The sequence below is a fragment of the Ptychodera flava genome, chromosome 6 (assembly GCF_041260155.1).
Source record: "Ptychodera flava strain L36383 chromosome 6, AS_Pfla_20210202, whole genome shotgun sequence".
NCBI lineage: Eukaryota > Metazoa > Hemichordata > Enteropneusta > Ptychoderidae > Ptychodera > Ptychodera flava.
In genome coordinates this window covers 9,030,425-9,318,782 of record NC_091933.1, presented here as the reverse complement: position 1 = coordinate 9,318,782, position 288,358 = coordinate 9,030,425, and the positions used below count along the sequence as shown (strand labels likewise).

The window sequence follows — 288,358 nt, the reverse complement described above, 5'->3', positions numbered from 1 at the left end:
GACTTGTTGAGAAGATCATACTCGTAGTGACCGTGACGTTGGCAGCCAGCGCGGCGGCGGAAAACTAGCTGCAGTCTCATGAACTTCGAATCGTCGATCAAATCACATCTTTTCGGCGCTTTTTTCTCACAAATTCAGCGAAATTGAAGTTTTTCATTCATAAACTAAATATATTTTTGGAATTAAGTATACCTTTCGAACGGGCTTTCTTCGGGAAAAAATATTCCATCGGCAGGTGCCAGTGGTCGACGCCACATTTCTTTTTGACGCCATCGCTAAAAATCATGACCTAAGATGACCTTCATACTAATCAAACCAATTACACTGCTCGTAACAAAGACAACACCATAGGCGCGTCCATCAGCCAATCACACTATTTAACAAATTAAAGATCGGGCTCAAAAAGTCACAAACGGGTATTTAGAAACTGTTTTATGTTTGTGCAGTTCCATGCGGGGAAAGGGGTCGCGAAACTGCTAATCGTACGTGTGCCGTCTAACAGCTGGCAGTGCAATCCCGAAATTACAGGTCTATAAAAATAATCTAATGACGTTAAAAGTAGCCGGGAAAAAATGCAAAACAGCCGGGTTATTTACCCGGCACCGGCTTCTAAGGACAACACTGCGAGCATTACATTTGAGTCTGCACAGTAGTGAGTTTCTGCCGGATTCTGGGAGAAACTCCCCTGTACAGCGTACTTGCGTGCACCCCACTCACGCGTTTCACATGAAAACAGAACATAAATCATTGCGTTTACCCGACTCAAACATTCACATATCACAGACTTGAACCAAATCCAGGCACTGTATGTACATGGAGACACATCTTCACATCACTGTCTGACAATTTTAGCTGTGTCTTTTTTATTGTCACCTCTTATTGGAAGGCTGTAAAATAGAGTCAATCAGCATTGTGTGGGAAAATTGTCTTTATTCGTACAACTTAATGGGATGAAATTCTTGATATAGCCCTCCTCCCTTCATAAATCTGCTATTATTTCAAAAACAAAAATTCCTTTCGCAGTTACATAATGTGTACACAGACACTCATGGTTACTGCTTGACAAGGTTTCAATGGGAAAAATTACTTAAAAATTACATTTCAGTGTTAAAATAATTGGAACCAATTAAGGAAGTTCATGGAAAATGAAAGGCAATTCACTAGTGGATATGGGATTTGTGCATAGATGCATATGGTGTTTTTACAGCAAAGTTGTTGTACCGTAAAGTGCTGCATGCACATTCCTAACCCTGTTTGAAGCTATGTACCGAAACTTTTATTCATATAGTGTTGGCTGGCATCATTTCAATCATACATTAAATTTCATATTGTAGGAAGATTGAACAATTTCAGACAAAAAAGCATGACATAATAAAGTATAGTTTCCCCAAAATGACAATACGAGTGACTTGTTATGAATTACTGTATGTTAAGGTAGAATGTGCCTCGGAGACAAATATTCTGATTCTCACACTTGTAAAATACTTTACTGTTGTACCACAACTTTAGTGACTCATTTTGAAGCCCATGGAGTAAGTGAAGTTTTCACCTGCTTATTATTGTAAAAATTCAATTTTTACCGATGGATATAACACAGGGATGGTGGCTATTTTGAATTTCACGTATCAGTAAATGTTGTTTCTCTTGTGCAAAATTTGGCGTGGCAACTGCTGATTTTTATTCTTGATTAGAAAGGGACCGGTTGACAGTTTCTTGACGAAAAGTTAGAGCAGAAGTCTATTGGCAAGTCTTTCAAATTCAAGGCACATACTACCTTAACTAACTGGGAGGTTGTATTCAATGAGAAATACCAAATTGCACCGATTTCCCCCCCCCCCCTCATCATGGTCCATTCAAACTGCCCTTCTAAAATGAAAACAAGCTTTAGTAAATCATTGTGATACACACACATATAGTGGAAAACACAAGTGTGTGGAGTTCAACACTGAAAAAAAATTTTGCACACTTTAACTTTGGCAAGACTTTATACCTGTAGACTGGGCCATGGAGGACAATATTTGTAACTTTTGATGACATTTTCATAATTTTTCAGTGTGAAAACACATACTTATTTATCCTTTGTCTCTCTTAAATATTCTGAAATCCAAAGTATTAGTTTTGAAAACACATAATATGCATATTATCATTGATAAATGAACTTTAGTGTGGACTAAAAGCATCACACATGTAATGGTAGACTCTCCACAGTCGCTGTGCCTTGTTTTGTGCGCGCCCAAGGGGCCTGCATTCGAAGGCTACGCTGTGCAGCTGTGAGCACGCGCTGCCAGACACAGCGACTGTCCGTTTTGCAAGTATATGAATATTCATAAGGGCAGTGACGTCAAAAGAAACATCTATCTAACTGGGCGGAGAGAATATATACTAGTAGCTGGTACACTTATATACACGGTATGTTTTTATTTTTCATTTTTCATTTTATTTGGCTATGGTACTTGTCTTTTTTATTTTGATTAACGGATGTGCGGAGTTCTATAAAGTACCCGGATCAGGCAGAAATCCAACCGGTCGTTGCAAGAACGTCCAGACCCTGGGATTCGCGTCGCGTCTCTGAATGGCGCGCGCGTGTTTCAACAGCATGAACAGGGGAAGAACGCGAATCGCAGGGTCTCTGCCAGACTAATGTAATGGCTGTGTTTGTAAAGTTGAATATCAAGCATTTCACAATGGTTTTAAAAAAAGCCTGTGTGTTGAGAACAGAGCCAAGTAATAGGAAATACTACCACATTGAATGTTACACTACATAATATGGAAAACAAATGATAAAATACAGTGGTTGATGAAATACAGTAAAAAATCTACCTAAAGCAAACCCTACAGTGACTGAGAAAATTGTTCGGTTTGAAGAGGTTTTCAGTTTATAGAGGTTCTTTTAACATACAGCTCTATTGGAATGGGACTGGGAAAAGTGTTCAGTTTAGACAGGTTTCCAGAGTAGACAGGGTTTGGTTTAGACAGGTTTCACTTACATGAAATGATAAACGCCATTTCTCTGGTACCCAGTAAGTGATGATTGCACAACTCTGCATGTGGTCCTAGCCAATACTTGTCAGTTACATGCACAATACAATACAACTTGCATTTTTCAATGACTGATCCTCTGTCATTGACATTTGTACTTGGAAAGTTTTCATAGTGATCTACTACTGGTGTCAGACAATGTATTAGGAATAAAACAAACAACCATCCACATTCAGGGTTCTACATGGGGGATTTTGAGGAGTGTGCTGCCCTTCTTTTTGGGGGCAATATATTCATATGTTCACAACCACACAAGAGAACACATTACCCCTAAACCATTGAAGGGATACACAAATCATGTATTGTTATGTAAACCGGCTGTCCCATGGATTTTCAAAGCTGTGGAGAAGTCTTGATTATTTGTTAACAACAGGAAACAAATTGTGAAAGACAATCAATGTACTATTTTGATGAAACGAATTTCAAAGAAAACATTCCAAAAAAGAGTTTGATTTGAAAATGAGATGAATGGAAATGGAAAAGCTATAGAATAATTTGTTACAATGTTAAGAGTTGATAAATCACTGTTAACCATGGCAATCTATGAAATTGACAACACTTCCAAGGTTTAAGAAATGATTCCGGCTGAAAAATATCACCACTACTGAACAAACACGTGGAACCAGCCACAAGACAAAGAGCAGATCATATTTTGATAACAAAAATTACATGTGTAATTTTATTTCAGAGGACTGAGAGTATTTAATTGGCTCATTAAAACTCCATTTAGAATATGTTAAAAATTTGGTTCCAAACTAAATATGCCCTGAATTGACAAATGGTGAATTATGAGTGGTACATAGTACATAGTGTATTATGGTTCTTTAAACCCTGCTGGTAAAAATGAAACACTCCGCAGAAACACTCTGAGAGTGTATTTACCACAACCAAGCCAACATGTAATGGCCTTTGGCAATCTTGACAAATATGTATAATAATCATCTTTAGAAAGCAATGCCTGACAAGGATGTAGCTTTGACTGTTCTGACTTTTCATCTGTCACACAGGGAAGGCATTCTGACACAGAGATTCATCGACCACATAGGAAGTCTGTATTCACTGATCTGTCCAAGTTCAGATCAGAGATGTATGATGAAAAGAATGCTACCCTGGCCAAGATTTCTCATGAATAATATATGCAAATAAAAAAATGCTACCCTGGCAAAGCCTTGGTTTTTGACCCAAATATTGAAGAAAAATTGTAATAAATTGAGCAGTGGAAATTGCCGTGTTCTGTTTTATAAACCTGTATGTTTTGGAGAAACTTATGAAGGAAGACACTTCGTCATTGATGGTGTCTGGGTGTATTATAATTTGGAAAAATCTTGGGAAATACTTCATTCAGTTACAAAAAGGTATGGAGTGGCTGCTGATTTAACTTTCTAGGATGTGTTCGGCCATAGACCCTTGAGGGTCTATGGTTTCTTGAGGGTCTATGGTTCGGTGTACAACAGAAAAAAGTTCTGCAGAGAACTCTTTTCACAATCCATCTTAAATGCGAAGTACAGATCAGTCTCTTCAAACTTGAAGACTTTGGAGATACATTAGAATTTCAATGCTACTTATGGAATTAAGTAACTGGGGGGAAAAAACTGACAAATCATGGAGTATTATTCAGTATTTAACAACCAGCACTTATCACAGAAATGCACACAATCACCGTCTCACTTTTCACTGCGTCATCTTTCGATCTTTAAAGGTGGAAGACATCAAATAGCTGTCTTTCCCTTTATAGCAGCAATGGTATTCATTTTTCAACCAAAGTGCTTACATGTATTCCACCATACTGTTGCTTTGGATTATTATATTCCTATGTTATCCTCTTTCACCACTACAGTATCTGCTTCAATATGGTCAAAAACCAACGATAATGTGCAGAACTGTTTTGATCCTTGGTAGAGGTAAGTACTTATATGGCAGTTGTACATATAATAACACTCTAAGCTGCTTTTAAAAATACATTGGATCTTTGGTGTATGAGTTAACCCATGAAAGCTCTAATCATTCACAATCACCATAGAGATAAAGGTATCCAGAAGAACTCATTTTATACGCTGCAATGCTGTGATAGATGTTATCACTATCAGATCAAGTTATCATCACGGTTATTATGTGTGCCTAGCAGTATATGACAGTATATGACAAAATGGGTCTATGTTTGTTGCTAGGGGTCTTCAAATCATCAACTCTGTTGAAACACAGTTTTCCATTCATGTAACAAGACAGTGTGTTATCCTTTCATGTGTGCCAATAAATTTCCCTAGCAAAGGAATTCTCTCATACCCTGTTCAGTACCCTTGTCATGAGTAACTGATAACTCTTCAATGTCATGTTTTTTTTCCCCCCAGGTAAAGTATAACTCAGAAGTAGTGTGCACTTGAACTCAAGACACACAGAGATTGAACTTGTTGAGATCAATCAGTTCATGTTTGTAAAATGCCTAAGTAAAAGGGATACCTAAAAATAAAGTGATTCACAACTAAAAATCAACAAAACCTGTTACTTTATGAAGACGGTAAACACTATAAAGAACTTGGAAGTAAAATTTGGTAAATATCAACATAAAATTTACATCCTCCAAAATAAAATCCAGAAATGAAAATGTCAATATGTCTTGCGAGAATGATGAATCAGTCACCGACATCACTGTCCCTGTCTCCGATCAGCCAGAGTACATGGAAACACAGCGCTAGTAATCCTGTCCCTAACAGATCTCCAAGGGCAGTAAGGTATGGTATGGCATGGTTGTCTGGGTCCATCTCCTGTCGCCACATAAAGTGTATCATCCAATCACATATGACCAGCAGTAAGGTAACCTAGAACGTAGCAGATACATATATTACCTTGTAAATCCTGGCTTGATTAGAGGGGGGATAGGGTAGCTTAGAAATAATATGTTTTGATTAAGAATGGGTGTTTGTGGACCTTCCAAATCATATGTCTTGATTAGGGGTGAGGGATGGATTCTTAGGAAGTCATACGTCTTGATTAGGGGTTGGGATAAGGTACCTTGGAAATCATAAGTCTTGATCCTGGGTTGGGGACCTTAGAAATAATATCTGTCTTGATTCCAGGTTGGGGACAGGGTACCTTAGAAATAATACGTCTTGATTAGGGGTGGGGGACGGGGTAAGGGAATCTCCTGAACCATGAGGTTAGAATAAACACAGGCCAGATTTTCTTTACATGAAATCTTCTTACATGAACTGTTCTCAATAAAATTCTACAGTCACTGCATGGTTTACCACAAAGCAATATGGTGCCAGGATTATACACAGTAGGTTTCAGAGTTATACATGTAGGAAGGGGCTTGTTGCAAATATAGTGTTCCACAGCTGAGCATTTTTATGGCGGTTCTCGCTGAGGATGCTCTCTGAGCTCACAAAGTCATCACTGTCATCAAGAATTGGTGGTAAATCAGCAAAAAATCTACCCATAGATTGTGTTTTATGAAAATCTCTTATCAATAGTAGGTTCATCAACTGATTGGTACATCAACAGTCTCAAAAACAAAAGACCCTGTTTTTATGAGTTTTGAAAGTATTTTGCATTGCAAATAACACAAACAAAGGAATTAAACTGTTGCAAACAGGAAAACAGCTGACTCAGTGCTCACTGTGTTAGCTTGTCCCATTGGGATTACATTAGATACTGCTTCAGCTGCCATTGCCATATGTAAATATAGCATTGGAGCTAAAAATAACTTGAGGACGTAAAATATACATGTAATATCATCATCGGGATGACCAACAGCTTTTTCAAAAGTGCACTTGATAAATGACATCGTCTGCACAAATCGTACATGTGTTTTTGCTATAAGCAAGCAGCAATACATACCTGTAGAAGTGCTACAAGAAGATATCCCACAGTAAAGATGATAGTAATTGTTGTATGACCAGCTTGGAGATATGATATTGTGTATAAAATATAAGATGGCCTGGTATCACCATACAAAATAAAACCCGAGCTGTTTTTGAGTGTGGACCTGAAAAGAAACACACAGTGCTATGTTAGATTGCTCATAAAACAAAATGTAATTGAGCCTGCCGTTCAGGTCTTATTTACTTTACTTTATTTTTGCTAGGTTTCTGTCTGATGTAATGCATTATTAGGTTGCCCTTGAATGGCTATCTCATTTGAATAATACCAAGGCTCTCTCATCAGTTGTAATGCTGTATGCTCTGAATGAAACAATTGTTTGAACATATAGGCAGTATGCACCTTAAAACTGAAAGACTAACATTTTTATCAAACTTTCCTCACGGAAACTATCAAACATTGTCTTTCAAAAATCAAGTATAAAAGTCGGGGTCAGAGTCCACATTATTGCACAAGAGAAACAAATCACCTCACATTTACTGACACCTGAAATTCAAAATGGCTGCCATCTCTGTGTTAACTCTATGGGAAAAATTAGAGTTTGGATTTTCACAAAAATAGATGGTGAAAAACTTTATTTTCTCCAAAAGCTTCATCATGAGGCCAAACAAGTGATGGATCATAAGTTTTCAACAAATTGGACAGTCCAAATATCTGTTCCTGAGGCGCAATCTATCTTATCCCTTGATAATAAAATAAAATTACAAATTACAAAGATAAAGGTTGCATTGTCATCTTTACAACTCAGACTTTCACATACCCTGCTGTATGAAGATCTGAGTATGTAATATCAGATGACGTTTATGTGCCTCTACAAATGGACTGATCAACGTGAGAAAAGGTAAATTGATGACATTTGTTCATACTTTGCATGATGACAGTTTTGACTTTCATAATATAAGATATTTGTCCCCCGACAAACTCAGCTGTTGTTACTATAGAAAGCAAATTATGGTAACACCACAGGACGTGCAGTTCACGGCATATCTGCACTACATGAACATTTCCCGTATTTTAAAAGGAAATTATTCAAAGTCTTTTCTTTTTCCCCCAGTCTTTCAACAAAGTCTAAACACTTACCTCCACCAAAAAATGTTTTACATGGGTTCCTACAACCCTTGGGTGCATTGTCAGGTAACTGTTCTCCCACTTTACCACTGCTGTGCAGGTGGGTTGATATCCTGCTTGCTTGTACAGCCACTAGATTACCACCCACACCATTTATAATTGGTGTGAAGACTGCCACTCCATGGTAATTGGACACAGCAAAGTCTAAAATCATACCACCAACACTGAGGGGGGAAAGTAGAATTGTGAATGATCAGATGATGAAGTACTTGGGAGACGCTGTAACAGTATAACATATTTCATAAATAGTGTGAGGTTATTCACAAAATACGGGAATCTACATCCATACAACAGAGGTACTATCCAAGACACATCGCATTGAAGACAATACCAAAAAGTGAGATGTATTTTAGCGGCATACAAATTTCACATAAAGAAGCTTGGAATGTAAAAAGTTGACAGATGCTGGACGCCAGACGATGCCACATATCAACCTATCATATAAGCTGCACGTTGCTGACAGCAGAGCTAAAGATGTGGGGTCAAAGGTCAAATAGTATCAAATAACACCAGACGGCTCAGTCACAATCAGGGTGCTCTAGACAGATTTCGACATGTTACGCTCTGATATAAAAAAATGTTGAGCAAAATTTGATGAAACATTGTTCTTAATATGAAACAACCAGTAGAACCAAACAGGCCCCATCGAAAAAATGGAGTTTTTTTTATGATTTTGAGCTGAGTAGTGAAAAAAAGTACCCTAAAATGGGTCAAAATGGGCGTTACGCTGTTTCATCTGAAAAAGCACATTTTGTAAACTCACTTTTTGAACTGTTAGTTTAATTTTTTCAACTATTCACAATATTTAAAGTATCACATAGCATTTGTTCTTTCTTTTGCAAGTTATTTCATCTTAATACATGGATTTGAATGGAAATGGCGTGATAACAAGTGAAATTGGTGTGTCGTTACGCTTTTTATATTTTGACAACAGCATTGATTTATCTCTCTATTATCACTTTGAAAACATTACCCTAGAATGTTTCCTAAAACATCTATTTGACTGTGATTAGTTGGTACTAAATGTTTATAGGGTCAACGTATTGATTATGAATGACAAATCATGAAAGTTGCCCACATTTTTTGTCCAAAATTTTGTAGTGTCCGTGACACCCTCATAACTTTCAGCCATATTCAGATAGTAGAGATCTGATGTCATTAGCCAAAGTGGCCCTGTTTGCCTTCCTTATGTGTTATAAAAATATAATCCATTTACCACTTGTATTGTTTCAGTGTATCAAAAAGGGGCCAAATGTAGTGTCCGTGACAGCCGTAGTGTCCGTGACACCAAATCCATACATTACTTGTTACAGTGATTTAAGCTGGTAATTCTATTGTTTACCAGCTGAAGTTACATTTTTTATAAGAGAGTAACTTAGTTTTTGAGTAAGACATCAAATGAAATATATTAAACCAGTGAAAGATGTTTTTTCTACCTTTTAAGATTGTAATGTTAAAAAACTGTCCTATGAAATAACGGTATAGGGGTTTAAAAAAGGAACAGAAATAGTGTTATCAGTTATTTCCCTATATAACTTTAAGATAGAAATGTTATTTATAGTGAAATTAAGGCATAACACTGAACAAACTAATTTACTTTCACATTAAACCACTTTCCATTTGCAACTGGCTTCATGTCACGGACACTACACCTAACAAGTGGTTAACCATTTTTACTGCATTTAAATTTAAATTCACCTGACATCTGAAGTAAACGTCATACACCATAATAAATCCTTTTAAAAACAAAAGAAAATGTATTTTTGAATTACATAAGGGGGGAAAGTGGTAGCAAATCTGACTATTTATGATTATGCTGCAGTAGTGTTAGCCCCAGTACAGATCTCTGTCAACAGTGATGAATATAAGGGGAGGGTTTATGTCCCTTCAAATTATTTTTCTGTTTTAACCCTTTGTTTGCATTATAAGGCTGTATTATTAGTGTTTGATGAAATTTCAATCGTGTGTTGTTTGTTAAGGGAAAGCTTTGGCGATATATAAGAAGTGTAAGTGGTTGCACAATTGACTATTTATCATGGTGCTGCAGTAGAGTTGGCTCCGTTACGGATCTATGTCAACAGTGATGTATATAAGGGGAGGATTTATATCCCTTAAAATTATTTTTCTGTTTTAAGCCTTTGTTTGCATTATAAGGCTGTATTATAAGTGTTTGATGGAATTTCAATCGTGTGTTGGTTGTTAAGGGAACCCTATGGTTAGACATAGTCGGATCTATCATGTGGTGTCTATTGAATGCTGTGATCTTGAAATCTGTTTGGAAACCCAAGTGTGTTTTTTTCTCCTCAGTCGCAAAGTTCTGTCTTTCCTAAGTTGTTGTGTCAGATATTTTTTTGTTTTTGTTATACTTGTTGATTTTAATGTTTTGACGTGTTGTTGGCTTCAAATAACATCAATATTTCTATATTTTTTATCTTGTGTTGAGATTATTGTTAACGTTTTGTCTCTTTTTGTGGACTTTGTTTTGACAGGTGTGTCTTTTATGTTCTTGTTTCTTTTTGTAGATTATTGGGTGGTTTGGGAAAAGGATTTTTTGTTTCGTACTTTCAAGTTCCTGCCAGTGTTTTGCAAGACTTTCTTTTCCCTGAACCCCCAATAACAGCCTACAAAAGAAACAAAAACATAAAAGACACACTTGTCAAAAACAAAATTCACAAAAAAATCTCAACACAAGATAAAAATATGGAAATATTGGCTTTATTTTTTTAAGCCAATAACACATGAAAACGACAACAAGAACAAGCATATAAAAATCAAAATATCTGACACAACAACTTAGGAAAGACAGGACTTTGCGACTGAGGAGAAACCACACACTTGGGTTTTGAAACATTGATTTCAGGATCACAGCATTCAAAAGACACCACATGCTAGATCCGACTATGTCTCGCCATAGCTTTCCATAAACAAACAACACACGACTGAAATTTTATCAAACACAAATAATACAACCTTATAATGCAAACAAGGGGATAAAACAGAAAAATAACATTACGGGACATAAATCCTCCCCTTATATACATCACTATTGACAAAGATCCATAATGGAGCCCACACTACTGCAGTACCACCATAAATAGTCAGATTTGCAACCTCTTTCCCCTTATACCACAGATGCTGACCAAATACTAAAAAATACTCCAGTCACCTACAAATATCACTATGAGTGGCAAGAGAGTATTATATTATACTCTTCATGACTTTAATTAAACTTCTGATATAGAGAATTTGTGTTTAATATTGTCTGTTAAAACTGATAAGAAGTTGCCCCTTTAAGTATTCAAATGTGTAGTGTCTGTGACGCTACTGAAATACAGATCACAATAATATGTTGGAAACCAAATGTTCAGTAAATCATTTATTGTTCACTTTATAGTGTTACTAGGACAGTTTTGCATTGTATAGCATTTTCTACATACCAGTTATCTCAAGAATTTTTGCATTCAGTGTTGTATTTCTGATAAAATTTTCTGGTTATTGAAAAATACCAGTACTACAAATATTCTTTATGTCAAACTTCCTTATAATATGTTTTCGATTTGTTTGTAATCAATTCTTGTCATAATTTTACTGTTTTTACAGGTTTACTGGTTATAATAAACAATAGTTTGTTTCACACACATATTCCTGAATGTGTAGTGTCCGTGACGCTTTTACCATACTACAAAAATGACTAGAAAACTAACAAAAAATGAGCAAAATTTTGCTGCAAATACTATTAATGTTTTCTAAAGACTTCAACAATTGCAGTAAAAAATAATTTAAATGTACTAAAGGGCAAATCTGTAAACTAGAGGAATCATAAGCTCATGGGGAGAAAAAAATGAAAAATTCTTTTTTTTCATAACAAATCATTTTGCAGGAAATCATGCAAAGCTGGGTAAAATCCTGATACATTCACCTTATTTTCTACAACAGATGTATATATTTTCTGGTTAAACTTTTAAAAAGAATATTTGTACAAATGTTGTATAGTCTACTATGTTATTTCTCCATCAACTCATAATATTTTGTAGTGTCCGTGACGGTGTGTCAACACAATAAAGAACTGGTTGCCATGGAAATACTGAGAAAGTTTGGTTCACAACTTTTCAAGCAAATATGTACCAAACCTAAGCTTTGTGAATTTAGTAAATTTAGATATGTGTCTACAAGATGAAATTTTGACAAAAGTGAAACACTCTAGAGCACCCTGATTGTGACTGAGCCGAGAGGTTATTAGATTATGCAGCAATGGTATTGGATTCTACATCCTTATACCAAAACTTACTCTACGATGAAACCCCATAGATTACAGATATAGGTGTATACGAATTTATATCATGATAAGTGTAACCATGGTTATATGCAGTGCTTTATGAGATAAAGTATGGAATGGATACCATCTTATGGATTAGTTCCTACCTAGGTTACAGTTCAATAACTAACAATGGAATAAAACGTATTCTAGCTTCCATCTACATATTCATTAACTATGTATTATCCAGAGAGGAGCAAATGACAGCTGAGAAATGTCATTATTTCATTCACACTACAGATGAGGTTTCAAAATAACTGATGGGGGTTGGGGAATCTTGTATACAGCATACTTGGCATGTTTGCCAAAATGAGAATGCAGGTATGCAAAAGAAATAGGGATGGTTACGTTGGTTTGAATAGTTCTAAGTGGAGCTTTGGTAGTGGAGTGACTCAATTTGAAATGGGAATTTGTTCAGATAAGTTTTGGAGATACCAAAGCTTCACACGTTTTTACTCTAGGTTTTTTATTAAACTTGAAGTGTGTACGTCAGCATCCATTTAACATGACACCATTCATACACTTCAAACACCTGTTGAATTCACACACTCCCACACTGTAGTAACAGATGGACTTGTCAAAGGGTCAATTTTCAGACAAAAGTCCATCTATTAATGTAATTCCACTACATATCAATCTTTAATGCCGATATGTTTGGCAATAATATTCACCAACTTTCTGTCTCCTATCCTATCCATTTTTATGAACTACTAGTTTTGTAATGTTTGCCGGAGGATCAGTCTATTGCTATTCCTTATGTTGAAATGGTTACATTGACAGCGTGCTATGGTACCTACCTGCTGATAACCATGGCACAGATAACTGGATTCCAGCCCGAATACAACACATCATGGGTGTATTTAGTTTTGTGTGATATGACAGCCCACAAAGGAGCCAGTATTAATACAAATACGACAATTATTGTCGGGGCTAGCCATAATTGGTGCCCTGTTTCTGTAAAAGACAAAATGGGTAGCATGACGATATTAAACATGTACGTAAATGTAGCAACATGTGACATCAGTCAGGGATACCACTGAACAGATGATACAAATTGTTGAAAATCAACCAAACTCTCTCATAATTCGACACAGGTGCAAACGGTATACAGATATTTAATTCATCATACAGAACACCTGGTCATTTATCGCCTTGCAGGTTGTTCTGGGTTTTAACATTTGGAAACAATAGCTGACACCAGTATACGCCCCTTGGTGTCACTGTGTTAATTCCCACACATGTATCTGGCAACACGCTACTTCAACAAAGACAGCATGTCATGGTGCAATGCCGTCAGCTCTCAGAATGGTATTAATTGGACAGGTACACTGAATCCTCACTGTGGTGAGTGGGTACATTTGCTAGCTAATCACATCACAAACCCTGACAAAAGATTAGAAAATCAAATGGTACTATGAAAGGAATAACTGGCAAAATATTGAAGAAATCCTGAAATATATACCTTGGCTGCCAGGTCACTATAAATACAAATGATTAGACAGCACAAAGTCTAGCAGAAAATAGTGCATTTTTAAATAATAAAGATTTAATTGCCATTTGGACTATCTGTCTGAACTCTCTTTTCTTCACAAAATATCAAGTTTCAACTGTTGTGGTTTCTTATGCCCTTTTAATACTCTGGTATTGGTAGCTGATTCCTCCCTGAATATTGATGACTGCAGTCTTACCTATTGCTTTGTATAATATCTTGCTAATCCATGCAAGCAAAGCCAGAGTTGTAAGGTCCCCCATACTGGCGGCAATTGGTGTGGCAACATTGTCTGGATTGATGCGAAACCTTTTGGAAAGTAAAAGCACAAGTACCACAACAGAGCCTGAAATAGTAACCCAGTGAGAACCGATTGTGAGTTAGCTAGTTCAACTTTCTATGAAATGAAGAGACGTTGTAGAATAACAGCTTCCATATGAAGATATTGACCTATAATTCATGAAATGCAGGACTAGCTATCAGACTTGTTTGATATGAGTAAAAGACACATTTCAAAAGCTTTGTTCACAAGAGGAACAATTCAAAGATACTCTAGGGCCCACACACATTATGATACAATACCAGTACATAGCTGCTAGCAATGCCAATTAGAGTTCATGCAGCCACGTTGAATTTTTCTTTTAATAGACACATATATGAATAGTCTATAAAGTCACCATCTTCCACAAGACAAAATGCCATATGGTATACAATTACTCCAACTCAAATGGATTTGTGCAAGTATCTGGCTTGACAATATGTCAATTTTTAATTGGTATGGCTGAAATGAGTATTTGCTGGTACATATTGAATGTAGTTTCTATGAAACCCAAAGTAGCATTGCCTTCAATAGGTGCTGTATTGTTACGGCATCATAATGCCTGCAGGACATTGCATTCTGTTCTGCATTGCCTTGGTACATATACATAAAAATTTTGCAAATTAATTTCCACTCCTACCACATGAATGCTGTTATTTTAGAATTACAATAAAATAACACACACACAACACATCTTTCAAGAAATTTTCTTTGCATCTTTTTATAGCAATACTGTTGTATCTGTTACATGATTATATCTCATAATTTGAAAGGAATTTGTTCAGAGTCAGTCTTATAGAATGTGTTTGACATTCATATTAACTGAACAATACGTCAGAACATCCACATAGTATGCTCTAATAAAAATGTATTTATATTTCCTCTCTGAACATATGTTCCTTGAAATCAAATTTTGGATATTAAAGTACTGAATAAAAATACAAAATATTTTACTCGTCAATTCCTCTTCCCATATCATTGTATTGAATCAATAAAATCAGAAATAGTATCTGCTAATTTTCCTCAATAATTGCACCTATGAATAACAACATTCAATAAGTAAGTCATTGGTAGGTAGAATAATTATATAGATTGAGAACAAAACTTTGGAAATTTTCTTTTACTAATCTTTGTGAACTTTTCATTTATAATATAGAATTTCAGCTCACAATCAATGCTGCCAATATTTGTATCATGACAATTTTACCGATACAGTTTTGAATACCTTTACATATAAGATGTTGTAATATCGTTAGTAATGATGCTTTGTCCTCGTCTCCATACCAACCAAATAATTTTACCAGTCAATGAACTCCATGGTAACAAAAACAGTGAGAACAGCAATTGTTGGCAAATCACTAGAGAATATCCATGTAAACGTGAATTTGCTGCATTTCCTAGTTTTAATGAGATGTATCCATGGAAACATGCATTTACAGCATTTCAAAGTTCAATGAAAGTATAACACACACAATTACATTATTTTGCTCACTACTATCCTGGCACGTTATTGGGTGATGATGACTGATAAATTCAGACTTTCAAATTTTTATTGCCATCCCCATTTTTTTAACATTAACTCTAACTTACAGTTCATATGAAGTGTGTGAGAGGTGTCCTTCCATGACAAGTCACGCCTTCAAAACTGTTTTATTCAATTCCATTCTCTCTAAATAGCATTGTACAAAAGCATATTGCACTGCTATAAAGAATTTAAATATGGATTTACAGTGAAGTCTCCATTATTTCAAAGATGCTGGTAGGAAGGATCTGACAGAGACACACGCTACAAGCTAGAATACCAAACTCCTTATTAAAATAAATTCAGTTGGTTGTATATCGAAATTGTTTAATTATCTGAACGACTATGTGCTGAACTTCAACATCAAAGTTTGATAGCGAAATTTGAACTAGATCTATCTTCTTACCAAGGATAAGACTTGCAAAGGATGCAGTCACTAAGCTACTGGCACATAGCAACAGTGTGTGATGCATATTGAATTCACCATCTGGTATCCATCCCATGATGACCGCTGCCACTGATGCAAGAAATCCTACAACAATGGCTTGGCACTGAAACCCAAATGCATGGATTAATCTACGTGAGTGGGCATGTTTTTGTGAAATATCCAGAAGTTCTGAAAAAAGTTACAGCTCAGGTGGATATCAGTCTTCACAATTTGAATGATCAATATTTTGTACAATGTCTGTACCTCAATTGCTTGGTTTACTATACACAGTAAATGGAAATACCCAATATTCAGCTTGTCAAAACTGCCTATATTGTATTGTATTGTGTTGTGTATCTGCTAGGTACACCATAATTTTTAATGACTGAATTTCTGTCCAGACTTGATTCACATAGTCAACGATAACAATACAATGCACCCATATCTACAGTATGTTGAAAAGCCAGATATCAATTGTTTCGACATGCTCTATGAACTAACTGGTACAACTAAGAAAAAAGTTGTTGGTAAACCAAAAAGAAAGAATGAAGAAATGTCCCACGTTTAAGTGACAATGTATTTTTAATGAATAGTTAAACAATGGTAAATGTTTGACTATGAAACAAGAAATTGCAGATTCAATGATCACTTTCAACATTTAATTCTCCAAAATGTAGCAACCACATACACGATGTTCATGTGTCCATTTACTGTAATACTTATATAATGCAATACCACAGACACACATGCAGTACCACAGACATACCTGAGTCAGCACTATATTTCCGCCAATCATTTTCCACTGTTCTTTTCTGTTATCCATGGTGCCAACATTTGCCTAAAACACCAAGTAGAGTGATACAAGAACTATATTGGTAGAAGAAAACCTTTCACTTATTTGAGAAAACTTCAACATGAGCTGATGCGAACTTTACATTTTTTGTTCCGTATTGTCTAAAATAGCAGTACGGTTTTAAAATTCAACGAACCATATTCAATTTTCTCTCATATCTCCTAACATATGGCAAAAAAACAACTCAATATGGTTTGCAAATCAATACCAGAAACTGATTATTATCTCTACAATCACAAGTACTCGGTAAAAAAAATCAAACGTACTTGGTACCATCTATGTTATTTCTTGTTCTTTAAAAAATGACTATCGTATAACAGTGGTTGCTGAAGGTGAAAGAAGTTTCATGTCTGCTGTAAGATATTGCTATTACTTCAATCAGCGTGTTATTCAGCTAACATTGTGCAAGTTGTTTTTGACGGTTGGTACTTACAGCTGTGGACAACCTTGATGCCAGGGTCATCTCTAGATTACCCTTGAGTCCCAGCAATGCCGGAACTAAGATGAAAACTTCGCTCACTTCAACAAACACCTGCCAATGCTGTGGAGTAACAACAAATACAAACAGATGCAATGTCACTGAAGATAAACATCAACCATGATATGGTATAGTATATCTCAATGAATGAACATTCTTGCTTTGTGTGTTGCATGAAGAATGCTCATATGAAAACATTACACATTTATCTAGTTTTTGGCTTATTGTTTGGACTTATTTTGATGCCTGAGGAATACATGAAGGATGACGTTTATTTTACTTCACCTTGTTTTTGTGAAAATTTAATTTCCACTTAATATTCACCACATGGTATATGGTATAGCCATTTTTTTCATTTACAAATATTGAAGGTAATTTATTTATCAAACTGCACATGGTAACCCCGATGAGGAAATGTAAATGAAAGTTTAAAATTTCAGTATTATAGTTATACATACCACGACATGAAATGCACCAACATGGGATTCATAACTATATATATTGTATTTCATGAACGCTCTATTAGTTTATTATTGTGATCTTTGGATTATCTTCTGACGATTTCAAGCTGCAAGATGTTACCCTGTCATTGTGGCTATTTGGACCTAAAGCAACAGGTCTTGTTTTGCAAGTTTTCAAGAATGAGTATTTCAACATCTTATTGCTTATTGAGGACTGAACACACTACTCTCCGAACTATAATTGCTTACAACATCCAAATAACTCTTTAAATTACAAAAAATGGGAATGCTTATATTAATTTTTAGTTGCGATCCCGGTCACCTAAAAAACTGATGGAATAATATGTGCATGCTAATTTTGTGTAATATTTTTGAAGAAAAATTTTTTGTCTACCGATAGAACAACTTTCTATCAATGTTGACCCTACTGTTGAATCTCCGTTACATGTAATGGTTTGAAAACACAAAATTCCAACTGCACACGCCCATTTAAAAGACAGCTGGTGACAAAGGTTATCTGTATCTCATAATTTTACATGAATGGTGAAAATAACACAGCGACTAATATCTTGCCGAACATGAGATCAGTTAAAGTTCCTTTCAGTTGATCTGTAGTCTGTATAAAACATATACCAGCCACTGTTGTTACATAAAAACATTTCCAATCAAACTATATGTACTCTCAAAATAACATAGGTAGACCCTACAGGTATTTGGGTTCTAGGTGGGTAGAAATCACACACAAATTTCCTATTGTTTGTCTTTGGTGGAAATTTTCTCTCTTTCTTCACTTATTTATTTATTTCTTTATTTAAAAATTTACTAATACATGTACTAACTTTTAATGAGGATTTGGATGCAACAAACGGACCTCTCAGATGCTGCTAGAAACTGTTTTGAACAATTTTTCTTTCAACTCTTACATGCATATACACATGTCAGTGTGTACTATCAGAACAACTAACCCGTTTTTATGGTGATTTCAGTGGTTCATTGTTGATGCTGACATCAAAATATGGGGGTTGCTCAAAATGTTGAGAGAAAGAATGGGGGTAATCAATTTTTGGTTCAAAATAAATTGAAACACCTCTCAGATTGCACCATTCCACACATCAATTTCTCAAAATTTTCGATGCGAGGTGTCCCCTCTCGTGCTCTCCCCCTTGGGGTGCTTTAACAATTTTACTTAGCAAAATAACAAATTAAAGATACCTCTCAAATTACGCCAGACTGCACCATTGCACACATCAGTTTCTCAAGTTTTTTAAACGATCAAGGACAAAACTGAACTGAACTATCGTCACTTCACCTTTTATTGTCACCGAAACATATAGTTTCGTTGACTTCCCAGTTCAACGACCATTTTGACATTTAACCATGATACCGTATTCAGGCTTTTCATTAGAAGTTGGCAGACAAATTGCATTGCTGGCAAGGTTGCAAACAAATAATGAATGGTTAAAAATACTGACTCTGTCTGACGGACCTCTAATATGCAGAAATGTAAGATTTTGCAAATGACACAAGAAGGTCGCAGATTTTCCATTCCTGCATATTCTTTTGTCTCCAATCTCTTAACTGAGAACTGTTTTTTTATATAAAGCGTATTGTCATTGTTTTGTTGTTGAATATTTGACCCAAAACAGATCATGCAAAAAATATAATAAAAATACCAGTGTTTAATGTCATTTTCAAATAGTTTTACCGAGTGCAAAATAAATTGAAACATCTCTCAAATTGCACCATTACACACATCAATTTTTCAAAATTGTCGATGCGAGAGGGGAACCCCTTTCGTGTTCTCCCCCTTGGGATATTGTTCTATCAGTTTTAGTGAGTCAGATTACACAGACTGCTCCATTGCACACATGAATTTCTCAATTTTTTCCACGCAAGAGGGGACATCCCCTCTGACACTTCCCCCTCAGCCTCTTGCGTGTTCTCGCCCTTGTAGTTTCATATTCTGTCCAGTTAGATATCCCAGCGAAAAGCCTGTCATGATAGGCAGCCAAATTAAACAATACTATATGGTTAGATACTGGTTATGGCGTGAGCTTTTTTATCTATATTTTGTTGTTACTTTTGAATTTCATTGTGTTGGTTTCACCTTTTTCAACCGTCATGAGATAACTGATGATAATCTAGCAGGGTACATCAGGATTTGAAAGGTCTTTAATATTGCTGTATTTTTTGTAAATTTTACAAATTATTGTATTGATATTTAACTTTTCTGACTAGGAGGGGGTCAGTCAAAATGTCTGTGTTAGAGAGAGGGTCACTCAAATTCATCATGTTTGGCAGCGGGCCCGGGGTACTCGAAATTTCAAAATTTCCAATGAAATTCCTCTATCATCCCAAGCCGTAAATAATTGCGGCTCCGTTATCAGTTTCTCATCTTGTTTTCACCGAGTCATAGGGAAGTCAAAATAACTGATTAGTATTGGCAATGTTAAAAACTTCAACAACTTTATGCAAATATATGAATAAAAAAATCCCTGGACTGCGTAAAAATTTAGTTCAATCACAGCTACGGGGACCACTTTGAAGTCGGGGACCACTTTGAGGTCTTCACAGACGTCCACTTTCTTCGCTATACTTCTAGTAATTATTTCAATTGATTTCAGATTTTAATGGAAAACAAAAGTATGCAAGGCGTAATTTAGATAGGTATACACTCAGATCAATAAGTTTACTATGTCGAGAATCCGTCACATGGTCTTTTTGTTTGAAATGCCAGGATTCTGTCTCTGCAAACTAGGTTGTTATTTGCAATAAACATTACTAAAAGGTAGAATTATGTCAGACCAACGGATAATATACGGTTCGTCAGTTTCAAACAACAGTTTGCACTGGTTGACTGGGGGAGGAGGGCACAGCGTCGGAAAACGTGAAAGTGAGAGATTTCGCGATGAACAAGTGGACTTCGCGCGAGAACAACGCGATATTCGTACGTCAGACAATCGCATTCTATTTGCCATGCCAACGAGCACAAAGACAGTTTCGTTGACTCGTCAATTCTGCCTCACAAATCGTGTGCGCTGTCTACTTCAACCATGACCTTACACAATATTCCGGAAATCTGCCAATATGGCTAACCATATTACAGTGCTATTGTACGTCGCACTGTACTTTTTCAGTGCACTCTACAGTGCACTGCACAAAGTACCAATCGTCGGCTTATATCTATGGGCTTTTGAGAAGGTGCTTTGGGCTTCGATCCAGGCGGCGTTCTATGCCTATGATGTCTGGAGAAACTTGAAGAAGACTGCCGTCACTGTTTTGCTCTTCTCTCTGTGGCCGATTATACTCCCGGTCGCCGTTATTGATAGTTTTATATACGCAGTAAGAGTGCAGTGTGCGGCCAAGTCTGCTTCTGGAGATGCTGGCGCCCGTAGATCATGGCCCAGCTTCGTACACTCGATGGCGGGAGATGGACAAGTGACTACGGTAACGGAACTATTAGTGTTTCTTCTACTCGAGTTCCCGATCGCTGTATTACGTAAGGTTACCATGGCTTTCAAAACGCTTACGATGAAGACTTTGGACTTGATGTTGCTACCCTACCTGTTGCCTCTGCGAATCCTCAAGATGACTTTTGGGTGTCTTGTCCGAAGCTTCTTCGGCGACCTGACCGATGAGACCGAGACGACTAACCGTGAACCGAACGATAACGAACTGGAGACATTGAACCCGAAGGAGAGTGATCAAGTTCCCCGCACTGGGTCTGTCAACAATGACGGTGCCTGCTGTTGCCGTTGTCTTTGCTCCACTGACGATCTCTCTGTTGTGACACAGAAGAGTACGGAAAATCCAGGCGATAACAATGCTGACCTCTGGAGGAGAATAGAGTTGCACGGGGAATACTGCATGAACATTTTGTTGAAAATGCAGTCCGACTTGGATAGAAAACTGCCTATCGTCGAAGAAAAGCTAACTCGTTTGGAAGATCAGCTGATCGGGCTAACAATGCATTTGAACGATTATCAAATGGGTTAGACAACGCTTTGATGCTCATCGAAGCTGCAGTCAACAGAGGGAACGGCCGACAGGATCTTGGTGATCGCGATGGAGCTATGGCAGTACCGTCGGGTAACGGTGGTGCTAACGGGGAATCTGCGGGTTTAAGGCGTGCTCACAGCTCTTCTCACTCTGCCAGAACTGGCATGTGAATTGATATGGTTTTAATAGACCTGTAACATTTAAAACCGAGAATTTGTTTCAGATATGCAGACATTCAATATTTTATCTCCGAACATCAGCTGTGAGATTAAGCACCAATGTAGGAGAGAGAGAATGTCCATTGACATTACATGTAAATACAAATATTATACCATATAACGAATCTTGTGTGTTTTATTCATAAAGTGGATTTCCACACCGTTACACACATCATATACGTACTGCCTTGTCATTATTTACAGTCAAAACATTGCAAAGTTTGCATACCTAGATGGTGTGGTATGGAGCCTTAATCGATCGAGTACGGTACTCTTGACAGTTCCAACTGCTCGCGTAGAGCGCAAACTTCACAATTTCTCGTAAAATAGGGTGATGTAAAAAAAAGGTTTTGGCCGAATACTTGGTACGTCGTGACTCTAAATCTAACATACAATCATGATTTAAAGTCTTTTTTTCTGTCAAAAGTCCACGTTTTAACAACATTTCGTGGTCGAAAGTCAACACGATGAGATATTAAAGCTAGTTTTTGCAGAGTGTACATGGTGGTGAAAATACCTCAGTCGCCGTGTATCTCCCCTTGCCTCCCTACGATTGCAAACCCTTGTCGACCGGACTGAAACGAATACAAGTGTTCAAGTACTCCCCAAGAAAACCTACTTGTGCAATACACCATTCCAGACAAGTCTTCAATCCACGAACCGCTAATTTTGATATCGTTCTGTAAACCGATGGTTGCGTAGCGATACCGGTGGTGGCAGGCTCAGGGAAAACGGGTTCTCACTAAATGCGTGAGATTTTTGTTCATCGTCTAGGTCAGTAAAAAACACGGAAAAGGGATACTTTTTGCAAAAGCTTATCCGATACCCCTTTTGAAATCAGGTAACTAATTTTCAGTGATGTAAAGCAGTGTCAGCGCTAAATTGAAAATGAGATTTTTCATGAAAACGTCATCATGTACACTCTTTCCAAATTTATCATGTTCTTCCGTACTGTAATGGAGGTAAGCTTGAACTGGTACAGGCAACAACAATAAACTGCAATAATGTGTCAAGACAAACTCATTGCTTTATACAAGATCGACATGGTTTTAATTTGCAATTATCCCACCCTCTCCCAGATTTTATAAATTAGGGAGTGTTCTCTGTTTTATTTTTCTCATATTTTTTTCACAATGAGAGTGTACATTTTGTTGAAAAATCTCAGATAAGGGGCGTTTTGAAATTCTACGCATTCTACAAGCATGGTTACCCCGTGAGTGCCACCATCGGGGTAACGATCTGTGAGTTCGGACTTGGCTTTCCTCATCTCACGAGGATGGTAGGATGTGGTCATGACTCCCTGGGGTTGGGCTGAGTAGTCTGCTCGAACAACTGATCTCGTACTCGGTGCCCTACTCTCTATCGCACTAGTAGGTTAGAGAGCAGAGCTTCGAGTACGAGATCGATCGATCGATCAAGCAGACGACCCAACCCATCAGCGCTTATGGGAAGTTTCCGTATAAAAATCAGCAGTGACAGAGTGAATCGAATATTTCCATCCATAACAACTTGAATGGTCATGGTTTGTAGGGAAAATGGCAACCGAGGAGAGGAACTTGACCAGCTAGGTCATAGGTGCCTAAGCCTTTAAAATTTGTAAGAATTCAGATTTTAGAACAATTAAAGAAACGTGTACAATGGCGGTTGGTAAATATGGTCGGATTTATAGAATAAATAGTTCGTTGATTTTTCACACTTCCAGCCTTAATATATATATATATATATATATATATATATATATATATATATATATATATATATATTTAGCCGTGTACACATACGTGACATTGGCATTAAATAAATACAAAAGAATTACAAGATCGAAAAACTTCGCAAGAGAGAGATGAAAAGAAGTCATCTAAAAATTACATGTTATAAGCTTTTATCAGCTCATTAAAGAACTTTGCAGTAATATGCACAAAGGAATCATCTGAATAAGATATTATGTAATTGAAGAAGGACATCTTGTCAAAATGTTTCAGCTGAGCCTGAATCTCAAAAATAGAATTACAGTAAGTATCTCTTAAACCTTGTGCAGGTGCACTTTGACAAACCATAATACAATTGAATTCAGCTCAAACATCTCTTTTGCATAAAGTATGAAGTCTAAGGTGTCTAAGAATATTCTTATAACGACCGACTTCAACTGGGAAATTATGATTTGAGATTCTTGTTTTTGTTAATGCTATTCTATCAAAAGGATTTTGTACAAAAGACAGATACTTCTCATATTTGAAAAAATTTAATCTTACAATAAATATTTAGTTTCTCATTACTTTCTATGGCTTTCTTTCAGACGTCAACAAACTTTGCTTTCAAGGAATCTTTTACTGTCCTTGTAACTGTTGACAATTTACAATTCTTCACTCTCATTAAGTGTGAACAATCACAGAATGCAAAGACAGATTTAACAAAGTCTAAAAAAGTATATATATATATATATATATATATATATATATATATATAGTATATATATATATATATATATTATTATATATATAATATATTACTCTTGGTTCCCTAAAGGTTGCTAAAGTAATACTACTTAGCATTTGCGGAGAGACGACTTTTATTTCATAAATTTCACATTTTGCAACCGTACGGTCACATATTCTGATAAAATACGCTGATTGTTGCAATCAAAAACAATGTGCTAACTATAGCATGATTTCCGAAAGGAGACTACAATAGCGTTGTACTGAATATTTCCATTGGTAAACTTACTGTTGGATATTGAGTGACATTAATCCGATTAAACATGACAGTTCCTGGAATATCAAATGTTTTCTTTTAACTTCTGATTGATTTTTACATGTTGGCCAATCCACTGAAAACAAAAGGAAATGCGCCCTCAGCAGTGTTTAGGGAAAACCCATAACCATTCAGATTACAACAGATGAATATAACGCAATTGCGCAGTTCTATCCAACCAGGTGGTATTCCCTTTGAAAATATACATGATTTAAATGAAACTCACTTTAAACCTCGCCGCTCATGTCAATACTTTGATATAAGCCATATTTTTTATGGCATTAAAAATCCTCTTGGTTGGTTAGTTGGTTGGTAAGCTCATGGATGTAATCCATGGTAAGCTTAAATCCCTAGGTAGTGCGCACCTCGAAAGTGAAAGACCTAAACTTTTGCTCAAACTTTTCTCAAGAAATCCTTCAACCGTTCTCTTTTTCAAAATCAACAATCATGAAAATCGGAGGTCATTGTGCGAATTTTAGTACTAGAGTAACAAATAAGCAAAGATTTACCGATATTTGTAAATATAGAGAAAAATAAAATTTTTGAATTTCGAAAAACTAAGCCAGTGAAAAGTTTTCTTACACCAAGAGCTTTTAAAATGAAACCCCAGAAGTGGTATATCAGAAAATAACTGTAAAGGTTTCAGAGTCCGAATAACTGTCCCCAAGGCATATTCTACCTAATGCCATAGAGAAAGATAGATAGAGTGGCAACGGGTATTGTTTAAGGCGTGAAGCGGTTACGTAACCCATCCATGTTCGCCTCGCCTCAGGTTGCTCTCGCCTCTCTTTTCCGAAGAGTGCCGATTATGAATCCTTCGGTAATTTTCGGAGTTTCGCCAATTGTTAAGCGAAAGTATGTTCGGCAAAGTTTGTGTTGTTGTTGTCGTGTGGTGCTGAGCAGAATTGACGTGCTGGCGAAAACGGGAGTGTTTTGAGCTTCAGGAAAATGAGTTTTACCGTTTTAAAAATTCCTCTCATATTTTTATGAATATATAATGAGTGTGTTTGAACCAAATTTGAAAGTCTTTTATCGATACTGTCTGGTTTTACTCAATGGTTTACGGTCAGTCATACCCTCTTTTACACGTTCGTCAAGGAAGGACATGTTTATGAAACTGCTGGCGTGTTATGTTTTGATTGGCGTGAAGCAGTGTTTCTGGCCTGAGAGCTCACAAAGTAACTATGGTTGCTACGCGACTGGCAGTACGATGCCATCTCGTCGTATTTTTCGCATAATCTCGTGTAATTATCAACCACAAACAAAGCCTCCAAAAAGTTTAACACCTTTGGAGCTCATTTCATATGAAAAGCCAATAGTCTACCGAGACGACCATGGAACAAAAGGCATGCAAGCGTTGCTACTCTGTCCATGTTACTCTGTGCTAATGCTATTCAGGTCGGACGGTAACTGAATGGGGAAGTGTGCATGGATTACCCAGCGAGCAAAACGTGTTCACCTTGCACGCTACATCTTTTTGTGACTGGTCCGATTACACTAAAATGATTGTTTTCTCTCCGTATTAGAACAGTTACTAGTATTTGTTTCGAGGAGCATATCGTTGAACCGTGGTGAATTTTATCGAGCATATCTTTGAATCGTGGTGCAGTCTTACTGATCCGATTTGAACATTTACGGAGATCAATCACGATCATTATAACTAGAACTTATGAAAAATATTAAATAATTAAATGTGGTACCCAGAACATTTATGTTTTCCCTTAGAGTGGGTAACCACGCAGTCGAATAGTTATTGCCAATTTTTTATGGTCGAATACTTTGTAGTTACCTTTGGGTAGACAAGAAATGTGAAAAGATTAAAAATTGGTGTTCTCGTCTCGCATCTCAAGATTCATGCTATAGAAATATTTCTTAGCTCTTAATGTTTTGGAGCTTACTTTGTTCAGTACCGAAACGGTTTGTCTTAGCTACCATAAATGTTTTTCGCTTTTCCAAAAATGGCGGTATTTCTCAGCATTTTCTTCCATCGTTACCCGCAAAATGACCGAATTGCCCAACACTGCAAAATCGATGGGTGCACCCTCTACATTAACATCGGGGATATGAAAATGCAAATGTCTCGGAGGAATACTCCAAAATTGCGCGTCAAGTATTTCATGGATTGAACAGATTTTCAGGAAGTTGGGGACTTAAATTTCAGTGGTTTGTTTTTAGAATTCCTACATTTAGGTTGCCGAAACGCCTTACACATATGTAAGATTAAGTTCATATACCAGTTAATTTCTTTCAATGGCTTATAAAAGAGAATGGTAAATGTCCCAGAGAAAACATTAAATTATCAATTTCTTCGGTCACGATATGATCCGTTGGATCTGATGTGAACACCTGGTAAAGGGCGTAATTTACGTCCCTGTAGGTATTGTTGTATTCATATCTTCTGTTATATTTGATAGAATTTTCATTGTTGTCACCAGTGTGGTTGTTATCAAGCCAGGTACAGTCTCGGCTGGCATATCGGTCACGTCCGTTGAAAGATTCCACCTCAATAGGTCGGTTCCGTTATTACTTGGAATAGTTGGAGAACTGGTCGAATTGTCGCACGTCGATACTCCGTCAGCCCAAACGGTTACGTACTGAAAACCAAGGTTTACGGCCAAGATACCGGTCAGCACTGCCATTATGAACGCCATTTTCCCCGCCATTTTGCTTGGCTTGATTTCCGATACAAAGTCAGAAAATCTCTCCCAGAAAGGTGACTTGGTAACCGTGCTGGCGATTTTGGCAAACGAGCTAAGCCTTCGCCAGATGTATTCGATGTGGAAACCACCGACTGCAGTCAGAGGCAGAAGCAGAAACATGGTAATTTCAAACCAAACGACAGCGGCAACGAGCAGCGCTTCTGTCTTCAATCGATCTTCCTCTTCGATACTGTAGTTCCAGTAAACCTGGAGGACGACTTTGAAGACGGCAAGAGTCACCTGGAAAACCATCCAGCGACACGCGATTGACTGGAGAGCCGAGAAGTTGCGGAAGAAAGCGAAGCTTTTCCGAAAACACAGCTCGATGTTGTCGGTGTTACCGGCAACAAACGATGTCAGCACACAACTTTCTTTTTCTAAGGCTTTCCGGATGAAGTATAAGACGTAACAAAAAGAACCGAACGTAAAATATGCCAAGATACCTCCCATCGGTCCAAGAATGTCTGTCACTTCAGCTTTGGGTTTGCTCTCGCATGGCGAGCTTGGCTCCTGCCCGTAGTCATAGATGTTGTAGGTAATTCTGGTCAGAGTACAGAGAGACGGAAAGAGGAAGTAAACGAAAGTTTGCCGTAAGGGGCGTTTGAAATCAGCGTACTGCAGACGTTCAAGAATGTATGTTTCGGTCAGAGCTCTAACCTTTCCGAGGCAAGGAAGTGAAAGCATACGGAGGAAGAGAGCTACAACAAGTGCCAGGGTGTAAAGGCCGTAGGACATCAAATACAGCGCACGTTGTTTCTTGCCATAGTGTAAAACAAGCCGGTGTGCAATGTTGTAACCATCAATAGAAAAACAGTTGAAATCCAACCCATGACAAACAATCTTTTATTCTCTGTTTTTGCTGCTCACAGTTCCTGAAATTGGAAGCAAAAAACCGGAACACAGTCACTTCATGGTTGGACATCTGTTAATGCAAGTATATGATGTTTAAGAGTCCAATGATAACTTATGCATGCTGAAATTTCTTTTCCACGTTTTGAACAGACGTAAAGAATTTTAAATGTTTACTTACAGCTTTCGATTCGGTGATTTAAGGTTATATGCGCCTTGAAAGTCGAAACACTTAAGCTTTTTCCCAATCTTTCCTCAAACCAACTTTCTGTTATTCCATTTCAAGATCAAGATCAAAATTCAGGGCTGACCGTGCAAAGTTTGGTACCAGCTAAACAATTTCCCCGGATTGTACTGTTATTTGTAATTCAAAGTGGCCGCTGTTTATTCACTCCTGGAGATTCAAAATAAGCCCATGGTAGACAGAAAAGCGTTGTAAAAAATTGAGTGTCCTAATACCAATCCCCAAGGGGCATCCTACCTTAACTGGACAGTGCTGGCATGCTGCACACTTAGTTGCAGTAAGGCCAAAGCAAAAAAATTGTGCTGTTCCGATAACCCGACCTACCCTATTTTTTACCTGCCGACCCTAAACTTTTCAGAGCAGCGTAAACACGGAGTAAAAAAAGAAAAAAAAACTGTAAAATCACGTGTTCGTTACCTGGCATTTGATTTTAGCTTGACATGGACGTTTTTTATGTTTTTATTCCTTTTATATGTATGATACGTTTTTCTGGAAATGTTGTGGCCAGTGTTCGACCGCACTGAACCTCTAAAAAATGCATATTTAAAAATAAAAATATTTTGGAAAAAAAATCCCTGCCGACCTACCTACCCTATTTTTGAAAACCATGTTATCAGAACAGCACAATTTCTTTTTATTTTTGGCCTAAAGATAATTAGGGGGACTTTCTACCGATTGTTTGAGCTCCCTGTACTCAATACGTATTGCTCACTTTAAGGCCAATACTTTTTATGAAATGTACAATTTATCGACAATGTTATACAATTTGTCTATATAAGTGATATGGCTTAATATGATTGAGTACGCTCTACTTGAAGGAAATGTTACCTTACCGTGTAATTTTCTCGGCTTGACGTTCACTGAAATTGCGCCGTTGACACCACATTCACTGCAGCATGATTCTTCTAACTGGTTGTTGGTTGATGAAATACTACCAGAACAGCCATCAATATCGCAAATGGGCACCAGGGAATCTACTCGCTGATTCTCAATCGAGGATCTGTCATGCGTCGTGACTCCATCCCTTTCCTGGTCGGCCATACCCAGTAAAAGTTCCGCAGGCGTACTCTTTGCGAATTGATATGCCCTTGCCTTGATAGCGCTGCACCATCTGCAGAGATCTTTCTTTGGAACTCGGCAGATGTTGAAGTAGCCCATCAAGTACAAAGCCGCTCGGATAGGTAGCGGAATTTTCGAGCTTTCTGGCCGACTGTGTTCGTCTGCAGATGGGTCGTTGATGACGCCATCACTTATTGTGATCGAATCAATAGTCAGTTCAGTCTGTCTGACATCATACTTCATTTTTCCTCTGTCTGAAATGGAATCGTCATGGTAACTCAACTTGGAAGAAAGGATTGGAGAGTATTGTGCGCAAATGATTGTGCGAATGTCAAGAACGCATGGGAGAATTCAGGGTAGCATGGAGGTGACGCGTCAAAATCCATAGCGACTTGAACAAAGTGCGCGAGTTGCTGTAGAACTTCATACCGTAATGTTGATCAACAGTACTCAGCCCTAATTCAGTCTCTGATAAAATTGGCAGTCAGTGCAAACTTGCTCACATTTTCAAACTTTTTCGATATATACGCAAACAGTTTATATCTGGGTAGATCGCTAAAAGGTGGTCTGTGACGGTCAAGGTCGACGCATAAGCCTACCTATCTATATTTCCACTATGCATTTCATTATACTTAATTGAGAAGAAGGATGAAGTGATCTTGATTTACAGAAAGAATGAAAGTATTTATACCAAAAGTCGTAGAGGTTGTCCTTTTAACACGTTTCAATTGCAACTGTCACTGTGGATCGCCTAAAAATAATTGTTTGCCGGCTGGTATTCAAACACGAGATCGTGTCACCGAAATTTGTAATCTGACTGTAAACTTGATGAAACGGAATTGCAAGCAGTAAACGGGGGTATACAAAACGAAGACCGAAGATCGAAGACCGAAGACCGAAGATCGAAGACCGAAGACCGAAGACCCCTGAATTTGGATTAAAGGCACGATGCACTCTAACCGGCAAGGACGGATCGAACGTTATAGTATTTAGTACGCAGTAATTACGCTGTTTCAGACATAATACACGCCAAATTACCATCGCATCGGAATCAAACTGAAACACTCGCCTGCGCGACTTGATAACGATGGCGGCTAACATTTCAAACACAATACACGAAGTTCAACCGAAATACGGCGAAATATGGCCCTTAAATACCGGAGATATCACAGTTCTTTGATTTGTACTTTTGACTTTGACAGATACGGCAAGCCGCTAGTATTGGTTTCGGATTGTAATTCTCAAATAGGCGCAACTATTTTAAGTTTTAATGTTTCATATAGCCATTTTTGATATAGTTGTGGATGAATAACTCTCTCCTTGACGAAATGAAATAATCCCGACGAAAAATGGACGATTTTTACGAGAGATATGCCAGGGTCTTCGTTTTGTACATTTGGACTTGAAAACGCCCAAAATAGTAGGTTTTTCTTAAATTACTCCAAAAATATACGTCCAAATTTTGTTTTTGGTACGGAATTGACTTCCTCCCACTATTCGTCACAAAATAAACCAATACCGACAATGAATAGTCCTTAAATACCGGAGATATCAAGGGTCTTCGTTTTGTACTTTTGACTTTGACAGATACGGTAAGCCGATGGCATTCGTTTGTGATTCCGATTCTCAAATAAACGTAACTATTTTAGGTTTTAATGTTTCATATGGCCATTTTTGATATAGTTGTGGATGAATAACTCTCTCCTTGACCAAATGAAATAATCCCGACGAAAAATGGACGATTTTTACGAGAGATATGCCAGGGTCTTCGTTTTGTACATTTGGACTTGAAAAAGGCCCAAAATTAGTAGGTTTTTCTTAAATTACTCCAAAAATATACGTCCAAATTTTGTTTTTGGCACGGAATTGACTTCCTCCCACTATTCGTCACAAAATAAACCAATACCGACAATGAAGTGCCCTTAAATACAGGAGATATCAAGGGTCTTCGTTTTGTACTTTTGACTTTGACAGACTCGATACGGTACTTGCCGCTGGCATTAGTTTAGGATTCCGATTTTCAAATAAATGCAACTATTTTAGGTTTTAATGTTTCATATGGCCATTTTTGCTATAGTTGTGGATGAATAACTCTCTCCTTGACCAAATGAAATAATCCCGACGAAAAATGGACGATTTTTACGAGAGATATGCCAGGGTCTTCGTTTTGTACATTTGGACTTGAAAAACGCCCAAAATTAGTAGGTTTTTCTTAAATTACTCCAAAAATATACGTCCAAATTTTGTTTTTGGTACGGAATTGACTTCCTCCCACTATTCGTCACAAAATAAACCAATACCGACTATGAATGGTCCTTAAATACCGGAGATATCAAGGGTCTTCGTTTTGTACTTTTGACTTGACAGATACGGTAAGCCGCTGGCGTTCGTTCGGATTCCGATTCTTAAATAAACGTAACTATTTTAGGTTTAATGTTTCATATGGCCATTTTTGATATAGTTGTGGATGAATAACTCTCTCCTTGACCAATTGAAATAATCCGACGAAAAATGGACGATTTTTACGAGAGATATGCCAGGGTCTTCGTTTTGTACATTTGGACTTGAAAAACGCCCAAAATTAGTAGGTTTTTCTTAAATACTCCAAAAATATACGTCCAATTTTGTTTTTGGTACGGAATTGACTTCCTCCCACTATTCGTCACAAAATAAACCAATACCGACAATGAATAGTCCTTAAATACCGGAGATATCAAGGGTCTTCGTTTTGTACTTTTGACTTTGACAGATACGGTATACCGATGGCATTCGTTTGTGATTCCGATTCTCAAATAAACGTAACTATTTTAGGTTTTAATGTTTCATATGGCCATTTTTGATATAGTTGTGGATGAATAACTCTCTCCTTGACCAAATGAAATAATCCCGACGAAAAATGGACGATTTTTACGAGAGATATGCCAGGGTCTTCGTTTTGTACATTTGGACTTGAAAAACGCCCAAAATTAGTAGGTTTTTCTTAAATTACTCCAAAAATATACGTCCAAATTTTGTTTTTGGTACGGAATTGACTTCCTCCCACTATTCGTCACAAAATAAACCAATACCGACAATGAAGTGCCCTTAAATACAGGAGATATCAAGGGTCTTCGTTTTGTACTTTTGACTTTGACAGACTCGTATACGGTACTTGCCGCTGGCATTAGTTTAGGATTCCGATTTTCAAATAAATGCAACTATTTTAGGTTTTAATGTTTCATATGGCCATTTTTGCTATAGTTGTGGATGAATAACTCTCTCCTTGACCAAATGAAATAATCCCGACGAAAAATGGACGATTTTTACGAGAGATATGCCAGGGTCTTCGTTTTGTACATTGGACTTGAAAAACGCCCAAAATTAGTAGGTTTTTCTTAAATTACTCCAAAAATATACGTCCAAATTTGTTTTTGGTACGGAATTGACTTCCTCCCACTATTCGTCACAAAATAAACCAATACCGACAATGAATAGTCCTTAAATACCGGAGATATCAAGGGTCTTCGTTTTGTACTTTTGACTTTGACAGATACGGTATACCGCTGGCATTCGTTTGGATTCCGATTCTCAAATAAACGTAACTATTTTAGGTTTAATGTTTCATATGGCCATTTTTGATATAGTTGTGGATGAATAACTCTCTCCTTGACCAAATGAAATAATCCCGACGAAAAATGGACGATTTTTACGAGAGATATGCCAGGGTCTTCGTTTTGTACATTTGGACTTGAAAAAGGCCCAAAATTAGTAGGTTTTTCTTAAATACTCCAAAAATATACGTCCAAATTTGTTTTTGGTACGGAATTGACTTCCTCCCACTATTCGTCACAAAATAAACCAATACCGACAATGATAGTCCTTAAATACAGGAGATATCAAGGGTCTTCGTTTTGTACTTTTGACTTTGACAGACTCGTATACGGTACTTGCCGCTGGCATTGTTTAGGATTCCGATTTTCAAATAAATGCAACTATTTTAGGTTTTAATGTTTCATATGGCCATTTTGATATAGTTGTGGATGAATAACTCTCTCCTTGACCAATTGAAATAATCCCGACGAAAAATGGACGATTTTTACGAGAGATATGCCAGGGTCTTCGTTTTGTACATTTGGACTTGAAAAACGCCCAAAATTAGTAGGTTTTTCTTAAATTACTCCAAAAATATACGTCCAAATTTTGTTTTTGTATACGTCCAAATTTTGTTTTTGGACGGAATTGACTTCCTCCCACTATTCGTCACAAAATAAACCAATACCGACAATGAATGTCCTTAATACCGGAGATATCAAGGGTCTTCGTTTTGTACTTTTGACTTTGACAGATACGGTATACCGATGGCATTCGTTTGTGATTCCGATTCTCAAATAAACGTACTATTTTAGGTTTTAATGTTTCATATGGCCATTTTTGATATAGTTGTGGATGAATAACTCTCTCCTTGACCAAATGAAATAATCCCGACGAAAAATGGACGATTTTTACGAGAGATATGCCAGGGTCTTCGTTTTGTACATTTGGACTTGAAAAAGCCCAAAATTAGTAGGTTTTTCTTAAATTACTCCAAAAATATACGTCCAAATTTTGTTTTGGTACGGAATTGACTTCCTCCCACTATTCGTCACAAAATAAACCAATACCGACAATGAAGTGCCCTTAAATACAGGAGATATCAAGGGTCTTCGTTTTGTACTTTGACTTTGACAGACTCGTATACGGTACTTGCCGCTGGCATTAGTTTAGGATTCCGGTTTTCAAATAAATGCAAACTATTTTAAATTACTCCAAAAATTAACAAATTTTGTTTTTTGTACGGAATTGACTTCCTCACACTTCCCAAGCGTATTTTTTCACATTCCGAAGTTTTACGATTGTTTTCTGATTATGACCCGAAATCCCCCGAAGGTTTGTTGTAGTGCTGATTGACGATATTCTAGGGAGTCCATAATAAGTTCGAATGACGCAATTAATTTACCTCCCAATGCGAAGACTTTATATATACAGCATTATGCCTTCACTTCAGGTATAAAGTTTTTTTTTAAACTTCTCCTTAGTTTTTGTCTTTTTCATTATTCTCAGTCAGTTCTATTATATTTTTAACCAATACCACATAGATATCAGTTTTTACCTGTAAAATATTAGTTAGCCGCCTCTGATGACTACATTTTGTCGTCTGCCACACAGTTGCGCGTGGTTCGATACATAGCGGCCGCCGCGCGCGGTATGCGTGCATACCACGCGGCGGCCGCTATGTATCAACCGCACGTATGTGCTAGTCACCTATGCGAATTCTGGCGGAATCAGCAAACTTTTGTTTCCGTCTTTTCTCCGAGTCAGTAAGACTCGGCTTTCCCCCATGGGGCATGACCGATCACCGACGCGAGTGGTACTGTGGCGTACAGCAGCGTCAGCGTCGACTCGTACTCCATAGCTTAGTTGACAATGGCCCCAGTGCCGAACGTTCGATGTTCGGAAGCTGAATTTAGGTGGGCCACCGGAATTCAAACTTTTACTTTTTTGAGGACATGTTTTTATCGATATCTCGCGATCCGCGCGCAGTCGCCACGTCAAATATCGACCGTTGGCATTAAAAAATACGTTTTAAAAATGTTACCAAGTGGGAGTGCCTCTTTAAGTAGCACATAGTGGATAAATCGAATGGTCGTACTGGAATTTGTTTCATGCATCAAAATTGACTAATGTTTACTTTAACATGGTATTGTGGATATATTGAAATGGCTTGAGTGGTTACACAAATTCGTTTTTTGTATTGTTATTGCCAAGTACGTGACCTAAACAACTGTGTGTTTCTTGTAACATGTCTCCGAGAATTTGGTTAGGTAGGACGACGATTGTTTTTGTTGATAACACGATTGGAACTAATTTGAGATAATTGGATTTTCATATTTTTCAAATTTCTCAAAAATTGTACGTGCCCTATAGCGGAATGATGCAATATTACAAATTACTCATAAAAACAAATGCATTGTCACTTAAAAAGACAAGCGACCTAACGGAAGATATAGCTACGCTGTGTTTATGTAGAGAATAACTATTTTTGACACATGTTGATGAAGAAGGTGGAAATCTTTGATAGCTCAATTCAGTAGCCGGAAAAAAGTGGCTAAAATAGCTGCAAAAATACACAATTTCATCATAATTTGAATATATCTCATCAGATCATCCCTAGGAACATGTCAACCAAAGCTATCTGACGAGTAGTTTTTTGAGAATAAAATTTTCTGACCAAAAATGGTAAAGATTGCCCCAAAAATAAACATTGCAGATTTCACCATAATTTCAATATATCATATATTACAATAGCCCCTTGGAAACTGTATACCAAATATCAAAGATATCGACTTGCAGTTTTTGAGAAACAAATCTTTGCAGTTTTTGAGAAACAAATCTTTGGACCAAAAATGGCAAAATTGGCCCGAAAAATACAAAATTACAGATTTCATCAGAAATTAGTTGATCTGTAGGAACCTCTATACCAAATTTCAAAACTATCAAACCAGTACTTTTTGAGAAACACAATTTTTTACCTAAAATGGCAAAATTGCCTTAAAATGCAAATTTGAATATTTCTGCACAATTTGAACAAATCTGAAGTAGATCATCCGTAGGGAAATAGCAAAGCTAACTGACAGGTAGTTTTGAAGAAGAAGTTTTTAAATATTTTTTTACCAAAAACGACAAAAATTGCCTTAAAATACAAATATGCAAATTTCACCACGATTTGAACAAATCTGACTGGAGTCACCCTAAGTAAACTGCATATTAAATTGCAAAGCAATCGGACAAGTGGTTTCAGAGAAGAAGATTGTTTTACCAAAAACTGGAAAAAATGCCCCTAAAATGCAAATACGCAAATTTCACTACGATTTGAACAAACTTAAGTGAAGTAGCCCCAAGTGAACTGCATGTAAAATTTCAAAGCAATCGGACTTGCGGTTTCCGAGGAGAAGGCAATTGTTGACGGATGACGGACGACGACGGAAAATCAACCTATTTGATAAACTCCGCGTCGCTGACAGCGTAGCTAAAAAGTAGATGAGCTTACATTTACAGATCAAATAGACATTACTTTACCATCCAATTATCCCAAATTAGTTCCAATCGTGTTTGATTTTATTTTGTGTGTAAAACCCCATACAAGATATACAACGCGGAAATTACATAAAATTTAGTAAAATTTGCTCTGAATTTGAAAGTGACAAATTTTTGGGCTGACGATTTTTTTGGGACAGTTGGGTTACCCAAAATTTGATATCCAGACACTTGTTTTGGTGCTAAATGTTTCAGGCGCTGTGCAAGACCCGGACGATCGTTCATAACGGTTGTAGTGCTACAAATGAGAAGTTCAGTGACTAAGCAAGTGTTTGTAAGCTTCAATATTGAACGTAGATAATCATCTCACAGATAAAGTTATATTGTTTCGCACTACAATGTAAAACGTACTATTTTACTCAGTCTCAACACGCATCAAATTGGCATTTGTTATAAGCGATAAGGAGAATCACAGTTACTTATACGGCGATGTCAGGATGGCTATTAAATGCACATCACCAAGTTAGGGTCTGTCGTACTACCCATGCTATTACTTATTAAGCAACATGTACACATGTACCTTGTGTAAAAATGTTTCAACAGTATCATAAACCGATGACCCTCGCTTTAATTGTTCTAAGCAATTGTTTTCCTTCATAAAATAATACCGATCACAATACAGTAGTTATCTTGAAGTTCGAATCGCTACAAATTTGATGTTTTACCATTACAAAGGACTATGTAAGATCAGCGTAAAGTTGACAGTTCATTTTGTTTAATAAAAAAACGTTCAAAGTGCATTAAGCTTGTTTTATATATATATATATATATATTATATATATATATATATATATATATATATATATCTATCTATCTATCTATCTATCTATCTATCTATCTACCTCTCCATCTATCTCTATCTGTCTGCATGTCTGTATGTATGTATGTATACATGTATGTATGTATGTATGTATGTATGTATGTATGTATGTATGTATGTATGTATGTATGTATGTATGTATGTTAATTAATATAAATAAATAATTTATTTAACTCTTCGATATTCATTTATGCATTTATTATTATAAATGTAGTAAAAAATGCCTCACAACAAATAAAACAAATATAATTCAGTGAATTTTAGATTCGTAATCTGTAATCAACGCTAGATCATGCTTTCGTACCTGTCAACGTCAAAAGTACAAAACGAAGACCCTTGATATCTCCGGTATTTAAGGACTATTCATTGTCGGTATTGGTTTATTTTGTGACGAATAGTGGGAGGAAGTCAATTCCGTACCAAAAACAAAATTTGGATATATATTTTTGGAGTAATTTAAGAAAAACCTACTAATTTTGGGCGTTTTTCAAGTCCAAATGTACAAAACGAAGACCCTGGCATATCTCTCGTAAAAATCGTCCATTTTTCGTCGGGATTATTTCATTTGGTCAAGGAGAGAGTTATTCATCCACAACTATAGCAAAAATGGCCATATGAAACATTAAAACCTAAAATAGTTACGTTTATTTAAGAATCGGAATCCGAAACGAATGCCAGCGGCTTACCGTATACTGTCAAAGTCAAAAGTACAAAACGAAGACCCTTGATATCTCCTGTATTTAAGGACTATTCATTGTCGGTATTGGTTTATTTTGTGACGAATAGTGGGAGGAAGTCAATTCCGTGCCAAAAACAAAATTTGGACGTATATTTTGGAGTAATTTAAGAAAAACCTACTAATTTTGGGCGTTTTTCAAGTCCAAATGTACAAAACGAAGACCCTGGCATATCTCTCGTAAAAATCGTCCATTTTTCGTCGGGATTATTTCAATTGGTCAAGGAGAGAGTTATTCATCCACAACTATATCAAAAATGGCCATATGAAACATTAAAACCTAAAATAGTTACGTTTATTTGAGAATCGGAATCCGAACGAACGCCAGCGGCTTACCGTATCTGTCAAAGTCAAAAGTACAAAACGAAGACCCTTGATATCTCCGGTATTTAAGGACTATTCATTGTCGGTATTGGTTTATTTTGTGACGAATAGTGGGAGGAAGTCAATTCCGTGCCAAAAACAAAATTTGGACGTATATTTTTGGAGTAATTTAAGAAAAACCTACTAATTTTGGGCGTTTTCAAGTCCAAATGTACAAAACGAAGACCCTGGCATATCTCTCGTAAAAATCGTCCATTTTTCGTCGGGATTATTTCATTGGTCAAGGAGAGAGTTATTCATCCACAACTATATCAAAAATGGCCATATGAACATTAAAACCTAAAATAGTTACGTTTATTTGAGAATCGGAATCACAAACGAACGAAGCCATCGGTATACCGTATCTGTCAAAGTCAAAAGTACAAAACGAAGACCCTTGATATCTCCGGTATTTAAGGACTATTCATTGTCGGTATTGGTTTATTTTGTGACGAATAGTGGAGGAAGTCAATTCCGTACCAAAAACAAATTTGGACGATATATTTTTGGAGTAATTTAAGAAAAACCTACTAATTTTGGGCGTTTTTCAAGTCCAAATGTACAAAACGAAGACCCTGGCATATCTCTCGTAAAAATCGTCCATTTTTCGTCGGGATTATTTCATTTGGTCAAGGAGAGAGTTATTCATCCACAACTATAGCAAAAATGGCCATATGAAACATTAAAACCTAAATAGTTGCATTTATTTGAAAATCGGAATCCTAAACTAATGCCAGCGGCAAGTACCGTATACGAGTCTGTCAAAGTCAAAAGTACAAAACGAAGACCCTTGATATCTCCGTGTATTAAGGGCACTTCATTGTCGGTATTGGTTTATTTTGTGACGAATAGTGGGAGGAAGTCAATTCCGTGCCAAAAACAAAATTTGGACGTATATTTTTGAGTAATTTAAGAAAAACCTACTAATTTTGGGCCTTTTTCAAGTCCAAATGTACAAAACGAAGACCCTGGCATATCTCTCGTAAAAATCGTCCATTTTTCGTCCGGGATTATTTCATTTGGTCAAGGAGAGAGTTATTCATCCACAACTATATCAAAATGGCCATATGAAACATTAAAACCTAAAATAGTTACGTTTATTTGAGAATCGGAATCACAAACGAATGCCATCGGTATACCGTATCTGTCAAAGTCAAAAGTACAAAACGAAGACCCTTGATATCGCCGGTATTTAAGGACTATTCATGTCGGTATTGGTTTATTTGTGACGAATAGTGGGAGGAAGTCAATTCCGTACCAAAAACAAAATTTGGATTTATATTTTTGGAGTAATTTAAGAAAAACCTACTAATTTTGGGCGTTTTTCAAGTCCAAATGTACAAAACGAAGACCCTGGCATATCTCTCGTAAAAATCGTCCATTTTTCGTCGGGATTATTTCATTTGGTCAAGGAGAGAGTTATTCATCCACAACTATATCAAAAATGGCCATATGAAACATTAAAACCTAAACTAGTTACGTTTATTTAAGAATCGGAATCCGAACGAACGCCAGCGGCTTACCGTATCTGTCAAAGTCAAAAGTACAAAACGAAGACCCTTGATATCTCCGGTATTTAAGGACTATTCATTGTCGGTATTGGTTTATTTGTGACGAATAGTGGGAGGAAGTCAATTCCGTACCAAAACAAAATTTGGACTTATATTTTTGGAGTAATTTAAGAAAAACCTACTAATTTTGGGCGTTTTTCAAGTCAAATGTACAAAACGAAGACCCTGGCATATCTCTCGTAAAAATCGTCCATTTTTCGTCGGGATTATTTCATTTGGTCAAGGAGAGAGTTATTCATCCACAACTATAGCAAAAATGGCCATATGAAACATTAAAACCTAAAATAGTTGCATTTATTTGAAAATCGGAATCCTAAACTAATGCCAGCGGCAAGTACCGTATACGAGTCTGTCAAAGTCAAAAGTACAAAACGAAGACCCTTGATATCTCCTGTATTTAAGGGCACTTCATTGTCGGTATTGGTTTATTTTGTGACGAATAGTGGGAGGAAGTCAATTCCGTGCCAAAAACAAAATTTGGACGTATATTTGGAGTAATTTAAGAAAAACCTACTAATTTTGGGCCTTTTTCAAGTCCAAATGTACAAAACGAAGACCCTGGCATATCTCTCGTAAAAATCGTCCATTTTTCGTCGGGATTATTTCAATTGGTCAAGGAGAGAGTTATTCATCCACAACTATATCAAAAATGGCCATATGAAACATTAAAACCTAAAATAGTTACGTTTATTTGAGAATCGGAATCACAAACGAATGCCATCGGCTTACCGTATCTGTCAAAGTCAAAAGTACAAAACGAAGACCCTTGATATCTCCGGTATTTAAGGGCACTTCATTGTCGGTATTGGTTTATTTTGTGACGAATAGTGGGAGGAAGTCAATTCCGTACCAAAAACAAAATTTGGACGTATATTTTTGGAGTAATTTAAGAAAAACCTACTAATTTTGGGCGTTTTTCAAGTCCAAATGTACAAAACGAAGACCCTGGCATATCTCTCGTAAAAATCGTCCATTTTTCGTCGGGATTATTTCATTTGGTCAAGGAGAGAGTTATTCATCCACAACTATAGCAAAAATGGCCATATGAAACATTAAAACCTAAAATAGTTGCATTTATTTGAAAATCGGAATCCTAAACTAATGCCAGCGGCAAGTACCGTATACGAGTCTGTCAAAGTCAAAAGTACAAAACGAAGACCCTTGATATCTCCGGTATTTAAGGGCACTTCATTGTCGGTATTGGTTTATTTTGTGACGAATAGTGGGAGGAAGTCAATTCCGTACCAAAAACAAAATTTGGACGTATATTTTTGGAGTAATTTAAGAAAAACCTACTAATTTTGGGCGTTTTTCAAGTCCAAATGTACAAAACGAAGACCCTGGCATATCTCTCGTAAAAATCGTCCATTTTCGTCGGGATTATTTCATTTGGTCAAGGAGAGAGTTATTCATCCACGACTATAGCAAAAATGGCCATATGAAACATTAAACCTAAAATAGTTGCATTTATTTGAAAATCGGAATCCTAAACTAATGCCAGCGGCAAGTACCGTATACGAGTCTGTCAAAGTCAAAAGTACAAAACGAAGACCCTTGATATCTCCTGTATTTAAGGGCACTTCATTGTCGGTATTGGTTTTTTGTGACGAATAGTGGGAGGAAGTCAATTCCGTGCCAAAAACAAAATTTGGACGTTTATTTTTGGAGTAATTTAAGAAAAACCTACTAATTTTGGGCCTTTTTCAAGTCCAAATGTACAAAACGAAGACCCTGGCATATCTCTCGTAAAAATCGTCCATTTTTCGTCGGGATTATTTCATTTGGTCAAGGAGAGAGTTATTCATCCACAACTATAGCAAAAATGGCCATATGAAACATTAAAACCTAAAATAGTTGCATTTATTTGAAAATCGGAATCACAAACGAATGCCATCGGCTTACCGTATCTGTCAAAGTCAAAAGTACAAAACGAAGACCCTTGATATCTCCGGTATTTCAGGACTATTCATTGTCGGTATTGGTTTATTTTGTGACGAATAGTGGGAGGAAGTCAATTCCGTACCAAAAACAAAATTTGGACGTATATTTTTGGAGTAATTTAAGAAAAACCTACTAATTTTGGGCGTTTTTCAAGTCCAAATGTACAAAACGAAGACCCTGGCATATCTCTCGTAAAAATCGTCCATTTTTCGTCGGGATTATTTCATTTCGTCAAGGAGAGAGTTATTCATCCACAACTATATCAAAAATGGCTATATGAAACATTAAAACTTAAAATAGTTGCGGCCTATTTGAGAATTACAATCCGAAACCAATACTAGCGGCTTGCCGTATCTGTCAAGTCAAAAGTACAAATCAAAGAACTGTGATATCTCCGGTATTTAAGGCCATATTTCGCCGTATTTCGGTTGAACTTCGTGTATTGTGTTTGAAATGTTAGCCGCCATCGTTATCAAGTCGCGCAGGCGAGTGTTTCAGTTTGATTCCGATGCGATGGTAATTTGGCGTGTATTATGTCTGAAACAGCGTAATTACTGCGTACTAAATACTATAACGTTCGATCCGTCCTTGCCGGTTAGAGTGCATCGTGCCTTTAATCCAAATTCAGGGGTCTTCGGTCTTCGGTCTTCGATCTTCGGTCTTCGGTCTTCGATCTTCGGTCTTCGTTTTGTATCCCCCAGCAGTAAACTGTGTAAAGATTCTTGGTAAAGTTGTCTATGAAACTTTAAACAGCACTGTGACAAGATTTTTAAAAATGTAAATAGTAGCATTATTTTGCTTAGGAGAATAAGACATTTTCTACCTAGTATGACTTCAAGAAAACATTTTTATAATATTTATATTTTAACACTCTTGGATTACTGTTGTCATTTATGGGGAGCATCACCGTTTATGAAAAGGTTGTATAAAATTCAAAAACGTGCTATCAGAAATGGAAGGTATAATGCTCCCACTGAAGAATTATTACAAAAAATGCATACAGTGCCACTACCGGATAGAATAGTTTACAGGAATGCTTGTATGGGTTTTAAATGTTTAAATAATCTTGCACCACAAGTCACCACAAGTCTTTTTACCAAAATTGATCATAACTGAGTTACAAGATCTCAGATGCAAAAATTGTCACTGATTCCTGTAATCGTAACGATTTTTACTGCAGAGGATTTACTGTAAATAGTGCCAATCAGTGGAATAATGTTGATTTAAATATAAGATCCAGTAACTCATTGAGTAGTTTTGAAACCTCTTGGAATAATTTATATGTTGCGAATTTTAGTCGTTTAGTGTATTGCGTCCATTTGTCTCTGTGCGCTGGTTTTCTCCAACTTATTTCTGTGCATTGCATTGTGCAAGCTTTGATTTTCATGTTTCATGTAGTTCGTATCAGTTTGTATGTTAATGAAGGGCTCTGTGGAGGATAGGCATCTTTACTGAAGCGCTCCAGGCTACCCTCGTTAAATAAGGTTGAATAAAATAAAATAATTCTCCAAATGATGCACCTTCCTATCGCGTTGGATTTGTATTTGTGTAATCGAATGGTGCTGATTATAAATATAGCTGTGAATTGAGAAATTTGCCAGGACAGAAGACGTGATGCACTTAGCCGATACTGTTAGACACGATTTCGCGAGCCAATAACAGGAAGTCAAACTATCGACATTCGGTTCGTGACAAGATACAAAGATCTCACGTTTCGAGAGCGACGGTCATAAATTGGCAGGCAATGACTGGTCGATCTATCGATGATGTTCTCACTGAGCATGTGCTGTATATCATGATGACGTAATTACTTGGTTTCAGTGTTTATAGTCTTGAGCTTGATAAAAATGAGCTGGTGTCAATCGGCATAGTTATTTCACAAGTATACGATAATAAAGACGTTTCCGCGTGGAATGCTACAATTCCAAACATGAAGGCTACGAAGAATGAAACAGCGGACAAATAAAACTACAGGAAGTCGCAATTTAGAAAGTTCTCAGCGGGAAGAAACAGGTACAGCTAACGAACAATGCAATTTTCAGGGATCCTTATTATGATAAGATATATTGTGCAGCACAAGTAATGTGAATTGACCAATTTTAAGTCAAGAGGGTAATTAATTAGCTGTTCATAATTTGCTCTCCAACTAAAAATGTTTAGACTTACCCTCCCGCACTAAACTTCATTTTTACCCACTCCCAACACATGTTTGCCTGTTTCCCCTCCCCATCGTGAACTTTTGAAGCTCCCCTGCCCTGTGAAAAAACTTGTCGATTTCCCCCTGCCCTGTAAAAAAATCCCCTTAAAATTAACATTCCCTGCAGACATACACTGCAGTGGCCTTCTATGTGGTTTCCATTCCGAATGATATGGATGGCTGGCTCCTACACACGTCTCCTATGTAACGTGACACCCAAGAAAAGTCCATTTGACTTTTTTCAAAGCATATATCTACAGAAAAAGACAATAAAACATTTCGTGCTCAAGACTCACTGACTTCCGTCCCCGTTTGCAAGTAACTTCCCCTCTCTTCGGTTTTCCTCCACCCAGGTCCCAGGCCAATCAACCGATATCTGCCCTGCCCGACAAAAAACCTAAACTCTACTCTCTGCAAACTAAAAATATGTCCCCTGCCCAAACAAAATTAAAATTTCCCTTGCACTCAAGAAATTGCTCCCGGAATAGCTTTTTCGATGAATAGCTCCGTTGGCTGCACCTGAAGAAAGTCGGAGGCGGCACGTCGTACGAAAGCGGCCTGGACCTTGTCTCAACCGTCCGTATGCCTTCAAATTCAATCGACTAGTCATGAGGTTTAGACTTCAAGTTGCAAACATTGACAAGATAACAGCAAGAGGCATTATCTCAATCAAAAAACGCACACAGAAATGTTAAATAAAGTCAAGCAATCAGCAATCAAAGTAATAATTTTTGAATCCTAGATGATAGTACATACCGATATCCATCGCCTGGCGAAGCTCGAAGTTTGCGAAAATCGTGAGAGATTGATGCTCTGGTCGATGTCAGCGCCACGTGTTATTGTAAAATCCGCCAAATTCATTTACCAGTCACTTATATCCACGATATCTTACAAACATGACACTAAATGCCAGGAGATTTTGGGTACTTCCCTCGTTTCTCAAAACAAATAACGCTTCTCCTTTCTATTTTTCTCGAGGGGACACTGCCATCTACAATAAAATGGGGAACATATTTACGTAATTTGCAACTTCACACCAGGGTGTTTTGGGAAATTTTAAACTTCCTGATTTGTATACCATGTATCAGATTTTGCATCTTTCTTACTGGGCTTCATTTTCAAACACCTCTGGAGAAGGGGAGAATCCAAAAACTTTGTATTCATTTTTTTCGAATACCTACCCTAACAAACTCAAAACGCGTCCAAAAGCCCCCTTCTAACTTGCTATAATTTGAAATCACCCTCCTCAAAGTAAAACTGGCCTGATTTTGGAATAGACAGATTTTTTCGGTGTCTGTGTGTTTTTCAGGGAAGGGGGCGCTGTTTTGACATACTTGCTCTGTAACAAAATCTTCATTTTGTAAAACAGGAAAACAGCAATCCAGCAATCACATATAAAAATGGTTTGGAAACAGAATGACTTCCCTCACTTGTCAGGAAAACTGAACATAATGAACACAATTGTAGAATTTTAGTACGTTTTGTTCCGTGTATCAACTGCAGTTTTTGTTCTATTTCCACAGTATACCAGAGTAACAAGCATTCTCTTTGGCAAAATACTCTGTATAATGTGTGAAGATCGTACTCAGTGTTATTGATGAAAAGTAAATTCAAGTATTGACTTGTTGACGCTTCTGTTGACACATAGAACAGAGGCTGGGGAAGTTCTATGTGATCTGAGTTGATGCCTATGGATATGAGAAAGTACTGTATGTTTGCATATGTATTCTTAACAATAAATACACAACAGAGAATTTGTTCTTTTCCCCCATACAATTTATTTTTATGACTTTTTACTTCATGTAGAATGCACCTCGGGGATAGATATTCGGACTCTCAAACTTTTACAATTCTTTTCTTATATCTACCACTTGTTGGGTTGATTGGAGACACATCTTCACACCACTGTCTGACAATTTTAGCTGTGTCTTTTTTATTGTCACCTGTTATTGGAAGGCTGTAAAATAGAGTCAATCAGCATTGTGTGGGAAAATTGTCTTTATTCGTACAACTTAATGGGATTAAATTCTTGATATAGCCCTCCTCCCTTCATAAATCTGCTATTATTTCAAAAACAAAAATTCCTTTTGCAGTTACATAATGCGTAGACAGACACTCATGGTTACTGCTTTACAAGGTTTCAATGGGAAAAATTACTTAAAAATTACATTTCAGTGTTTTAAAATAATTGGAACCAATTAAGGAAGTTCATGGAAAATGAAAGGCAATTCACTAGTGGATATGGGATTTGTGCATAGATGCATATGGTGTTTTTACAGCAAAGTTGTTGTACCGTAAAGTGCTGCATGCACATTCCTAACCCTGTTTGAAGCTATGTACCGAAACTTTATTCATATAGTGTTGGCTGGACATCATTTCAATCATACATTAAATTTCATATTGTAGGAAGATTGAACAATTTCAGACAAAAAAGCATGACATAATAAAGTATAGTTTCCCCAAAATGACAATACGAGTGACTTGTTATGTTAAGGTAGAATGTGCCTCGGAGACAAATATTCTGATTCTCACACTTTTAAAATACTTTACTGTTGTACCACAACTTTAGTGACTCATTTTGAAGCCCATGGAGTAAGTGAAGTTTTCACCTGCTTATTATTGTGAAAATTCAATTTTTACCGATGGCTATAACACAGGGATGGTGGCTATTTTGAATTTCACGTATCAGTAAATGTTGTTTCTCTTGTGCAAACTTTGGCATGGCAACTGCTGATTTTTATTCTTGATTAGAAAGGGACCGGTTGACAGTTTCTTGACGAAAAGTTAGAGCAGAAGTCTATTGGCAAGTCTTTCAAATTCACGGCACATACTACCTTAACTAACTGGGAGGTTGTATTCAATGAGAAATACCAAATTGCACCGATTCCCCCCCCCCCCCCCCCCCCCCCCCCCCCCCCATCATGGTCCATTCAAACTGCCCTTCTAAAATGAAAACAAGTAAATCATTGTGATACACACACATATAGTGGAAAACACAAGTGTGTGGAGTTCAACACTGAAAAAAAATTTTGCACACTTTAACTTTGGCAAGACTTTATACCTGTAGACTGGGCCATGGAGGACAATATTTGTAACTTTTGATGACATTTTCATAATTTTTCAGTGTGAAAACACATACTTATTTATCCTTTGTCTCTCTTAAATATTCTGAAATCCAAAGTATTAGTTTTGAAAACACATAATATGCAATATTATCATTGATAAATGAACTTTAGTGTGGACTAAAAGCATCACACATGTAATGGCTGTGTTTGTAAAGTTGAATATCAAGCATTTCACAATGGTTTTAAAAAAAGCCTGTGTGTTGAGAACAGAGCCAAGTAATAGGAAATACTACCACATTGAATGTTACACTACATAATATGGAAAACAAATGATAAAATACAGTGGTTGATGAAATACAGTAAAACCTACCTAAACCAAACCCTACAGTGACTGAGAAAATTGTTCGGTTTGAAGAGGTTTTCAGTTTATAGAGGTTCTTTTAACATACAGCTCTATTGGAATGGGACTGGGAAAAGTGTTCAGTTTAGACAGGTTTCCAGAGTAGACAGGGTTTGGTTTAGACAGGTTTCACTTACATGAAATGATAAACGCCATTTCTCTGGTACCCAGTAAGTGATGATTGCACAATTTTGCATGTGGTCCTAGCCAATACTTGTCAGTTACATGCACAATACAATACAACTTGCATTATTCAATGACTGATCCTCTGTCATTGACATTTGTACTTGGAAAGTTTACACAGTGATCTACTGGTGTCAGACAATGTATTAGGAATAAAACAAACAACCATCCACATTCAGGGTTCTCCATGGGGGATTTTGAGGGGTGTGCTGCCCTTCTTTTTGGGGGCAATATATTCCTATGTTCACAACCACACAAGACAACACATTACCCCTAAACCATTGAAGGGATACACAAATCATGTATGTAAACCGGCTGTCCCATGGATTTTCAAAGCTGTGGAGAAGTCTTGATTATTTGTTAACAACAGGAAACAAATTGTGAAAGACAATCAATGTACTATTTTGATGAAACGAATTTCAAAGAAAACATTCCAAAAAAGTGTTTGATTTGAAAATGAGATGAATGGAAATGGAAAAGCTATCGAATAATTTGTTACAATGTTTAGAGTTGATAAATCACTGTCAACCATGGCAATCTGTGAAATTGACAACACTCCCAAGGTTTAAGAAATGATTCCCGCTGAAAAATATCACCACTACTGAACAAACACGTGGAACCAGCCACAAGACAAAGAGCAGATCATATTTTGATAACAAAAATTACATGTGTAATTTTCTTTCAGAGGACTGAGAGTATTTAATTGGCTCATTAAAACTCCATTTCGAATATATTAAAAATTTGGTTCCAAACTAAATATGCCCTGAATTGACAAATGGTGAATTATGAGTGGTACATAGTACATAGTGTTTTATGGTTCTTTAAACCCTGCTGGTAAAAATGAAACATTCCGCAGAAACACTCTGAGAGTGTATTTATCGCAACCAAGCCAACATGTAATGGCCTTTGGCAATATTGACAAATCTGTATAATAGTCATCTTTAGAAAGCAATGCCTGACAAGGATGTAGCTTTGACTGTTCAGACTTTTCATCTGTCACACAGGGAAGGCATTCTGACACAGAGATTCATCGACCACATAGGAAGTCTGTATTCACTGATCTGTGCAAGTTCAGATCAGAGATGTATGATGAAAAGAATGCTACCCTGGCCATGATTTCTCATGAATAATATATGCAAATAAAAAAAAAAGCCTTGGTTTTTTACCCAAATATTGAAGAAAAATTGTAATAAATTGAGCAGTGGAAATTGCCGCGTTCTGTTTTGTAAACCTGTATGTTTTGGAGAATCTTATGAAGGAAGACACTTCGTCATTGATGGTGTCTGGATGTATTATATTTTGTAAAAATCTTGAGAAATACTTCATTCAGTTACAAAAAGGTATGGAGTGGCTGCTGATTTAACTTTCTAGGATGTGTTCAGCCATAGACCCTTGAGGGTCTGTGGTTTCTCAAGGGTCTATGGTTCGGTGTACAACAGAAAAAAGTTCTGCAGAGAACTCTTTTCACAATCCATCTTAAATGCGAAGTACAGATCAGTCTCTTCAAACTTGAAGACTTTGGAGATACATTAGAATTTCAATGCTACTTATGGAATTAAGTAACTGGGGGAAAAAACTGACAAATCATGGAGTATTATTCAGTATTTAACAACCAGCACTTATCACAGAAATGCACACAATCACCGTCTCACTTTTCACTGCGTCATCTTTCGATCTTTAAAGGTGGAAGACATCAAATAGCTGTCTTTCCCCTTATAGCAGCAATGGTATTCATTTTTCAACCAAAGTGCTTACATGTATTCCACCATACTGTTGCTTTGGATTATTATATTCCTATGTTATCCTCTTTCACCACTACAGTATCTGCTTCAATATGGTCAAAAACCAACGATAATGTGCAGAACTGTTTTGATCCTTGGTAGAGGTAAGTACTTATATGGCAGTTGTGCATTTAATAACACTCTAAGCTGCTTTCAAAAATACACTGGACCTTTGGTGTATGAGTTAACCCATGAAAGCTCTTGTCATTCACAATCACCATAGAGATAAAGGTATCCAGAACTCAGTGACACCGCAATGCTGTGACAGATGCTATCACTATCAGATCAAGTTATCATCATGGCTATGTGTGTCTCTGCAGTATATGACTGTAAGTATATGACAAAATGTGTCTAGGTATGTTGCTACAGGTCTTCAAATCATCAACTCTGTTGAAACACAGTTTTCCATTCATGTAACAAAAAAAGTGTGTTATCCTTTCATGTCTGCCAATAAATTTCCCTAGCAAAGGAATTCTCTCATACCCTGTTCAGTACCCTTGTCAGGAGTGATTGATAACTCTTCAATGTCATGGTTTTTTCCCCCCAGGTAAAGTATAACTCAGAAGTAGTGTGCACTTGAACTCAAGACACACAGAGATTGAACTTGTCGAGATCAATCAGTTCATGTTTGTAAAATTGCCTAAGAAAAAGGAAACCTAAAAATAAAGTGATTCACGACTAAAATCAACAAAACCTGTTACTTTACGAAGACGGTAAACACTATAAAGAAGTTGGAAGTAAAATTTGGTAAATATCAACATAAAATTTACATCCTCCAAAATTAAAATCCAGAAATGAAAATGTCAATATGTCTTGCGAGAATGATGAATCAGTCACCGACATCACTGTCCCTGTCTCCGATCAGCCAGAGTACATGGAAACACAGCGCTAGTAATCCTGTCCCTAACAGATCTCCAAGGGCAGTAAGGTATGGTATGGCATGGTTGTCTGGGTCCATCTCCTGTCGCCACATAAAGTGTATCATCCAATCACATATGACCAGCAGTAAGGCAACCTTGAACGTAAGCAGATACATATATTACCTTGGAAATCATGTCTTGATTAGAGGGGGATAGGGTGCCTTAGACTATTAGTGCAAGATGCGAGGTATAATTATATTCAAATATGCAGATTACATTAATGAGCATTGTTTCGGTATTAAAATTCTATGCTCATGACCCTTAATCAATGTGGAATATTCATGTACCTCCTCGGATCTTGCATTGTATAACCTTAGAAATAATATGTTTTGATTAAGAATGGGTGTTTGCGGACCTTGCAAATCATGTCTTGATTAGGGGTGGGGGTGGGATACTTAGACGTCATACGTCTTGATTAAGGGTTTGGGACCTTAGAAATAATATCTGTCTTGATTCCAGGTTGGGGACAGGGTACCTTAGAAATAATACGTCTTGATTAGAGGTGGGGGACGGGGTAAGGGAATCTCCTGAACCATGAGGTTAGAATAAACACAGGCCAGATTTTCTTTACATGAAATCTTCTTCCATGAACTGTTCTCAATAAAATTCTACAGTCACTGCACGGTTTACCACAAAGCAATATGGTGCCAGGATTATACACAGTAGGTTTCAGAGTTATACATGTAGGAAGGGGCTTGTTGCAAATATAGTGTTCCACAGCTGAGCATTTTTATGGCGGTTTTGGCTGAGGATGCTCTCTGAGCTCACAAAGTCATCACTGTCATCAAGAATTGGTGATAAATCAGCAAAAAATCTACCCATAGATTGTGTTTTATGAAAATCTCTTATCAATAGTAGGTTCATCAACTGATTGGTACATCAACAGTCTCAAAAACAAAAGACCCTGTTTTTATGAGTTTTGAAAGTATTTTGCATTGCAAATAACGCAAACAAAGGAATTAAACTGTTGCAAACATAAAAACAGCTGGCTCAGTGCTCATTGTGTTAGCTTATCCCATTGGGATTATATTAGATACTGCTTCAGCTGCCATTGCCATATGTAAATATAGCATTGGAGCTAAAAATAACTTAAGGACGTAAAATATACATGTAATATCATCATCGGGATGACCGACAGCTTTTTCAAAAGTGCATTTGATAAATGACATCATCTGCACAAATCATACATGTGTTTTTAGCTCTAACCAAGCAGTAATAGCATACCTGTAGAAGTGCTACAAGAAGATATCCCACAGTAAAGATGATAGTAATTGTTGTATGACCAGCTTGGAGATATGATATTGTGTATAAAAATATAAGATGGCCTGGTATCACCATACAAAATAAAACCCGAGCTGTTTTTGAGTGTGGACCTGAAAAGAAACAGACAGTGCTGTGTTAGATTGCTCATAAAACAAAATGTGATTGAGCCTGCCATTCAGGTCTTATTTACTTTACTTTATTTTTGCAAGGTTTCTGTCTGATGTAATGCATTATTAGGTTGCCCTTGAATGGCTATCTCATTTGAATAATACCCAAGGCTTTCTCATCAGTTGTAATGCTGTATGCTCTGAATGAAACAATTGTTTGAACATAAAGGCAGTATGCACCTTAAAACTGAAAGACTAACATTTTTATCAAACTTTCCTCACGGAAACTATCAAACATTGTCTTTCAAAAATCAAGTATAAAAGTCGGGGTCAGAGTCCACATTATTGCACAAGAGAAACAAATCACCTCACATTTACTGACACCTGAAATTCAAAATGGCTGCCATCTCTGTGTTAACTCTATGGGAAAAATTAGAGTTTGGATTTTTACAAAAATAGATGGTGAAAAACTTTATTTTCTCCAAAAGCTTCATCATGAGGCCAAACAAGTGATGGATCATAAGTTTTCAACAAATTGGACAGTCCAAATATCTGTTCCTGAGGCGCAATCTATCTTATCCCTTGATAATAAAATAAAATTACAAATTACAAAGATAAAGGTTGCATTGTCATCTTTACAACTCAGACTTTCACATACCCTGCTGTATGAAGATCTGAGTATGTAATATCAGATGACGTGTTTGTGCCTCTACAAATGGACTGATCAACGTGAGAAAAGGTAAATTGATGACATTTGTTCATAATTTGCATGATGACAGTTTTGACTTTCATAATATGAGGTATCTGTCCCCCAACAAACTCAGCTGTTGTTTCAACAGAAAGCAAACTATGGTAATACCAAAGAATGTGCAGTTCACGGCATATCTGCACTGCATGAACATTTCCCATATTTTACAAATGTAAAAGGAAATTATTCCAAGTCTTTTCTTTTTCCCAAAGTCTTTCAACAAAGTCTAAACACTTACCTCCACCAAAAAATGTTTTACATGGGTTCCTACAACCCTTGGGTGCATTGTCAGGTAGCTGTTCTCCCACTTTACCACTGCTGTGCAGGTGGGTTGATATCCTGCTTGCTTGTACAGCCACTAGATTACCACCTACACCATTTATAATTGGTGTGAAGACTGCCACTCCGTGGTAATTGGACACAGCAAAGTCTAAAATCAAACCACCAACACTGAGGGGGGAAAGTAGAATTGTGAATGATCAGATGATGAAGTACTTGGGAGAAGCTGTAACAGTATAAAACATTTCATAAATAGTGTGAGGTTATTCACAAAATACGGGAATCTACATCCATACAACAGAGGTACTATCCAAGACACATCGCATTGAAGACATTACCAACGCATGAAATGTATTTTAGCAGCATACAAATTTCACATAAAGGAGCTTGGAACGTAAAAAGTTGACAGATGCTGGATGCCAGACGACGCCACATATCAACCTATCATATAAGCTGCACGTTGCTGACAGCAGAGCTAAAGATGTGGGGGTCAAAGGCCAAATAGTGCCGAATAAGACCAGAGGTTATTAGATTATGCAGCAATGGTATTGAATTCTGCATCCTTATACCAAAACTTACTCTACGATGAAACCCAATAGATTACAGATGTAGGTTTATACGAATTTATATCATGATAAGTGTAACCATGGTTATATGCAGTGCTTTATGAGATGAAGTATGGAATGGATACTATCTTTGGATTAGTTCCTACCTAGGTAGCAGTTCAATAACTAACGATGGAATAAAGGTATTCTAGCTTCCATCTACATATTCATTAACTATGTATTATCCAGAGAGGAGCAAATGACAGCTGAGAAATGTCATTATTTCATTCACACTACAGATGAGGTTTCAAAATAACTGATGGGGGTTGGGAATCTTGTATATACAGCATACTTGGCATGTTTGCCAAAATAAGAATGCAGGTATGCAAAAGAAATAGGGATGGTTACCTTGGTTTGAATAGTTCTAAGTGGAGCTTTGGTAGTCACTCAATTTGAAACGGGAATTTGTTCAGACAAGTTTTGCAGATACCAAAGCTCCACACATGTTTTTCTCTAGGTTTTTTTATTAAACTTGCAGCGTGTACATTAGCATCCATTTAACATGACACCATTCATACACTTCAAACACCTGTTGAATTCACACACTCCCACCCTGTAGTCTGGTTCCCTGACCCATATTCCCCGGTAGATGGCGTGGGGAAATATAGGGTCAGGTAACGGGTAGCCATCTTGAACACAATTTTGTTCAAGATGGCGATGGTTAGTCACCTGACAGAACATGCTACAACAAATATGGCTGCTACCATGAAAACGCCGGTGAAAAATTCGACTGGATCAGAATTATGTTCGAACACTGGTATCCAAACCAAAAACATTGGCACATGAGACGGGAAACATAAACTGAAAGGATTAATCCAGAAGTACGGGGAAATAGAGGTGATTGAAGGCTGGCTGTGATATCGCAGCAGTACTTGTGGCGTGTATCGAACGCGCTTGGGTCATTGAGGTCATCGCCGACTGTGGCGTGACCCCAATGACCTGAGCACGTTTGATACACGCGACAAGTACTGCTGCGATATCACAGTTAATTGAAAACTTTGTTGGAACTGTGAACGACGATTGATTTCGATGGATAGAATGGTGTCCGAATTTCGTGAAAAATGCCAGGCATCATGTCGACATTCTAAAAGTATCAAGAGGTGTGCTAAATCACAGTGGCTAAATCATGGAGGTTAAAAAAGTCTTTCTTTCTACTTCCATGGCTTTGTGGTACAAACAAGAAGTTGGTGTCAAGTGAGCCTGAAAGTGCGTAACCCAAGAAACATGAGAAAAAGTTACAAGTGTTACTTTCATCCAATCACAGCTTGTTTTATTTTGACCCAATAGCGTCCATGTTTACATTTGCCGGTACCTGACCCTATATTTCCCTACGCCCTCTACCAGGGAAAATGGGTCAGGGAACCAGACTATCCCACCCTGTAGTAACAGATGGACTTGTCAAAAGGTCAATTTTTAGACAAAAGTCCATCTTGTAATGTAATTCCACTACATTTCTATTACATCTATAATGCCAATATGTTTGGCATCGATATTCATCAATTTTCTGTTTCTATCATATCCATTTTTATAAACTACTAGTTTTGTAATGTTTGCTGGTGTAATTGTCTTTTCCTCGGAGGACCAGTCTATTCCTTTTCCTTATGTTGAAATGGTTACATTGACAGCGTGCTATGGTACCTACCTGCTGATAACCATGGCACAGATAACTGGATTCCAGCCCGAATACAGCACATCATGGGTGTATTTATTTTTGTGTGATATGACAGCCCACAAAGGAGCCAGTATTAATACAAAGACGACAATTATTGTCGGGGCTAGCCATAATTGGTGCCCTGTTTCTGTAAAAGACAAAATGGGTAGCATGACGATATTAAACATGTAAGTAAATGTAGCAACATGTGACATCAGTCAGGGATACCACTGAACAGATGATACAAATTGTTGAAAATCAACCAAACTCTCTCATAATTCGACACAGGTGCAAACGGTATACAGATATTTAATTCATCATACAGAACACCTGGTCATTTATCGCCTTGCAGGTTGTTCTGGGTTTTAACATTTGGAAACAATAGCTGACACCAGTATACGCCCCTTGGTGTCACTGTGTTAATCCCCACACATGTATCTGGCAACACGCTACTTCAGCAAAGACAGCATGTCATGTTGCAATGCCGTCAGCTCTCAGAATGGTATTAATTGGACAGGTACACTGAATCCTCACTGTGGTGAGTGGGTACATTTGCTAGCTAATCACATCACAAACCCTGACAAAAGATTAGAAAATAAAATGGTACTATGAAAGGAATAACTGGCAAAATATTGAAGAAATCCTGAAATATATACCTTGGCTGCCAGGTCACTATAAATACAAATGTTTAGACAGCACAAAGTCTAGCAGAAAATAGTGCATTTTTAAATAATACAGATTTAATTGCCATTTGGACTATCTGTCTGAACTCTCTTTTCTTCACAAAATATTAAGTTTCAACTGTTGTGGTTTCCTGTGCCCTTTTAGTACTCTGGTATTGGTAGCTGATTCCTCCCTGAATATTGATGACTACAGTCTTACCTATTGCTTTGTATAATATCTTGCTAATCCATGCAAGCAAAGCCAGAGTTGTAAGGTCCCCCATACTGGCGGCAATTGGTGTGGCAACATTGTCTGGATTGATGCGAAACCTTTTGGAAAGTAAAACCACAAGTACCATAACAGAGCCTGAAATAGTAACCCAGTGAGAACCGATTGTGAGTTAGCTAATTAAACTTTCTATGAAATGAAGAGACGTTGTAGAATAACAGCTTCCATATCAAGAAATTGACCTATAATTCATGAAATGCAGGACTAGCTATCAGACTTGTTTGATATGAGTAAAAGACACATTTCAAAAGCTTTGTTCACAGGAGGAACAATTCAGAGATACTCTAGGGCCCACACACATTATGATACAATACTAGTACATAGCTGCTAGAAATGCCAATTAGAGTTCATGCAGCCACGTTGAATTTTTCTTTCAATAGACACACATATATGAATAGTCTATAAAGTCACCATCTTCCACAAGACAAAATGCCATATGGTATACAATTACTCCAACTCAAATGGATTTGTGCAAGTATCTGGCTTGACAATATGTCAATTTTTAATTGGTATGGCTGAAATGAGTATTTGCTGGTACATATTGAATGTACATTTTATGAAACCCAAAGTAGCATTGCCTTCAACAGGTGCTGTATTGTTACGGCATCATAATGCCTGCAGGGCATTGCATTCTGTTCTGCATTGCCTTGGTACATATACATAAAAATTTTGCAAATTAATTTCCACTCCTACCACATGAATGCTGTTATTTTAGAATTACAATAAAATAACACAACACAACACATCTTTCAAGAAATTTTCTTTGCATCTTTTTATAGCAATACTGTTGTATCTGTTACATGATTATATCTCATAATTTGAAAGGAATTTGTTCAGAGTCAGTCTTATAGAATGTGTTTGACATTCATATTAACTGAACAATACGTCAGAACATCCACATAGTATGCTCTAATAAAAATGTATTTATATTTCCTCTCTGAACATATGTTCCTTGAAAGCAAATTTTGGATATTGAAGTACTGAATTGTTACGTGCAGAGAAAACGAACAAAAGGGTGAACTCAGCAGTTAACGTTTTAACAAAATTTATTACGAAAATAAAAACTAATTGCTAAGTCAGGGATAGAGTACAAGCTTTAAAAGTGTACAGACTACTTATCTCAGCTGGGACGGCAAAGCTCCAGTCTCAGAGTTGTAACAGTCAGTTGGATGAATGAACAGTCCTTGCAGGCTTGAAGCTGCACAAAGTTCACAGTATAAATCCAGCGTTGGCAGTGAAGGTCTTGAAAAGTCTGAGAATGACTACTGCTGGAGTTTAGTAACACACAAGAGACACGATCCCAAAAGTCTGACTGGAAGCTGAGCACGTCCCTTTTAAAGGCATATAAAACAATCTAGAACTTTTATTGACATGCTAATTACTGTTCTAAAATTATCTCCCTTACACAACTAATCAACTTTCTAGAACATTCCAAACATGACTAATTGAATTCAAGGTTGTGAGGTCATTAAGGGCAGTGACCTTGAGAATGTTCTAGACTAATTAAACTCAGGTCATGATGAGTGTGGGGGAAATGACCTACATCACACACCCCCTCTTCAAAAAAAGAAAATTTTTCAAAGAAAAATCTTTCTTTTACAAATGTAATCTTGAAAAAGATTTAAGTACTCAAAATTTGTTTTTTACTCTAAAGTAAAATTTCTTGAAAGTGAACAACAATAAACTCTAAATACGAGAGAGACAGTCTGCAATCAAATTGTCTCTGCCTTTGATATGTCTAATATCAAGATTAAACTCCTGTAACGTTAAACTCCATCTTAGCAATCTCTGATTTTTGCCTTTAAATTTCTGCAGAAAAACAAGAGGGTTGTGATCAATATAAACCACTATTGGCTGATTTGAAGAAGTAACATAAACTTCAAAATGCTGTAAAGCTAATATCAAAGATAAACACTCTTTTTCAATTGTAGAGTAGTTTCTCTGGGATTTGTTAAATTTGCGTGAAAAATAGCAAACAGGATGATCTATACCATGACTATCCTCTTGCAATAAAACAGCACCAGCAGACCGTATCACTAGCATCTACAGCTAATTTGAATGGCAAAGTGAAATCTGGTGCAGACAACACTGGGGCACTTTGCAGTATGGCTTTAAGTGTATCAAATGCCTGTTGGCATTGCTCTGACCAAACAAACTTTACTTTCTTTTTAAGTAAGTTAGTCAAAGGCTCAGTAATTGTGGAGAAATTTGGACAGAATTTTCTGTAGTAACCAGCCATACCGAGAAAGCGCATCAGTTGTCGTTTGCAGTTTGGTATGGGAAAACTTGAAATGGCACTGATTTTGGCATCAACAGGTTTTACCTCACCCTGTCCTACAGTATGTCCGAGGTAAGTTACCCTCGCCCAACCAAACTCAGATTTGGCAAGGTTGACAGTCAACATTGCTTTACTCAGTCTCTCAAAGAACTTCCGCATGAGCTTAATGTGTTCCTCCCAGGTGTCACTATACAGGATGACGTCGTCAACGTAAGCTGCACACCCGTCTAGCCCGGATATGACGTCGTTGATCATCCGTTGGAACGTTGCCGGAGAGTTCTTCATTCCGAATGGCATCACCTTGTACTGGAACAATCCGTCTGGTGTAACAAAGGCGGATATTTCACGAGCACGATCCGTCAGAGGGACTTGCCAAAATCCCTTCAGTAGGTCAAATTTCGTCACATACTTGGCTTTTCCCACTCGGTCGATGCAGTCATCAATCCTCGGGATTGGGAAAGTGTCTGTCTTTGTTAAAGTGTTGACCTTCCTAAAGTCCGTGCACATACGATAACTGTGATCTGATTTGGGAACAAGTATGCACGGCGAACTCCAGTTACTTTTACTGGGTTCAATAAAGTCATTGTCCAGCAGGTATTTGACTTCTTCCTGGAGATATTTCGCTTTTGTTGGATTCAGTCTGTATGGATGTTGTTTTACAGGCTTACTGTCCCCAACATCAACGTCGTGATAGATGACGTTTGTCCTCGTTGGAACATCTTGAAACAGGTGTTTATATTCATGGAGCAGTTCTTTCACCTGTTGTTGTTGTTCTGGCTGGAGGTGTGCCAACTTTGTAGACTCCAGCTTCTCCAGGATTTCTGAGTTCTGAAGCTTGACCGAGCCCAGCTTTGAGTTTAGAGTATTTTCACTCAAGTCAGTTTCAGTATCACTATCTTCATAATGGTTTGAACTGACTGCACTGACAGGCTGAGTTATAGTAGGATTATCCCTATCCAAATATGGCTTAAGCATATTTATGTGACATAGCTGTTTTTGTTTTCGCCTGTCAGGTGTTATTATGATGTAATTTAAATCACTCAATTTCTTATCAATTAGGTATGGCCCAAAGTAACGAGCATGGAGTGGTTTGCCAGGAACCGGAAGTAGAACAAGAACTTTTTGACCTGGTTCAAACTTCCGTTTGAGGTGCTTTTATCATATTTGGTTTTCATTGACTGCTGAGATGACTCAAGATTTTCTCTGGCTAATTCACATGCTTTAGAGAGTTTTGTACGAAAATCTGACACATATTGCAAAATATTCAGACAATCATCATCGTCTGATAGGAATTTCTCTTAACGAGCTTAAGTGGGCCACGGACTGTATGTCAAATACAAGCTCAAATGGGCTAAAACCAAGAGACTCCTGAATTGACTCTCTAACAGCAAAGAGCAGAAAATGAATTCCTTCATCCCACTGCTTCTCTGTGTCAAAACAGTAGGTCCTAATCATGTTTTTCAAAGTTTGATGAAATCGCTCAAGAGCACCCTGACTTCTGGATGATAGGCGGATGACCTATACTGTTTAATGCCTAGCTGATCCATTACTTGTTGAAAAATACCAGACATAAAGTTGGAGCCTTGATCGGACTGGACACATTTAGGGAGGCCAAATAAAGTGAAAAATTTGACTAAAGCTCTCACTATAGTCTTTGTCTTTATGTTTCTCAGTGGTATGGCTTCTGGGACCGAGTTGATGTACACATTATTGTCAACATATACTCATTTCCTGATCTTGTTTTTGGTAGGGGCCCAACACAGTCTATTAGTATCCTACTAAATGGTTCTTGAAATGCAGGAATTGGCTGTAAAGGGGCCTTTGGAATGGTCTGATTTGGCTTTCCTACCATTTGACATGTGTGACAAGTTTTACAGAAATGTGCTACATCCTGCCTGAGATTAGGCCAATAAAAGTGACTGAGAATTTTATGATAAGTTTTCCTTACTCCCAAATGACCAGCCCAGGGCGTTTCATGGGCCAGGCGCAATATTTCAGCACGGTAGGGCTTTGGAACCACAATTTGATGTTTTATAGCCCAATCGTCATCAACCAAAACGTCTGGAGGTCTCCATTTACGCATGAGAATACCAGATTTTGTATAATAGGAAACAGAGCTATCTGAAGTTTTACCTTCATCATCTACCCTGTCAAACAAAGACAAAATATCTGGGTCTTTGTGTTGTTCTGCAATGAGATTTGATCTAGAAAATGTCTGACTTTGGTCAGCAGTTTTACTGGAAGTTTCAAATCCACGAGGGATAACGGAATGATCCGTGTCAAACACCTGACTGAGAAAGGTGTCATTTAAGTCAACATCTGTGACATTATTTTTGAGAGTATTTTGATTCTCAGAAGTTTTCTTTGACATGGCTCGAGTAATGGCACATGAAGGAAATAGGCCGGGAATTTCTTCCTCTATTGGCTCTGGATTCTGATCTAAACTAGGATTATCAGTCACAAGTGGATTAGTAATGACCTTGTCCCCAGCAAGGTCGTTTCCAAGAAGAAGGTGAATCCCTTCAAAAGGCAAAAAAGGCCTAATACCTAAAGTCACAGGTCCAGAAACAAAGTCCGAAGACAAATAGACATTATGGAGAGGAACAGGAATGTAGTCATTACAATCTACCCCTTAATAAGAACTTTAGAACCTGAAAATGACTTTTCAGAAAACGGCAGGGTATCTGCCAACAAAAGAGACTGGGAAGCCCCGGTATCTCTTAAATTTTGACAGGGGTAGCGGAAGAAAAATCACTAGAAAGTGATATAAAACCATATGAATAAATGGTTCGAAAATACCCATAATGCTATCTTGAGAAGAATTGACCTTGACCTCATTAATTGGGGATAAGAGGGGTTTAACCTCAGAAAATGTGTTGCACACATTATTAGACTCTAATTGAGTTGATGAAGAAATAAAGCCGGTTGGCTTAGATCCACTTTGACCACTTTGACCTTCACGTTTTCTTTCAATTTGAAACAATCTGACATTAAATGGCCGTCTTTCTTACAATAATTACAAGAAAGTGTACCGAACTGTTTGTCAGAAGGAGATTGAGACTTGGGATATGATGTGGGAGTGTTACTTGAACTTTTGTGAACTGTTGTCATTTGATTTTCTACTGTCCTTTGAGAATTCTTGGATGAAAAGGAGGAGTTAAATTTACCTGCATTGTTTCTGTAGGAAAAGGACTGGGATGGTTTGCTGAGAAATGAAGATTTGTGGGTCAATGAATAATCATCGGCCAAACGTGCAGCAACCTCCAATGTATCTGCCTTTTGTTCATTGATAAACGTCTTGATGTCACTCCGGATGCACCTTTTAAATTCCTCAATCAAAACAAGTTGTCGTAATTTGTCATAATTCTGACTGACCTTTTCAGAAGAACACCAACGATCAAACAGTTGTTCTTTTGTTCGAGCAAATTCAACATAAGTTTGATCTTTCACCTTCTCACAATCCCTAAATTTCTGACGGTAAGCTTCAGGCACCAATTCATAGCTCTTGAGAATTAATTCCTTCACAGAATCATAATTTGAAGCCTGCTCTACTGACAACTGAATGTAAATTTCTCTGGCTTTACCCACCAAAGCACTCTGCAAAAGCATAGACCAGGACTCCTTAGGCCAATTCAGACTCTGAGCAATTTTCTCAAAATGGAGGAAATATTTATCAACATCCTTTTCTTGGAAAGGGGGAACTAACCTGAAATGCTTAGTGATGTCAAACTTGTCTGAAGGGAAGAATTTTCCTGACTGTCCAAGCTCTAAACGTTTTATTTCTACCTGCAATCGCTGTTCTTCTAATCGCAATTCTTTTTCTCTCTGTCTTTCTTCCATTTCTAATCTTTCCTGCCTTTCTTTTTCTTTCATTTGTAATTCCATTTCTTAATTTCCAAATCTGCCTGTATTTCTAGTTTTCTTAGTTCAAAAGTAGACTCGGGCTCATAATCTTTCAAGGTGGATTCCTCAAATTGGCCTAAATCAACTAAATGTTTTGCAGTGTGGTACTGTATTTCCCGCTTGCGCATAGATCTTTTGACATCTACTTTAAGGAAATTGGCCAGTGCAATGAGGTTGTCTTTTCTGAGGGAATCAAATGCGTCCTGATCAAGGTCATCCATAAATTCGTCTGGCTTGAATTCCGCCATGATTGAATTTTGCTGAGTTCACAGTATACAGTAGTTTTGAAAAGGCTGTCAAAATGTTGTCAAACGGCTCAAAATATTCGTATCCCGGACGAGCCCCCAATTTGTTACGTGCAGAGAAAACGAACAAAAGGGTGAACTCAGCAGTAACGTTTAAACAAAATTTATTACGAAAATAAAACTAATTGCTAAGTCAGGGATAGAGTACAAGCTTTAAAAGTGTACAGACTACTTATCTCAGCTGGACGGCAAAGCTCCAGTCTCAGAGTTGTAACAGTCAGTTGGATGAATGAACAGTCCTTGCAGGCTTGAAGCTGCACAAAGTCCACAGTATAAATCCAGCGTTGGCAGTGAAGGTCTTGAAAAGTCTTGAGAATGACTACTGCTGGAGTTTAGTAACACACAAGAGACACGATCCCAAAAGTCTGACTGGAAGCTGAGCACGTCCCTTTTATAAAGGCATATAAGAACAATCTAGAACTTTTATTGACATGCTAATTACTGTTCTAAAATTATCTCCCTTACACAACTAATCAACTTTCCAGAACATTCCAAACATGACTAATTGAATTCAAGGTTGTGAGGTCATAAGGGCAGTGACCTTGAGAATGTTCTAGACTAATTGAACTCAGGTCATGATGAGTGTGGGGGAAATGACCTACATAACAGAATAAAATACAAAATATATTTACTCGTCAATTCCTCTTCCCATATCATTGTATTGAATCAATAAAATCAGAAATAGTATCTGCTAATTTTCCTCAATAATTGCACCTATGAATAACAACATTCAATAAGTAAGTCATTGGTAGGTAGAATAATTATATAGATTGAGAACAAAACTTTGGAAATTTTCTTTTACTAATCTTTGTGAACTTTTCATTTATAATATAGAATTTCAGCTCACAATCAATGCTGCCAATATTTGTATCATGACAATTTTACCGATACAGTTTTGAATACCTTTACATATAAGATGTTGTAATATCGTTAGTAATGATGCTATGTCCTCGTCTCCATACCAACCAAATAATTATTACCAGTCAATGAACTCCATGGTAACAAAACACAGTGAACAGCAATTGTTGGCAAATCACTAGAGAATATCCATGTAAACGTGAATTTGCTGCATTTCCTAGTTTTAATGAGATGTATCCATGGAAACATGCATTTACAGCATTTCAAAGTTCAATGAAAGTATAACACACACAATTACATTATTTTGCTCACTACTGTCCTGGCACGTTATTGGGTGATGATGACTGATAAATTCAGACTTTCAAATTTTGTTGCAATCCCCATTTTTTTAACATTAAACTCTAACTTACAGTTCATATGAAGTGTGTGAGAGGTGTCCTTCCATGACAAGTCACGCCTTCAAAACTGTTTTATTCAATTCCATTCTCTTAAATAGCATTGTACAAAAGCATATTGCACTGCTATAAAGAATTTAAATATGGATTTACAGTGAAGTCTCCATTATTTCAAAGATGCTGGTAGGAAGGATCTGACAGAACACACGCTACAAGCTAGAATACCAAACTCCTTATTAAAATAAATTCAGTTGGTTGTATATCGAAATTGTTTAATTATCTGAATGACTATGTGCTGAACTTCAACATCAAATTTTGATAGCGAAATTTGAACTAGATCTATCTTCTTACCAAGGATAAGACTTGCAAAGGATGCAGTCACTAAGCTACTGGCACATAGCAACAGTGTGTGATGCATATTGAATTCACCATCTGGTATCCATCCCATGATGACCGCTGCCACTGATGCAAGAAATCCTACAACAATGGCTTGGCACTGAAACCCAAATGCATGGATTAATCTACGTGAGTGGGCATGTTTTTGTGAAATATCCAGAAGTTCTGAAAAAAGTTACAGCTCAGGTGGATATCAGTCTTCACAATTTGAATGATCAATGTTTTGTACAATGTTTGTACCTCAATTGCTTGGTTTACTATACACAGTAAATTGAAATACCCAGTATTCAGCTTGTAATAACTGACTGTATTTTATTGTGTTGTGTTGTGTATCTGCTAGGTACACTAATATTTTTTAATGACTGAATTTCTATCCAGACATGATTCACATTGTCAACGATAACAATACAATGCACACATATCTACAGGATGTTGAAAAGCCAAATATCAGTCATTTGGACATGCTCTATGAACTTACTGGTACAACTTAGAAAAAAGTTGTTGGTAAACCAAAAAGAAAGAATGAAGAAATGTCCCACGTTTAAGTGACAATGTATTTTTAATGAATAGTTAAACAATGGTAAATGTTTGACTATGAAACAAGAAATTGCAGATTCAATGATCACTTTCAACATTTAATTCTCCAAAATGTAGCAACCACATACACGATGTTCATGTGTCCATTTACTGTAATACTTATATAATGCAATACCACAGACACACATGCAGTACCACAGACATACCTGAGTCAGCACTATATTTCCGCCAATCATTTTCCACTGTTCTTTTCTGTTATCCATGGTGCCAACATTTGCCTAAAACACCAAGTAGAGTGATACAAGAACTATATTGGTAGAAGAAAACCTTTCACTTATTTGAGAAAACTTCAACATGAGCTGATGCGAACTTTACATTTTTTGTTCCGTATTGTCGAAAAAGCAGTACGGTTTTAAAATTCAACAAACCATATTCAATTTTCTCTCATATCTCCTAACATATGGCAAAAAAACAACTCAATATGGTTTGCAAATCAATACCAGAAACTGATTATTATCTCTACAATCACAAGTACTTGGGAAAAAAAATCAAAAGTACTTGGTACCATCTATGTTATTTCTTGTTCTTTAAAAAATGACTATCATATATAACAGTGGTTGCTGAAGGTGAAAGAAGTTTCATGTCTGCTGTAAGATATTGCTATTACTTCAATCAGCCTGTTATTCAGCTAACATTGTGCAAGTTGTTTTTGACGGTTGGTACTTACAGCTGTGGACAACCTTGATGCCAGGGTCATCTCCAGATTACCCTTGAGTCCCAGCAATGCCGGAACTAAGATGAAAACTTCGCTCACTTCAACAAACACCTGCCAATGCTGTGGAGTAACAACAAAAACAAACAGATGCAATGTCACTGAAGATAAACATCAACCATGATAGTGGTATAGTACATCTCAACAAGTGAACATTATTGCTGTGTGTGTTGCAAGAAGAATGCTCATTGAAAACATTACACTTTTCTAGTTTATAGCTTGTTTGGTCTCATTTTGATGCCTGTGGAATACATGAAGGATGAAGTTTACTTTACTTCATCTTATTTTTGTAAAAATCGAAAATTTTAAATTCCACTCAATATTCACCACAAAATACAGTCATCATTTTGAATTTCAATTATTGGTAAATTTTGAAAGTAATTTAATTCTCAAACTAGGCATGGTGACCCTGATTTTATTTTCAAATATGAAGACAACAGTTTATAAAACATTTTTTGTAGCAAATCTAAGCAGGAGTTTAAAATTTCAGTTTTGATGCATACCACAACATTAAATGCATTTGGTAAAACACCAGCATTGGATTTGTATTCAATGTATATTATTGTATATTTATGAACAGCTGTTAATCTATATACTGTGATCTTTGGCCTGTCTTTTGAAGATTTCAAGCTGCAAGATGTTTCTCTGTCATTATGGCTCTTTTATAACTAAAAGCAACTGGTCTTGTTTTACGAGTTTTCAAAAATGAGTATTTGAACAGCTCATTGCTTAATGAGGACTGAACACACTACTGTGCAAACTATAATTGATTACAACATCAAACTGACCCTTTGAATTACGAAAAAAAAGGAAGGTTTATGTTAATTTTAAGTTTAGATGCTGATCACCTAATGGAATAATATGTGCATGTTAATTTTGTGCAATATTTTTGAAGAAAAATTTTTTGTCTATCTATAGAACTACATTCCATCAATGTTGAGCTACTGTTGACCCTCTGTTGAAAGTATGAAAACACAAAATTCCAACTGCACACGCCCATTAAAAAGACATCTGGTGACAAAGGTTATCTGTATCTCATAATTTTACATGAATAGTGAAAATAACACAGAACATGAGATTAGTAAAAGTTCCTTTCAGTTGACCTATAGTCTGTATAAAACATATACCAGCCACTGTTGTTACATAAGGACATTTCCTATCAAACTATATGTACTCTCAAAATATCATAAGTACAGGTATTATGGTTCTAGGTGGGTAGAAATCAAATACACATTTCCTATTGTTTGTCTTTGGTGGAAATTTTCTCTCTTTATTTACTTATTTCTTTCTTTCTTTATTTACAAATTTACCAATACTAACTTTTAATGAGGATTTGGATGCAACAAACATGACCATTGACATGGAATGTTACAGACCACAGAACTCTTGGATGCTGCTAGAAACTGCTTTGCAGGATTTTCTTTCAACTCTTACAACTTCAACATGCATATTTAGTTTGATGAATATACACATGTCAGTGCATACGATCAGAAGTAGTAACCCAATTTTATGATGATTTCAGTGGTTTGTTGGCAACACCAAAATAAAAATATGCATAAAAATGCATGAACTTGCGCTGAAGTTGTATATTGTAGTCACACTCTATCTATAATCTCACTGCATGTAAAATTGCTCTCCTATGATTGAAGGTCAAATAAAACATAACTAATAACAAAATTTGCAGAAAAAAGAGTTCTATGAAATTTTCAGTAGATTTTAACACTGCTTATCACAGAATTTCATGTCACTACACATAAATTATATTGCCTGTATTTGCAGAGTGTGAAAACCACTATTTACTTCGATGAATTACACATATTCAAATTTTAAACATATTAGTATTGTAATTTAGCCTAATCAAATCAACGGTGTATCTAACTTCCCATTTGTGTCAACAGCAGTAAAACTGATGTCATTTGAAATTTACATTGTCTCTCTGTCTGTGCCTAGATGCATGGAGTGTACAATTTCTGTGTTCTCTCTGTCTGTGCCTACAGGCATGGAGTATACAATTTACGCGTTCTCTTTATCTGTGCCTAGATGCATGGAGAGTACCTCTCAGTGGTGGTGGTGGTGACAGCTTGCAGGCAATGCAAGCACAGTTGCAGACAGACCGATGCCACACACAGGGAAGTAAAACTTACAGAATATTATTAAAACTGGATATCTCATGTCACCCTTGCTACCTGACATTAAAACAAATATCCATCAGCATGATCATCCTTGGAAAACCACATACCCATCTGACTGTAGGCAGTTTGTACATTTGAATTATAATCTATTCAATGACAGTCTTTCTTGTCATTTGAATGATTATTTTTCACCAGTAGATCACAGTTGAGACATACATTATAAATGTTCTGGCTTGGCCAAAATTTATCTCTATCAAGGACATGCTCTGCTGTCTAACAGTTTGTTATGTCACTTACACTGATTACAGTTGTCCAGTGAATAGCACATATCATCATGGATATTACCTCTTTATAAAGTCCATTTTACAAAACTTGTACTGTCATCATATCATTGACAGTCTTCCATCAAGCCATTCATTTGTATTTCTAACTGATGAGTCCCTTGTTAAATTTACACATTTAACCACTGCTGTTGCCTAAACTCAATTGCCCTAAAAATATAGCTATATATTATGTCATTACCCTGGTATGAATTTCTCCTGTACATGTATTATGTGATCCTGTATACTACCAATTAACTAAATTACTGAATGGACAGGGACAATACATGGACCATACATGATAATTTGCCCTCAATTTGTGTCAAATTATAATAAAACATACACCAACCGGGAATGCATTTGTTCACAGAGAGTTGCCATCCCCTACAGATACAGAACTCATTGCTGCTGGCAAAAAATTACCCTCATGTACACGTGATGATTGATTTCACTGCAAATTTTGATATTATTATTCACAAACGAAAAAAGCACTAAAATCGTAAAACGCAGTTAATTCACCTTTTGAGCATACCCCTCAGCAAGTTAGTTCCTTTTTTTGGAAACATTCCATTAGGGACTGGACACAAATTACAGGGGGGGGGGGGGTGGGCGGTGTTTTTGGGGGTGGGTCGCCATTTTTCGCGCAAGCATTTTTGAAGGGTCATAAAATTTTGTGCAAGCCTATGGGGGAGGGTCACCTTTTTTCATGCATCAAAGCTGAAATTGCATGTGCACGTTATGGAATACTGAAAAAGAAAAATACCTCCTGGCACTTTCATTTTCTGCCATTACCATTTTCGGCGCGCCCTTCGGGCGCAAATTTCAGGTATAATAACAATGTATTGATGATCCAAGCAGCCACATTGATTTAAGTTGTCATGATTTCTACTTATCCAACTCTCATTGTGCATAACTGTCCCCTATAATAACTCTTTCAATAACAATTTGGGAGATTACTTATTTGACATCATTCTCCCATTGACAATACATTGGGTATAGGTCGGTGTCAAACGTTCATGTCGCTGTATGTACATTTTTTAATTTTTGAGACATTGACAGAATACAAACTGTTCAGAATAGTGCATAGTGTCATCAATAACAACTGGAAGCTTCAGGTCGAACAACTTTTGAATAACAATTTAGGATCAGATAACCTATGAGTTATTTGTAGTTTCCTCATAGCCTACAATGTATAGTGAATCAACATTTTGGTGAAATTCCAAAATCAAATTTCTTGCACAACCATTGACTTGAAACCACTCTAGTCTAATCATGAATATTAATACTAATAATTAGGTGTACATAAATGCACAGGTTTACCAAGTTTTGTATTGGAAAAAAATTATTCATAGTTTCATCATAGACTGCCATGTATAGTGAATGGACATTTCAGTGAAATTCCAAAATCAAATTTCTTGCACACCCATTGACTTGAAACTACTCTAGTCTAATCATGAACATTAATACCAATAATCAAGTGTACATAAATGCACAGATTTTCCTATTTTTGTATTGGAAAAAAATTATTCATAGTTTCATCATAGACTGCCATGTATAGTGAATCGACATTTAAGTGATATGCCAAAATCAAATTTCTTGCACAACCATTGACTTGAAACCACTCTAGTCTAATCATGAACATTAGTACCAATAATTGAGTGTACATAAATGCACAGATTTACCTATTTTTGTATTGGAAAAAAATTATTCATAGGGTTTCACCATAGACTGCCATGTATAGTGAATCAACATTTCGGTGAAATTCCAAAATCAAATTTCTTGCACACACAGGACTTGTAACCACTCTAGTCTAATCAAGAACATAAATATCAATAATCAAGCATACATAAATACACAGATTTGCCAAGTTTTGTATTTAAAAAAAATTATTCATAGTTTCTTCATAGACTACAATGTATAATGGATCCACATTTCATGCGAAATTCCAAAAACAAAGTTATTGTACACAGATGCACGTGTTACCACCCTCTTCTAATCAAGCACAATTATGTCAATTATTCAGGGTCATATATACACAAATAGTGCATATTTTTAATTCTGAAAATTTTTTTTACAGTTTTGTCATAGACTCCCATGTATAGTGGATCAACATTTTATGCGAAATTCCAAAAACAAAGTTATTGTACACAGATGCACATTTTACCACCCTCTTCTAATCAAGCACAATCATGTCAATTATTCAGGGTCCATATATGCACAAATAGTGCAAATTTTTAATTCTGAAAATTTTTTGACAGTTTTGTCATAGACTCCCATGTATAGTTTTGTCATAGACTCCCATGTATAGTGGATCAACATTTTGAGAGAAATTCCAAAATCAAATATCTTGTTCACATGTGCACTTGTAAACAACCCATGCTAATCAAGTATATCTATATCAGTTATTAAACATCTGTATATGAACAGATATAGCTAGTTTTATACTGGAAAATACATGTTCGTAGTTTTCTTATAGTCGACTACATGTACAGTGAATCAACATTATCGATAAATCTAAAAATTACATTTTTTGTACAGGCATGCACTTTTTACCTGCCACTTCAAGCAAAGTACATTTACATGAATTATCACACACACTATGATTTGATATTTTTTGGACAACGCGTTATATCGGCACATTTGCCTTCCTTTCGGGAGGGCGACTTAAAAGTATAGCAAGTCAGAAGGGGGTCTTTAACACATTGCGGGTTTTTTTTGGGGTATTGAGTAACAGGGGAGGGTCACTTATTTTCATGCACGGATAAGGGGGAGGGTCACTAATTTTTGTGCATGAACTTTTGAAGGGTCACTATTTTTTACGCAGCGGTTTTTCGAAAAACACCGGCCCCCCCCCCCCCTGTAATTTATGTCCAGTCCCTTAACACAGACAGGTAGCAAGAATTGTTACTTCACTTATCAATGAGCCACTATGTTTGCTAATATCATAGCAGACCTTAGCCTAGAATTCTATTCGTCCGCTTGCCTCCGTACCTCCGACCCAGTAGTGGGTCGGAGGTACGGAGGCAAGCGGACGAATAGAATTCTAGGCTAAGCAGACCTGTACCACCATCTAGGTACCAGATCCTGAAATAATTTCAAAAACTATGTCATTTTCAGTTTGACCAAACAATGTTTCTGATGGTCACAAAATCTTTTCAGACCATTCCTTTATAACATTATGCATCACTTACTTATTTCATGTTTCATAAGGATACAACAACATGCACCTTTCCAAAGAGTTACCTAACTTTGGAGACAATTTGCATATTACCTTTCAGCATTGCCCTGTACAAAAGCCATGATTGTGTCGATAGGACCTTCAAATATCTATTATGGTAATTTGCAATAATGTAACAAAGTCCATTCACACATGAACACCTGAACAGCAAAACAATCTTTCTATAATTTTAATTATGATGATTGGATTCTGATTCTTATCAGTGAAGTACAGAATCATTGTTGACATGGAGACAACCATTATGCAAAACAGCTCTGATGGAGGCAGGAATTTTTATTTTAACTTTCATCGCTACACGTGCAGCTATGTGTTGGGACATCAATAGTAATATGCAAATTAGATATCATAACCTAGCGTCGGCGTGTCCAACACCATGCAATAATTTTTGTACAGTGTGCAATATTGATTTCAAGGAGTGAGATAGATCTTGACCATTGGGTTGTTGTACATTTTTAGGGCCCTTCAATAAGGTCATCACAGTAAGATGACCTTTACAGTGGGGGAGATAAACAAAGGAAATGGCAACTTGGCGAAGGTCAATGGAACGGTGTTCCTTCAAGTGCATGCTACATGTTCATTGACTATTTCTACCCGACAAAAACTGCAACGTTGACTATCTGACATCAGACTATCCAAACTTTGCTTCCACATCTGTTGGTTCCAATAGCTTTACATTATAAGGTGTGTGATATAATATATTTGGAAGACAGAGGTCCAATTAAAGAGTTTTATACTGAAGTGTCCAGTGAACGGTTAAACTGGATATCCTGCTAATATTTGTGACTGTCACAATAACAACAAATGTAAAGTGTTGCATCTTTGCTGGCTCAGGCGTCTTGCATAATTGGATACTGGACATTCCCTTCAAAGTACACACATACAATTGAATATTCAGTATTTCACATGGGGGATAGAGATACATAAATCTCTGCAGCATCATCATAGCAGTACTTGATTTTTCAGAATTGTCTCTCTCCTATACCATAATTCTTGCACTATCGTCTTGTACTTTTGACTGACCATTGCATTTGTGAATTAATAGACTATGTTTTCCTATCGAATGATTGGCTAAGAAAGTAAACCAAGTTACCCTAGTCACCTTGAACCTGAAGGGCACCTACAGTACGAGCAAAACAAAAATACCAAATCTGTAAAATTACATACACTTACTTTGAGTTTTTTAGCATTATCTTTGATGTGTACATACCAAAATGTCTACTGCATAACAGGTAGCATTAAATTTATCAAGAGTATACAAATTACCTGCAGTGCACTTTCTCTTTATGAAAACTACAACTATCAGTATTTGTAAGGGTTACTTTCTAACATATAAGAGACAGTACAACATTTGAAATTCCATTTACACAAATATACTTCAACACAAATCAGGACAAATTTTCTATGATTCAATTTCTGTTACATATACCTAGCAGATATTTCTGATGCTTCAGCATGATCGAAGATTATTACCAACACAAGCCCAAATCATTAAAATTAAAAGTACCCTTCTTCACCTGATTATCAGGTATTTTAGAGAATGTTTTCAATCAATTGTTGTCTCACAATCAGTGGACCATAATTGCTGAGTACAATCATGGATCCTTTTTTACGTCCAAGGTACAATAAAAGGTGGGAGCAGTTGTGTCCTCAGAGACAAGACAACTGACTGTGAATTTGTTCTCCTCAAATTCTTGTTGCGGCTCAGACCATTGAAGTCGTAGCTCAGACAGCTATACAAAGAAAGTCCTTCACTCCTTTGTAATCTTCCATAGACAGAGCACTGTGTATAATTGTGGCTTGCCTTACTTTGATATGGTGTGTGAATATATTCACTACACGGTGTAAATGAATGCAGTGTGATGTTACAGCATTGCAAAATCTACACAGACCATATGGATACCCAAAATTTTGACAACTGTGCAAAAGTGTATGGGTCAATATGATAGAAAGCGACTGTCATGCCCCTTGAAGGTATATTGTATCTAGGAATGGGGAGTCTTTAATTGAAGTTTTGTTCAAATGATGACTATCACAACCGTGAGACATCTTGAAGGGCGGAAGCCACCTCCAGATCACCTCTTCCATTGTCTTCATTGTAATTAAAAATCTATGGCATGATGCAGCCTCTGTGTCACGTATTTATGATTCTAATTAAAAGAAGTGATTTGGTGTCTTTGCTTGAGAATTTGCCCTGACAGAGAATTTTTTTTTTTTTTTAAATGAAAACAGAAAAACTGTTTTACGGTAGGAGTAAAAAACAAACGAACACAAACACATACATTGTACGAACAAAATTTGGAGGCTTTTGATAGATATTGTGGTGGCACTGACTGTCACATGTCAGGTTTCTACTACAAATTAGAATCTAGCCCTCATCTCCCATGGTATCCAGTTGTTCACAGCAACCACTGAGCTTATTATCTCATTTGTTACCGCACGCACCTGTTCAGGCTGTGTGTGTGACAGCTTGAAGGGAAGTTTGGGTCAGCTGATGCACAGGTTGTCAGTCACATATGTTCATCTAGTCTATCACTGATGCACTAAAAAACTATTTAATCCAATTAAAACTCGACACAATAGGAAAACCTCGTAAACATAGATATTCTTTTGCATTCCTTATTGACATAGGTTTCGACGTACAACAGCCACGGGCCATTATGCATAGTACGATAAATGGATAATATGGCTAGCAGCTAGCTACTCCTTCTAGATTTTATGTGACAGTATAATTAACCACCATATAAGTAGCAGTGGTACAGCGCAAATGACACAATTTTGAGTTGAAAACATGAAAGAGACGATAAAGATATTTGTAACAGAAAAACATAGAGGAAGATTATCTCTATTGCAAAAACAAGTCAACTTTATCATTTCTACATTATTTTTCAGCACGCTCACCTGAACAATATCGAGGACTATTCCTGCACCAACAGTACCAAAGCCTGCTATGAGATATGGGATGAAGACCTGGAGTGCTATGCTCCACGAGGTTTCTTCCGTTGCTGGTTTGTTAGCGTCCTTGTCATTTTCATTGTCTCCATCTCCTTGAGGTAGCAGGGGTTCTGCCTGTGAATTGCTGGAAAATATGTCTTCGAGGGAGTTGTCCAAGTCGTGGGCTGAGCCGTTCTCTTTCGCCTTCCCATCTTTCTTGACGGCGTTTTCCCTGGTATCGGAAGCCTTTTCCAAATCCAAGTCTACATTGTTTGCAAATGGGACTTGTGCGTGAGGAACCATATCGTCTTCGTCATCAGATTTCTCCCGGCTGGATGTCCTTTGCCTCAGAGCCGTGCCAGGTTGTCGTTCTGACACAGGCATATTATTGAACATTTCATTCTAAACATGAAACAAGCATAAGTGTAACAACCGTTCCAATGAAATTCTGAAAGTCTAAACGGTAACAGCCGGTGAACCGACTTAAAAGTTATATACGAATTGTTTTGGGCTAAACGGAAACGTCAAGTTCAAGCGATCGACGTCTCCATGCCTACACACGACTGCTAAAATTGCAGATTAGTTGAATTTGCTGCTAAGACTTTAACTCACACCGACTACAAACGAGCCGTCGACCATATGCTGAATCTGATGAACGTTTTCAGTAATTGGTATCCATAATAATACTAGTCTACGTGCCAACTCAGCTGTGCTTGGCGACTTCCGTACAGTCCATTCAAATGTGACGTACTCATCAATCATCCTCTACCAAAACAATTTTGCACAACAAAGCAAATATTTCCATAATATCGATGTGGTATTAATCTGCAATATTTTTGCGCTTAGTATCTTAATTCGTGCACAGTACAGTGATGCCGTCGATTTATGTGCTAAAATTATTTGACGTTTAGTGATCTGAATCGGTCAAAAATGTATTGATCGTGAACGAGGATGAGAGCTCTTTTAACATGGCGACCTGCAGTGACAGAAGTAAGCCTTCGGAGTCAGGAGAGAAATGCGCCGTAATTCCTTCAAATAAAGCGGAGGTTAAAACTCCGTCCCAATACAAGGAGGCACACTCGAAAGAATTGTTAAATGTCGGGAGAAATGCCTTTGGTAAGTTCTAACCAGCGTGAAATGCTAACTATGCTCGTGCACGTGTGATATGGCGCATTTGCCGTTGCCGAATGACGTTGTGTTTGTGTTCATATCCCACTAAGGCACGGCACTCAACTCAGTCGACGTTAGACAGGCGATGCCAGCACAAAGAAAACACGTAGCATCCCCTGCTTTGTGATGGGATGAGTCGAGAGTTTTACACCAGCCAAACACGTTTGATGATAGCCAGCCCCTCATCGCGATCGTGCAGACAGCGCCGCCACTGGTCACTCGTACAACAGGACAAATAGTACAATAAAGTGCAGCATTTTGACCACAAAATTACAAACTCGCAGTTCTTAAACACTCTACAAAGGAACGTAAACGGTCTGTCCCTTATAAATATAGACCTTCGAGGGTATGTGTCACAAGTAATTTTTTTGTGCTCGAAAGTTCATTGGTGTTTTTCTTCATAAATATGAATATATAGTTGTATTAAAGATGCATATATATATACCGTGCTTCAGGACATAAAAACTTGCTGCATGACTGTTTCCCTTCCACTCTGCTTTTCATTGCACAGCAAAGGGAGTGACAGGGTTGTGGGCATGCATCAAATGCAGATTATACTTACTGAACTTGCTGTTGTAGGCATAAAACAGATTTTCATTACAATATTGTTTTTCTACTAACACTTAACCTTCTTCCCCTCAGAAGCGAAATTTTTGTTAAATCCAAGAAAAACATTCAAGCCAGGCCCTTCTTCAGGTAAGCTAACATTTCAGTAGACTGTAATATCTCAGTAGAAACCATATCATACATGCAATTCCACTTCATAAATATATATATCAATAGGTATATTACACTTTTGCTATATTATTTTGAGACTTTATTATAAAAAATACGTAGGATAATCCTTTAAAGTTATGATGGAAACTTTATTTCGGCTTCCAGCCGATAATATTAGAACCTCAAATTATTTCCATTTGTTGATATGAAGTTGTGCATTAGTTATTGATCTGCAACATTGTGCGCATCATTTCAACAAATTTTGATTCTGCAGAATTTTTTACCCATTTATCTTTTATGCTCAACTTGTACATCCACTGTTTTCTCTGCATGCATGTTCACCGAAGGGGGGCAAGTCCCGCCCCATTCAGCAAAATTTAGGGGCAGACTTGACATTTTAGGGGGCAGTACTTTTTAATGCTTAAATGGCATAAATACAACATATCCTATCAAAACATTGAACATAAAATGGCACTAGTATCCATGGAGACTGAACCACAATTATGTCCTTGGCTGTTCTTTTTGATGCGTACACTCCATATTATGCATGTCACCAAAGTTGAATGACATGACGGGCAATATTTTCCATTATCAAATTTTCCAAACCACCTTACTGAGCTCTGACTTTTATTTTGTAAGTTTTTCTCTGGATTTGAAACGTCATAACCTAGTTGTTGAGCTGTTAGCCTGTTGACTTGTAAAATACATACACAATTGACTTTCGATAAAATGTTGAAATGTGCATGATACTCATCTAGAACATCCTCTCATTTACAAGAATTTTTATTCTTTTTGCTGTGTTCCAGTACTTCAGTCAGTAAAAGATTTCCTACCAGTGCTGTCAACAGCCAACCATGAACTTGAAAAGAAGATGGAAAATATTCCAAGATCAGAATTTGATATCGAGAATGTTGACAACTTTTCAGGACCAGTCATTGAAATGGTAAATGAAGCTGTAGATCAGTTTCTCCAGTCAGCCGTCTTGTTCCACCACAACTTGGAAAGACGCTAAGCTTTACATTTTTTGCCTTGTTCCTAACAGTGTCATTCCAATAATGCTATGAAGTATAGTTGACACATGTTTGGTTTTGTATTAAATGGGGGAAAGTAACAAAAAAGTCATCAATTTTTGACATCCCTCCTGCATGATATTCTCTTTATGTTTGCACTTTGAAAAGTAACTGAAATATGCTGCATAGTGTGAGTATGACCACTCTTTTAAATACACTCACTATTGGAAGAATAATAGCTGGTATACCACACGTCATGCAATCAAGATGAATTGCTTACCCATACAATAATAATTGACACAAATGAGTGCACCTTCTTAGGACTGTTCCATGATCTCAAACTCTTCTGCAGGAGTTTGAATCCCAGTGGTGTCTTTGGTGCTTTGCACAAATAGATCTTTTTGAATTTTTTTCTGAATTTTGTAGGAAATGTTTTGCCATAGACAGTCTCAACTGTCTATGGTTTAGCTTATATCAGTCTGTCAATGCATTACCAATGTGTAAAAAGACAGAATTATTGTTGTCTTTGATGTGGCTGAGTTTAAAAGTTGAAACAATGTACATTCTTGTTCTATTCAATTGGAACCAATACATCCTGAGATCATATTGCCTTTATCTAAGACAGCGCCCTCTGTAGGTTATATATTGTTTAATATGTATCATCATAGTTGAACTTTCTCTGTATCAAATGGCATTTATAAGATTAACTTATCATGTGTTTTTTCTGTTTGTGCCACTTAATAGGATCTCGCCCTTTTTAAAGAAGACAGTGATCAAAGTGACTCAGATTATGAATTGGACTCTGATGAAAATCACAAATCAAATGATGATATATCCAGTGATGACAGTGACGATGAGATTGTCCTGCCTTGTGGTGAGGTTACCGAAAAGTCTCTAAAATTACCCAAAACACAGAAAAATAAGAGAGCGGATATAGTGGAGCTGAGTTCAGAGACAAATGACAGTATTGAAGAGAGCATTTCAAGGTAGCATGAACATAAAACGTTCCTCTCAGAACTGAAGTTAAACCTTTGGATTCAGAAAGACAGTCTTGTGAAATCTCATCTGTGCACCGCTGGACTTAATTGTCATTCTGTGCCTGAAAACCCATGATGGCTGCAAACTGCTTTTTCTCAAGTGGGTGTCATGTCAAATATGCAGTTACAGCTATGTCATAAGATTGGCAAATCCGATGTTCTCATCTGTCAGATTCTGTCATGTTTGAAGGAGGTACTTAGGTTTTAAATTATCTAACACGTACCTGTAACACAAAATAGAATATTGAAGGGCTCTTACATGATGATAACCATAGTCCCTTCACTGAAGGGAATGTGTGATAACCAATGATGTTAACGTTTTGGCAGTGTTTTTTACTTTGATTTATAAGTTATACCTCATCTTGATTAAAGCCCCACTAGCTGTAACTCTTGAAATCTGTTGGCCTCAAATTATCTATCTATTCTCTCTTGGTTTTCTCTGAATTCTACCCTCTGAAGAGATATGGGCTTTTACTGCATTAGTAAAACATTCCTTCGTGACACATTTGACAAGTTAAAATTCAAATTTTAACAGTCATTTTGATTTCTCACCATTTTCAAAAATTGGTAATATTACAAAGGAAACAGAACATACAATGTCACAGTTGAAAACAGTCACTCCCATGCATTACATTGGACTTCTCTGTGCAGTTTATTTGAAGATTTCAGTGCAGATATGCACAGTATCCATGGTTTTTGCTTTCTTTTCAGCATGGGGCTGCAATTTAATGTTTGGGCAAACATTTAATCGCAGTGTAATCTTTATCTTGTTCAAAATTGCATATATAGTCCCAGCGGGTAATTAATAATAAGTGTATACACACATCTATATTAGTACATTCTCACAAACTTATTTTAACTTGAAAGTAAAATCATAAAAACAAAGTTGAAATATCAGCTAGTGGGGCGTTTAAGCTGTTGATTTCAATTTTGTTTACATTACACGTGTCTCGTCAATACAATTGATAAGAAACCTTTGTAATGTAAATATACTATTTGTATGACATGCAACTTGTGATTTATGATTTTATGTAATAAACTACATAGGTCAGTGAACTAGTGATCCTTCAGCTGCTGTGAAATGAAATCTATTGTGTGGTAATATTTCCTACTTGACAAACAAGTTGTGTGTGACAATGTTAGCATGACTTCATTCAATGTATGTGTTTATCAGTGATTTGTTGTGTGTGGATTTGTTTACGTACATTGTTGACATCGTCAGACAGTGAACCGGACAGAGAGCAAATGTAGAAGAGCCTGTTTCTCATGGAGGTAGGTTTTCAGAAATTTTGCCATTTATAAAAGATGAATTGTTTAGTATCTGCATTTTATTGACAGTATGAAAAAAAATTAACAAATTCTCATCAGGAATCTGTACTATTGTGATCTTCTAGCTGTGTAATACTTACTTGACAGGAAAAAATCTCTTTTAAACCCTTTCACCACCATGGTTTGGCCCAGACCCGTTGTTATCAGTGGTGATTGTGGACCTATTTATGACAAATTGGGGTGACCATTTCTGATGAACTTATGATGGGTTTTCATCATGGTGCACAAAATAGCTACCAACTAGGCTGATAACTGTGTGGAATTAATTTGAAAAGTTTTGAAGAATTCTTAAAAGTTTTCATTTAGACTCGCATTACCAAAATCTTGTAGCAATCAAATGATCGGTAATGAAAATTATTCGTGGAAGAAAATCTACAACACAGCGTGGGCCATCTCTGACATTGTTATAGACATGCTAGGTCATCTCACACATCACAATGTCAATAGGCATGCCCAAGAGGTAATTCATAGTCAAAATGAAAGTGAGGTAAAATACACTTGTGAACTGTCAATGTTTGGTCAGTGCTGTACATTGTATTGTCTCTGTAGTTCTTTAAAAAACTTTTAAATGAATTATCGTAAGGTGTACAGATTTTTATTCGGTATCTCATGACTTAGTCTACACACATACATCATGTGAGTACCAAAACATCATAAAATGGTCTGATATGTATTGCTGCAAAGAACCCAAATGGCCCTATGATATGATTTGCTAGTATTTATATTACAAGCACCTGTAGATTTTAGAAGATAGCATAGATTTCTCAGTATGAATATACAGCAACAATTGTCTGACAGCCAAATTCATATGTGGAACTTGATTGACAAGGGGTTCTGCACATCACATGAGAAACAAGTTATGATATAGTGATACACGCCAAACCAAAAATACACTCAGGAGCTCACGAGAGGGCGCGATTCTTGGCCGAAGCTGCTGGCGGGAATTGTGCGCTTTTGCGACTGGTTCAGGATACATACCGTCAAACTGTGACACAATACGCATGGTGTCACAAAATGTAAAAACCCACATTCCATTGAATGTTAACTCCTCGAAAGAACAAGTCGTTTACGTCAACAATTTGCATGGTTTTACATGTACTTTCATTAGTTGGCTATAAAATATTTCGGAAAATTCCGTATTCAATCGGCCTGGGATTGCCTCTTATGACGCATTTCAATGTGAATTTGATCGGTTTTTATTTTGACTGTGCTGGGATTAGGATTTCCTTCCTAATGAATTTGAAACTGCTAGGCTTACATGATCAATGAAATTAGCCTCGGACGGCATTCATTTCATGAGAACATGGCGTTCAAATGAAATGGCTTTGTTGCGCTCTAATTCGCACCAGCAAAATGGTAAATTATTACCGTGTCAATAAAAAGAATGTTCATGTGGCAAACAAGCGAATGTCTATTGCCTTTCGTCGAGGTTTTGAAAATGAAATCCCCGATAACAAATATCCCCGATAACAAACGATTGACAGGGGTCCGTGAATATGGAGAGCAAGCCAGCATGGTATTTCGAAGGTCAGCATCTTACGATAGAGCAAATGCGTCTTCCAGGGACAGGTCGCGTGTCGAAACCATATCCCCTCCCAATGCCCACCCCATCCCCTCTCAGTGGAGGGTATATGCTATCCTATTGCTCTGAGCGTGCTGGAGCCTCCAATAGTGCATCCGGTTATTTATTTCTGGACCAATGCGTCATGAGAATATCAATGCAAATCTGTTGCGTCATGAATAAAAAACAGATCGAATCAATCATTGATGTTTTCATGCATGGAAGGCCAATTGTCTAGGGATCACCGGAATGTGGAACATTTCCCATCTTGATGTCTCTGATGACACGCTCCTCTTACCAAGGTCAGAGTGACCTGAGCTAAGGCGACACTACTTGTACTCTGAATGCCGGCCGGCAGTTATGTAAATAGGAAAGCTGTACATTATGCATGCAATAGGTGCGGCTGGATCGCTCAGGGTACGGTCATTCTGGCTAAATCAGTTAATGTGGTATTAAATAAGGGGAGAACCATTTGATTTCTGGGGGGGATATGGAGGATTTTGAGAAAAAAAAATTTGTCACCAGGTGAGAGAGAAGAAAAAAAAATTGATCCTGTCATGGCCTGAGAAAAAAAAATTGTCATAACAGACAGAAGAGAAAAAAAAAATTGTCACAATGCACCAGAAATAAGCAAAATTTGGAGACTTATTCTCATGTATTCTTTGCCGGCGCTATGGCGGCGCAAATGTTTTTACCACAAGCAATTCTTATGTTTCTTTCCCCAGCACTTATGATATAAACATGCACTACATAGGTCTACTTTACACCTCAGTACACTCAATGTTTTCCTTCCCTTTTCTGACCCAAGAAATCATATTGCAGGATTTCTGTTGCAATATCTCAATGGCATAGGCACTATCTAAAGGGGACTATTTGACTTCTGTAAATTGTGAAAATTTAAAACACAAGACAGGAGTCAATAAACTAGTATTAAAACCAATATATTATTTTCTTGATATAAATTGTTAGAAAGATGTACCTTGACAATGAAAAATTGAGGAACAACAAATATAATGAAATACAATGTGTGAGCCTTGTTTTTCTGACCACAAACACCGGATCGCAAACATACCATATTCAGGCTTTTCATTAGAAGCTGGCAGCTGGAGAAATGACACCAGAAGGTCACAGATTTTACGTTCCTGTATATTCATTTGTCTTCAGTCTCTGGCAAACAGAACTGTTTTTCACAAATTGTATTGTCATTGTTTGGTTGTTGAATATTGTGACTCAAAAACTGATCATGCAAAAAAATGTAAAAAATATCAGTGTTCAATGTCATTTTCAAACAGTTTTACCGAGTGCAAAATAAACTGAAACTCCTCTCAGATTGCACCATTAAACACATCAATTTCTCAAAATTTCCAATACGAGAGGGGGAACCCCCTCTCGTTGCTCTCCCCCTTGGGTATTCTAACAGTTTCACTTAGTAAACAAATTAAAAAAACTCTCAGATTGCACCAGACTGCACCATTGCACACATCAATATCTTAAACATTTCCATGCAAGATAGGGGAAAGCCCCTGTGACACTTTCCCCCTAAGCCTCTCTCATGTTCTCCCCCTGTACTTTCAAATTCTGCCCGGTCAGATATCCTAGTGAAAACCCTGTCATAATATCCATCCAAATTAAACAATATACTATATGATTAGATACTGCGTGATCTTTTATATCTTTATTTTATTGTGACTTTGAATTTCATTTTGATGTGTTCACCTTTGTTGAACCATCATGAGATAACTGATGATAGTCTAGCAGGGTACGTCAGGATTTGATAGGTCTTTACTGTTGCTGTATTTTGTGAATTTTACAATTACATGTATTGGTATTTAACTTTTCTAAGTGGGGGATCGGTCAAAATTTCAGAGTTAGAGAGGGAGGTTACTCAAATTCATCATGGTTGGCGAAGGGCGGGGGGGTCACTCGAAATTTCGGAGTTTCAGGCCGTAAATAATGACGGGTCCCTTATATACAACGCATTACAAACTTGATGACCAATAAAAAAAAAAATTTGCACTGCTACTCCATTTGGAAAAAAAAAATTGATGCAGGTCTGACAGTAGAAAAAAAAAATTGCTGTCACTCTGACAGGAAAAAAAAATTTGCTCCCATACCCTCTTCCTCCATACCCCCCCAGAAATCAAATGGTTCTCCCCTAAACTGAAAATTAACTCGATTAACGAAATAACAAGTCATCGTTGATGACACAGTCCCCACTTGTTAATGGGTACTTTGATTACAGGTCCTCAGAGAGGATAGAGTCCTCTTCATTAGGTCTGTGATAAAAATACTTTCGAATGAATTCGCTTGATACATGTCTGAGTTGTAGTTCAGGACATGAAAAAATCGTAATAAAATGGCCACACGGTGGCCATATTGGATCGTATCACAAAACAAATAAATGTGCATATGTATGACATAGGTTAATGTCCTTGTAGCAAATTTGATTAAAATTGGTTGAGATATGCCTGAGTTATGGCTTGTACATGAAAAAATCATAACAAAATGGCCGCACAGCAGCCATATTGGATCGTATCACAAAACAAATTAATGTGCATATGTATGACATTGGTCAATCTCCTTGTACCAACTTTGAATAAATTCGCTTGATACATGTCTGAGTTATGGTTCTGGACATGAAAAAATTGTAATAAAATGGCCACACGGCGGCCATATTGGATCATATCACATAACAAATCAATGTGCATGTGCATGACATAGGTGAATGTCCTTGTACCAAGTTTGAATAAAATTGGTTGAGTTACGCCTGAGTTATGGCTCAGTACATGAAAAAATCGTAACAAAATGGCCGCACAGCGGCCATATTGGATCGTATCACAAAACAAATTAATGTGCATAGCTATGACATTGGTCAATGTCCTTGTACCAACTTTGAATAAAATCTGTTGAAACATGCCTGAGTTGTGGCTCTGTATATGAAAAAATCGTAACAAAATGGCCGCATGGCGGCCATATTGGATCGTATCACAAAAAAAATTGACGTGCATATCTATGACATTGGTCAATGTCCTTGTACCAACTTTGAATAAAATCAGTTGAAACATGCCTAAGTTATGGCTCTGTACATGAAAAAATCGTAATAAAATGGCCGCCTGGCAGCCATATTGGATCGTATCACAAAACAAATCGACGTGCATCTGTATGACATATGAATTAATCCTTGTACTGTGTACCAAGTTTGAATGAAATCGCTCCAGGCATCTCTGAGATATCTGCGTGAACGGACGCACGCACGCACAGACAGACGGACGCACGCACGCACGCACGCACGCACACACGCACGGACATGACCAAACCTATAAGTCCCCCCGGACGGTGTCCGTGGGGACTAAAAATACGAAAATATAGCGAATACAAATGTCCAGTCTGCATGAGTGTTTACGGGATACAATAGTGATGGCGGTGATTAACATGTCTTTCGCGGTCATATATGTCAGCCGTATGTTTCAATGTTTTCATGCTTTGTCTTGCTTTTTTTTGTCAGTATTTAATTATCTATATAATTTCTCTATTTGTTTTGACGTGTTGTTTTGTTTATTTTGTGTTTGAGACTAGTTTTCGGTTGAAATAAATCCCCTGTACTGAACATGGGGACACGTTAGCATTGTCCACATTCGACCGACGTACACGAGTAGTTTGAGCCTTTTATTGTTTGTTTGCTTGTTTGTGTGTGTGTTTATCCATCTGTTTTTTTCGAACAGAAACTTTACAATTAGGTCACAAAAATTCTATGATCGAGGTTACCTTATATAAATGTGCTTTCATACACCAACAAAAAGCGAAAAACTGTATATCTACAGATGTCGTCATAACTAGCCTAACCAGGCCTAGATAAAAGGCCAATCTTAGTCACGAGGTTGTGTCATCTAACTGTTTACAACGTGGTTACAGTATTGAGCTCAGTGGACACTTGAAGAAAAAAAATGGCACTGGATCTTGACCTTGGTGAATGCTTTCCAGGGAGAAAGATAAACCAAGCAAGCCTAATGCATTCCTACACTCAAAATACCATGATTCTTGTCGTTCCATCTCATAAAATGTGCCCTGATGATGAACTCTCTGCGCGAAAAAGTTTGCTGAATCGTCGATTCCATGGCAGATATACTGCAATACCAGGCGTTGGCGTTAATCATCACATCGCACCACCCTAATTCTCAACGAGCGATGCATGGTCATCTGACATCAACAATGTTTCTCGGTACCATCTTCTTCGTTTAGAACTTTGTCAACTCGGTGAACTGTAACTTTCCTTCTCATGACATTCATAAACCTTGTCAAATCTCCTCTCCGACTTTTGATGACCTCGGTTGACCTTGTTGCTAGACGACTATCTAATGCCCAATACTTGACCACGTGTACAATGAGGCGTGCACCTTGTTGGTACGATCACTGTATTTTGCTTATTTGCACCAAGATCGTTTCAGTGACGCCGTCAATGCAATGTTTATTGGCAAGATGGTCGTGCCAATACAAGCATACACGTTATAAACGCTTATTGTCACTATGATCGTGAATACCGGGGACTTTATTTGCAAGATGATCGTGCCCATAACGTAAATTCCAGGCTTTTGTTTGAACATTGATCGAGAGATATTTCAAATAAGAACACCGGTCTTTTCAGAAAAGCTTCAGGACTTCTTCGTGTCACCTTTCGCTGATATCTCAAAAATGTTACTTGCCTACTAGTACATAGTACACACTGAGTACAGTCCGCCGCCAACCTCCCCATTCCAGGGCAGACGTTCCTGGCGATACTGAAAAATACTTTAACAATGATTTACACTGACAACAAGCCCATATGCATTCTTCTTTCGATCAACTTCATTACGGGTATTGTGATGATCTTGAAGAAATGTACTTTTAAAGTGACCCCAAATTAAGCTGTCTTTATCGACTAAACATACACAATATTTTCCCTGTGACGTAAGCGTCGAAATAACCGATGTTAATGGCTGTCAGTGCATGCAATTGCATAACTATACAATATCAATAGATTTAATAATTAAAACTCGTGGCTTGGCGAGATGGTGTGTAGGGGGGGGGGGGGGCTGATAGCATGGTTATTTTAACGTTAACAATAACGTTAATAAGCTTGCTGTAATCGTGCCATCAATATTCAGGTTGGTATAACTGAGCATATGTGTTTTCACTAGACGGGTCGGAAACTCGTGTTTTGATGGCCTAAGCTTATTTCTTTCTATATTAATCGATTTTGCTTTGTACAAATTTTGAAAACCGAAAATACGATCCAAACTATAAAAAGCATCGTTTTACATCGTTTTTGTACTCTTGTAACACTTTGCAGAGTATTTCTTTTTGCATCAGTACATTTGTCGAACACGACTTAAGGCTGTCGACTTTTTGATTAAAGGGTAATATTTCATCGATATTCGCTATTTATAGCAGAGCCCGGATGTATGAGGAGGTGCACCCATGTTCTACCGGTGAATTTTTTTATCTGTACGAGTGTCAGCTGTCTAACGGTCTGGTACTTGGCAAAGCTACACCACGGAGTTGTTGATCACCGTCGCTCCAATTCACAGCATTTGGCGGAAATGCCGTGCCTAAAAGAGAAACAAAAACGCCACCGATTTCATTGCTAGAACATAATCAACGTAATATCAGACTGTAATATGCCGCTGACACACAACAAGGTATCATGATAGTTTGCATCTGCCTTGTACTTTTCGTCTGTGGACAGCTAGCCAGGCTAGGCTAGCAGTCGAGCATTTCTGTGGACGAGGTCTCATAGTCATTACATGCAGATAAGTTGGACCGCTGCACCACGTACAATGCGTGTCCATTGACCCAGGCGAGTTGACATTTCTGATGACGAAATACTTCATTGTCTGCAGACTGCTGGGCAGGGTCACCTTCACAGCATTCCAGTCTGCCTGTTCTGACGTGCAGCATTTATTTTCGTTAATAAAACGTGAGGGAAAACAGAAATGATATCGACAATCATAATGATTTCAGTCTATGGACAGCAGGTACGCCATTAAGACTATGAACAAGCAAACAAATGCATGTACGAAAATCTCTGAGCAAACGAAACCACAGATCATCCGGTCTGGATTTACAGAACTTAGGGAGCCCTCCATTTTATTTTAGGAGGGCACTATTAGCGTCGTTTTAATGTCGGGTCAATGTTTGACAAACTCTCGCTGGATTTCCTCTTCCTAACGTATGAGCATAAAATATTATATACTTACGTTCAAATATGCATTGCTTTGTTAGTAATTTTTGTTTGTTGTGGCAAGTTGGAGTTGAGTGAAGCGTAACCCCTTCATATATATATATATATATATATTATATATATATATATATATATATATATATATATATATATATATATATATTGTCCACAACTGTCTTTCGAAGTAAATATAGACATGGGGTTTGTAGCATGCCATATAACTTCAAGAATCTTGCAAAGCGATGTTCATCAATAATTCACTTCAAAAATTCCTCAATACAGCACTTCTCAGTACAATATAAGATGTGTGAAGCGCGTAGCTAATCGCATAACTCTGTACCTGGGCGTGCACAAAACGTTCTAACAATCAGTATTGCAACGTAAGGTCATGGAAGAACGGTTGTTGATTTTGTTCCGCTAGTTTTTTTCCCCAAAAAGCAGATTGTATGTTGTTATTGTTGTTGTTGTTGTTGTTGTTGTTTTTTTTTTATGGACTGCGAAGCTATTTTTTCTTCTCTGTATACAGTTGATAAGGTCCTTTTCGTGCCTTCGAAGATGATGGAAATATCGGAATAGTGTTTTCCAACCCAGTACTGGTCCGTCACGACATGTTATGTACAGGGATACTCTTCCAAAATCGGTGTGTTAACCAAATTTGAAAGACTAGTGAATAAACACCGTTTTGTATGATGGCTTGTGAATGTATGTGGCGGTTTACCAAGCCGGCGTATTTATTACAAATTTCGAAAGGCATTTTCGGGCCGCGGAAAATGTTTTCGAACTTCAAACCTGAAATGTTTTATAAAGAAATAATGAGATTCAATCTTTGCAATATCGTTGTCAGATTTGATTCATTTCAGTGTATTTTTGTACTGAAGCTCATTTCTGATTGAAGATAATATTGCACTAGACATGTACGTAACAGTGGACACCAAGCCTTCGGGGTCACAACATCAATTATGTCCTTGATAAAGGGCCTACTAAAACCAGGGTCCAAAGTCGGCGCCACCAGTGGTGCCATAATATATGTTTGACAGGGAATAAAGCCAAGAACATAATTTCGGTTTGGATTCATATCTCCGCTCTTTCTTTGTTTCAGCGGAAAAACACTATCTTCAAATTAGTTTTACATGCTGTGGAATGCCATCTTACACTAAATAACTAGTGCTACCACACTTTCTTTTTCGAAACGACTCGTGATAGTGAGAACATGGTGTAAAGTACGCGTCAATGCGTCAATGGGTGGTATGCTTTACAACGTTGTCGGATTCGGTTTTTAATAGCAGGACTTCGAGGGGGTTTGGGTTTTTCCCCGCAAACTAGTACAAGTCACTTTAATACCTCCGTGTCAGTTGACAAAAGTTCCAATTATTTTTACTGTTTGTCTCTGTAAAATCCGATAACACTTCCTATTTGCCCTACCGTTGTATCCCAAGTAGGCCTGAACGACAAATTTAGAGGCTCGACTGATTAAAAGTATCTGTCATTATAATTACACGTATATTGTCCAAGTGGAACAGAAATTTGTAGGACAATATGTGCCGTCAAAGTACGGTGTAATAAAATAGATTTTACGAATGGAAAATCCTTTAGTTCTCCGTACCACGAAGCCTAGTGTTATTTCCATGCTTGTAAGCTCATAATATATATGCTAGTTACACCATGGGATTGTTCAACGAAGGCGAATGTCAACCCAATCCCTCTCGGAGATTTTTTCTCCGGGGGGACTTTATGAAGAAACCTTTTCGTTCTGAAAACTTCGCATCAGTATCAGTGCATGATTAGCCCTTGCCCTGCGTAGAATGCTGTATGTTCCCGGCGATACGGCCTCCCACCACATACAACGCCGGGAACACACAGCATCGTAAGCAAGGCAAAATAAGCCTATGGAGGTTCCCCTCCCCCCCCCCCCCATGATTAGCCCGACCACAGCCCCTCTTACCATAGTGACTGTGGCCCGCCATAGAGAGTTTTGGAGGCCCGCCCTCATCAGTTTCGTGTGTGCATGCGCTTCACAGTGCGCCTATGCATTGATTCTTCAATGTACCTCCCTTCATAGGATGCAGGCTGCTCCCTCCAATGAATGCATGCGCGTGAACCCACGATTGCCCCAAGTTTGTCTTTGTAAAGGTATGGTGCAATGGAAACCCCCGAGAAATGAAACCCTGCAGCTTTTCGTTCATCATCACGTGTTAAGGACTTCTTGCTTATTTCACCATATCGCTGGCCATACCAAGGCTACTGTACAATCTACGCCATGGCCGCCATCATTCGTCCTTCATCTAAAGTTAAAAGAAGAATCGAAAATCATACAAATCTTAGTTCCTTTTGTTGCTATTGACAAAGAATCCAAAGAAACGAATCGATAGTTTGGCCATAAGCTTAGTGAAGAGTGCATAGGATACTATTAAAATGCCAAAAGCAGAAACCATTAATCCCTAGAAGGGGTGTGCTCACGCAGATGAAAGAAATTACATCGGTTTAGCATTGTTAGTGACAATGACGAGTAACATTATACCAAATTCAGAAAGTCAATGTACTAATGATTCATCTAGCGTAGGTATCGAGTAAAATAAAAAGATCTTTTACCGCCCATGCAAACAGAAAGAATATCGACTCCCCTTCCAAAAATGGTTAATTCTTAGCGGACTAACTTACGCGAGGCCGGTGTCTCTCTCGGTTGTACCATGTCAACGACAGAAGAGAATGGTACAGCGGAGCTCTGCGATTCCCAATAACGATAGTTACCAAGTGTTTTATCTTAATACTCACAGAAAGTTGTGTAATATGGTACTTCACACCGCTGACAGCTGACGTCATCGAAGAAAATACTGATTTTAGACTATCTTTTTTTAAATCTGTAAATTTCCCCTTACCCAAGACACCAGCCCGGTACACGCGCATAGTGAGTGACTCTTCGTAATCGCCACTATGGGTGACTTGGACTATTCGGCCTGTAAACTAACTAACGGCCCTACCAGCAAGAATATGGAGCCGAAGGTAAGTTCATGTTCAGTATGTGTGATACTGTTGGTAACCAGCAGGTGACAATCTGTTACAACTGGCCCAAAGGTGAATTCTTGAGATCACCACGTGTTGGAACATCGATTGAAATTTCAACACAAAGGTCAGCCTACAGCTGACTGCAGTGTTGTCCTACAGCAACATGCAGCAGACACCTCTATTGTCCACCGACAAGCGACCTTCCACACAATACTGATGATCTTTATTCGGTAAACTGCGTTTTTCCGTACTCTGAATTGAGAGAGTCGTAGAATGTAGGACCTTCGGAAAAACTGACGTCAATTAGTCAACACAGTTTGTGTTTCAAGGTCGCGCTATCTTTTGTTTGGGACCCGGTGACCGATGGTTAGAAATTTAAGCGCACGCACGACATGGAAGTTCAGAAATTCCACGGCAGGCTTCCTGCCCAACCTATTAACGGCTGACCAAGTACTTGACAAAAACTGGGAATCAAGGAAAGATTTGCTGGATGGCGTGAAAATGTAGAACCTAGTGGAAAAATGGCTCATTAGAAAACGTGGGTGACATCGTGTACAATGCTTTGTACAACTCAGTTGACGGCCTCTCAAACCGGCAAACTCAGCTGCGTTATAAAGCCGTCTGCTTCACACACCAGGTTCGTTGAGTTTGCGCGTAACGTGAATAGCGCACGGCACCTCCACATTTTAAAATGGAGCAGGCTGTTATTACGTATACTCCCCCTACGCGTATGACGTCATATGAGCGTCTAATAAAATGAAATTGCGACATCGTGGCTGGAGTAGCATTTAGTACATTGACTGAGGTCGACGAAAAGCCGGCATGTACGGGCTAACGTGTGCCACCAAAGAGCGCATTTCTTAAATGTTAAATTTTGCTTGGCAAGCTTGCCATTATCGATCACAAGCTTAGTTCTCTACTCTCACTTCCAGCTAGGCGACCATGGCTAATAATGTGTAGCATCTCAGAAGCTCATAGCTATTGGTTTCCTGAAACTTGTTCTTACTATTTCCAAACGGCCAATCAGGTAAAGGATAGCCCTAGTTTCAGACTCTGTAAGTTACCATAAGCAGTCCCTCCATAGTTGGTGCCATAAACAGTGACAATCTACCAGTTGAATATAAACCTTCTGTGCCGCCGCCGCACATTGCTTAGAGTGAATACCAAAGTTCAAAAGCTAAACAGGCTGAAGCACTTTACTTTGGTGAAGGGATTTTCTCAAGAATCATTTAACAATATAGATTTGATTAGGTCCCAGGAATAAAAGATCATTATCATTTTGCTGAAAACATTAATTCTTAGAATCTAGTCTATAAAAGAACATCAACTATATTAAAGCCCCCAGATGACAATTATTATAGTTTAAAATGGTGATTCTGAGAATTTATTAAAATTTATTAAAAATATATTAAAACTTAAAGAAAAGAAAAGCAAAGTTGCCATACTAGGCAAACCTGCATTTGACTCTTTTGTTTCATGTAAGAAATTTTCAATTTATTTTTGTGATGAAAATATGTTCATTCATTAGCTCTCAGATGTCTGCTATTCTGCTCTTGTAGATATATAATAGTCTCCCCAGATAAGCAATTTCCAGAGCATTTTCGAGAAAGACAGCAGAAAGATGGAAGCTTTTGCTCAAAATTTCTGCAAGGAAATTTTCCAGCATTTTCTTTCATCATCAAGAATAAAAATCAGGGTTCATCATTCAAAGTTTAAGGTCAGAGCCACAAATTGCAGATATTTACACCTCAAAATTGTTACCATACCCTGTGTGGGAAAATGAAATTTTTATGAAGATTAGTCAGTTTTACTCAACATGTGCCAAAATGAGCCTGCTCAACCAGTAGACCTAAAGAGCATTGTTAAAATTTGAGTTTCTCAAAACCTCCCCAAGGCGTATTTTCAGAAAAGTACTGGCAGAAAATAAAAACACAACAGGAATATGATGAATTATTATACAGTTTCCCAATGGTTCATTATACATGTATGAATATACAAACATTGAGAACTGTGACATAAAAATAACCAAATATACGTCAAACAAGGCAACTGCCTTTTTTTGCTGCTGTGTGATATGTTTGTCACTAAAAGTCAGTTTGAAATAGAGTGGCTCAGTCATATTGGTGAAACATTCCATTCATAACTTAAGCATGCACATGACATGATAATGTTTTTAAATTCAGTTTTGTTCTTCAAGGCCAAGCTTTTGAGTGTTATCACAAGAGTACGGTGCAATCTGTTATAAATGTTATGGCAATCCAGTTATCAACTGGTCCACACAATGAAAAAGTGACAAGGCTTTCATATCACTTTTATTGTAAGAGTAATCGTAAACAGCCTCGCCTATGTAGTTTTGAGATAAAATTTTCATCAAGAAAATTTTGCACCAAATAATTTTGTGGTTTCAAGAATTCAACAATAACTGAGGTTACAGTTTCCAGAGATCTCGAAATAGCAATTACACTGATTTTTCAGTATGTTATACATTAATGTTGTTTATAAGAAATTTATACATCCGTATAATTGGCTAGTTATATCAGAAGTTTCTAGTACTTAGTGTGTTTATAAAATGTGACTGGCATCCTTTTCCAATAATTTTTACAAATTTCTGTGAAAGAGTGAACTGTTGGTCCACTTAGTTCAAGACATTGGGAAGTTGTCATTGACAGAAATATTAATCAAATGTTAAAAAAGGGAAGTGCATTCACAAAAGCAGATTGGCTTCATGACATTTCTTTACATTATTGAAAAAGAATGTGCCCCGGCGACAGATATTTTGACTCTCAAACTTTTACAGTTCTTTTCTGCTACCTCTTACAGGGGCTCATTTTAAAGCCCTTGGTGTGAGAAAAATTTTCATCATCTTAGTTTCTCGAAAATTGAAAATTTTATCTTTCTTCATACAGTTAATGCAGAGATGGCAGCCATTTTGAATTTCAAATATCAGAAAATCCCGGGTAATTTATTTCGCTTGTACCAAAATTTGCGAAGTAACCCCCAATTTTTATTCCTGATTTTGAAAGAGTATGGTTGAAAGATTCCTTTAGCAAAGTTTGAGCAACAGTTTTTAGTAGTTCACTTTCAAGGTGTGCACTACCATAAGTAACATAAAGAATAACAACAGTCATAAAATAGAAGAGTACAGACAATAGCATATTATAATGATGTATATGGCCTGGAACATGTTTTTGGCTCATGTAATATTGCATGTATTACAAAATCGTCACTTTTCTTGCCCTGCTGTTTGACAACTTTCACATCAGTACCCTTTTCCGCACATTTGTCACAGTTTGATATCAAGAAACGTCAACCTTTGATTCCTGAGAATTAACAAGTTTCGATTTCCATCATTGGTTTATACCAAACAGTATTGCTTCTTCATCTGCTAAGTCAGTAAAAAGCAGCATTGAGTGAAAACCCTAAGTAAGATTCAATCATGTTTACAGTATTTATGTATTCATATTTCAGGGGCCTTCAAATGTTCAAATTTTTGTTAATATGTACCATATGATAACTGTAATGCTTCACTAGTTTGAACTAACTTGACCTGATGGTGAAATTGTCATGATAAGGTTGAATATTGTATGACAGTGTGTTGATCCTTTTTTGGAAATGCCTGAATACATTTGAAGGTCTTGCTATCATAGACACAGCAGTCATTTAAGCTTGCTGTATTAGTAAAATGTCAGGTTTAGTGCATTAGTTGTTGCGTGCCTACAGGTAAGACTTCTTCACCATTTTGTTCACTTTTTGATTTTTCGGCTTTTGTGGTACATGGTTTTGCATTAGAGTCAATCACAGCCAACCATGGAGTGACAAAACAATGCATGTACGTCATTGCCATATTTTTTCCACCAAAGGTGAAATTATACAGTGTACCATTACACTGGCACGTTTCATGCCTTTAAACCATTCCCATACATGTACTCATAATTCACTTGATTTAGTTGGCTAGAAAGATAAATGTATGTTTCTTGTGTGATAGTAACTATATTTAGAAGATAAATTGCTTTCTGAGGTCAAGTCTATACAAAAAGTTCATCTGTGGAGTGTGAAAAGGAAACAAGGAATTTGAATCATGGACTTGTATTAAAAAGTGAAGCTGTGAAAACCATTTTTAAAAGCAATACATGTCACAATATATTTTCCTAGGCTGAGTATACTTTGTCCCATCACTGGTGAATGTCTAGTGGTAAGACAGTTCAGAAATCAAAATTTTCTTTTGACAACTCTTAATTCAATGTTTATGCTGGTATAGGCAGGTACAATTTATGGGCATTTTAGTTTGTTTTTGGTGATAAACTAGACAAATCTTGACTGATAAAAGAAATGCTTTGTCATCAAGCGCTGTGTGTGTGTGTGTGTGTGTCTATGTATGTGTGTGGTACTTTTTGTTGTGTGTACTATGGATTAGCATAGCTCCAAGCCTCCTCATGTTTTGTTCACAGCAAACGTTGATGAACACAGCAGACAAGTCACTGTCTTCTTGACATGTCTGTCCATATCACTCCCCGCTTGGCCTCAAACCCCCAATCCCCCAGGAAAATATTTGAAAATGAAAAAATAAAGTAGGTTGTAGTGGTTGGTTGTATACATGGAAACATCAAAACCCCTGTAAATGAATCCTAAAGTGATCAATCGAGTTAAAATGGAAGGTCATTGACCCCAAACTTAGTCATGGTCCATCCATAGACAGTAGAGGGGGGGTCCGTCTAAATAAAACTTGCATTACACGTTGAAATTGATGATTCATAAACATGCATGGGTGGAGTGTGATAAAACAGTGCAGAACTAAAAATACTGGTTGAGTTGAAATTCTGATCCTTCACCGATTTTCCAGTCTGATTCTGAATCATTGATGGTCGAAAATTCAACAACAAAAGACCAATAGGCCCCGCCTGCATGGCTAACTGTAAACAGTTAGTACAACGTAACTGTCAAATGTGTTTCAGGTGTTTAAATGCTATTGTTCTGTCCTGGTGCAGCATGGGTAAATGCCGGCTTTTCAAGTTGCCCTGGTTTATAAATGACAATTACATGTACAGAGTGCAACTGTCACGAGATTTTACATATAAATTATTCACTTCAAAATGGTGTCTGCCATAAATTAAATGGTAATAACTGTGTACCATGACACTGAAATAGCAAGGGAGGGAGGGAGTGAGGACAGATTTCCTTTCAAAGGTCAATGACCCGAAAAAAATGCCAGATTTAATGAGTTAATGGCAACTTTGAAAAGCTAGCTTGAACATCTTTGTAATTTTGAGGCTTCATGATTTCTTTCAAAAATTATAGATCTCACCCCACGTGTCACATCACAGATCACTGACTTGAATTATATTCAATGGCTTCCATCCTATTCATGTATATATTTAGAAAACAATTTCAAGAAACACAGAAGATAAAGTTCATACCCACTAGTCTGAAGACGAGTGAACTTTACAGCCTCGTGCTGATCCATCTTGTCAAACCTAATTAGTAAAGTAAAATACACTGTAAAAAATACCTACAAATTAAACACTAAATTTACACTGAATGTCAGGGACACCCTGTAAGAATTGCCGAAATGACCTGAATACGTCATATATCCATAATAGACCAGTAAAAATTCCATTCAACTTGTAAAATGGCTTTCATAGAAAGATAACTTTATCAAATAGATGTTCGCAAGGACATGTAGATTTCAGCATATGAAATATTGAATAAAGAGTGGGAAAGTTTATCATGGTGAAGGTTGCTCCAAAACATCACAAAATTCACAATGTGTCAAAACTCAGTGTATATTTGTGTATACCTATCAACATGGGTACAAGAGATTTTAGAGATTACCCCAAAACTAAATAGACACTAAGCAATGTTAACAATTTATGAAGAACTTGACTTTTGTTTCCCTATTACTGAAATAGACATGAAGATTTGATCATACTGTGGTGAAATTATGCTATATTAAAGTTCCGCTAAGCGATGATGTCACATGAATGTTTTATGGAATGAGTTGAAATCCAGATGAATGACTGGTTCAGATACGCATACTTTTATTGGAATTGTTCTGAGGTTTTTAGTTTCCTTCTCAAAAAAATTCAACATGCATCATAAATGGCTAATGATGTTAAATTCATTGCACAAAACTGAAGAAAGTTTATGTATATTTTGAGAAATAATTGGCAGAAAATTATTTTGCATGGTACACAGTAAAATGTAGCCTGTGAAAAAGATGGTTTGTTCGCAGACTAACGTTCTCGTGCAGAAATTCTGTATTCTGTATGTCATATTATAAATCTCTCTGAATGTTTGAAAATCAATGGAGAAATTTCTTTGACCTTAATGCCCTACTGGTAAAGGAAATGATCAATGTGTATATATCGACACAATATGACAAGATGTACCACATTGATTTCAAGGTGACCCACCTTCAAAATCAGCTTCCTGAGACTGACTGGCCACATTGCCAAAGAGATCAATGTAAATGACTCAATTATTTTATTTCTGGTTCCATGATTGGAATTTCTGATGGCACATGTAGAGGTATTCAATAACTCACAACTGTACTGTATGGTGCAACACTGCTTGCCCGATGCCTTTAATGTCCTCAGTGACCTTGAGAAATACATATACAGCGTCTTTAGCTTTTATGTTCCTTTTCACTCTGAAAATTGCTATCAATGTCTGGTTTTAAACATCTATAATTTTGGTTACGTAATGTCAAAGAATGGAACAGATAATTCTGTTGGTACATTCACATTTCCAGTCTAATATTGGCTGTTTATATTTGGTATGTTTGTTTTTACCAAAACCTCAAGCCATCAAAATGATTGCCAAATATAATATTGTGAAAATAGAAAATAAAACTTGCAGTCAAAAAGCAGTAGTAAGTCTCCATAGCTGATATGGTGCACACAACTTGCAAGCAAATTTGACCCAATTAAGTCTAAGGGGTCCTGTGAAATATGCTCAGTAATTTGTCCCCAGAGTACAGTCTTTTTATCTATATTTAACTTGTCAAGCTTAGTATGTGCAGGTTAAATGCAGTATAATTCATTGAAGTTTTTTTTCCAAAAGCCTCTATCATGTGCTGGTTATTTGTACCAGCATGAGAAAGTTGATTGTATAGACCTTGGCTTATGTTTGTAGAGCTAGATTTACGTAAGTAACTCATAACACCATTTTAAAATTATGCAAAACAATTTTAAGGTAGGAAATTTGCTCCTTTTCAATATGATATCAGAGAATAAATGCCCCAAATAATGGTAAAAATATTCACCCATCATATGTGTTCTTCTGCTGTTCAGCGAGATATGTACATTTAAATTTCAAAAATTTCATGAAGTGAAATTTTGTGAAATATTGCAGACAGGAAATAACGAAATTGTTCTAATGAAATGATAGAGTTGATTTATTCAGAATTGAGCAAATTCTCTAGCTGTGGACGGCTCATTTCTTTTCACTGTTGTGGCCCCTGAAATGTAGACTGAGTTAAATTGCATTAGGGAAGGTTGCCATATACTTTCAAGCAGTGTGACTGACACTGCATTCTTGTGCAGTACTTTTACACACAGCCGAGTGGCGGCCAGCAATCTAATACAAACAAATTTTCATTGCCGCACCTTGAATTGATTTCATTGAGATTCGTTAAACAACTAGTGAACCATGTCCCCCACTTTTTGGGAGGTTTTTAAAATGTTTAACTTTAAACAGTCAAGGGTTGTGTTTGCTCTCATAGATCTTTATGTTATCATGTCAGTGTCCATCAAAACAAGATGTTCTCATTAACCTATTGCACAGTTGAGTAACACGTTGTTCTTAGTGATAAAAAATCATCTAACCAAAGTACATAATGTCTTGTAAACATTTAAAGTTCATTCAATTCACATACGCCCCAGGAGGAGGTTTGTGTGCCTTTCCAATGTCAAGTTCATACATATGCATATGTGCATGTTCCTGAACTGTCCTCAGAGGTCACGGTCTTGGACCTGAATACTCAGACTATTAATTTCAGAAGGTAAAACTCGCCGTAACACTTGGACCGGGATGCATGTTTAGGAGACCAAATTGCCAGCCATTCTGGAATACAAATGCTTGACCAGTGTATACTCTCTTGTCCAATCAACATCAATTACTGTAACTTGTCTTCAGTCTGAGTCAAATGACTCAATTAAATTCTGTAAAAGAAAACAAGAATTATGTTGTATTCAATTTGGGTCTCACGGGGAGTAAATCATTGTTGCATCTTCAAAACCAGTCTTACTTCCTTAAAGTTCCTTTGTCTCACCCTTATCCTGCCCTCGTGAGGAAGAGTTTCCTGTTTGCATTTAACAAGGTTGCATTATCATCCATGGAACACAGAGGTGATGTATCTTGGGAAATTGACTGCTTCTCAAAAGTTTTGACACAGGAAAGAGGGACATGATAATAAGCCTAGTCTTGACTTTAAACTGTCAGGCCAATTTGTAAATACTAAGATAACCCAGGCAATGCCAGAATTAGCATATCCCTATTGTTATGAATAGGATGGGTGAGTCAATATACAGGGACATGGGGGTGAAAGGGTTGAAATATCAGAGCAGCAGCTGTTCAATTTGCACCTGTAGTCTGTCAGTATGAATACTGTGAGCAGGCACACTATTACTCATCCCTATAATACTAACCAGAAATACAGTGTTACCAGTAAATTTGACAGTTTGTTTGTTACAGTATAAGCCAAAGATTTTTTCTGTCCTGCAGATACCTTATCTTTATTGCTACAAAGTACAATGTAAACTGTTATTCATAAGCAAGTAATATATATCATTATTATTATGAATTGTAGTAATGTTATCTTCATGTAAGTTTTTCTGTTGACTGGTGCTCAGTGAGGGACTTTTGATCAACAGAAGTTTGCGAGTTTAAATTTGAGTTCTCATCAAATCAGAATGTATACTTAATGACTGATGAACTAACGTTAATCAATTTTATGCCACATTAAAGTACATATATAAAGTCAGTTGATAGGACAAATCTATTGACGCCGAATCTTTAAAACAAGACTTCAATGACATCTGATTTGATATGTGTACATTTATGCCACCTTCATCATGTCAACACCGTCCTAAGTTATAACATCATAATGTACATGTATGTCTCCGAACTAAAGCACGATGTGCGAAATAATTCAGCAAATATTTGTGTCACATGAAAACTGTTGATGTGCATAGTTGAAATTCATTGAATTATGGAGCATTTCAAGTGTCAGGAGCAACTGTTCAATACTTGAACCAACTCGCATGATGTACATTGTAAGGCATTTGTATAAACCCTACCCAGCATGCAGTGTGGTTGCACCTTGCTGTTGAAATGTCACGACAGCTGTGTTTATGCCCGAAATTATGAAGGAAATGAAGATATTGTATCAAAAAAATAAAAAGATATCACAAATATGTGAAAAGTGTTAAAATATCTCTACTTTCAAATGCTGTGTGTGTTTATTTTCGTTTGTTTGTACTTAATGATTGATTACCGAGAGAAGGGCTGCATATGCATGTATGTACACACCTGATGACTGATTAGCCTGGGACATTAATTACCACCTTGTGTGACTTAGACATTCATAAAATATCAGAGGATGGATTACATAGCACTGGAACACGTCCCCGAAACATCAATTCAGAATATCCAAATAAGAATACTGACCAAATTTAGAGTTCTGCCATGTTGCTACATGTACGTCAAGGTCAGTCAGAAAGATTGGATATTTGGAATAAACATGTACGTGCCATGCAAGATCTAAACTCCCTTCCAATAGGCGTGGTAATTAAGTTACTAAAATAGGTGACAAATTTTGGAATGTGAAGAATATTATGTCAGTATCTTTACCATCCTCTCCAAATGAAGGAGTTTACACAAGTTGAAAGAAGTGAAGGAGGCATGATATTTAAGGTTATGAAGTGAAGGAGTACATTAACTCCCACTGATACTCACAAAGAAATATTTTAGTATCATTAGAGAAAACTGTATTATACATTATATCCTTGTGAAACATTGACCTCTGACTTTTGTCTCAGGGTCATCATAATTTGTTGACCGCTTAGATCTTGTTCAGAGATGCAATATGAAAACATAGCACGCAAATCAGTGTAGAAAGTAACTATAGTGTCCTTTCTGTTTGTGGTTTCATGAAAATCATCCAGAGATATTGTTATTTGTTTTGTTTATGAGTTCACATATCAATCAGCGAATAAACAATTTTAGTGGGGCAAAGTTTGGCTTAGAGTTGAAGTGACTCACAAACTAAGCATTTCTCTATTCTCTGCTTTTTTGTCACATTTACGATCTGATGTACCTGTTACTCGCTGACTTCTGAAAAATTTGAGGCAGAAAATCAATAAAGTTGTCTCTTACTATGTAATTGACTAAAGTTTGTTTCAAGCTGTCTGGTTACTATAGGGGCCATTGTAGTATGTGGACTTCAGTGCTCACCACAGCCAATAAATGCATTGTAAACATAATGCCACGTACATAAAGTCATAGAATGCAAGGAGACAGAACATTGTGATGAGAGGTCACAAATGAAATAGATACCATTAGGATATGAAAATTAATCCTTTGAGTGCTGTGATTTTTCCCACCAAAATTTCAGTGAAACATTGATTTTATCAATTGTTATGAATTTTTCTGTAATTTTTTGATAAATTTGGACTAAATGGACTTTACCTTTCTATGGCTACAATTTTGACCAAAATTTGGGGAAAATCTGAAAAAAAATATCAAGTTCTGAAAAAAGTTGCTGGCTATGTTGTATTCTATAAAGGCAACAAAAGTTGACTTTGACACTCAAAGGGTTAAGTGTGATGTGTTTGAGTTACATAGGGTTGATTCAAACAAAAACCTCTGTCAGTTTTTCCTTTCAAAGGCATTGACCTTTGTTGGAGGAAAACAGCTGAATTAATACAGTACCCAGCCTTTCATGAAGTGATATACTTTTGCCAGGTCATGTTTACTTTTTTCAGTATCATAGATAATGCAATATTTCTTGTCTGTCACGTTTGTTTGTTTTTTAATTTTCTTTATCACATGTCATTCTGTAATTTTCCCAATTTTCCATCCTCACCTCTTCCAATATCTGATTGTCTTTTTCCAGAGTATACATGTAGGTAGTCTGTTGCACTTATTTGTGACTGTCCCAATAACTAGTGCACTAAGCATGCCATTGACTGTGCCCAGCAAGGTCATACAGCCAAAGAGATGCAGATCAGGTAATGGACCTGATGGGTACCATGATGTCATGATCCGTGGCACCCTGCTTAGCCAAAAACTAATTACTGAAAGCCTCATTTTGGAATTTGGCCACCTGTAAAAATGATAATCAGGTACATCTGTACCAACCTTTGAAGAAAGTTGTGGAGAAGCTGTTAATATGAGTCAATTCTGCTGAAATCTGGAACGTGCATATTCAGCTGATATCAGTGTGTCCTTGTGTGTCGCAAATTTGAAGAGGTGATACCAACAGTACCTTTCAACTCACTATATACGATTGTACTAAGCTTTAATTATCATCACTTGTGCAATCCCGAGTATGGTATGCTTGCATTGTCCAGCTATAGGGATCTGTCAATCTTATCATATGTATCTGTCCCCCAGAGACTCCAAATCCATAGCCTTTGGTCACTTGTTTTATTTTGAACATATTCCATGGCACATTCTTCTGATCTGACTTTTGATATTTTTTCATGGCAATTTTATTGTTTAATTTTGGAAAATAACGTTTTCCCGCGATATATCTTGATGAAGTGACAGCGGGCAACTCCTGGCACTGACCTGTACCATGGTTTTCAATATTGATCAATTCAAGTACAATTAACACTAAAACTGACCAACAAGTACATGTAAGAGACCTGAAAAACAAAGTGCTTGTTCAGGCTGACTAGATATTCTATCATCAAATGTGTCCATCTGTTCCCATCAGTTAAAAATAACCCTGTGTGCTGGCCATCTCTGACATAAATACCTGACAATACAGGCAGGCTGCGGGTACATGTACAAGCATTGAGATACCAGATGGTCGTAAAAATAGTAGCACTAACAGAATATTACCTCCATTGCAAGTTTACGTGTTTGAAACATATGTCAATGCTCCCACAGTTGTCACAAACTTTCAGCTACAGTAGACTCTACGTTTGGCTGTCAAAAACACTTGTCATGCATCAGAAACATTCTCAAGATACTATTCATAACATTAGATGTACTAGGGTCATAATTGCCATAGCTTGGCCCTGTCTTACTGGAAATACAAATGTAAAAATGTAGAATAAGTCCATTAATTTGCAGTATTGTTGAAAGGTATTGACCAGCCAAATGTAAAATTACCACATACGTGATATAAATATATGTATAGAATTTTATTAGCTCCGCTGTCAGCGACGCGGAGCTTATCAAAATAGGTTGATTTTCCGTCGTCGTCCGTGCGTCCGTCGTCCGTCGTCGTCGTCCGTCGTCGTCGTCCGTCAACAATTGCCTTCTCCTCTGAAACCGCAAGTCCAATTGCTTTGAAATTTTATATGCAGTTCACTTGGGTGACCTCACTTAAGTTTGTTCAAATCGTGGTGAAATTTGCATATTTGTATTTTTGGGGCATTTTTTGGTGTTTTTGGTAAAAAAATCTCCTTCTCTGAAACCGCTTGTCCGATTGCTTTAAAATTTTATATGCAGTTTACTTAGGGTGACTTCAGTCAGATTTGTTTAAAATGTGGTGAAATTTGCATATTTGTATTTTTAAGGCAATTTTTGTCATTTTTGGTAAAAAAATCTTTAAAAATCTTCTTCTTCAAAACTAACAGTCAGATAGCTTTGATATTTGGTACATATGTCCCTAGGGATGATCTATTTCAGATTTGTTCAAATTGTGCAGAAATATGCAAATTTGCATTTTTAAGGCAATTTTTGCCATTTTTGGTCAAAAAATGTATTTCTCAAAAAGTACTTAACTGATAGTTTTGAAATTTGGTATACAGGTTTGTATTGATGAACTAAGTAATACATATTGAATTTCTGATGAAATCTGTAATTTTGTATTTTTGGGGCAATTTTTGCCAATTTTGGTCAAAAAATGTGTATTTCCAAAACTACTCATCTGATAGCTTTGCAATTTGGTATACAGGTTCCTACAGATGACTTAATGATATTTATTGAAATTATGATGTAATCTGCAATTTTGTATTTTTGGGGCAATTTTTGCCAATTTTGGTCAAAAAATGTGTATTTCCAAAACTACTCATCTGATAGCTTTGCAATTTGGTATACAGGTTCCTACGATCATCTTAATGATGTTTATTGAAATTATGATGAAAATTGCAATTTTTTATTTTTGGGGCGATTTTTGCAATTTTTGGTCAAAAATGTGTTTCTCAAAAAGTATGGTCTGATAGCTTTGAAAATTGGTATAAAGGTTTCTACAGATGAGCTAAGTAATATATATATAATTTCTGATGAAATCTGTAATTTTGTATTTTGGGGCAATTTTTGCCATTTTGGTCAAAAAATATGTATTTCCAAAACTACTCATCTGATAGCTTTGAAATTGGTATACAGGTTTCTATAGATAAACTAAGTGATATTTGTTGAAATTATGATGAAATCTGCAATTTTGTATTTTTGGGGCAATTTTTTCGTTTTGGTCAAAAAATGTGATTCTCAAAAAGTACTGGTCTAACAGCCTTGAAATTTGGTATACAGGTCTCTATAGATGAACTGAATTTGATCTTTTGAAATTATGATGAAATCTGCGATTTTTATTTTTGGGGCAATCTTGCCATTTTGGTCAGAAAATTTTATTCTCAAAAAACTACTCATCAGATAGCTTTGGTTGACATGTTCTTAGGGATTGTCCGATGTGATATATTCAAAGTATGATGAAATCTTCAATTGTGTATTTGCAGCTATTTTAGCCACTTTTTTCTGGCCACTGCATTGAGCTATCAAAAATTTCCACCTTCTACATCAACATGTGTCAAAAATAGTTATCTCTACATAAACACAGCGGAGCTATATCGGCCGCTAGGTCGCTTGTTTTATTTTGGGGTCTCAAACCCATTTCTCATCCAGGTTACGATTACATGTAGATATCAGCATTGGCCAACGGAATCCACTCCAAATACTTTGTCTCATTCGTGAAACCTTTGCGCTACTTTGAACAGCATCTCCTAGGAATGGAGTAGAGTGTTCCAGGGCACTTTTCCATTTGTTCAGGACCGAACCACTGTACCCATACATGTACATGTTATTCATGATTCAAGTAATTTATCATCAGGTCAAGGCTGTACTAATGGTTGTAATGGTTATTTTGGTTATTTTAACACAGAACAGCTATTTACCCAGCATTTTGCAACGATGTGTGAAGTCATATGGGTGCCAATGAATGATAATGAATGGGCCAATGGAAGTTTAAGCAGACAAAGCTAGTGCAATTAATATACCATATCACCTGATCTGTACTTTTTAACAGGACTGAACCAAATAGGTTGACCCCCCCCCCCCCCGGATTGTCTTATCTGATAATAACAAAGCACCTCTTCATAATGATTGGGAAAAGTTAGTTGGTGAAGGGTCATAGAAAGGCAACATAACCACACCTTTTGTAATCATTTCATCTGTAGTTGCAAGACAAAAAGTTTAATTAATGATGTACCAAAGCAATTGTGGATTATTTGGGCTTGACTGTTAATATCGAAAATTACTTGGAGAGCCGTTTGTCCTCTCGATATTAGGTCTAGGGGAATCACATGACAAGAAATAATCATGTTCATGGCATTATTGAGTAAAACATGTCTGACTATGTATTTGTAGGTCATTATATATTGTATGGTAAATTTATCAGCAACTTCACAACAATAGTTTGATAATTCATTGTATAGTACAACAAATTTTGTCAGAGTGGAAGTTGACATTATAATGTACAATTGTAATGTGTAGAAATAAAAATGGGCCATTTTTGGGATTATTTAGTGTCATTCATGACAAATTGTTGACATAGGGCTAAGAAGTCTGAACTAAGAGAAAAAATTTTTTTTTTCTGTCTTCAGAAAAATAGGAAACAGCTCCGGGATTGCACTATTTGTGATTTAAACTATGGTCACACACATTCCATATAGTTGTATTGTCAGAATACAATTTACCACTGATATTTGTATATCATTTGAATATAAATAATGCACTTTCACATATTGCTGATCGTTGGATTAGCTTTAATACCAGCTGGGCACCGGCAAAACACAACGATATCTAATCAGTCATCACCAACAATTAATAAGACCAGTGTGTACATTGTTTACTGAAGGACACCGGCTTCTCAGCCATAGGTAAGGCCGTGGACAGGCACACACCTTGGTTGCCGGCCGGGCGCAAAGCACACCCCATCACATGTTTATCTCTACCTGGTGTACTATCAAGCTCTCCCAATGATAATGATCATTCCGGATGCCGGCTCCGGTGACTCAGTGTGTGTGGAACCCATGCTCTGTTGCAATATGAACTCCATGGTTTCGGGCACTCAATGTTGTGGATTCAAAAGGTGTAGGTTTCCTTTAGAGTAGAATTTTCAAGGAGTATCAAGTCACTGTATAAAGAGTTCAGGTAAGTTTAGTGGTTCCACAGACAAGTATTGGTGTACTGAAATTTTATCAGCGTGTCAGTTTTCAACGAAACTTCAAATCCTAGCATATGGTGAACAGAACACTAGAAATACTTGACTTTTAAAACAACCATATACTGCCATTTTTCAAGTTCAAATTTAAATATGTCCATGTTGACAATAAAAAAAAAATCATAACCAAATTTAACAAACAATCAAAGACTATTACTTACCAGTTTATTTATGCTGATATTTCTGGCAATTTTCATTTTCTATGGTGATATATGAATTATCCTTTGGAAAAGTGTGCTCATAAGGAAATTATAACAAAATGTGAAATATTTTTTGTCCTTATCATATTTTTTAAATTGCCCCTACAGAGACAAGGCAAACCCTTGATTGGTTAACCTCCTACATATATAGGGTAAAGTGTAGCAGTTTGAGATAGCAATCTGAACCCTAACCCACATTGCTATTTTATATAATCTATCGTCAAGGGATGAATGGCTGGAATTCATGGCCAATAGAAATGCAATTTTACCTATTGTGGATGTGTTTTCATGCTCTGTCTCAAATGTATCAACTCTGGTTGTGTTAGGATTCCATCAGAACTAAGCTTGCATAAATTTACACCAAAAGTGCTGAAGCCGCCACATCTATGTTTAGATATGGCCCCAAAAAATGGATTGCCTATAATGACAGGTGATTAAGTCTCCTGAGTAGATACACTTTGCACCTACCAAGTATGTTCATGGGTGACCCATTAGCTTGGATACTCCGTAATGGACCTCCATCGGTATGCATTATCCGTTTGGATTGACATTTGGAAATTTGCCATCAATCATCAGTCAAAACACTCTGACAAAGTGAACGTCAACTTTTCAGGATGATACTCTTATTGAGTATGTTCATGGGTCACAGACCCATGAACTTGGCTACCCCATCCTCTATAGGTATGCATACCTGTGGATATTCACAGTGGGAAATTTGCCATCAACCACCGGTCAAAACACCCTGACAAAGTGAATGTCAACTTTTCAGGATGATACAACATAGCAACAAAGTTACCTAAATATATCCTGAAATATTCAGACTAAATTAAAATAAACATTTGAAGGGTCAATCATCATTGGCTTAGGTGCTTGGACACGTTAGCACTTGTACAGCAATAGATGGTGCTAAATTCATTTATTGATCATTTTCTCTGGTTTCACCAGGATACAAATGTGTTCTATACTTGCAATGTAGCCAGGCTTGAACAAAATTTTGCGAAAAGCGTCAGAAACAAGTTAAAGTTTTAAAATCTTTTTTGAATTTATAGGTTTATTTTCATCTCTCTTTATGATAACTTTCCAACTTCACCAAACATTAATCTCCGTCTCCAGATGGTTGCTAATACGATGTACAAATACTAAAGTGATATGAAAACATTTTAAGTCCCTAAACATTCCATATGGTTTAAACTAAACCTCCCTCTCGCTTTCATATGGTAATACCTCTGTATGCTCCGTGTCCTGGACAGAAAGCTGCTCAGTCAAATAAGACTTGTCTTGATCAAAGCGTATACAGTTACGGCAGCCTTGTAGAATTTCCGAAGTCAATAAAATTAACAACAATTAAATGGTAGCACTCTGTGTCCACAGTACTAATGAAATAAAATACCATGTGAAAAGATGCTGGCTTGTCAAACAACAAATACCAGCATCATTGTGTAAAAACACCAAAGATGTAACTTCCGATTTTGTTCAGACCAGCTGGTAAAACATTGGATAAGGATAAGATGTGCATACTTGTCATTAGTACAGTCTACATCAAGTCATTTTACACACTACTATTAACACAGGTACACACCACACTACTACCTCTCAGAGTTGATCTGTGTTACGGTGATATCATCATGGCCAAGAAGGCAAATTCAAACGGATCGACCGATATAAAAGGAATTTTGAAAGTGCCAAGTGAGGAAAACACACAACAAACTACAGACAAGGAGGTAAAGTTCATCTGTTATTGTTATTGCCATTGTCCTTTTCAAGAATTATAAATTGCTGTTCAAAGTTTAGACCTGTCATCTATGATGATATGGTGCTCTCTCTCATAGTTTGGTTATGGTTATAGTGGAACCAAGCCAGCCATGGAACAGGACTCAAAAGTCTGACATATTTGCCAAAGTCTTGTCTTGTACGTACCATCAAAATCTGTTCCTATAAAGGGTGGTATAGTTGGCAATTCTTTCATCCTTGTATCCCTGTGTTGCGATCCATAGTTGCCATTTGAAACAATGGAATCAGTCCAAACCATGCATGGTGGTTAAAGGGTCAAGGGAGGTATTCAATTTATTGTGTCAGGATGCCTTTTTTGGACAAAGCAGGCAGCCAAAATATAAAAGTTGTGAAATTCTTTCAAGTACTTCTCAGCTTTTTCTCAGAAAATGATTATTCAGGGCAAATGGAACTTCATATATGAGCATATTACTGTAAAGTCTCTCAAAGGACATTTTTGAAATATCAATAAAAACAACCGGAAGGCTGAAATAATCTTTATATTATTGTTTTAATTACCTGATGCAACAAATGACGTCAATCTGACTTTTGACTCAGTTGTAGCTAACTTCAGTACAGGTTGGTCCACAGGACTAATCTAGTAACATGTGATCTTGATAACCCATTGATTTGTCCAGACTTTGTCAAAGTGCATGTATGTGAAGGGAAGGATGTATGTATATATATGTAGTTCATGTAAAAGACATGTTGAAAATGAAAGTTTAAAACTTTTGCTCAAACATGTTTAAACTGTCAACTACTGTCTTCCACTCCTGTCTTCCACTGTCAGTATTAACAATCAGGGGTTACTATGCAAATTTTTGGATTAGGGAAACAAATTCCAACAACTTTTAATTCCAACTTGTGAAATTAAAAACAATTACCAAACTCTTTGTTAATTCTGAAGAAAAATGAATTTTTTGTTTTAAAGCCCCACTAGCTGTATCTTTTTGCATTTGACTTACAAAAAATGTCAACCAATCTTCAAAGAGATAGTTTGGAATTTGTTATTAAGCCATATTGTATTTGTAAATGTCGCTATTTCAGTCCTTGTTGATGACTTTGGTCAATTCAAAGTCAGGCACTTGCGCATATATTTGCGGCAGCCATATTTGAGTTGCAATTCAAAAATTATTTAGTCGTTGAATCTAAGTTCTGTGTTTGAAACCCTTCTGTGGCCACAATTTAGTAAGCACCTTTATGCAAATTGCATTTGATTTCAAACCATCTTATCGGGAAAAAAATGTAAAACAAGACAGAATTGCAACTTCAGTTTTTTATATTTCAAATATATTCCCATGGTACATATGTTAACCTTTAAGCGTCTTGGTTGTTGTATGTAATGCAACTGATAGATAAAATTGAGTGATCTTGACAGTCAATATGGTGTCAACAATTTGAATTCATACTTTGAACTTTTGTCATACTTAGTTTTTAAACTACAGAGTTATGATACACAGGGACCAGATATTTGCTATGAAAAGTTATCGGATATACAGTGCCATGTATAGTGCATATGGGGCATTCGTATCCAACATGCCATTTTACTGTGACATCTGGACTACCATTATCATACCAATTTAATGACTTGGTCAAGTGGTTAGCTCAAAACACTATCAAACTCAAAAAGGACATCAGGCTGTTCAATAAAGGACTGACAAGTATCGTGAGGTTAAACGTGATGTGGATGATTATTGCAATACACTGTAAACAAAATTACAGTACCTTACCATCTATGATATTTAATGTATTGTAACAGTTTGATGGCAAACAATCCAGTCAGATTAAAGTGCCTTCGTGGATATCATGATACTTATGGGATATCTCATATTCACTTGAAGAATAATGCTTTATCTATTGGAACGAATCTTTGACAGATAGAATGTGTATACTCTGTAATAGTATTCAAAGATAATTACAGAAGTGTTCAAAAGTCAAGGCAAGTGAGGTGGTCTGATATCATGTTGTTTTAGCTACTATAGACTATAGTCTATAGAAGCTATTGGGATGGGTATCCGTCCGTCGTCAGTCTTGTATGTATGTATGTATGTGTGTGTGATGTATGTCCGTTTGTGAGGCGTCCGTCCACTCAAATATCTTGAGAACCGCAGTACTTACTGATTTGATATTAGTTGTGTAGATGAAAATATGATTTTGAGAAACTACTTTTTTTAATTTTTTATATTGTTGAAAATAGGCAAATTAATGCCAAAAAAGGTGTTTTTGTAAAAATCTTCTTCTCATAACCGCTGGTCAGACAGCTTTGTTATTTGGTATACAGGTCCCTAGGGATAACCCAACTTAGATTTGTTCAAATTGTGATGAAATATGCAAATGTGTATTTTTAAGGAATTTTTTGTCATTTTTGGTCAGAATTTGACTTACATTGTATGTAATTCTTGTACTGTATAAACCCTATTAATTCACCCAGAAAAAAATAATTAATATGATTTTAAATAATTGAATTAATTAGGAAATCATCAAAGCCAAAATAATTTTAGTGTGGAATTATCAGAAAGTTCAACTTTTTTGACAGTTCATAGTGAAATGCTTACCATCTTGGAGGATTTAAACATGTAAAGGCAACTTTCCTGAATCCAAACTTTGATATATTCTGAACCACCATTTATGTTATCTAAAAGAAATTGCTCATAATAGTTTGTCATGATAGGGTGGTCAAATAAATACAGATAGAGAAAGTTCTTATTTCCATTTATGGATGACTTGGTAAGGATAAAATAAGATTACTTTTTGAGGAAAAAAAATAGAGTGGTCAATTAAAAGAGTGGTCAAAGTGATAGGGTTTTTATGGTAAAGCTGGGCTGTAAGATTCCTCATGTGCTATTTATAGCAATTATGCAATCTGTGTAAACAGTGCAATGAAAGTGTAACATGATTCCTTATAATGCTTTTGATGACCTTGAACTTCTTAAGTTTCAAACATTTGTCTCTTCAGTGTGCTTTCTCTGAGTATGTACAGTCTCGACTTATTCAACAGAACTTACTTACAATGTTAATTTGAAAGTTAAAATGTGCTTGGTTAATAGAATGAAAATACTGATATTAAAAGATAACCAGCTCAAGATTCTTTATAACCTGATAGATATGCTGTTTTTTATGACGTAAATCTTGATTTAAGCAAGTCTTGTTTACTTTAATTCGAATGTAATTAACTCTCGTTTATTTGCTATTATTGACTAATATAGTCTGATGAAATATGCAAGTCTGTATTTTTACGGAATTTTTTACAGTTTTGGTCAGGCCATCCTGAAATGAGCTATCAAAGATATCCACCTTCTTCATCAATACATGTGTCACAAAAGGTTATTCTCTACATAACACAGCAGAGCTCTGTCAACTGTTGAGTCACTTGTTTTTTCAAAACCGCTGGTCAGACAGCTTTAATATTTGGTTTACATGTCCCTAGGATGACCTTAGTGAGATAATTTCATACAGTCAGGAAATACTTAATTTTGTATCCATGTCTATAGTAGCTTCAGGGACTTTGGCCCTATGATATCATGTTGTTTTTATGAATCTATCGGCTGGTCAGAAAAACTTTAACTACACTGTTACTGAAAAAAATACAACGATCAGAAGATCTGTGTCAAAAATTGTAACTATGTCTCATACTAGCAGTGTTTGATTCAGCTGTCTGATTATTGATAGGGTGCCTTACAAAATAGCTTATACACTGATGCAGATAGATAGTTAGTTAGATAGATAGATACATGTAGATAGAGAGATAGACAGACAGATATGTTTGTATTTTGTAACATTTCTATTCAATTGACCAATTACTCTACCCCAGCGTACACGAGACCGAAATACCAGAGCGGTTAAATATGTAACTTTTACCTCACTTAATACAATTTTAATCTCTTATAATGAAATGAAAACAAGAAATGAAATGCAGACGTGTCACATCTGTGAGACATATCTGAATGATAACCTTGAGAATAAATATACTTTTCAGCAGGCTAGCTCTGCGTGGCAGGGCTGTGTGTTACCGGCTATAGGCCTGTGATGGGAGGCCAATAGCCCGTAACACACAGCCCTGCCACACAGAGCTATCAGCAGGCAAGCCAGCTTTAGTTTACTAATTGGGTGTTGAACTGTTGCCAAGATCAGAAGTTCTGTTGTCCATATACTGTTACTGTAAAGGACACAGTCAAATGCCATTATGAGGAGAATACACATATTTTAAGCATCTACCGCTACTATCTGTGACGTTGAAACAACAGACAAAATTCTGAGAAAATTGTTACAAGACACTACAAATGAAAATTACTTTCTTCTATCAGTAATAAGTGCAGTGAGTTATTCTTAGCAAGTACGTGCGTGTCAGAATCTACCGTGATGACCCTTTTAGCTAATTGACAAGTATCATTTATGAAAACTACTGACGACGGGTTAAAAATAACTGCCAATGAATTTTTTGCCATGGTCAAGATGTAAATTCATGAGATTCCTAATCCTAGCAAAAGTGTTCTGGAATAGAATGGCTAATCGAATTTGACAGTTTGCATCGTTGTACAGAGAAGCGTCTGTCATGATGGTACATATTGTCCTCAGTCTCAAGAGTACTATCCAGTCTGATCTGTCACCTAGATTGCTATGTGTACTTTGCTGTCAGCGCGTGAACAAAGTAATAGACTATCTAGGATGCTGATGTGCCTCTTTAAGGTGGACTGCTGAGGGACACATATTCAGACTCTCAAATGTTTACAATATTTTTCTGGGCTGCCGTTTGTAGGGGACTCAATTTAAAGCTATGGAAAAAGAAAAATGTTCACCATCTTGGTCTTTTGAAAAATTGCAAATTTTATTTTTCCCCAATCCTAGGGATAGCAGCCATTTTGAATATCAAATATTGCTAAATAATAGCTACCTTGTTTCTCATCTACCAAACTTTGCACAGTGACCCCTGGTTTTTATTTACGATTTGTTTAAGAGAATGGTTGAAAGGTTCCATCGAGGAAAGTTTGAGCAAAAGTTAAAATTGTTCACTTTTACATACTACCTTATATGGGATTTTCAATGAAAAGTTTTCTATTTTTCAGCAACTTATCTACATTAATCTGACATTTTAACTGTTTTAAAATGGTCACTTTAAAATTCATCTTTATGTTAATATCAAAATTACCCGAGGTTTTGGCAGTTATGAATAAATTCTTATATTATTACTCTTGTAGCCTCTAACATTCAGGTTTAATTTTTCTTTTTTCTATTGTGCAGCAGCATTGTAGGAATATAGCAAAAACTTTCAAAGGATGTCATTTGGTCATGAATGTTGCTTATTCATGCATCATAAACCTGACAGATGTTGACTTGTGTAGGTGACCTTTACTCAACCTTGAACAACTGTAGAGGGGAAACCACTAAACTTTGATAAACAACTGTCCAGACTGACCTGAGTATAATGCTGTTTCAAGCCTCTGTTTTGTACTTTACCGATATCATTCATGACATGTGATAGAATGAAACGTTGTACATTGCAGATCACCAAAAAGATAGTGACTAACAAATTTGAAGTTTTGTTTTCCATTGGTTGCCGATAGCCTTCCAACTTGGTCACAGTATCATGTAGTAATTTGCTAATCAGTGTGATGGATGTTACGCCCTTGGTGGGTAGCCACAGTCCCTTCAGGAAGGGGGCTGTACATGGTGGTGTAGCCTCGTTCCTGAAATACCCATCATGCCTACCATTGAAATATTTTAATCATACATGTACATGTAAGTATAGTTAGTTATATTGTAAGTCTGAGAACGAGCTATGATATGATCAAGTTTATGTAACACTGAATACATCAACCAACATGTATGCACTAATTGATTTTCTGCTCAGGTCTTGCTTCATTGATCAGATTGAAATATTTGCAGAGCTAATGCTAATCTAATTAGAAATACAACATGTAAATATTTCATTAATGATTCGGTAGTTTTACTAAATGACAGGCCCATATCAAATGGAAATTTCTAAACCACTGCCACAGAAATAACTTGACTTCATTTTCCTTATGATCAGAATTTGAAGTTGTTTTGATTCACTGAAGTTCTCATATCTTGATATAAAAAAGAAAACGTTCCTAACGCATTTGCCTCCTTGACATTTACAGTAATTCTTACATTCTCAGAGAAATATGGGTAAAAATATCAGAAAGTGATTCACTTCGATGTGGACACAGGTGATGGGATTCTTGTGGAAAGAATCCTGCTATTGATTGCTATGACATCAGTTTCTTAAGAAAGAATTCATCCATTGTTCATCTGTGAAGAATGCCTTCTGTGGATTCCAGGCAAGTTTTGTGAGGGGGATATTTCAACAGCTGTTGAGAGGCAAGCAATCCAAGGATAATCCAGTCAGTCACTTCGTAAATCCCTCGTGAATTTTATTTCTCTACTCATTTGACAAACGTCAGGGGTTTATGAAATTGTGACCTCAGAGAGCAGTTTTTCCTCTTATGGAAGGGGGGAAAAGTGTCATTTTCAGCTTGTGTACTTCTAAAAGAATAAAAGTCTGTAAGGATTCAGTGAAAGGCCTCACTCAGGAAGAAACATTGCTGTATGAATTTACATAGGTCAACATCAAGAAGGAGAAACCAGACTACAGAAAATATTCAATATCTACAGTTGGTTCTGTGGCTGAAACTTGTGGCCTATTTGTAACATAGTTTCGCTTTTTGTGCTTTCTGCATAATTAGATTTTAGTATATGCAATAAGCCTATTGAGTATGGCCTTATGCTACAGGCATAACTGACACGTTTCCCTTTCAAAAAATATTATCAGAATCATCATTTCAAAAAGAAGTACAGTTCATTACACATCAAAATCTTTCCAACTTCAAAAATACACGTCATGTTACCAAATGATAGACTCAGACCTTTGACAAATTTAATAATTTAATTATGCTCTAAAGCAATTTCACAGAGAAAGGGGAATGTGACATGAATATAATTACCAGAGTGTTGTGGAATATTGACATAAACAAACCATATTGAGATAAACAAACCACATGAAAATTAGCTACATATTTTTATGTGCAAATAAATGCCAGCAAAACTGACGGCATGTTTTTTCACTTTCTATTTTTGGCTGTGTGTTTAATTTTTAACTGTAAGAAATTAAGTGAAACTAACTGACTGAGGTCAAGGTGAATAATCTTTAGAAGTCAAGGGTGAGTTTTACAGAGGATCAGACTCTCTCTTGAATAATGGTGTACCTATGTGTGTGTTCTGTAACCAGCATTGGAGCACACACCAACACTGAGCCTGTTCTTTTGTGAAAATTATAATCAAATCATATTAGTCAAGTTTAAATATATTACATTGCACCATACACAGGTATTAATCAGTATTTCATTTTCCAATGTTGTTACTAGCCTTTTCTGTGTCTTATTCTCTTCATTTAAGCCTTTTAAAATTATTGTTGTGCATGCAAAATGGGTATCTGAGACGCACTCTTGAAAAAAAAAAGAGGTTGTCCTTGACTGCCAGGCCTTTCCTCTGAATGAGAGGTGAGGTGAGGTCAGCTCATTTTATGAATATTCATGTGTAAATTACACTTCTGTGACATTGTGAATAGGCAGTGTTTACAGTTCTGTACGGTGAACTTAGTTTGTCATCAGTCATTAAAATACCGGAGCTGTCATGAATCTCTTAATTTCTTGTATAAACAATTAACCATGAAGACAACATCTAGATGCCTGCACACATACCTTTACCATTCACATGGAGCTCTGTCGAATTTCCCAGTTGACAATTAAATGGCTAAATCCAAGATGATGAAGAACAAAAGTTAGCAAGGTATGAAGTTCAGAAGCAGGGATGTATATTTAGAGTATTGACAGTCCCAGGATTTTGTCTCAGTAAGCTTTATAACATACACACCAAAATTACCTCAAAGAAGAATATGCATATACTATGGGCACATTGAACTATCTGTTCTTCTGAAAGATCTATATAAATGTGGATGTAATAAATCGTCATGTCATATTGTAAGATATGAACTAAAAAAAAATTGTCTTTTTTTGTGCAGACCTATCTTCTCTACATGTATATTTTCATGCCATAATATACACAAAGAAAGAAAGATGTTGGTGATGGCAGGAGAGGAGACCAAAATAGTTTTCCTAGATGTAATGTGACACAAATTCTATTTGTACATGTACTGTGGAATTTATTATACATAAGACATGATGATTTAGTGTCCTCTACAGTTTGGGCTTTAAAAAAAATTAACAGGTGTGTGGTACAGAACAGCCATATATTGGTGTTGAAAGTTCCTTTCTGTTTATTTGAACAGTAAAACTGGGACAGTTTCAGTGTTAGCTGTGTCCATTGCACTATCTTGTACATTTGACACAGGTTTTGAACAAAGGAAATACCTTTAGCAAAGTAACCTCTGAGACCTGTATTAGGTATGGTCAAACAAACTCTCTTTGCACCACTTAAAGGTGCTGTTTACTGTACCAATATCTGACAGCAACAGTCAGTTTACATGTCATTGTAGCTTTTTGCTGCTGAAACCAGTGAAACTTGTGTATAAGTCAATGTATCAACTATATAAAAAGGTATCACACTGCACTAAGCTGCTTCAACCTGTGACAAATATCTGAATTGCAAAGTAACATTTTACGTTACAACCCAGCAATTAATCAAAATTTTTGAAATAATTTGCTACGAGCCATATTTCTTGGTCTAGCCCCTTACAACATGTTTAAATACCCAGTATTCAGCTTGTCAACACAAATTGTGCATCTGTCAGGTGCACTGTTGTTTACAATTTAATTTCCTTCATGACTTTTATCAACAACAAGACATGAATGTATGCTTCACACGTACACATCGTTTTGAAGTAAGCCAATCTTCAGTCCTACGACTCTCTTGAAGGAGAAGACCAAGAAACTATATTATTGGTCTCCTTGACACAAAGTACTGGAGCCATGATAGGAAGGCTCTCAGTCTCAGGTTTGAAATGCATACACACTTGGAAGGAACACTGCTCTGTGAAGGGACACATAAATATTGTAACCACAGTGGGTTTATCTATAACGAGGAAATGGAGGCAAAATGGTAAAATATTAATGACTGTTCTATTACATGGCAAAGTACAAATCTTGTACCATTGATTGTACAATCATAATCATATATTTCAGAAATATTCAGCTGAAGTGAGTGAGCTGAATTAATCAAGAATTGAAATTAAGACTCATCACCAATAGACTTTACACAATTTATACACCATATACTGATTCAAATTTATTTGAGATAATTATCATTTTGGCCTAGTGTACAGAGAATTTATTCAAAGAGTCCATGATGTTTGAAATGCAGATATTTGGGCAGTAAGTTACCTCTGAAACTTGCATCATAATGTTCACATTATGGGAATTTGCCGTCTGTTTTATTTTTTCTGCGTTGAAAGTGATTGCAGCCTACGTAAAAACCTGAAGTAACCCATAAATTACCTTGAGTAATAAACCGGGCCTTGTTGACATGGATCATGGAGGTGCTACTACGTCAAGAAGCACCTGTGTACTACCTCCATGTGTAGATCAATATCTAGTCTCAGAGTTTTTTGCAAGACCCTTCACCAATTTCAAGGTGCAAATTCCCTGAATAACAGAAATGGTGGATACCATCATCATTCATCAGTAATGGGCTCAATTGCGACTGACGGTTGCCGTGAATAGGCCGACAAGAGGGGCAAAGGATCTTATTGATGTGTACCATCTCCATGATTGAACTGTTATGTCGCTGACTTAAACTCGATGACCTTCAAATGTGAACAAGGTTACGTCTATGATGTCGCCCTCTACAGCCGTAAAGTGGAGTTTGCCGGTAGAACCTTTAAGTTCCTTAGCAAAGCCTTTACGGGGTACATTGTGGGTACAGAGGAGATAAAAGATGTTCTTATCATCCGCTTTATTATTCATTTATAGATTTAAATCCAAAAAAATGATTCCTAGCTACTAAATGAAATTTTGTGGTACCCAAAATAGAATCGAAATACGAACTCATGTTTTGACGTGATGACAATTAAACACTAACTCGGGGAGTCAAAGTCTAGAAAAAAAATTGTTCAAGATGGCGGAAAACGACGAAATTATTGAGCACGCTCTTTCACCAAGGTCGAAAGATGCCCCGAAACCGCTCCACCCGGAGGGTACAAGTCGGGTAGGATTTTACTTGTGCATTTTAGTACGAAGTCAAGCTGTGGCCTTTTGTATTTACCCGGCATTTGTGCGTTTTCACAGAGTACTTTTGACACACCTTAGCAAAGAAATGCCCACGACGGCTTCAGTGTGATTCTTTTATTATCGATCAAATGAGCAAAAGCTGCAGAGCCGAATGCCAGAGCGATTGTCACTTTTCCATTTTTTCATAAAATACATCACGCACATATCGTGTTTATATTGATTAATAATACGTTTGTCAAGTACTCGCCAATCTTTGCCCTAGTGAATAATACCGGAGTTGTATTGGTAACTAAAGCATTTTCCTCATTATTGTATTGGGTACATTGTATCAGGTGAATGGCTTTTATAGCGTTGTTACAGCGCCATGCCGCGAATAGATAACACCCAGCCCAGCAGCCTTAAACGTTGTTTTCGGAGCACTGAAACAAATTAAGCAGGATCAAGTTTGAGAGGAAGTAGGCACGCTTACGGAAATTCGATTCTAAAACTAAGACGGGAGAGATAATCGAGAAACTGAATTTTCGGTCACGAGAGAGGCAGATTGCAAGCGGAAGTTTACCGTAATTTCAAGTGATGATGACGAAACCTGGCTGTTGTTTTGCACACATATACATGCAGAAGTACCATTCTTTTCCACCAAGTTAGAATACCAGAGCCACTGTACGACACTGCATCATTTGTTAAATTTAAGAGAATGAACAAGAGTTAACCTGCATTCAAAACTGGCAAACTTGATAAAAAAAATTGATTGAATTTAAAAGTCGATGCGACAGAAGTTTAAACTTCCCTCTCCCTCCAGTGCTATACAGATATGAGGTGACACAGACTGCTTGCAAGCAAACTGTTAATCAGGAAAAGGAAGTTTATGAACATTTCCATGACATGTTTCAAAACACTGAAAAGTGGAAGAGGCAATCAAAAATCATTGTGGGTTAATGTTTTAACAATGGCCGAATAGTGTATTGTTCATTATCTATTAAAGATCACATTTTGCAATAATTTTTATGAATCAATATTGACCATGAATTGGTTTTATTTTTATATGATCAAAGCAAAGTGTCACGACGTAAATACTCCTGTAATCTCCACCTGTTAAACTGCTTGTATTCAACCTCTTATCATCATAACATTGAGATGTGTATATACTTTTCCACTACAAATAATTCATTCACTTCACATCATATCATTTCGTTCAATTTAACCTTAAAACCCTTTGAGGACTGAAATTTTTTCCCACCAAAATTTGAGTGCTACATTTTACCAATTTTTGTGAATTTTTCTGTAATTAATTTTGATAATCTTGGACCAAATGGACATAAAATTTCATTGGCTACAGTTTCTTATCAAACTTTTGGCAAAAATCTTAAAAAATTGACTGGATTACATTTTGTACAGGCTACAAAAATTGACTTTGGAGCTCAAAGGGTTAAATATGTTTTTATGGACATTTGATTTGTTTTCATGTAAAGGAGAGGATGTCTACTCATTGAAGGGAAAAAACAAATGAAAATTGCAACTGTTGAGGCATGTGATAGTGTGGTGGTTTGTTGAAATTTTTAGAGATTGCCTGTTTATTGGATCAGGATATCAAAAAGCAACAGGATAACATCCAGACCCACCGGTATACTTGTATGCTGTGTTATACTCTTGCATATGCCTATTGGCAGCCAGCCAATTATAATAAGTTTCAACCGAAATAGCACATTCTTACATGTAGTTTAACGACTATCTATGAAGTATCCAAGTGAAAGTCACAAGGAAACTAAGAATGTCTGTGCAGGGATAGAAATACTTTTTTATTTCTTGTGGCAAAAGTTTGCCACCGGATATGAAATCTGGTGGCAATTATGAAAAATCTGGTGGCAGTTTAACACATTATGTGATCGGTATAATACAACATTTTGTCATTGCCACATACTCATTCTAATTTATAAATTCTTGAAAATATGGTGAGTACACGTCACAAAAAGTCAACCCATACTGCATGCCTCGAAAAAAATTTTCAAACTTACTAACCGTGGGACACGTGAATTTCATTTTTACTTGCCCAAGAGGAAAAAGTACTTGCCCTAAATTTCTAATAGCTGTACCAGTAATTTGTAACAGAGAGCAAGAGTTTGGCCATATGAAGTGAATTCAAAGAGGGAAAAAACAGATTCAAACAAGAACTACATCTTGTTAAAATGAAGGACTATTACCAAATCTGAAATGTCCCAGAAGAAATGTGAGAATACTTTAGTCTTTTCTGTAGATTTTGGCCATTTAGAAAACATCTTTGAATTTGGAATTTTTGCACAACCTAGTCCAAATTAAAATCTTTGCATAAGAGTAGTAAGATTGTGTGATTTACAATGTGCATGGCTGGCTGCTGCTCTTTATTATCAAGCTGAGATCACAAACAACTGCTCTGCTAGTGTTTATCTGCCAATGCATACGCACATGTACATCTGCAACTCTTTTACCTGTTTACATGTTTGCTCACTGAGCACAGCAGTCTTTCAAAGATTATTGATAAATGTATTCGTCAAGAGAGCAGATTCAAGTTTCGTTTTCGTTACTCTTCAGTGCAGATTTGTTTTCTGTAAGTGAGAGCCGATCCCTAAAAACCAAGGTCACACACGTAATTTGAAACTGTCTGCATCTCACGCACTACGTAGCTGCAATATGTGGCCTCCTTGGTCGACTGAGCCTGTTTCGACTACGATGTAAACTTGTACTTTTCATCTGGGTGTTGATTTACGTTGAACAGTAAGCATTGCCAAGATCTATATGGCTTTGAATAAGTTTACATCCATTTACAAAGCACATGGTGCAATTACACTATCGCGTGAAGCCGATCGACTGTCATACAACTCATACACTTGCACAAAGAGAATGGCAACCACTGTCAAGAGCATACCACTTTACGGCACACATACAAAACAGTGAGTTCACTCCGTGTCGTCGAAGAGAACATGTCGCAAAACTCTATTTTTACGACTTTTGTGTTTTACAACAGCCAGAACGATTATTTTGCGATGTCGGGCGGATTTTCAAGGGTTTTCAGAAAACACTTCTGAGAGTTGAAGGACTTACAATGATTGTAGACGTGTACAGACCTAATGAAATACGTTTTCAAGCTTGAATTGTCCAGAGCTTAGTTAATTCAACCGCTGGTGGACTTGCCCGTCGGACGGGAAGCATATTGATTTTAATTGCCCGACCGCAAAATTCACTAGCAACGGGCGTCGGGCGATAGGAATTTTTGAGCCTGTACTGGCTAATGAATTGCAAGTATTTATTATTATTTAAATCACGCATGCTGCAGTTTGGCTTTGTTTTCAAAATGTCACAACATGCTTTTATCTTGTGCCCTATGACTGCATTATGCGGCTATCACAGAGAACAACAACATGTCAAGTGTACAAAAGCTGCTGTCATCAATATGGAGATTAGCCAATCACAAGTTTGGATTCACGCTATGTTTTCATTCATGCCAAAATGTTGCAATTAGTTTGGGTTTTTTTGCTAATGAGTTTTTTCCGCCGTCCGACAACGCGTGTGCCTTCAGTGTTCCTTCATTCAAGCCGTAGGATCGATGACATGATGACCCAAAATTTAGTGGCAGAAAAATACCACCAGAAAAAATTTTGGTGGCAGATTGACAGTTTTTGGTGGCAAATGCCACCATTGCCACCGATTATTTCGAACACTGCTGTGAAAGTCCTAGATTTCACCCTCCCCCCTCCTCTCCTCTCAATAATTTCAAATCCCACTGTGCAGAAGTGGCAGGTTGAGGGAGCACTAATCTCCCATAGTTGTTGCATATTGCATGAAACCCTGCATATGCTCTTGGCATGTCAACTCGCTGTGATTACTGTCACCTTGCTCTTGCATCGGAAAAGCAAGGTCAGCATGGTTTGCTTATATGGTAACGGGTATGGAAAATTAGCCTACAGAGGTGTATTAAAGTGGCTGCAAAAACCTAGCTTGGATAAATTTCATTCAAAAATCACTAGTGATAAAGCTAATGTAACCATTCATTCCATTTTCAGCTACAGCACAATAGATTTGTTTGACTCATTGTATACCTTTTATGAAGCTACAAAGTCATTCGCAGCACAGATATAAATCTTTCAATCATGGTAACATGGGTATACTAGCATTCTGGAATACCTTATTTGTTAATCATTATGTCCAGAAATAGCTAAATACCAGCCATCAATGAGTTGGTTGTCATTGGCTAATGTCACCAAGAAACAGTACAGATACATTGTGTCATTTATGTTTCTGAGTTTGTTGTCTCTGATTGTGTCTGAAAAAGAAATTTAAGAGTGGCCTGATACAAAGTCATTTCTTTGTTTCTGATTGTCTTCATAATGCAATACATGTATATGCCTCACTGTGGACCTCTGCTTGAAAAATTTTCTATACTCTGTTAATAGGTTTGTGTAAATGTTTGTCTTGTGTCTAGGATGGTTGAAAAGTCAGTCAACATGGCTTGTAAATCATTTTACTTATGATGTGAATATTTGAAGGATGAGGTGTAAGTTGTATCCTGATATCCTTAGGTGTATCAAATCTGCCATTTGCAAAGAAGAGCGACAACAATTGACTTTACTTCTCAATCATACCCATATTGCATTCTGGGACATAGATGTAAATCTGTCTAGATAGATAGATAGATAGATAGATAGATGTCGATAGATGAATAGGTAGATTCAAATACATCTATGACACGCATAGCTTGTGTTCTCAGCTACCCCGTACCACAATTGTAATCTTTATTGTACAGAAACCTAAATTGTATTTTTACTTCTGATTAATCCTATTTTCAGGGTCTGATGACATATACATTTCTAAATATGACTCTGATAACCCATACCGTGACAGGAAACATTTTTTTTCAAGGGGAGATATTGCAAACTCATTTGTGCTGATAGTATGCTAATGTATGAAATTTACAGGTCATACATGTATCATCCTTTCTTTGTGTCAACATCAAGGTCATGTCAGTTAAAATTAAAGTGCAGTGCTCATTGCCATGTCCTTACTAGCAACAACTTGAATAAGAATAGATTTGTTGACTGTTGAACCATATGGAAAAATATAATTATTACTCAAGTGGTTGTGCAAACTTCTTATGAAATAGACAATCCAAGACCATAATTAAATACAGAACAACAATGCAGCGTTGTGTGCTCACTTATCCATTGAGTTCATATTATTTAAAAATATGTAAATCTGCATAGAATGTCGCTATGATGATTTGTGATATTTTTGGCAGTATGATGTAACGTTGATTATCAGATGTGTATGGTAATAGTTACTGTATAACTATTGTTCAATTTCAGTGGGGTTCCCCTTAAAAGACCCAAGATTAGATACAAAATTGCAAGATAAGGTATTCTGAATTAGAAACACAACAAAATTTCATAATTTAATGACATCGTTGATGAAGAATTTTCTGGTGTGAATTTGCACCACACAGTACATGTTGGCTCATGGTCATAGCTTTGGCCCTGTCAATTTCATTTACCTGCTCACATTTGAATTCTGTGACCAGCTGTTGATGTTTTCAAACACAGGCAGTAATTGGCTGTGTCATTGCCTGTTAGATGTGCCAGTATTTGGAATTCGCAACATACAGCAGGTAAAGCAAGTCAAATTAGTGGTATAACAATGTTATTATGGATCTCTTTTGTTGTATAACACTCTGGAAGAAAATGGCATCTTTGGACACAGACGTTCATATCCAATTGTAGAAATATACTGTACTGTGCTGAAATGTACTCTGCCGTACTTGAATGGACACACTGGTGTTCAGTAGGTGCGGGGTCTAACACAAGTAAATTTCATAGGAACTGAAACTGAAAATACTAATAATAATTAGTATTCCATTGTATTTTTCATGGAAGGAGAGTTCATTCTTTTGTGCAACATTTTGTGCTACAAACACATGTGCTACAAGTATTGTGACTCCGTGGTAACTCGTTGAAAAGCAGTCTGTAAGTTTGAAAATGCCACTACACTGTGGTATACTGTAATTTGCATTGCCATGCCCGATTAATGAAGGGCACAACAATGTGATCATTTTTGAGCAAATTCTCTTGTATGCTACAGTTTGCTTTTGGCAACATATATTAGGAAAAGTAATCCCAGTAGTTGAAAATTTCATCCTCCGAAGATGCAATGAGAAATTTTATTTAAGTTTGATCCGAAAGAAGTTAGCGTTTAGCAACAGTTGAATGCAGTACTGAATTTGTCAAAATGGCCTCAATGAATTTCAAAAATAAGATTATGTTTGAGGATGTCAAAGAAAATAGATCTTCCATAGTTCCATTGACATTTGCAAATAAGTAGATGTTCAGTTTAGATGTATGTATTCAGTTCATTCTACTGAAGAGTAACTGATTCATGGATTGAGGGCTCCTTGTCCAGACATGGACATAGTGAAAGGATACTTTTCAGTTGATTCATGAGAAGATACTTTGGACTGTAGACATTATTCTTTTTGAAATGGTCGTATCACAATGGTTTGTTCTGTGTACCCGATACATGTATTTGTTTTGGCACTGTAAAGTACGCCCATTTCTTTAATAGATTGGTGAACCAGTCAAATGTTCTTTTTGTGGTCCTTGCCTCAAACTCTACAGTAATACCAATCCCATCACTGAAATGTGTTTCTCATTCTCATATTATTTGACAAGCAACATTGAAATGTCAATCTTCACAATGTCAATGCTTGGTCTTTTTGATGGGAGAATTGAAAAGTCACGAGGAAAGCAGAAGTGATGGCAAAAATGCATGTAATAATTTCAAGCCTTTGTCGTGAGGAGGTTTTGAAAGTTCACAGGATTTAATTTCTTGCTTTCAGATCAGATCTCATGACGATGAGGTTTGAAAATTATTCTTCAGGGAAATAATCTTGTCGGCATTAACATTACGAAAGTGAGGGCATACATTGACTTTATTCGCAGGAAGTGAATCTGTCCTCGATATCATTACAAATGGACAACTCCAACGTACAATAGATGTGTGCATATCTACTGCATAAAATTGTATTTCATGTTTCAAGATTCTGGAATATTGGAAAAAAAAAAAGCGTAAAAACATGTCATTTTTGTTAGCCATTTACCATTTGCATTCTTCTATTATACACTATGAGACCAATTCATGCGCAAAGTCAAAACAAACGTCATATCTAAATTTACATCACCCTTACGTAAGATAATAACAGTCTATCATGAGTGGCTCACACCAAATGAGGAGAAAAGGAATGGTGCTCAGTGCTGTAGATGTTTTTAACTCCAAGACCGGGTGAAATAGATTGATGTTTCTGAAGACCACTGACACTCATTAAGATATCTGCACCAGTGCTTGTAATATATAGGAGAGTGTCGCTGTCAATCAGAAAGATAACTAACCAGTTTTAGTGCATCCACTCAAACTCAGAAACAGTCAAGTAACGTCAGATCCTGAGGATTGCACCAGGAAACCATTATCTCTTATGCTTTCTCGTTCCATCTCCGAGCTCCACTTTTGGTTTTGTTTTTGCCTGTTAATTTATGGGTAAATGTTTGTCAGAAAGATACCCTTTGACAGGTCCATGGAGGAATTCCTTCTGTAGCAGTAAAACTTGAAAGGGAAACTAAATCATTGTAAAACTAGTCTGAGTTGGAAGTTAACTTGTTGAGTATTAATTCATCTTAAGGATTATGTGTTACCAAAAAAACCCATTGCGACCATTGGACTTCTTCATAGATTGACTGAAAATTGTCTTTTTATTGCGCAGATCCAGTTCAAGGACATGGCAACTAAGAAGAAGAAGAGAGTGACCAGAAGTCGTTCAATGTCACAGTCATCTACAGACAGCTATAGCTCAGGTTCTTACACAGACAGTTTCTCAGACGAAGAGGACGGGGTGTCACCCAGAGAGAAAGATCAGGTGAGCTTTGATAGTTGTCAAGGTATTGAAGATACCAACCTATATGTGTCTGGTGTCTGTGTGTCTGCCATCCCTACGGAATCATTCACAAACATGTTATGGTATGAATTGAAGGTCTCCATCAGAAAGATTGCCAAGAACCTTCCAAGTTGCTTTGTTGTCCGCCATGCGCTTTCCATGCTGTGGCCGTTAAAGGAACTTGAATCTTGATGGCAGATAGTTGATTGAATCTTGTTTCAAGTACATCAATACTTTGTACTTTCCTTTTGTCATCCATACTGTTTTAATATCCATGGTTGGCAAGTCTGAGATTCCAAATGCTGCTATCCAAAAAAAGACACACACTATGGGCAAAAATTCATATAGCCATTTGAATTTTTAGACCAATTTTCGACATCTGTGTGTACGTGTACGTAATTTCCCCTGTGTAAGTCTGTGTTGTGAGCAATGCTGCAGAACATATTGTCTTATAGAATAACAAAATTCAGAAATGATGATCATGAGGTTTCTTGACTAACTTCATCTCTCTGTGTACTATGCAGGAACAGATTATTAATAATAATTATCATTAAATTTTGCTCAAAGAAGACAAACACTTTCATTTTTCCTCACAGAAAAATTCCAGAGGTTTTTCTGGTTTCTGTATCAAGAATATTAACCAAGCAGAGTTTGGAAGAAGAGAGATTGAGATTGCTGAGCAAGGTATGTCAACGGGTTTTAGTGAACCTAGTACCATTTTACCTGTGAGGGTAAAATTTTTTCATTTTCATACTGAACAGGATATAGTGGGTGATCACAGTGTGTGACTTAGGTTGGAGAGGTCACTTGATTTGCAACCAGTGCAGTGTATCGGCCATTGTGTTCTATGATTGGTTTTGAGTTTTGTTGCAAAGAGGGAGAAACAGCAATAACATTTTATCAGCATTTCTCAGAATGAAAGGTCAACCGAGTGCAGTAGTATTTAAACTGTCGTCATTAGTTGTCACGTTAGGTTTTCCTTATTTGTGTCATTGTTGTCGTTTACAATAGATGGTAGCATGGATCATGTGGGTAACATCAGACACAAACATCTTTGCCTAGTTTCTTTCAGGGCCATTCCCCGGAATATGATGGGTTTACTTCATTTGATAAATTATGTGCAAAGAGGGATACATTCCTCACTGGATGATGTATCTGGGTAATTCATATATGGCATTGTGAGTGGTATCAGCAACTGTACATCAAAGGTCATACTGTACATCAAAGGTCATACTGTAGCCCCATTGTGCTGTGCCTTTGAATGGCTTTGAAACTGCTGTAGTGTTGTTATCAAAGATTAATGTAGGTTGTTCAGAACTGTGTTACACAAGCTGCCAGAGTAGCGATTTAGCTGATAACAGCAAGACAGGTCATTTTGACTCTCAGTAAGGTGGTGTCTCTAATTCGTGGTAATCAAACAGGTGTTGCAATAAGAATCGTAACTACATTCAGTAGAGGAACTGTTAGTTGTATACACATGTAACATTTATGTGTTTCAGTCTATGGAGTAATGCGCTTTGAACACTCACTGCGTGGTCATTCAGCTTGGTTCTTTGACTGGAGTGTAATATCTGAAATTTATTAGGACTGAGTGAGTCAGGGGATGTGAAAAATCTAAAAATACATTGTAAGGTGTATTAAAAAGATCTGACTTCAATCAATGTAATTCAATCATTGAAGTAGATTTTTTCATGGAGCCAGCGAATATTGAATCACGGCATTAGTCATAGTGTTTCATTTCATCTCCTGGATATATGAATACCAGACATGATTGTACTCTTATGACACCAGCCTGTACTGAACCAACAATATTTATGCAGCATTTCATTATTTTATAGCTGAGTAAATTGACAAGTATGAAAATTTTAATCTTTATATTGATTAGTTTTCAATGCTTTATGATAGTCAGTCACATCATGTCTTGTAACATCTTTCAAAAATACGGTTATGGATGCGATGATCATGCATGCTGTATGTGAAGAAATGTAATTTCTGTATACAAATGTATCATCATATTTTGTGGTTCAGACACTTTGATGCTTTGTTGGAGAGAGTTTAATCTTCTCCTTTATTTAGTGTTTTCAAGGCTGGCTACAATGTTACATGTATATCAGGGAATATGTCGTGTCATGTAGTGTGTTGCTTTGTGTTTTTGTCCTTGCTGCTACCTCAATAACTTTACTGCCATACATATGTACATGTTGTAGTTTTCTTCTCACCTTTTGTTATCAGTTATTTTACGGATTTTCTCTGATTTGTACTCCCTTCTGCACTTAGAGGGCCCTGGGAAGGGTAAGCGCTCACTGCTAACTAGATACTGTGTAGTGGATTTTAACCCTCTTTAAATGAAGATTAAATAATAAAAAAATAAATAAATAAATTTCATGAAAAATGTTCCTCATCCTCACACAGATGGAAAATATGACACACATAAAAAAATTCATATCCTAAATTTCTGTATTTTATTCACAATTTTTAGGGCAGTAATATTTTTTGCAGTAATATTTCTTATAGTATAAAGCAGGTAAAATGCAGATTCTGCTATTCTCTGTCAAGCCACAATTGTGAAGGTAGTTCTTCACAGAAATCTTAACTTGACCATGTGTTCCAATGAGCAGTAGGCTAATTCAGCTGTACCAAAGGAGAAAAGATGGCAAGGTTCCTGAAAGATCCAGACACTTGTTTTGAATAAGAGACAAATGACTGCTTTCATCCTCTCTATTTTCATCAAGAAACAGATTGAAAGTATTTTTTCCACTCACATTTCAAGACTTGCAGCAAGCTGTGTAAACACATGTATACTTGCTAAGGTGACATGAAAGATGGGAAACACACAAGTGGTCTCCATTTCAACACTCATGAACATTGCCTGTATCAAAAATCAGCATTAATATCCCATAAGTGTAGAGTAGTAGCCTCAATCAGTGCATTTGATATTGTTATACTGAACTGAGACTAAAAATAATCTGATATTTCTATGATTGCTGGTGTAGTAGTCTCCATGAATCCAAGTTTCAGGGAGTTTTGTTTCGAATGATCATAGCATCGGTATGTGAAAGTTTATGTGCCTAGCACTAGGGAGTATGGCTGCTGTGTAGTAGAGTTTATGTGCCTAGCACTAGGGAGTATGGCTGCTGTGTAGTAGAGTTTATGTGCCTAGCACTAGGGAGTATGGCTGCTGTGTAGTAGAGTTTAGTGCCCAGCACTAGGGAGTATGGCTGCTGTGTAGTAGAGTTTATGTGCCCAGCACTAGGGAGTATGGCTGCTGTGTAGTAGAGTTTATGTGCCTAGCACTAGGGAGTATGGCTGCTGTGTAGTAGAGTTTATGTGCCTAGCACTAGGGAGTATGGCTGCTGTGTAGTAGAGTTTATGTGCCTAGCACTAGGGAGTATGGCTGCTGTGTAGTAGAGTTTATGTGCCTAGCACTAGGGAGTATGGCTGCTGTGTAGTAGAGTTTATGTGCCTAGCACTAGGGAGTATGGCTGCTGTGTAGTAGAGTTTATGTGCCCAGCACTAGGGAGTATGGCTGCTGTGTAGTAGAGTTTATGTGCCTAGCACTAGGGAGTATGGCTGCTGTGTAGTAGAGTTTATGTGCCTAGCACTAGGGAGTATGGCTGCTGTGTAGTAGAGTTTATGTGCCTAGCACTAGGGAGTATGGCTGCTGTGTAGTAGAGTTTATGTGCCTAGCACTAGGGAGTACGGCTGCTGTGTAGTAGAGTTTATGTGCCTAGCACTAGGGAGTATGGCTGCTGTGTAGTAGAGTTTATGTGCCTAGCACTAGGGAGTATGGCTGCTGTGTAGTAGAGTTTATGTGCCTAGCACTAGGGAGTATGGCTGCTGTGTAGTAGAGTGCCCATGATATTTCATAAATGTTTGACAAAATTTATTTGGTCATTTGGATTAACTTCCAAAGTTTATACAATCTAATTTCTTGCATGTTTGTAAATTTATGAGAAAATGATCGTGGTTTAGCACTGATCATGCCTGCTCCCTATAGTTTGTCAGCTTTTGTGTATAAAATGCTTGATATTCCACATGAGAGACTGCTGTTAACCCTGTCAAGATCGAATCATTTAAAATATGAATGTGCATATTAGATATTGAATTATATAATATATACTGCTTTGACAGACACTATTGCCATATCAAACTAAGTCTGCAAAATTACTTTGCATATCTCAGCAATACAGGTTAGTGAAAGCTCTGGCAAAAACTTTGGTCTTCAGGTAATTAACCCTTTTCCTGCCAGACAGTAATAACTGTATCCCTTCCCCATCAGCCAAGTTAGTAAAAAGCGGTATTGAGCCAGAACATGACGTATTTTCACCCACTTGGCTTGGTATGTTATAGCATCTTTTGTCAAAAAAAAATCAACTTTACAGTATTATGTTTTCAACAGCCTTCGAATGTACAGTATTATGTTAAAATACATCATATGGAATACGTTGTGTTTCATTATTTTAACCATCTTGACCTGGTGGTGAAATATGGACTTGGCAGGAAAAGGGTTAATTATTTAAAAATAAATCCATTGGCCGTGTTACAGTTTATCTGTTGGGCAGGAAAAAGGTTGGAGGTGAGCTTACAAAATGAACAGAAGCTTTTGGTGTGTGAGGGCCCACTGTTATCTGTTGATTGAACTGGAACACTGCAGTTCTCAGTATTATGTGTGGTGGGCATCAGCTATGCCCTAATAGGGATGAAAAGATTTATGTAAAATAAATGATACGTTTTGGACAAGATCATTGAAGGATGCACAGTGAAATGTATGCATTCATGTGCATTTGTTATCTCTTAAAGTCGTCTGTCACTTGCAATAGCAGCAAAGTTTTTGTTATGATAATCAGAGGTCATTTGGTGTGTACTTGTCCAGCCCTTCCATCACAGCTACATGGTTGACCTCATTCAACTGTGTATAAGGTCACTCACAGGTGATTTGCACACGTTGGGGAAGTTTGCATTGTTATGCATTTGTTATGGTGCCACCGTGTTGTTAATTCTTAACTGATACACTTCGCTTGAACAAACGTATACCTGTAACATTCAGTGAAAGCTTTGATCAGTGTATGAAAGGATCTTAGGCTCAGTGGGTGGGTTTCTGTAGATATCCATACATGACATATTTTGTCATGGACTGATATTGGTTGACCGTGTTACCTGATTGATGTTTTTCACAACTAGTACGCATAATGAACTGTTGAGTCTATTTATCATTTAGTCATTGATTGATGTTCTGTGTAAGCACTGGTCAGAAAATTCAGAATTTATCAAAAAAAAAGTGATTGTCAGATATAATGCATTGCCTTTTCATTGTGTTGAGCATCATAAGATTATAAACTACAAATGATTCACATCGTTTGCACATATGTTTGGATGACCTCTGATGGTTAAACTTTTTCTTTTTTCATTTTGATCAAAATGTCTAATTAAACTAAGTCCCTTGCTCAGGCTGTCAAATATGATGCTAAGGGTACCAGTAATGACTTAATTTAGATTTGTACAAATTATAAGAAAATATACATCTTTGAATTATGAAAGTTTTCTACACCACTTGTCCTTTGCTGGAATTTTCATCTGATTGTTTTATCTGAGTGCCATCCAGTTTCATATCACATATACTGCAGTGTTTTCTCTGCATGTTCACTGAAAGGGGTGATTTCTGCCCCATTCATCAAAATTAGGGGGCAGACTTGACAATTTTAGGGGCAGAAACGACAGCAAATTCCACAGGTCAGTACACTATGTGCTCGGGTCACCAGTATATGGGCGTATTTGCTTGCTGTCTTTTGCGCGTGATTTTCACGCTGTCAGTAACTTTTAAAGGGCAGAAAATGGCTCGAAATGCACAATTTGCGCAATTGCACAGTCAATAGAAAACCCTGATACTGCGTTATATCTTATGTGTGTTTTTTCTTTGTAACCAGTGTGTCTGTTGATATACTGTGTACTTAGCTGATGATGTAGTGATCAAACTCCATTTCCACATTGTTGGTGTAACTCTCCATCCCCCCCCCTCCCCCAGGCCATAATATTTAATTACAGGGTAAACATTTGTCTTACCAATAGTGATTTTGCAATGAGTGATAAAGGTCATCATGTTTGTCTAATGATGGATTCTGTTGTTTTTCACAGAAATGCCTGGTTTGATGGCTCTACGCAAGAGAGCAGAATCAGAGAAACCCCTGAAAAAAGCCAAAATTGTAGCATGTACACACATTACAGCACAGGCAGCAGTAAGTAGAACGTTTCCACGTCTTGTTTAATTCAAATCCCATTTTCAGTCATGCAAAGCATGCTTTATATCCACACACAGCAGTTTGTCTGCCTTGATATTCAACATTTTGTTCCTTAACATGTGTACATCTTAATCTGCGGCAATTTGTACCGAACAAGGCTACTCTGTTTCAAGTGAAAGAGAAAAGTTCATTTTACACCACTGTAAACTTGTACCACTAAAATTTAATGCTGCAATTAAGTACCCTGTAATGTATATACATATTCATGAAAAGGTACAGCCAATGAAATGATTTTGAAGGAAGTGTCTTTTGACATAACACAAAGCTAAATAATTCTATAGGTTGGTTGGTTGTCACACTTTTGGATGAAAAAAACTTAGATGATAATGAAGTTTGAAAATGAAATGATAAGAGCGGGAGACTGTCAGCATTTATTTCTGTGAAATTTCTCATTGTTATGTTGGCTAAACATGGTCTAGCGTCATTGAAAGCTAGCATTGTTAGAATAGATTCATCTTTTCAAAGTGTTGAAGTGTGTAGAAATTAGTTTATTAGTGTCTGCAACAAGTCCTACCTTTTGGTTGATATGTTTCAAAGGTTTACACAATGTGTCTTTAGAAACAGCATATAGAGGGCAGTGTTCAGAACGCCTGACACTGGCCTGTGAGGGCAGTCTAACTGGAAAAGGGGCATAGTGATGTCGTCGGTAGCTAGCAATGCTCCCCAAGGCAAAGTTGCTAGCTAGCTGTACGCCCTTGTATTGAGTACAGAAATAGACTCCACCTAATCTTGGCATTTCATAAGCTGTGTCAAAGCTACCAAAGATTGTAGGTTGAATAAGAGATGACACGGAAAATGTAAGAACCATTTATCAATCTGAGTGTTGAAATTTAAAACATCCAGTGTTGGTTTCAGTTAAGGTACGTGTCAACACTGAAAAAGATATCTCAGACATTCTGGTGTGTAAACCTCAAAATTGATAAGGTGTTTTAGTTCATTGAATGTATTGTTTGGCAAATACATGTCTACAGCTGAACATGAAAAGTGACTCTGACCAGTGTCATGAGACACAGAGTGTGGTCCCTTGCTCAATCCAGTTTCCAATAGAAAAAGTGTGTTACTGTCTCGAGTTTTCTTCTGATATCAATGGTCCCTAGGTGTTGATAGAGACGTTAGCAGCCCTTGGAGCTGATGTAAGATGGTGTGCCTGTAACATTTACTCAACTCAGAATGAAGTGGCCTCTGCGTTAGCTGAAGCCGGTAAGTGAAAGATGAACTTGTGTCTTTTCTAAAAAAATGTCTTACAAGACGATGTGAGGCAGGTTTAAGTGTCTGGTAATGTCCTGGTGTGGCACAAAATCTGTTACATCATTAATAGCATTGTACATGTTTTATTCTGTTACAAATTTTACAAAGAAGTTAGCTGACCGACTGATAATTTGTTCACAAAACTTCAAAGAATTGCAAATCCTGCCTGTTACTACTTTATGGCCCAAACTTTCCTCAAGGAAACTTTCCAACTATTCTGTTACCAAACTGAGAATAAAAATTAAGAATCACCATTGAAATTTTGTTACAAGAGACAAACTTGCCAAACATTTACCAGTATTTGACTAACTTTATAAGAAAAAAATAAAATTTTCAAATTTTACAAAACTAACACTGGAAAGTTAACTTACTCCAAGAGCTTCAAAATAGCCTCCACTAATGGGTAGATCAGAAAAGTTTCAGAAAAAATTAAGAGGCTGAATATCTCTTCCCGAGGCACATTTTACCTTAATCATAATTTTACCCACTGTGATAAATGTTTGTGTTGAAATGTTTTGCAGGTTTTTCTGTATTTGCATGGAAAGGTGAATCAGAAGAAGATTTCTGGTGGTGTATTGAGCAATGCATCACTCTAGATGGATGGGAACCCAACATGGTATGTTACAGTGATTTGAATCTGACGCAGTTATGTTCTTAAACTCATTCATTACAAACATTTGTTATCGCAAAACAACATTTAGACAAAACACAGACAAAATCAAGTACAGTAATATGAAATGTGAAATATTTCTATATGTGTTTACTCCAAGTTGAACACAAAATTCCATATTGCTAATTAATTAAGTTGACAACATGTCATTACCTTACCATCCAAAATTTTGTTTCAACAGTCATAAAGATGTTCACTCATACAGTGTGTAACCTTGAATGTGTCATTCACTTTCTGTAATACACTTACCCTCTTTCACTGCTTTCTTTTTGTTCCCCAGATTCTTGATGACGGAGGTGACGCCACTCACCTGATGTTCAAGAAGTACCCAGAGATATTTAAGAATATAAAGGGCATAGTTGAGGAGAGTGTCACCGGTGTGCATAGACTTTATCAGCTGTCAAAGTCTGGCAAGTTGACAGTCCCAGCCATGAATGTGAATGACTCTGTGACAAAGGTCAGTGAACTTTCCCCACTAGGTCAGCAATGCAATCAGTGAAAGGCGAGAGTTGGGTCAAAGGTCGCATGTATTGTCTGTGTTCTGTCAATCACTGTGTTGGAGGTATATCATACCATCAAAGGTCACATCTACAGCCAACAGATAATCTATCACAAATATAAAAAAAAATTAATCTTATTTTCTCTCACAATAACTGAAAGCGTTGGGGACAACAGGTGCACATGCACAGTCCAAAGCCAAGAGCACCTTTACCATAGAAATGTCATGTCAACTTGTGTAGTGCCAAGTTCAATCAAAACAGACTGGTTGGATTCAAATAAAGTGTTGTCAGTGTAGAGACATCTTTTTCTCAATTTATTCCTCCAGACGAAGTTTGACACACTGTATTCCTGTCGAGAGTCCATCATCGATGCATTGAAGCGTACAACAGATGTGATGTTTGCTGGCAAACATGTCGTGGTCTGTGGATATGGTGAAGTCGGCAAAGGTTGCTGCGCTGCCCTCAAGGGACTGGGTTCTATTGTTTACGTCACAGAAATTGACCCGATCTGTGCGCTGCAGGCTTGGTAAGTTCTCATTAGACATTAAAGATCATGCAAACTTGTGAAGTTAGTCACCCTTTTTGTAAAATAGAGATTGAACCTTCTTGCATAAATCAATGGATGCGACACAGCTGAATGTTTCTGGAAGATTGTTTTCAATGTCAATGCTGTGCTGTAGTTAAACAAAACAGAGATTTCATGTGCAAAAACATCAATGATGTATTTCAAGAAAATCTAAAAGATATTATTGGTTTCTGCATTGTTGAAAAAAGTTAATTCTTAACTCACTCTATTACTGCCACTTTCACTATCTTCACACCCTCCCCTACTCTGAAAGCATGTTTAAATTTGTACCAACTGTTCATTGGAAAGGGGAACAGTCAAACTAGTTTATCAATATTGACATGAGTTACATTATGTAAAACGCATTCTTCTCATCCTGTGTTTGCCAATAGAATGATGTCATGATGGCAAAATGGCTGCACTATCTCGATACCTGTATGTTGTGACTTCTCTTGAATAACTTTTCCTATCCGTAATGTCATTAACCTTTTCAGCATGGAAGGATTCCGAGCTGTGCGTCTGGAGGAAGTAGTCAAGTTCATGGATATTATCATCACATGCTCTGGTTAGTACTGGAAAATTCCTGATTGAAGCTGCGGCTTCTATTTGGAAATTGTTTTAACCCATAGACCCTCGAGAAAAACAGGACAGGCAACTGCTGAGGTTTCTTTGTGCGATCTATCTTGGAATATATTAAAGTTTATTTGCCAAGCGGTCCCCGACAACAATACTTCGTACTTAACACTGAATCTTATTAACGATCAAACTGACGTTCTGAATATGTACACTTTGCTCTTGCATGGCACGTTCCGAGTAATGACACAGAGAATTTTGAGGGTTTTTTGATACTAGTCATGGTGAACGTTCTGGTAACGATGAAGATCACATTTTGGATTCTAGCCGAAGCCAACAGCAAAAAACCAGACGATAAAAACAGTGTACATTTAGCCATAGACGCTACAGAAAACTCTTGCTAGGTATCGACAATATAAGTTTACATTCCCTACCATAAAAATCTCCGATAACAACAAACATTTACAAGTTAGACAGGTCTACACTTCCCCAGTCCTGCGAAACGAAAATCTGACCTTTATTTCATCTGTCACGCAAAATTTGACGAAAATCAGGGAACACAAAAAATGACTACTCCATCTGAGCTCAAATACACGACCTTTAACATTTTGGTACTGTTTTAGCCTAAAGAAACACCGAAGTTCGGATAAGCTACACATGTCTACATCTGCAAAGTACTAGAAAATACATTTGTAACATTGACTGTCGCTGTCAGGAGAAACTTTGTGATAAATCAGGACTCTACAACGGTTGGTGGAGTCAGAAGCGGTAAGGTAGACATGCATTTACACAAAGCTGAACGCTGTCCTCGTAAATTTGGCCGTTCACAGTTTTCAAACAACAACATTTCAGTAGTTAACATACATACTTTACCGAATCATGGAGCACTCCTCGCACAGAAAATATTCTGAGGGTTAAAAAACTGCAAAAACGAGGGAAAATTCAGAGATACACGGACGATTGCGGAATGTAAACAACTCTGTGATGTCAACTGCTGTCAAGTCTGGAACTGCAGCGATATGTGTTTCGGATTTCTATTCGAAACTTTGTCACTTTACAGCAACATACTAACTCCCTGCAGACTTCTAGTTGCATCGAATCTCGCTACTAATATGTAAAAAGTACATGAAAACCATTTTCACGAATTCTTCTCAAAATAGTTGTAACACTTTTCTTTCTAAAAATGGACTTGCGGGTAATCCGAAATAACTTGTAATCCGAAAACATTATTACCGTATACCCCCATGCACGTGTCTATGAACTGGACGTTGTGCAGTCGATCGGGTCCAGCTTCATTCCGTCCCCGACCCATTAACACCTCTTAATTATTCAAAGTAAGATCGCACGCTGCTAATCCTATAGACCCTTTGTTCTCTATCGCAGTTGCCTGTCCCGTTTTTCTCGAGGGTCTATGGTTAACCACTCCCTTGGGACATGTCTGAAAAGCACTTTTGCCATCTATAAGATACTTTATCTCATCCCATAACACGGTTAAGAAGTGTATCGACAGCCCTTCCAAACCAGCAAAGCTGATGACGCCGGTTGTGAACTTTTAATAGACCGCAATTTTCAACAAGCGATCGTGAAAGTTCTGTGAACACTTCAGTATCCTGTGAGCGTGCAGTAACATGTATGTACTGATAGCGTACTGCGTAGCGCCTTTGTAGTTTTACGTACGGCCAGTGTTGTTTACATCAGCCGGTCCCCGGCAGAAGACCGGCAACCCTATAAACGCGTCGTAACAAAAAGGTTTTGTCAACAGTTGGCAATGCAAAGCCACGTTCCTATCTGTTCTAGTCTCTACAGTTCAAGGACCGTTCAAAAATGAACATTGATTCATATTTCGCGCGATCGAGAAACCGGTACACAATACACAGATACAGCCATGTCATTTGTATTTGTTTCAGCGCCGTGTCTCGTACGATTTTAATCCCGGCACAAGCGAGCGTAAGCCTGAGTACAGTGCATGTGCATACAAAAGCAAAATTATAACATGGCAAAGTACATTTTTCATTCTGATGTGACTGTCCGTTTTCAAACTCTATCTCCTCCCTCGATTTTGGGGTCAACATAGGCAAGCAGTATATCGTGGGAATCGTATTTAGTTGCACGACAATCCAATGTTGATCATTTTTCAAAATCCACGTTTGTAATCGAGAAATAGCCAAAATTCCGTAAAAAATCTCATTTTTCATTGAATAATTGCGCTGAAATTTCCAAATATCGGTCAAATAAAAATCTGAGAACATACTTTTACTCGGAGCAAGCATGACAATGGCGTATGCACTCTTCCAGGCATCATTGATAAAAAACCAGAGAAGAGATAGCTAAAAATAACCCTCAAAAGGCAAAAAAATGAAAACTTAACGACAATTTTCTATGATATGGATCTTTGGATAGAAAAATGGTATAAAGATCCGGAAAAAAACTGAAAAATGTACGTCTTTCGGGCTATCACATTGACGTAACTGCGAACGAGGATAAAAGTCATGCGTACGCATTTGACCTCAATTTCCAGCTGGGGGCTATTTTGGGACAGCTTTAGTCATATTTATAATGGCGCCCTAGGTGGTAGAATGGTGATCTCTGTGTGTACGAATCGAGTTGCATCATGGGATAAACCACGTACTGTGCAATGGTGTATATGATGTAAATACCAGTAGATCCTACTGAAGTCCTTGTGTACTCAATAGGAATTCATACTGTAGAAGATTACATAGACTGATACACCAACAATGACAAGCAATTCAGTATCGCTTCAGTGAAACTGGTATTTGCCTCTGGCAATATGCCAAGTGCACATACCACAGTGTGGAATTGTGTCCAGTAGTGTTTGATTGTAAATTTCTGTGTTCCTCATTCTCTCATAGGTTTTGAACAAAGTTACACTCTCATTGATTCTTCAAATTTCAGAGAATAATTACAATGATTGGTCTGTTTACAGGTAACAAGAATGTAGTGACTCGTCAGCATCTTGACAGGGTTAAAAATGGCTGCATCGTCTGCAACATGGGTCATTCTAATACAGAAATTGATGTGGTAAGTGTTTAGCTGTTTGCTATGAGTATAGTATATATTTGTCTTGAGAGCATGGGCTTTTCCAATGTCAGTGTTTTAAAATGTGGGTCTTTTTTTTGAGGTTATAAAGCATGTTAAGGTAGAACGCGCCACAAGACAAATATTCGGATACTCAAATTTCTACAATTCTGATCCACCTCATGTTGGGTCTCATTTTAAAGGTCTTTGAGAAAGAAATACTGTGACAGTCTTAGTTTTTCGAAAATTTTAATTTAAATTTTTCCCCCATTGAGTTAACAAAGGGATGGCAGCCATTTTGAATTTCAAATATCGCAAAATGATGGGTAACTTGTTTCGCTAGTTCCAAACTTTGCACAGTGACCCCCAATTTTTAGTGTTGATTTGGTAAGAGAGCGGTTGAAAGTTTCATTTGGGAAAGTTTTAGCAAAAGTTTAAGTCTTTCACTTTCATTGTAGCCTTTGCTTCCTGAATATATTATTTTAGTATCATCAATAAAAGGAACTGTTCAGTTGCACTTTTCACCCTCATATACCCTGCGTTGAATCACAAGTTTGTCTAGCAAAAGAAAATAGAATTTAGAAGATTTTCAGGATTTACTTTCTACGACATTGACGATGCATATTTCAGTAATCGATGTGGTAGATGTCTTACTGAATTTAACATTAATGTAGTGGCTGCATTGTAACTTTTACCCAAACTTTCCTCATGGAATCTTAACCATTCCCTTTCGAAATAAAGAGTAAAAAATCTGCGGTCACCATGCTAAATTTGGTATTAGAGAAACAGATCACCCAATATCTACTTACACATGAAATCCAAAGTGGCTGCCATCCGTATTGATATGAACTCAATGGGAGAGAATTAAATTTTTGATTTTCACAAAAATAAGCTGGTGAAAACTGTATTTACACCAACATAAAATAACACAAAATAAACCCCAAAAATGGGAGACTAAAAGTATAGCAAAAGTTTGATATCTGTCCCTGAAGTACATTCTACAAAAGTTTTAAGACATAAAAGATTGTAAGGATATCGTGTCTTGTATTTTTTTCAACAGGCTAGCCTACGAAGTCCAGAGTTGCAATGGGAGAGAGTGAGATCACAGGTAGATCATATCATCTGGCCTGATGGCAAAAGAATTTTACTCTTGGCAGAGGTGAGATAAAAATTCAAAGACACACTTTTTGAAATTTCAGTTCAGCATTTCTGCTTTATGATATTTTATGATTTCAGTAGTGTGTAGTTATGTTGCATTGAGTGAGTTTGTACACAAATGCTGTTCTTTGACGTTGAAACATAGTAACCTCAGGTGAATGACGGCCAGTACTGATGAAGTTTTACAGTAGTGTTCCTAATGAAGCAATGAGATGCTGTAGTTGAGTAGAGAGACAGTTCTGATGTCAAAAGTGACAGTTCCAGTGTCAAAGGTGACAGTGTCAGTGTCAAAGATGACCACACCTGTGTCAAAAGGTGACAGTGCCAGTGTCAAAGGTGACAGCGCCAGTGTCAAAGGTGACAGGCAGGCCTAGGCAGCACTGCAATGTCAGTGATATTGACTGTATGTTTGTGTTTTGGTGTTAACAGGGTCGTTTGGTGAATCTGAGTTGCTCCACGGTACCCTCCTTTGTAGTGTCCATCACTTCCACAACCCAAGCATTGGCGCTTATAGAACTGTTTAATGCACCACCAGGCAGATATAAACAAGATGTTTACTTGTTACCAAAGAAAATGGGTAAGTAATCATTGAGTAATATGCTATGTTGTGTGTACTCCTTTGTAATCAATGTAGAAGCTATCTCTGTACTGGCTTTGGAGACTGAATCCTGATCTAATGTGAGGATGATGTCAGGTCATCTGTGTGCAAATATTTATCTTATGCAGTTCTTTATTTATCATTTTAAAATATTGCAGCAATTTTGCTAGAAGTGATCAAAGTTTACCAGCCCGACCAAATTTAATTCGGCTAAAAGCCTGACCCCTTTATCACTTCATGAAAAGTTGAAACCAGGGTATGATGTACAATAACGTACATTGTGAATGTGCCAAGCTTTAACTTTGGATGTCCTGGACATGCTATTATAATAGTGGGTATCAGTCAGTGTTCAGACAGTATCATGAAAATGATGTTATCAATTTTGCTGATTGCATATCTCTTTGTGAAATGCAAAATATTTGTCACATTTTGTGATTTTGTGAGTAGGCAACTGAAGTACAGACATGGTGTATATGATGTAAACACCAGTAGATCCTACTGAAGTCCTTGTGTACTCAATAGGAATTCATACTGTAGAAGTTAGCTTAACTGATACACCAGTTCAAAAACATATTATTTTAATGAAATTAAATGATCAATGTTTATCTCTGTGTATCTATCAGTCCCCCACTTAGAATCACCAGGTTTCTCATGTAAGTTCAAAGTCTGCCCATCTCTGTAAACCTGAAAATTAGAACTCGTGAGTAGTTCCATGCGGAGATCATGTTGTCCAGAGATTGTGCGGCTATGGCAAACAGCAGTGTTTCAAAATTTACCAAGTATTGTGTTTTTACGTTTACAGATGAATACGTCGCATCGTTACATTTGCCGGCGTTTGATGCCCACTTAACAGAACTGTCTGATGCACAAGCAAAGTACCTTGGTCTGAACAAAGCTGGACCTTTTAAACCTAATTATTACAGGTAAGCTATCTCCTATTCAGTAAACAGTGAGGATATAGATTATTTGCCTTTCAGTTCACTTGCATGCATGCATGTAGTACAAGCTCTACATACACAGTCTTTCTGTTTGTAGTCTAGAGTGCAAACCAATCTAGCAAGGATATTTAGTGTTTTCTGGGTTTTCTAAATGAAGAATGTGACAAGCAACATGATAATTGCTTTACAGTTTGCAAATTACTCCCTGTGTCTTTTGCTATAAATTTTGCACAGTTCCACCACCTGTTATTGTTTTATTTGAACCTCTCTTTCTCTCATTCCTGTGTGTGTCTGTTCCATTCTCACTTTTAGCTGTTGATTTTGCATTATCCTTCTATATTTAGTATTATATTGCAGCTTGGTCAATACCAGTGAAATTTGTGGTCATACCTTCAGATTATTACTGATAACGTATCCCATTATACAGCATTGTGGCCCAAGATGTTATCTACATCCAAAAATTCACTGGCATCATCAAAAATATAAAATAATAGCAACAATGTACCCCCTCCCCACCCATGATGGGCTCAAGCAAATTTTGCGCTCCATAATGTATTCAGTTTAACCTCGTACATTATGTCCTGCAAGGTTTGCTTTCATCCATTTTAGGCCAGGAGGGGGGTACATTATTGCTTAAATAAACAGAGATCATACTCAATGTCTCAATGAGCCCCCATTTTCATATCATCCAGGCATTCTCAATTCAAATATTTCTTTTCTCGGTTTCTTTCTTTCCCAGATACTGAAACCAATGCAAGAGGATGCAGTGAACCTCCCGAGACACCCGTGTATTTAAGTGAACATAGTGGTCGAGAAATTTATAAGTGTACAGCCTTTTTTGGGAGAGTGGATGGCTAGAATACTGGTTGAAAAGTTCTCTGAGACTTTTAATTTTGTAGTAACAATATTTTACCAAAAACTGAAAGAGATGGCAAAATTTTACCGTGTAAATTAATATACAAGAGTAGCTTGTTATCAGGAAGTGATCTGACCAACTTGTATCATATGATCTTTCTTATAGTTGTGACTGGCATGTTCATTTAAATCAGATATGTAAATGGCTTTCTGGCTGTTGCTTGTAATTTTTTTTGCAACAAGATTTCTGACCCTCTCAGTGTATTTGTCCAGAAGGCAAGGTGTAAGGTCACATGTACCGATACAATCATATGATCATGCAGTCTCCACCTTGCTTCTCCAGATTTCCTTGCATAGGCTAAGTTAATATTAACCTCATCATGTGGTCTATTTTCCGGGAAGAAAAGTTGCGTAGCTTTAAATCACAACTTAGTTTCCTTCAGCTTTTCCGGTATGTTCGGTTTGTAGTAATCTATCAATCCCGGATCCAATATTTTCCTCCAGCTTGTGGTCGTAAAAAAATTATTCTGTTGTCCCGGCTTTTTTGAACAGTTTGTACAAAAAAAAAGAAATACTTAAAAGAAATACTTTCTGATGAACAGCATTTCAACTCTAGCGTGTCCTGTTATCAATCCTTTGTTTGAAAGTACAAGATCCATAAATTTTTGAAATACTGTGGAAAAAGGAAACCATTAGAGAGACAAAATATTTCAGGAGACCAGAGCAGTAACAGACAGATATTTGATGCGTATCTTGGCATCGTGTTAAATATTTCATGCTTGTATTCTGTCACAATGATGTACAGTATATCCCTTCATATTCGTAGGCACCATATCTGGGTAGCAAATTGTCTCGAAATGTTCAACATTATTGTGTGACGTCCATGTTGCCCTGTAATAATCTTTCCCCAAAGGTCTCTGTGAAAAAACAACAAAGAAGTGTACAATCTGAAGGCAAGCACACTCGTCCCTAAGATTGAAAAAAAGGAAGTTTCATTGACAAATATGTTGCGTTGTTCTTGTTGTAAAGAACAAGAACAGAGAAATGTGGCAGTGTTCATGCATCCAAAGATGTTGCAGAGTCAAAAGAGTTACAAACATTTCAGCTGTCCCTGTGTTTCATTTTACCAAGAAGAATGTAGTCTCAGTGTTTCACGTGTGCATGATCAAACCAGTGACAATTTTGTAAAAAATGCGTATGTCGGTTTCTTATTGATTTCTCACTGTGGATGGTAGGTTTAGATTTTGTTTCATGCATCACAAGAGTAAGTCTTTTGTCTGATTACTTTGCCGTGACTCTGTCTTTTGTAAGTGTTTGCAGCAAATATTCCGTTACTCTGTGTTTTTGTAAATGTTTACCGCAATGGAGAAATCAGGATTGTTTTATTGTGACAAATTAGAAAATACTCTGTGTAAAACCGTTGGCTAGCCAAACCAAACAACAGGGACCCTGCTTACAATTTGCAATTTCAGTCTGTGTAGCAAAATGGTGCTAATTTGTACATACCTGCTATATTAGCTGTGACTGCATTCAACTTTTTGAGACTTATCACCTCTAGATGTGATGTCTTCCTTTTTTAAAAGTTTCACATCTCTCACTCTAATACTGGTCTTCATTGCCAGCGTCACCCACTACAACCGCCTTGAAGTCGTCAGCCTGCAGTTCTGTAGTACTTCCCTCTGCTGAACATCACAGTCATGAAAGATGCCATTTTTACAAAGATACATTGCAGTACTTTGCACTTGGTATTCACATTGTGACTTCAGTGTCTTGTGTTAGAATGCCAGGAGTTTGGATTTTTTTTCGTCTTCAGTTTATTTTCAGTAAGCTCCCATGTCTCTGTAAATTTCTGTCCTGAGATTTAATATCTCGTTTTCAGAAATAAAGAATAAAAAATGTTTAATAACAATTTACAAATTGTGGCTTTGCAAATTTGAAGTCTTCTTAGAGTAGGCATGTCTTTATCATTTACCGCTTTCATCTGATCATAAGACCGGGGTCAGCAACATGAAATGGTTGTAATCATCAAGGGTGGTCTTATAATCGAGCAACCCCATGTTTTTTTGCCAACACTGCTAATTTATGCTAATTTATTCAGGTTCATTCAGCATACATGTTCATTGACAGGCAACTGTTCCTCTACAGATAAAACCGCAATCTAGCAGTGACTTCCCAACCCATGGACGTAGTCTGTGGTACGTCCATGGTTTGGTGAATAAAGCCCAATTGACAGGCAACTGTTCCTTTACAGATAAAACCGCAATCTAGCAGTGACTTCCCAACCCATGGACGTAGTCTGTGGTACGTCCATGGTTTGGTGAATAAAACCCATTGATTTACAATCAAGGTCATCAAATTTATCAAGGTCATACTAAAAAAATCAAACGTGGAATATGGCTGTTCTTTCAGACTTTTGGAAAAGAGACCGGGTCAAATTTTAGGAGGATGACCTCAGGAAAATCTGATTATTCCATCACTTGTCTTCCTAGAATAAGTCTTTACTGTGTTTAAAAGTGTAAAAGGCAGAGTAAGGTCAGCTTTGTGGTAGGTCGTGTTGTCTTACTTTTACTCAAAAACTCCATTATCACTGCTTAGTGAGGACAAAGTGGAATCTGTGACAATCAAGGTAAATGAGGTCAAGGTAAGAGCTTGGGAATTTATGTCCTTTCTAAAATGTTAATCTTATTTTCGATAACAGGGTGCCATACATCATTGATTTCTCATTTGTGATCATGATAAAAGATTTATAACGGTTAAAGTTGATACTCCGGTAACAATTTATCAAAAAACAATCGCTGTTGAGAAATCCAAACATTTGAAGTTTCCTGCGCATACACTGGCAGTGCTGAACTTGCATAGACCAGGGATAAACTTGTCATTTTTCCTCGCGGTTTCATCGTTACCGTGTTGTATAAAAGTGAGTACTAAAATTATGATTATTTTTGTGGTTGTTTCCCATCTTGATCAGAGTAACGTTTACATTACCATGGCATTTTACCTACTCAGCAAAGTTTTCTTTCCCTTTGATATCGTAACACACTGACTTTCGACTACTTCCAGAAGTTTCCGATATATTATAAACATTCGACCTACGGAAAAAAATTAAGCCTCATACAAGTGGACATTGAAGAACCGATGGTTAGCCACTTCTTTGTGTTGAGTGGCCCTGAAAAAATGATCGTTTACGAAGTCATTCTACTCATGATCAATTCTTTAAAATCGTTCATCGATGATCTAGAGACAGAAACTGAACATAAAGGACTGAACAGAAATTACAAGGGCCGGTATTTTTCAAGATGACGCAGTGCGAAAAGTGACCTCCAATTTTCTTGCGCAAAAACAGTGACCCTTCCCAGCGTGTAAAGTCCATATAAATAATATCTTAATTGACGTATTATTTCTCATTTGACCTTTTAACTTTCAAAGAATACATCTTAACCCTTACAAACAATCACCTTTATGCAAGGTCTAAATTAATTCGTTGACTTCAGAGATCATATTACACAATAATCCTATCGACTATTTGAAGTACAATTGGCTATTCCGATTCACACTTTAAAGGGACGATACAAATATTTATCAACGTCCACATATATGCAAGGATATAGCAAGTTTTGAAGAGTAAAACCGTTTAATAATATACCCCTAGACTACCATGAGAAGCAAATTGGTATTTTTGGGTGAATCGCTATACCATACTTGTTTTCACACCAGCACTTTCAAACAACCTAATCTAATCAAGTATATTTATATCAACTGTGAAACATCTATAATGCACAGATACGTTAGAAAAAAGTTTTTCATAGTTCATAGACTAGCATGTACAGTGAATCGACATTTTATGCACAGATATAACTTGTGGGGAAATTTTTTAATAGTTTGTCCTGTAGACTACCATGTATTATGATTTGATATTTTGGGTTCAAGCACTATATCGACTACATCTTGCCCTCTTATAGTTGTACAAAAATGGTGACCCTCCCAAGGCAGGAAATTTCAGGACCATTCAAAAGACACTTGCTCGAAAAATGGCGGCCATCCCAAAAAACCACCACCCCTGCAATTTCTGTTCACTCCCTAACTTTACAGATCAAAAATACGAAATGTGGGGAGTCAAAGTCTTCAAAAATTGTATATAGCATTCTATTTAAATACTATTCTGTGATCGCTCGGTGTACGTTTTCGTTCAAGTACAACATTACAGCCTGACCATAGATCTCGTAGCTAACCCTAGTGAAAAGTTTTCGATATTGTATTCCACCTAGTTTCTTACAGTTAAAAGGCCTGTAGCTGTTATCTTTGGTGACTTTTCACTATTCCTTAATGTCAACTACTGTTTCCTGTTCTACCCTAAAACATGTTGAGATGCACATGTACAATATTCAGCTTGTGCATGTGTAGACTTGCATTGTTATTGTTGACGAGGACTTCTGGTCCGGACTATAATTCAAATGTAAACAATAACGGTGCATCCTCCATGTATAGACGCTGTGTTGACAAGTTAAATAGTTGGCTATTCAATATGCTTTTAGGGATAGATATAGAACTTACAATTCACATCCAAAGCTACTATAGTAAAAAAAATCATTACAAGATTCAGCTGATGATGAAAACGTAAAAGGGGATTTTGGGAGGCAGTTTTGCGTTCTGTATGAGGTGACATAACAATTCAAAAAGATATCGGCAAAGTTTCATTACGACGTTGCCATGACGCAAATGTAAACGAACACTCTCTAAAGAGAGTATATTGTACTTTTTTGAGACCAAGCCTTCATGATGTCATTTTTGGCAGACGCAAGTGCACCGGATTTTTATAATCATCTCAAGCTTATAGCAAATGCTTTATTCATGGAATTGAAATGAATAATAGGAAAGCATCATTCGCCTTGCATTTACATCAAGTTAGACACAGCTGCCATCCAGTGTACGAAATTGGAGAAAGACATATTGGAGACATTTTGTTGTACATCGATTAAAATAATACCAAAGATAAATGATTATTGAGAACTCTACAACAGTAATTACACCTTTCTGACAATAAAATAACACATTTTCAAATAGAAAAAAAGTGATCAACGAACACTTTTGGACGCAACCTCTTTTGTTACATTAATGACCAGAATCTGTGTAGTCTTGTTGATATTACAAGTCGCTCAGTTGTTACAGCTCTGTCAAGGCTGTTCAACGTCTATTAAACCTTTGTCATTTACCGATACCCATGTTTTCCCATTCTACAGACAAGTGAAAACCATGGCAACTGTCGGGTTTTCATTGGCAGACTACATTGTCTTCGCAGCCATGTTGTCACTTTCAGTGGCTATCGGGATCTATTATGGTTGCACTGGCAAGAAACAAAGTACCACCAGTGAATATCTCTTAGCAGACCGTCGTATGAACTACGTTCCTGTGTCGTTCTCAATAATGGCTAGTTTTGTATCAGCCATAGGTCTCTTGGGAGCACCCGCTGAAGTGTACACTTATGGGTGGATATATTGGATGGGGATATGGTGTTTCGCCATTGCAATTCCCATATCTGCTCATTTATATCTTCCCGTCTTTTATAAACTTCAAGTGACAAGTATCTATGAGGTAAGGGCGATTTTAACAAGTGGAGTCAATTATATATGTCTTCATAGAGTTTGACACCTTTATTAAAGTGTAATTTATCACACTAAATGTTACTTCTTTATGTTCGACCTCAATAGTACCTGGAAGTGCGTTTTAACAGCGCTACAAGACTGCTCGGTACGTGCCTGTACATTTTTTATAAGGTAAATCTTCATTATTAGCAATAGGCCTATACAAAAAATGAAACATACGTGCATAGAACAAACAAACAAACAAACAACAGTATAGAAAATACACTTGACCACAGTCCCTCCAGTGTGTGGACTGTGACGTGGCCTAGTCTTATGGTGACGGGGAGGCGGTAGCAGTTTTAGTCATTATACAAGATACTGGGTACTAGGTTAGAGCACGTCGTTTGACCATACCAGTAGTATTTGCACGCTTTGTCCTTTGCGGGACAGACAGAGAGCAACACTTTGAGATGGATGCTCATCGATCGACAAAGTGACTGACCCTAACCAACAATGCTGATGATTGTCTCACTGTAAGGCTTCATTCAGAAACATCTCTGGTCGGGGGCCGAGGAGAATTGACGGGGAAATTTGAAAGTATGAAGGGTATGTCGGGGGCCTTTGAAAGGATTTGGGGACTTAAAGGGGAGGGGGACTCGAAACGAAACTGTCTCTGATTAATATAAAATATGTATTTTAAGTTTATTACGGGGGCAGCTGAGAAAACTATTTTTGGAATTTCTCCCACCTCCAGGAGTGTGTTTGAACATACTACATACCAACATTTTGTTATACCTAATACAATCGAGGATCTATTGCCTAATTCATTTCATGAACTCTAGTCGTAGTGTAGATTTCTCATGTATTTTACTTGCAGACCACTTACCTCTCAGTGGCTGTGTATGCACCGGCACTGGCATTAAGCGTTGTGTCTGGTCTCAACGTGTGGCTGACATCATCCACGGTGGCTGTAGTTTGCGTGTTTTATACCACCCTGGTGAGTAGTTCAGGTATTCGCTCGATCAAGAAAGTATTGGCTTATATCAAGTGTACAGGCAGAAACTCAAAATAAGATTATAACTACGTAGATAGAAATAAATTATTTGGATTAATTATATGTACAATGATGATAACGATAAATGTCTAGGAGAGAAGTATGACCTATATCTCAAAATAAATGTTTTGGATGTTTTGTAAAGTAAACTTTGAAAAAAAGCCTTGAAGTGTGTGTATATATATATATATATATATATATATATATATATATATATATATATATATATATATATATATATATATATATATATAATTTATAGTCTTAAGAATAGCGCGAGAAACATACGTGCGGTCGCTGATTTGCACGGTTTGTTTTTGAAATAATGGTCGGGTCATGTAATATCCAACAGTTGTAATTGTTCACTTTGCGCATAAAGGAAATGATTACTTCTTTGAAATATATTACCATGATTATTGGTCTATTGTTTTTCATAAAACAAGGGTGGCATGAAAGCAGTGGTGTGGACTGACGTGTTGCAAAGTCTAATAATGTTTGCTGGGATTTTAGCTGTTATAATACAGGGTTGTATTGACCTCGGCGGAGGTAGTATTGCCTGGCAAATTGCCGAAGAGGGCGGCAGAATATACTTTACAGAGTGAGTACAGTTTTGTCTCTTTTCTGTTACATGCTACTTGTCTGAAGTAAGCTTCTGCTCTTTGTGCAAGATCGAGGTAGATCAGTATTTATGTATGGAAATTTGAGCCAAACAAGAGGTTAGTCAGATGTTTTTGTGTTTTCGCTTTTTTTTTTTTTGTTTTTTGGAGTCTGAGTACCTGTCCTCGAAGTGCATTATTCTGCACGGGCAAATCATAAACAGTAGAGAAACGTTTCTCTGCTGTCCATTGGACAAATCAACATCACGGATTTTAGGGAGTCGATAGTGTACAGTTGTAATTGGGAGAGACAGTTTAAGGACGAAACTTTAACATTATTCTAAAACCGATTGTTTAGCCCGTGTAATCTGCCTTGTCGTGTAGGACTCATGCGACAATCATGTTGGCGCAAAGCTAGCTTCTAGGCCATATTTTACAGATACAGTAACACAGCCTTTTTCTATCATTCTTTTCAGCTGGAGCTTGGATCCCACTGTTCGCCATACAATGTGGTCTATTTTTATTGGTCTAACGTTAGGTTATCTACCTATATATGGAATTAGTCAAGCGACTGCTCAGCGATTTTGTAGCTGTCCGAGTGTAAGAGATGGTCAAAAGTAAGTCAGGAATTGTGTGTCTACGCCATAGGCACGCTGGGAGTAAATAGTCCAAGAAATATTACATTATTTTTGTATTTATTAAAAATAATATCATGATTATGGAATATTGATATCAATAAGACAGTATCAGTATTGCATCAGCATACTATTAGGCCTCGGCGTTCAATATATATTGGACGCTACGGCCTTTGGTACACAATTCACACACGCGCACATTCAGTGATTTTATCGAGTGCTGCCAAGCAGAAAGGAAGTTCAACCCTGATAAATACTAACACGGCATTATTTCATTATTATGATATTATTTTTGATGATTACGAAAATAATATAATATTTCTTAGACTTTTTACTCCTAGAGAACCTGTGGCTACGTTTGTACAAATCACTGAATAAACAGCGGATACTCGTAAAATGTGAACCTTACGATAAGTTTAGTACTATTGGCATGTGAAAATAGCGGTGAGGTGGGCAAACAATTCTGCCTTCAAAATATTTCATGATTATCTCATCTTATTGTACAATCGATTGCGCGATGGACTGTAACTGGATGTAACTGTATGAGCGACTTTACTGTATTTACGTACCATTTTCATCTCTTTTCAGGGCCTTGTATTTGAGTTTACCTATAGTCATGTCTATTAATTCACTGCTGTGTTTCTGTGGTGTTGTGATGTACGCAACCTATGCAAAATGTGATCCTCTTGGCGCTGGTTTTGTTGAGGTCGCTGACCAGGTAAGGGACTTGACACAAATTACAGGGGGGGGGGTGGTCCGGTGTTTTTTGGGGGTGTGTCGCCATTTTTCACGCAAGCATTTTTGAAGGGTCATAAAATTTTGTGCAAGCCTATTGGGGAGGGTCACCTTTTTATGCATCAAAGCTGAAATTGCATGTGCACGTATTAAAGAATATGGAATACTGAAAAAAGAAAAAATGCCTCCTGGCACTTTCATTTTCTGTCATTTCCATTTTCGGCGCGCCCTTCGGGCGCAAGTTTAAGGGTATAATAAACAATGTATTGATGATCCAAGCAGCCACATTGATTTAAGTTGTCATGATTTCTACTTATCCAACTCCTCTATTGTACATATAAACTGTCCCCTATAATGACGCTTTCAATAACAATTTGGGAGATCACTTATTTGATATCATTCTCCCATTGACAATACATTGGGTATAGGTCGGTGTCAAATGTTCATGAAGCTGTATGTACATTTTTCATTTTTTGAGGACATTGACAGAATACAAACTATTCAGAATAGTGCAAAATGTCATCAATAACAACTGGAAGCTTCAGGTCGAACAGCTTTTGAATAACAATTTAGGATCAGATAACCTATGAGTTATTTGTAGTTTCCTCATAGCCTACAATGTATAGTGAATCAACATTCGGTGAAATTCCAAAATCAAATTTCTTGCACAACCATGGACTTGAAACCACTCTAGTCTAATCATGAACATTAATACTAATAATTAGGTGTACATAAATGCACAGATTTACCTAGTTTTGTATTGGAAAAAATATTCATAGTTTCATCATAGGCTGCCATGCATAGTGAATGGACATTATCGATGAAATCTAAAAATTACATTTTTTGTACATGCATGCACTTTTTACCTGCCACTTCAAGCAAAGTACATTTACATGAATTATCACACACATATGATTTGATATTTTTTGGACAAAGCGTTATATCGGCCGCATTTTGCCTTCCTTTTGGGAGGGGACTTCAAAAGTATAGCAAGTCAGAAGGAGGTCTTGAACACATTGCGGGTTTGTTGGGGGTATTGAGTAACAGGGGAGGGTCACTTATTTACATGCACGGATAACGGGGAGGGTCACTAATTGTTGTGCATGAACTTTTGAAGGGTCACTATTTTTGATGCAGCGGTGTTTCGAAAGACACCGGCCCACCCCCCCCTGTAATTTATGTCCAGTTCCTAATTATATTTATATTATGTACTTGCAAAATTCATCATGGGGACGTTGTGGTGCCTCCGGTTATTTTTTATGATGCCGTGTCCGGAACCACTATTTCTAAAGAAAGTGTTAAATTTTGTACTGTTATTGACTTGCGAAGGGAAATCGCTGGCGGGTTAGGATGGTACTTGTTCATCGAAGCACAGAGTAACATAAACAGAGTAGCAACACTTGCATGCCTTTTGTTCCATGGTCGTCTCGGTAGACTATTGGCTTTTGATATTAAAATGAGCTCCAAAGGTGTTAAAATTTTTTGAGGCTTTGTTTGTGGTTGATGATTACAGGAGATTATGCGAAAAATACGACGAGATGGCATCGTACTGCCAGTCGCGTAGCAACCATAGTTACTTTGTGAGCTCTCAGGGAGGTATTTCGAGGTATCAAAAATGGAGGAGTGAGGGACAAAGTGCGGGACACGCAAACTGTAATTTATGGCACTCTGAGGGACGTCCCGCACTGTGTAAAATATGGGACTCTGAGGGAACGTCCCGCAGAGAGTTAAAAACTGGACTCTGAGGGACGGGGCGCCCCCAACGATGTGCATTGGTCCGGTACGCGCTGACGCGTAACTTTTCAGTTTGGCTTTTTCGTTTTCAATGGATCGCCAACAGCGTCGTCGGCATTTTGAATCCTGCCAACAGAACGTGAAAAGAAAGATGCAGCTACACCAGGAAATCGCTTCAAACGTTTATTTTGTTTATTTCGATTTCAGCAAAATCATTAGAAGAAAATATAACTTTCTATGTAGCCCATGCTTCAAGATGTCTGATGTGGCGCTTGGATTGCCACCACTGTCATGGCGAGAAATGGTATAACATCACAAGCGGATCGTGCCTCGAAGTTTATCGAAATGCTTGTACGTAAAATCTGTCTGGAGACGTAATTTCCCGTGTGAACAGATTATGACATAGCAACCACAGTCACTCAACCTTAGCCCTGCGTACGATGCTGTGTGTTCATGGCGTTATAACGGCTCTCACATGTAGTCTGTATAACCACAGGTGTTGTCCTAATGTCCGTCCCCAGGGGTGGGTAGGTGTTTCGTTGTATCGCTAATAAAGATATATTCTACCAACCTTTGGTGTTTCAGTCTTAACTTAGCACTGCCCTTGACAAATATAACTGAAGACCTTGCTGGTGCGTTCGTTATTGACTTTGTCAAAATTTAATCCGGTGATAATCTGGTGAGAGCGTCCACAGATTAGTAATTACCCTTGATTACTTTGGCTAATTAGGCACTCAAACTCATCAGATAATAGACGCAGGCATGTTGATAAAACGTATACGCAAGATTGTCAAGGGCAGTGCTAAGTTTAGACCGAAACAACCAAAGGTTGGTAGAATATATCTTTATTAGCGATACAACGAAAAACCCTACCCGCCCTGGGGACGGACATTTAGACAACACCCTGTGGTATACGTCGGGAGCACACAGCACAGTACGCAGGGCTACCTCTCAACCCGCTTATAGACACGGTGAAAAAAGACAATGGATATCTCCATCGATATCGATAGGCAGTAAATTGTAGTCCTCGTTTGTGTACGTTGCACATGCAGACTCACTTTCTACGTTTGTTAGATACACACATTTGTATTATTTGTCCCGAATTTACTAGTATTGTGCTGTCTGGAACCCTGAAAGGCGTCGTAAAATGTTGCAAATTGATAAGTGCCGACAAATTCTGCGGTGTAACCACGGCACTCGAAGACACTAATTTGGTTGATAAAATATGACATTGTTGTCGGGTTTCTTCGACTAGGCTTTGACGTGATTTTGACTGAAAGGTTTATCGTCATGTCGTTTTGTTTACTTGAAGTCATGTGCATGTTATGAGAAAAGGGTACTGAGAACATCGGACTATCGTCAAACCAGAGGCGTACTATTTCTTTTCCGCATACACGTTGTTACTATGTTAGTTAGAACCTGATTGAAAACACAGTACACGGTAAAACCAGCAGAGTACAGCTTGGAGCAACTCTTCAAACAAATGTCCCAACGCGATCATAACATCTACCGTTGATCTGAGTCAACATCTAAGCAAAAATTTCGGTGACAGATATGAGGCCACAGCATCAACTTAACAAAAATCGGTTGAGGAAAGACAAGTATGTCTGATGATTCTGCAAGCTACGACTCAACACAGGGACATTTTACAGAGAAAACTGGTTATGTAAACTTCCAGTGTTAAACATCAGCTCAACATTTGACTCTTGCTGATTACAAAAGCTATCGAGGAATTGCGTTGCGGTAATTTTTTTGGGCAACAGGCTCTCGAGGATCTAAAATTATAAACAGGTGCCGCCAACTGGTAAATTTCATGAATTTCGCAAAAATCATCACAAAACATGTTTTGAAGGCTGATATACCGATTTTTCGTATTTTTGACCTTGACCCAAAATTTGGAGGCAAAGTAGAGCTTTCGTAACTGCCCTCCCACTGCATACACGGAAAAATATGCCCTCCCACTGAATTTTGATGCCCGCTGCCCTCCAGTATCTATAGTCTGCCCGCTCCCCACTCCCCAAAACATTTCACGCTCCCCTCTGCCCTCTTCCCCACAACTGAAATTCCCATTGCCAACTAGATGCCTACTAGGCAACCCAGATCAACGCAAACCGTGGGAGCAGCTGCAGTATAGCTTGGAACATTGCTCCCCTCTAAGTAAGGCGCTAAATCTCCCTCAAGTTCTATCAACCCCGCGCTTCCCCTCACTCTACGTATCTTCCGGTGCCCACTGTCAAAAATTTTCTCCCCGCCACTGAAAATAGTGAAATTTCCTTCCCCGCCCACAGTAAATATAGATTTTTTCTCCCCGCCCGCTGATTAGTTTTGAAATTTGCCCGCCCGCTGAAAAACTTCGCACGAAAACCTTTTTGCACGAACAGCTTAGTTGGCGGCACCTGTGTATAAAGCGATCATTGCAAAGTATGAAGTCAGTGTACTGGCTCACAAAAGACGATGTGGCAATGTTGAAATACGAATCACTGTTTAAAACTGTTTGAAACTCTAGAGAGTGGATACATCACGGGATAATCTACGATCAGACAGAGGCAGAAATGCGAGATGCAATATGATCGTTCATTAAAAGCAAGCAGCTCTGTGGAAGTGAATTAAGTGCCCTCTCAGAAAAAAGCACACTCAGATATTTCTGCAGTCAAGAAACTAATAATTTGTCACAGTCATCGTCGATTACTGTACCCATGCCACAGAGGCATAACTTCAGTATCCTGTCAAGGTGAGGGATAGCAAGGCTGAGAACGCTGCTATAACTTTTTAAGTAAACGTCCTTGCGCGTAGCAGCGGACACCTATAGTTTCTCCCAGTTTCTCTTGAGCAGTTTTATCCGCTTCGAAAGCGACGGCATGAGCGTATGACCGACAAGAAAAATCAAGTTTGAGTACGACTAAGACGTGAAATAAATCTTTACACTATTTGACGTTATGTACATGTCAGGGTGCCGATATCGTGATGTACTTGAAGAAATACAAAAAAAACTATTTGATATGTGATTATGTGGCAGTGACACTGATATACATTAGGGAACATTCAAATGCCCTGATATTGCTGTACATCATATCAAGTGTATCAAAACTTGCAACCGTGATTCGATTGTAAAAGTTATCCAACATTAGATATGATTTACTTACCTTAAGTCCATGTGCATTTCTTGTGTTCAGAGAAAATTTTTCGTTCTCTAATTGTTTATTTATTTATTTGTCTGTTTATTTATCGAAATTTTGACTTTTCTAGTCTTGGGACACAATGTCCCCACCTTCGTGAAAGCTGGCTGCAAGACTGCCCATAGCCTACAGCCCCAACACGGGGAACACGCAACTCTCTTCACCTACACGCCTTTCGATAAATTTTCACGTAGTACATGCAGTTTCAGCGACCTGCAGCGCAATGTTTAGTAAGCCTGATCTCCATGGGCCTGATCATGATTTTGTGCTATACCAATGCACATCGTTGCCCCCCCCCGTCCCTCAGAGTTCAGTTTTTAACTCTCTGCGGGACGTTCCCTCAGAGTCCCTATTTTACACAGTGCGGGACGTCCCTCAGAGTGCCATAAATTACAGTTTGCGTGTCCCGCACTATGTCCCTCACTCCTCCGTTTTTGATACCTCGAAATACCTGTCTCAGGCCAGAAACACTGCTTCACGCCAAACAAAACATAACACAGCCAGCAGTTTCATAACATGTCCTTCCTTGACGCACGTGTAAAAGAGGGTACGACTGACCGTAAACCATTGAGTAAAACCAGACAATATCGATAAAAGACTTTCAAATTTGGTTCAAACAAACTCATTGTATATTCATAAAATATGAGAGGAATTTTTAAAACGGTAAAACTCGTTTTCCTGAAGCTCAAAACACTCCCGTTTTCGCCAGCACGTCAATTCTGCTCAGCACCACACGACAACAACAACACAAACTTTGCCGAACAAACTTTCGCTTAACAATTGGCGAAAAAACCGAAAACTACCGAAGGATTCGTGGTCGGCACTCTTCGGAAAAGAGAGGCGAGAGCAACCTGAGGCGAGGCGAACATGGATGGGTTACGTAGCCGCTTCACGCCTTAAACAATACCCGTTGCCACTCTATCTATCTTTCTCTATGATCGAAGTTATATTTTAAACATGACAATATACAGACTGATTTTTTTTAAGAAAAACTAATAGTTACATAACTTTCGTTCTGCACTTCCTGAACCTAACAACATTCATTAGTCCCCTTAGTATGGAAAAATAGTCAAAACTGGTTCTAAATTCGTACTGATACATGGAAAAAAACCTGTTCCTATTGCAGAGAATGGCTTATTTTATCGCCGATAAGTTTGCACGACTGCCAGGATTTTCTGGTTTATTTCTGTCGGCTATCTGTAGTGCCGCTCTGAGGTAAGCTGGAAATTCTAAGCCTTAGCTAGGCAGACCGACTAGAGATGAAAATATCAATGTACCATGAATTGACGTGACTTTGTCCTACAAATGTAAAATTTATATTTTAAACGCGGTTATGTCATACGTCTGCACAGTGACTGATTGAATCACGTTGGAAACCATGTGGATGTTATTCAGCAGTTAAAAGCACAAACTTTAAGGTTGGATAATGAACGATGCATTTTTTCTTTCCACAAACATCTACTTTTCATTTTTTCCGATCGCCCTGCTTTACATTTCTGACACCATTAACCAAACAACTTACATGTAAAACCGATGAACAAGTTCCTTTTCAAATGGAAGCGTGTCAATACATTCCACTGTAATAAAACTTGTTTTGTTTTTACTTTTTTATGTGTTACTGTAGTACCCTATCGTCAGGGTTACATTCACTATCGGCAGTAACTTTGGAAGATCTCATCAAAAAATCGACATGTGCCTCGGCGATGACCGATAAAAAAGCCACCATGATTTCCAAAGGGCTTTGTAAGTACATTTTTGTCACTTCCATGATGATTTAAACGACACAAGATTAACACAAACATTTAACGTAGACACTCACTCCGGTCAAAGTTCGATCGATTTAGGGGGGGGGGGGGTAATTTAGAGAAAATCATAATCTAAAGAAGCCTTTTTAAGCTTAGATATTGAATGTATGAGAAATTTGGATGAAGTAAATCGAATATAGCAAGGGTACAGTGTTTACGAATATTTAACTTTGAACTTACGTTTCTTGCCATGGTTTGTCTGCATACTAACATGACTAAGGTCTTTCCCCTTTGTCGTCAGTCATAAATGCTTTGTCGAAAAAAATATGCAGACAATGGACTTGCAGACTCTTCAAAAATCTCAAAATATTGGGTACAGCCCTTTTGGCACGAAGTGGCGAAAAAAATACAGATGAAGTTCATGTTCATTCGCTTGCCCGAACTTTCTTTTGCTACCCGCGTCTTCAATACATTCATAACAATCGACACGTTAACAGTGCTAAAACTTGGTAACCGTTTCGCTTGGATGAGAGGGGAACAGTTATCCTATAAGGTAGTAGATGCAAATACCCAGAGCCACGTGAGTCACAACAACACAATTGACCCTTTCACCTCCATGGTTTGGCCTTATTCGATTATTTTCTATAATAAAGCCGGACCTCCATAATGGGAAATGGGGTAAACATGATAATACGGTTATGTAAATATTAAAACTCAGTTTGTTCTTGTATGTGATAACCTATGTATTCTTGTAGGTACTGCTGTTATTTTTCTCCGCCATGACATTGGAAAAACACAGAGTGATACAAAGTGCAGACCAAGATTATGCGGCATTCATTTAACTCACTATTCAATTTCTTTCATAATTCAAAAGTTTCTCACAAAAAAAATTGTCCTAACTATATCACTATCACATTTTTTGCTCACTTCTAGGCATAATGTATGGTCTGGTTGCTCTCGCTCTTGTACTGGTAGTTTCACAGATGGGGTTGATTTTGCAATTAGCTTTGTCTTTAGGAAATCTAATTCTGGCCCCTGTGTTTGCTATGTTTACGCTAGGAATATTCTTTCCGTGGACGAACAGTATTGTAAGTGTACCTCATTCGTTTTCCATACCACAACCCACTGTTCCACATCAAACCACGACACATTACATCTCGTCACTAATGCCACTATACCGCAACGCAGTGCAGTACACTAACATTCTGAAAGACATTCAGTGTTAAGAGTTTTAACCTGAACTACCGATTTAGTTTTTCGTGCAAAATAACTCCACAGTAGTAGGAAGAAAACATTGTCACATAATAACTATAATATTAGGCTGACCGGAGTAGCCATATTGTACATTTTTATGAATGAAGCTGAGACTTGTATGTCAATCACTTACTCTGCTATGAAATGCCTTCAATTGTTACATCACAAACTTGCATTTGTCTGTTGTGTAATTACTTTTCACGTTGTTTGTAATAATATATACCCTTCTGCAGTAAAGTTTAGAAGAAAGAAAACTAGAATGCAATATCTTACAGGGTGTTATAGTCGGTGCTCTTGCCGGGATCGCTGTTGCCATGGTTATATTGATTGGTAAATTTATATACCCACCATCATGGCCCATGTTATCTTTGTCAACTGAAGAATGTTTTCTAGCCAGCACGGCGTCGAATTACACGAACTTACTGACTTCTCCAGAAATGACCACCATGTCCCTTGGAACGACAACAGAGGGCGAGCTTTCTTCAGCCGCGTAAGTAATAGACTCTATAATATTGCACAATGAACGTCTTCCAGAAGACATCTGCTGCATCCGCCGCTATAATTGTTGGCAGCTTTGCAATCAAACCAACTCACTCCTAATCTGTTCATTATAGCTACTGTAAGATGCAATTCAAAACTAAGGGAGCCGTCATTATATACAGCCAGGGAGTCGCCCAACAAATCAATAGCTTGCTGTAAGAGGGTTAGGCCGAACAAAAATACTCGTGTGTGCTGCTGTGATCAAGTCATACTTTAGTCAATGTACATCATAATTGTGCTCAAAACACACACACACACACACACACACACACACACACACACACACACATATATATTATATATATATATATATATATATATATATATATATATATATATATATATATATATATATATATATATATATATATATATATATATATATATATATATATATATATATATATCATTTTACTTGTATTCTTTCAGTGGGATGAAAGATTCATTTTAATGGTAAAGATGAATAGTTGGAAATTATTTCATCACCACAATCATATTCATTTCTTCCCGGGAGGTTCCTTAGAACTAGTGAAGTTGTTTGCATTCAAGCGTGATGTCTTCGTGTTTCCTTACTAAGGCGATGAGAGAGTCGGCAGAATTTAATGCTCTTTGCTGTAATTCAATGCGGGAATTTGGAATATTTGGTTTGGTTATTTGAATATCCCAGTTTACAGGAGAGGGTATAGAGCTAATAAGTTTGAACATAGACAGTCTATATAGGTATAGACATATATAGAGAGATATAGGTACTTTCTGACGAAACGATTCGACAAGTAGGGAAATGAACACTCCTGATAGTGATGGCATGTTGCTTGAAACACGATTGGAACTAATTTGGCCCGGGGATAATTGGATAGTAAATTAATGTCGATTCAATCTACAAATGTTATCTCATAATGCTTTTCTGTTTAAATTACACACTGTTTTTATGAGGAATTTGCGATATTGCAACATTCAGCTATATGGCATCTAACACTTTGGAGAAATTTGCAAAATATGAAAATCCAATTATCCCAAATTAGTTCCAATCGTGTTTTGAATTCATCCGTGTTATCAAGGATGGCACACTTCCCAACATCGATCTTTTTCGAACACTGCGATTGGTCCACATCATTGTATCTTTTGCCTTATTATAAATATTTGGAACTGTTCTCACTTCCCGGAAACTGATGTGTAAAATTAACTATGAAAAAGATGTCAATTTGTGAAGTTATGTTATCGCATATGTCAAATGTTCCAGACGATGACAACAAGAGATAATAAGTTCAACTTCATGTGTCTTTGGCTGTTTTATTAAATATGTTTTAAATTGTTATTGAAATCATTAGTTTTTGAGATGTGGATGCTCAAGGAGTAACAAAGGTCCCGCGTTATAAGTTGCTAATAATTACAAAAACATCATTGCAAACAGTTTTATTGCTCATTAATATCTGAATAGCCTTTTCTCCCATACTGACAGTATTTCAAAGCAGATGAACCTCATTTTGCGACACCATCAGTCCTTTGAACCCTTTGCTGTTTCTTGTCTATGCATCCAGATGCACTTCATTTTGCGACACCATCAACTTCATTTGAATCCTTTGCTGTTTCTTGTCTTTGCATCTAGGAATGGATTTGCATCTTTTCTCCATTTATCTTATCTTTGGTACAGTCCGTTGGAAATCGTCGTCACCATGGTAATTGGCCTCATTGTTTCATTTCTTACTGGTAAGAAATCTCACCATGTGTCATGATGTGTCTATAGAAACCGTACAAGATACGATGAAATTCGGCACCAATGTCATTTCACTGATTATAATTCATACAGTGAAAACACATCTTCCTTGCCGACTATCTTAAAATAGCGAACATTACATGGGATACCTTTCTAATAACTGTAATAAGGACAATTAATGATGATTCTCAGCGGAATATAGTCGCAACGGTGTCTTCTCACAAAATCTTGTTCTTACCCAGTTAGAAATAAAATGTAGTGAACACAATCATTGTTAGATATGCACATTTGCCATTGAAAGTAGAGCACGTCTCGGGGATAGATTTTCGGACTCTCAAAACCAATACTTTTCTCGTCTAACGCTTGTGGGGGCTTATTTAAAGTGCCCTGAGTTAGAAATTTCCACAATCTTAGTTTTTCGAAAACCGAAAGTTTTACTTATTATATAGGAATTACAGTCATTTTGAATTTCAAATATCGGTAAATGTCAGACAGTTTTTTTCTCTAGTACAAAGCTTTGCTCGTTGACCCCTGATATCTATTTTTGATTTTCAAGGAGAATTATTGAAAGTTTCCTTCATTGAGGAAAGTTTCAACAAAAATATCAATCTTTCACTTTGGAGGCGTATGCCCAAGCTATCGTTATTAACACCTATCTAAATTTCAGGAAGGTAGACACTCAGGAACCCTTCAAAAATTACATGATTATCAGGTACATTTTCCTGACTAACACGCAATTAATTTAATGTATTTACATTTTCGTCGAAACCCTAATCACATATCATTAAACGAGTGAGTATATTCATGTTAAATTTATTATATTACACTGCAGGACCCAATGACCCTAATGACTTAGACAGCAAGGTTATGTCGCCCTTGGTTTACAAGCTATGCTGCTGTCTGAAAAAACCCACAACGACTGACCAAGTTGAGTTGAAGAAAGTTGTACAAGATACATCATCGGTTAGTTACCGAACTTTGCTTTGTTCATATCGATTTACATCATAACGTAATGCTTTTGTGCAGATTATGATTTAAGCTTTATTTCTCGGCTTATTTCCTGATATATTGATTTTTTTTGAGACTGGGCAGAAAATACAGGAGGTGGACCGGTGGTTCATTTTCAGATTTTCCATTTATTAGTGACTGTTCCCACACATAACATCTTTTATGTTTGCCAGCTCTCAGAGACCATATTGGGTCTCGAGGGCTGAAGTGCACCATGCTCGAACAGCTGTCAGAACTTTATCTATTGCATTTACATCTCAATTGCAAACAACAGATGTAAAATGGCCGTGCAGAAGGGCCTCTTCAAGCAATCAGCCCGACTGTCTTTTTTCACACTAAGAAGCATCTTGCTGTTTCTCAGATTGGGCTTCTCTTCCGTATACTCAGCACATCACTCAACTCCCTTCGCATCATACTTGGGAAGTATGCAGGTGGTATAGTGTCATAACGCAATAATGTGACGTAATCCTTTATTGAAATCTCATCCCTTACGGGAATTGATTTTAGTGACAATAAAGGTTTCATAAACTCACTGACTTACACATCTTTTGTAAGCCTCAAAAAACGTTAGGGCCAATCAAGAATGTCTCTGAAGGATAATGAGCATGTTCGAATCTGCTTATTGTACGCCTTCTCGACAAAACCATCATACACCATAATTCTTGATGATGCTTAACAGTTGCGTCCATTTTTCGCGACGAAGAGAGTCAAGAAAAAGGCTGTATATATGATGTTCACTGCAGTGGAAACTCGCGCCTTCCAGGAGAGTATACCTTGGTCAATATCAAATACAAAATGGATATCAGTTTCTTCATTTACAGATCAAGATCTATATCAACAGTGTTTGCTATTTTCCATTTACCGATGACTATATTCCAATAGACAACTTAAGTCTTACTGTTAGGACCAAGAAGACCAAGGTGATGCACCCTTCTCCTGGAAGTACTCTTTCAAGGAAGTCTTGTCACAATGAATTGACTAAAACTTACCGCTGTGTGTAAGTTCATAAATTTGTATTGTGAACACTGATTCTGATTCAGCTGCTGCTCAGGCAAATGTTACCTTCCAGCGTGTGTGTAGTGTGGCAAGGTTCATCGGCATCACCGTTTCTGTGATTGGTCCCAGCTGATTGTCGAGTGTGTTACATTCTGCGTCAGCTATAACGTTAACTATATGTACACACCGCTTTGGGATTGCAGTCTGTTTCGGTCAATAAATTTCTGACTGTCCGGTTTTTAATGTGAAAAAGGAATGGAGGAAGAGTAAACATGTACCGTCTCTGCCAAATATCATGCCGTACTGCCAAAAACAAAAAATATTCAGAAAATGCATATCACGGGACTTCTTTAATTAAATGTGGAACTCGTACTTGTCAACTGATAAATGTTCGACAATTAATGATTACGTTCCATGATCAAAATGCTATTTTGCGCCATTTTTACATGTAGGGGCCTATATCACGTGATACATATAGTACCGCTATCATCAGTGTATCATTATTGGAGTAAGGGATTGGGAGAGCAGTTAGCATGTTTCATGCAGTTAGTGGGAGAAGTTTCGGAAACACCAGCCCTCCTCACTGTAATATCTGTCCAGTCCGATATTTTTAATGCTATCATAAAAGAGTAACTAGTAATGGTATATTTCAGTTACGCAGACAACAGCCAATAGATGAGTGAAACTCCATAGTCAACGAGGCGTCATATTAGCTGTATGTTTTGTCAACTATGATCAAATACACAGTAATAGTGTGAACAGAGATCGTGTGTTCCAGTGTTTTGTCTTACATCACTCTCTGATCGATAATATTATTAGAATTCTTGTTTCGGCAAGACTAAAAGAAACTTAACAAACACTGAACAATCTTACAAATCAACGTAATCCTATGGTGCCCTTGCTTCACAAAGCTCTGGGGCTCCCCTCGGAAAACCCCAACAGTTTTTATTACCAAAGTTGGACCAAGTTTTCTTCAGGCACACCGCTGTAAATCTTGTGATATACTCTTCCCTTTTTGTAGGTCACGCCGTACACCGTCACAAATCCGTGTGCTGACACAAACAATACAGAATAGGAAACAAAGATGTGGTTCGTGAACGGAAGATGTCGACTGAGGCTGACTGGCCATGTTTGATCGCCCAATGTTTCTCATAATTATTACTGTTATGCAGTATAGTTTCAACACAAATACAAGGTTGTTCGCTGTCATTTACAATCGCTTTTAATATCAAGTGCGTCATAGCAATATGGTGATCAAGCAATAGCATTCAAATGATCATTTTATTACGTTCTTCTGTTGTAAGTTCAATACACTAAATTGATGAACTTTTAGACTGTTCCTCGGAATTGCCGATGTTATCCGAAACTTTAAGCTCCATAAGCTGTATCTTTTGGCTATTTTTTCAGATTTTGTTTTGTGGTTTCCCTACACTTTTTGCATTGAATCCCTAAACTATAATGTCATGCCAAGTATTTAGCATATCAACACAACCTATATAAGTATAATCTCCATTGTTATTGTTGAAAATTGTATTCAAGTCCGGACTTGAATTCATTTGTAAACAATAAACAATGATCACTACACACATACAAGCTGTGTTGACAAAAAGAATACTCGAAATTTCAGCATGACAAACGGATTAGGGTCAGACACGGTAGTTGATATACATAACCAGAACACTGAAAAACTTGCCACAAGTTACAGCTTATGTCCCTTTAATCGTGGGCAAAAATCATTCAACTAATTACTTGCTCCCCATCCTAATGAAGGGCCCGTAAAGCTAACTTTTGATTATTTTTGATTATTTTTTCACTTGTTTTGAATGTCAACCATGACTTTTTGTTCTAACTCCTCAAAGCAGATTGAGGTACACAGTATTCAGCTTGTCAACTCAGCCTGTACTTGTGTAAATTGCGCTGTTAATGTTGGTAAGTGAATTCTGGTCCTGACTATTGTGAACGATAAAAGTGCATTTCACACATAGAGAAGCAATGTTGATAAGCTAAGTAAGGGGTGTTTAAACGTTCTTCTGGGAGTAGCATAAGAACTTGCAATTAACATACAAAATAAAAATAATGAAAAAAAATCATCAAAAGTTAGCATTACTGGCCCTTTAAGGTATTTTACTGCGATGCCAAACCCAGATTAAAGTAAACCTTCAACTTTAGATTAAAAAGAATTAGGCAGACTATCTGCAAAATGCAATACAATTGTAAACTGCGGATAAATTTCTTAGAGTTAGGATTCGTGAAGTTTTTGTTCCCAATCGTCCCCGGAAATTTGTGACACGATCTGTACGTAATCTGATTTTGGAGTTAGTGAGTCGTTTTTAGCTGACCTGCTTCAACCAACATAAATTCAGAAAGGTCAACCGATGCATTGGTCCTGTGAGTATATCGATGATTGCAAATGGGTTTGAATTATTAGATGAGCGACGTTGCAGATAAGAAATCGGCGAAAACTTGATGGTATGCAGGAGTTTTTTCGTGACGGAGTTGGCTGCATTCCGTTAGAATAGTATAACAGAACCCCATGGCCTCGGTGTGTGTAAATAAAGGCACAGGGGATTACTTTTGCATACATTGCACTAATTTGCATATCAGCTTGTAAAAATACGGCTTTATTTTACATATGTAATAATAAGCAGGATTATTGCACTACAAAGTCGGTCGTGTGGGTGCATAGAGCGCATCGGCAGTGGAGATTTCGGCCATTCTTGAGACATATTACATGATAAAAATTATTAATAATACGGTAAATTTTCAATTGGGTTCGAGCCCACAACGTACGGCACCCTGTAACCTAGCGGAGAAGTCAAAGACAAAACTTATATATATATATATATATATATATATATATATATATATATATATATATATATATATATATATATATATATATATATATATATATATATATATATATATATATATATATATATATATATGTATGTATGTATGTATGTATGTATGTATGTATGTATCCCACAGTATACCAATGTTGTTAAAAACATAACCTCAGACGGAGAGCTGGCAAATGAAGGTTGTGTTGGAAAAGATTTGACATACAACGATCACATCAAAAGGACGCACCGAAACCGAAGTGAGCTGAGATACTGAGATTCAGTTGCATGTATTTCCTTGATGCTAACTTTTTCGAGTTTCCCCCAGGCTATCCCCAAAAATCTTCAAAATATCCCCAGAACATCAAATAATCCAAAATGCCTTTATGTCGAGGAATATAATGAACTGTTTACTTCGAGAACTATCCGTAGTATTTGAGGCAGTTGTTTGTTATTGTTTTGAAGTATTTCAATGGAAGGTGATGTGCACTGTATGTCTCTGTAGCTACGGAATGGGGGTGTTTTGTATTTTGTGATGAACGCCTTAGACAGACAACACTAGTATAATAAATTAGATTTACTGATGAGGATATACTGCTACAGTGAAAGCAGAGGTTCAATGTTACTACCTTGTGGTCAAAGTAGACAAATACTATCTTAAAGGCACTTTTGGCGATCCCTGGGATCGCCTTTGTTCTAGTCTGTAAGAGGATTATGGAGGTGTGATAGCCTTTTGTTTTTAATTGAAATTGTAATCTTGTGGGTAAATTTTCTGATGAGAAAATCTGGCGCCAACACACCTATACCTACTATACCTACTATACATCTACATATTAGCCAAAAAACGAATGAGTTAAAACTACTGTTGGTGTTTATTTAGAGCCTTTGTTGCTCGTATAAGTTACCAATGTCAGCAATGTGCCAATCATTGGCGAATTACGTAAAACAAATTAAGGTTTTCTATGACATTACCATGTTTTTATCTTTTCTCATGTTGGTATGATGCCAAGGTCAATTTTCCCTCGCAACTTAAGCTTAAGCATGTCTCGCATAACTTTAAGCCATTCGCGCACTTGAGACCACTTATTTTAACTTTTACATTAAAATTGTCGTTCACGTGCTGGACCCTATTCAAATGTGGCGCCACAGGTACCAACATGAGGGATCGATAGTCCGATTTGGAGACACGTCAAGCGATTTCAGTATGATAATTGTAATTTTCTCACGCGTGACAACGCCCAGTCAGAAAATGCTTAAAATGAACAAAAATTTGATGTACAGTAACACTCTTTTCTCCATCTATCCTAGAAGCTCCATGATGCCACCTTGGGTTCCAGAGACAACGGTCCATTAGCTTAGTTTAGAACAATTTGCAGCTTTAATTTCGTTAGTTTAGAATCATCTTGGTATCGCACCCTTAAAATTAAAGAAAGTCTTCAATTGAATCTTTCAGTGAGTGAGTACGTGCCTCAGTAATTCCAGCTCAAGCTCCCGAATACCTTGAGCTAAGCAAAGCAAGTATCATCCCCGTCTTAAATCCCCCTTTGCTTACCCACAATTTGCATTATCTCACATGGTGGACAATCCGGTTGCGTGTGAAATTTTCACGTGGCATCATACAAACAGGAGAAAAGATAGAAACATGAAACTGTATCATTTGCGTAGTGAGGAAAATTAGTGCGAACGAGTTTTTCAAAATCGTCGTGGTTGTACATGACGCGACGTGGCGTTTTCCGTTTGCATAGCGAGACAATGTCCCACAAATTCCACTTCCCCGTAGGCAAGGTCTCGTCGTTTTGCCCGGCGTTGACAAGTAATAAGGAGATGGATGGATGGACATGTGCCAAATCGTGTGGGAAGACTGGAAAGGAGAGGAATTTTCGGTGTGGAGTGAGGGCAGTTTTGCATTATGAAAAGGAGAGGGGGCAAGAGGGTACTTTCACCAAACAGAAAATTTATACCCGTAGCGAAGTAGCCTATATTTACATGGAAAACGCGTTCTTCTTACAATCTCTCGAAATCTTCTGATTGGCTGTCACTGATTTTTGTGTTAACGAAAGTTCAAGAAATTCTGCGCCTAAATTCAATTAATTTGATGTGCTCATGCAAACGATTTAGGCCTGACTATGTTGAGGGGGGTAGAGGTAGTAATTTACACCCTATATCGCATAATTAACAAATACGAAATCGGACATATTTCCGTAATGACTGCATCGATCTGAGTGAAACAGAAACATTGTGGAAGGCTAATAATATCCGTTATTGATATTATTAAAGGAACAAATGCAACCACAGGAATTGACAGATGACAACTGGTTTAATTTGTTTAGCTTGATTAAAAAACACAATGTAAGGGAAGTGTGCTGTAATTGCTTGCCAAGAATAAACAATCAAATTGGATCAACTTGTTTCACCATACTGCATTAAAATTAATTATGGACAATATTTGTTACCTTATTCTAATACATGAAATTAAAACCTTTGAGTTACTTTAGTAGTGAAACAAATCTTCTCGAAATAAATAGAGTACAGTCGTAGTGGAAAGCTCTTAAAACTCAAAAAATGTCAGAAATGTCTTTTCTTCTTATCAAATGGTCAATTTCTCTCTCTCTCTCTCTCTCTCTCTCTCTCTCTCTCTCATATCCAGCCATATTCATATAGTATGAATATGCCTACATACGCATACATAAAATCTTACCCACGCATATATTTATAATACACACACACACATACACACACAATTGGATTCACAAGGCACCCCTGAAAATTGTTTAATTTTTGTATAAAGTGGTAAAATCACAGAAAAAAAGAAAGACAGGTAAGTGATTATGACTATGTAGATGACTATGTAAACCAGAAAATAATGATTCAGTTAATTTAGAAATTATTTCTCCCCGTACAAAAAAAAAACAAAAAACAACAAAAAACACACAACTGTTTTTAATATCTCACTAGGTGAAGATCAGATATACATAAAAGCTATAAAATATTTCTGTGGTACCAACTTTAACTTGAGGAAACTTTTAAAAAACCGAGCGAACACTTTTACAAGTGCTATGTAGATTCTCGTCACAATACACACTTGGTCATACCAAAATATAACTGTTTTAACAATGTTGCATTACAAATAGCCGAAATAATTGCAATATCACACAGATTTAGTCCTAAAAATGCATATTTTGACTTATTTGCTAACAAGTTGGCAAAGCTAACTGAACCGTAGCGTGAAGGTTTCCGGCTTTGGTTGCCGTTTCCGAGGCAAAGACGCGATGCACATGCTCTCATATTCAAAGAAGCAAAACGACACTCGTGGCTAGCTAGATCAGTATGTGAGAAACAGTTAGACATGTTTCAGGAGTCATTTGTGAAGTGGCATGAATGAACAAGTGATGAAATAAATAGTACGTCTACGGTATAGAGATGTGCAAAGGAGTGGTACACTTGTTACATACAATTGCTAATATAGAAATATGCAAAACACGTAGTTCAGACCCTGGTACAACAAAGCGCGGACCCCCATATGGCACTCATTGGAAAGGCAAGGTACCCATACTTGTTCCGCAAAATATCAAAACATCCCTTATCTGGGAATATTTCGACAAAATAGACACTCTTATTGTGAGAAACACTAGAGGGAAAAAAATCTAGTGAATGGAACCAGAAAAATCTAGTGAATGGGATAATTGCAAATACAGTCACAATCATAGTTGTGTCAAGCGATATATCAATGTAGTCTATTGTTGTTGGCTGTACCAACTTAACTTCAGTACAGTCTGGAGCAACATGATAAGCTTAACTCTTGGGAAAAGTGTACACGATGACGTATTTATTAAAAAATTTCGTTTTCAATTTAGTGCTTACAAGAGTTCAAAGGGTTATTATAATCCTTTCAAGGATCAGCGTTTCATTGTAAAAAAACTACCCCCTTTTCCGTATTTGAGCGAACCAAGATGATGAAGAAAAAGCCCCTTGTCAGTGATTTTGGGAACACGTATAGGTGTCCATTTTCCCGGAGAGTGTCGCCACCGGGTCGAGGACACGGTTTGGAAAGAAACATTGTTTTTATAAATGATTTAAGAGGCCGACGTTGAACTGGCTTTTGTAGCGTTTGTTTGTTCATTGATGAAGATAGCAGCGAGAATTGCCACGGTTAAACGGGGTGTTTTAGCAGTTTTAGCGTCATCGTAGCTTGGTAAGCCTACCATCTATACGTCATAGGAATTATACAGTTTGACTGTTTTCGGATGCGTCGAACGGTACTTGACTTTTGTTAAAGCAGAAACAAAATAACGTCCCTGGCAGCTACTTTTTGGAACTCAAGTTACAAGAAATACTCATCATCGTTGTAATTGTACGGTGTGTCTTCGTATGGATCATCTCCATAGGAATATGGATCGTTAAAAAAATCATGAGGTATTCGACTCCTTCGCACCTCTCGAAAACGCCTTTGTCCAAATTGTTGTTCTAGCCCATCTATTTTTTCTCTTATTATATCAAGTGCTTGGAATGTGCCGAAGGCTGTAAGTTGACCTCGTTTAGGGCCTCGAACGCCTGCCACCGCTCTCAAAGTAACAGTTTCTGCACCGCTTATCTGTTCTAACCCCTGCTCGCACTTCTCAATGGTTGTATCTTTAGTAAGCACGATCCAGCAATGTGGAGAGAGTTCCCTAGAGAGCTCTTCTTCAGTCTCGTATACCCGACCTTTGATGAGATTATTAATGTCTCCTGTTTGAGCTAATTGGTGAAAGGCCCCGATTGCTGTTTCGCCGAGTCGGTAAATTTGTTCGTTAGGTACGGGTGCGGATTGTAATCTATTCTTTGTCGTCGCCAACGACGTTTCGTCATACTGCAGTCGACTGCAGTATTCAAGAAAATTAACTAAAAGATGGCCTGGATTTTCCTTTTTCAGCTTCTGCGCATAGTTTATGTAACTGCCATTTTTGACCAGTTGCAATAATTGTCTCCATTCCTTGTCGACGACATCCGGTCTAAAATTATTCACGGTATCAATGTACTCGCTCTCCAGCGCAAAATCGAGTAATATGTTAATAAGACAATTCCGACTCAACAACGCATGTACTGGCGGAGTGTCACCATATGTGACGTCACGAATGATGGCCCATTTGAGAAGGATGTCAACGGCCGGTAACAGACTCGGATAGGCCACGATATACTCCTTAATTACGACCGATTCGATGACATCATTCTGCCCATATAGATAATCAACCATGGTTTTCTTTTCGTCTCCTAAATTTTGGTATAATTGGCGATTTATCTTGTCGATTATCGGGTTATTAGCCAACTCTGTCGTCGGGTCTGAGACTCTTGTTTTTATTTGGACCAACAAATCCGCTACTATCCATGGCAAACTCAAAAATGTAGGCTTTCTTTCAGAATACGTAACGTAATACCACGCTGATGCTTTTGCCAGCTTACGTTCATTCTGCGAGTCGTTTTCATCGGTTACACAATTTTCAACATCATCGTCTCCAAACTCTTCGTAGAATTCATCGCGTGTTACTTTTATTAAGTTTGAAACTTTGGCTCGTATGACTTTTTCAGTGTCAAACCGCTCGTTTCTTTCTGTTATCCTCTTGTCTAACTTAGAGATACAGCCCGACAAGACCTCAGACTCGCTTCTAACACCGAATTGATGCATTATTAATTCTAATTGGTGGTTATAGCGGTCACGTGACTTTCGGGCAGCTTCAAGGTAAGTTTTGTAGTTGACGTCACCTGATGGGGGCAACAGCAGCGAGCGATCAATGTTTACTGACGTCACGTCCGCGTTTTCGTCAACATTGCTATCGTTCGATCTCAGACTTTGCATCGTAACTTTTTCGACAGCCGAACATTGTCTGAACAGTTTACCAAGACACCGCCGTGATCGATAGGTGGATTTGTCCCTTTTGCCCATAAAATCAGGATACCTGACTGGTATTTGCTCTCTACTCAATGTGGGACAGTATCCAGTCTTTGCAAAATCAACAGCTTTGGCCAATAGCTTTGCCAAGTCGATGCAGATGTCGGAAAATATGCCTTTCACTTCGTGGTCTGCCCTAACCAAATGTGCATTGGACATAGTGCCCAACCGATCGTTTTGTATGTACTCTGCTATAAATTTAATCATATCTTCTAATTCGACTGCTCTGTCCAAGATTTTTTTCTCTGCCGGTGGGAAATGCATTGGGGGAAAATTCTCTCTAGAATAGATCAAATCGGGATGCCATGTGACGAAATATTCATCTCCATCTAAATCAGATCCCGCCATTTCGTTCGGATGAGGTCGCGACCCTTCGGCAGGAAACACGATACAGTCGACCATATGACTCAACTTTGGGGTATCTATTGCTTCAAACTTTCTGACATCACCGGGGTGATAACAGGGGAATTTTGTGACGATTACCGGTCCAGTCAAGGTCTTCTTGGACTTTTTTGCTTCATCGAGTTTCTTGGAGTATTGCACGAAGACCTGGCCGTACTCGAGTGTACCGGTTTCATCGAGTACACCAATCATGTTTCGGCCATAATCGGGAGGGATTTCAATCCTCGCTCGTCTTCGTAAGTCACCTGAAATAAATTTGTAAAAAAATAGGAAAGTGTTGTATTCAGTTGCGATACTGGTTGGTGATCACATGAAAAAGTACGATCGGTATTAACCAAGTCCAAGGTATCAGTCAAAGGGGCTGAGGTCTACTCTTAAAATCCTTGGCATTAAATCCAGCTGATGATACATTTTTTTCGGAAAACTAAATCACCTTCAATGCTGAAATATGTAACATCTTGAGCACCTTTTGACTATACGGGAATAAATAGTGTTGATAACGCGGAGATAGAATGATCTCACACAAGGTAGTTTTGGTTATCTGTAGTCACCGTCTCTCCATCCACAGAGGGACGATGCCATAGCATATCACTCGGTTTCTAGGGTGAAAGAGTGAATATTTTTCGTTTCCACCTGAAACTGCACATCAGTCACACACACAGTTACACGTACACAGTAGACATCTATATGTCTGACAAAGTTGAGTCACATTGTCGGTCTTTCTGCATTTCTAAAATCCTGGACAATGATGAGTGGCGTTCTTAGATATAGTCCACGACATCAAACACGTTGTCAATGACACAAATATGTCATAATAATGTCAATTTGTTCAGGACCTACGGGGAACATTGAAATGGGCTTAAAATTTAACAAATATAACACATGGAAGATCCCTTACCTAAAAAACTTTTATAGATAGCTTGTAGCATTCCCTTGAAAAATGGTTCCATTGTCAGGCTGATTCCATGAGTTTTCAATTTCTTGAAGTTAATACCGATACGAACTCTATTCTGTAGGGACCTAACGGCTTCTTTCTCAGACAAGAACATCCTCGCAAGGTTATTCAGCACATCGTCTTGAAGTTTAAGAAACACTTTATCGGGTATTCCCATTCCGGTCAGCAGGGTAATTGCTTGTCTGTTCAGGTAAAGACGGCCTGTACAAGAAATGAGAGAGCTTACTCAAGTGAAAGTTAGGTTTCACGATCAATCTTACGATTGCTTCGATTTCTGCTTCTGATGGAATGAACTGAACGACAGGTGTCCGTTGAAACCATAATGCTACTACGCATGCTCTAATTCGATCGCTTGACGAGTCGTTGTAACCTAAGGTTGGTTGGTATTACCTCCGAAATTTTTTTTGTCGATGATGTTATTATATTTTAACAATATATGTATATGGGCAACAATGTAAAAACGGAGTGTTTTACTCTGCCAATTTCAACGGTGTACATTTCAAATTACCTGGTGATGTTACTTTCATGATCTCTATCTTGCTGTGTTCACTTTCAAATTTGCGCATACTGCGTCTGATCCCAAGCTTTTCACCGCGAAGCCGCGTGTCTATGGCAACGACACCCTTGCATCCTCCGTATCGTATTTGGAAAGCGGAAGGGACGGTAGTTTTCCCGAGCTCTTTACAAATCTGTAAGACAGTTTAAAGGAGATTGCGGTCTGATTTGTGTTTCTCAGGAATATCGTAGGAAATACACACACACACACACTTCTCCGACACCACCATTTTAGCTCAAGTAGGACGTTACTCGGCTCGACTCGTTGTTTATCGTGTCCACATGATGTGTATCATCACAGTCACCTGAGTTCCAAAATTTCGCTATGCGCCCCATAGAGGTGTGTACATATGACTGAGTCTTCTTCTCAGGCCACACATCTACAAATGGTGCGCATAGGCGTAGAGCGGAATTTTAGAACAAAGGTGACTGGTATCATAAAATAGGTTGTTCTGCGGTCCCGCAGTGTTGTAATTTACTATTAGACATCCAAGTAAACAGTGTGGCAGGCAACGAAAAATTTTAAGAAGCGAGTGAATGTGGAGTTTCTAGTCCTCTAACTGCCAAAGCTACGGCTGTCTGACGTGAACTATATTATTAATTATAACAAGCAAACCTTAGATCTCTGATTTTGCACTCTGCAATTTTACACTCACCGCTTCTGCTAGGGATTGTGAAATTTTACCGATTCCATCGGAGAAGCAGTACGGCTTTCCAGTCTCATCTAATGATCCAGTGACGTCATCAATGTGGACTGCCTTTCCCTCTGCCACGGTGACGGCTACACTTTCCTCTGACGTAGAAAAGCACTGTCCCATCCGGGCGATGTACGTAGCAACACATCGTATCTTGCTAAAGTCGCCCATCCATATTCGTATATCGGCTGCTTTGCGCCCTTCGTCATCTTTTGCATAGAGCCAGCAACCGTGGTCCCGAAGTTGGCTGTTGGAACAGGCCAAGAATTCGTAGTTTCGACCGCCGACTCTGACGCCTGACAGAAGCGTGGATACTATACGCTGCTCCACTTCTTTAGAGGATGAAGCCTCGCTTGATAATCTTTGGTAATTCTCGTCACGAAAGACAACTCTCACACAATATTCTTCGCCAAACTCGCGGAGGATTCGATTCTCGAACATTAGCTCGGACTGCAGGAATATCAGTCGTGATGGAGTGACAATCAGCCGGCGGACGGAACGACATGTTGGCGGTAAGTATTTGTGATCATTTTCTGCTTCAACGTCGGATCGACTTGCATAGAACTCAACCGCTGCTTCGCAGGCCTTGTTGATATTCACAAAATGATTATTATCAACATCAATCACCACTTGGTGCAAAGCTTTCGATACGATACTGTCTGAGTGGCGGGCTAGAAAGTTTTTCAACATTGGTACAAATTCGTAGATCTGGTCCGTGACTCGGTAACCGCGACTGAGAAGACACTCGAGAGCGTAGTACATCTCAAATTCTCGAAACTTCAACCTCAGGCTATTGGCGCTGGGACGTTCCGAGGACGGGGCAGACGAAATACGAACGGGGCTGTAGTAAATTTTGAAATGAGATCGGCTTCGAAGACGGCTCATTGCACGACGGATGGAATCACGTGATTCCTTACCGGTAAATGCGAAACGAAGAACGGAGGAATTTCCGATAACTTCCGGTGCACAACCTGGAAAACTCCTCTTTCTCACCCAATTTGTTTTTTCACCTTCGCTATATGTACTGGATTGAAACAGCTTAGGCGGGTATTTCAACCAGAAGAAAAGTGACAGGACACTCTCTTTGTCATCGACGAGGACTATCTTTTCAAGTTCGTTGTAAGTTAGAGTGAGCTTATAGGGATGGGATTGCGGATCAAGGACATCATCTTGTATGTCGAGGAAACCGAGTTCCCTAGTAATGGCGTCAACGGTTTCATTTGGAGGAAACTGGAACATGACAGTCAGCGCGTTTCTGTCATGTTCCATCAGAATATCGATAGACTCGATGCTGTCATTTGTTTCGTAATGGTTGATAAACGTTCCTCTATCGATGAGGGCTCCGAACGACATCGACTTCGCTTTGATGTCTTTGTGGACAGCCGCCCGTCTGCCTCTGTAAGAATACAGTCGTCCGTCGTCGGAGGTCATCCATGCCTGTGCGGAGTCGCGTGGTGTTTGCTGGCACCATCGTCGTCTCACACTTGCGAAAAACTCCTTCACCGTCGAATATGTCTTTTGGTCGACTGATGGCGCTTTCAATCTGAACTTCATATTCGTTACCTTGTCGGAGTGTCTTTCATAGACGCTGTTAACCACCTCACGTGACAGAACTGTCCCATACTGCGTCAGTCGCTGTGAAATCTCCCGAAGTATATCTGCGTCACTAAGTGTCGTTGACAAGGTGATGTTCAGAGGAATATCAAAATTTTGCATGTTACTTTGACCTGATGATTTTGACATTGCCATCCCGATCCTATTTTAAGGCTTATCACTCCTTAACCTGGAAGATCACAGTGGTAAAGAAATCATAATTTTCAAATGATTAAAATAGCAAAATGATGGATTTACAACGGTTAAGAGTTAGGGTTACCAAACAATTTCTTTTTATTAATGAATTTAAATATTTAGTTTATTTCTTGATCCATTGGTGAAAAAATAGAGTTTAGTGCTATGGTGAGAATTCAGCATGGGCCTTTTGTTGTGGAGATCTGTCGAGGAGGGCGACTTTTGACGAATGAAGTCTTCCTTGGTCAAATATCATCAAAAAGGTCATTTGGAATGAAAAACTAAACTTCAGAATATTCCCGAAGCAAAGACACTGCTCAAAGTAGAAAGTGGTCAGTCAAACGACAATTATCGATGGCGGGAATAAGATCGTTCGGGTAGTATTCACACTGTATTGACATTTCCAACTTGAACCTTTTGCATGTCTATACTGTATTTTTAATAGGGTCATCTGATCGATGTTACAGTTGACTGTATATTATTGTATTATTTAAGTAAAAAACAGCTTATTCTGACTTTTTACACGCCAAACAAACGACTTTCGGTTTGGAAGCCAAACGGATAGTGTGACCTATCTGCGCTATTGTTCATTATCCCCAGACTTTAGTGAGCGACGTGACTTCTATGGAACTCAATTTCCTAGTATTCTGCGCCGGGGTTGTACATTTTTTGTGTTTGTGGTTGATCACAGTATTAGCAAAAAAGCAAATGAAATATAATTTGAGCAAAAAGCGATGACGGGAAAAAATCCTAATCTTCAAATCGTATATGTGGTGGTGCATTCGGAAGCGATAAAAAGTTGTTACGGGTCATTGGTCTGTACTCACTTGTACATGTCAATATATAAAACATATCCTGTTTTAAATGACAAATTGCAGTTTCTAAAAAATTCACATACTGAGCTGCAAAAATTGAGTGCATGCAAATATTTGAATGCACGGCCGTGTTGAGGCCTCGTGACTATCATGTTTCTCCGAGGTTCGGTTGCAAAAAAAAAAACAAACAAACAAACAAAAAAGAAATAAAAATATAACAAAAAACAAAAATAAAAATTAAAAAAATGGTATGTTGAAGTCAAAACGTGGTCTAACGATACACAGTCTGCATCTTGATTTGGGTAGCGACCGTATTAAATGCACCGCCGAAATCTTCCTGTGACCTAATCAGGTAATTTTCATCAATAATTACGACTTATTAGCTTCATGAAATTGAGAAAAGTATTCAACGTTTAGTCCTTATAGAGCATAATTACAACTACAGATCATACTCAACATTGAATGCTCATTCTGACATGTACTTCTCAGCATACTGTACAAAACAAAACTGTCCTATGATAGGGAGCGCCGCTGTGAACGAGCTCTGGCGGCAACCCCTGCCAGTTGAAGTCAAACTGAAGACAATGGTACCAAGAGTTCATAATTATTAATAGTAACCACGGGCACTCTACCTACTGCCCGATGAACAGTGAATTCGCACACCAGAGATTTATCTGTAACAAAGTCCTATTTGTGGAGAGACCGTACGGATACGAAACGTCTTGTTTTGAAATTTTGGAACCGAGCACAGTCAGATAGTTAGAGATGGAAATGAAATACATGTAAGCTTGTCAAAAGAAGATTTGAACGACGTCAAAGGAAGGGATTCTAATTAGTAATCTATCTATCTATCTATCTATCTATCTATCTGTCTATCTATCTATCTATCTATCTATCTATCTATCTATCTATCTATCTATCTATCTGTCTACTATCTATCTATCTTTTTTGGGATGTTGGTGGGACCGACAGTAAGCTTGTATGTTTTCACATGCTATTATAGGACCATATTTTCGGTATAAAACTTATAGTCGATTAATGATGATGATTCAAAGCATAATCATATTCATAGCTTTGAAACGATGAACGTCAAAGTTTGGGTTCTGACGATCAAACATGGTCGACAGTACGGTGATTACAGCAAAATAAGTGTTGCTATGCTGCGAGACATTGCGAGCATACAACGCCCTTCTGGCTACAACCCCTCAACCCCGGGGTTGCTATTAAAAATGAAAGTTATACTATGTACTGGCATAAGTACTTTTTAGGATAATCAACACACGCCTACGGATCATTGGAAGAACTCCAAGGTCATACAGACGTATTTCGAAATGTAACAGCTTCATTTCGGTAATATTTTAGAGAGAAAAAGATTATGTTTAGCTCAATATACACAGGTGAACTTTAACCCACCTTCAAAGTACTGCGTGGCGTACATGTATATAATCATGCAACGGAGGCGTAGAAATGAAAGATATTCGTTGCTATGGCAATGTATATACATGTACTTTCATTTTTACCTGATTCATTTAACATACGGACTAGACTCATCTGTACGCCGGGCGAATTTCACAGGCAATGTCGACGTCGCTCGGAGCACTGTCCGTATACAGCTACGTAATGGTTATTCCCAGGTTATTTTTAGCAGAATGGTTGTAACGTTTCTTGGTATTATGTATACGTCACAGTACGTCAGTGTGCCTGAAAACGGTTTGATTGGATGCGGCGTGTCAGTTCAGTCCACTATCACAGAGGGTTGAGCCTGAATTTATGTTCGAACAACGTTCCGTCCCTCCACAAAACCACAGGCCAGTTTGAATGCCCATCGCCAATTCTTGGCTTTCTTTGAAAATATTCGTTCAATTTTAATTAATTTGTCAACCCAAGATTAAAGTATTGGCTGGGTTCACCTTTTAGTTTGTCAAGCAGTCGTAAGTTGCGTGATAAAAAAGTTAATTTATGCAAATCACCGATTCTCTGACTTCTCTTTTCTCCCCAATTCAAGATTTCCAAAGAATTACATGTAATCCTCCATCTGACTCAAATTTTCTGAAATGTTCATATTATATTCCTTTTAATGCTAAATAACAAAACAACTATTTGTTTGCAATAAATTACTTACATTTCGATTAAGAGGCATTTACAAGGCGATACCGAATAGTCCAGTCAAAATAGGGTTAGACCCACCACAAATTGCAACAGAATTTTTTTCTTCGGAATGCATTTCAGAGAGGTGCCCAGAACAACATATTAAAAGTTTACTCGAATCCACCTTGGGGAAATATGTCTAATTTGCATAAATCAAATATGGCGGCCAACCATCCAACAAAATAACATAATTTGCTATATATCACATGTTAAACAAGCTATTTCAGTGATTTCAAAGTCTGACACTAGTAATTTGGCTCTGGGAATTATTTTGGAGGTATAATGTTCCTTATAGGTACTTTATTAATTTGCATAATTCCAATATGGCGGCCAACATTCCTGCAAAAGACATTTTCGGTCATATACCACGTAAATAACAAACTATTTCAGTGATTTTAAAGTTAAAGTATATTTCTCTAGCATGGACAAACGATTTTCAAGATGCTATGATTTGCATAGGTAATTTGTTAATTTGCATAATTCCAATTTGCTGGCCAACATTCCTACAAAGGACATTGTCGGTCATACACCACGCATTAAACAAGCTATTTCTTTGATTTTAAAGTTTTAATATTTTTCTTGGGTATGAAGAAACACTTTTAGTGGCTCAATTTTTACAAAGGCCCTTTAATAATTTGCATAAATTAAATATGGCTGCCATATTAATGCCCAATGGCTTAATAGCGTCTAATATAAATAACGGTTTTGGTATAGTTTTTAGCACTAGGAAACTATCAAGAAAAACTGTTAAATCCTTGGACATTCATTTTTAAATTTTTTGATTTTTCTGTATATGACGACTGTTAATGTTAATGAATGTTAGTCTTCTGAATGATATATTCTCTTTTTAAATATAACATTGAATTCATCTGTGTGTGGCATTTTCGTAATTTGTAAGGGTGTTTAACACTCTACAGTGTCAAAGCATGTAATCTGTTAAAAAGGGGGGTTTACTGTTAAAAAAGGGGGTGTTCAAAATCTTTAGTTTTTAATTTAGACTGAACCCCCTTCTTATGGATGGGTGCATCTTTATAAGATCCCTTAGATGATAGGCAAGAAGTCATCACACATACCAGCAAAATACAATAAACACAACAAAGCTAAAAAAACAGAAAAAATGATATGACCGAAATAAAAAGTGTCGTAATACACACAAATTGAAACTTAGCACTATTGCAAACAATGTCAGATTCATAAAAACTTTCTGGACACACAAACTCAAAAAATCTGAAAACTGCATGCTTTAGCAAAGACTTACAATTAATCCAAACACAGAATCCAACTATTACACAATACAAAGAAGTACATCTTGAGTCATTTTTCCAAGTGTCATTTTTCCAGATGTACATGTTTGTATCGTGTAACAGTTGGATTCTGTTGGGCTAATGAGTTGTTTGAATTAATTTTTAAGTCTTTGCTAAGCATGCAATTTTCAATTTTTGTGAGTTTGTGTGTTGATCACGTTTTTAAGAGTGTGACATTGTTTGCATCAGCGCTAATTTTTAATTTGTCTGTATTGTGGCATGTGTTATTTTTGGTCACATTATTTTATTTTTTGCGTTGTTATTATCTTTGATGTGTTTATTGTATTTTTGCTGTTATATGTGATGACTTTTCCTATCATCTAGGGGGATGTACCAAAGATGCACTCGTCCATAAGGAAGGGGTTCAGTCTAAATTAGAAACTAATGATTTTGTCCACGACTTTTTTAAAACAGTAAACATTAAAGATTACATGTTTTAACACTGTAGAGTATAAAGCACATATAAAAATCAAAAATAATGCCGTACACAGATGAATCCAATGTTATATTCAGAAAGAGATTATTATTAGATGACTAACAATCATTAACGGTTGTCATATTTAGAAAAATCACAAATAATTAAAATTGCATGACTTTCTTACAACTCAATAGTAAACGCACATCAACATATACGTATTTTAATCCGTTCGGAAGTCATATGTAAGTCTACCAAATTTGCTTTAACATTCTTTTCAAAATACAATATATTTATGGGGTATTTTAACGAATTCAGGTATCACAGACACCTATTAAAATAAACTTTTATTTGTAAATGGATCGTTATTGTATGTAAATTTATTGTATATTTTCTACATTTTTAAAAATAAATGTTCAAGGACTTAATGTGGAGCTGCATGTTGCCAAAAGTTTTTTTTTCGAAGGAATATTTCTCATCTAAGATGACAAGGAAACCCTTACAAACTATTTTGTGAAATGTAATATTCACTTGAAACAAGAGTATATCCTCATTCTAAAATGGCATAGGCTGAACGACTGACACTCAACAAGTGCTTAAAATCATGGTTAGCGAAATAAAAATGCCTCTAATTCAAAATGTAAGAATTTTATTGCAAAACAAAATAGTTGTTTTGTTATATAGAATTTAAAAACATAATGTGAAAATTTCAGAAAATATGACCCAGCCAGAACAGAGTTATATTCTTTGGAAATCTTGAAATTCGGATAAAAGGGAAGCAGGAATTCGGGTGATTTGCATACATTTGCATACATTAACCTTCTATATCATGCAACTTACGACTGCTTGCCAAGCTAAAAGGTGAACCTACGCAATTTTTAATCTTGGGTTAACAAATTAATAAAAATTGGAAGAATATTTGGGTGCAGTGCCCGCTTGACAGTTTTTTCTTGATATTCCTATTCCTAAAAACTCTACCATAACCTTATTTATATTTGAAGCTATTTGGGCATTAATTTGGCAGCCATATTTAGTTTATGAAAATCATCAAAGTGTCTTTTAAAAACATTGAACCACAAAGGTGTTTCTTCATGCTCAAGAAATATAATTAAACTCCAAAATGGCTGAAATAGATTGTTCAATACATTTTATGACAGAAAATTTCTTTTGTATTGGATTTATGCAAATTAACGAAGTGCCAACGCAAATCATTGCACCTCAAACATCATTTGACCATGCCAAAGAAATATACTTTTAATTTTGAAATCACAGAAATAACTTGTTTAACCCTTTGACTGCTGTAATTTTTTACACCAAAATTTTAATGCGATATTCTACCAATTTCTGTGAACATTTCTGTACGTTTTTTCATAATTTCGGACCAAATGGATATCATTTTTCAGCAGCTACAGATTTTAATCAAAATTTTTGCAAAAAGCAGAAAAATTGACTGTGGTACATTTTATAAAGTTGACAAAAATAGACTTTGGCGCCCAAAAGGTTAATACATGGTATATGATAGAAAATGTCTTTTGTAGGTATGTTTGGCAACCCTATTGGAGTTATGCAAATTAACGAAGTACCTAAGCAAATCATTGCATCTCGAAAATTGTTTGTCCATGCCAAAGATATACACTTTTAACTTCAAAATCACAGAAATGGCTTGTTTACCCTTTGACTGCTGTAATTTTTTACACCAAAATTTTAATGCGATATTTTACCAATTTCTGTGAACATTTCTGTACGTTTTTTCATAATTTCGGACCAAATGGATATCATTTTTCAGCAGCTACAGATTTTAATCAAAATTTTTGCAAAAAGCAGAAAAATTGACTGTGGTACATTTTATAAAGTTGACAAAAATAGACTTTGGCGCCCAAAAGGTTAATACATGGTATATGATAGAAAATGTCTTTTGTAGGTATGTTTGGCAACCCTATTGGAGTTATGCAAATTAACGAAGTACCTAAGCAAATCATTGCATCTCGAAAATTGTTTGTCCATGCCAAAGATATACACTTTTAACTTCAAAATCACAGAAATGTTTGTTTACCCTTTGACTGCTGTAATTTTTACACCAAAATTTTAATGCAATATTTTACCAATTTCTGTGAACTTTTCTGTACGTTTTTTTCATAATTTTGGACCAAATGGATATCATTTTTCAGCAGCTACATATTTTTATCAAAATTTTGGCAAAAAGCAGAAAAATTGACTGTGGTACATTTTATAAAGTTGACAAAAATAGACTTTGGCGCCAAAAGGGTTAATACGTGGTATATGACACAAAATGTCTTTTGTAGGTATGTTGGCCAGCATATTATAATTATGCAAATTAACAAATTACCTATGCAAATCACAGCATCACGAAAATCGTTTGTCCATGCCTAAGAAATATACTTTTAACTTTAAAATCGCTGAAATAGCTTGTTTAGTACGTGGTATATGACCGAAAATGTCTTTTGTAGGAATTTTGGCCGCCATATTGGAATTATGCAAATTAACGAGGTGCCTATATGAAACATTATACCTCCAAAATGATTCCCTGAGCCAAATAACTAGTGTCAGACTTTGAAATGACTGAAATAGCTTGTTTAATACGTGATATATAGCCAATTATGTTATTTTGTTGGATGGTTGGCCGCCATATTTGATTTATGCAAATTAGACATATTTCCCCAAGGTGGATTCGAGTAAACTTTTAATATGTTGTTCTGGGTTCCTCATTAAAATGCATTCTGCAGAAAAAAATTCTGTTGCAATTTGTGGTGGGTTAGGTGCCAAAATCTCGTAGATTGACTGGACTAGAAGGATTCAGGCGCGCATTGGTTGCTATCGCTGGCAACGTTCCAAACACGCACTTTTGCACCTGCAAAATTTTACCGTTCCGATGTTTTCTATGGATTTTCGACTCCTGGTATTTTTAAAATACTCAAAATCTGTCAACTCTATCAATTGTAAACCAATTTAGCTGATTTTGGTATGATTATTGAAGTTGTAGATAAGGATATAGGTAAGCATGCGTTTCTAAAAATTCTGGGCCGTTTATGAGATATCGCCGTAAAACCCTTCAAAATTTCACAAAATGACACAGTAGATATTTTCCTGTTCAAAAATCGTTTGTACTTAGATAATCTAATCAATGCTAGGCTCTAAACAGGTATCTCACGTGTTACATTCTGAAATTTTGGAAAATTTGGTGCAAATTTGTAGGAGCTGAAACATTTTAAAATAGAGCTGTGAAAATTTGTATGTGTGACGTCACTGACCAATCGCGCGACAAACCTGCGTATTTCCTGCGTATGGTTCTGTAAATCTTTATGCAAAGAAAAACTTTGTATTTTGATTGAGTTTGGAAACTACCCTTAGCAACCGTTGCTTAGCAATTTGAATCCTTCGGTATCGCCATAAATTTTGCGAATCATGTTTTAATAACTTTTTTGAGTGTCAGTCTTTCAACCCATTTTAGAATGAGGATACATAACGCAAAAAAGAATAGTCGTTATTTTCAACATACACTCTTGTTTCAAGTGAAATATTAGATTTCATAAAATAGTATCAAGTTTTGACTTCAATTAATTTCATAATTAATGGCAACATTGAGGTTTTTTACCCGAAATATACACCCCTTCATCTTTCGAGTGAACTATTGCTACAATACTGAACAGTTTAACTTTAGATTTTCTGCTGTTAGAAAGTATATAGTATAAGGGGGTTTCCTTTTCATCTTAAGATGAGAAACATTCCTTGGAAAAACTGTTGGCATTGTGCAGCTCCACCTTTAAAGTGGCTATTGAACACCTATTATAGGTACCTGGCCATGGGAGATAAGTTTATAGGTATTTTAAGGTGTTTTATAACACACCACGTCATTCATGATTGCTTTAAATGTGCAGGCACTGGAGAAGTTTAGGCTACCGGGCGATTCGATCACTGTAGCCACAGCGAGTACAGCATGATACCAATCATGACAGTGGCATCGATGGTAGCGAGACTCGCTCATACTGTCTACGTCTACAGTCCCTTTGTGGACTAGTCTTGGTTACCCAGACTGCCCCGCAGAGCAGTCTGGGTAACTGAGACTATTTGTGGAGGAACAGTGTACCGCCGATGCTTCATGGGAATGGAAGTCTTCCCAATTTAAAGCGGGCTTTTATGAATAAACAGTATAAAACTGTTCCTTGGCCAACTTCTTAATGTGTGTTACCATCTGGTAACAGTCTATTTGTTTTTGGCCAATTCACGTATTAAATATTAACGTTTTTTCCTGAACAAAGCCATCAATTTTAAGCAAACAATAATTAGAGTAATGGGAAAGTTATATCGTTTCTCCAGAAAACGTCAGTATTGTGAGGCAGAAAAAATATATCAGATTCTTGTCATCGCTACCATGTCTTTTTGGCTCCCATGCTTTGGTTGTTCAACTAAATTCGCACGTTTCCTAACGGTACCCATAAATAGTCTACTTTCCTCTCCCTATTCTACCGCTGGCTGCGCTGTGCTGAATAAAGCCTATCAATCGATCAGTCAGCTGTCGGGTGGGAACAGGGAACAAGGAATAACCCACAAAATGCATAAAGGGAAAGAAAGTATTGTGCAGTATGTTAAAAAAACGGCAACTTTCGCAGCTTTCTCATACCAAAGTTGTTTGGGAAAAAATCATTCCATAAGTTTTGCCAATATCAGGGACAAGACAATCTTTCTGGCATTGGCTTGGCAACTCAACTTTCTGCCATTAAAACAGTTACATTCGCATTAAAAGTATTTCTTAGATCACGATCTCAAACTCTTGTTCTGATGAGAAGTCAACTTTTTACCCACAATGCATTTCAATATCCTGGAAACCCCCCCCCCCCAAATTTGCACATTTTAGGAAACAAACTGAGCTGATGTTTCCAAATAAAGGTAATTCGAAAGAAAGCAGGCATGCTCAACATACAGACTGCTGACACAAATGCAAGGTTTTGATATTTTGTGATGTTTTTAATTTTGCTCTTGAATATCTTCTTACACTGTACAGGAAATAAAATACTGTCAAAAAAGATATTTATATTTATCCAGAACACACTGACAACACTTAAAAAAAAGGAATACACACACAAAAATGTAAACTGTCTGAAAGCAACAAAAATTGCTCCTTGTGTGTTGTTTCAGTTAAAAACTACATCTCCCAGACAGAGTGGCAATATTATACAGTAAAATATTCTTTTCATGTAAAATCTAATGCTATGTACGAGCAATATCTCTGAACTAGAAGGCATTTACAGACAGTGGCAGTTCACTGTTACATGTGAAAACCTTTTCTATGCCACTGGGAAGGTCACTGTTACATGTAAAAACCTTTTCCATGTCACTGGGAAGGATAATATTTGCTTGGACTATTGTTGCCTGATTTGACACATTAGAGTATCCATAATGTTAGGGTTATTTCAAATACTATGATCATTGCACTGATGTGGAATTTCATAAGTGACTTCAAAATGTTCAACCTGATCCGAATTCTGTTACTGATTCAAACGCTTCCCGTGATCACAAACACACACTGTCTAGTTCAGTATTGTCACTGTATGGATGTTCGTTTGGTGGACAGGCATAGCAAACATGATTTCAGCATATTAGGTGTAAAGTACTCAAATATCATGCACAGTATTGATTCAATTGCGTTGAATGGGGTCTGACAGTTAAACCCTTTCACCACAATGGTTTGGCCTAAACCCATTCAACAATGGTGATTTGCGGATGTGTTAACAGGGAATTAGGGGGTGAACAGCTTATGGGAAGGGGGTTGACCATTGCAGTGTGTGTTTGAAGGCTTTGTCTTTGTTGGTATTTCTGCAGGGGTGCCCCCACCTCGCATACATGCAGCCTTTGCGTCTTGAACAAATAGGAAACACTGAATTGCCAGGTTATGATACTACATCTCAGCTTTCCTGTATTGGACTGTTCAGCATTTGTACTCTGACGTCTTGAAATGCAAAGATGAACTAACGTGATGTCTAGAAATACAAAGAAGAACTATACCATATCCTGACAGGTAAACATTATGCAATAAATAACTTCTGTCAACTGACTAACCTAATATGTTCAATGTATCTTTACACAATTTGCAGAAACAGAAAGGAATTAAGAGCTTGCACATTTTGGAATAGTGTAAATATACATATATCAAATGACTGAATCTACATAATTCTCAGAAGCTGAAGTGTTAATGACGGAGAAGAGAAGGCTGCCCTCTGGTGGCAAGATACAAAACAGTGGGTCCTCTAATGCAAAGTTGTGACGTTAAGTGACTACAGAAAAGGCAAATGAATGCCTTATGGAAATTTTACTGCATTTGAGTTTACTCGTAACGGATAATTTTGCCTTTCATACTGTTCATGTCCTGCATTTTGGAACATGCACAGTACAATATGCTGCATTAAAAAACCCAGAAACTACACCAGCTTCAGTGTCTCACAACTGTGTGGATTCTACAGCATTTATAAATATGATTTGAGGAAATGAGATGAGGAATCTAAAGGCGAGTTCTTCACAAGAAAACTGCTGAGGGTTACACCTAATCTTGTGGCAGTGTATTAGATCTACTCTAAACAGATACAAAATATCATGTGAAAACAAAGGATACATAGCTTTGTCAGTTGCCTGTGCCCGGCTGTTACAAAATGAAATCTGATTGCACTAGAGACTTGAACTGTGGTGTAGTCAAATAAAACCCTACACAAGTTTCATTTGTTGAAATGGGCAACACGTAATTCTGGCGCACAACAAAGTTCAAGACATTCCGATAGCGGTCAGTAATAAAATTGTTATTGTTTTTCTACTAAAATGCAAACAACTACAGGTACAAAAGACTTGGTATTGTAAAATTGCAAATGCGGACAGGATGACAAATGAGAAGTGAGTATAATACATTTAATACCACCATATGGTAGATGTGATAGGATATAAACAACATAATGATATAACAGGGAATGTACACAATAGGGACTCTGTCCCAGGTCAGCACGTTTCAAAGTCAAAATAATTTACTTTTTACAAAAGAAAAAAAGGAATTTTCGCTCCTTCAAATCATGGCATTTCATGTACTTGATTCCCCTGTGTAAACTGTATGATATGTGGATTTCAACTAGCTTGGTGGCAATCATACACACTGAGTGTGTCAAATACACAGGACAGCAAGCAGTCCAATGTAAATGGCACCTTTTGATCCTCACAGAATAAATGATTATCCTACAGAGAGAAAGCCGATTGTCAGCTTTTACAACTACACAGGGGTTTCAATGTACACTCAATGCCTAAAATTAAATATTTTCTTCTTCTTGAAGCTGTGTTGTATTCAGAATTCTATACATTCTTCAGTGTAGTACTTGGGTCCTGAATTGTAGATTGCACATGGTTCTTTGTCATTTTTCTCCCGCCTGAAAATAAGACACGTGGACAAGATACTATAAAATCTGAAAGGGAAGTGAGTATCTCAGAAAAGCGTCAACTTCAGAAACCAATCTAAAATCTGTGTTTCACAGAAAGGCAGAATTCTTCACTATTTCTTTCTATTTCAGTCAGGCATGAACTAATGTGAAAAGCTGTGCAGGAAAAAATAGAAATGTACAACAAATGAATGATTGCTCTGTTATGCATGACTGCACATTAGAGATGTTGTAAATTTAAGAATCAAATCCCTAACCCTACTGGGACTGAATCATTTAGCATAATCACCATGTGGGGCATTCCGTGGGCATTCTTTTGTTTCAAGCCTTCTGTGTATCCAAAAATCACTTTCAATGACAATGATCCCTGCACATAAAGACCAACTGAAGCAGATTATGCAGCGATATACGACTAAGCTATGGTTGCTGAATGTCTCCATCAACTTTAGTTTCCATTTTCCAGAATGTACATGCCTGTTTCAAACTCCACATTACTTGGGGTTTACAAAGCATACTGAAAGAACACACAGAAGCGTACAGACACTGGACTAATCCTCTTTTACCATGGGGTCACATTGGCAATTACTAACCTGGCTTACACATAGGTACTATTACTGGTTTTAGAGGTAAACGATTGTTCGTTTTCCTCATACCACGCCAACATCTCTTCACTGAAGGCCTCTGCAAGCGATTCGCCGGCATCTCCTTGGTAACTACCGCCAGTACTTTCAATGGTATAGGATTCTGAATACATCCTGCAAATTCCACAAACACCACACAAGGCAAGTCAGATGATGAGCAGTCTTTGCTTCCTGAGAGACTCCAACCCTTGCAATTTTCATGTTCAATGTATTTGTTGACAGAAACTGAACAACTTCTTTAGATTGTAAAATAAGTATCTGCACAGAGACAGTAGTTCAAAAATTCCCCTTCACTATCATATATGAATACAATGAATATTTGTCACTATTTCTAGCAATCTTGAATGTGCAAACAAAGATGAAAAATTTAAATTCCAAAACTGTATTTCATGAAATCTCCATTGCTAGGAATCAAGTTCTTATCTAGTTTCTCTCACTTGATAACTGACGTACCAAAAATATTATCATTCTGTTTGATTTGCTTGTTTCCACAACTCTATATTTGATAGCATGAATACTGAGTGACTGGCACGACTTGAGAATGCTCACTTCACATTAATTTTTCACTGTATTTGACAAATAAAACTCAATTCTTCTATGGAACCCTTTCGCCACCATGATTTGGAGCTTTCAAATTGTTTTGGAACTGTCAAAGTGTTTTCAAGTGCTTGACTGATCCTGTCTACCAACACATTGGGGTTGAGAGTTACCTGCCCCTCCCTTTTGCAATTCAATATAATTTGCAACATGTTTCTGCACAGGAATTCACACTTATCAAAGGTGCTGTTAGAGTTCACTTTTAAGGTAGAGTGCACCTCAGGGACAGATATTTGCACTCATATTTTCACAATGTTACGTCCATGCAATTTGTTCTCTAGTATGAAAGTTTGCACGGTGAGCCCTGATTTTTATTCTTGACTTGGTAAGAGAATGGTTGAAAGTTTAATACAGGAAAGTTCAAGCAAAAGTTGTAAGTCTTTCACTTTCGAGGTGCATACTATCTTAAAGGGAAGTACTCTGTGTATATTTCAGTCACCTTGCAGCAAACTTGACTGCAGTGAAAATCAAAACCAACTGGAGTATTTTGCAACAGAAACAAATCTATTTGACCAAATTCAGTAAAGAGAGCATATAACTCTGTATGTCAAGACGACATTTTATGTTCATGGGTAGCATGATTTTGATCAATTCTTCACACAAAATGAAGTAACGAACATTGAAAATAGCATTTCATTCAATAGACTTTTCAGACCAATTGAAGAACTACCGGTAGATTTCATCTTTGAGAACATTCAAACACGAATTTCTGCAAAATAAATGAACCAGCAACAACTGGAAATGTTTTTTTTTGGACCAGTGCGACAAGCATGTACTGTAACACCACTTCTAAACACTACAAAGGATAAGTTGTTGTTGCTTTCAAATTGTGAATGTATAATATACAGCTGTAAGTGTATTCCATCATGCAAAGCATATGCAAATTTGCCGTGGTTATTCGTATGGCCAGGCAATGAAACTGTGCAGCATGAAATCTGTGTGGTACAGTATACATGTATATATATTCATCCTAAATCTGTTGTCATCAAGCCTTCTTTTCCAAAATAAAAACATCCTTTCGGGTTTCTAAAACCCTTTTCTCTCTCTCAATTTGATGATAAAATTCCAACCAGAGCAGTGCTTCAGAAATTGGTAAGTTAGTGTTAGTGTTATCGTTATAATTACCATTAGTGTCAGTAGTAGTGTTATTGTAGTATTTGCCACACTTTGTTAAAATTTTAAAAGAAAACAATTTTTTCAAGGCAGAGACTAGAGAGACAGAATACAATGTTGTTGATAGATTACTGTTATAGGAGGCTATCTCTTGCTCTTTAAAGTCCTTTCATTTTTCCACTTTTAAAAAATTTGATGATGTCTTGATCGTTAAATGATCCATTCTGAATCAATGATGTGGCTGACAGTTAACAGATAACAGGAATAGTGTATTCTTGTTTTCATTCTATGTTGTCTCCGTTTAAAACAGGATTTATAGCAATAAATGAGCTACCGGAAAAGAACAATACACTGGTATCTTATAATCACAGCTACCAGAAAGCCTGAACTAAAATTATTATGATATTAATGGTCTATAAAAAGATAAGATAGGACATCAAGGTTGATTAATATGCAGAAGAAAACTGAAGTAAAAAAAGATGTTTTTTTATTGCAATATTAAGATATTAACTCTAACTGAAAATTAACAATCATTAAGGTATTAAATGCTTCATAACTTACAGTATGAGTTATTTAAAATCTACTCTAGTCTTATTATTAGTGAGTAGAATGGGATAAATTTCTGAACTTTAAAAAAGAAAATTAAAACAGAGGAAAACAAAAGACATAGAGAAAACAAAGAACAGAAAACAATCTTGAAAACAAGAGGTAGAGAACAGAGAGAGCACTGCTGTGATTGCTGAAAAAGCCGACACAAACAACATTGGTGGGAGGGGGAGGAGGGTGGTCAAATAACTGTGATGTAATTTGCAAAGGGGGGAGGTAGGGGGGATATGTCTATCACCGTGGAGACTGATAGTCTGAATCCACTTCCCAAGTACCGTAGTCACCTTCAAAGGTAAACAAAACATAACAGAGCAAACCAAAAACAAAAACGAAAAAAAGCCTACTGCTTACTTGGCTTTTATCACATCTTCCACATGCTGATGATGCTGTGCATTATCTTCTAAATCAGTGAATGAAGATAGGCTATCAGTGAATAAAATGTACAGAGAACAGAAAAAAGAGACACGTAAAGACAAAAACACACACACAACAGAACAGAACAGAGAAACATACTATGGAATGAACATATTGTGTGAAATGGTGAAAGGGAAAAAAAATACTCAAACGACTACAGCAGCAACACGTGTAAAGGTGGTGTGGCTTTGAGGCTGTGTAGAAGTAACTGAGTGAAAACTGTGGGATAACGTGATGGGCAAATAAAACCAGTGAAGTGAAGGTGATGTGAAAATTTGAAAGAGGACGCTGAGAGACAATGGCAACTACTAGAACACATAGGATGGATACGACACTTTAATAAAATAAAGAGTAACAAAACTGAAGACTACAAGAGAATGAAAGAAGAAACACACACAAACGCACACTAACAGACATAAAACATTTTTGGATGACACAAACACAAAGAAATAACATAAAACAATATAACAAACGGGAACAGAATACAGTATAACAATGTACGTAAAAATATTAGATGACCCCATAGACACACAACAACACAAAACACAGAAACCTGAAATTGCTAATAGAATGTTGAAATTATTAACAAAATGACAGTACCAATAAATTAGTCACCCTCATGCACTGGTTAACTGTTGAACTTGTCATGCAATGTGACATGAATGCACGCAATAATAAAAGGGTAAAACATCACACAAATCAATTTCAGCAGCAATGTCACATGGGGGGAGTGTAAGAAAAAAAACCAACAATCATATCAGCGTGGAACACGAACACTGCCAGGAAGGAAAACTGCTACAGAAATAAACGTCACTTTATACAGAGATGGAATTGAAACCAAAATGTGCGAAAATTAACCGGTGATGCAACTAAACTTACAGGCAGTGATTTAAAACAGTAAAACAAAATTTCAAAATAGAACTCAAAAGGGGTGATACATGTCCTTCTCTTTGGGAGTTTAACAAATTTACCATTGCCTCTTATTAGTATTCCTTGCATTTATGATTTTTATGCGTAAAAAAGAAAATTCTTTAATCTTTGTTGCGTTCACTGATTCCTATATTAGGTAACATTTCCTTATAGCTAAAGTTACATTTGGAATTGTTGGGCCTACCTGTTTGGATTAATTGGTCTTACAGCTTCACATGTCATGGGCTTTATGGGCTGATACTGTGTTTTGCTAGCTACTTTGACAGTGGCAAACACAGGGGTGGGTCTGACAGATGTTGAGGTAGCCGTGTGGAACTCAGCTGGTTTCAAAGAGGGGTGGTGGTATGCTGTGTTGCTAGTATTCCTGGTGTTTGGGTGGTGGCGTGCTGGTGAAGACGGAACTGACCTATATGACGTGTTCGTAACACGACGGCCGTAACCGGGGCTCTGGGCGGGAATGGTGTACTGCCTCATGGGCGTGGGCTCAAAGTGGGTCTGAGAAGAGATGGTGGAGTAATGGTGTGAACTTGACCTCGAAGGCGTCCTTGATACCCCTGCAATGTACCCAGAGCCCTGTAAATTGCTATCCCGGTTTAATTCCATGCTCTTGGTTGCCCTGACCATATTTAGCATTGGGGACGGCTCCTCTCTCTCATCTGAAGTCATACTGAGCGAGTCAACATTAGTTCCAGTATTCGTTGTTGACAAATTATTGTCCCTCAGCATTTCCATGCTCTTTGCCGCTCGGCTCATGCCACGCGGTGTATCATCATCATCGCGTAGCAATTCCACACTGTGTGTCCTATCATCAAGACTTCCTTGTTTCAGAGATGACGACTCTGACGAGTTCTCATCATCCGGCCTATACGGTTGATTAATGTACATATTGACTTCATCAAATTCAAATTGTTTTGGACTGAAGTCGGTATATCTCCCCGTAGTACTGTACGTTGGATAATGCTGTGATCTGTACCCAGTCCTGTTAACATACGGCGTGTAGCCATGGTTGTCCGGGCTGTTGTCACTTCCCGGCAAACTGCTGGATTTATTCTGTAGCTGCCCATACGATGCTACCTGTTTCTTGGGGGATGCGGGTTGGCTGAGTGATGTGGGTTGTTGGTGGTATTCCGGGTTATCAAAAGGCAGAAAATCATGAACACTTTTCCCTGACAAATTACTTGTTGAAGATGCATGACGCTGTCTATTGGCTACAGGTGATTCTTTCCTCCTGAAATCAGTTGGTCGTTTTGGTGTCGATTCAGGGAATGTAAAGACAGCTGTCGGCAGGTTTTGCTGCTCCGGTAGCATGTCCTCCTTTTCCGGGTACAAGACCACAGGAGTCCTTGGTCTGGGTGGCTGCTCCGGCTCGTACCTTTCTTCCACAATCTGTGGCCTCATTTTGGGAGGTTCTGGAGTTTTAGATCTCCACTTTGCCGCAGTCCTGTCTCTCGTCCTTTGGGACTGTCTACCAGTGTGCCTTGAATCAGGACGAGAGGAAGTGTCATAGTACACATTGACTGGTGCACTTGGCCTGCGTTTAATGCTAAACGGTCCAGGTGACCTTGATCTGGTCGTGGAGGAGCTTCTCCTGCTATGAGTCCTATGAACCTCAACACCTTGTGTTTGTGGAGCCCTGTACAGTCTTATGTTTCCATCCGATTGTTTCTTGCGTGATGGTGGTGTAGGAGGCGGCCCGATGAAAATTGGCTGAGATTTGTCTGATACTGAAATACAAAATCAGTTAAGAGGATGATTTTTACATAGAAGCCCCTCAAGTTGTCATCTTAGAAGCTCTATCGGATCTACAGTCAGTGTCATAACTTGCTGATGCCTTCATCCTGGTTTCTAATCAATCCTGACATTAAAATGAATGAGGATGTCTAAAATATCCACATCAATAGGCTAAGAAATTCAGAAAATTCAGCAACCTGATGGACATATGATATCTTGTGAGTATTGGTAATTAATTTATGTGGTCCGGCTGACAATAAACCCAGTTCACACAGTCAGTTTTAATTGATTCATGTTATTCATTCTGGATATATACTAGCATTCAGATGATAACTCTGTACTATCTATCATTGAAAATGATTTAGGTACTCATTCACACTTCCTCAATCTACAACTGCTTTGTTAGGGACATGACGAAGTAAGACTCCTGGCCGATCACTCTCATCATTATTGAATAGTTTAAATAAGTTCACTGAACTGCAGATACTATGATCAGAGTTACTCAAAGCAAGTGCATAAATAAATCATGTTTTGTATTACCATTATCATCTGTTGACGATGACATGTCCTCTTGGAGTGCCCTGGGCGGAAGGATGGCTGATGAATATCCCATCTTTATTCTCAAACCATGTAGTTTATTTTCCAGTTCTTGAAGCTGTAGGACGAAATCAAGGACAAGATGAGTGTCAGGTAACAGATTTCTAACCTTAGTCATCAGATGTCTGAAGTTACTTCTGATTTATATGTGCCAAGCAGATATTTCAAGTGCTGATCTTGTCAAATGTCTGTAATCAGACATCACAGTACAATTTATGCAAATTTTTACAGCTCCACATGACCTTTGACATAACTCCCTCATAAAATGTTCAGTGCATGTCAAAAGGGTGGTGCTATCAATGCTATCACAGATCACATTTTGGGATCATATCCAGTACAAACACATGTTGCTTTGAGTCTTGTTCTGTACGTGACTGCATCACACTTACCTTGAGTGTAGATTTCTTGTATGTTTCTTTTCTACTTTTCCTTACTTTCTTGTCAATTCTTGGGTCGTTGGCTAGGCTGAGGGCAGCACTGGTGATTTTGGATTGCAGCTCATACTCCATCTCCAGCCTGTGGAGTTCATCTCCCTATACACAAACACAGTAGTATCAAGCATTAGCAAAGCCTATGGGGTTCATCTCCATGTTTACCCACAGAACAATCAGTGCTATATTACCATATTCTGTAGGGTTCATCTGCTGACATGCCCAAACAAAAATAAAAATTATCGTACAACACCAGCAGCCTTTGTGTACATTACTCTTCCATTAAATTTAAGGTGAATTGTTGTCAGTATTTTTGGAACATTTCCCAGCATCTGGTGATTATCGCTGTACTGTGAATGGATTCTTAACACTGCAAGGTCATTCTAAATGATGTACTCCATTTAGTCTGTTAATACGTTTTTGATATCAGGCCATATCGATGGTCACAAACCACAAAATGATCATTACCTGTAAAGGTTGCCAAGATGACTGCAATTGTGAGCTGTTTTTAGTGTCACCTTACAGAAGATTGGGATCAATATAAATTGATGGCAGTAGAAAAAAACACACACTGTCATTGAGCTACAGCTTTGTGGAAGGTTTCCCATGAGTGTGTAATGTATTAGTAAGTGAAATCTTGAATGCCTCAAGAATGTACTTTTAGTGAGTGAGAATAACTGAAAATAGTGTTTTCAACAGCTTGGAACCACAGAGGGACACAATATTGACATAACAATGCACCATTTGCATATGCTTTTGTTGTGAAAATGTTGGTTATTAGCATATGAATTGCTCGGAAAAGAGACGGGTTGCCCATTCCCAAATATTCCCTTACGGAATACATGCCAAACCCTGTGAAGTAATTGATGTGTATGGTTAGTGCTGAGGAAATAGGTAGCAAGTGTTTGCATTTTCTACAAATCGACCGATGCAAAGTAAACAGAAACACACAACTGCATTACCTCTGGATTATTTCGCCTGTTTACCACCTTCTCTGAGAGTTGAAACGCCGTTCCAACTCTCCGTCTGACTTGTGGCAACGGTTCCCCTGGTAACAGAGGGTACTCAGGAGGTAGCTCTCCTATGATTTCTGCCTCTTTGATGCATAGATCCTTCAAGGCAGCTATTTTCATCTTCAGCGTATCTTCCAGGGCCTCCTTCCGTGCTTTCAATGCTGAAACCATCTCTCTTTGTGCTGCTTGCTGGGCTTCTAAAGAATCTGTGGAAACTGTGATCAAACATTCATTAAGAACCACCACATTATGTTACATTATCATTGAAGTCTTCATACATTCATTCTTCATACATTCACTCTTTGTAAGATTCACAGACTTGGCAATAAAAGACACTTATGAAATTGTACATACGTTAAACACAGTACAATGTAAATTTCTACATTTGTTAAAGAGAAAACAATGTTTGTATTAACATTTTCTTACTCATGGAAACACTCTCTTTTCCCGCAGTATTGCCACATATGAGGTGTTTGACCTGTCATCAATCTTTCCGGACCATGAGGTTGGGAATGATGCCAATCAATTAGTTAAACCAGACCTTTCTGTTAGGAAATAGAGGTTTCAAAGTAATGTTTAAACCTGGGTGTACTCTGAACGTAATCTGTGCATGAAAGGGCAGTTCCTGGATCTTCAGATGAAATTTCACAGTACACACGGAAGTGGAATATTGATCAGGGTTAAATGCGTACAAAACCTACCTCCATTAGACATTGCTGATAAACTAATTGAACTGCTTGGGGTTTGACTTAAGCTCAGGTCAGATGCTTGTGAAGACTTCGAACTCAATGATTGATGGCTTGCAGTCAGTTCTGCGGCTATGTCATCTAAACTACGGAATATAGGTAATCTTGCCTGGAAGTCAAATTGGATTAAGTTCAACGTTAGCGTGGGTTGTCTTCATCGAATATCCATGTCAGCTAATAGACAACTTAGGAGTGTAGCTGATAGCAGTTCGCTAACGTTGATATGCATGATGCATACAGTGCATTTTTAAACCAAAAACAGAGAGGCAAATCCTACCAAGTATGTCGACACAATTACAATTTAGCCTCAGATCTCACTTGATGTACTGCTAAATCAAAAAATCTGTGGTAGGATGAGAGTCACAGAGTCTAAATGAATATGGATGCAATGACGTTCTCAAAGCTTCCACTTCCTGACACAGAATCAATGATATCATTGACCCTATTTCTGTCATACAGGACATGTCACATGATATACATTGACAGATTTCCATCTATTTATACAATTTGATGTCACTTGAGGTGTTGGCCTCGATATGCCACAAAACAGGCGGGCACAAGGCTGTCTAGTTCGACTGAGGACATCTGTGAACTTCTGATGGATGTCAAAGATTATCATGCTTCATATTATAAGGGCTTGTAAATGACATGAGGAGTAATTCGTTATGGACACTCTTCAGGATTGAAAACTGTTGAGTAGTGTGGGTATGAAACATGATCAATGTTCCATCTGTTTTTTAGACAAGGATATTTGTACGGGTTAAATCTGTGGGACTGTTACACCACTTACTCTTTTATACATTTCAGTGACCTTTAACCCCCATCCCCACTTTAACAGCCAACATGCTAATGCAAGGTACATGATGAATCCTGGTAAATCCTGGTTTTCGTTCACACTTGATATTCATACACTGAATCAAACACAGGCATTTGATTTCTATCGTAAGAAGGCTTTTAAGCCAATCTTGCTGCAACATGCAGCGGAAAATGTACTCATTTTTTGTATCCACACATCTAAGACATGACAGCATTCAGTTTGAATACATGTTTGTATCGTTTTTTCTACTATACCTTGCTTTGTTTCCTATCCAAGTGGAACTGATGCTGGTTTATTGCCATAGCCCACATGGACTTGACAAGCACAGGGTGTCCATACCAAGCATGCACGGTGACATGGCTGGGTCCAAAAGTGCGTCGGCTTAGAGATACCCTACAAACAGTGACACATAACATGTTATGCTTGCATAACATCAAGTTAGATATAAAGTTTTATCGCCAGGTTGTAAATTTTTTTTAATTGTTATTGTAATTATTGTAACAAGTGCTGCTCTTTGGCATCTTCAAATTTGGACGTATTTGCCAGGTAATTAAAACAAGTAGTATTACAAATTCACAAAAGCTTTAATGATGAGTTAAAAAAAGTCAGTATGACCACACATCTGTTCTCTTGAAAGATAAGAAAAAGCAGTCAAGTTTTTTTTCCTCCCCAGGATTGTTGGGGATGACGTACACAATGATATAAAGCATGAACACCACCAATCCAAACCAACAGATCCACCACCACCCATGCAATGACAGGTACCTCCCCTGAAACTCTGTACACATGCCAATTTGTCAAAATAAAATAAAACAACACTGACATGGGAGCTGAATTGCTTACAGCTAGCATTTTTTTTACCATTCCAGCAATGTGTGCAGCCACACAACAAACATACATGTAACCCCTAACACTATTTGACACTGCCGCAATTTGTCTTTTTTTTGGAGGATTTTATTATAGTTTATGACTTTTAATTACAATAGACTTTATTTCTGAAACTTGATTTAAGTACTTTTTAAACAAGAAAACACTTTTCTTTATTTTCTTGATTATTTTTTTAAAAACATGTTTGATCGAGCCTCCTTTATTGGAAAACAGGCCTTCGCAATAGGTATTGGGGGTTAATATTGGTCAGAAGTAATGGGCTTTGGGGAAATTTTGGTCTTTTACTGGCTTTTAAACAATGGATCTTTCATGCTGTGATTATCTACTCACTAATGCCATGCATCGCAGAGTTTTGCCTGAAAGTACCCAGCAAGCTAAGCGACAGGGAACAAGATACTGATGTTCAAAGTGACAAAGGGGGAAAGAGAGAGAGAGAGAGAGAAAGAGAGAGGGAGAGAGAAAAAGCAAAAGACAAAGACCAGAAGGGTACAGGAGGAGAATCAAGAGCGATAGAGATATATGTATGTACAGTGGGATTTCTTTCTGTCACAGGTCTACATCTGTATAACTTACTGAGTTGTAGGGTCAGAAATTGCATCCGAGAGGTCATCAAAACATTCCAAAGGCTCCTCTATGGCCTCGTCATATAGGTTGAAGCTGCTCAAAGCATGCACAACTCTAAGAAGGAAAAGTCCGCAATTATAGTACAGGTTTGATCTTACACAAATTTAGTATCGGCACTACAAAATGGAAGGAGGTGCCCCCAAGACAGGCCATGGAGAGATCAAAGACAGTATTTTTTCTTTTTTTTTTTGAACTGATGGAGGTTAGTCTAAGCCTGGTTTTAGTACGCCCTAAAGTGGTAGTTGTGCTGGGTTAGAGTTTTAGTGCCTGAAGAAAAGCTATTAATTCACGACAAATTGCACACACACTGGATGAAGTTAACACAGCAAAAGTATCCACACAGAACCAAACCTTGCCAACTGATGAAACCACATGATATCTCCCTCTGACTAACACCCCCCTTCTCTCCCCTCTCAAGAAGTGTCTCCAAGTCTCAAGAACTTATCTCTATGGCTCATGTCCTCTGCAACTTTTAATTACTCTGACGCAATTGACCCTGGTATGATGTTAGTATTTGAGTTCATAATGTCAAGCCCACCCTATCGTTATACATGCTGCATACCTTAGATAATTCTGAACAGAATTTACAGCCGCGTCTCGTAAAAACCATGAAAATTAAACCCCTATGCACCTTTGGAGCTTATGATTATGGTTTCTTCCCCGGCAAACCAAGATGACGATACTTGCTTCATGATTTGAGCTATCAAAAGTGAAGTCCTTCTTTACTTCAGGTGGACAGAAAATAAATTGAGGTCCTACACACTCCTGAGGAATATTTAGTATGTGCAGAAAATGACATGGAAGAGGATTTTTGCATTTTACCTTTACGTAAAAAATTTATTCATGTCAATAATAATGTGCTGCACTTGACCACTCAAAACAAAGAAGCCCCAAACTGGATGTGTAATATATTTTGTCACAGACACCTGAGAGACATCCAAGCTGTAGGATGTTGCTTTTGATCTTTTTGTTCAGACGTGATCCCTGTCACATTGGTATGGTCTGACTGCTGAAATTCTTAAAACACACGGACAACCATCTTCCATTTTACTATGGTCAGAGTTACTTGGTTCAACTTGGAAACCAGTACCCCCGCCCTAATTTTCCCCCCAATTTTACTTCACAAATGTTTCCCTCTTGTGCAATATCTACTGTATTTCATCACAACCTGACATCTATCACAAACCCGATTATCATGCCACATGGTGGATGCAAATTCATATTCTGAATTTTCCTAGGTATACAGATACTTGAACGATAGACAGGCTTGGGTTGGGTTTTCAGGATGAATCTACCAAGGAACGCATGCAGGACAGATGCTTGTTTGCCCTTTGATCTTTGAATTGCTATACGTCACGTATCCTTTCACCTATTCCCAATCACCTATTGAAGGAGTAGTATGCCATGCCAGTTCACTTAGAGCAGTTACTGAGATTTTTAATGTTTCAAAGATTAAGAAAACAAAATTAAAAAGCAAGAAGGTATACCGAGTTTTGGAGACACCTCCTTCTAAATTAGACAAATAAATGTACAAAAAAAATAATGAAATAATGATAAGACCACTACACATTAAGAAATGAAACAAAATCAAAAATGAAAACATAAATGCAACTTCAGCTGACACGGTATTTTCATGAATCAACTGTGGAACACAAAAAAATTCACTACACAGGTTCATGTAACAAAGTCTACTTGATGTAGGAGTCTCTCACCTCCTGGGGTCATGGACTTCTATGGAGAATTTCCTATCCCTGAAGTATAAGTTTTCTAGTTGTCTCCACTGAAAGACCTGTAATGACAAATGAAGTACAGGGATTGTTAGTGTGGTGTTCTTGCACAGCAAATAATATACACAGCACACCCAGTGCAAATCTCTTATGATAATGTGTGTGAAGATCTCATTAAAAACAGTTCAATATGCTGTCATTTGAGTTAGATAAGTTATTTACAGCATTTGGCTCTTATTGAAAATACTCTTGTCAGCAGTGACACAGAATACCTTACCTTTGTACACAAGCAAGTGATACAACAATGTGAGAAGTCAAAATCACCTTCCTCAAAAGAGTTTTCACTGAATGAATTACGGTGAAAAATGACATGACTGTTGTACGGGCTCAACAACCTTTCCATACCTACAACCTAGACGTTTAAACTACAGACTGGGCTAAATTGAAATCACATGTAAGTTCATTCTTGTTAAGTCTCCACAACACTGCAATTTACGTGAAGAAACCATGCTGTCTCAAAGTCACCAATACTGACCACAATACAATACTGCAAGCTAGGGGCACAAAGTTAAATACTTAAATATGATAACTGTAAACACCACAGTAGACCCAGACATAGATTGGAGACATCCTACGGTGAGTACATGTTGGAGTAATGGAATGAGAAAATCAAAAAGTTACAGTGACCTATTATTAAACTTACTACACCCAAAAAGTGCACTCTCTGAGTACACTCTACATCCCATAATGATAAACAGCAGTCATCTTTCCTGGGTGCATACCAGGATTCCGAACTTTCCAAACTTCCTTTGGGAAGCTTGGAAAACAATGAGTAATGCAAAACTTCCTGTGGTTCAGTTTCCCTGCTTCCTTCTCATGACATTCTTTATTTGTTTGCTTTCTAAATAGATGGCTATAAAAAATACACAGTTGTAAAAATATCTGTACCATTACTTAAATCTTTGTATACTAAACGTTTCAGTTGCAGTGAACATGTTAGGTGACCAAGGTTAATCAACACATCATCAAAGTGGTTCACCTACTAACAGTCATGCTGATAGGTATAATTTTTATATATTTGGTGTTCTCTGCTTTCCTCATAGGGGAGAGGGGCAAGCAGTTGATGAATTTGAAATGACCTACATACATTGAGATATTTAGTAAATTGATGGCGTTTAGGTCAAAGTTTAACCACAAAGGGTCATTTACACTGGACACTCATTCCTGATTCCACCAAACAGGCTGACACTGGACACTGACCAGCTTTGTTCATTAGCTACAAACCAGAAAACTCACAAGAACCATGTGTTGTTTGACAGAAATGTTAACATTACTACCATATGTGTAAGGGAGTGCAGAGTCTTCTCTTTAACCATTGCAAATTCAACAACAGTACCTATAGAGATGCACAAAAGCTGTGACAAGTCAATGGTGTCATACCATACCTGACTTATACTACACCATCTGGTCTGACTGCCTCAAAATATGAGGGTTTAACAAAACATCCTTGTCAATATCAGTCAGTTTTGTGTTGATAACGATTCAGCCCACACTGAAATGTGCAATGTGTGATCCACTGTCTTGAGGGGCAAAGCATTAGTAATGGTCCTTCTTACTTCCTGTGACATCAGAACCAAGACACAACTTGCCAGTTAATGAACTCCAATTGCTAGGATCTGTCCGTCCACTCTCCGTAGGCATGTATGATCTGGTATTCCATGCAGTGTACCTCAAGGACACTGATTTCCAAACTTTAGCAGCAGATTCGGCCTTTATAAAACCTAGGCTTCAGTATACAGTCAGTTACAGTAACTCACACGTTTATCTCTGTGAGCATTTGGCGGGAACTACATGATCAATATCAGTATACAACACTAAGCCAGATTGTCCAAGAAAAGATTAAAAAGTCCATATAACTACTCACAGCAGTGACTGCATATACAAGTAACAGTTACTGTCACTAAAGAAGACCAAAACTCTACCATGTGCTGAAGGCGGCGGGGATGCTGAGTCAAGTACAAGAGTGGAAGTCAAGATTCAGACTGTGGGGAAGTTGTAAATCACTTGATAGGCTTGGCTGTTGATTGAGTACACAGAGAATACAACTTGCCTGGTGTAAGTTTGATTGGATCCCATAATCTTGGTAGATACCATTCTACTTAACCTTTGTCACCTGCTGTGATGAAAAAATCTAGGTCACCCTGAATCCTAGGGTCCAACCAGTTAAAAGACCTAAACAGCTATGCGACACTAGATTCTACTTTCTCCTGGCCTACATTTCTAGTAGAGTGGATGGGAAATGCTGACAAGAGAAGACAGATGGTATAGCTACTTATATATACCATTGGAGCTGTCGTACACTTGTAGCATAAATTGGCTGAGAAGTGGGTAATTGTTTCTGTAGGTACGGACAGATTCAAAGATTTACAAAGAACGCTGACAAGGTTTGGTGGAAAATCAACAACGAGCACACGACTGGTAGTACCACCACTCATCATGCTTTCCAATGACATAATGTACTTAAAGATGTTACCGAGCAAGGGATTCAAATTTTCAAATTGACAGAGCACTGACCTGATAATGAACACAACCTTAGACCAACCGTTGACCTTGGAAAATCATCCTGCAAATGTGTCCTCAGGACCAGATTTTTGGCAACTGTACAGTCAACACCTCAATACAATAGTTGGTGTTGTCCTCCCCCACATGGGATTACCTGTCATAGGGATGTATTTATGACTCCCACACAATTGACAAATCTAGAACACAACATATCTCGCTTTGCAGCCACTTTTCAACCCCAGTTAACAATTCTTTTGTACCTATAGTAACCAGCACACATCACATTAGCGCCCACTGGTAAAGCAGATACGTCAAAGTTAAATATTAAGGAACCTAGAGACGAAACACAATCAGTCAGAAAACTTTAAATGATTTCATAAACAAGACAAAAAATGTTATCCTGATGGCTTGTGTGGGCAGTCACTGTGTGGACAAAGTCAAACACAGGTTTCTGATCTGTGGATTCTCCTACTGAAAACTGTGTTTCTGTCCATACATATGTGCAATAAGGAAGAGGATTTCCTTGTTCATGAGAAACAGTGATCATCTGATACGGGTTTCACATCGTGAAATCCACACAATATCTATCTCTTCTTTCCTTGAATCCCTAAAAATAACTTTCCATGATCAAAAAGTAAGCTCTGCCGTACATAAATTCCCCCTTTTTGCAGTATTTTCCTTAATACACAACACAGGATACTATATAGTTATTCACAAATAAATTGTAATACGGTCGTTCTGATCATTATCATATACAATACTGTTACTTGGACAATGACACATTTATCTATCAATACTGCTATAAATCTGTATCTCATTTTGTATGAAGGGATCCCTCCACAAAGACATGTTCAATATCCACAACTGTGTATTTACTGGCAGATTTTAAAACACAAGATCATTGCGTGAGTTGGACTTTGTAACTGGGTTTCAAAAATAGGTCTTTGATTTGCCTCATTCCATAGTTGCCTCAATTTGCGGGCATCTGATAAATTCACCGGCAGACCGTCCCTAACAACATTTTAAACTTGGCAAACATCATAGGATATCTCCATAGGTAGAAGAATATGTCCCAAAATGTATCAGTCATCACAGCAACTTGTTGATTTTAGTTTGCCTACCTGTGTAAAAGAATCCGTCTACCCTGGGTGGCCATGTTTCAAGCATCAAAATGCCACACACCATGATATCAGAAATTCCTTGTTTTCATTCTCAGAAATGCAAGTTTCTGACATACTTGAATGTAAACACTTATTTTGCCCCTATTTGGGTTCACAGGAACACAGCCTGATAATCTGATAGCCCCTCCCATGGTAGGTATGCTGAATGACCTTAAAACACTCTGTGGTTTGCTGGTTGTTTGCTGAAACCATAAATCATACAGAATTGAAATGTACACATTCCAGAGAGGGCAATACCAGCTATGCGTCAGAATCATACCACTACTATCACAAAATTTACGTCAACATGATATAATTTACCAGGCAAATGCAAAACAGAGAATTATAAGCTACATCACATATTTTGAGGAGTATACCAATTAAACAATACCAGTAAGTGTGTTAAACTGCATGAATATATTTGCATACAAAGTTTAACTATAATTTTTTTACTATAAAAAGCCTGTTTTGGTGCATGTCATCACGCCACTTTAAAATGTAAACAAACAAATCTGTCACTGATAACTTGGACAACTGGAAATTTGTGGTGGAAATAAATAAAGAAGACACAGAAAAGAATTTTCATCATATGAAATATAAGAGTTCTGTTTCTGCCTTCATAACAATCAGAGCTGTGGAAATTAAATAGATGAAGGATTTTTACCTTTCTTTTGCAGGTACCCAAATTGAGTGTAATACTCTGTGCAAAGTCAAAACTAAACGCTGCTCCATATTGTTCATAAAGGTTTGTGGCATTATGTATGGAAACAGTAGGTTTTTACAATGTATGGAAACAGTAGGTTTTTACAATGTATGGAAACAGCAGGTTTTTACAATATACGGAAACAGTAGGTGTACTATGCTCATCTCATGTGTCACAACTAATTCGTGCACTTTGTGACAGACAAATGGTTTTCACAAAGGCACTGACAGCTTGATGATTGATAATCAATGTGCACTTGTAATCTGTATACACACCTGAAAGAAATAGTTATGTCAGCGACCGCTAGGAACCGATAACGAAAGGAAATTCTATCATGGTACGGACTCCCTACGGGTAATTTTGACCGGAAGACAACAACCACAATAGGGTTTTAAAGATATCTACCGCATAACAAGCTCACATGAATTGAGACAAACAAACTACAGCAAAGGTGAGTCTTACCTTTCTGGGTGTAACTTTGTCTGTTATATCATATTGGCCGACTCCGAGGAAGCTGAACCCAAGCCACCACGGTATTCCTGATTTGTCCTTTACTTCGTAATAGTGTACTCCGTAGGTTGGCAGACTCTCAATAATGGACATATAACTGTCAAATAACAATACAAAACATATACATGATCTTGTTTTAATAGGGAATTTTCAAATTTATAGTGTTTTGCTGTGCACAACAAACCATTGTCACAGTATAGTGTATAAAAATGCCACTGGGCCGTTGGGAATTTTCTTGCCTTGACTGTTATGAAAGTACTTTACTTGGCAAGGTTACTGTGAGAAAATCCGAGTTTCTACTTTGTCAAAGAGAAAAGCCCTAAGGAATTCAAAACAATGGAAATATTTGGAACAAGATGCTTGGAGAGATTATGAGAAAACTCCAAGGATATTGGTTTTTATGTGCTGAAATGTCAACATTCTCAGCTTGTCATTGATTCTACTTGATGGAGACTGTTGTAAATGTTTTGGCAGTAGAGAAGAAAGAAAATTGAGAAATATCATACATGGAGAAGGGAGAATGAATAGGTGTGAGGTGAAGTCTACATTCACATTTATGTAAAGTGGTCTAAACGGTACTTTACTACTTCAAACAAACAAACTGCCACTTCTTGTAAACACATGTAAGGGAAATATGAAACCGTGGTTTCTGAACGGCAAAATTTTCACAGCAAAATTATTGCTTTCTCCTTTGGTAATGACAGATTATTTGTTGTGCATAACTACTTGGTCCTGTATGGCAAATCAAAATAATTTCAAATTTACATTTCATTTCAAACAATAGTGCATGAGTCTGAATCTCACCACAAAACAATTATACACATATTCTTGGCACTAATGGTAGCATGTTACACAATTGAATGTGTATGCTTTACTGTGGCTACATCTAATCAACACCTTTTATTGGTGTTAGCACTACTTTTTTCAATGGGACAAAGTTGGGCCTCTAAACTGGGAAATAGGGATGGCAGAGTTAAACAACACCAGTAGGTTGTATAGAATATATGGGAAAAGACCAGTACGTCATATGAATATGTGTATGAGCTAAATATCTGCAACCAAGATTTGACTGGTTTCAAAGTTTTTAAAATACAACTACTAGGCATAACGATAGAAACACGACCTGGAACAGCATTATCAACTTGTGCATTTTGTATGCCGTCATCAGTAGAATGCAGCTGCTGATACTGATAATATACTAGTATACAGAATAATGATGCTTGAAGATTAAATGCATTGCAAGATTATCCACTTATTGTGAGAATTCTCTTCCAGGGTGTTGATGGAAAGTGGACATAACAACATACTATAGGACGCCTTTAGGCAGGGTTGTCGGATGTATTAGTGTGAACTGTGGTACTGGCTGGCAATTGAAGTCGTCAACAGATGTATGGGTGCAGCCATGGAATTCCATGAATCACAGATCTGAACCCATGATATGCAGTACAACATTGATCAGCACCAATGATTTCCAGTTGAATGGAAGAATCACACCAATCAATGCTGCTGAGGAAATGTCATAATGATGGAAAAAACCAAACGATGGACTGGCTACAAAGTTTCATGCTGTCAATGACCATGTTTATGTGATAAACTGGTCCCTAGGGAGACTATAAGTCATTGAGGGCACCCACTGTGTATTGGTAGATTTAACTGACCATGCCGGTATGTTTGTAAGTTTTGATAATTTCAAGAATGTGACACCTGATAACATGTAGTACATATTACATCTGTATTATTTTCACACCTACAGAATCTCAAAGTCCAAAATCTTGTCAAAACTGTTTCTGTTTTGATTCTGTATTATCCATTTCCATGGAGTCAATACTGTTCTAAATTTAACTACTTCACTACATCCTGGTATTTGTTATTTTTTTTTTACACAAATACATCCCAACAATTCAATTTTATCCCGCTTCTTTTCTTTCTGTTTCACTACCTCCCACACATTCCCATGTGTCTGTACCAAAACCACTGAACACGATAGAGTATTTTCAAAGCTGGAAAGCTAATGGTAAGAGTTCCCTGACAAAAAAGTTAACATTGAAAATATCAAATAAATGTGAAAATAAAATAAGTAAAATGCTACGACAGTATGTGTGAAAGACACTAAATTTCAGTTTTACTGACACTGTTGTTACAATAATTAATTTAAAAGAAATTATGTTTGAAATACTGATGAAAAACACATGAAAACAAATCCTACAAATCCTACAAAAGTAGAGAGAGACTCCTGGTCAGACCAACAATGGTAGACTGCTTATCTGTATGGGGTGAAAGATTTCTAATATTTTGAATGCCAGTTGATATTGAAAATGCACAACAATGTTCTGATGAATTAAGTGTGAATTTGAAATGAGAACTTGAAATGGCCAACTCAAGCACAGGTCACTTTGGTACTGACATACTAGTAACTTTTGGAATTCACACGCAATCCATAAATCATCAGTGACTCCGTAATAATTCAATTGGCAACACTGACCCTGCCATTGCAAATGTAAGATCAGTAACTCAATATCCTAAACCTAGGGGTGAAATGTATAGATTCTGCTCTTAGGTCATCAAACTGACAACAGTATTGACGCTAAAAGCTGGCTGTGTCACACTAGGGACCCTGCCATTCAGAGGGCCAGCAGCACCGCTTTTGAAAAAAAAGTGTTCTCTTTGATGAACAATAGTTGTATCTGTGACACTATAAAGTAAAAATGCCATACAACCTGCATACCAAAATTATGAAACTTTTCATCAGCACCTCTACCACTTGTTAGTAACTCAGTTTCATCCTCTACACAACTCCATCATCAGATCGTGCCAAACACAATAGATTGGGATGACCTACCTCGTACAGCCTTTTCAGAAGCAGCGGTTATCCTTTGGCAAACAGTTGTTTTGTAAAGTTTGCCGTACTTCACAAGGAAATGACAGAGACTCAAGAAATGCGAAAACTTATAATCCAGCAACCCCACCTACCCAATCAGTGAGAACACAGGAAATGAGCGCAAATTACGCTCATGCACAGTTGTTGTGGTGCAAAGGTTGACTCATATGCTAATTTTGGACCTTCCCATTTGTACATATAGGGGGTGTCAGGATGCATCAGAGGGACAATGTTGTGAAGTTTGACTATGGTCATGTGAGTATGACTCATTCACTATCAGAAACACAAACGTGTCAAAAAGTAATTCTAAAAGGCATGATAATTTTTCATACTAACTCTAAGTTTGATAAGTTTTAGTAAGCAATTTGATCAACTCATGGCTAAAGAAAGAGTGAAGTTTCTTGACAGAAACTGGTGTTGAAAGGTGACTCGTCATTCTATCAGTATATATTACATAAATGTTGAATGAGCATGTAGTTGGACATTGTTTTATGGCATGACTGCACTTACTCGGTGATGGCCTGTAGGGACACTTTTTGGTCTTACAGGCAAAATAATAAAACAATATATGCTTATCATTGTCTCCTGTGACTTCTCAATATTAAACACAACAAAAAACTCTGGAGACCTACGGCTAAATTGCACAGCTGTCTGTCTTTGGTCAATTTCTCTTTTTCATTTCTTTCCTGGCCAATCTATGAATGCTACTATGTCTTTCAACACATGTAATATGACAACTAACATTAGATATGTATTAACACTAATAAATTCCTGATACATAATAGGTAATTACGGCTCTAACTGATCTTCCTTCAGTGTCAATATTTCTGAAGGTAAAAAGATCAACAAAGCAAGCAGATGGGAAGAGATATACCATATCAACACTATGAAAAAGTTGTATATATTCTCTCGTATCCTCAGGAAAGGACACTCGCAAATCTCTAAAGTTTTAGATAGTCACTGAAAGTGAACAGGGCAAAAGGTTAATGGAATAGACAGATCAAATTACCAAACTTGGTGTTTTCCCACTTTTTCTCTGCTTCTTTTGTGGGAGACAACAAAAGAGATTGAGTAGCACAAGTGTGACCCCATTAGCTCACACACAGATCACAAGTAACCAGTAGCAGGCTCACAAAATGTACATAAACAGTCATTGGAGCCACAATGCTAGTCATATAAGGTCAGGATTCTAGAGAACTTGTGTGACTTCAGGAAGAGAACCATGGGACAAAGACTGAAAGTAACACAATCACCAACTGATTTCTTGATAGAATGGTAACAGTTTGTGACAGATCTTGCTACTTTAAATGTGTGTGGGTGTACCATAGAATTACATGTGGATTGACAGCAAGGCTACAAAACACCAAAAAGTCACTGATAATTCAAGGACTTTCCATTTTTGGAGGGGGCAGTTTTTGGTGGAAAAAACTTCACAAGAGGTGTTAATAGTGTAGATGTATAGAACTATTCTTTGGAACATCAACTGCATCAGTATTGTGCCTGTCAGTCTTGTCTCACTAAACCGACTTCAAGGATTTTCCACAAGAATTACCGGTACACTTTTTTCCAGGGCTTTCATGGAAAAGTTAGAAGCTCCAGGACTACCAACAGAGCATACAAACCCTGTAATATTGGTCTTGGATAAAAAGAATTTCCCTCAAAAATTGAGAGACACTAGATTTAATAGAACCAACAATGGAAAGGAGTATGGCTGAGTCTATATCCTTGGAAGTCTGTGCTTCCTATTCAACAGCACTTTGCCTTTGGTTTAAACAGCAAAAGGATAGTCATGACAAAAATGCAGTCTGAACCAAACTGAAAAGAGACCATGAAAACCCATTCCTAGAGGATTACCACTCTCCATATACCATATCCTGCGACACTTCAACAGTAGCTATGCAAGATTTGTATCACAGTTATAAACACACACAGTAAAATCTGGTCTGTTTTGCAATTCTAAATCACACGGTTTTTAATGTCTGGACACAAAGAGACTGTTGTGTGCCCAAGTCTACAGGAAGCTACGATGCTGTCTGGCTGCAAGTGTGGAGGAAATGAAGGCATCTCCTTGACTTGATTCTCAGGGCTTGTATTAACCTAGTCAACAACATGCTTCCTAAGAGCCCCCTGGGTAACTGGTGTAGGAATAATATGCCAGGATTTCAGCTTAACAATTTTGCCCTGGATGCAAAAAAAAATACAGAAGCATTCAGCTCGCTACTAAATCAACCCTTAAAGTAATGTGCTTCTAGAGTGAATTATAGAGACAAGTGAATGTGTTAGCTTGAAATAATAGCAGTGTGTGTTCTTGGTATCCTAAGTTGCACTCATTGAGTGGTAACTAGGGTTTAAGCTTATGTATTTCACTTTCGATGAAAACTGATGGATACACTTCCAAAAGTAACGACAGATGTGGATTGCAATTTTGAAATCTTCTTGTTCTCTATCCTTTGGCTGCTTATTTCTACTTTAATATTTCAAAAGGAAAGTAGCATAATATTCTCTTACTCAAAAATTTACAGTGTTGAAGTACATGGAATGTTATAAAGCAAAGAACTCTGGACTTACTATTGGTAGGCAGTGAGATGCTAAAAAATATAAAGTTCAATGAATAAAGAATTGGGATATGGTGACAGAACTACTGCGGAAACCATTATAAGTGTCAAGTAATATTACACCACTAACACTGCTCTCTACTCACTACTCATGTGTGTGTGTGCCACACTCAAAAACCACAAATTAAGACAAAATATCTCAAAGAACCTTTCATTTCACCAGATGCTTTTGTTTTCATGGAGAGTACAGTCCATGAGTTGACTGTTGTAAGTTTGGCCTATTCTCAACTTCTGAAGAAAGCAACAACTAGCGCTCTATGACAGCACAAACTGCTTTATAACAATTACAATTCTTAATCCTTACAACTACATCTCTTAGGCACGGCTATTATTTCATAAAATCCAGGCTGGTATCGTGATATACAGCAACCCTGGAGGTACAGCCAACTGAGATGTAAAATACGATAATGTGCATGCTGAACAGGGAAATGTGCTTCTAATTTCCACTATATATACGATTTCATTAATAGGATATATGAAACAATCAAAACAGCCTGTGATCCACGATAAGCGTATGCCAACACTTCTATAATGACAGCAACTTGTCTGGTAATCTGGTTTTTTTCCACATATTTTAAGTAATATTTTTACTATTTACGTCTGAAAAAATGTGAAGTGAATTGCACTGTTGATTATTATGTAACTATACCACGCATGTAGACAAAAACTGAGAAACATCACAAATTTCATTTTAAATGACAGACAATAAAAGCAAATGAATAAACTAATTCCTCATTGCCACTACACTCATTCCATCTCACTGACTTCCCTTGTATTGAATTATTCCATCGCTTGAACACTTTTACAGAATGCACATATCATAACAATTACATAACAAATGCTTATTAGGGGCCTGCATAAAGCCATTTGACTTGTACCAGTTTTAATGTATCCAGGGATTGCTCAGAAGACAGAAAAGCTTGCACCTATAGGAATCTTGTTAGCACACAGCTGAGAATGAACCCAGCTGACAGCCTCAAACATAGATTTTAATGAAGTCTTTTCACTTACTTGACTATTGCTTGCCCTCGAGTCTGACCAGCCAGTCGTTTGTAGTAGTAAAGCACCCTGTCTTCGCAGTAAGTCAGTGATGGATGTTCTTTTAAAGCACTTGTTGGCAGTACTGGAAGCTTCTTGAGTTCTTTCTTAGCTGCATAGTCACTGTATGATAAACGATACCACATTTCATTGGTATGGTCTCTGGCAAAATAAACTCAAGGGGTGACGGCGCCCTCTTTCAATAATATTTATATTATTTCTGTTTCTGGGGAGAAGTTATCTACGCTGACATAAGAGGTACCATCACTGCCTATGATGGTTGGTAAAGACTTGTAAAAGTGAATGGCTTTATCATACAATGATGACCTGCCTTTGTAAACATGGTGAAATGTGAACTGTAGCAGACAATATATCATGCTTCTATTGGACAACTTTGATGGCCTCTGGTGAAAATAAAATACACTAATTGGATTAGTTTGCTTACAATTTTGACTGTTCAAATAACAGTCAATATAGCTTACTTGTTTCCAGTAATAAAATAACTTGTGTTTGTACAGAAAAAGCATACACAGCAGTACTATGCTATCAACTGACAGAACACAAAGAACAATATCCTTAAATGTCTTCACTTTGCTGTACACACAATGATAAGATTATTCATGTACTCGTTGCAGAACTGAATGGTGAGATTTCATTAAAGTTCCATGCTTCATATGACTCTATCAGAATTGTGAATATGTTGTAGGAACCAACTGTGTTTTGTAGTGAGAAAACTGATTTCACTGATAATGATCAAATTGACTTTGTAAAGCTGTCAATACAGTTTTTTAGACAAAGAACCATTTCCTTTTAACTTTCTCACTTAAAATGCAAAAGTTATACCAGTAGATTTGCTGCCAATTTCAGTACAACTTTTGTTACCACACATCAACTCTTACACATTCCTTTCCGTTCACTAAAACACAATGGCAATGCATTTCACTCTATCTGATATTACAGTGCATGCCGAATCCATGTCACCAAAATGTAACTCCATTTATGGCTTGAAGCTATCTGCAACATTAGACAATTTGTCACTGGGTAATCCCCATCACATGCACACTCAAGCACACAATCATGTGGATAGATGTGTAAGTTATCAAGACAAAAAAGCTACTAATACTCCAATACTTCTATCTGAAGTCTTACAATGAAATCAGCAATTATAGAAAGGAGCCAAAACTTACCTGGTGAAATCACCTGAGTTGCTTGCAAAACATGAGCTGCTAGTTCATAAGCAGTTTCACTGTCTACTTCCACTTCACCCTATTGGGTCAGAAACAAAGTGGAAGTATATAAATGTTGGTAATGTGCAGGATATCCCATCTGGCTCACATTATGCGTATACGTCACTGGTAAAGTGAGTCTATATGTGTGCCGGTAATGATCATTATATCCCATACAACATACATAAATGTGTGTAATTCTCTGCTAGAGTGCAAAATGTCAAACTGGCATTTAACACTGCAGAATGTTCTTTTGTAATATGCAGGCATCCAAGCTAACAAGAACTGACATCCATTGCTTTGATGTCACATTTCACACAGCATCATGGCAGCAATACCATACAGAGGTTTGATACTTTACGTTACAAAGCTATGAGCTGTGGACAATGCCTGCTTCAAAGGAAATGGTCCACCTCCTATAGGAACAGACTCTTTTCAACACATCTGTCCAATCAGTGAAAATACAATAACTAAGTATCTAAGTTGCCGAAGAAGTTTGCTTTTGTTCAGTGTAACACAAAGGGGTTAAATATGCCTAATGGGAACATGGACGAATGTGTAGAGGTTTGAAATCTCTTGAGAATCGACCACACCTGTCTGATGGCTGACCTGGCCCTGGAGTTCAGCGTTGTGTACTTACTTTAAACACAGACTGTTTAGCTTGCAAATAAAAGAGCTCTATGGTGACTGCTTCTTTGAGCACTTTGATACTTTCAACGAAGTATCGCACTTTGAAATTCAGCGCCAGCGTTCCACTTTTCTTGGGGAATTCATGCTCCAGGACTTTTCTGTCATGCTGAAGCCAGTTATAATGACCCCTGGGAAAATAAGGAAGAGAAGAAGAACACAGGGTAAAGATCCATGGCATATGTACCTACCACACAAGTTGCAAAGTTGACATTATTATGCACGGACTTGGAAGGATTGCTAACATATGTCTTCTCTAGATGGTTACTCCATTCATTGTGATACAAAATGATGTTCATCCCCGTATGTACAGAAACAACCTATGCAAACTCCATAACAGATGGCAGATTTCATTACATATCACCTTGATCTAGTTCATTGGAATCACGGTCTACATTCCCAGTCATTTACATGTACAACAAAGTTGATGATTCCTAAAGTACATTAGTATGTGTCGTACATGGCGTGTTCCACTCTATCAGGAAATCAGCAAAGCAAAGCCCCAGTCTCTGAAGATCAAATCAATCAAATTGAATCAAGTACTGGTGTACTGAATCAAATTTTGACAGAGACACCATGATAGACCATATGCTTGCAGTTTGTGCATAATGTTGTGTTAACAGCAGTATGTGTGTCCATGCATCCCTACCAATAAAGGCTACTCTTTCCAATGATTCCCATTATCCTACTGATCTGATACTACTAAACTACATATAATTCTAATCTGAAATATAAAGTGGTCAAAAGACTGTATGTAAATTGTTAATTACTTATCAGGAGCAAAATCATGTATAAATACTATACAAATCTTTCACCGCCTCACTATAGATCACAGGCATGTGCTGCTTGTGTTTTGAGCATCCAATGTAAACGCAGTGTAATTTTATTGCCAGAGGTATAACGGGATTTGCTCATTTTTGTTGGCTGTTACAGTTGACTGGTACTGAGTGGCATTTAAAGCATGTCTTTAAATGAATTCAATTATTCAAACGCTCTTGCATCCTTTTAATTCTCAAGGGTTGAGATAATGGAGACCTACATATTTATTAAGCCACAGAGCTAGCTGTAGACATGTTACAATTTTCATTTCTATGCATAATTCTTAGAACTTGAATGTATTACAGTATGAATTCAAATGCACTGTATTTGTGTCAAATATCCTTATGAATAATGGAGTTATGCTTCATTAGTTATTCATACTGTGGACAAAAGTCACATCAATTTTTATGATGTTATCAAAACTGGGAGGGTGTAATTCTGTCACAGACATTAGCTTACGACAGATCTAGAAATAACGACCCCAAGAAAAAGCGTAAAAAAACCTGAAAATGTGTCTACTTTTAGTAACATGCACACTTGAATATCAATGTTCTTAATCACTAACGGCAAATGGATTTTCAGTGACCTTTTCCAAATGGCTTATACAGTTGTTTTCTTTGCATTTCATGAACTATGGTATTAATTATATAAACATAAACAAAATTCTGGTTTCCCAGGTATTGTCTGATCTGATGTATCAAAACTGGCCTCAAAATTTTGCTTAGAAATCTGTTATTTTTGGAAGAACTGACTTTTTAATGAGAAAACTTGAATTGAATAGGAGAGTGTTAATTTATATGCACTGAAAGGGACACACTGAAAACACTTCAGAATCAATTCAAATATTTGGATATCATTAAAGAAACATCACAGAAAATTTAACATGATAATAGAGAAATAATAGTATGATGACTGTGCCAGACATGATGATGTCACAGCACACAACCCACACACAGTGACACAATAAAGTAATTAGGTTAGTCTATATTAGGTTATCTATTTCATAAACACAAGTAATCAATACGGCTCAGAACCTCATATGTCCACATATTTTCATGATGATTTACAGATCACTCTTCAGCTTTTTTTTGCAATGTCTTAGATCAGTTTTCATTCAGAGTTGAGGTATACATGATAAATCTAATGTAATCGTAACATTGTGTATGCAGAGTGTGTCTTTGACCACTGGTGGCGGTATTTCATGTTAAAGTCAGCAATTCTGGACTATGGTTGTCTGTGTCTGAGTAAGATAAACAAGTCCCATACTTTCCAACGTGACGTCACATTGTGCCAGCTGAATGTATCTCACAGATGACTTGATAGTTGCCAATTCCTAATAGTGGTCTGTCAATGGAGTAGTTACTTTTTGAAACTGGATACATCTCTGACGACCATATGCAATTTGAATTTCAGAAAATGTCCCCACCATATTCAATAATGAAATACTACTACTGACTTGCTTTATAACAAAGAGCACACATATTCTTGATATTTGAAAACACAGCTACAAATTAGGTCAAAGAAAGGATAAGACCAAGAAAAGAGATATGATTTAATGACTGATATAATATCTGACCTTGAGCCTATTCATGTTTCTTGGCCTCCTTTAACTGCTCAAAGATAATTTACGTGTCATAAACAGAAACGTCTAGCAACATTTATTGATTTTTTTCATTTTTAATTCAATATGCAGACAAAGCCACAAGCCGCGCTGTCTGTGCCTATACAGTTGAATACCTACACCATACCACTGAATATGCATGTTCTGGTATTGAAATTTTCATCACATCACTAAAGCATTACCCTTTTTTAACTCAATGGTGTCTCAGAACCTACATACAATGAACATCGGTTGAAGATTTATTCAGCAGATCATAACATCATCAACAATGCTGAGATTATGATATTGTTTTGTAACTCCACACTACAGTTTACAAACAATGTAAAAATTCACTTTCCTTGATACTGTATTCCCATGAACATTGCTATCATCTGACACTGCACAACTCTAGATTGATTTTACCACAGCATTATTAATGATGCAATGTTCCACTTCAGCTTATCCTTTGTTTATCCGGCATGATATGCATGGAATTTCTTGAGACGGCATACCGGGATACTCTCCCCAAAATATGGAAAACTCACCACGATTTACAAGATATGTTTCTTTCCATCACATGCTAAATATTTCAAATATTTTTATCACAAATATTTAGGTTACAATACGTCTGTAATTCACCAGAAAACCTAATGCTACTGCCATAATGAGCTATATTTTGACTGCACACAAAATTTTCGCTGTAACTTCCTTTTTTGAAACTTGTTTGGAAAGAGAGTATCTGAGAACATGTCAGTGGAATTTTTCTCAGAATATCACGCAGACAAGAGAAGATGCTTTTAGGAAATCTTATTTCTTAATCTCAAATTTTCAGTAGCTCAAAATGTCTATATCATTAATTGCCAGTAACATGTACAGGAAGCCAATGTGAATTATTTTTAGCGTTTCAATATAATGGTTTATGACGTATCTGTAGTTGGGTGTTACTGCATGACCAGCGGAGCTGTTCAAATAAAAACTATAGAAATACCAAGCACTGCAAGGAAATTCAACGGTTTAAAGTCCATCTGACCAATGCAAATGTGACTTACCTGCAATTCCTATTTCAGACAGTAATTCGTTACATAAGAACTTTGAATAATTGCTATGTCCCTCAGTTACTACAGCATACGCTAAAAGCACCGATGCAAATTGATAAATTTTTCAGAAAAGTAGTGACTGAATTGGTTCAACATACACTGTGCCATTCTAAATGTTTGGATTTTCTCGATTGATATTCTACAAAAAGTTCAAGGTTAAAAGCAGTCCATGGAATGAACGGATCTAACTGTGACACTTTCCTGTTGACTGTCAATAGAGGGAAGGCTTACACAAGGATTTTCCTGGCAAACAATGTACATCCTTTTCACCTCTTTGTTGAAAGGCCATCCCATCCCGGACAGTACGATATTCCATGGACCTTCCTCTTTCTGGTGCACTTCACTGGTAGACTCTCACGCAACCTCTCTTTAAAAGAATCATTACATATCTGAGCAGGTACACTCTCATTTGACCTTAATGACAGACTTGCCTAACTGTAATGTTCATATAAAAATCAGAAGGTTTCAACGTTTCTAGACCTTGCTGACAATGGCAGCCCTTGAGATGTTTTATGACTGATAGACTGGATAGGTGATCATTGCATCTGAGGAGGTCAACTGTTTTAATCTGTGAAAATTTATCTGTCAGTCACCTTTCATATGGTTGAGGTTTCTGAAAGAATTTTGCTTTGCTTTTGCAGGCTGCATTCCCTTGTCACGGTTCAAAATTGTCCCATGCAAGATTGACATGTATATCAGTGAATAAGCTTAAAAGATGAAGTGAAAGACGACGAAGAACGAGGAAGGCATACCAAAGTTGAGAATAAAGTTTGAGTCCTACATGAACCTCTTGAATTCTCACGTGATCTCTTTTAGGTCTTCTACAGCACTGTGATTAAAGTTTCTTTGAAATTTTGGAAATGAAATTAAACTGTTAGCTTATCTTCATGGGTTGTAATATTAATTGGGCAATTCCTACTTGAAGATTAGGCAGAAAATTAAATAAATACACAACTCAGTGAAAGTAAGCCAAATGTACAAACTTCAAATCTTTATCTTTGAACAGATCAGCATGACCTTAGAGCAGGATATGTCAATGAAGGTCTGATTCTGCTGGAAGTTCACTTCAATTCAAAGCGTGACCCTTACTGACACACTGACCAAGACCTTGGTCGGGTCATACTTCCATTCACATGATAAATTGCCAATCAGCCATCTCTTTTATCAAAGTATACAATTTCACTGACCTTCAAAGACAGAGACTCAAGCTAAATGCAAACCTATTTGGCACAGATCTGTCATTAAAATTCAAATCTCTCCTTTAGGATAGTGGGAGGGGGGGGGGAGATGAGCAGGATTAATTAAGACTGATTAATCCTCTTTCTACTAGGCTCCATAGACAAACCATAGAAATAAATATATTGGGAGAAAGAGGATTAAGATATTCTTTCACTATGCTCAGGTATGGACACAGCCCTAGCATATATGGTGATACGGGACATGTCAACAGCCATAACCTGGAGATGTTTTCTCAGCCTACTCCAAGAGATATCTTATTCCAGTCTTTTAAAATGCAACCTGCAAGCTTAGGTGATTGCGAATAGAATGAACAGAGTTATTTTACCTGATGATTGCACACTGCAATGAGAAACATGATTCCCAAGGAACTTTACCTCATCAGGCTTTGCAATTTACAAATATCACAGGTTGAAGGGAAGTCTCACATGGCGTATAATTCTAGCCTACAAAACGCTATTACCTTGGCTAATGTACCTATGTTAATAACAGGGACAAGTTATTCAGACACAGTAAATGGAAAAGAAATGATTGAGTTGAAATGTGAGAAGTCCAACCTGGTTTGACAGGGAAGGGTTTCAGGTGATCATGAGCTGCCTGATTGCTGTACATTGCAAATGGGAAACCCTTGACAACTCAGAACAAATGGCTGCAAAGTTGGATGCGAGGAAACCCTGATGTGTTTTCAGTTTTTGATTTGTGCAACTGTAATTGAGGTTTTCCCTCACGGCAGTTCAAGCCTGTCACCGACAGACAATGTAATTAGTTGTGCATCTGTTGGAACATGTCTGCTGAGTCTAGGAGTGGGCTGACGCACGGCCTAAACTTGCTATGATTTGTTCACTAGATTAGAGACTTACATCATCTGACTAGACCGTAGCCGCTTTACTCACTGCATATCAACAACAGATTGCAATAGTAACTGACTAATATTCAACATCATCCTCTTGTTACCAGTAAATCTTATTTCCTTGACCGTGTATTCAACCATGAACCTATGTCCCACGGGTAAACCAATTTTATCATTTCAATTTATGTTTCTTGAGTTCAGAGCAAATTTCATGGAAGAATTTGGTTGCTTTCATCCCTTCAATAGCTAATGTCATGATAAAATTTGATTTTACTTTGTACACATTTGTAGCTCAGTACTTTAGAAAATGATGCAGAACAAGGAATTTAAGATATTATTCAGAAATCGTCCCTGCATTGTTTAAGCTTTCAACAGAAAATACTTGGTAAAAAATTCCTTAACTTTCCATGAATTTCTTAGAACTACAATATACAAACAAACATCTGAACAATAGGAAACATTTGACCAGTTTTGGTACTGTAGGTCAGTTTTCAAAGCCTCTTGAACTAGTGGTGTTTGCTTGTTGGTGGGGTCAACAGCTTCCGCTGTAGAACAACCCTCGAATTTGTCTCAAAATTTGTACTGATAACACACACTTTAAGGTCAATAAAGTTAGTTTACGCATATACAGAAGTGAAACATGTAAATGTTAATAATTCATGCACATAGCTTTCTCAACATGCAAGTCCTTCTTCCTAAAACTCATAAGTTGATTTGTTTCACTGCTGTGATAACATTTACTGATGCATGTATGGCTAAACATTATATAATTTTTTACATATGATATTCAATAGTAAACGTTGATTTATTAAGAGATCTGTTTGTCTTTTTGCATGTTTTCATTTATTCATTCATTTATTTACTTATTTCCATGACCAAACACTGTCAAATGACATTTCTAACATCTGTTGTATGTTCCCTTGTGCCTTTTTGAGAAATTTTTCTATCAAAAACACCATCTGAAGGACTAGCATCTGACATCAGATCTCCCTGGTTTAAAACGACCATAAAATGCTATTTTAGGAACAAGTGTGATTTAGGAAGGTATGTTTGCCATTATAATTATGTGTTTACTGAATGAGGCATTGACCCATGTAATCATACTGGAGAAACCAACACAGACATGTCGCTGAAAAAACTTCTACCCATCTCTACTTCTGTACAATATAAACCATGCGGCCGTAGATCACAAAATACGGGCATCGGAGGTTACACAAGGAACAACCTATATTGGCTGACACTCCTGTTGTATTGTGTTGTGAACACTCCTTACAAGATGATGAAATGCCCCAAAGGGCAATGAATTGTGATGCGGGACTAAAGAAATCATTGGTGTTTCAAAGGGCCACGATTCCAAAATGTCTTTATTTTGTCTTCAGGCAAGAGTACAGCAACCCTATTCTTCTCGGCATTCTCCATGCTTGGAAGAACCATTTAACCAACGAGTCCATGCAAATATGTGTGTATAAGTATGCTAATTGTACACACAGATGCTTTGTCATGTAAAGTAAAATTATAAATGTTCTTTAACTTTTACTGTATGACCCCACAAAGGAAGACATCAATGCCCCAGTGCATTGTGGGAATTATTGGGAAGACTACAACATACGGTAACTTTAAATTTTATATGGAATACCCTTGTCTTACTGAAAATATAATTTCTTTTTTAACTTGGGTATGATCCAAAAATTTATGATCATGTCATACCAGATTAAACTAGTCCTTTGTTATGGTAATTGAATTTTTTCAACAAACCACTACCCTTCAGGTCAGGAAATGCCACCCACTCATGCAATAAAGCAAATACTTACGTTTCATCGATGAATGCTAACCCAAAGTACTCTTTTTCTTTCAGACTGAAGTGTGACGCGACAAGATCCAGCAAGTCTCCTGCCAGAAGCTTGGGCTGGATGTAGGAAAAAAAACCAAAAATTAAGTGTTAGAAGGAAGGTCAGCATTCAGTATTGATGAAATTCTTTCCCGCAAAGGAACCGTTCCAAAACAAACACATGTTCACACATTTTTAAAAGGCCCACAGTTGCTAGGGACAAACATGAAGCACGATATTTGCCATGTCTATTGTCTGGTGCTGTCTTTATTTATACCGACTGTATGGCAAAACAATGTAGTTTCTGTACTGGTGCTGACGTGAGGCTTTTGTTTTCTGAGTTTGCTGGTCAATGGTCCATAACAGACCCAGATATGATATCTTCAATGCCATGCACACGGTACCATTTATATCTTTACAACTCGCACTTTATTATTCAAACATCATTTCAGCACAAGTAGCATGGGGCATATTCACATCTATATGCTTTACTAGAACTGACAAATAATTCTATTGATTCAGCAAGGGTAGAAGAAACGTGTACTCCTTTCAATTCTCCGCATTTTCCTCTTGAAGATCTCAAAAGTGCCGGTACTGCCTACTTTGCATGATGCAGAGAATACAGCTGATTGTGAAAAACAAGTACAACTGACTTTGGTGTGCTGCATGAGTGCATTTTTCAGATTAGAAATGCTTGTTTAACTTGAGAAACTGTGGCAGTGAGCTCAGAGAGCATGGCTAATCACACAACCTTCAATGCTTTGACTAAATTGCATACATATCTCATGATGTCAGAGCAAGCCGTGTAAGTCGATACTGGCCTCTCAGGGGTCAACTAAGTTGCTGCAACTTGTCCCTTTAATAATAATCCACTGAGAGAGATTCTGTGCAAAAACAAAATAAACTCTGAGTTTAAAGATTTGAGCTGACAACATTCTACCACATTTTAATTTTTGCTGGTTTGCATTGTATAAAGTACTACTGCTATGAAGGTATCTCTCTCATATCCATCTGTCTGCCAGTCTAACTCCCCAGACTCATTTTTTTCCTAGTACGGCCTTATAATAAATCTGTGACCATTATACGCATTTAGACTAATTGAATCAAGAGCACTACTCTAAAAGAATGTACCTGAAGAAATATGAGAGCAGTTTTGCTTTAAGAGCAAACTGCACAACTATTTTGAGAGACCTGGCCATAAATTAAGATTAAACAGTACAGCTGGTCACTGTGCCGACACATGTAAGGAATGTACACTTTGTGTCGACCGATTTTGTTCGGGTCACTTCCAGAAAATAATTGCACATAAAATTCATCTCATATCAAATGCACGTGAGGTCATCTGTTCATGCAGTGACGTGATATGGCCATGCAATGGAGAGAATTAAAATAGATGATTATTCTGGGAAACTCTGTAACAGATTTTCAACACGAAGAAAAAAATAAAATAAAAATAACAGGCTTTCGCCTCTGATACCAAAGTTAACTTAAGGTGAATTTGAAAAGTCACCATGATGGTAATCAAACACAATGTAAAATGATGATGCACAAAACACTGAATTGTGTTTGAAAATTCTCGTCTTCATTTGTATGGGTTAGATGTTCTGTGACTGTGGCCAAGTAATAGAATACAAATTTCTGTTCACTTTCACTGACCCGAGATATGCAACACATCTCAATACATAATTTACTTGTCTGAGACACACAACCCACTGTGACAATCACCAACAACATTGTTTAAATTCACAGGGGAAAGATCACATCATACATATATCAAGTAAAGTCTTTTACCTGGACCAGGAACTCCAGACGCCTATCGTCCAAGAGTACTACCTGGGTCCGTCGCCCCTCAGTCATCTGAAAAAAAAAAGAGAAATTTACATGTAACAGTATGTACTGTTGATCAAGAAAGCAATGGATATAAAAAGAACTGCTGGAGAATGCAACTCAGTTACTTGTAATGGGCTTTGTTTAGTGTATGAAGTAACGGCAGGTCAATGCACACCTTGAGTATTCACTTACTGAATCTAGAATAACCATAGAGTGTTGTCAGGGATTCCTTGGGAGGTGTTGTCATTCTGATCAAAGGTTGACTGATCAAACAGATTACGTTCCATAGAAAAATAGAAATCACAGCTCATGCCAACTATACTCTGGTGAATTGTGAGTCAACTGTTCAGGCTTGGCTATTGTCTTCCTATCACCCATTTTAATTTCATTGTTCTTCCCTTGTGTTCAGAGGTCTTCCCTGAAACTACGCAATCTTGCGCTAACATTCCACTCTCAAAAGGGAATCATTAGTGGTTTCTTCCTCTCAAATGACCAAACACATTCAGCCTACATCCACAGACGGAAGTGACCCATGACACGAGAATTCTTTTCTTACGGAGGAATCCATTTTTTCTCCATTTTAAGTACACTTCAAACAACACTTTGTATGCATTTCAGCAATGCAATAGCCATGAATCCTGCTTCTATGTAGATTATAAACTGAGTATTATTCCACGTTGAATATTCCCTGCCCAACCTGGCATAAAATCTAAGTGAAAGTATGCACAAGGCAAGTTACTCATATAATAATTGAGATGGGAATTGTGTGCTCCCTTCTTTGTAACAAACTACAATTTTCAAAACTTGAACTACTCAGAAAACATAACACATTTTCAGAGTTAAGAATTACGAATTTCTGTGTTACACGTTCATAAGATGAAGGATTTTAAATGATTAGCATTGAGATATCTTGCACTTGTGACGCTTTGAACACATTTCATTTTATCATACATGTATGACAATTGCACCTACTTATTTCTAGATTGCCCTCCTAACACATGATCCTTAACAAGTTGCATGATTAGAATTGAGGGGTCTTACCCTCATGACACTTTGAAGACATTTCATGTCTTCTATACGACTCATGTCTGTATGTCTTGGGTTGCCCTCCTGAAATATCATCCCTAACTTGTCTTGCCATTTTAATTGGTATCAAAATTGCTAAACCACGGTCAAGAGATCTCAACGACATTCTCATCATTGAAACCCAGCCAACTTTCTATTACCAAGATGGCCGTCATCAATATATCCACACACGGCAGACTCCAACAGCCAACTGAACCACATTTATGAGCAATCCTGGATGTAAAAGTGATCTGTGATAAAGACAACTTACAAAACCAAGATCTAGAAAAATCTCAGTATTATTTTTTGTAGAAAGATGGGCAATTTCTCTTTCCCTCATTTGAAGAAGGTTTTTAAACCATTTCAACACAAAAACTTTTTTATTTCTTGAATTGTTCTTTTTTAGCATGATTGGGTCAAACTTCTAAAGGTAGTGAGGTTGAAAATGTTAAAAGGGCAAACTTGATCATGATTATAAAAATCTACGAGAAATAAAAGATGAAAGAGTATATATTTATGACATTAAATTATCAGGCACTCTTTTATGGGGACCAAATGGATCTACATTTCATTAACACATCAGCCACATAGTAATAACCAGAGACAAAATATTGATTTACACATATGCTAGTTGCAAAAATCAAAGAAATGTACACTCTTAGAAAGCTAGAGCATCCAAATATTGATTGGGTACAAAATAAGCTAGAGTCTGATACTGAAGGTAGTGAGGTGGGAAGGATAAATGATTGTGAGTGTAAAAGCTAGACATTTCCTACAGCAAAAATATTTTGAATATATCTCCACAAAATATATGGAGTCACATTCCTGTTGTTGACCTGTTCTTGATTTTTGCGGAATTATGGTAACTCTGTGACTCAGATTTGAATAGTAGAGTAACTTATTTAGCTCATTTCAGGTGAATTATCAGGGAATTTACATGACAATTATTGTATGAGAATTGTTTAAAAATATCTTCTTCAAAATCACTAACAATTGAAGTGATGAAGATTAACTCACTATCACAAAACCGTAGATAAATCATGTAAATATGTTCATTTATGTTTGGATTTGAAACCCAAGTAAATAACAGTCAGGGATTGAATTATTTATGTATATTTCTTGATAATGATCTGCATCAAATTAAAAAGATACACTTAAAAATACACATTATGCACATGAACATAATCTTTGTGCCTTACACAGCATCATTTAATACTAATCTTGTAGATTTAAAACAATATTTTCATGATTTTTATTATGCTTATGATGTTACCTTTGCACCTTAGTATTATTGCTTTCTCATTTGAAAAGAATGTCTGGTGGATATCATGTACCATTTGCTAAAGAAAAAAAATCACATATTTTGATTGACTTGTCCAATCACGGTCCCTGAACAAGTGGAATAAACAGGACACCAACATGGAAAGAAACATGCAATAAAAGTTGACAAGATGTTGCATCTGGTGTTGCCACAGGGGGCTGGAACATCTGGTAGTCTGACTAATGGAACATGGTGAATTTAATGAGGACAAGTGTGAACGGTCCTTTGTTACTCTGTCACTAGCTACATCAGGCATTTTACGTTAAACAAAGAAATTTTACTCATACATGTAACTCAGAAGCTAGCTTTACGCGCACATCCATATTATAGAACCATAAAGTTCTGTATTCATCTGATGTCAAATTATTCTTGACACCACTTTTTGCAAAGTTCTTATTATGAATCTCTATCGATAACAGACCTAAAAACACTGTCATCTTCTAACCCATCTTTTGAAAGTTGGAAATAGTACCTCTATTGATGTACAAAATTACACAACATACTTACTACTTCTCCACCTTTTAAAAGAATTGCCTGCTCCTGGATGACTGGAAAGAGACATCGGTCACCAAGATTGTTATCTTTCTATGAATTTCATAAAACTATGGCATACAGTTACTGTGACACAGTATTGTGATTGTGGTGTAAAAAAATTGATGGACCTGACAGTTTGACTATTAGGAACACTTTAAGTTATAATACCCATACTATCAACATTCCACAAAGAGAAAATTTAACATTGGAAGCAAATTTAGAAATTCTGAGGAAACACTAACCAGCAAAATGTCAATGTTTGTACTATTTCTGGTTGGACTGATTACCTTGGATTTGCATTAACCAGATTAAACAAGATATAAATATCCTGATAGAAGATACGTAACATCCTTCAAACTAATCTGAGAAAAGGGAAAGTTCCTACCTGATATCTCTTTGACCATCGCAAGCTTGATCTCCTTATAAACATCCTTTGATAATTACAATATTCCAACACTTGCTCCGATGGCAAAGCACCGACTTCAAACCTGTCATGAAGTACTGATGTCTGTACAACTGAACCCGTACGCAACCTTTTAACACAGCTAACTTTGACCTCATTGATAACTGAGACGTCACACGGCAGCAAAACAAGGCAAACCAGGGCTCATTTAGCATTGATAGCCACCATCAGCCAATCATTACATATTTCCAGTTCGTGAAAGTGACCACTCGTCATGACGGATATTAAATTTAGTATGCCGAAGAGACTTTAAATACAAATGTGTACATTGTCAGCATGGTTATCCATTTATCTCCTCAATCCGCTCATTTCAGGAAGTACCACAATGGTGCCAAGTTATCAACATGTGCAGATTTCTTTTAAGAACTAACAGGGGAGACTTTAATACTTTTCTTGATCATTTAGCCTTTCACAGAAAGAGATTAAACTTCCCCTGGCATTCAAAGGGATTTTGCAACCATCAACAGACACACTCCACCCAGCAGTATTATTGTCTACATTTGTTTTCATAGCCAGTCAAGTATATTTCAATAAATTAAAAGTAATAAAACTCTGCAAAAATAATTAATTAATAGTTTTCTTTGTTCAAGTCTTAACTTAGCAGAATGCAGCTAATGCACTGAAAGTGAAACACAATCATTGTAATGTTGACTACTTATTTTAGATGCTCAGTCAGCATGAAAATATTAATAACCATTACTTCAGTGCACTGATTGGGGAGGGAGTTGCAGGAGTCATTCATAACCTATTCAAAGTAGACAATGCAATTAATGCAATGCTATGATGTTTGTGTGCATGAAGTGAATCCATTAAAAGCAAACCTACTCAACACGTCAAAGTCTTTGTTTCACTGTGTTAATTACATGTTATGCAGTCTGCTATTTGATTACAAATCATCCATTTGCGCTATTCTGAGCTATTAAATGAAATCACATAAAAGCGGTTCCATCATGATGTTGGACTAGGAGCGTGAAGTTGTGTCCTTCCCCTATGAAGAAGCCCTGTATAAAGGGCTTTATAATATCATGCGGGTTTCCTGTTTCAGTGTTTGTTGGTGAAAGATGGCAACGAAATGTGCTGATCGCACGACGTCCATTACTAGCAATTAATAGCGATAAAAGGCCGTCATGTTTTTTTAGAAACCAAAACACTTACGTTGGATAATTTTGTTTCACATGGGAAAAACGATGACTAACATGACGCATTCATTTGACAAATCATCCGGCACACAATCTGCTCATCAAACTGACAGCGACACCGGCATTATCAGTGTAGGACGGAATTTTAACCTCGTCCTTCGACCAAGGAGACATTTGCATTCATCATGCCGACCTTTGTTTGAGAAACTGAATAGGGTCGAAATCACTTCCAATGGTTTATGGGATCCCGTATAAAGACACGCATTTTGTCTTGTTGTGATGTCTCTGGTGATATATGGGCGACATACGACGACACGAACTGAGAGACGTGTCGATGTAGTTCGTTGCGGTAAAATTATTTCTAGTACACCGTACTACACGTACTTTTTATTTCGCTGCTGTTTCTGAGGACAGCATAAAATGTCTTTGTTTTGTAAAGAGAATTATCAGTTAAAGTAAAACTAAAATACAAATGGCCGATTACATTAATTTTGGCCCATCTTCATCAACAAACCTTCTATCTACCTTTAGTTACCAATAATTCAACTACAGCCTCTACAGGCTCTGCTTGTAGTATTTGATGACCTTTACGTAGCTCCATACACAGTCTACAGTAAACACAGAGCGCCCATTACATTGGCATAGGTAAAAATAAAAACAAACGGTCTATCGATCCTCTTACTGACTAAACTTATCCAAGAGCTTACGATAAGAAAGATTGGTAAAGAACCTACCGTGATTTTATAATTACTCTGCCGTCTAAGGAGCACCTACGGACGATTTTACGTTGACGTTTTACCAGCTTCATTTTCTCAAACTGACAGCCTTCCTTCCGCCATTATGTTATGTTAATTCTGAGCTCACCGGAAACGAACGAGTCTGTCCGAGTTTTGCCGAAGACCAACCAATGACGGGAAAGGGAAAGTCTGAAGGAACTTCGGAAAACTTTCTACGATGAGAAACTGTGTAAACTGTATCATCAAAACATTCACCCAGATTCCTTTGCAGAGCAAACGATAACACCATGTACAAATGGCAGGCCCTGATCCAGTTTATACTCGCCGCCTTCGGAGAACTTCAGTACTACTGAGTCAATTGAGTCAGAACGTTGTGTTTGCATATTTAATATGTATTATTTGTCTATCCGGTTTCCTCCCCTGAAAGAAAATCCGCATCATATGACTCATTCGAAAAAGACGCATTGTTGTCGTCCACTAGAACGTCATATCAAATTGACCGCGCAAAATATACACGCAGGCAAAGGCACAGTTAATTAATAACACAACCTTTGACACTTCCCCATCCCCGGACTTTGGGCAATGCACTCTGAACGAACTTTTAATATTATTGTATATAGAGAAAGTGAAATAAAACTTGAATAAACAGAAAACCGAGAAACCGGCTGCAGCAAATGGTAAATACATGGAAAGAAACCAGCTAACAACAAAAACGACCACAAATAACAAAAACGTGAAACAAACTGGAAACCAGAAACAACGAAAGGTGTATTGGGGAATTTCCTAGGAACTTTATTGTAATCACTCTCCACCATCACGATCGTGCTCTTACGTAATTGTTCTCGGTCGATAGTTCATTCATTCATCCATTTGTCAGCCTTAGGCGATTCGTAAAAAAACAGGATAATTATGTACGTCATATCTACGTCACCCTGCTCGGATACGTCACATATTTTGTCACATCTCTGATATTTCGACTTTTTAAAATTTTTGTTTTGTTTTGTGTCTTTCTTCGTTGCTTTTCACAGCCACACCGTTGTAGTTTGTCCAGATAGTCGCCATAGTTTTAGTTTACGGAAGCTAGTATAAGAAGTGCTGGGCAATGCCGTAGTTGGTTTTGTTATATTTGACCATTGGTTGTAACTGAGTATTTCTTCGTTTTTAGAGTCAATCAGCCTACAGACCACAATACTTTCGGGGCATTTTGTGTGTGTGTACATATATATATATATATATATATATATATATATATATATATATATATATACATATATATATATATATATATATATATATATATATATATATATATATATATATATATATATATATATATTGCATAGCAACACACTTCAGAAAGTGCAGTATAGCATGAACAAAACTAAAAATTTGCATAAAACATTGTTGTCAATGTATTTACCTGCAGCTGCACTGAATTAACAGGACGGAGGGCTTCATGGTGCTTTTCAAAAACTGGATGCATGAAAATACTGACTCACCCCTGACTGCTGGCACAAAAAAAAATGATAACTCCTCCCCCCCCCCCCCCCATGTCAAATAATTTACATTTCAACAGGGAGCTCGCACGGTAGTCTTTCAACATTCCAAACAGAAATACAATTCACCATTTGTCAGCTATGTGCCTTGTCAACACAGATCTGTACATGTATTTGTAGTCAGTTGAAATATTGAAGCATCATATACATATGTACAGTGAGTAATATATGTATGTATGTATGTTTGTACATGTGTGTATGTATTATGCCCAGTGAAGCAGGTAAACAAAAACTGCCGGCTATTATCTTCTTACCTCCCTCCTTCCCCATGCATATGAGACAGTCCACCCTTTAGTTCATGTTGACATCTTTGGCCACAGGGAAGCCAGGATAAACAAACAAATAAGCAAACAAATAAATAATAAATATAAGAGAAAACGATAAGTTGAATTAGAATATTCACTAAACTCCACTCACACCTTGAAAATGTTGCATGTGTTGTTCAGTCAAATGTTTCAATTTTTACTTAATTCATTGTTTTCCATTGTATTTATTTATTTACTTATTTATTTATTTGTTTATTCTGGCTTCCATGCACTTTGACGTTCAATTTGAAGTTAGAGTCACTTTAGAATTGAATTATCTCAGAATTGTTAGAACAGTCAGTTTTGGTATTATTCTGACAGGACATTTTTTTTATGAATTTACATTGTGACATTTATTGTAATTTTTATTCACGTTGAGGTATTTCCACAAAATTTATTTTTGGCAAGGCCATTGTCCCCATACTTAAGTTTCACGAAATACACTGTTCATATCTGATACACTTTGCAGACTTCATCTCCCTATCTCTGAATTTTTTGTTGTATAAATTAGTAATTACTATGCCACGGTGTAAAATACTTTATAGCACTATATCTTGGCACAAATGAATCTGATAATCTAATAATTGAGTACACCTTAAATGTTACTTTATCTCAAAATTATATCATTAATGTGCAAAAAACATTTTATCATACATTCAGGCAAGATTTTATAACTTGCAAATAAAAAAATAATTATAAAAGTTTTTTTTGAGTACCCACTCTATGTTATGCTGGACACCGTAGTTAAACAACTGTAAACAACTCCAATTGTAGTCTGAAGTGATTACCACCTGAGAAAAACCACAAAAACCTGTCTGAAAATGTTACTGGAGATCCAAGTGTTATTCAAGAGTTTATATATTTGGTAAGAAAGTTACAATGATGATTAGCAAACTTTTTCTGCAATTTGAATTTACATCTCATTTGAGTACGTTACTGCCCTGGTCATGCACAATAGTTCATAGGGTTTTGATTACTGGCTGATAAGTTTTGTTTCGAGCTGTCAAATTCCACCATGGCCCTCTTTGTATGTTATCTCTAGGTATCTGAATTTGAGATCGGAACAGAGATACCACACGGACCACTGGGAATATAACTGAAACAAGGACAAACTACACAAAGTTATTTAACCATATAACCTGAGAATCATTCTGGTTCAGCCCCATGCTATCGTTTTAAATTATGACTTTGGACCTCTGTGCTCATCATATGTATCTGACAACGAATTACACAAATTTCTGTCAAAAAATAGCAACACTTCTATAATTTGATTCATTGTCACGATCATTATCACATGATCCATTTGATGCAAAAATCATTGCCTTTGTAATACCAATCACTAATTATGTCATGTTTTCATCCTTTGCCTTTGGTTTTCATAATCCTGGCATCCAGTGTTTCATAAAAAGTTTTTGAAATAGCTATTTGGGCAACCAAAAAGTCATGTCAAGTTGTGCATATTTCACACCCCTAGGGCAGTTAGCATGATGAACTTGGTATACAGTAGTGAGAAGAGATGGGATCATCAGCATACGTCATCCTCACAAATGAATGTTTGTACTTTACAAAACAAATTTCTTTGTAGTCTTGTCTATTTGAGTTTAATCTGTTGTATGTCTCTTGTATTTTTCCTTCTTCTTATTATTATTATTTTTTTTTTCAATTTTGTCTTTTATTGCATTTACAAAAAAAATTATACTTCATATTTTAGCTTGTCTGTAAGTGGCTGCTAACTGGCACTGTTGCCAAGAAGAAAAAATTTAAAATAAGTTTGTAGGTACTGGCAAGCTGCAGCAACTTGAAAATCACTGCACGAATCATATGTATTCAGTACAAATGTTGTATCAAGAGTTGTAGCGTTTTCTCAGATGAACATTTTAGCTTTGAAAGTATTCAAATAGTTAGTAATCAATGGTGTAAATGCTCAAGAAGCAGTCAGACTTCTTTGCTGACATGTGCTTTGTTGTAAGTGTCTAGGGTGTAGTGTACATGACATTAGATGTTTAGGGTTATGTTGACAGTGACACTGAGACTGAAACAAAATATCAGAATGCATGTCACTCTGAAGGGTAACATCAAGTGCAACCAGTCAATACGCCTGTTTCAAAGAATTTATTTTCCTAAATTTTCTGTTCATCTGTTAAAACATTTATTTTACATTAGTAGGAGTGAAGAATTAACTTCAAAGAACTCTCGTTAAAATTAATACCACTGACAAGATTTGCTGTGAGAAATTGAAAAGCTTTAGCAGAAAAGTAAGATATTCTGGGATAAGAAAATCCCCATAACACCATCATCAAATTTGCAAGTTGATTCCATTGGCTGAGAACAGTCACTGTGATTAAAGACACCAATCTTCCAATTTACGCCATATACATACATCCATATACATTTTATTTCATATTTGAGCATGCTACTCATTCATTTTCATTTTATTATTCCATCTTTTTCGTTTAATCTAACCACATGTTTCACTTCATGGAAAAATCCACCTGAAAATTTCTCCCGAATAGAGACTTACACAATGACAACACTATCAACTTCCTGGCAGGAGCTCACTCACAATGCTACTGACTTTAAAATTTCAATGTTGGCTATGTTAAACATGCTTTCAGTACATTATTGAACGGTGATTTTTCCTAATATATGACTAATAGATTTCATGGATTGTACATTACAGCAACACCAAGAACCTGTGATGAAACACTCTTGCATTTAATACCTTATCATTTACATTGACAGTGCACGTTTCTACCACAGCACACACACATTTACCCAACAGATGCTACCAAACCCTGTTATTGGCATCATTGATACAAATTTCTATCCCTCATCTCTACGAGCATCTCTTGAGAGAGACAGACCATAAGTGATTGCTTCAACACCAAAGCTGATTCCAGAAACCCAGATGGATGTCAGGATGTTGGATGAAAACAGAAAGAGACTCCGTTTGGAAATCAGAGTGATGACCATGACATGCAACAGTAACATGGAAAGTTAACAAAATGGTTCTTTCTTTACAGATGTATTTACCGTTCACAACTACAACATTCAAAATCTGACAGTGTGTGTGACAGTGGTACATCCAGTTCATGTGACACACACATTAAAAACTTCTGCAAACATCTTAAAGGGCCAGTAGCAGTAACTTTTTAATGATTTTTTTCAGTTGTTGTTGTGTCAAGTGTAAGTTCTAGTTCCACTCCCCAAATCATATTGAAAGACCAACTATTTAGCTTGTCAACACAGCATCTACAAAATGTAACATCTACATTTATTGTTTGCATTTGAATTTTAGTCCAGACCAGAATTCACTTTTCAACAACAACAATTAGTTTACACATGAGCATACCAAGGTGACAAGCTGAATGCTGCGTATCTCAACATTCTTTGATGAGAAGATGAAGAAAATGTAGTTGGCATTAAAAACAAAAATAAGGGAAAAAACTGTGAAAATTACCGCTACCGGCCCTTTAACAAATGGCTAATCTGGTTTGCAATGAATTCTGTTAAACACACTTAAGCTAGTCTTAGCATTATGGCAAGAATCAATACAATTTTTTTCTAAATGGATAAAAATTCAGTAAATTACACAAATGTACAGATATATCACCTTTCATAGATAAGCCCCTCAAAATTATCACATTAATATTTAAACCAGAAGAATATTTGAATATGTATCATACATTGCAAACTTCATGGCTAACTTATTAAAAATCAATACAAATGTAAGGCACCATAATGAAAGACCCCTTCCAGTAAAAATGCTCCCTATCTGATAGATGCATTCAAATAAAAGATTGTCAGGGACGATCCCACTAAGTTTTTTAAAAAATTTTTACTGGCATGTTCTAAGATTCCAATGCAGGAAGGACACTGGCATGCATTCTATAAATAGGAAAACTTGTGAAAATACACCACGTTCAAAATAATAATGTTCTACAAAACAAAAAACTCAGGACGTTTTTTTCGTAATTGGGACATATTATTACGGAGTCTGTAGACTTACTGTAAATGTGTTCAAAGGAACTGATAACTACGCATACTGAACACAGCGTATATCTACGGAGAGTTCTACACAGAATCCCAGATGACATCTCTAGATGACAAGAAGGTGTATTAACCTGCCCAAAGCATGCTTGTCAGCCTTATAAAAAGTAAAATAAATTTTCTAAATTTGACATGGCAACAGTCTGTGACTTTGATTTTGCACACGCTGCTTATGAGGTGCAGCACAGAGGATTTGTCAAGCATGAATCTCTCTCATCATATCTATCAGCAAGGGATAATCAATTCAATTTGAGTCAGGTCGCCAGGAAATATTCTCAGGGAATGAGATCTATATGGTGTTCTGGTTGTCACGATTCCTTTTTGGCATCTAGTTTTAACACATTATATTATCAAAACGATCCACTGACTCAATGAGGCACAAATGGAATAATCTTTTTGAAAAAAAAAAAGGGGAGGGAATAATTGATACAACTGGATCTGAATATACCTGCTTTTTACTTGTCAGACCCTATAAAGCACTTTGATCAAATAATGTGAGACCCCATCTCTTGACATCCTACGTACAGTCATGGACTACTCTCATTAAGGTGTTTGAATGTTCATTTCAAAAGTTTTCCACGCAAATTTTGTTTGTAAACTGTTTGTTGAATTTTCAAGTAATGTTTTTCACATTTTAACTATTCACAAATCATCCTGACGCCAAATCTGAAGAGTAAGTTTTAGGAGTCTATGGCATGGAAGCACTTTTGTTGCGGAAGTGATATCCCTGGCCAGCTGAATGCATCTATTGCCATTATTTCCAAAATAACTCAACAAATAATTGTATTCATCATTCAAACTTATCACTATTTGCAAAACTTATATTAAATGAGATACGATATCTTATTTTCAGCTTGATGACTTCATATTTACAGAGCTGGTAATGAAACTGAGCACATTATCTAAATGTAGAAACCTGAATGACAACTTGCATTTATATCATCTGTAAAGCTATCTTGGTTTAATACATAATTGTTTTTACCTCAAGGAAAGGGTGAGTTTTGTACTGTACAGAGCAAACACTGCACTACAGTTTGGAATTACAACAGTTCATCACCTGTTGCAAATTAGGTTCAATAACAGTGATGAATTCAGGAAAAATCTATAATTGACTAATTCAGTGTGGGTGAGGAGTATCATAATTCAAAAGCAAATCACTGTGAGAATGAAAAAACAACACCAAAGTCAGCCTTACCAACAAGCTTCATTAACATGCCATTGAATCTACTTTAATTTTTATTTGAGAGGGTTGGGGGAGGGAGGGGGGTTTGGCGGTTGAATCACTTGATCAGACACATTGTCATTTTAAAGTATTGAATTTGTACACCGAGGCAGTGCCTGATCTTTGAAAATAAAACCAGAAACATTCAATAATTCATGGTAAATATAATAAAATTTCAGTTTTGAAGAGCATTCATGCTTGATTACTCCTCAATTTTTGTTTGAAGTGGACAAAAGAAACTATACCTTTTGGAATGAAGGCAGATTGTATACTGTAAATCTCACTTAGTGGAAGTCAGAGCGCCCTCATGTGGCAGCTCTGTAGTAATAACCGTCTATGTTGTAATATTGTTCACCAATGCTGATCTCTTTGTCTGTTATCTAATGCAGTCCCATCAATGAAAAAGTGGGAGGTAGAAATATCTCAACTGACTAACAATGAATAAAATGAATGATTCATAATGAGGATAGAAACATAACATACATCAAAATGCTGCTCATTACAATACATTTCATTATTTAATATTTAAACAAAGCCCTATAAACGATTATTTTGCTATGATCCTGAAATAAAATTGCAAATTTGACAATGCTAATATATTCTACACATAATTGATGATAAAATACACACCAATATGGGGAGAAAAAAACCTACAACGGGATATTCGTAAGTTCTTCAAAAAATAATAATAATAACCAGCTTATACACAAATAGAAAGCATAAGAAAAATGTTACAGACAGAAACGTACATTAACAAAATAAAAGATGTAGAAATAAAAGAACTAGCAATGTCAGGGGTAAATAAATCCATTTCACTTTGTGTAGTTTCAAGTACACATATCGGGAGAAATGATGTCTAGCTTTGTCCTCGACTCGTACTTCATACTGCTATATTGACAATTCAAGACAAGCACACAATGAAAATCAAAGGTCCACGCCTAGAATTCAGTGTACCCCTGTGATGGAGGGTCTGTGCCCCATTTAATGTTACTGGATTTGTTTTCCCCTGGAAGTGATGAAGACAATAATACCACAAGACAGTGTACACATAAAAAACAACACCATCCACAGAATGGATGGGTCACGACGTGCCATTTCCCTCTTTATTGCCATTGCCAGTGTCAGAATCTGCTCTATGTCGGAGTTTGACTTTCATGAATTCTGGCTTTGTGTCCTCTTCTATCGTCTGTTGTTTCTGTCTTTCTTCCTCCTGAGAAAATACAGAAAAAAATAGTGTGGTTTGGTTCATTTTCAGTTCATAGTCAGTGTCTTGCATGTATAGCTATTGAAGAGAACTATACACCTAGACAAATAATCTTGTTGGAAATGCCCCCAGAAGAGTCAAAAGCACAAAATCCAGCAAAGGGTAATGATTATTTATGAGTCATTTGGTATCTGACATGAAAACATCATATTTCACTTCAACACTTCAGGTTTATTAGACTTTTACAAGCACAGCTGCAAACAGACCAAAAGTTTTGAGAAAACTTTTAACAGATAACCTGTTTTGTTATCGTATGGTGACAAAAACACCATCAAGTGCACAAGTTATCCAATTTTCAGATCATATCCTGTACTTTCTTGTTTCCGCCACAGACATCCTGACTGTTACTTAACTTTTGGCTCTGGACTTCAAGATCTTAGCTTGCTAGCAGAGACGCATATCCAACAACTAATGCAGTAATTTTGTCTGGGACAAACATTTATTGTACACTGTGACCTCAGGTCAAAATCTCTTTTGTTTTGTTTTTCACCAGGATAGCCCCACCCGTACAGGTCACGTGGCTATGTCCCTACATATCATTCATTTGACTGATTCATAAAAATTCAACACTGAGATATCAGCAAGATGGTAACAGCAGTGACCTTCCTTTATGTTTCTTTAACACATCTGAAAGAAACCTTAGCCAATCCACCTAATGGTAGAGAAATTGGTGCTTGTCTAAGGGTACCTTTCCCTTATGCCAAATACAAACATACCCCCTAAGATTATGTTGCAACATACTATAACTCAGCATAGGTCCATTTTTCTTCAGTCTTGCCATTTATTTTATCACTACACCAGTACACAGAGTTGTTCCTTCTTTGAACTTTGACAAGTGCTGGTAGTCTTTTTACACAGTTTGTGTTGATCACACAAATATTATGCTTTTTCATACCTCTCGTAATTTTTCTTGTTGCTTCTGTAATTTAATGTCCAGACTTGTTCGCTTCTGCTTCTTTGATTCTTCGATTTCCTTCAATTTTTCTGCATTTCTCCTGGCTTCAAATGCTTTTGTCAATTCTGGCTTCTGGTTCAAAACCTCTCTATGAATAAAACAAAAACCAAAAGTTACGTTTGACAGCTGTATGAGGTCCTGTCTCGTTCAGAGTTTCATTCAACTGTTTTATCAGTTATTATTTATTTTACTGTTTTCAAAATGGATTATTTTCCCATCAATAATTGTTCTCTTTCTTGTGCAACATCTAATCTGTATTGCATTTGTGGAAAAACGCTATCAAACAAAACATAGGGCCAAAGTCCCTGAAGCTACTATAGACATGGATACAAAATTAAGTATTTCCTGACTGTATGAAATTATCTCACTAAGGTCATCCTAGGGACCTGTACACCAAATATTAAAACTGTCTGACCAGCGGTTTTGAAAAAACAAGCGACTCAACAGTTGACAGAGCTCTGCTGTGTTATGTAAAGAACCACCTTTTGTGACACATGTATTGATGAAAAAGGTGGATATCTTTGATAGCTCATTAAAGGATGGCCTGACCAAAAATGGAAAAAAAAATTCCGTAAAAATACAGATTTGCATATTTCATCACAATTTTAAGAAATCTAAGTTGGGTTATCCCTGGGGACCTGTATACCAAATAACAAAGCTGTCTGACCAGTGGTTATGAAGGAGAAGATTTTTTACCAAAAACACTTTTTGGTGCTAATTTGCATTTTTTCAACAATATCAAAAATTAATAAAAAGAGTTTCTCAAAATCATATATTTTATCCACACAACAAATATCAAATAAGTAAATACTGCAGTTCTCAAGATATTTGAGTGGGCGGACACCTCACAAACGGACATACATACATACATACATACATACATACATACATTTATACATACATACATACATACATACATACATACTGATAGTGCACGACGGACAGATACCCATCCCAATAGCTTCTATAGACTATATTAGTCTATAGTAGCTAATAAATAAGAGTTAATTACATTCTAATTAAAGTAAACAAGACTTGCTTAAATCAAGATTTTCGTCATAAAAAAACAGCATATCTGTCAGGTTATAAAGAATCTTATTATATAAAGCTGGTTATCTTTTTATTAGTATTTTCATCCTATTAACCAAGCACATTTTAACTTTCAAATTAACATTGTAAATAAGTTCTGTTGAATAAGTTGAGACTGTACGTACTCAGAGAAAGCACACTGAAGAGACAAATGTTTGAAACTTAAGAAGTTCAAGGTCATCAAAAGCATCATGTAACACTTTCATTGCACTGTTTACACAGATTGCATAATTGCTATAAATAGCACATGAGGAATCTTACAGCCCAGATTTACCATAAAAACCCTATCACTTTGACCACTCTTTTAATTGACCACTCTATTTTTTCCTCAAAAGTATTTTATTTTATCCTTACCAAGTCAACCATAAATGGAAATTAAAACTTTCTCTATCTCTATTTATTTGACCACCCATTTTATCCTTACCAAGTCAACCATAAATGGAAATTAAAACTTTCTCTATCTCTATTTATTTGACCATCCTATCATGACAAACTATTTTGAGCAATTTTTTGTAGATAACATACAGGGCACAATAAATGACGGTTCAGAATATGTCAAAGTTGGGATTCAGGAAAGTTGCCTTTACATGTTTTAATCCTCCAAGATGGTAAGCATTTCACTATGAAATGTCAAAAAAAGTTGAACTTGCTGATAATTCCACACTAAAATTATTTTGGCTTTGATGATTTCCTAATTAATTCAATTATTTAAAATCATATTAATTATTTTTTTCTGGGTGAATTGATAGGGTTTATACAGTACAAGAATTACATACAATGTCAGTCAAATTTTGATCAAAAATGACAAAAAAAATTCCTTAAAAATACAGATTTGCATATTTCATCACGATTTGAACAAATCTAAGTTGGGTTGTCCCTAGGGACCTGTATACCAAATAACAAAGCTGTCTGACCAGCGGTTATGAAGAAGAAGATTTTTTACCAAAAACGCCTTTTTTGGCATTAATTTGCCTATTTTCAACAATATCAAAAAATTAAAAAAAATAGTTTCTCAAAATCATATTTTTCATCTACACAACAAATATCAAATCAGTAAGTACTGCGGTTCTCAAGATATTTGAGTGGACGGACGCCTCACAAACGGACATACATACATACATACATACAGACTGACGACGGACGCTGGACGGATACCCATCCCAATAGCTTCTATAGACTATAGTCTATAGTAGCTAAAAACTCTCAATCATACATTTGAATGGAGAGAAATTTTTTAATGAAACAACTATTTTCAAATAGTAGAAAGCAATACCTGTTGCCGTCTCTATTAACCCTCTTCAACTCTCTGTGCAACTCCTGATGTTTTTTAGAAGCTCTCACTGGATTTGGCAGAGGTTTTGGTTTCACCAATTCACCTTCGTACGGCTCTTCTCCAGTAGGTGAGACGGGTGGGCCGTCACCGTGCTGGTGATCTATTAGCATTATTCACAGAGATGGAAATCACAAAGTAAGATTCACACAGTAGACTTTTAAGTTTTGAAGAATATGTTTTTGACATTTCTCCAGTGGCAAAAACTCTACATTGATTGCATTTTGATGTCATGTTTTGATTTCTTTAGTTGGAAAGATATTTGTATGAAACAATTTCATTGATTCATTGACAAAGATAAATAGCAAATTACATGAAGATAAACATTCTTTTCCTTATATGCCAAGTTGAGAAGTTTGAAAAATGGCATTTGAACATGACTTTGAAAATTGGATGAGAAAGAGATTTTACATATTACATAACAAAAATTTTGGAAAATACACCAAAAGTTACAGCTTTTGTTGTTTTAAATTTACTACAAATTTGATTTGAATGAGCATGGTTATAATGTTGATAATATTTATCAGCAAAAACACAGAAAGTCAATGGTATTGTTTATGGAAAGCTACAACATCCTTTCAACCAAACCAAATGAAGTAAGCAAAACCAGCTGAGCACAAGATTTATTCTGACTGCAATGCAAAATTTTTCCACATGTGGGAGAACTTCAATACAGACAATAAATGCATTCACTGAAACCAACAAAACGTGTCCTTTAGGATCTATTACTCGACTGTGCCGATTGAAATGACCATATTATAAAAGTAGTACAGCTGATGTTGTTTGTGTGATTTATGTTTCTGGACTCAAAGGAACTTGGTGAGTCTGCAGAAAAAAAAGAACACTTGTGCCATGTGTGTGAAAATAGAAACCACACGCTGAAAGGCTTTTTTCAGGCTGATTTAAACACTCTGCTGTGCATGAGTCAAACAAAAGTGTTGATGGATTGTGCATTAGAAGAAGATGTCTCCGTGCAGGTCTGTTACTGGACAGGTTCAGTGCACATATGACCCTTCAGAAATCCGCTCTTCAACCAACTGATGGTGCAAAATCTATGACAAAGAAACGCTGTCAAGTCTCGTGTATGAATCAGTGTGTTTGTTATGCATCATGTGCGTATCTTTGGTTGTGCACAAGAAGACTTTACGTGACTTGTACTATCAAATTATTTTTGAGACATATTTAACAATCTGAGATGTTATAATGGATGAAAGAAATGCAGTTTCAAGATGAACTTAAGCTTGAAAGGTCAGTATTTTCATTGGTTGCCCTGCTTCAATTATCAAGGAAAAATCGCTTTGTGAAAACATAGATATCTTGATAGTTTGATTAGGATCAGGAGAATACTGACACACTGAGTCATAGCAAAGAATGGCAAAGTGCAAAAATGTGAAAAGATCTATAAAGTGAAGATCCCCAAAAGCTTGCTTAACTTTTTCTTAAAACTAACGGGTAAATTATTCAAGAATCAAAATATTCACTGGTATAAATTTCAAAGATGAGGGATAAGTACATAATTATCACAGATCTGTAACTTATCACATACATATAATTTTAAACAGATTGTCTTTTCAAAATCTGTACACATTTATGTTTAGTGTGTAAATGGGAGTTTTTTGTCAGTAACTGATTCAAACAAAATAAATAACTCAAAATTGTTGCCTATGTTTCATAATTACATCAGCTTTCACAATATTCGTCTATTGCTTAATTTGCAGTCAAGTTGCCAAAGAGCTTTGAATTTTACTTTTTTGTATAACACATCATTTTTTCAAAAGGCACTTAGCTAGAACTTCATAAACAGCTCTTTGAAACATATACATGAAATACAATTGAAAATCCAAATTTTGGTTGTTGATCTGAATTTGGTTTTCAATGACAGCGATGAATATTTGAAGGAACTACTTGCAAAACAAAGGAACACTGAGTACCGGAAACCAATATTTGCTGATGACTTGATAAAGAAACTGAAATTTATCAATGGTTTCAGTGACCTGTGCACATGTCAGGTGAATATCATCCATCATTTGAAAAAATGTGATTTGTGCAAACTTTTCAAGAAAAGTTATTAGTCACTTTCAAAATGAGATAAGGCTGGAGATTTGCATGAGCTGGAAGGAAAAGATATATACTGGAAGGTTTAAAAAACTAATCTGTTTTTTAAACAGGATAGAAGAAAGTTGAAATAATGATTGATGGTGTGCTTTGTGTCATGGAGAAAAGTGCAAAGAAATGAAAACTGTGTTCAAGAAATAATTATAGGTGAGACTGAACAAGAAAACTGATAGAAAAAGAAATGAAATTACACAAAATTTCTGCGGAAAACAGAAGTCAATTACAGTCATGAACCTAGACAAATAAATAACTCATGAAAAGAGGAAGCAAGAAGTGGAAAACAACTTTCTGAAAAGCAGTGGAAATGAAAACTATGAAGAGTTAAAATAATATGAACAATATGCCAAGTATAAAAGATGACAAACTTTAGTTAAAACTGTCACATAAAAAGGGTGAATTTGATGGTGTTACAGTATTGTTGGTTAAGTCATGCTGCTGGTTGCTATTGTTATTTATTAACTGTTGATGTATTGGTGTGAAATGTTGGCTTGAGCATGAAATTGTAGGGTGGGTATGCGACCCGTGGGTAGTCAGAGAAACCACTTACAGAGACTGGGTGTAACAAAGGTCATGTCACTTGAGGTCACAAAGGGTCAGAAGTCTTTCAATGAGCTGGCTGGATGACAAAGCACGGCCATTCATTTGTTAATTCAATCAAGCTGGTGAGTTTAATGACACGCAATGATTGCCATGAGTTGACCCTTTCACATCTCAAATAATAATGAAGAATTTACAAATTCCTGACAACTTTGCATACTTACCATTTTATTCAATATTTGGATTCAGACATAGTACATAAAAATCTATGAAAAGCGTTGTAAAATTCAAACTTTTCTCTTAACGCCCTTCTGCACTGCCAACAGTGAAAGGGTCAAATGAAAGCAAACATATAAAGCAGCGGTTCCACTTTGCAAACTTACACTTATGATGGTATGGTGTGGTGTCTGCATATGGTTCATCCAAATCATAGTCTGGGGTTGGAGGGGCCTCGTCAGGGGGTGCAACTATCGCCATGAAAACATAAATATGAAAATGCAACAAAAAAATATAATGAAGAATGTTAGCAATGAATGAGTAAAAACATCATGCAAAGATTCAAATATCAGTCAGTATCTGTCTTAGATACTGTTTTTTATGAGATGACCTAATAGCAAGAAGCAGCCCTGCTGAGAGAAAAAAACAGAGATTTAGAAAAGAGCTGCAGAAGAAAAGCATTATCATAGGCACCTTGCTGCACGCTTCCTTCTATGAATCCCTCAAGGGCTGATGATTCATGTTACACTGCCGAGAATAGAGACTGTACAAAAAATGAAGCATTTGTTTCGCATGGCTGAAACGTTTATACTTTGGTGGAGACTTTATTCTGAATTTTGATGAGTCAAGAGAACTGATCAAGCTCTGACCACGCAATGTTATTGCAGAGAGTATAAGCAGCAGCATTCATGGTCTTTTGGAAAGCTGGATGGCGAATGATGTGAGATGGGTGTAGACCCAGGAGCATTCCAAGGTCTGTTTGAGTCAAATAGCAAGAAGCAATGAATAAATTAATAAAAATGTTTCGTCGTTTGAAAACCTGTAACTGAGACTTGTAGTATGTCTGTGTGGCTAAACTGTTTATCTCTCTGATTTAAGACCATGACAGTCATACAGAAAAGATGTTGTATATTAAAGATGCATGAAGCACATAAAGATAGCGGAATCTCTCAAATATTTTTCTCACTGATTACATTTTGAAATGAGATAATGGTAGATGCACGGGCAGCAGCATGTTAGAACACATCCACACAATGGCAGGTATTCTAGCATCTTTTCATTATTAAATGTAGGTTCCTGGATAAAGTGGAGCAACTAAAAGCACTGCTTGCAATTGGTCTATGCGGTCATACTGCAAGCCAAGGGTGGCGTCAGGAATGACACTACACAACAGAAGCTTCTAAAAGTTGCTATGGAGGCTGTGCTCTCGGTTAGCACAAAGCATGCCGCTGTTATCATCAACGGATGTTGACAGTTTGATTAGTACTTAGATCATAGCTCTACAGTAAATACATAAATCACGCTACTCATTGCCAAACTTCTACAATTCTATGATTACGTCACAACAAAGTTCATATTCCTTTCATATGGTAAAAATTCTTCATAAACTGACAGTTATTTATGTCAGAATGAATTCTTATTCAAATTGACATGTCATTGACAATTTTCAAGTCATGCAGATTGAATTAATCATTCAAAAACATGTACAGTATATTGGAATACATAATGAATCAGAACTTTGCTGCACAACGCAACCAATAAACTATACTGTTGCAAACATTTTCATGAAAAATTTCGAGTTTTTGTATGTTGAATGCACAGTATAGAATAGCAGTCAATTCTCTACATCACTTTCTTTATTTTAATAGCGATTATCTTAAACTGCAGTATCTCAATGTCAGTATCTTCTTCTTGTGATGGACAGCACATTTCTTGACATTGTTGTGCAGAAGAAACAGATGTAGACCCCTAGTACTTTAAGGTAGAACGTGCCAAGAGGATATTCGGATTCTAAAATTTTTTTGCAATTTTTTTCTGATCTTCCTCTTGTGGGGGGTTCATTTTAAAGCTTTTGGAGTAAGAAAAATTTTCACTGGCTCAGGTTTTTTAAAAGAGAAAATTCTATCTATCCCTCGGAGTTAATACAGCGATGGCGGCCATTTTGAATTTCAAATATTGCTAGGTGTTAGGTATTTTATTTCTCTAGTAGCAAACTTTGCACGGTGACCCCTGATTCTTATTCTTGATTCGGTTAGAGAATGGTTGAAAGATTCATTGAGGAAAGTTTGAGCAAAACTTTCAGTCTTTCACTCTTGAGGTGGATACTATCTTAACAAAAGTCAAAATTTTGCAACAATAGAGTTTTTCACATTATCACAAGTTATTACAGATGATTACATAAATATAGCTGCACATTTACAACACAAAAGGGTGAAAGATGACAGTCCATGGATACTGAGGTGGTTAGTCAAAATGATGATCTACACAAAATGACGTTTTGTAACTGTTTTGTTATCATGAATGAATAACTTACACTTCAAATGAAATGGCAAATCATCATCATCCTCATCATCTTCACCGTCATCACCTAAACTATCTGCAATACCTAACGAGGCAAAACACAATTATGCACATACAATTTCAAATACTTCAAATTCCAAAATTGACAGAAAGTTAAAAGAGTGAAATATCACATCCGTGCACACAAGAGTTTTGATAATACTGGTATTCAAAACTTTTGTATTTGTATACGAGCAGCAACTTGATTTTTTTAGCAGCCAGAATCTTCCTGTTTTTATACAGAATACAGCATGTCAATGTGTATTGGGTGCTTGGCTATTTATTATTTCACAAAACAATCCAACTGTGAGATGAAAGACTTGAAAAACAGTCAATTGACATGTGACAAGGTAACTCTGCATTTGCCATGCACATTCCAAATGGTATGTGCCGTTCTGATCACATTTGATGATGATTTTGTGACAGTGCCATACAAAACACATGAACAGTAAGTAATGAAATATAATCACTGCATATTAACCATGGTAATTATCATTATCAAACGTAAATATCAAACATGTACATGTGGCGTGACATTCACTTAAGCAGTGTGTATTGTTCTATTTAGGTGCTGTTAAACAATGGATGCTTTTGTGTATTATTGATGCACCATAATCAGCCTATACTTAAGTACAGACATGCTGAAATATTTTTATCTTGATTCATATTGCAGGGAGTACACATTGGCAGACACAATGCAAAGGAAGTCATCTGGAAACCACACTTCATGTGCACATTTTGTTGCAAACTGATGTTACAGGGAGAAAACAAGATCATTCGTATTAATACTCATTACAAAAAAGGCAGGCATGAGTTCATACCTAGAGAAAAGAGATACTGTTAGAAAATTATCAAAAACAATACCGAAATCAGTTTTCCATGCATGCATTAGTTCAATAAAGAACCACAACACCCAAGCACAAAGAAGTTATGGGTACAGGGGTACACGCAAATGTGTACTGCAGCATGCACAAAGAAAGCCACTGTAAAAGAAAGAGGGTAGAGGGGAGAAAGAAATAAGGAGGAGGTAGTGGTGGGGTGAAAGAGGTGGTTGCTTTGGTGAAAGGTGTGAATATTGAATGACTGTGGAAAGAAATGGAAGGAAAGTGGCCAGAAAGGCTGGACTGGGATGAGAGAGCAAACAGGGAATACAGTGGTCAGGATTGAAACTTGCCACACAATTCATAAAGGAAGAAAAAAAGGTGAAAGAACAGCAAAATGGTCACCATGGCTACAGCAAAATGGTCACCCTAGCGATAGCCCCCACTTACACTGATGATGATAGGGTACAGTAGTATCGTCTTCAGGAGCAGTTTTATAATCAATTTCCATACTAGCATTACCTACAGAGAAAGATTGCAAAGCATTACAGAGAGTGTATTTTCAAACCACGCAATCCTGTTTTGAAGCACCTTTATTGACATGCAGCAGGCAATTTCTCAGCTGGAATTTAACATAGACCCAGCAATACAACTGATGGTTTTTCACAGCTGCCATAATCCCGCTTGATATTTCATCATTTTGTCAATTTTTTGTTTATAATTTTCATATAATATGATTTGGGTAAATTTATCATGTCTGTGCTAAATACACACTGAAATGGTTAAACAACAGGAAGCATAAAAACATCAGCTGTATGGGAAGGAATTACTCAGAGATTTTGGTAATTTTGAAAGAAGTTGCTGCTAAGAATTTATAAACAGGCACAAATTAGTTTGAGATCCTGATAAAAATAGGCTTTAATAATAATCTGTTTTTATTTCACCCATACTTTCTCCACAAACTTCTTTCAAAATATACAAAGGTAGCTTGCAGGAATAGCTGGAAAATGGCTGGTTTTGGTCAGCGAGGCCCCAAGGAAATAGCCTGTGTTATTGGGATAGATTAACGCAAAACCATGGGGATTGGGAGGAGAGAAAAGCTTCACAATATTATTACTGATATGTAGGAGCAAACTTTGTTTTCAATGATTCAACAATGAGACTTTTCTTGCGGTAATGTGGAATGATCACTGAAAATGTCTTTCAGGAAATGCTCAACTTGATACAAATACAAATCCCTGACTCTCTGCAGTCAAAACAGTTCTATACAGGTAAGAAACTTTGACAAATGGCATGTCTGTACCATAATTGGTTAAAATATTACGCCTGCCGACTGAGGAATGTTGTCATTCTCTATGACATTAGTATCTCATGCAAACAGGCATATGTCTCATGTGATATCATTATTGTCTCATACAAGTAACATGGATTGATATAAAATGTTGATATTAATTGTGATTCAGGTTCTGTGTGTATCTCAGTGTGATACAATTTGTGTTCCGTGCAGATCTGAAGAATATTCAAAACTTGAACGATTGGTGTTCGATGTTGAATGTATCTGTCGCAGATATAAATAAGATGCATGCTGATATAATTGGTATACCAAAGTAGTTTTTGTGTATCTGCGTATGTACACCATATATGAGTGACACCGTTGTCATGTCCGACATGCCCTGGTCATGCTGATGCTGTAAACTTGTAAGAAGTAACAATGATTTCGTTCTGAAATTCCATCAGTGTGACTCCAGTATATGACAGCAAATTTATCAGTCCCAAAATGGTATTAAGGAAAGTGTTGGTTCATGATGTCGGTGACACTCATGCAAAAAGCTATCCTACTGTACATTACCGAGGCAAAAACTGGTCTGATAGATAATAGAAACATGTCAATCGAAATGCTAGAAATATGAAAGCCATGACTGAGTATTCAATGCTGGGATTTAATATCATCATTGCTGAGTGAAAATGTGGCGGCAACATGGCATTAACTAAATCATTGTAAAGTTTGTCATCAATATATATTAACATTATTTAATTCTGTTATAGAAGATAACGAAAGACTGCTATCATTCTTGTCCCAAATAAACTGACCTATTCCACTAACCTTCTGAAGTGTACAATAAAATGTAAAGTATTGCCACAGGAAGGTTTGAGCATTATACGTATTAGAGCAGAATCAACACTGTGCGGCTTTGATATGAATCAGTCATTAGCTTAAGTTACATGATGTATGGAGATGAAATGGTGGATCACAGAGGTTACACAAATACACCACACACAAAGCAAAGTACCAAACAATTGTATGATTCACACAGGACAAGCAGACAAAATCACACAGCACGGCAAAGCGCTTGTCTACGCACCTAATTACACATGCACTTACATTTATGGTGATATGGTATCTGTTCAGGTTTACTCTCAACAAAGATATCATCATCACCATCATCATCATAAACATTCATATCACTATCACTGACATCTAGACCGTGATCCTGTTCAACATCATCTCTGTCAGATGAATTCTTCTTGGAAACAATGCTACGATCCGTTTCAACATCATGTCTGTGAAACGAACTCTTCTTGGAAACAATGCTACGATCCGTTTCAACATCGTGCCTGTGAAACGAGCTCTTCTTGGAAACAATGCTACGATCCTTTTCAAGATCATCTCTGTGAAATGAATTCTTCTTGGAAACAATGCTATGATCCATTTCACCATCCTCAGTGTGAAATGGATTCTTCTTGGAAACAGTTCTAGAGAACAAGTTTGTGCGTATTTGTTTGTCATCGTCGTCTAATGCTTTTTTAACCACAAAATCTACAGCAACATAGCAAAAAAATAAAAAAAAAAGTAAAAAAATGTGAATTTGAAAAGAGATGTGGAAGTTACTGTACTGCATGAGGCTGAAATGAAAAAAAATAAAAATATGCAAAAACTAAGCAAAAATGAGCAATGCCAAGTGACAAAATGCAGTGTGAGGGAAATCTGTGGCCGTAAAAGATATGCTTGAACAAGGTTGTCCATTCAACTTCAAGTCACTCTATCACAATGTAAGAATAGGTGAAACTGAGTTGATAAGATGCTGTACAATGGCTATCACAACAGAATTACACTTTCAGAGAGTCAGCATTTGCCAAAGTGGTGACACTGAGCATTATTTTTGACCTTAACATTCATGACGTATTTTACAATCATTATAATACACTTCATACATTCATAAACAATGAGAGCACATGTTGTTCTCACAGTCGCAATGCCCAACAGCTTACAATATTATCTCAGTTGGATCAAAGACTCTAGAGAATCTATGGTTGGATCAAACAATGTCAAATAGCCGACAATTTTAAGTAAGTTGTATAGAACTAACCACGGAAGGGAAGTAAAATCAGGTTCGAAGAAAGATAATATTTTTTATGTTTATTTCGGCCTGTGTATTTAGAATTCTCAATTGCACAGAAGATTGGCAATAATTTGCATGATCAACTACTTCATTAAGCTGAAACCAGTACTATAGCAATATCCCATTGGATCACTTGTTGCTTTATTGCCTTATCAAAAACACAAATGTACCAATGATTGTCCTTACAATTGCTTCCGCTAAAAAATACACACCGTAATTCATTGACCGACTTATCAGTCACTTTGTAAAATTTATGTGTCTGTGTTCTTCTGTATAAGTACACAGTACAAGCAATTCATCATTGCAATTGTGTTATTACTGGAAATATTGCCCCTGTGTAACATTTTATGATTAGTCTATTTATGAGAAAATATTACCACATATTGCAGCTGTATTTGCTGGCGTATTATCTTATCACACGGGTGTTTGAAAACTGAATATTGTTTATATGCATTTTGTAATAGATAAGTATTCTAAGTGAATTTGTGTTCAGGGCTGAATTCATCGGCCAAGAGTTATAGTTTTGCATATTTTGCATACAGAAGCTATGAACATGTTGAATCACTACAATTCAATAAAATTCAACATGAAACTAACATTAAAAGTTAAAGGTTGTTCCTCTAAAGTGTAACACGGTTCTGATTATGGAATGCAATAGCAGTTACACAAGTACCATTAATCTTATCAACTCAAATAGCACCATTTTTTCAGTATCATGCACAGTTTCTGGTTGCTACAACCGTGTTGAAATCACACTTTTAGGCCACAGATGTTCACAGAGCCGATGAAAGCACAGTGACTATGATGGTATGAAATGCATGGCAACACACTGAATTCAGCACACCGCATCACAAAGCATGAGAGATGATGACAATCCGTACAGCAACATGTGCAATGGACATGTTAGATTGTTTTGTTATTGTTCATCAGATGCGACACATCTATCAAGCAACAAAAAAAGCTCCCTATCCGTCAGGGGGGTTGCAATATCCATGGAAAAAATGTTCCAATTATCCACATTTTAATCTCAAGGTATGGTCACTTTACAATTCTTGTTTCATCTCTTTGTCCACCAATATTTTTGACAAAAAAGTAGCACTATCTCGTTATTTGAAGACTCCTTACCAACAAACAGTTTAAGGCTAAGAGATTGCCATGACTTCCACATATTATTTCATTTTGAAGTGGAATTTCAAGAAACGTGTTACAATTTTCTATTGCAATCACTCTCTATTGTAGATGACTCCTGGATTGTACATCTAGAATGCCTGAATGCGACATGAAGGGCAACTACCTTCAGTTGCACTGAGTATATTATTAAGGCAGAAGATTGGGGCTCAAGTTTAGGACAATAAATGCAAACTCTGGTCTGCAAACTGCAGGTCCAATGTTGTTGATTTTAACAAAGACTAACACATGTATATCTGAATGTACACATTCTATTTTTAACCTATGCATTTTCATGAATAATAATTACCTGTAATTAAAATGATTGTTTACTCATACATTCCTAACAAAACAACACTGGAACAGATTTAAAATTGCTTTTCAAAAAAATTGTTGAAAGGAGGGACAGAAGTGGTTTGAAAATATGTATTTTAAATATTTTAAAATATTTATATATAGTTTTCATGAAAATTCAGTTACAAAGATATACATGCACATTTTTGATATTTCAACAGCTTTCAAAATTGCTGCTCTTTCACATTCATGTTTGATGCTACTGGGTACAGGAATAGATAAACATTATTTGATGTCTATAAATATCTAGAAAAGACATCTTTTGGTGAAATATATATACATTTTGAATAGGAAGGAGGTGACTACGGCGTGTCTGATGAGCTCAAATATTGGCAAAAAGTGCAGACCATTTGATAAGAAGTTCTTTCACCTAAACATTGACAGGAAAGTAATTCCAAAAGCAGAAATTATTTCCATCTCAAGTGTATCATTGATTGTAACAACTGTGACAATACTGCCCCCGATGTCATCAATTGAATCTTCCTTGTTTTTACATTTTTACAAGTGATGACCTTCACTAGATGTGGATACACTACAGTAGACTTTTTGTGACAGCATCATAAATAAAACAGAGTCAGAGCTGAAACTGAGTCATGTTAGTGACACTTTCAAACTGCTTCTCACTGCAATGCTACAAAACCGTGAGCTGAAACAAAAAGAGCATTCAGGGGTCACATTGTTAACTGTAGACTGTTATATCCAGGGTTATCGCTGCAACCTGGGGAAAAAAATGATAGTAGTAATAATGCTGGTTTCTGTTTCTCATCTTTTAAAAAATAACAAAAGATGAAAAAAAAAAAGTCGATTTGCATTAAATACCTACACTTTGGAATTTTCCCTCCTGTGTACATGGCAAGGAACTGAGTTTTATACACGATGATGGCCGAGCAAAATTTATGCGATGTGAATAAAAAAACATACATGTGCCACACGACTAAATATGGCAACAAAGACTGGTCAGCTGACACATCTAGGTTTGTATATCATTTATTTCCATCACACATCTTTTCCATATATGGTGATTGCCATAATCTGATACCATGTGACTGAAATTCTAGATGATTTCAATTGTCAGAAATTGATACACTAGCTGTGAACATGACAGGAAGTCCTGAATTCATATACAGAACTAGGATGTGGCGATCATTCACATTCAATTGGTCAATTTTTCCCATTGATTTCATGCTGTTCATATGAAAGGCACGGTAAAAAACAAACTCTCGCGATTCAAATAAATTTATATGTGATCAATTTTTCTTTTCACTGTCAAAAAAGCAACCATTACGTCATGACTGGCACAGGATATCTTGTAACAGTGTCAAACAGAGTCAACAGGGAACGCTATCTTTCCTATTTCCTGGCACAAATTCACTGTAGTACTTCTCAATTCTGCTGATGATGTATAAAATCCCTGCTATCATTCATAGAAATATCCAACTCCTCTGCAAGATGAAAGATAACTTAGGATACTTTGTGGAAGATTTATACATGAGAGATGACATACCTGGAATAGGTTTGACTTTCTTTTGCAGTTCTAGGAGAGCTTGTAAATGGACGCTGTGTTCTTCCTGAGAGAGAGAGAAAATTGTAAGAACGGAAGGTCATGACCTGGGTACTTATATCCTGCATCTCATTAAAATGCTCACTTCGGAAACTCATCTCTTTAAAACACTGTTTCTCTCATTTCTAGGGCATTGTCTGGGCAAGCCTAGACAAAGAAAGTTTTTCTTTTGACTTTTGAAGTGGGTGCTATATGCCAGATCCCCATGTATATGACCATCCCATTCCAACATCTACCCACTGAGAGTGACATACTAAGCATACAAATCTGAAGATGTGGCCAGCCTGTGCTTTACCTCACAGAGAAAGTGCAACAAATTGGAGTGTTTCTATCAAAGGCTATCTCTCTCATAGAGAATGGAGTGAATTCTCCGTAACACTTGTGAGCTAATCATCCCTTAATTGCGATGTGGACCAAACAAATCCTCTAAAACAATAGGGTTGTATAAAATTGTAGGGCACAATAATTGATGAAAAGATAATCAAAACATTTGAATAATTATTGATGAACTTTGTGAGTTGATAATGTTTGACCTTTCTGTACATGTGTATTCAGTTAAAAAGAATAAAACTTAATAATACAAATAAATACAGATCAAGTTCCTGAAAAATGTGAGAGTATATGAGGTAAAAATCATATGATAATGTTTTGAAGAAAAAAATATTAGCATATTTCCAACTGGTCTACAACTAACTGCTGAATTAATTTTCCTCAAGCATGAGAGATTGCACAGCCTGAATACGTTGCGTGAATATTAAAAGCGTTATGTGCGCAACTTTAAATGAACCTAAACTCATATAATAAATGAGACGCACTAAAATCAGTGTGAAATCAATGTCCTGCCATACAGCATTCATCAAGAACTGTGTAGAAATTGGTATCTAAAAGCATTTAGATATATTGCCATACAACTCCATGACAAAATATATGATATGGATTATTTTCTGTGCATAGATGGTATGATTGAGTGTGTACATCCCTTCGGGGCCTGTGAGCTATTTGGTAAATGAGCTAGCATCGTCAGAATGAGTCCTGAACTTTGGTTAACACTCTACAGGAATACGCATGTACAGATTAAGGTCTGTGGGCCTCTATATAAGTTGGGGTCAATTTCGTTTGTAACTCTCTCATAACTCTGAGAATTAAGAAGCTTACATCTGATAAAGTGTCCTGTGATTGACATGCTCTTGTCAATCAACTTGGCTTGCATAAAACTGAACAGATAAATGTTGACTGCTACCTATTTTCTATGCAGTTTATTTAGTTTGAAAATATGAATACTAAAAATACTACACTATGTCAGCAGACATACATGGTTAAAATTCAGCAATACCTTCAGAAGGAATTGTTACTCGTGATATTCAGAATTTGTCTTAAGTCACTCCTGTTCTACCGTTTTAAAAGTCATTCGATATCAAGACTCAGATTGCCAAAAAAATAAAAATAAAATTCATAACACGTGAACATACAGTCATCATGACTAGACTACATGTGACACTACATAATGGGAATATAAACAAACAAACAAACTCAAGACTTCAGCTTTATAATTCATGATGTCATCATGGCATATACACAAATGTATACAGTTGTGGTGTATATACCTGTACGTATGGATTGTGTTGAGTATGAAGTAGCACAGCAATGCTGATAAAGCCAGTGTCAGTATTGCTATAATCAACAAAGCAGCTTAATTCATATCATAATTCATATCATTTTACAGACACTTTCTATCTAGCATTTGAACAATTGTAACAATCAAGCGTCCTGTAAGATTAAACTCTCTATGGTTCTGGCAACAAGCAAGTTATGGGGAAAGATGCAAGCGTTAACAAATTTTGCATGGCAGCAGTCACATCCACTTTACACAATACTATGAAAATAATATTTCTTATTCGCACCTAATTACAAATTGAATGTTTGGAACTATCTAGTGCTACAAATTGGCATGGTCCGTTCTCATTTTTCTGTATTCCTCTGATGGTAATTACAGCTTGTAGCATGGATGTAGCTGGGATTGTAGCTAGGATACAATGTGCCAGCTTTATGCTAGCTATAAAATGTACAAAAGACACAGATAAGTAAGCTGAGAAGAACCATACTGATTCCATTGTCTGTCAGCACAGAGCTCATTCTTTCTCTTTGTTACCTTGTGATGCGTATTCAGCAGATTGTGAAAGGTTTTATGATCTTAAGCTGTCTCTAGTCAGCGGGTGAACTATTGAAGATAATTGCAACGTGCTTGCTGTACAGTTTCACAGCATTTCAATCGTTTCTTCTGAAATAGCTGATGCCGTTTTTCAGTTAAGTCTAAATGCTACTTGGCAATTATTGTAACCATGGTGAACACACAAGCGTTTATGTGAGCTGAAGAGTATATTTGATGGATTTCAACACATCTTTGCTGTTTTCTGATTTTTTCCATCTCTAAAATTTCATCACTGACGAAACAACGCAACAATATTTTTTACATTCCAATGTTTGATGGAAACTGAGTGCACAGTCAAATACCATGGCAACATCATAATCATCACTTGCTGCTTGTGGCAATTCAGTTTAAGTTCAGTCTTCCACAGCAAAGATCATTTGGAATACTACATCAGCGGCAAAGTTTCCCTAATGGATGTGGTGCCAGTTTTGGAATTAATATCTTTGAGTGCTAGATGCAATTTATGGAGTAATTAATTTAAAAGCTTGCCAACATTTTTAATATCTGCCATACCTTTAAGGCATTAATCACCAATGCAAACACGAACAACTATAAAATGATAGCCACACCTATGCTGTATTGTTACACCACATTTTTGCCCATTTAGGCATTGCCCAATGCAAAACTCATACCCACATCATATAATACTACTTTAGTAGCCCAGTGGCCAGCACAGCACTGCATGTGCAACCGAAACAATTGATTTCTTTCAAAAGATATTATTATTTATTTCACACATTACTGCCAGCAATACTACTTGGTACTGCATTTATTCCTATTCAATACTGTGCAGGTAGAGAAAACACGGTTTGTTATGGTAGTGTTGTGATGTAGACATTGCAAGGATGCAGATAGGGAGTGAGCCGAGCAGTGTTAGAAGTCAATGAGCGATCTGAAAACGAATGTTGAGTAAACAAGTCATCGTTGATGACACAGTCCCCACTTGTTAATGGGTTCTTTGATTACAAGTCCTCAGAGAGGATAGAGTCCTCTTCATTAATTAGGTCTGTGATAAAAATACTTTGATACAGATGGCACTCAATGGCCAAGAATGAGTTCCATGGTGATGAAAACATAAAACCAATGTAGGCCACCATCCTAAAGTTCATAAAATGAGTCAACTAGGAATTAATCAACAGGGTGTTGCAAAAAATTTTTGCATACAATCCTTATACTTAATAGATTATCACTGGTACCATATTTCATGAAGTTTGATGCAGTATTTACAACAAACTATGAGATCAACATCTGTATCAAGTTTCATCAATTTGACGTTGTATTAATTTGTGGCTATATCACTCTAATTAGGAAAGTTCATTACATATGCAATTACAAATTAATTAAAATGACACTGATAAATGTCTTTTTCAATGTTAAAGCAATGTGAGCTTAACATCTGTGCAAAGTTTCATGAAATTTGGTGCAGTATTTCTTGATATATCAGCCTACTTACAAACTTCAATAATTGACATGTTACTGCTACATGACGTGAAACAAATTGACGAGCATATGTATGAAATAGGTCAATGTGCTTGTACCAACTTTGAATGATACTGGTGGAAATATGTCTGAGTTATGGCTCTGTACATTAGAAAATTGTAACAAAATCACCGCCATGCAGCGATATTTGATCTTACTGTTTAAAAAATCAACATGTACCGTATATGTATTACATAAGTCAATGTCCATGTACCAACTTTGAATAGGACCAGTTGAGACTTGCCAGAGTTATGGCTCTCGACATGAAACAACCATAACAAAATTGCCATCATGTGGCCATATTTGACCACCTTGTGAAACCAATCGACATACATATGTATAAATAAGTCAATGTCCCTGTACCAACTTTGAATAAATTCGCTGGATACATGTCTGAGTTATGGTTCCGGACATGAAAAAAACGGGGAAAAAAATGGCCACACGGCGGCCATATTGGATTGTATCACAAAACAAATCAATGTGCATATGTATGACGTAGGTCAATGTCCTTGCACTAAGTTTGAATAAAATTGGTGAATAAAATCGTACGTGTCCAAAGGACGTGAACAAATTGTAACAAAATGGCTGCCATGCAGCCATGTTGGATCATATCATGAAACAAATTGACATACATATGTATGACATAGGTTAATGTCATTGTACAAACTTTGAATAAAATCGGTTGAGATATGCCTGAGTATTGTGGCTCTGTACATGAAAAAATCGTAACAAAATGGCCACACGGCAGCCATATTGGATCATATCACAAAACAAATTGACATGCATATCTATGACATTGGTCAATATCCTTGTACCAACTTTGAAAAAATCGGTTGAAACATGTCTGAGTTATGGCTCTGTACATGACAAAATCATAATAAAATGGCTGCCTAGCGGCCATATTGGATCGTATCACAAAACAAATTGACGTGCATATGTATCACATAGGTCAATGTCCTTGTACCAACTTTGAATAAAATCGGTTGAGATATGTTTGAGTTATGGCTCTGTACATGAAAAAATTGTAACAAAATGGCCACACGGCAGCCATATTGGATCGTATCACAAAACAAATTGACATGCATATCTATTACAGTGGTCAATATCCTTGTACCAACTTTGAAAAAAATCGGTTGAAACTTGTCTGACTTATGGCTCTGTACATGAAAAAATCGTAATAAAATGGCCGCCTGGCGGCCATATTGCATCGTATCACAAAACAAAGTGACGTGCATATCTATGACATTGGTCAATGTCCTTGTACCAACTTTGAATAAATTCAGTTGAAACATGTCTGAGTTATGGCTTTGTACATGAAAAAATCGTAATAAAATGGCCGCCTGGCAGCCATATTAGATCGTATCACAAAACAAATCGACATGCATATCTATGACATTGGTCAGTGTCCTTGTACCAACTTTGAATAAAATCGGTTGAAACATGTCTGAGTTATGGCTTTGTACATGAAAAAATCGTAATAAAATGGCTGCCTGGCGGCCATATTGGATCGTATCACAAAACAAATCGACGTGCATCTGTATGACATATGAAGTAATCCTTGTACCAAGTTTGAATGAAACCGCTCCTTGCATCTCTGAGATATCTGCGTGAACGGACGGACGCACGCACACACGCACGCACGCACGCACGCACGCACGCACGCACGCACGCACGGACATGACCAAACCTATAAGTCCCCCCGGACGGTGTCCGTGGGGACTAAAAAAGAATTCAGAGGATGGATGATGGACCTACCTCATAGGTAAATTCCTGGGATTTGAGTAGAGGGGTCAGAGTAGATACAGGTGGTGACAGGGGGGAGGGTTGAGGAGAGTCAACGGATGAAGTCATGGATTGACTGAAAGATGATGAATTCTTAGGTGATGATGTTGATCTGATGACAATTCGATTCCCACTGAGACTTGGTGACGATGGGGGTTTGGGGGAAAGTTTTGGGGAAGATGACAGCTTAGGTGAGGAGGACAGCTTGGGAGACGGGGGAAACTTGCGGGAGTCAGTGAAACGTGGGGACGAGGGTAACTTGGGAGAATTAAGTGGCGAGTAAGACCAAGGATTGGGACTGGTGGCAGCCACTGGAGAGGAACCCGGAGAGTGAGACTGTCGGATCATGATACTCGGAGATCCTGGAGGCTTGAATTCATGAGATGATGAAGTCATTGTCGGTTTAGGAGATGTGACGGGTAATGCTTTGATCAGATGACGTGGTGGTTTAGGTGACAGAGGAGGTGGTGGAGACTTTAGATTCAGTCCCAATGACGATGGTGACTTGGGTTGGAACAGTGCAAAGGAACAAAACAAAGGAAAAAAACATGCAACAATTAACAAGGGGAAGATCATGCACTTAACAATTAAAGAACAAGAAAATGTTGTAACATACAATATTTAAGGTAGTATGCGCCCCGTGCAAAGTTTGGAACTAGTGAAACAAATTACCAAATATTTTGTGAAAATTCAAAATGGCTGCCATTCCTGTTTTAACTTTATGGACAAAGAATTAAATTTGGATTTCTGAAAACTAAGTTGGTGAAAGTTTTTCTTAAATGAGCCCCAAATGGTGGTAGATCAGAAAAGAATTGAAGAAATTTGACTGTCCGACTACCTGTCCTTGAGGCGCATTCTACCTTAAGACACAAACAAGTTGGAAGTAGGACACAAAGGTAAGTAACAACATGTACCAATAAGTGATGGGACATGCGACATTAGACAATGATAACATATGAAAGAGAGTGAATACATGGAAGTATACACATTGTTCTATTATTGTGTGTTACTTTTCAAATACTCATAACAATTCCTTTACATACATTTGTACACAGACTACATCTAAATATGGTTTCAAGGATAGATATGACAGAAGATGAGGAACCCTTGATGGGCTTGCAATAATCCTCATTGATGTTTAAATGAGTTTGCAAGACCAGGATATGTATTAAAGCCAGCAATATTTGCCATATCATACATAAGTACATGTTTTCTGCATGGTGCTTGTGCACAATCCAGGTATCATACAAAGATATTTGGTAAGCACTTTTTCTGGATAAGTTACAAATGGAATAGGCAGAAATGAAGGTAGAGGATCATACATGTATGCTGTGTTCAGATATCTACAGCCCAGTTCTTGAGCAGTGATGATTAAATCTTACTAACTTCTATGATTGCGTGTAATTACTTCCTTTTACTGGTATAATCACATTTAAAATTGGGTTTAATACAGAAAATACATTACTCCCAGTATTATCAAGAGTGATAAAAACAAACATTCAAATATTTGTCCTACTTTCTTTTTATGGTTCAATATCAAAGTTATTATGCTTGCTCTTTAAAGTACAAATAGTTTTTTTATCCTTTGTTGATCTCTTTTTCAAATTTTTCTTGAACACTGTTGTCCTTGATTCAATGTTTAATGGGTAGGTCATTTAGTTTAGAAATAAATTTCAGTATTTCTAAAATACTAATTTTAATTACTGTAGTAGAATAAACTCAAACAATTGACTGTGAAGTACAGAATCACCACCACTGATAAAGTTTGTACAGTTTGTAAATTATGCAATGTTGTTGTTACCATGTCATACTTTTGTCTCTCCTGAGGATTAATTGGTATAAAGAATATATTTCAATGACGACATATAGTGTGGAAATTATTTTGGATAAAAACTCCTCCTCAGGGTCCAATTTGGTATTCTGTGTCCTCAAGTTGGTACTTCATGTTCTGGTACCTAAGGTATTGAGACATGTAACACTTTGCTTGATATTTATGACTTTTAAGAGAATTTCATAACACTGAGACACTATGTGCACTATGCTGTATCCTTCTCATTGTCCACTGGAAAGTGAAATATTTATTAACTGTTGTATAGAAATAGAGATAAAAGAAATTATAAACAACCTGATACCTTTCACGCTACAACAGCACTGGACCATAGCATTTTTCTTGTTTCTGCATTGGTTGAAAATTGCAGGGTTTGAAGTACAGATGCATATAAATTTTACAGTACAGTAGACCTAAACACACTTGTGGTGGCATATTTTCAAAGAACCAAACTACAGTGCCTTACTAAATTGCTAAAGCAATCGATGTTGAAGATCTGGCTACAAAAACGTCACCACTATACTCCATTTCAAGGAACAATGGCTGGACCTGTCAACTGCAGTCTTTCAAAATGATTATGAACATTGGTGGCTGTCAAGATATGCATATAACCTTGACCTACTTAAAGGGCCTGAGCAGTAACTTTTTTTTGTGAATTTTTTCACTATTTTTGTTTTGTATGTCAAGTGCAAGTTCATATTCTCATCCAAACATGCTGAAATACCTATTACAGCCAGTCAACATGGCATCTGTATGAGTAAAATGCAACATTATTGTTCACATTTTGAGTTTAATCGTGACCAGAATTCACCTTTCAACAATAAAAACATATCCTACACATGTACAGGCTGAGTAGACAAATTGATTACTGTGTACCTATCAGTATGCTTTGGGGGAGTAGAACAAGAAATTATGTTTAACGAAAAAGGTAAGAAAATCATCAAAGTTTACAGCCTCTGGCTCTTTCATACTAGGTTCTGTGAGCAGATATAAGAGAAAAATCAACATTGTGACAGGTTAGCAATACACTCAGTGTGACAGTTTTCGGACCACCTCAGTTTTCGGACATTTAGTGACATGCTGTTAGTTACACTCACTTCGCTCCGCATCGATAGCGTTTTACAGGTCGTGTGACCTCATATTATGTCAGGTGATACTGTTGTCCCGTTTTCGATAGTTTTTTTGGTAGAAGCTGTTGAGTTCGCTACGAGCGGCGGTCACAAATTGTCGTCTGATACCACGTCAGTGATACTGTCAACATACTGCCGTCAGGTCAAAGTAACTGAAATTTTGACTAAAGTCCTGATTTAGCATCGAATTTTGAATGTGGGGGAGAATAATGATTTTGAAAATATTCTTTCCATTGTTCGCTACGATTGCATGTAGTTTTAACGAAAACTGCGCAGTTGTTTCTAGAAAAAAAGTACATTTAATGAACGTAAGAAGTGTACAAGTTTTCGGACAGACAATATTTAGCATGTGTGTAAACGTAGTAAGTGATTTACCGCGTGAAGTAAGTGACTTACCTTGACAGGTAAATAATTCCATACGATGAAATATACTCGCTATTTTTATTAAATAATGCCTGTGCGATTTTAATACAAACAAAATATGCAATGGAAACAATTATAAGTAATACTCACTGAACAAACTTAGCGAAGTTAGCCACACCGTAAGATACAAGGTGCCGAAAGCAACACACACGGAGACAGCCCGTGTCCGATATCTAAGCGCTATACACGTCGAAATATAGTTGAGTCGTCCATGGATTAAACATAACTAATTATAATGAAATATTCTTATATACAGTTTTCTAAACACATCGAAATTAAAAATCGGTGGTTTGAAGTTTCAAATTATCAATACTTAGCTCCTAATCACATTCCAAACACGACATCCGATTTCTGGGATTGCAGTCCGATTACTACGCCATCGACATGGGGTCAAAACTTTGGCAACTTTGACCCCGAAATATCACTCCCGTCGTGTCAACTGAGTTTGAGGATAACCACGATAAAGTTTCGAAAGGATCGGTAATAAGATTTCGTATTGCTGGTCATTTACGAAACGACTTTGGGCGAAATTTACTACCCTGTCCGAAAAATGTCACACTGAGTGTACAACTTCACAAACTTCCCTTTTGTCATTGTTTTCACTTTTTTTGTATTTCCTCTTTTCCAAATTCAATTCAACTATGACAGTGACAAATGCAGAGTTCAACAACTTGATATTGGAGTACCAGAGTCACATCCAATTTTGTGTTTCCTTTTTCTGAGATCAATGCAACACTTTTGGTTGTGAGCATAGGGAGGGATGGCAGTTTTTGATAATCTTTTCAGCAAAACGCTTCACTGCTGACAGCAAACAATTTTTTTCTTGAAATCAACAGCTAGGCATTCTATGACCAGTATCGATGGTACACCCAGAAGCTAACGCAATTCCTATTTTTTTATCTCAGAAGAAGTACTTCACAATACTGTGAAGAGGTTTAAATTTTCAGACCTTGACCAGTGTATGCATGAGACAATAGATCAACTTTTAAGTACGGTACTATTGGTGTTCTTTATATTGACATTTTGAGTATGGTTTGAGTATGGTTTGAGTATGGTTTACGACAGATTGATAACCCTAGATGTCATAACACGCTCATCTTCTACATGGCGAGGTGTGAATCACACTAACTGCCAAGAATATGTCCATGTCCAGAGTGAACTGTGGCCAAACAAACCACAGTTCCTTGATTACAAATTGATAAATTAATTTCAGACAGATCACAAAGTATGCCATGAAATAATTCTGCTGTGACTAAAGCTTTCCTGGTGATGGTCAGATCAGAAGGAAGCATTAATGATAGTAGATTCAGGATAAGATAGTAGATTCAGTATAGTAGAATGCACCTCTGGGACAGATATTCCAACTCTTAAAAAATTCTTACAATTCTTCTCTTATCTACCACCTGTGAGGCCTCATTTTAAAGTTCTTGGAGTAAGGAAAAACTTTACCATCTTAATTTTTCGGAAATACAAAAAATTTTATTTTTCTCCATAGAGTTAACATGTGAATGGAGCTCATTTTGAATTTCAAATATCAGTCAATATTATGTGGTTTGTTTCTCTACAACCCAACTTTGTGTAATTGACCCCTGATTTTCATACTTGATTTGGTAAAAGTATCATGGTTGAAAGTTTCATTGAGGAAAGTTTGAGCAAACGTTTAAGTTTTTCACGTTTGAGGTGCATACTACCGTAAAGACAGAAACCTGCATTTAGCAGAACCAGTAGCACAGTAAATACCTTCAGGGACTTCTGCTTTTGCTAAATTTGGGAACAGAAATACAAATACTTCAGGTATGTGGTTTTGTATGGTAGACTGGCCTATAACATAACTCCCTGTAAATCAGGTAGGATTTAAACATACATTTCTGGTATTCCAATGTTAAGAAACAGCATGCCTGTATTGGTATGAAAACCCTTTGACCACAATACACTGGAGTCTTGAAAATTGATTGTGTCTTTTCACAATGTTTACCTTTCACAGTGTTATTTCATTCAGTCTGTCACCTAGCCAAAAAGCTTCATTCAGTCTGTCACCTAGCCAAAAAACTTCCAAGCAGAGAGTCTGTCATACCTGTATTAATTCCTATAGTACCTGCATTGTTGAAGCAATTGTGATTATTCCTAGCACAATAGCATCCACAGACAAATGTTGACCTGACATATTTACAAATGTAACTTGGCACTAAGCATCTCCACTTGCCAATTTTATCAATTATCCCATATTGGTCAACATTGAAATGTATAACTTCATTAGTTCACACACCATTATATAATTTCATACAAGTTGTTCTCACAAAAAACTATTGTACAAACAGTTGTAAATCAAAACATTGAAGGACAAAATGTTCACAAAGCGAGTTGAAATATCACAAGTCTGAAATCCATATTACTTTAACCCTCTCACAATCATAGTTTTGGCCCAAAACCCATTGTTCTCAATGACGATTTTGGACCTGTCGACAGGGACTTGGGGAGAACAGGTTAAAGGGACAAAGTCGGCCATTTTTCATGAATTTTGCTTGATACGAGGTACTACTTATATTCATTGACATGTTGAAAGATACTGAATGAATGGGTGACCATGCATATATTCGACCCCGGTTTTAGACAAATTAAATGAAACCATCGCAAAAATGAATTAATGGTCATTATGACCATTAATTCATTTTCACGATGGTTTCATGTATCGTGTTAGCCTAGAATTCTGTTCGTCCGCTTGCCTCCGTACCTCCGGCCCACTACCTGAGGTACGGAGGCTAGCGGACGAATAGAATTCTAGGCTAGTATCGTGTCTAAAACCGGAGTCAAATATATAGGCATGGTTGCAAAATCATTCAGTATCTTTCAACATGTCAATTAATATAAGTAGTACCTCGTATCAAACAAAATTCATGAAATATGGCCGACTTTGTCCCTTTCAGTAAGATCATTATGTGAATTCAATATACCACCCACTATCCCAAATGTTTCCATAATTTTCAAGATTGAGTTTGATATAGCTCAACTACAACTTTACATTGCCATCCAGTATTCAGTACATATTGACAACATAAACTGCTGATCAATATTGTTTCTGACCTTGTTTTACTGTAATAATAATGGAGTTGTACTTCCTTGTATAAGCATCAGACTGATTTTTTTTTTTTATAGTGCTGCTTGGTGATAAATAAAGGAAGGTCATCTAAGTAAATAAAATCTGTTACTGATGAACATCATTGCAGTATTCCAAGCCGTGCAAAGTTCACAGAGGAGTTAACCAGAATATATCATCTGAGGTAGCTCACAAAATGATGATAACAGAATTTGCTTTTAAACAAAACAGAGATAATTTAAGTCATGACTTATTTTCACAAAATCTTGATAACTGTATGAGTGATTGCAAACTGTGTACTTAGTGGATTTACCCTAACGTAAGACATTGCAAACAAGTAAGGCAGAACTGGAATAACATGATCGGTTACAGAGGCCATTGAAACTCCCAGTCCTAGGCAAAGCAACTCACATATCATCTATATAAAGTGACTGACAGCTGATAAAGCAGGCCAGCTATGTGATAAATATCATGTCACTTTGGACATGTAAATTAGGATCTTATGTCAGGTTGCATATCACCACCATATTGAGCATATAGGTGAGAATTATCAAGATTGATAAATGCTGATATGAAACAATTCAATCAACTGTTTGTGCCATTAACATTTACAAACTATGCACATGGTATAAAGGTTACTACATTCAGAAAATTAACACACCTGGCCAGATCATCCAGATTTCACGCATAATGTGTCATTCCAAATTTTATATGCTGTCTCTAATTAATTTGCAAATTAACTCAGATTGGGGGGGGGGGGCGCGGAGGGGAATCAGGAGTTACTGCTGTTCTTGCTTCAAGGAAGGTAACACTTGATCAAAATTTGACTATTTACAGAAATTTTAAAAACTTAAAAATTTGCATCAATGACACAGTGCCCCTGCGACCAATGCAAGTCTGACACAGGAAATTTGAAAGCTCTCAGACAAGTGGCTCCTTTTGCTCCTTAACATTACATACACAAACTTCATCATTATTTTAACAGTCAAATGCATAGTTACTCATCCCTAGGCACCAACAAACAAAGTTATCAGTTTCAAAGAGTATTGATTTTTCAACTCAAAGTACAAAAACTGCATCAAACAAATATTAGCTTCAAAGTCATCCTAAGGTACACACACTACAAACTACTATGCTATATGACATATTAACTTTTGGAATATAAATGGTTCAACCAAATATGTATATATTATTTACGGTGAATATTCCTATTTTGGAAAGAAGTTGCAAATGTAAATTTCACCATTATTTGCATAAACTAAAATGAAGTCATCCATTGGAACCTAAAAATCAAATTATACAGCTATTTCAGATGTGACCCATTAGATTGTTAAATTTTTATGAGTGTTTCATTAACTTTAATTAAGACTGTCATTTATTTAAAATGCATAACCTTTTTTGAACTTTATGACCAAACTCTCAAAAGGGATACAGTATCAATAAAGGCTTGTTACAACAAATACGTATGTACGCAAATACATTTTATAATATATATCATACATACATACATACATACATACATATATATGCATGCATGCACCCATGTGCATGTGCACACACGCACACACACACATACATACATATATACATACATACACATTTCCTTTTTCCAGCACATTTACAATCTCTGATTGCCAGTATACTACAGCAAATGAAAACAGGAAATCAACAAGTGGTTATTTTGAGTCAGTATCTGTTGTACACTTCAATACTCTTGCGGGCATTGGGAGGCAATACACAGAATTCAATTACATTTGCCTAATTGTAAATTGTGAAGGAGAAGAAAAATACGTGAAGAGTGAAATCAATAAGGTTGTAGCTAGTTATACAATATGGGTAAAACACTTTTTACTTTGTGGTGGGATATTTTCATCTTGCAAAGTAAACTTCATCAAAGTTGAGGCTTGCGAGTGACCATCGATAATACAATTTTAATGTCATTATTCATTGATGGGATTTTTTACAATCATTCAACACTGACTGACAAGCTGAATTGTTTATTTTACTATCATCGATTCAACCTCAACACCATTAATTTGTGATGCCAATATTGATGTCTTGCAGATGACATGGTTTAAATGCCATGTTTTTTTTGACGATTTCATTGCCATGACTGAAGATGATGTCACTTTAATGCTGCAATTGATGGTGAGGCTTTAGTGTTGTGGTATCCTTGATACACTCTCTCCAATGCCAAGATGGTTATGAAAGTTGACATATGACCTAATTCCTTCATTTACCGAAAGAGGGATTAAAAGCTCATTGTACAGTATTCTGCCCAAGTCAAACTTGCATTTAGATTTTTGAATTGGTGTCTGAACTCGGGCCATGTGGCAACATTGGGTGAAGAGCAGAATTACTGGGTTGGGAGTGGCTACAAAATAGTTGCAAAGTAAATGAATTACAAATGAAACACTGCATTGTGAGTTTATCTTTGGGTTAACACTGATACAGCCCACATATGTATCAGTTCACTTACACAATGATACAAAAAATACAATGAATGTGTAATGAGAATTTACATGCTTTTCCCAGTTCTATTGGTGAAGTAGTGTGCCCATATCTGGCAGTGACTCACCTTAAGCTTTCAAAGACAGCCTGCACATGCACTGAAAACTGACTTCATATTCATGACAAGAACGGTCTGGTGAATGTAAGTTCATTGGCACTGTCTCCCCAAGGTTATAATGAATCGGGGTTAAATAATATGAGTTTACCACTAAAGCCTTGGGATATGAAAATGGTGGTGCTTTCCATCAATGAATCAAATTGGAAGCAGCAACTGAAAACTATGCAGACTAAAGTCATAAGATCTGGACAGAGTTTTGTGTAAATCTGCACTTGGGCAGTAAGAGCTTCAAAAGTGAAAGACTTAAACTTTTGCCAAAAATTTCCCAAAATGGAACTTTCAATGGTTATTTTACTAAATCAACAATAACAATCTGGGGTCAGCGTGCAAAGTTGGAAGTAGAAAAATTATCCAACATTTTGCAATGTTTGAAATTCAAAATGGCTGTTATCCCTCTGTTAACATTAAATTTTGGTAAATTTTGGATTTTTGACAAACTAAGCCGATGAATAGTTTTCCTACACTAAGAGCCCCCACAAGTGGTAGATCAGAAAAGAATCGTAGCAATTTGAGAGTCTAAATATCTGTCCCTAGGCATATTCTACCTTTCAGTTAATGGTGATTTGATTTGCACTCTCTAGCTTTACTTCTAGAAACTTGCTTTTCGCACATAACGACTGTGTATTCAACACACGGCTGTATAAAGTCATGCATAGCTAATAGGACGAGGCACACCCATGGAAGAACAAAAGATTTAGTTCAAGAATACAGAACTAAATTTGTACAGATTTTGTTTATATACTATTTCCAGTTGAGTAAATTCTTTTTGCAGTCTTAATAACTCTGAAGTAAAAATCATCAAAAATATACCCTATTAACAACAATGGCCCAAGTGAAAGTGTCACAAACGGCATGGTGACTTCTTATACGGTTGCTGAAACTAGAATGATTCAACAGATACTCGGTGACTTCACTGACTTCACATTGAAGGGACAATAAAAAGTATCAGAGCAAATCAACAAAGGCGTAAGGAATGGAAATTCTCTGCACTATAAATCACATGCATAGAAATCTGAATTTTCTTGTATACATAGTTTCTCTACACTACAGTTTAAATAAACAACACCAAATCGACAGTTACAATCATTTTAGGAGGAAAGGACTGTTTTACCAATTTTAGGAATAAACCAGATCTGGAAAAACTTTAACAATTTTACCGACCTCAATTCTGCAGCATTTGTTTGTGTCTGGTAGCCTATGACCACTGTCTGTGCTGGCCACTTTACTGTGTACACAGTTGTGCTTTCATTCTCTGGGTCAAACAGGTTGAAAGGGTGCATTGTCCTCTCTCTGAAGAACTGGCAATCCCCGCCTTGCGATACAATTCACAGCCAGGGAAAGTGTGTGTGAATGTGTAACTAACTGTATGAGTGTTGACCTGGCTAAAACATCTGAAGAAATTTCTGAAAAATACACTAGTTGATTTCACTGTATTTACAAGTCAGTAGATTTTAAATTAAGAACATCTGCATAGATTACTGCGGGTAATGAAAGAAAGAATGATTATACTGATGCAGACTGTGTAGTGAGGGTTACATGTACAAAGCCACTGGTTGAAGTTATAGCTTTGCAATTACTTGTGAAAAATGAGAAGAGGCTAGCCACTCTAAATAGCAGTCACTATTGGCACATGTATTGACCTACTTGTGACGTGTTTGCTAACTACCTGTGTTACCTAACAGACAAACCAAACACCATGCACCAATTTTTAGTTACATGAAAACAACTTGAAGTGTCTGCAACAAGATTAGAACTAAAACGCTACACTTCACTGTCAACAAGGACTTTGGTATTCACAGACAAGATCAGATACCAACTTAATAAGTTCTTTAAACTCAAAGCAATCGGACCAATGCATATTTCGACAAATACATCACATGACTCTATTTCATTGTGCTACAACTGAGCAAGATGACAAGTTTGATTTTTCCCTCCAATGCCAAGTACACATTTCTTACAACAGTAAAAGGAGGGTGACCTTTGAACTGTAAGATGCTCCCTTGGCATGCCTTCACCTTGTATTATTATGACATGTTGCATTATGGGTAAGACTGTTGATGTTGCACAGTATACTGGTCATGTGCTATTTGACAATAAAAGTGTGAAAAATTCTTTTTGTATGACTGAACATGCCTCTTTTTCTCAGCGACCATTGTCAAGAACTATGTAGCTATGTTGACAAAACCAATGTCAATGAGGCATATCACAATTGTTGAAGTTTATTACCCCTGCTTTAACTTTTACCAATCTCTGACAGTTAGATTCTAATCAAAGTTGTGACACCATCTATCCACTAAGGCCCACTGTCTAGGATGACCTTGTCATGACATGGAAATATCAAAGTGGTCATGATTGAACACTGACATGGTATCTTTATAGTAAAAGTTGGATCACATGACAATGTTGATAGGATAATAATGGGTACTGTTTATACTCTGGCAGATCTACACTACTTGTTTGCAGCAGAGTTGCCAAAGGATTGTGACGTTTATTAGCAACAGACATAGTTTATCTAAATCATCTGATATTATCCTTTTCACTCAGCCGGCTCATTATGTAACATCTGCACCTTTAGCAGTTGTACATGAGGTAAATGCCACCTTTGTTTTGAAATGAATGAATGTTGTTGTATAAGAGCAGTTGTTGGCATGCAGTGAGGCTATACATAGCTGAGAGACGGGTTTATTTTGTAGCCTTGAAGGTTGTTATTTCCCCACGGTTGCATCCAACACAATTTTACCTGCTGTTATGTGGCTTGACTTGACATGCAGTACAGTTGGGGTTTTATGTGAAATGTAAATATTAACACCATATTACCACAATTAAACATGCCATGAACTGGACCATCCACTAGTCTGCTGCTGCTGTCACCCCTGCATATAAGTCCTGGCACTGGGCACGTTAAATCTTAGAATGGCCAGTGAAACAGTCTAACTGGTGTTTTCTCACATACCAAGAAGTGTACACACTGCACAGCACTATTGCTCATGCATGGTACAATAAAGTGTACTACCATATATGTACTAAAAAATGAAGCCTATTTGGTGTAGATACTCTGGTCACATCTCTATAGTGAAAGCAGTCAACTTGGTGAACCTTTTCAAACGGCCATTTTTCACTAATCTACATCAGCTTTGGAAAATAAGGATTTCTTTCCAAGCTTCTCAAGAGCTCGGATTTGACAAAATCTGACAAACAAAATGTCCCAATATAATAGCAGAACCACTGGTTGCATTTCAAGTACAGTATGTATATGATATTCTTTTAGTGCAAACCGTTTTAGATGAAATTTCACCTGAAAACTTCAAACCAGGTTGATTTATTGAATTTTTTAACACAACTGTTATCAGGCATATCTGAATGGGGTTAAAATGTTTGGGCACTGTATCATACACATATCTGAGTTGATAAGTTTTACAAGTATTGGACAGCTACCAAATTAGTCACTTTCAATAAGGGTTTATATCTGATAAACAAAAACCAACGGGCATGTCTGGCCTTGAAACTGTTATCATAATTTATCAGTTCTTCTGTGAGGCCTTATCTCAGCTACCATCAGCAAAGATTTATATCATTATGAGAAATACCTTTCATGTTGGAGTATGAGGCCCAGACAGAGGTACCACTTCCTGGCATATTTCAGTTGTCTCTTACAATTTTTTTCACAATTGTGTCTGGTGCATCAGTGCTGATCATGTACCATGTAAAGCTGGACTGGTCGCTCTTAGGTAATACGTGTAAAGTATCTATACACACGTAATACTAAGATTTACTCAAGAAAAAAAATGATAAATGCCCTTACCAACTTTTTATGCTACAACACTTCCAATTTCAATACTGTATATTACCAAACCAACGTTTCATGATGATATTTGTTCAGGTTTATTGCCCTCGATAGATTTGAGCGACAGAAAGTAAACTATTTTATTCATCATCGGTGCCAAAACGACAAGAAGAGACAGCTTTAAAATAGGAAAGACTGTTTGAAGATAGGCATTTGGAAAAACAGAAACTCTCCAAAATGTTAACCTTGTCTGTTATCGTTATGATAATGACAAGGAAAATGGATATTATGGTCTCACTTTGAGTAAATGTTGTATTGTCAAAGTTTTTCCTAAAGAATTTGACCCCTCCTTGGTTCAAAGAAATTGAAAAACTGAATAAAAATTAGAAAAATCCTGACAAACTATCTTTCTGCTATTATCATAGACAGTAGTTCTACTATCAATGGTATTATCTTTCCCTAAAAACACAATAGATTATGCAAAATATGCACAGGGTATCAACAGTTACCCAATAGGCAACAGTGTTGGGCCTCTGGGATCATGAACAAATTTGCATCCTGTCTTGTCGTCATAATCTCCTGATAAAGACAGTATGAATTCATAAACATCAGTCAGTCGGAAATTTTCACCACTTCACAACAAAGGTGGAAAACAAAATTTTAAGCATTGCATATCACAAGAAAAGACAGCAAAAGGAACGGTTTGTTCAACTGCCAAGGATAATCATCTCAACTAACTGTAAATACCATCACTTGTGACAAGACCAGTTATTCATTTTTACCAGCTTAAACACAAGAGGCAGATAACTGATTATATAACTGTGTAAGTCCTACAGGCTAACATTTTGTTATAGACCAATGTAAACACCTTCCCCCATAGCACACTAATGCACAGTAAAAATAACAGTAAATGGTGTGAAATACTAAAGCTGCATTACTTTGTATGTTTGGATGCATGAGTATTGAGTCTACCAACTCTTCCAACCTCCACTCTAACCTATACTTTGAACTGATCCAATTGTTCCCGTCACCACCAGATCAGACCTACACACTAAACTGGTTCCTATCTACAGAAAACATCAACCCTGTCTCCAGCAATGCTATCATTATCTCTACCATTGTCTGGTAGTTACTTTTGATTACAGTGACATGGTAACTGTTATAGGAATAACTAGAGAATTGGTCCACTTTTCAGTGCACATGATACAAGTCAACCACCTGTTGGATTGAGACAGGGCTGGACAGAAATCAGACAGCTCCACAATGCTGGGACCGTGCTCTGATCATGCTTATAAATAAACATGTTTTGTAATTCACTCTTGGGTAAAAACTAACAGTGAATGGAATGGGTGACAACTTACAATGCAGGTGAATGACAACTTCTTGAATTTTGTTCACAAAAGGTACAGGGGTCAAATAGCAGCTATATGCATATATTGTATTTCATCACACGCTTTTCTTTCTATGGCCATGCCAAGATGTTTGTATAACTAGCTACAAATACTGGAACTTAAAAAAGTGCAATAATACTGGAACTTAGAAAAATACGATAAATGGATTAAAAGTTCCTTATTCATTTGACTTGATTAACTCACAGAGGAAGTTTATTTAAATGATGAAGTTTAAGATAAACATCTTGATTAAGAAATTATCATTGTTAATTGACAGGTATCTTACTATTGCATCTGCGCCTTGTTCAAGGTTGGTTTACAGGTTAGCATGTCCTAGGAAGACACGGAATTCTATGTTCATCTCTACTGGCTATTCTAGCCTACAATTCATCTTTTGATGGTAATTACTAAAACGACACGAGCAGTTCACTATGACTACACGAGTAACTGCTAATGTACATTGCCATTGCTCACTTCTTGATCCACTTCAAAAGGTTCTTTCTATCAAGGGAAAGAAAGTAAGTAAGGCATAAAACTGAGCCCAGTGATAAAATTTCAGAAATGTGATGGCAGAATTTCATACAATCATTACATCCACGTGCAAACTGGTGTGTTTCATATGAATGCATTGCATTCAGAAGTAAAGACATACTTTCAAACTGACTTGTATTTCATCAGAGTATAAGATGTTCTAAAACAAAAATTTGCATAAGTTATGGAGATAGTCAGAAGGGTTAGCTTGTATACCATTATTCATTCCATTAGCCAATTTTTCTGAACATGTTCAACTTTTCCAGAGTATTACATAAATTGTAATTGAAAGATAAAGTTTAACAATTAGTCGAAAGTTTACAGATGATTAATCAATGTGAGGTACTGAACTAACATAAGCACGTATAAGCAGTTTTTCTTGTCAGCAGTCTCTTCATTTGGCATAGTAAATTTGAAATCAGTCAGACTAGTATGATATAACTGTGATTATCGCCAAATGTGACTTTACATAGGTCATTTTTGTGGGAGTGGATTGTACAAACATTCTTTACCACAATCCTTTCACTGGTCTCCCCACCTTTCATTTTGGATTATGCTAATTAGATACCTGATATATGATGTGAATACCACTTCTTTAGTGTCTGGTACAAGAGTCCCCGCACATGTGGAACAGTTGATCATGGTAGGGAAAAGTCTGAATGAACGATCAAAATTATAGTTTCTGACGTACATCATAAGTCAACTGTAGTTTACTACTAGTGCTGAAAGAACTTCTTTGATTTCCAAGAATTGCATACCTTTACTCCAGAATGAAAAAGACCTGATCTGTTCTACAGACTCTATATGCCTAAATGATCACATGATGATGGTACAAACAAACCCACGTGTAGTAACACAATATGGAAATACACAAATTTATATGCGCATCTGTTCACGTGGTTTTGTTCGTACCATGGTCCATTCGAATAGTTTCCTGCATCAAGTGACCTGGCTCTGACTTGACAACGTCCATAGTGACACAACATTCGTTGCAGCAGAAATACATTACAACCAGAAGAATAAATTCTTCACTCTTTGAGGCCATTGGAGCGTTGATTTACTTATCACATGACCATCGTATTTCGACTCGGACCAAAATGAAACAACTTCTTTCAAAAACAACATGTTTTTTACTCTGACTATCTCCCCTTGAAAAGCTTGGCAGTATACCAATACTTCACGTACTATAGGTACCAGGCTGTGTAATAACACTTCTATCACCAACTTCTTTAATTGTGGATTCAAAACGTGTATACAGAAAAGACTATCACACAGTTAAACTGTTGTTGAAAATCACTAATATGGCATTGTAAAGAGGTTGAGGATTCTTCAGACACACACTGTGAGCATTATAAAGTGCACAGCTATACTCCTTTAACTATTATTGACCAACAAGGATTTGCTTTTCATGATTCTTATCTGAAAAGAAACTTTTCTAGTCAAGGTTAGGGAATGCGTCAAACAACCAGTAATTCTTTTATGTCATTGCAACACAAAATTTAAGCACAGCAGAATACTTTATACAATTGCTAAATAATAGTATTTTCTACCACCATTATTTTCATGCAACAGCCAGAACAGTATAGTACCTTCTTATTTGTGGAAAAATCCTTTTATGCAAAATACAATAATAGTAAAATCTGTATGATAAAACATTTTGCCTGAAAGAGGAAAAATACAACATGCAGTTGAAAAGTATAGTTTCAAGTGTCATTTTCATGGAGATTAACCCTATAAACATAAAAAATTTACTATCTTGACTTCCCTTTATCTGTAGGAAATGTATCACGACAACTTGTTATGTTGATTTCAAAAGGAAAATTGCCATTCCAGGCAGCAGTAAAATGTGTGGATACTGAACGTGGCGAAACTAAATATGGACACGATCAATACGTAATCCCCATGCATACAGCCAGTGACATGGTTGATATAACCATGGATGCACTGAATACACCCATGGTATACAACTCTGTGAAAATCAGCATCTCAGAACAGAATTTAAAAAGTTGGAGACAGTGCTGTCATGCATGCTATATTTACAAGTAAATTTCAAGTGGTAACTCAGCCGTCTCTATTCAATGCTGATGAATGACCAAGACAGTTATTGCTATGGGGTATAATTTACAATTGAAATCAATCACACTCACTGATTACAACATTGCTGAGTAATCAAGTCTGCCATCCATTGAGAGACAATACTATTTGAATAGATTGAACATGTTGGGAGACTTTTGTGACCTTTAAGACACACTGAGATTTTATTGCATGTGAGAATTGCTAACGTAGAGGAACCACTATTCACGATATTCGGAACATGTAGGAAATGATGTGTGCCAATCAAATGCGAAAAAAAGCTTCAAGATTTACACTGATGAAACCTCCGGGCATAGCTGTACTTTGCATAGCAAACCACTATCTGAGAAGTGAAATTCAATGAAGTTGACATACAATCAAGGTGTGGGTGGTACGCTTCCCATGGAACAAATACCCTTCAGAATGGAAAGCAGTTTGATGCATTAGCTGACCCTCTGACATTTTATTTCATGCTAAGCCAATAAAACATTAGCTACAGGTTGTAGAACAGAAAATACTGATGAATGAAAATGGATAAAACAGTTATCATATGAAACAGCATTTCTAGAAATTCAAATGAGGATGTTGGTTGACATCCTAGCAACGAGCTAAATTGATGCGTCCCCTGGATCTGTGATTAATTATCAAGTTATGCTTCAGTAGCTCTCCTGTACAAAGTGAATTAATTCTGCAGTAATCAGCATGTTATCTTCTTCTTGTTGCATTGGATTCAACGTTGCTAATCTCTGATATGCACAGATTTATTGATTTTAGGCCAAAAAAAGAAAAAGAAATGTTTCTGGTCAGCGCGCGCGTCACTTGAACAACAGCGCGTCACCCTTTTTTTTCTGTTTGTGGCCGGCGGCCGTGGCTGACACCAAACCAAAATGGCTGAAGAGAAAGAGAAAATTCTGTGGGGGGCATGATCAGTGACTGCATGAACAGTATATATGTGACTATATTGATAAAACTATAAAACTGACCCTCCTCCCTCCCTTGAGGGAAAAAAAAAATATAAAAAAAAAAAAAATGAAATGCGCGTCGCCGCACCATTTTTTAAAGGGAGACCTGACCAGAAACATTTCTTCTTTTTTTTTTGGCCTTAGTACGTCTCATTTGGATTTTTGGAAGACACTTCAAAAATGAAAGAAATTTCATCATCAAATGATGATAATTATTTTTTATCAATTTGAGAATACAAGTGCTACTGTATAACATAACATGATTATGTTATATATTAAAGTCATTATTTGACTCAGAACAAAACATCTCATTGTACATACTGTATACTGATTCCTCCTATTCACTGCAAAATTTAAAGATGTTACAATTCTGTAACTTAATGACTTGTTCAAAGAAGCAAATGATCTTTCAATATTGCAGTATCTTTGCAAAAAGTGAAGTTTATCTTTAGTTGCATGGAGCAACATTAGGCAGTGAGTTTACACAGCAGTAATTCAGTCCCTAATTATACTATGCTAAGAATATCAGTTTGATGGCAGAACAGGGTTTTTTTCTTTCTCTTATATTTTTGTTCCAAACTACACAAGTTATCATTTCACCCGATTCAGGAAAGTGAAAATAGGGAGTCCGAACACGAGTTTGGTTGAAAAATCAGCAATCCAACAACTGAAAATCAAAAGAAATTTTGTGCACAAATGAGGAACTGAATTCACTTCAATGGCAACAAACAGAGTCGATGACCATAAAAGGAGGTATTTTCCAAAGCAGAACAACCCATGTTTAGTAATCAACTCTGACATTTTATTTTTCATGCGTGAAAGAGATTGCAGATCAATTCAAGATCAAGATAGGGAAAGTGTCAGTGAAGAATGCATGATGGAATACCAAATCAGTAATTCATATAAGTGGCTGATGAACTAACTAGAGAGTGTTTGTTTTTTAGATTGGTGAGGTCACAGATTTTGATGAGGTAATTTCACGAATAATGAGGTGTGTAATTTACCATGTATTTTTATAATGAGACAATGAACTAAAAGGCTTATTAGTCTTCATGACAGGGAGAAATACCACTCATTTCTCCAAAGACGATCAAACCAGCTTGCCCGGGTTGTGCCATCATCAAGCCCACACTGAATCAACAAGTGTCTCTAGGCCAAACATACAGTTTCAGTCTTAATAGAGTTTAATACTGGTAATTAAAAAAAAGTGACATAATAAAAATGCTCTATCCAATCATACTTGACCACCTCATTGGTGAATATGCAACAATTATACAGACATCTAGGTCAACACTAAGAAACTCCTGGTCAGCTTTCAAACACAAGTGAAATTGGCACTGATCAGAATTTTTACATGTAAGACATTTGTCAGTCTACCTATAGCAAATACGATTATCAGCCAGTACAGCTACTGTGTGTCTGATATCATAGCAATCACACGCTAGAGTTCCACTTTGCTTTTGAAAGGTCAAAACTATCTGTTCTTGTCCATATCCATTACAAGCACTTCAAGGCCAAAGGCAATGTATATTTGCAAATGTAAGGTGCTGTTAATAACTTGTGCATATTTAATCCTCTCAAATCTGCCAGCTGCAATGTCTGCCAGCAATATTCATCACAATGTATCAGTACAAAAAGAAGCTAAACACAATTTGCATGATTAATACCCTTTCCATAATGTATTATTGAAAGACATTTTTCAACAATGATGGACAATTGTTCACGACTAAACACAGAATGGTTGCCTTGGTATGTTCATTGGGACATACAACCATACCATTAATATCTGGAACATAGCAAGTACTGATTATTTAGATGTGAAAAATAAAGACTGACTTTCTTTAAAAGAGCTTGGAAATCTCTAATTGGTAAGCGATGGCAATTTTTACGGTAACTTGACATGCCAGTGTAATGACCTACATGTTGCATTTTCTTCAATTTGAGAACACTAATCGTTGGCATCAGAATGCGGCGTATGATTAATACAAATATATATTCAGGCACATAGAGCCTCGTGGTGATGTATTATGCGTATTACGGTAAACAGCTACAATATACAGTACATGGGTTCTGAACAGCAGTGTACACAATCGCTCTTTTCTGAGCAATAACAATGTGAGCTTTGTACAAGCAAGTAAACCTGATGTCAGACTGGACAGACACACTAGTTGTGAAATGTTTTATACCATGCATGTACATCAGCATTCTGCAGTACATTAATGAAAGTCAACGTATATGAATTTGTCCACAGCTTCCATTCAAAGTGAGTTGACCCTTGACATTCTGGAGTTTTATGCCTTAATTATGGTTTAATGCAATTATTGCAATTAAGGGAGTTTAATTGAATTACATTTGTATTTGCAAGTGGTTGAGTAGTTCTGTATCTGCGCATGGTTCTTCCTTTACATGGAATCTTTTCAAACAGTGTATGCAGTCTGCATATAAAAGTGACTATCAATCAAAATATGAATATCTAATTCATCTTGCATGCACATTACACCAGTGCCCTAGTCAGCATTGATAAAAATGAAATCAACATTTTTGCTGATATAACACATGCAGCCTATTGAAAGGCATTTTCTATCCTGCGGAAACATTTCACAGATACGGAGGAAATTCTCCAAAGAAACAATGCTATCTAACATCACCAACACAATTTTTACGAGACCGGATAAATTGACATCATGCCAAAAAGCATTCACTCACTTCCGTGTACCAACAAATCAAAAGCAGTTATAATGATATGGAGTGAAACACCTGCACAGCAAGTAATGGTTATCTGTTGTTAACAAAGCCCTCACTTCAATATATTACTGCATCACTTTGGCTAATTTCAGGCTCATCTTTGTAAGATTTATTTACAATTATCCCCTTTAATATTAGACCTGCCAGGAAAATGTAGACAGCTGCAGGCAACAAAAATGAAATGCATACATTTGCCAACTAACATCATTCTTCATCAAAATATTCATCGTTATTTTACTAAGTACACATGCTTCACCATGGACAATCTTTCTCATCAGTCCTGTTTGTATGTTTGCATCATAATTAACTTCCACTTCAATGTGTAGAGTCAAATATTTCAGTTCACATCTCCTACAAAGCATGCGTCTTCATTAATAAATAGCAAAGATATTGCTATCATTGCCTTTTTTATTGTGATGCAACTTGTGTTGTCATACTTTTGCCTGTTAGGCTGTTGTTCATTATAAGGCAACACGTTGTACAGTAGAAACACATCTCCTCCTCAATACTTATGTAAGGTGCTGTACCTCGCAATAATTGTGTTATGAGTACAACAAACGCACAATTTTTAATGACATTCATAACTGGTTGGTTAAATATGACTGTTCGAACATAGTAGTTGTACTACTATCTGTGGTTCGAATCGTTGTCTTTGACTGTTTCTCTCTGACAATCTGCCTTCTATGTGACACGCAATACAGCTGAACACCAGAAAGAGCGTAAAGCATTTACAATGGTGTGTACATGCGTGTGATTTTGTTACCACACCTACCGATTTTCTCACTTCTTCTGGTATAAGTCTGCCGACGATCCTGTCTTTGGAAGGCTGTGAATAAACATGAAACGAGGTACAATAAGCTTTCCGGTGAGAGAAATTGACTTAGTGTGAAAACGTGAAACAGTGAGGGGTCACGCTTGAATTAGCAGCTCCCATGATTTAAGGAAAGGAGCGAAATCTTCGAAAGAATGCAACGCTGCACCGAATTACGCTTTGACTTGAGACTGGACGTGCTACTGCACTGAGTACGAGAATCGTAGCATACGTCAACTTGTATGCAGCCCTCGGGGCACGGTTTTGCGCATCTGTTGACTATTCTGCTGAGATATTGAACATTTCGATTACTTGTACCTCTAGATAAAGCGCTGGTACATATCCGAGGCAACCATCTCCGATTCTTTTTGCAGCCCACCACTTGTCATCAGGTTTGTGCGTGATTTCAAACTTGTCACCTTTCTTGAAACTGAGCACATCGTCCCTCTCTCTTTCGTAGTCATACTTGGCCACAAATACCTCCATCATCGAACGTACGTCCGCTTCTCCGCTAGGCTTTGACACAAGAACAACATGTAAGGGTGTAGGTGGTAGTTCGAAGACGAATAATGAGCGAGGAACGAGTTTTTCTATTCCGAATTAGCGGAAATCGTACACTTCTTCGCGCTGTGCACAGCAGCTGGTTTCTATATACCTGTGACTGTGAGGTCGCTCATGAAAACAAATCGTGAGATGTGGTGACCTCAAATTTGAATATGACGATTTTTCCCAGAGTTCTGTTCGCTCTAGAAAGGATGCCATATTTACTTCCGAAATCTGCTTCCACGTAAACAGAAGCCCATAAAATTTTTGTCCGCACCGTTTCGTTCAGTGACATCGTCGTGTAATACTACAAATCACAAAATTTCCCATATGTATAGATAGCGATATCTTATGTGTACTGCTAAGTATGACGAATGGTAGGTATTTCAATTCTACAATTTTTTGGTGGTCATTAGATTGTCGGCGTGGCATGGCACACGCAACTGCAAACTTCATCAAACTTGCAGAACTGTCAAAACAGCCACATGTACACTTGAACAGAATTTGTAAGTCGCGAAAAGATCCATATATTTACCTAAAATAATTTCTGGTTTTCCCTCCGTAACATGCCTCCGCTGATGTCAGTGTATGTTACTGTTGAAACCACATACAACATGTAACTGTAAAGCCATTCAGGGAATATAGAGTGCATAATCGAAAAATGACCAACGGATTTATGTAGAGAATGAGTGGTTTTCCTACGATACTGTATTTTTTAGCCCAGCATATTTGTATTCACAATACTTTCGAGAGAGAGAGAGAGAGCTACAGTACAGATATATATCCTGGTACATGTCGGTACAGTGAGTTGCCTAAACCACAGTCCCTCTATCCACTTTTTCCAAAGAAAAGGCCTAATATTACTTCATTCAATGATGTGATTTTTGCAACACTGATAAAAATAAGAAATACTGAAAAGTTACTGGTACTTGGCATATCTAAACGTTGCTAAAGGTATAAGTAACCCACTGTTAATTTGCATACAGTGGTCGGTGGTTGTTCATTGGTCTTGCAGTAACAGTAACATTTTTTCCTGTATATTTCCACAGTGTATTCATTTGATGGCCTTATAGTCTTTGGTTTGTTGGTCATATGTACCTGTGCGTATATGAAAAGAGTGCCAAGATTGAAGCAATGGTTTTTATCTGAGAAAAAAGGATTTATGGGTGTATTTTACAAGGGTAAGTTTTGTAAAGCTCACTGAGGTGTAACTTGGTGTCAAAATTACGTGAACTTACCAGAAGCAGCATTGGCAAATTTTTTTGTTTAAAAAAGTAAAGCAGGACTTTGTAATTATTTTGTAAGGACTGACTTTCAAACTGTACAAAGAAAACCTCTTTACATGTCAACAGATAGTCCTTGAAAAATATCATGTGTGTGAATTACATATCTGTTCATTATGCCAAGTGAACTCTAAGAGTTTAGACTCCACACAATGTCGTCCCATACACAAAGATCTAATGGGGAAAAAAATGACCACTATAGTTTCATACTCATTTATCTCATACCAGGTTAGGTCCTGTGTGTGCATATTTGTGTGAAAATAGTCATGGAAAACCTGTGTATGAAAGATGTGTCGTCGGTGCTTCAAGTATTCTGTGTATGCTGCCATAGTCCCATTCAATTTCAAGTGGTATTTGGCTAAAACAATGTCTCATTGTGTCCTGGATTTAGATTGCCTTTCATGACAGGGTTCATGGTATATTTAAGCAATAAATCACACCCAGTGACAGTATACCACGAGATTTTGACCAGTTCATGACATATATGCACGAGCAGTAGCAAGTGCATATATGAAGTGAACAGGTCAAAATCAAGTGGTATACCGTCGCTGGGTATGATTTATTGCTATTATATCATAACAGTATATTGAAATTCTGGCGTGGAATGTCATAAACAGATTTTGCTCAAGCTGAGAGCTCGCGCGTATGCCAGCCATTGTATATTGCCAATATACCATGGTTCTTTTCGCGTCTTGACCAATCAGATCGCTGTATTTGCACCATCAATATACTGGTATGATATAATATCATTAAGCTTGTCCCTTGAAGAGTCTGCCTTGAAAGAATCTGCCGCATCCATTTTATAATGAAAGCTTATCACAGGAAATACAAAGCAAGCAATTTCTTTATCATCGTCATAGTGTACTTTATTTTGCCTCAGTGCCATGGCCAACCTTCAAACTGCTTTTATTTGCATTCCTCAAGTTTCTAAGCATTGCATGTATTGATGTAATAGAGAATATTATGCAAGACATCTCAGTGTATGAGAGGACGCTACCTGATTTTGGATGAATGGTAGAACGTTTAAAATAAAAAATCCTAATCAATTTATCGTCTTGATTTATATCTCAATTCAACGTCAATGTCAAAAGAGTACATTTGTGGATCTACTACCATATAATTTATGCTTTTGAGTTTCAGGCTTGCAGCAATCTTTTATAGCATTTTTGAAATCAAGAAATTGTTTTTGTGAACCCAATAACATTTCTGCTCTCCTCTGATACAATGGCATCGATATAGACAGAGGAGAGGCCAAGAAACGTTACAATTTGCTGCCTTTGATAAAATACAGAGTCTTGCATCAGCTGAGTTGCAATGATGTCATATTTGGAATTTCATAAGGAAGTTTACTTCTGTGTTACAGCTGCAGTCATTGGTACAAGATTGCACCTAGCGGTTGCCTCAACCTGTGTCTTCATGGCATTTTACATCATGTTTCTCAAGTAAAGCTACTGCTTAGTTCTTGGAGAACCAAGACCAGTGTGACTCAGACTGGTTGGATGAACAGAAATGCAGGCAGGGAATGAGATGGAAGGTAGATGTCCTGAGATGGATTACCTGTATTCCAAGCATGGAACAAGGACAATCGTGTCTGGTTTCTTCACGATAGGGAGAGCAAATATACATGAATGCCAATGTAATATCAAAGAAGTGCTCAATACCTGCACAAACTTTCGAGTGTGGATGGAAGAAGGACATACATGTATTCCGTTTTCTGTGGATAACATAACTACATACATCTTATGTGAACACAATCCACACTGCCGAGGTTATATTGGAAAAAAACTGTGAATCAATAAACAACTGTAGCTAAACAGATACTTAAATTAATAGGACAATAACCTCTCCCCCCACCAAATGGCCGTGGCAACAGAAACCCCTGGTAATTGCTTGCCATCTAATGGTGGCATACTATATGGGGAAGTTAAATTTACTGTTTGAATCAAGTGTCAAGTATGGAGAAGACAGCAGTGCCAAGTACATTAGGGACAGTTTATCCATAAATACAAGAAAATGAGGGATTTCATGTTGCAATGTGTTATTTTGATAGATTACTATGATCTCAGCTTGGTTAGAGTAATAGAAAGCCTTTTTTCCTATGTAATTTTTGTACATATCAACCAAACTGAGATTAGTCAAAGCTTAGCACTGATAAATTAATAAAGATTTCTCTGGTATACAAATTTATTTTGCTGTTTTGATTGCTAAGACTGCAAGTCTTTGGAATAATGAGAACAAAATACTTAAGCCATATTACTCTCCGACATATACATAAGCCTAGGGGCAGCCTAATCATAGACATTGTCATCAGGTCTCAGTTTTAGACTGAAAGATGTGTCGCTTGAGGGCGCTCTCTACACTAGGGGAGCGTCCTCAAGCAACGGATCTTTCAGTCTAGTCTCTTTCAAGGTTACTATAAAAATGCCCCTAGGCCCATATTGGAGAGTAATATGGCTAAGTATTGTGTTCTCAGTATTTCAAAGACTTGCAGTCTTAGCTGAAAGAGACCTGATGACAAAGTCTATGATTAGGCTATCATCATAGGGAGGTTTGGTTCCACTACAGGTATATCTGATGTATCAAGAACAGGAAATGGCTCTCTACAAACTTGCATAGTATAAACATAATGATAATCTTCATTCTAACAGTAGTTCTTTTTATTCTGCATTGACATCTCTAGATTACAGAAGCATTTTTTCACTTTTTATGAAAACAGCTTTGGTATTTACCAACTTATCAGAATTATACAGTCTCACAAATATTTAATGCAGGGATTTCCTTTTAAAACCCAGCTGAGCTTTGTATTTACTCCATCAACAAGTTACAGTCGTGAACTTGATTAAATGCACCTGCAATAATCAGGCATTTAAAATGGATAGTCAATATGCAAAAGATATACTTATGAAGATGGAGTAAGTTTATTCTAAACTATGGAGTATGTTGATTCTCAACTCTATATTTTTGACTTTGGCCAGAAAACTTGATTATAGTCCCTACCAGCATTGCTGTAGCATTTGTACAGTTATATTCTGGTACTCTTGACAGATAATGTGCAATCTACTGGAACTTTGTATTCCAAGAGAAGATGTGTGTATCGTCAGTTTGCGGGGAAACAGTACAGACTTTGTTTTTATCAGCACTTCTCTGAAAACACCAATGATGTCAATATTTTCACAATTTTGCAATAAAGCATAAAATTCTGTATTTCAGGTCAATGAATATTTTTTTCTAAAGTGTAGTTGAACTTAAAAGTCAGCAAGCTGTCTGCCAGATCTGATAAACACTAGTTTGCTATCACATGAAACATTGAACCACACTGGCTATTAAAATATGAAAATGATAGTTACTGTGTGATTGGACTCCAGATAAAAAAGAAATGCTGTTCTTTTGTAAGTAGACATAATTCCATACTATTTTCGTTCATGAACACCCTAAAATTCATCATTTTCCTTACCTAGATTGGTCCTTGTTCAACTTGAGCAGCCTTTGTTTCACAGTGCTGCCACACCTCCAACACCCATGATCAGACAGAATTCCATGAGTCAGCTAATGAGGGCGCACTACACAACTTGAGCCCCTCGCCATGTCTGGCGCTCATGAGGAAGTTTAACCCTTAAACGCCTATGGTATGCCCCTAACTCACTGTTATCCATTGTGATTTTGGATCTGTTTACAGGGGTGAACAGGTTGTTAAGCAACCCCAGAACCCTACCGGTACTTCTGGTTTTCAAAAGGGTCATGTAAATCCAGAGGAATAGCATAAGGCATTTGATTGCTTATTGTATATTTGAAACTGTAACATTTAGGGTCCATGGTTGTGATGTATATATATCTTCACAGATAAAATGTGGAGTTCAAATTAAATTTTGACTTTGTTATGAGACAAATCTTAAAGACTTAAGTGACAACTGTGTAACTCGGTTTTATTGAAGTTGATTGCTGCACATGCATAATTGGCATAAAAAGTTACAGAATTCCAGGCAGATGTGAAAACTGACAATCAAATATTTTAGGTGGATCTCCAGTTTCCAGCAACCTAAAACAAATTGAACCTCTGTCTCTTCTTGAAATGGAAAACAATTTTTCCCGCCATTTCTATTTTATGTTTAGTTGCCTCTACATTGCCATGAAACTTCTTGAACATAACACATTTGCTTTTCTGGTGTCAGTTGTCTATGGAACGTTAATTCTTTGAGCACTGTAATTTTCCCTTAAAATATCAGGGCAACATTTTACCAATTTTTATGAATTTTTCTGTAATTTTTTTCCCATGATTTTGGACTAAATGGATGTGATATATTGTGGGCTACACTTTTTGACCAAAATTGTGGGAAAAATCAGAAAAAAATTGTCTACATCTGAAAGAAATTGCTGGCATTATATTGTATAACGGCAACAAAAATTGACTTTGGCACTCAAAGGGTTAAACAAAGAAACACAAGGGGTGGCAATGGAACCACAAAACAATGCATTGTATGCTATGATAAACTACTGACTACTGAGTGCAATATTGTGTCAGCTTTCTGAAGATTGCAGAGTATTTGATTTTACATAAAGTCATCAAGAGCTTGGTTGTCAATCAACCAACTCAATGCTATTATCTGGAACACGATATACACATGTGCATATTTTCTAAGAAACAAACATTTTGGTTTTAAATGAGACACACACACACACACACCCATCTACAGACATACACCATGACTCTGATGATAACATCAGCACTCTGAGGTGCTTGATAATGTACCAGGGTGCAAAGATGTTGCTGCTCACAGCTGATCTGATTTGGAAGAGTCTATGATACTGTCTTTATTATTTTTCTTGCAACATCTGGTGATGCATTCTCCACTTTTACAGATAAGTGAAATAATACAAAGTTATACAATAATAAACATCTCTAATAAGCTGTTTGATATGGAAAAGAAATAGCATAATGCAAGTAAAATACTATTCTAAGAAAATGAAATTTATCTACTTCTAGTCAGTGGTGTGCATACACAAAAAATTCAAATGCAATAAAAGCAATCTTTGGACAAAAAACTCGGCATGAAACTATGTATAAAAATACTATTTATACAACCATAGTTGTAAGGTACTGTACACTAGTTGCTACATACCTACAAGTTTATCTAGCTTATCCGGTGCTACATACAAAATACAATAATAACTGACAAAGAGCTAGTTGTTGAATCTTTTGAGTTCTGTGGACACAGGGAGTTACAGTTGTAGTACTTGAAGTGGCTCACTTCTGTAACCTATGGTATGGTCAGCAAAAAGGAACTAACAACTGTGTGATACGGGAACTCTTGACGTGACGATGTATGTGACCTACTTCATTGGTTTGCATGACACAACTGAGGGTTCAAGGGCACTTGGAAAGCAAGTTCAAAGACAACTGACCTGTCACAGGTCAGCAAAATGCTAGCAATGAGGCAAGCACATTCAGAAGTCCATGATGATAGTAATGTTAGCAACAGTTAAAGAAGTACAATACTTACAAGTAGAGTGAAATATACAATCATTGATGACAAACTGCACATAGACATACTAAAAATTTGAGCCACAGTTACAATTTCAATACTGCTGGTATATCTATTCATCTTGTCATCAGGAAGAGTGTAGAGGTTTATCTGCAATTGGTAAGAAGTAGCTGAAAGCTTGGCTTTCCACTCAGAAAAGAAACAATGATGTGATTGTCTGATACAAGTTGTACAGTTACTGTTTCCATTTGCCTTCAAAAGTCAGTACCTTTGTGAAGAATTGCCACTGGGTTACATTCTCACATCACTGCAGATGATTTTGGATTTATTGAA

At 37.0% G+C, this 288,358-nt stretch overlaps 11 protein-coding genes and 1 long non-coding RNA gene across 23 annotated transcripts in view; 5 read left to right on the top strand and 7 right to left on the bottom strand.

Moving 5' to 3' along the window:
* Positions 1-5,173: 5,173 nt before the first annotated feature.
* On the bottom strand, positions 5,174-18,106 carry LOC139134180 (solute carrier family 41 member 1-like). Its single transcript, XM_070701094.1, is given in 10 exon segments — positions 5,174-5,855; positions 6,877-6,962; positions 6,965-7,024; positions 7,999-8,210; positions 13,159-13,315; positions 14,050-14,196; positions 16,098-16,242; positions 16,885-16,956; positions 17,405-17,512; positions 18,032-18,106. Coding segments are annotated over 10 exon segments (1,248 nt in total). The 3' UTR covers positions 5,174-5,669.
* A 10,294-nt stretch (positions 18,107-28,400) lies between these two features.
* Positions 28,401-29,978, bottom strand: LOC139134257 (uncharacterized). Its single transcript, XM_070701167.1, has 2 exons — positions 29,504-29,978; positions 28,401-28,449 (listed from the first exon to the last, which is right to left on the bottom strand). The coding sequence occupies exons 1-2, from the start codon at positions 29,970-29,972 to the stop codon at positions 28,421-28,423; spliced, it is 498 nt and encodes a 165-aa protein (XP_070557268.1). The 5' UTR covers positions 29,973-29,978; the 3' UTR covers positions 28,401-28,420.
* A 16,472-nt stretch (positions 29,979-46,450) lies between these two features.
* On the bottom strand, positions 46,451-75,342 carry LOC139134775 (solute carrier family 41 member 1-like). Its single transcript, XM_070701827.1, has 10 exons — positions 75,101-75,342; positions 74,456-74,890; positions 65,823-65,930; positions 65,302-65,373; positions 64,514-64,658; positions 56,355-56,501; positions 55,464-55,620; positions 53,176-53,387; positions 52,044-52,192; positions 46,451-50,914 (listed from the first exon to the last, which is right to left on the bottom strand). The coding sequence occupies exons 1-10, from the start codon at positions 75,248-75,250 to the stop codon at positions 50,729-50,731; spliced, it is 1,761 nt and encodes a 586-aa protein (XP_070557928.1). The 5' UTR covers positions 75,251-75,342; the 3' UTR covers positions 46,451-50,728.
* Positions 75,343-75,431: 89 nt separating this feature from the next.
* Positions 75,432-79,509, top strand: LOC139134776 (NOP protein chaperone 1-like). The gene is made up of 4 exons (XM_070701828.1): positions 75,432-75,604; positions 76,301-76,354; positions 77,182-77,318; positions 78,130-79,509. The coding sequence occupies exons 1-4, from the start codon at positions 75,457-75,459 to the stop codon at positions 78,373-78,375; spliced, it is 585 nt and encodes a 194-aa protein (XP_070557929.1). The 5' UTR covers positions 75,432-75,456; the 3' UTR covers positions 78,376-79,509.
* Positions 79,510-90,165: 10,656 nt separating this feature from the next.
* On the top strand, positions 90,166-144,665 carry LOC139134774 (S-adenosylhomocysteine hydrolase-like protein 1). Of its 6 annotated transcripts, none has more exons than XM_070701821.1 (15): positions 90,203-90,529; positions 107,974-108,123; positions 126,149-126,301; positions 126,916-127,003; positions 132,452-132,552; positions 133,713-133,815; positions 134,385-134,479; positions 134,814-134,990; positions 135,360-135,559; positions 136,093-136,163; positions 139,116-139,210; positions 140,268-140,366; positions 140,795-140,942; positions 141,766-141,886; positions 142,641-144,665. In XM_070701821.1, exons 1-15 carry the CDS (start codon positions 90,461-90,463, stop codon positions 142,645-142,647), a joined length of 1,677 nt encoding a protein of 558 aa, XP_070557922.1. In that variant the 5' UTR covers positions 90,203-90,460; the 3' UTR covers positions 142,648-144,665. The 6 variants fall into 6 exon arrangements, with proteins under 6 accessions (XP_070557927.1, XP_070557922.1, XP_070557923.1 ...); XM_070701823.1 differs by lacking the exon at positions 90,203-90,529 and adding an exon at positions 105,851-106,132; XM_070701826.1 differs by lacking the exon at positions 107,974-108,123 and having other exon boundaries at positions 90,166-90,529.
* A 687-nt stretch (positions 144,666-145,352) lies between these two features.
* LOC139134179 (sodium-coupled monocarboxylate transporter 1-like) lies at positions 145,353-159,758 on the top strand. The gene is made up of 11 exons (XM_070701093.1): positions 145,353-145,673; positions 147,994-148,345; positions 148,462-148,527; positions 149,213-149,332; positions 149,833-149,987; positions 150,462-150,602; positions 151,209-151,338; positions 157,392-157,480; positions 157,890-158,008; positions 158,944-159,098; positions 159,540-159,758. The coding sequence occupies exons 2-11, from the start codon at positions 148,007-148,009 to the stop codon at positions 159,756-159,758; spliced, it is 1,533 nt and encodes a 510-aa protein (XP_070557194.1). The 5' UTR covers positions 145,353-145,673; positions 147,994-148,006.
* Positions 159,759-161,422: 1,664 nt separating this feature from the next.
* LOC139134256 (uncharacterized) lies at positions 161,423-165,815 on the top strand. Its single transcript, XR_011552753.1, has 3 exons — positions 161,423-161,511; positions 162,351-162,481; positions 164,544-165,815. It is a non-coding gene; the product is annotated as an uncharacterized lncRNA (long non-coding RNA).
* A 2,848-nt stretch (positions 165,816-168,663) lies between these two features.
* Positions 168,664-179,149, bottom strand: LOC139134773 (uncharacterized). 2 transcript variants are annotated; one of them, XM_070701818.1, is made up of 5 exons: positions 178,912-179,149; positions 174,857-176,678; positions 174,154-174,334; positions 173,589-173,846; positions 168,664-172,935 (listed from the first exon to the last, which is right to left on the bottom strand). In XM_070701818.1, exons 2-5 carry the CDS (start codon positions 176,642-176,644, stop codon positions 170,687-170,689), a joined length of 4,476 nt encoding a protein of 1,491 aa, XP_070557919.1. In that variant the 5' UTR covers positions 176,645-176,678; positions 178,912-179,149; the 3' UTR covers positions 168,664-170,686. The 2 variants fall into 2 exon arrangements, with proteins under 2 accessions (XP_070557919.1, XP_070557920.1); XM_070701819.1 differs by having other exon boundaries at positions 179,019-179,148.
* A 7,178-nt stretch (positions 179,150-186,327) lies between these two features.
* LOC139134772 (FERM domain-containing protein 4A-like) lies at positions 186,328-229,738 on the bottom strand. The gene is given in 18 exon segments (XM_070701817.1): positions 186,328-188,783; positions 189,383-189,547; positions 192,101-192,172; positions 193,278-194,817; positions 195,365-195,479; positions 195,811-195,954; positions 196,815-197,080; positions 197,567-197,720; positions 198,683-198,821; positions 201,653-201,729; positions 206,555-206,699; positions 213,107-213,256; positions 214,321-214,339; positions 214,342-214,399; positions 215,000-215,177; positions 222,460-222,554; positions 224,268-224,333; positions 229,563-229,738. Coding segments are annotated over 16 exon segments (3,378 nt in total). The 5' UTR covers positions 229,563-229,738; the 3' UTR covers positions 186,328-188,783; positions 189,383-189,387.
* Positions 229,739-233,523: 3,785 nt separating this feature from the next.
* On the bottom strand, positions 233,524-281,423 carry LOC139134770 (uncharacterized). Of its 5 annotated transcripts, XM_070701811.1 has the most exons (11): positions 281,038-281,421; positions 280,681-280,734; positions 259,292-259,822; positions 253,792-253,855; positions 249,749-250,183; positions 247,816-247,887; positions 246,519-246,590; positions 244,372-244,455; positions 241,280-241,439; positions 238,858-239,005; positions 233,524-237,908 (listed from the first exon to the last, which is right to left on the bottom strand). In XM_070701811.1, exons 1-11 carry the CDS (start codon positions 281,206-281,208, stop codon positions 237,780-237,782), a joined length of 1,920 nt encoding a protein of 639 aa, XP_070557912.1. In that variant the 5' UTR covers positions 281,209-281,421; the 3' UTR covers positions 233,524-237,779. The 5 variants fall into 5 exon arrangements, with proteins under 5 accessions (XP_070557912.1, XP_070557913.1, XP_070557914.1 ...); XM_070701812.1 differs by lacking the exon at positions 244,372-244,455 and having other exon boundaries at positions 281,038-281,423; XM_070701813.1 differs by lacking the exon at positions 249,749-250,183 and having other exon boundaries at positions 281,038-281,420.
* A 39-nt stretch (positions 281,424-281,462) lies between these two features.
* Positions 281,463-284,728, top strand: LOC139134771 (protein kish-B-like). Its single transcript, XM_070701816.1, has 3 exons — positions 281,463-281,639; positions 282,312-282,443; positions 283,909-284,728. Exons 1-3 carry the CDS (start codon positions 281,630-281,632, stop codon positions 283,989-283,991), a joined length of 225 nt encoding a protein of 74 aa, XP_070557917.1. The 5' UTR covers positions 281,463-281,629; the 3' UTR covers positions 283,992-284,728.
* Positions 284,729-287,326: 2,598 nt separating this feature from the next.
* Positions 287,327-288,358, bottom strand: part of LOC139134769 (MAP kinase-activated protein kinase 2-like) — a 21,999-nt gene continuing 20,967 nt past the window's right edge. For both annotated transcript variants that reach the window (XM_070701808.1, XM_070701809.1), the window contains exon 8: positions 287,327-288,358. This exon is cut by the window's right edge and continues 2,222 nt beyond it. The gene's annotated coding sequence lies outside the window, so the exon portion shown is untranslated.

Excerpts from the sequence above, each read along its gene's own strand:
- LOC139134179 (XM_070701093.1), top strand. The coding sequence starts at position 148,007 with ATGGCAACTGTCGGGTTTTCATTGGCAGACTACATTGTCTTCGCAGCC. Across the intron at positions 148,346-148,461 it reads AAGTGACAAGTATCTATGAG|TACCTGGAAGTGCGTTTTAA; the intron begins GTAAGGGCGATT and ends CGACCTCAATAG. Across the intron at positions 158,009-158,943 it reads CATGATTTCCAAAGGGCTTT|GCATAATGTATGGTCTGGTT; the intron begins GTAAGTACATTT and ends GCTCACTTCTAG.
- LOC139134771 (XM_070701816.1), top strand. Across the intron at positions 282,444-283,908 it reads TATGGGTGTATTTTACAAGG|CTGCAGTCATTGGTACAAGA; the intron begins GTAAGTTTTGTA and ends TCTGTGTTACAG.
- LOC139134774 (XM_070701821.1), top strand. The coding sequence starts at position 90,461 with ATGGGTGACTTGGACTATTCGGCCTGTAAACTAACTAACGGCCCTACC. Across the intron at positions 134,991-135,359 it reads TGAATGACTCTGTGACAAAG|ACGAAGTTTGACACACTGTA; the intron begins GTCAGTGAACTT and ends TTATTCCTCCAG. Across the intron at positions 139,211-140,267 it reads CTAATACAGAAATTGATGTG|GCTAGCCTACGAAGTCCAGA; the intron begins GTAAGTGTTTAG and ends TTTTTTCAACAG.
- LOC139134776 (XM_070701828.1), top strand. The coding sequence starts at position 75,457 with ATGGCGACCTGCAGTGACAGAAGTAAGCCTTCGGAGTCAGGAGAGAAA. Across the intron at positions 75,605-76,300 it reads TGTCGGGAGAAATGCCTTTG|AAGCGAAATTTTTGTTAAAT; the intron begins GTAAGTTCTAAC and ends TCTTCCCCTCAG. Across the intron at positions 76,355-77,181 it reads CAAGCCAGGCCCTTCTTCAG|TACTTCAGTCAGTAAAAGAT; the intron begins GTAAGCTAACAT and ends GCTGTGTTCCAG.
- LOC139134770 (XM_070701811.1), bottom strand. The coding sequence starts at position 281,208 with ATGATGGAGGTATTTGTGGCCAAGTATGACTACGAAAGAGAGAGGGAC. Across the intron at positions 253,856-259,291 it reads CCCAGGAATTTACCTATGAG|GAAGAACACAGCGTCCATTT; the intron begins GTAGGTCCATCA and ends TCTCTCTCTCAG. Across the intron at positions 237,909-238,857 it reads AACAAGAAAAATTACGAGAG|GAGGAAGAAAGACAGAAACA; the intron begins GTATGAAAAAGC and ends GTATTTTCTCAG.
- LOC139134257 (XM_070701167.1), bottom strand. The coding sequence starts at position 29,972 with ATGAAGTATGATGTCAGACAGACTGAACTGACTATTGATTCGATCACA. Across the intron at positions 28,450-29,503 it reads CAAGCCGAGAAAATTACACG|GAACTGTGAGCAGCAAAAAC; the intron begins GTAAGGTAACAT and ends TTCCAATTTCAG.
- LOC139134773 (XM_070701818.1), bottom strand. The coding sequence starts at position 176,644 with ATGGCAATGTCAAAATCATCAGGTCAAAGTAACATGCAAAATTTTGAT. Across the intron at positions 173,847-174,153 it reads CATGAAAGTAACATCACCAG|GCCGTCTTTACCTGAACAGA; the intron begins GTAATTTGAAAT and ends TTTCTTGTACAG. Across the intron at positions 172,936-173,588 it reads TATCTATAAAAGTTTTTTAG|GTGACTTACGAAGACGAGCG; the intron begins GTAAGGGATCTT and ends AATTTATTTCAG.
- LOC139134775 (XM_070701827.1), bottom strand. The coding sequence starts at position 75,250 with ATGATTGATGAGTACGTCACATTTGAATGGACTGTACGGAAGTCGCCA. Across the intron at positions 64,659-65,301 it reads GAAATATAGTGCTGACTCAG|TGCCAAGCCATTGTTGTAGG; the intron begins GTATGTCTGTGG and ends TTTGGGTTTCAG. Across the intron at positions 52,193-53,175 it reads TAAAACATTTTTTGGTGGAG|GTCCACACTCAAAAACAGCT; the intron begins GTAAGTGTTTAG and ends GTTTCTTTTCAG.